Source organism: Orcinus orca, chromosome 10 (assembly GCF_937001465.1).
Source record: "Orcinus orca chromosome 10, mOrcOrc1.1, whole genome shotgun sequence".
Lineage (NCBI taxonomy): Eukaryota > Metazoa > Chordata > Mammalia > Artiodactyla > Delphinidae > Orcinus > Orcinus orca.
This window is the reverse complement of record NC_064568.1, coordinates 48,877,363-49,165,720: the sequence shown is the minus strand read 5'-3', so window position 1 is coordinate 49,165,720 and position 288,358 is coordinate 48,877,363. Positions and strand designations below refer to the sequence as shown.

Here is a 288,358-nt window from a genome sequence, read left to right as displayed (position 1 = left end):
TGAGGTCAACTCTCTGCAAGTGTGCCATTTCTGTTCCACGTGTTCTGAACACAGCTCTGCCACAGCAATACCTCTGACAGTAGATCTGGTAAGCAAGATCCCCAGATAGATTTAATTGATATTTATAGGACATTCCACCCAAAAGTGGCAGAATACACTTTCTTCTGAAGTGAACATGGAACATTCTCTAGGATAGATCACATCTTGGGTCACAAATCAAGCCTCAGAAAAGTTAAGAAAATTGAAGTTGTATCAAGCATCTTTTCCAAACACAGCGCTGTGAGATTAGAAATCAATCACAGGGGAGAAAAACTGTAAAAACCACAAATACATGGGGGCTAAACAGTGTGCTACTAAATAACTGAGATCACTGAAGAAGTCAAAGAGCAAATTAAAAAAAAAACGTAGAAACAAATGACAATGAAAACATGACGACCCAGAACCTATGAGACACAGCAAAAGCAGTTCTAAGAGGGAAGTTTATACCAATACAATCCTACCTCAAGAAACAAGAAAAATCTCAAATATAAATAACCTAACCATACACGTAAAGCAACTAAAGAAAGACAAAGAAAACCCAAAATTAGTATAAGGAAAGAAATAAAGACCAGAGCAGAAATGAATGAAATAGAAATGAGGAAAACAATAGGAAAGATCAATAAAACTAAAAGTTGGTCCTTTCAGAAGATAAACAGAATTGATAAACTTTAGCCAGAGTCAACAAGGAAAAAAGAGAGGGAACTCAAATAAATAAAATTAGAAATGAAAAAGGAGAAGTAACAACTGACACCGCAGAAATACAAAGGATTATAAAAGACTACTACAAACAACTATATGTCACTAAAATGGACAACCTCGAAGAAATGGACAAATTCTTGGAAAGGTATAAATTTTCCAAGATGGAACCAGGAAGAGTTAGAAAATGTAAACAGACCTATCACAACCTAATGAAATTGACACTGTAATTAAAAATCTTCCAACAAACAAAAGTCCAGGACCAGATGGCTTTGCAGGCAAATTCTATGAAACATTTAAGAAGAGCTATCCTTCTCAAACTCTTCCAAAAAACAGCAGAGGGAGGAACACTCCCAAGCTCATTCTGTAAGGCCAACATCACCCTGATACCAAAACCAGACAAAGATATCACAAAAAAGAAAAATTACAGACCAATATCACTGATGAACATAGACACAAAGGTCCTCAACAGAACACTAGCAAACAGAATCTAACAACACATTAAAAGTATCATACACCATGATCAAGTGGGGTTTATCCCAGGAATGCAAGGGTTCTTCAATATATGCAAATCAATCACTGTGATAAAACATACTAACAAATTGAAGGAGAAAAACCATACGATCATCTCGCTAGATGCAGAAAAATCTTTCAGTAAAATTCAACACCCATTTATGATGAAAACCCTCTGAAAGTGGGCATAGAGGGAACTTACCTCAACATAATAAACGCCATATATGACAAACCCACAGGAAACATCGTTCTCAATGGATACCTGAAACCGTTTCCTCTAAGATCAGGAATAAGACAAGGTTGTCCACTCTCACCACTATTACTCAACATAGTTTTGGAAGTTTTAGCCACAGCAATCAGAGAAGAAAAAGATATAAAAGGAACCCAAATCATAAAAGAAGAAGTAAAGCTGTCACTGTTTGCAGATGACATGAAACTATACATGGAGAACCCTAAAGATGCTACCAGAAACCTATAGAGCTAATTGTTGAATTTGGTAAAGTAGCAGGATACAAAATGAATGCACAGAAATCTCTTGCATTCCTATACACTAATGATGAAAAATCTGAAAGACAAATTGAGGAAACACTCCCATTTACCACTGCAACAAAAAGAATAAAATACCTAGGAATAAACCTACATAAGGAGACAAAAGACCTGTATGCAGAAAACTATAAGACACTGATGAAAGAAATTAAAGATGATACAAACAGATGGAGAGATATACCATGTTCTTGGATTGGAAGAATCAACATTGTGAAAATGACTCTACTACCCAAAGCAATCTACAGATTCAGTGCAATCCCTATGAGATGACCAATGGCATTCTTCACAGAACTAGAACAAAAAATTTCACAATTTGTATGGTAACACAAAAGACCCCAAATTGCCAAAGTAATCTTGAGAAAGAAAAACGGAGCTGGAAGAATCAGGCGCGCAGACTATACTACAAAGCTACAGTAATCAAGACTGAATGGTACTGGCACAAAAACAGAAATACAGATCAATGGAACAGGATAGAAAGCCCAGAGATAAACCCATGCACATACGGTCACCTTATCTCTGATAAAGGAGGGAAGAATATATGATGGAGAAAAGACAGCCTCTTCAATAAGTGGCACTGGGAAAACTGGACAGGTACATGTAAAAGTATGAGATTAGAACACTCCCTAACACCATACACAAAAATAAACTCAATGTGGATTAAAGACCTAAATGTAAGGCCAGACACTAAAAATCTTAGAGGGAAACATAGGCAGTACACTCTATGACATATATCACAGCAAGATCCTTTTGATCCACCTCCTAGAGAAATGGAAATAAAAAGAAAAATAAACAAATGGGACCTAATGAAACTTCAAAGCTTTTGCACAGCAAAGGAAACTGTAAACAAGACGAAAAGACAACCCTCAGAATGGGAGAACATATTTTTGAATGAAGCAACTGACGAAGGATTAGTCTCCAAAATTTACAAGCAGCTCATGCAGCTCAATATCCAAAAAACAAACAACGCAATCCATAAATGGGCAGAAGACCTAAACAGACATTTCTCCAAAGAAGATATACAGACTGCCAACAAACACATGAAAGAATGCTCAACATCATTAATCATTAGAGAAATGCAAATCAAAACTACAATGAGGTATCACCTCATACCAGTCAGAATGGCCATCATCAAAAAATCTAGAAACAATAAATACTGGAGAGGGTGTGGAGAAAAGGGAACCCTCTTGCACTGTTGGTGGGAATGTAAATTGATACAGCCACTATGGAGAACAGTATGGAGGTTCCTTAAAAAACTACAAATAGAACTACCATATGACCCAGCAATCCCACTACTGGGCATATACCTTGAGCAAACCATAAATCAAAAAGAGTCATGTACCACAATATTCATTGCAGCTCTATTTACAATAGCCAGGACATGGAAGCAACCTAAGTGTCCATCAGCAGATGAATGGATAAAAGAGATGTGGCACATATATACAGTGGAATATTACTCAGCCATAAAACGGAATGATAATTGGGTTATTTTTAGAGTCATGGATGGACCTAGGGTCTGTCATATAGAGTGAAATAAGCCAGAAAGAGAAAAACAAATATCATATATTAACACATATATGTGGAATCTAGAAAAATGGTACAGATGAACCTATTTGCAGGGCAGGAATAGAGAACGGACATGTGGACACAGTGGGGGAAGGGGAGGAGGGGACGAATTGGGAGATCAGGATTGACATATGTACGCTACCATGTGTAAAATAGATAGCTAGTGGGAACATGCTAAAGCACAGGAAGCTCAGCTCAGTGTCTGTGATGACCTGGATGGGTGGAATGGGGGGATGGGAGGGAGGTCCAAGAGGGAGGGGATATATGTATACATATAGCTGATTCACTTCATTGTACAGCAGAAACTAACACAACATTGTAAACAATAATACTCCAATTAAAATAAAGTTATATAGGAATTTAATTATGTGTATGTCTAATACTTGCATGATTTCTTTTTTAACGTTAAGTGTCTCATTAAATTAGAGTTTGCCCGGGCGTATGATAAGAGAAATTAGTTCACCTTTGTTTTTTAGTACTGTTATTCAGTTATCCTAACAACGTATTAGAAATCCATCATTTCATCCACAAATTGGAAATACTGTCTGTAATATGTGTAGTATTTCTGTATGACATATGATCTATGTCTGAATATTCTATTTTATCCTAACAATGTTATCCTAACAACGTATTAGAAATCCATCATTTCATCCACAAATTGGAAATACTGTCTGTAATATGTGTAGTATTTCTGTATGACATATGATCTATGTCTGAATATTCTATTTGGCTTATTATACTCCATTCATGAGTCAGTGTTTTACAATTTTACATAAAAGATTGTATAACATTTTACTATCTGATAGGACAATACCTCATTCCCATTATCGTTTTTCTTTTGGGGGATTTTTCTGGCTCTTCTCGTTGGCTTTTTCTTTCAAATTAACTTTGCAATCAACCTAACCCCAGAAAATAAAACAAAAGTCTGAGGCTGTTTTATTGGTATTGCATTACATTTCTAAATTAAAGAAATAGTGAACTAACATGTTATGATATTGACTCTTCCTGCTTAGGAGTATGCTTTTTCTTTCCACATATTCAAGTTTCATTTTATGCTACACGAGTATTTTATAGGTTTTCATTAGGTTTTAAACATTGCTTATTGAATTTACACTATCAAAATTTTTGCATCATAAACTGCCTCTTTTGTTTCATTTTATTCTCTATGTAATTATTGCTTGCTTTATAGATTATGAAAATTTGTAGTATGTTAATTTTAAAATCTGGTATTTTAAACTCACTTTTTTTTTTTTTTTTCGGTACGCGGACTTCTCACTGTTGTGGCCTCTCCTGTTGTGGAGCACAGGCTCCGGATGCGCAGGCTCAGTGGCCATGGCTCACGGGCCCAGCTGCTCTGTGGCATGTGGGATCCTCCCGGACCGGGGTACGAACCCGTGTCCCCTGCATCGGCAGGTGGACTCTCAACCACTGAGCCACCAGGGAAGCGCAAAACTCACTTATTCTTTTGGTGGGTTTTTTTTGTGAATTCTTTAAGGTTTTCCATGTGTATAATCACAGTATCTGCAAATAGAAATACTTTTATCTTTCGCTCTCCAGTTTTTATGCCTTTAATATATCTCCCCATGGTTAGCAGGAATACATTTAGTTTTTAGATAGGAGGAGGTATAGTTATATAATATATAATCATAGAATGTACATATTACTATGTCAATGTGGTATTCATTATTCCTATTTTGTGTGAATGTGCCTGACATGAGTGTGTATTGAATTTTGTAAATAACTTGTTGCCTTTATAGACTTGATTACACAATTTTTCTCATAGAACTATCATTTTGGCTCATTATGTTAAAAACAAATGTTTATTTCTGGAGGAAGCTTCAGTGAGCCATATATGTGTTTTTCAATGTGTTTTTGAGTTAAGTTTGCTCACATTTAAGATTTTTCATTGAAATTTAAGAGGTTGGATTATAGTTGACTATTTTGGCACATAATTTAATTACGTGTATCCTCACTTTATGAAATGAGTTTGCAAGTATTTCTTCTATTGCTATATTTTGGAGTAGTTTAAGCAACAGTGAAATGATATGATTTTTAAAGAACTATTATAATTCTACTATGAATCTATTTAGACTTGAAAGAGAATTGCATGATTTATTTGCTCATAATGAGCTTCATAGGAACTTGTGGTTCATAGAATGGTATGGCGTATAGTCAGCTTCTGGTTCCTGTTTCATTTTCTCAAGCTCCTTTGTTATCATATATCTTCACCTTCCCCAACACACCTACTCTCTCTCAAGATCTTGAAGATTATCACATTCAGGCTTTGCAGGTGTAGGTGATAGGATGAGCTCTTTTTCAGCTAGAGTTTCATGTAACTATATAGGAAACCAGAAAAAAAATTTTTTTTATTTAATTAATTAATTTATTTATTTATTTTGGCTGTGTTGGATCTTCCTCTCTGTGCGTGGGCTTTCTCTAGTTGCGGCGAGCGGGGGCCACTCTTTATTGTGGTGCGCGGGCCTCTCTTGTTGCGGAGCACAAGCTCCAGATGCGCAGGCTCAGTAGTTGTGGCTTACGGGCCTAGTTGCTCCGCGGCATGTGGGATCTTCCCAGACCAGGTCTTGAACCCGTGTCCCCTACATTGGCAGGCAGATTCTCAACCACTGCGCCACCAGGGAAGCCCCCAGAAAAATTTTTACTTAGATAAGCCTGGGGTCTGAAAAGCAGAAAATGTGTGGTCTTAGTATGCACTGTGAATGTAACCCTGGCTTTTTCATTAAGGGCTTCAGGAAGGTCAGTCACAAAAGATTGATCAAGTGTAAGGTGCACACACAAGCACAGATTTCTGCAGGTTCTCCTCTAGTGTGAAAATAGAAATTCCTAATGAGAGGGTAAGAGCCTCCTTAGATCCTCCTCCAGTCCTATGGCAGCAGATTGAGAGCTAGGTCACAGTATTTCTAGGCACAGTATTTGTATGAACAGGCAGGCTGGTAGCGGGCCGGGAAGAAACAGCTAGAAAACCTATCACTGTGGGCTCACAGTCCATTTTTGCAACCTTACCTCCTTTCCTCCCCATTTCCAGTAGCCTTGCCAGAAAGCATCTGCCCCATAACCAAAAGCAGCTATGCTATTCAAGAAAAGTATTTCTCTCCAGGAGTCTCCAACATGTCTACTCTTCTTTAACTCTGCTTTTTAATCTATTAATATACTCCGAATGGCTGTGGACCAAAATGGATGATAGCCGGTGGCAGCACATGAGTGTTGATACTCTAGAGAAGGTGCTAGAGGCATGGACATTAACTAATACAAAGTGGATAAGATGACTCCTCCATCACACCCTCTACAGCCACTGCTACAATTGCCAGCATCACAAAGTATGACCTTTAAAATCCAACAAGTTCTGAAGACATCCCAACTCTCTATGAAACAAATTTTGAACAGAAATATGAACCATCCTTCCATATGATGGGGTATGAGAACTGAATGTAGAATACCAAAGAGTCATATTAGGCCAAATGATTCATTTCTATTAAGGGTATATGGTATTTAAATTTGTATTCTTTCTTCAAGACTAGTTTTAAAAAACCGGATGTTTGTTAGTAGACTGAAGAATTGTATTCTTATCCATTTTTTCTAAAATAAGATAAAGTAACATCAGACACCATTAATTGAGAATAAATATTTTATTCTGAAATGATTTGAATTTCAAATCTGGTAGCAAGATTGAGAGTGGAGAGGTGAGTAATCAGGTAGTACAGAAGTACCTAGTTTTTTCCTTGATTTATAAATCTTTGCCTGGATTTCACCTACTACTCCCTAGAGATACATTATGGAAAACTATGGAAGCCTCTGACTTGAAATTTAACACTTGTAGCAGTGTCTAATCCAGAAGGTCTCCATCTGCAATTAAACATCATTTTAAAAGCCCAGAGGAAATGAAATGCTAAGTGTGACATTCTTTGGATCATGCCTCCAGTTTATTAAATTGCAGGAAATAAACATTCTCATTTTCCATTCATTTTCAGTTATTCTCCTTTTTTTTTTTTTTTTTTTTTGCGGTATGCGGGCCTCTCATTTTTGTGGCCTCTCCCGTTGCAGAGCACAGGCTCCTGACACACAGGCTCAGCGGCCATGGCTCACGGGCCCAGCCGCTCCGCGGCATGTGGGATCTTCCCAGACCGGGGCACGAACCCGTGTACCCTGCATCGGCAGGCGGACTCTCAACCACTGCACCACCAGGGAAGCCCTCTCCTTCTTTTTAAAGCTGCAAGAATAATATGTTAGTTGTGCTTCATATTTTTGGACCATATTTTTCCTTTCTTAATATCTATATCTGGAAATTTTGAATCAATCTCCTTTTGGCCAAGGTGTATAGTTAGTATGTAAAGGATGGACAAGAATGGGTAAAAGAAGAATATTGAATTTATGGTGTAGAGAGAATGAATTACTCAGATGCTAAAATGTGAAATTATATCCTAGATCACACCATTCATAAAAATAAGTATTAAAGAGTAATAGTAAAATCTATAGCATAATATATATACAAGGAAACAATTTAAACATAAAAGCCTCCCCTTATGCATCTTAAATAATAGACTGACAAACCTATAGGTGATGGATCAGGAACAAAACCCCTATAGACACTAATTGTTTTTTTTTTAAAAGGAAAAAAGGCATGAAAGTAGACAAATGTTTATTCTTCTCCTCTTTGAAATATCTTATATAACTGGGCTCATTATGAATTGTTTCTACTCATTCATTCACAATATGCATTAAGTACATTTATGTTATCCTAAAGGCTATATCATCATCACATATGGTTTTCTCAAGCCAAGTGCAGACTTCTTCCTAGTTTTGACTACATGCTTTGTGAAGTATGGCTGGACATGTTGGTGGGTATGGGATCATATACATACGTGAATGTAACATTTCAGGCAATTCCAGCAGTTTCACAGGCCCTGAACACCTCTATGGGCCCCACACATTCTTACCAAGATTAGGAATCCTTGTTCTATTGGATTTTTTAGATTTTCATACATTTCAGTGTTTATGCATCTTATGTAATGTCTATATCATAGGAACTACTGCTTTTAAAATCTACTTATAAATTAAAAAAAAAAAATCTCCCTCTACAGGCAGAAATTCCAATCCTTTGCCAACCACCCTGCAATAGCCTGGTTATCTCTTGATTTTGCAGTTAACGAAGGACCCCTTGCCCCTCTATAATAGTTCTCTAGGATAACTTATTTACAAATTAATTCCCAATCCTAGGTAGATAGTTCCCCTTTATTGTCCTAACCAGGGTTATCTGAATTTTTTTTCAAGTTTGGACAAAATATTACATTTTACAGTTCATTGAACATTCTTGTTTACCTACTTATATATGAAATGTATGTATCTGATATATATACATGTCAACATAGCAAAACTCAGCTATACTTTCCAAGTTTACCTTTATCTCATACAATGCCAATGGAATTAAGTTATTCCTGAGGGCTTTTATGAGACATTTCCCCATTCTCTTCATAACAATCTTTCTCTCTCTCTCTCCCTCTCCGAACATAACAATACCAGGCATCTTTAATGGGAAGAGTCTCTTTCCTCCACGTGTGTAGTCTTGATCATATCCTACATCCCATTGCATTGGTCTCATCAGATATGAGACCTCCGTACTTCCAGAGCAATTCTCCCCTCTGCAGGAGACATCAGAGGCCAGGTTCAACGTGAGCTCTACACACACGAAGTGGCCAAATGACTGCAGTGGCAGAAGCAGTTCATCTCACTTGTCATGGTTGTTAGTAAGAGTTGCTGCTTTATTACTAGGGGCAGAATCTAAAGCACATCCTGAGGTTGGGTTTGATGGGTCTGCACATTCACTCTAGATAAGATGGTAGGGAGGAAGGAACTGTTTGTTCTGCTAAAATCCATGGTTTAGTTAGCACCTCTTTTTCACAAGACAGAACCAATATCAGAGATGATTTCTCTGAGTAAACATTTTTTTAGAAAACACTAATTCTGATTGGGTTGCTTGTTAAGGTAATACTTGGTGCAGACATGGGAGTACAATGTTAACTGACCACAGCTCAGCTGAAATCCATCCAGAAGAGTGAGAAGTGGCCCCTGCCAAGAACACTGAGTCACAAATTCACAGCTAACACCTAGGGAGACACAAACGCAGATGTCACCTCCCCCTTCCCTTTCTTCCTGTTTCTCGCTCACACCCACAACTGAGGAGGATGGTGAGATTTTTTCACAGATGTAATGTGGGTAGAAGGGGATTAGGTTGTTTGTTGGAATTTTTTGCTTTGTTTTGTGTGTAGTTTTCTTTAATGTACCCCAGAATTTCTCCAGAAATAACGTTTGTCTCCAATCTCCATTTGCTTATTATTCCTTAAAATTATTTGAAAGAAGAGGTCAGCGTGCTTAAATTGATACTGGCCACATTGACATAATGATTTTAGATAATGAGGAGAGAGACATAAACATAATAAGATTAAAAATGAGAGAAAAGGGAAGTAAAAAAGAAGCAAGAGATAAGTTTTTTTAAAGAATTGGCAAAAACAAGAGTCAACAGAGGATGAGCTATCCTTTCGATACCTAAATCATGTTAGCATTTTCCTGGCACCATTGGAGTGAGATTTATTATTTTTTTTATTATCAATTAATAAATAGCATCCTGCCTTCTTGCTTTCTCAATCTGAATCGTGCTTAAAAATCCCAGCATTCTAATTGCTTAGTGATCTCTTCCCATCCCCGTTCCCACCACATCCAGACAAGGAGAAAATCTGTTTGCCCTTTCTTGTTGGACTACAGTTATAAGCCATGCTTTGAAAACCTGAACTATGGTGACTGGGTGTTATGGGTTGAATTGTGTGTCCCCCTCCCCAGATTGGTATGTCCTAACCCCAACTCAGAATGTGACCTCATTTGGACATAGGCTCTCTTCATATACTGCTGGTGAGAGCATAAACTGGTATAAACACTCTCTAAAATTATTTTGCATATCTATTAAACTGAACAAAAGCATATCCACTCCTAGGTGAAAATACACAGAAAAGCATGTATATGTTCAGGAAAACAATATATAATAATTTTTGTGAAAGCACTATTTTTAATAGCCAAGCAACTGTAAAAAAGACAAATATTCTTCAATAAAAGAATGAGTAAATAAATTGTAGCATGTCCAAACAATGTGCAATGAATCAACAATGAGAATGAATGAACTACACAGATGGGTCTCACAACCTGACACTGAATGAAAGAAGCCACTGTATAATTGTGTATAGTGTAATTTCATTTACATAAAACTGAAAGTAAGAGTAGCTATTCTAGGGAGTTAGTCGTCAGGATGGTGATTCTTTGTGATGGGGGTGACAGAGGAGCCCAGAGAATGAGCTCTGGCCTGATAATAATGTTCCATTTCTTGATCTAGACTGTGGTTGCATGGTTATGCTCAATTTATAAAATTCCATTGAGCTGTAGATTTTTGTGTGCACGTTTATGTATGCTATTTTAATACTGAAAATTTAAGGTTATACAAATGTGAAATAAGAGCAATGCAGGCAAGAAAATACTAATAAAAACCAAAACTGACTATAGCTCTTTATGCCTCCTAAAAGAGGGGCAAAACATTTCCATACCAAGTCCTTCTCTGCAAGAAGAAAAACACAGATAATACAAAGCCTTTGCCACTGATAGACCCTCGCCTCACAAAGTACATTAATGAGCATTATATATACAAATGTAGAGCTCAAAGTTTAGGAAGGAATAGAAAGATAAATTGCTGTGTAAAATAAAGTGAGCAAATTTAAGTTATATGAGAGATCCCAAGTGTTGGAAACCCTAATATGTATAATTATTTATAATTATTTGTTCACACCTCTGTCCTTGGTTTGCTTTCTTGCCACACTGACTTTGTTCTTGGCCATGTGGATATGAGGAGACATGGCATCTGCCATGTCCAGGTAGAAAGTTTAAGTGCATTATATGGCTTGGCTGGGGACCTGTGGTACTTACCTTCCACCAAGAGCATCACATGTCCCAGAGAGTAGCTGTCCCTTCAACCTGGGTTCCAAAATGGGAAGATGTGTATAATCTAGCAAGCTGACCAAGCCCTACCAAGTCCCTCAGAGCCCCAGCTGACCACCAACTCTCTTAGGTAATGTGAGCAGGAAAGAAGGTTTTGGAAGCCACTAAAATTTTAGGGGTCGGGGCTTCCCTGGTGGCGCAGTGGTTGAGAGTCCCCCTGCCGATGCAGGGGACATGGGTTCGTGTCCCGGTCTGGGAAGATCCCACATGCCGCGGAGCGGCTGGGCCCGTGGGCCATGGCCGCTGAGCCTGCGCGTCCGGAGCCTGTGCTCCGCACCGGGAGGGGCCACAGCAGTGAGAGGCCTGCGTACCGCAAAAAAAAAAAAAAAAAGTCAAATAAATCAATATCTATTTACAGAGGACCTCCTTTTTTAAAAAAATCAATCATAATACTTTCTGGGAAGGAAATGGTTTTCAGTGCCTGTAATGTTTGACCTCAACCAGAACTAGTAAACAGTCTACCACTCTAATTGGGTTTAGTTACAAGGACCTTACCTTTAAAATGTTTCTAGTAGTCTGTACTTGGGCATCCAGATTGCTTATTATAAATAAACTTGGAATTTATAGATTTGTGGGCCATATTTGGATGGAGAATAAAAAGTAGTCATAGATTTTTCCTCTTTGGGTGACTTAGGGAGAATGAACATTGAGAAACCCTAAACTCAGATTCTCCTGAGAACAATGTTCTATACATTGTTAGCGCTGTCTGCTACTGCAAAGCCAAATCTTGACCCAGGGAAAGAGACATCTTATAAAAGCTATATCTGGTGGTTTGAGGACCTTCCAGAGAAGAATGTTATTCAGGCTGCTTTCTTGCTTTATTCTTTTTATGGTTGGCAAAGTTTGCTGTTGGATAATGTATTTAAATCGTGAGTCTGTCTTGTCAGTTTAACCCTCGTGGTGATGTACCAATTATAATGAGAAATTACTAAGTTTTACCTTGTGCCAGGCACTAGGTTGTCTTTGATGGGCTCTTTGAATAGTAGAGGAGACAGGTGTTATGAACTGAAGGTTTGTGTGTCCCCAAAATGCATCTGCTGAATCCTAGCTACTAGTGTGTTAGAGTGAGGAGGTGTGAGGCCTTTGGGAGGTGCTTAGGTCTAGAGGGTGGAGACCTCACGGAGTGGGATTAGTGTCCTTGCAAAAGAGACTGCAGAGAGCTCCCTCATTCCTTCTACTGGGTGAGGACACAGTGAGAAGTAGGCAGTTGGTGGCCTGGAAGAGTGCCCTCACGAGAAGTTGATGATACTGACACACTGATCTTGGACTTGTGAGATGAATTTCTGTTGTTTATAACTACTTAGTCTATTGTACTTTGTTGTAGCAGCCCACACTAAGACAACATGGCGACAGGCGATTCACTGTTGTGCTGTGATAGAAGTCAGCATAGGGTACCAAGGAAAAAAGGATTCACTTAATCCTGGATCTTTTTACATTTTTAAAAATCATTAGTTTCTCTCGTGGAGTCTTGTGATTAATGAAAATCTTGATTAACACTTATTGTTTTTCTTTTCTTAGTTTGAAAACTCTAAGAAGGAAAGAATTTTGGCTATTTACTTCTCTTTGAATATTGCTAAATTGTCTAGTATATCCATCCATTTCAATTAGGTACTGAATAAAATATTTTATAAAGAAAAGAAAGATGTGATAAATATAGAAGTTCTTTAAATATTCAGTTTATAAGAATGTGAATAATTTGCTTTTCTTCAAAACTTAATGCCTTTGGGGACTTCCCTGGTGGTGCAGTGGATAAGACTCCACGCTGCCAGTGCAGGGGGCCCGGGTTCAATATCTGGTCAGGGAACTAGATCCCACATGCATGCTGCGACTAAGAGTTTGCATGCCACAACTAAGGAGCGGGCGCAACCAAATAAATATTTTAGAAAAAAAAAATTTAACCTTTGGCACGAAGCAGACAAAAATAATATTTTTATATATCTTTTATGTATGCTACACAATCCTACAATATTTCTTCCACATAATTCTACCTTATGTCCTTCTGCAAGGCTTGTTTAAAATATATAATTATTCTAGGCATGAGCACTCTTACTGTATGACAGACTATATAACTTCTCAGAAAAAAGGTATTAAGTATGAGATTAATATGAGGTATTAAATATGAGATCTTATTTTTCCCATTAGAGAATGATACTCTGCATTTATCTAATATTGTGAATATGTCATCCTCAAAAGTCCACAGTATAATTTAATATATTAAAAGAGCAGGGATAGACACAGACTCATATACATCCAGCACTGAAAAATTTAGTAATAGATTTAAATACATTTCTGGTAAGTCCTTTTTGGACTCTAAATGTGAGTAACTCTCCTGCAAAATGTTGGCAATTGAAATTTCCACTTAGGTAGGACATTAAGAGCAAGATCTACTTTTGGAAGAAGTCTCATCACCTATGTCGTAGAAGTAGAGTCCTTTGAGTGGCTTCCAATTGTGTACTAGTGTACACATCTAGTAATGGGAGCACTTTAAATTTAAATCAACTGTACGCAGGTAAACTTGTGAGAAAATATATGGGCCCTCTGCAAGTCTCTTAGAAGTTACAAGAGAAGAGAAAGCTAAAGTGTTTCACAAGTGGTAAATTCAAGTGTTATGTAAAAACACATTTCTTAGAAGTGAGATATTTTATTTTATGCCTCAATTTCTCAATCAGTAAAATATAACCATAATAACTCTGTCTTAACTCACTTTTCTGGTGCCATTAGAAAGAAAAGTTTCCCCCCAAATGAAGCTTTGTTATCATTGAAGTTATAATTATTAAATTATAGACATCTTTATTATCTTTACTCTCTGAATTCCAACCACATCTCCTCTCCCCCCCCTCAAAAAAGAAAAAGAAGAACAAAATGGAAATATCTTCACAGGAATAATATTCATTTTGAATAATGGCAGATCTGCTCCAGACATGGGTGGCTGTTTCTTTGCTTTTAATATTCCTGTTTACAGTTTAAGTTCTCTACTTTTGCTGATTACATGAAACATGTAAATTTATGTTGATTTTTCCATTCACGTTAAATGGAAATTTGCCAGTTATTATCCTAACTCAGGTAAAATTCTTATTTTTATTCTCTCTCTTTGTTTTTAATCAGCAAAGTCTATATTAGTTACAAATCTGCCCTCCTCTCCTCCCTCTCAATAAAGTTTCTGCCAGTAGGGTTAATTTGGGGCTTTTAAAAAATTGAATTCAACCAAAAAACTGTAGTTTGTTACCTGGATATCATGACATTTTTAGAAATGTAGTTTCATTGACTTCAGTAACCTAGTGAGACAAACCAAAGGTTAGCGAAATATTTCCTGGAAGATACCTTACTGTTTTAACAACTAAAAAAGAGTCTTATTTTTTTCTTTCTTATATCACCTATTTTGAAGTATTATGCAACCATTTTTTTTCTTTTACATGCATTTTTTTTCTTCCATAAACTTTTTTTTCACATCTTTATTGGAGTATAAATGCTTCACAATGCTGTGTTAGTCTCTGCTGTACAACAAAGTGAATCAGCTATATGTATACATACATCCCCATATCCCCTCTCTCTTGAGCCTCCCTCCCACCCTCCCAATCCCATCCTTCTAGGTCATCACAAAGCACTGAGTTGATCTCCCTGTACTATGCAGCAGCTTCCCACTAGCCATCCATTTTACATTTGGTAGTGTATATATGTCAATGCTACTCTCTCACTTCATCCCAGCTTCCCCTTTCCCCCCCATGCCCTCAAGTCTGTTCTCTACATCTGCGTCCTTTATTCCTGCCCTGCTACTAGGTTCATCAGTACTGCTTTTTTATTTTTATTTATTTATTTTTTTTTTGCGGTACGTAGGCCTTTCACTGCTGTGGCCTCTCCCGTTGCGGAGCACAGGCTCCGGACGCACAGGCTCAGCGGCCATGGCTCACGGACCCAGCCGCTCCGCGGCATGTGGGATCTTCCCGGACCGGGGCACGAACCCGTGTCCCCTGCATCGGCAGGTGGACTCTCAACCACTGCGCCACCCGGGAAGCCCAGTACTGCTTTTTTAAATTCCATATATATGCGTTAGCATACAGTATTTGTTTTGTCTCTTTCTTACTTCACTCTGTATGACAGATTCTAGGTCCATCCACCTCACTACAAATAACTCAGTTTTGTTCCTTTTTATGGCTGAGTAGTATTCCATTGTATATATGTGCCACATCTTCTTTATCCAATCATCTGTTGATGGACATTTAGGTTGCTTCCATGTCCTGGCTATTGTAAATAGTGCTGCAGTGAACATTGTGGTACATGTCTCTTTTTTCTTTGAAAACTAGTGTAGCTTTATTACTTTCAGAAAAGCCAACTTTAAGGAAAATTATCAGAAATAAAGATGAGAATTACATAATGATAAAGGGGTTGTTTCAAGAAGACATAACGTATGTCTCTTTTTGAATTATGGTTTTCTCAGGGTATATGCCCAGTAGTGGGATATGTAACCATTTTAAGAGTACAATTTAAGCTTCAGAAAAACCAAATTTTAGAGCTGTTTTGGGGACAAATGTGTTGATATGGTGCACATAAGCAGATTATTATTTTTCACCTTTTTTTTTTTTTTTTTTTTTTTTTGCGGTACGTGGGCCTCTCACTGTTGTGGTCTTTCCCATTGCGGAGCACAGGCTCCAGACGTGCAGACTCAGCAGCCATGGCTCACGGGCCCAGCCGCTCCACGGCATGTGGGATCTTCCCGGACCGGGGCACGAACCCGTGTCCCCTGCATCGGCAGGCGGACTCTCAACCACTGCGCCACCAGGGAAGCCCCTATTTTTCACCTTTACATGGCTACAAAATTTGAAGAGTAACTATATAAAGCATCAGTATATGTCTTTGAAAATATTACATTTCAGGTCTTGAGTATAAATATGACATGATACATAGAGAAAGAAGTATGTTAGAACAGAAATTTTCTAAGATTTAAAGCCATTTGGATAATTTTTTCTCTTACTTTGCCAACTTTACTCATAATAGCAAAATAATAGAATTTCACTTTGTGTAAAGCTGGAACCCTAATAGAAGTTAAAATCACTAAGTCAATTTTCAACCGCCAATCTAATTCAGTTATGTTATTTTCTCTTTCAAAGAGAAAAATAGTAACTTTCCATAATTCTTTCATTTTATTCTCTTTCAGATGCACAGTTTCAATCAACATACCAAGCATCACTTAAATTACTGTCATTGCACCTGATTTTTAAATTTTATATTTTAACAATATAAACTTGACCTTAAACTTGTATAGAACTTTACAGATTTAGGTTCGATTTGATATCTAGTTATTTCATTTGAACCATGCAGCATCCTTATGATTAACTTGGTTACAACATGGTTAATCACATTTTGAAAATGAGAGTTCTTTAAATATGGACTTTGTTGTATTCTGTAACACATGACCCAGAACTAAACTGAATGGAAGGGTCTGAGGTCTGAACTTGAGTTGAACAGAGATGGGACCAATGCTGAGACCATACGGCTAGCTGTGTAGGCAGAGCAAGGTAATCAGAAAATGAAGTGATGGGTAGCAGATGAGCAGCCATGCAGTTGGTGAACTCCATGGGGATCCAGGGTGTAGGGCCACAACATATAATCTAGCAGAGATAAGGACGATACCTGTAAAGAGACAGGCAGGTAACTCCCATCCAGAGATGTATGAGGACAGTGACCCAGCCATGGAGCCAGGACTTATTACCCAAATTACTCCTTCCCTGGAGACAAAACATACGAGAGGAACTGTGATGCTATAAAAACAGATAACTCAGTCATGATGATTGGGTTCCTGCCCTGGGATATAAGGTGTCTCACTGGATTTACTACAATAGGTTTTTATATGGTTTACCTGTCTCCAGGCATCTATCCTTCAATTCCAACCTCGTTGTGGCAGAAAGAGGAATCATCTTTGTTATCGAAGACCTTTAAGAGCTGGATTCTGCCTGCGTTTCTCCTTATCTGCCATAGCCCTTTATATTCTAGCGCCATTTCATGTTTTCAGGTCTTTTTGTTACTCATTCTGTCTGCTTGGAAAAGCTTTTGCCTCCTTTTCTGCATGACAGTATCTCTGTCTTCTGTCCTAAAATCATACATTTTTTATTTACCCAACAAAGATTTATTGAACACCCACTATAAGCACTGTGTTAGAATCGGAGGATGTAGAGATAAATAAACAAGGCCTTTGAATTCTAGAAATTCATAGCAAGATGGTAGGTGAGGTATTTGTAGTTATAGATAGCCACTAGAATTCAATGAAATTGTTGGTATTGTTAAAGTATTATTTTTTAAAGAAACTGTAATCATAACTCTCATACAGATATAAAGTGAACATGTGCCAAAGATTGAATGATTGTATTCAAGTGATTAATTCATGAGGCAACCAGCAAGATGTTGATATGTTATAACTGATTCAAAGGAGAATTCAAAGAATATGTGTATATATTGAAATGAATTTTCAAAAAGATGAAAATCGGCCTATCCACAGGGCAGTATTCAATTGCATTCCACCAGATACAATTAATTTGCATTTCTATGGACAAGAATAATTTGCATTATTATCAGTTTTCTACGTGTTCTAGAGTTGTAAAATAGCTCAAAGATAATGAAAGGGGGAAATAACCTTGATAGGTGAACTAGACAAGACATGCAATAATGAAAATGCCCATTTCAAGGTTTTCCACAAATTTTCCTGACAAAAAGTTGAGGCATGTGAGAGGGTGATGGTCGTAGAGATTATGTATATAAATTTGCCTAGAGTTGGAGAAATTAAAAGGAAAGCTTCAGAGGATATTTGATGCCTTGATTGCTATTGTGAATGGAATTTTTCCAGGTTAATGTGAGAATGAGGAACATAAACTCTGGCTGTAAGAATGAGAAAGAGATATAAACAAAGGCTTCAAGGTAGTAAAATTAATGGGTTTCAACAATGTTTCCTTGTGAGCACTAAGGAAATAAAGTTCATGACCTCCCTCAGTCTTTTCAGGATTCTACATAGAACATTGATGAAAGAATTCCTCTGGAGTGGTTGAGACAAGAGTAGTCAATGTCCCTTTCTTCTTAGATTGGTGGTTCTTAAATGTGGCCCAAGAACAGCAGTATCAGCATCATCTGGGCATCTCTATCTGCCCCTTTATTGCTTCCGCTAGTCTCTGAGAACAGATACAGTATCTTCTCTCAATCCTCAGGTCAAGCCCCTGGTATGTCTCCTGTGACAAATGTTTACTGAATGTCTAAACAAGTGACCTCCATGAGGCAGAAACCCGACACCAGAACACAGGATCAAGACTACTGTTGGGCCAGCAGAAAAGCTAATATGAATATTGGATTAGAATGCCTCAAGTCCTCCAAGTCATAAGAGCAGTTCAGTTCTCAGTAAGAGAAGATTACACTTACATGGGTGGGGGTTGGGATGCTGGATCCTGCCTCCCCCTGGACAGCAGAGCCTAAAATAAGGATTTGCATGAAACTAATTTATATTGGAAAATAATATGAAGGAAGTAGAATGGGAGACAAAGGAGAATGAAAGAGGGAAAGGAAAACTCTTGAATTGATCTTGTCTCTTAAGTGGGTAACGAGTTTTATTCTGCCAGCAGCCTTGAGGAACCCATGGAATACATTCCAAATTGTCCATCATAGGGATGAAAAAGGAAGCACTTAGCCATTTGCTCTCATTTCCATTGGTCAAGATTTGCCTCATGGGATGTAAACTCACTCAAAATTCCAAGCTGTGTTTGAAAAAATGGGTACCTTCCAACATCTCAGAGAAACCTTTGGACAGAAAGCCAGAAGTGCTGGATGCACCTGAGCCAAAGGACTGTCAGGTTCCACCTTCAAGTAGCTGGTTGCAACAGCAATGGCTGGGATAAAAGAAGGGGCACGTGAAGTGCTTTATATATAGGCATTTTATTCCTGACCAAAACCTTCCAAAATTAGGAAGATCATCCCACTTCCTCCACCCCCAGGAGGAAAACATTTGGCCCATCTCAGAAAGAAGATTTTGACGTAACAGGAGACCCCACTTACACCTTCAAAAGTTGGGAGGAGGGGGGGCTTTTCCTGGTGGCCCAGTGATTAAGACTCCGGGCTCCCAATGCAGGGGACCCAGGCTTGATCCCTGGTTAGGGAACTAGATCCCGCATGCATGCAGCAACTAAAGGATCCCTCATGCCGCAACGAAGATCCCACATGCAGCAACAAAGGTCCTGCATGCTGCAACTAAGACCCTGTGCAGTCAAATAAATAATACTGAAAAAAAAAAGATTTAGGAAGGGGATGGCAGTGTGGAGGCTGACTGGTCTCAGTTAACCCACATCAACTCTGGAACCCACAGCCTGGGCACTCCATCCTTGCCACGCTCCAGTTACATATTCTTGAGATAGTTTGATTTTCCCCAGTCCTCAGACTGTTCATACAAATTCGCAGTAATAATTTACTTATCAGTCTCATAAGTATGTTTGGAGATGGAAATAATGTAATGTTCATAAAAAGTATAAAAACTATAACAACCAAACTAACATTACTATTAAGTATTTATTATGTACCAGTCACTGTGATAACTATTTCATAATCGTCAAAACTGCACCGTAATTAGGGGCTGTCAAAACTATTTTACAGATGAGGAAACAGACACAATGAGGCTAATAAGTTACACACGTGTACACACACACACACACACACACACACACACACACACACACACACACACACACTTAGTAAGTGGCCAAGCAGATATTCAAAAAACCTATCAGGCTCTAAAGCAAAGTGTTTTTACAGCAAGTGCTTTCCTTTCTTTCCTTTTTTTTTTTTTTTTAACACTTTCCATTTGAGTGATAAATGAATTACATAAAATAAGGCGGCAGGTGGAGGCAGAATGGCTATGACTCCCTGCTGCAAAGGGATTCACAGCTTTTTATAGAAACCTAGCTTGGGATGACAAGGAAAAGAAGGCTGCAGTAAAAGTGGTTGATCTGGGGACTTCCTTGGTGGTGCAGTGGTTAAGAATCCGCCTGCCAATGCAGGGGCCATGGGTTCGAGCCCTGATCCGGGAAGATCCCACATGCCACGGAGCAACTAAGCCCAGGCGCCACAACTGCTGAGCCTGCACTCTAGAGCCTGCGAACCACAACTGCTGATCCTGCGCACCACAACTACTGAAGACCACGTGCTTAGAGCCCACTCTCCGCAACAAGAGAAGCCACCACAATGAGAAGCCCACGCATCGCAACAAGGAGTATCCCCCGCTCACCTCAACTAGAGAAAGCTCTCATGCAGCAACAAAGACCCAACACAGCCAGAAATTAATTAATTTTTTTAAAAGTTATCCTTCATTTCATTAAAAAAAAAAAAAGGTTGATCTTTAGGGCCTACACTTGGCAGGGAGGTGATATAGTACATCTGAATCTGCCCAGTTCAGTCAGACCACGTGGCATATGGCTAGCACCACCCAAAGCAAGCCCCCCCATACATTGTTCCTTTGCAGTTTGCCCTTTCCCAACCTCCTTGAGCGTCCTGATTTTCTTCTGATGATCAGAAGATCAAGGATCAGACATAAGTCTGACTTTATTTCTTTTTAACATCTTTATTGGAGTATAATTGCTTTACAATGGTGTGTTAGTTTATGCTTTATAACAAAGTGCACCAGCTATACATATACATATGTCCCCATATCTCCTCCCTCTTGCATCACCATCCCACCCTCCCTATCCCACCCCTCTAGGTGGTCACAAAGCACTGAGCTGATCTCCCTGTGCTATGCAGCTGCTTCCCACTAGCTATCTATTTTACATCTGGTAGTGTATATATGTCCATGCCACTCTCTCACTTCGTCCCAGCTTACCCTTCCCCCTCCCTGTGTCCTCAAGTCCATTCTCTACATCTGCGTCTTTATTCCTGTCCTGCCGCTAGGTTCTTCATAACCATTTTTTTTTTTTTAGATTCTATATATATGTGTTAGCATACAGTATTTGTTTTTCTCTTTCAGGCTTACTTCACGCTGTATGACAGAGGTCCATCCACCTCACTACAAATAACTCAGTTTCTTTTTATGCCTGAGTAATATTCCATTGTATACATGTGCCACATCTTTAAACATTCATCTGTCGATGGATGCTTAGGCTGCTTCCATGTCCTGGCTACCGTAAAGAGTGCTGCAATGATCATTGGGGTGCATGTGTCTTTTTGAATTATGGTTTTCCCAGGGTATATGCCCAATATTGGTATTGCTGGGTCTTATGGTAGTTCTATTTTTAGTTTTTTAAGGAACATCCGTACTGTTCTCCATAGTGGTTGTATCAATTTACATTCCCACCAACACTGCAAGGGGGTTCCCTTTTCTCCACACCTTCTCCAGCATTTATTGTTTGTAGATTTTTTGATAATGACCATTCTGACTGGTGTGAGGTGATACCTCATTGTAGTTTTGATTTGCTTTTCTCCAATGATTAGTGATGTTGAGCATTCTTTCATGTGTTTGTTGGCAATCTGTATATACTCTTTGGAGAAATGTCTATTTAGGTCTCCTGCCCATTTTTGGATTGGGTTGCTTGTTTTTTTGATATTGAGCTTCATGAGCTGTTGTAAATTTTGGAGATTAATTCTTTGTCAGTTGCTTCATTTGAAAATATGTTCTCCCATTCTGAGGGTTGTCTTTTCATCTTCTTTATGGTTTCCTTTGCTGTGCAAAAGCTTTTAAGTTTCATTAGGTCCTATTTGTTTGTTTTTATTTCCATTTCTCTAGGAGGTGGGTCAGAAAGGATCTTGCTGTGACTTATGTCATAGAGTATACTGCCTATGTTTCCCTCTAAGAGTTTTATAGTGTCTGGCGTTATGTTTAGGTCTTTAATCCATTTTGAGTTTATTTTTATGTATGGTGTTAGGGATTGCTCCAATTTCATTATTTTACATGTAGCTGTACAGTTTTCCCAGCGCCACTTATTGAAGAGACTGTCTTTTCTCCATCGTATATTCTTGCTTCCTTTATCAAAGATAAGCTTGCCATATGTGCGTGGGTTTATCTCTGGGCTTTCTATCCTGTTCCATTGATCTATATTTCTGTTTTTGTGCCAGTACCGTGCTGTCTTGATTACTGTAGCTTTGTAGTATAGTCTGAAGTCAGGGAACCTGATTCCTGCAGGTCCGTTTTTCTTCCTCAAGATTGCTTTGGCAATTTGGGGTCTTTTATGTTTCCATACAAATTGTGAAATATTTTGCTCTAGTTCTGTGAAGAATGCCAGTGGTAGTTTGATAGGGATTGCATTGAATCTGTAGATTGCTTTGGGTAGTATAGTCATTTTCACCATGTTTATTCTTCCAGTCCAAGAACATGGTATATCTCTGCATGTTTTATTCTCATGTTTAATTTCTTTCATCAGTGTCTTACAGTTTTCTGCATACAGGTCTTTTGTCTCCTTAGGTAGATTTATTCCTAGGTATTTTATACTTTTTATTGCAATGGTAAATGGGAGTGTTTTCTTAATTTCACTTTCAGATTTTTCATCATTAGTCTATAGGAATGCAAGAGATTTCTGTGCATTAATTTTGTATCCTGCTACTTTACCAAATTCATCGATTAGCTCTAGTAGTTTTCTGGTAGCATCTCTAGGATTCTCCATATATAGTATCATGTCATCTGCAAACAGTGACAGCTTTACGTCTTCTTTTCCAATTTGGATTCCTTTTATATCTTTTTGTTCTCTGATTGTTGTGGCTAAAACATCCAAAACTATGTTGAATAATGGTGGTGATAGTGGGCAACCTTGTCTGTTCCTGAATTTAGTGGAAATGGTTTCAGTTTTTCACCATTGAGAACAATGTTAGCTGTAGGTTTGTCATATATAGCACTTATTATGTTGAGGTCAGTTCCCTCTATGCCTACTTTCTGGAGGGTTTTTTTAATCATAAATGGGTGTTGAATTTTGTCAAAAGATTTTTCTGTATCTAGTGAGATGATCATATGGTTTTTCTCCTTCAATTTCTTAATATGGTTTATCACATTGATTGATTTGCATATATTGAAGAATCCTTGCATTTTTGGGATAAACCCCACTTGATCATGGTGTATGATCCTTTTACTGTGCTATTGGATTCTGTTTGCTAGTATTTTGTTGAGGATTTTTGCATCTATGTTCATCAGTGATATTGGCCTGTAGTTTTCGTTCTTTGTGATATCTTTGTCTGGTTTTGGTATCAGGGTGATGGTGGCCTCATTGAATGAGTTTGGGAGTGGTCCTCCCTGTGCTATATTTTGGATGAGTTTGAGAGGGATAGGTGTTAGCTCTTCTCTAAATGTTTGATAGAACTTGGCTGTGAAGCCATCTGGTCTTGGGCTTTTGTTTGTTGGAAGATTTTTAATCACAGTCTCAATTTCAATGCTTGTGATTGATCTCTTTTCTTTTCCTTCTTGGTTTAGTCTCGGGAGGTTGTGCTTTTCTAAGAATTTGTCCACTTCTTCGAGGCTGTCCATTTTATTGGCATAAAATTGCTTGTAGTAATCTCTCATGATCCTTTGTATTTCTGCAGTGTCAGTTGTTACTTCTCCTTTTTCATTTCTAATCCTATTGATGTAAGTCTTCTCCCTTTTTTTCTTAATGAGTCAGGCTAATGGTTTATCAATTTTGTTTTTCTTCTCAAAGAACCAGCTTTTAGTTTTATTGATCTTTGCTATTGTTTCCTTCATTTCTTTTTCATTTATTTCTGATCTGATCTTCATGATTTCTTTCCTTCCGCTAACTTTGGCGATTTTTATTCTTCTTTCTCTAATTGCTTTAGGTGTAAGGTTAGGTTCTTTATTTGAGATGTTTCTTGTTCCTTGAGGTAGGATTGTATTGCTATAACCTTCCCTCTTAGAACTGTTTTTGCTGCATCCCATAGGTTTTGGGTCATCGTGTTTTTATTGTCATTTGTTTCTAGGTATTTTTTGAGATCCTCTTTGATTTCTTCAGTGATCTCTTGGTTATTAAGTAGTCTCTTGTTTAGAATCCATGTGTTTGTATTTTTTACAGATTTTTTCTGTAATTGATATCTAGTCTCCTAGCATTGTGGTTGGAAAAGATACTTGATATGATTTCAATTTTCTTAAATTTACCAAGGCTTGATTTTTGACCCAAGATATGATCTATTCTGGAGAATGTTTTGTGAGCACTTGAGAAGAAAGTGTGTTCTGTTGTTTTTGGATGCAATGTCCTATAATTATCAATTAAGCCCATCTTGTTTAATGTATCATTTAAAGCTTGTGTTTTCTTATTTATTTTCATTTTGGATGATCTGTCCATTGGTGAAAGTGGGGTGTTAAAGTCCCCTACTATGTTTGTGTTACTGTCGATTTCCCCTTTTATGGCTGTTAGCATTTGCCTTATGTATTGAGGTGCTCCTATGCTGGATGCATAAATATTTACAATTGTTACATCTTCTTCTTGGATTGATCCCTTGATCATTATGTAGTGTCCTTCCTTGTCTCTTGTAACAGTTTTTATTTTAAAGTCTATTTTGTCTGATATGAGAATTGCTACTCCAGCTTTCTTTTGGTTTCCATTTGCATGGAATATCTTTTTCCATCCCCTCACTTTCATTCTGTATGTGTCCCTAGGTCTGAAGTGGGTCTCCTGTAGACAGCATATATATGGGTCTTGTTTTTGTATCCATTGAGCCAGTCTGTGTCTTTTGGTGGGAGTGTTTAATCCATTTACATTTAAGGTAATTATTGATATGTATGTTCCTATTACCATTTTCTTGTTTTGGGTTTGTTTTTGTAGGTCATTTCCTTCTCTTGTGTTTCCTGCCTAGAGAAGTTACTTTAGCGTTTGTTGTAAAGCTGGTTGGTGGTGCTGAATTCTCTTAGCTTTTGATTGTCTGTAAAGGTTTTAATTTCTCCGTCGAAACTGAATGAGATCCTTGCTGGGTAGAGTAATCTTGGTTGTAGGTTTTTCCCTTTCATCACTTTAAATATGTCCTGTCACTCCCTTCTGGCTTGCAGAGTTTCTGCTGAAAGATCAGCTGTTACCCTTATGGGGGATTCCCTTGTATGTTATTTGTTGTTTTTCCCTCACTGCTTTTAATTTTTTTTCTTTGCATTTAATTTTTGGTAGTTTGATTGTGTGTCTTGGCATGTTTCTCTTTGGATTTATCCTGTATGGGACTCTCTGTGCTTCCTGGATTTGATTAACTATTTCCTTTCCCGTGTTAGGGAAGTTTTCAGCTGTAATCTCTTCAAATATTTTCTCAGTCACTTTCTTTTTCTCTTCTTCTTCTGCAACTCCTATAATTTGAATGTTGAGCATTTAATGTTTTCCCAAAGCTCTCTGAGACTGTCCTCAATTCTTTTTATTTTTTTTTCTTTATTCTGCTCTGTGGTAGTTATTTCCACTATTTTATCTTCCAGATCACTTATCCATTCTCCTGCCTCCGTTATTCTGCTATTGATTCCTTCTAGAGAATTTTTAATTTCATTTATTGTGTTGTTCATATTTGTTTGTTTGCTCTTTAGTTCGTCTAGGTCCTTGTTAAACTGTTTCTTTTGTTTTCTGCATTCTATTTCCAAGATTTTGGATCATCTGTTTTTTTTGTGTGTGTGTGGTATGTGGGCCTCTCACTGTTGTGGCCTCTCCCATTGCGGAGCAGAGGCTCCAGATGCACAGGCTCAGCGGCCATGGCTCACGGGCCCAGCCACTCCGGCATGTGGGATCCTCCCGGACCGGGGCGCAAACCCGCATCCCCTGCATCGGCAGGCGGACTGCCAACCACTGCGCCACCAGGGAAGCCCTGGATCACCTTTACTGTCATTACTCTGAATTATTTTTCTGGTAGACTGCCTATTTCCTCTTCATTTGTTTGGTCTGGTGGGTTTTTACCTTCCTCCTTCATCTGCTGCGTATTTCTCTGTCTTCTTGTTTTGTTTAACTTACTGTGTTTGGGGTCTCCTTTTCACAGGCTGCAGGTTCGTAGTTCCCATTGGTTTTGGTGTCTCCCCCAGTGGGTAAGGTTGGTTCAGTGGGTTGTTTAGGCTTCCTGGTTGAGGGGACTAGTGCCTGTGTTCTTGTGGATGAGGCTGGATCTTGTGTTTCTGGTGGACAGGACTACATCCGGTGGAGTGTTTTAGGGTGTCTGTGACCTTATGATTTTAAGCAGCCTCTCTGCTAATGGGTGTGGTTGTGTTCCTGTCTTGCTAGTTGTTTGGCGTAGGGTGTTTAGCATCGTAGCCTGCTGGTCATTGAGTGTAGCTGGGTCTTAGCATTCAGATGGAGATTTCTGGGAGAGCTTTCACCATTTGATATCATGTGGAGCTGGGAGGTCTCTGTTGGACCAATGTCCTGCACTCTGCTTTCCCACCTCAGAGGCACAGGCCTGACACCTGCTCAGAGCACCAAGACCCTGTCAGCCACATGGCTCAGAAGTAAAGGAGAAAAAAGAGAAAGAAAGAAAGAAAAAATAAAGTTATTAAAATAAAAATTAATTATTAAAAATTAAAAAGGAACAAAAATTTTTTAAAAAAGAAAGATACAAGAGAGCAAGCAAACAAAAAACAAATCCACCAATGATAAGCACTAAAAAGTATACTAAAAAAACAAAACAAACAAAAAAACAGACAGAACCCTAGGACAAATGGTAAAAGCGAAGCTGTACAGACAAAGTCACACACAGAAGCATACACATACACACTCACAAAAAAAGAAAAAGGAAAAAATATATATATATCATTGCTCCCAAAGTCTGCCACCTCAATTTTGGTATGATTTGTTGTCTCTTCAGGTATTCCAGAGATTCAGGGTACATCAAGTTGATTGTGGAGATTCAATCCGTTGCTCCTGAGGCTTCTGGGAGAAATTTCCCTTTCTCTTCTTTGTTCGCGCAGCTCCTGGGGTTCAGCTTTGGATTTGGCCCCGCCTCTGCGTGTAGGTCGCCTGAGGGCGTCTGTTCTTCGCTCAGATAGGACGGGGTTAAAGTAGCAGCTAATTACGGGGCTCTGGCTCACTCAGGCCGGGGGGAGGGAGGAGTGCTGAATGCGGGGCAAACCTGTGGCGGCAGAAGCTGGCATGACGGTGCAACTGCCTGAGGCATGCGATGTATTCTCCCGGGGAAGTTGTCCCTGGATCACAGGACCCTGGCAGTGGAGGTCTGCACCGCCTCCCAGGAGCGGAGGTGTGGATAGTGACCTGTGCTTGCACACAGGCTTCTTGGTGGCGGCAGCAGTAGCCTTAGCATCTCATGCCCGTCTCTGTTGTCCATGCTGATAGCCGCAGCTCGCGCCCATCTCCTGAGCTCATTTAGGTGGTGTTCTGAATCCCCTCTCCTCGCGCACCCTGAAACAATGGTCTCTTGCCTCTTAGACAGTTGCAGAGTTTTTCCCAGACTCCCTTCCAGCTAGCTGTGGCGCATTAGTCCCCTTCAGGCTGTGTTCACGCAGCCAACCCCAGTCCTCTCCCTGGTATCTGACCTCCGAAGCCTGAGCCTCCGCTCCCAGCTCCCACCAATCCTGGCGGGTGAGCAGACAAGCCTCTTGGGCTGGTGAGTGCTAGTCGGCACCGATCCTCTGTGCAGGAATCTCTCTTCTTTGCCCTCTGCACCCCTGTTGCTGCGCTCTTCTCCGTGGCTCCGAAGCTTCCCATCCGCCACTCCCCGTCTCTGCCAGTGAAGGTGCTTCCTAGTGTGTGGAAACTTTTCCTCCTTCACAGCACCCTCCCAGAGGTGCAGGTCCCATCCCTATTCTTTTGTCTCTGTTTTTTCTTTTTTCTTTTGCCCTACCCAGGTATGTGGGGATTTTCTTGCCTTTTGGGAAGTCTGAGGTCTTCTGCCAGTGTTCAGTACGTGTTCTGTTGGAGTTGTTCCACATGTAAATGTATTTCTGATGTATTTGTGGGGAGGAAGGTGATCTCCACATCTTACTCCTCTGCCATTTTGAAGTTCTCCTGACTTTCTTATTTCCCCAGTTTTGGCCTTGCTTCACTTTTCAGACCAGAGTCTTGGCATAATCTTTTAACCTTTCTTCTATTATTTTCTTATTATGCTTCAGATTCCCCTTCCAGCTTCAGTGCTTCACACGGGGTAAATGCCTCACCAATTCTAACACAGCATCTGGGACCATCATTCTCAGCTTAGCTCCTTATTAGAAAAGAAGGATGTCTTAGGGGTTGAGTAAGATCCAGATTTGATGGGGAAAATAGATTCTGTTTTCACACCTTTCTTCTTGGGATACTGTCTGGTACCTAAGAACATTTTTATTGAAATTTTAACACCAGACTGTTGACCAGTCAATGGACGAAACCCATTCAAATGTTCTTAAAGTTTTTACCCATGCATCTAAGGATGGGGTTTCTCTTTCTCATTCTCTAAGGGATCACTCAAGTGTGTAGTTCTGGCCTGGAAATGTGGCTCTACTTGTGGCTCTACAGGTGATCAAGTGGTGATGAAGATAGTCACATGGACTGTCAAACTGAGAGTCAAAATTTCACACCACCTGTGATCTCTCTTTGAGAAGAGGAAACAGGCTATGAGAGAGATTTAGACACTGGTTTCTTCTAAGCCTTCAACATTTTTCTGGAGTGGCAGCCATGACCAATAGATGTTGAAGGTCTTAATTTTCTGCCCTTCCCTCTGTGTATTCAGGCTTGAGCAAATGTTTAAATTTATTTGGGATTATGAGAGCCAGTTTTCCCAGTGGTAGTGAAGGGAATTGCAGATAAAGAAAGAGGACACATTGGAATATATCCTGTGATGGTCTTGATTAGGATTGACATAATCAGCATGAACAAAAAGTTTATAATTGACATAGATATTTACTAGCTTTTTTGCTGAGTGGATCTAGAAGTCATGGTACACTATTAGCAAAGTGTATACCTAGTCCCAAGGCTCCTTGGATAAAAGGCTAATTCCAGGGATGGGGCAGGGAGAGTAAAAGATGAGCTTGAAATAGATTGTTGAGCCAGTACATTCTAAAAAAATTCATGGAAACATTAAAAAGGCATAGGGATCTAGAGTGAAGGGTTTCCCACTAGCTTAAGTGTGGAATAATTTGCATATCAAAATAAATAAAGATAGTAATGGATTACAACCCATTGAATAAGTTAATAATCCATGATCTAGATAGATAGATAGATGAGAGGGAACAATTCTTTTTTTTTTTTTGAAAATCAAATCCTTTTATTGACATGTGCTTCACATTATCTGATATGCAATCTGAATCCCATATTGAGATACCATAGGTGTGACATTTTCTGCTTTTTGTCCTTTTAAAGTCTTCTAAACACTAATCAAAATATCAAGATTATGCAAAGGATTGTCAGCTATAAGAAAATGCATTTCAGTTGAGTTCATATTCCCTTAGGGGAAAAATAATCATCTGAATCACATTATATATATTTGTAACCAAAGCCAGTATGAGGATTTCTACTGGTGATGATTATTTTTTTTGTTTGTTTTTGTTTTTGTTTTTTTTTGTTTTTTTTTATGAAAGAAAAAGAATATTCATTTATTTTTAATGACTTATTAGAACAAATACCTATAGATATCATTATATATATGATATATAAATTAATTATACAATATATCATGTATTAATTATTAAAACATACTCTGGTAAATATTATGTATTCAATATGAAACAGGAGGAAAGGGGGCAGGGCACAACCTTTAAAAGAATTACATAGCCCGAGGACACAACATAAACTGATTAGAACAAAATAGGTCCAAGATGGCGGACGAGTCTACTTCCACTAGACCTTGAGCCTCAGTATACACTCATTGTAACACATCAGCAAGCTAAGCGACACACCCACAGGTGCCACGACAGTTCCAAGGATGACCATAAAGGTCAAAAAGTGGGCGGTGGCTCAATTCCTAGAAATCCCCACCCCTTCCCCAAAATAGCTGGAATACTCCTCCCACTCATCAGCGTATGAAATTACTCACCCCTATAAAACTAACAACCCCATACCCTGGTGCTGCCCTCGCCTTCTTTTTTTTTTTTCTTTTTTTTTTTATAGGTATACCTGGATTTAATTCTCACTTCTACCGCTTGGTAGCTGGATAGCCTTAGGCAAGTTTCATACCTCCCTGAAATTCACTTAATTCAGTCTGTAAAATGGCATAATAACTTATTATAGCATCCTTTTAGGAATTTTAAATCAGTTCTTGAAATAAAAGTACACAATATATAGACAAGTATGGATTCCTCAATAGATGTTTGACCTTTCATTTCTCCAGTATCCCACCCGCATCAAATAAAGAAAAATACTTTTTAAAATTTACGAATATTTCATTGTTGTAAAGTTAAAGCCATAAAAATAATCAAATGGCCTACTATCATACCGTTAGAAGAAAAAAAAAAAGGTGTTCATGAGAGTTCCATATTAGAATACAAGTTTTCCTTAGGCACCTGTTTATGTATGCTATTCTGCTCTTTACAATAAATAATTAAATTTAAAAGACTTAATTCCTCACTTTTAAGACCTTATTAGTTTACAAATTACATATTGACCTATGCTAAATTTTATACCGACCCATGCTAATGAATTCAGTACAGAAAACGAAAAACACTGCACTCAAGCAAACTACATATATATATATATATATATATATATAACTTATATGAGAATTGCTACTCCAGCTTTCTTTTGGTTTCCATTTGCATGAAATACCTTTTTCCATCCCCTTACTTTCAGTCTGTATGTGTCTCTAGGTCTGAAGTGGGTCTCTTGTAGACAGCAAATATATGGGTCTTGTTTTTGTATCCATTCAGCCAATCTGTGTCTTTTGGTGGGAGCATTTAGTCCATTTACATTTAAGGTAATTATCGATATGTGTGTTCCCATTCCCATTTTCTTAATTGTTTGGGGTTTGTTATTGTAGGTCTTTTCCTTCTTTTGTGTTTCTTGCCTAGAGAAGTTCCTTTAGCAGTTGTTGTAGAGCTGGTTTGGTGGTGCTGAACTCTCTCAGCTTTTGCTTGTCTGTAAAGGTTTTAATTTCTCCATCAAATCTGAATGAGATCCTTGCTGGGTAGAGTAATCTTGGTTGCAGGTTTTTCTCCTTCAACACTTTCAATATGTCCTGCCACTCCCTTCTGGCTTGCAGAGTTTCTGCTGAAAGATCAGCTGTTAACCTTATGGGGATTCCCTTGTGTGTTATTTGTTGTTTTTCCCTTGCTGCTTTTAATATGTTTTCTTTGTATTTAATTTTTGACAGTTTGATTAATATGTGTCTTGGCGTATTTCTCCTTGGATTTATCCTGTATGGGACTCTCTGTGCTTCCTGGACTTGATTAACTATTTCCTTTCCCATATTAGGGAAGTTTTCAACTATAATCTCTTCAAATATTTTCTCAGTCCCTTTCTTTTTCTCTTCTTCTTCTGGAACCCCTATAATTCGAATGTTGGTGCGTTTAATGTTGTCCCAGAGGTCTCTGAGACTGTCCTCAGTTCTTTTCATTCTTTTTTCTTTATTCTGCTCTGCAGTAGTTATTTCCACTCTTTTATCTTCCAGGTCACTTATCCGTTCTTCTGCCTCAGTTATTCTGCTATTGATCCCATCTAGAGTACTTTTAATTTCATTTATTGTGTTGTTCATCGTTGCTTGTTTCATCTTTAGTTCTTCTAGGTCCTTGTTAACTGATTCTTGCATTTTGTCCATTCTATTGTCCATTCTATCTCCAAGATTTCGGATCAACCTTACTATCATTATTCTGAATTCTTTTTCCGGTAGACTGCCTATTTCCTCTTCATTTGTTAGGTCTGGTGGGTTTTTATCTTGCTCCTTCATCTGCTGTGTGTTTTTCTGTCTTTTCATTTTGCTTATCTTACTGTGTTTGTGGTCTCCTTTTTTGCAGGCTGAAGGTTCGTAGTTCCTGTTGTTTTTTGTGTCTGTCCCCAGTGGCTAAGGTTGGTTCAGTGGGTTGTGTCGGCTTCCTGGTGGAGGGTACTAGTGCCTGTGTTCTGGTGGATGAGGCTGGATCTTGTCTTTCTGGTGGGCAGGTCCACGTCTGGTGGTGTGTTTTGGGGTGTCTGTAGACTTATGATTTTGGGCAGCCTCTCTGCTAATGGGTGTGGTTGTGTTCCTGTCTTGCTAGTTGTTTGGCATAGGATGTCCAGCCCTGTAGCTTGCTGGTCGTTGAGTGAAGCTGGGTGCTGGCGTTGAGATGGAGATCTCTCGGAGATTTTTGCTGTTTGATATTATGTGCAGCTGGGAGGCCTCTTGTGGACCAGTGTCCTGAAGTTGGCTCTCCCACCTCAGAGGCACAGCACTGACTCCTGGCTGCAGCACCAAGAGCCTTTCATCCACAGGGCTCCTTAATTTGGGATGATTCGTTGACTATTCAGGTATTCCACAGATGCAGGGTATATCAAGTTGATTGTGGAGCTTTAATCCGCTGCTTCTGAGGCTGCTGGGAGAGATTTCCCTTTCTCTTCTTTGTTCTCACAGCTCCCAGGGGCTCAGCTTTGGATTTGGCCCCGCCTGTGCGTGTAGGTCGCCGGAGGGCGTCTGTTCTTTGCTCAGACAGGACGGGGTTAAAGGAGCCGCTGATTCGGAGGCTCTGGCTCACTCAGGCCGGGGGGTAGGGAGGGTCACGGAGTGTGGGGCGGGCCTGCAGCGGCAGAGGCCGGCGTGACGTTGCAGCCTGAGGCGCGCCGTGCGATCTCCCGGGCGAGTTGTCCCTGGATCCCGGGACCCTGGCAGTGGCGGGCTGCACAGGCTCCCCGGAAGGGCGTGTGGCTAGTGACCTGTGTTCGCACACAGGCCTCCTGGTGGCGGCAGCAGCGGCCTTAGAGTCTCATGTCTGTCTCTGGGCTCCGCACTTTTAGCCGTGGCTTGCGCCCGTCCCTGGAGCTCTCTCAAGCAGCGTTCTTAATCCCCTCTCCTCATGCACCAGGAAACAAAGAGGGACGTAAAAGTCTCTTGCCTCTTCGGCAGGTCCAGACTTTTCCCCGGACTCTCTCCCGGCTAGCCGCGGTGCACTAACGCCCTGCAGGCTGTGTTCACGCCGCCAACCTCAGTCCTCTCCCGGCGCTCCGACAAAAGCCGGAGCCTCAGCTCCCAGTCCCGCCCGCCCCGGCGGGCGAGCAGAAAAGCCTCTCGGCTGGTGAGTTCCGGTCGGCCCGATCCTCTGCGCTGGAATCTCCCCGCTTTGCCCTCCGCACCCCTGTTGCTGTGCTCTCCTCCGCGGCTCCCAAGCTCCCCCACTCCGCCTCCCGAAGTCTCCACCCGCGAAGGGGCTTCCTAGTGTGTGGACACTTTTCCTCCTTCACAGCTCTCTCCCGCTGGTGCAGGACCCGTCCCTATCCTTTTGTCTCTGTTTAGTTTTTTCTTTTGTCCTAACCAGGTACGTGGGGGGTTCCTTGCCTTTTGGGAGGTCTGAGGTCTTCTGCCAGCGTTCAGTAGGTGCTCCGTAGGAGTTGTTCCACGCGTAGATGTATTTCTGGTGTATCTGTGGGGAGGAAGGTGATCTCCGCGTCTTACTCTTCCGCCATCTTCCCGGAAGTTTCTGAGGGAACAATTCTTTACAGGAGACAGCATGCTAATAAAAATGTACGAAATGATGAAGTTAGAAAATCATAAATGGGTGATAAATCTAGTCGGTGAACATTTAATGACAAAGTAACTCCCCACAAATTAAATTTTCCAAAAGGGAAAAGAGTAATTTTGCAATGGAGAAACTTAGCAAATATGATTTTAGCTTAAAAAAATCACTGTTAATATGACCAATATTGGGAGAAACCCACATCATGTGTCATTTGATATAGTGCACTGAGAAGTGAGAATATCGCTTCTGGTATATTCCTGCCAAAAAGGCATAACCTGAATCCAATCATAAGGGAACACCAGACAAACTCAAACTAAGGGGCAAAGGCATCAAGGTCTAGAAGGACTAAAGGAAGGCTGAGGAACTGTTCCATATTAAGGGAGATGAAAGAGACTTGAGTCCTAAATGAAACGTGTGATCCTGAATTGGGTCCAGATCCAGAAAAAATTAAAGTAGCTACAAAAGATATTGTTGGTACACTTGATAAAATTTGATTATAGACTGTGGATTAGATACGAGTATTGTTCCAACATTAAATTTCCTGATTTTGACTTTTGTACTATATAAGAGAATATATGTGTTATATAAGAGAATGCCCTTGTGATTAGGAAACATACACTGAAATATTTAGGAGTAAAGAGGGGCCATCTTTATAACTTGTCGCAAATGTTTCAGAAAATTGAGGAGAGAGGGAAAGAGGGAGAAAGCTGTGTAAAGGGTGTACACGGTTTCCTTATACTACCTTGCAATTTTCCTGTGAGTTTGAAATTGTATTACAAACAAGTAAAATATTTCCACCACTTGAAAGGGGATAGTTCCCTGTGAAAGAAGAAAAAATAAGTGGCTTTGAAATGGGAAGAACTTGGTAATGTAAAAGCAGACAAAGTAGAAACTAACATTTTTTTTATTACCAAAATAACATAACCCTTTGCAGCATAGCTATGACCAAAAGGATTATTTAAACTTCTACTAAAGGTAAAGAGCGTATCTGGAACTTCAAAACTCAGTCTTCAAATTTATATCTTCACAAGAAAACTGGAAGTCCTTTAAACGCAGCAGTATTTTTCAGGCTTGTGAGAGTTCTTAGCACTCAGTGTTTCCATTGAGATAAACACTAGATAAAACCCAAGTAGTCTGTGGCAGTAATAATTGGGGAAGCCTTATCTTTGCCTTGTGTTAATGTGTGGCCTTATTTAGCATAGCTGATGGGCAGGAGTCAGTCCTGAAGTAGGTCAGCGAGAGAGGCTGTGTGATGGGAAGGGTTGTCAGCAGGCCCCCTCCACATATAAAGCTTTGCTGCCAGAATTCTTCTCTTCATTTCTTAGTCTTTAACATTTTGTAATAATTTGCTTTCTTTTCTTGTTAAGTGAAAGAGGGCTAAGATTATTAAGCATGCCTCTTTTAGGCATTGCTTCATTTAATCCCCACAAGAATACTGGGAGCTAATTATTAGCATCCTATTTTACAGATAAAGAAACCGAGATTCCAAGTGACTTTCCAATAATCACACATAAAATAAATGGCAGCCTACCTAAATCAGAATCCCTGCTCTTTCCACTACATTGCCCTGCCTCTGCATAAAGATCTGTTACTTCTGGAGAGTGAATCAGGTTAAATCAGCCTCAGGAGCACCTTCTTTATTAGGAAGAGTTAGTTGTAGGGTGATGAGAAGGTGTTGGCCATGTGTGCACTGGAAAGTCTAGAAGTGGTAATTGGAGATAACCAAAGATATAAGTAAAAGTTCCGTTCTGTTTTTGTTTCATCAGCCATGTCAGTTTTCTTGCCACCCACTTTAAATTTCTTAATAACTCAGTTGCTCATTCCTTTTGTTTTTATGCTTTGAAGTACCATCATGGATCTGAGAAGTGGGATGAAAATCTTTGTTCCTTGTAAATATACATTTGGAAACTACCTAACTGGGAAGTAATCCCATGAAAGCAGTTATTAGGGCAGCCCACAGCGAATGGGCTGGAGAGGGTGTTAGTTACAAGTTCTCTGGGTTTGATTTTGAGTGTAAGAAATAGAGAATGTCTCTCTACACACTCCATACCCATAATATCCCCATACACACACACACACACTCACACACACACACACATACGAGTGAAAATAACATATAGAAGCTGACAACACAAACTCTAGAGTTTGATAGAAATAAATACAACTCTTGGCTTCTTATTCATAATGATTGTGACCCTGGGGAAATAACACCTACTTCAAGAGTTTCAGACAGGAGTCAAGAAATGAGAAATTGGGATGTCAGTATGTCCCCAGAAAGATAACACCTCAGGCTTCTCTTCTGTCAAGTAGGAATGAAATACCATTCTTGCTATGTCAAGGATTGTTGTGATATTCAAATCAAACAATGAATATTAAAGTGCTTGGGATACTATTAAATCCCATTCAAATATCAAGGGTTGTTTTCTAGGCAATATTTTATCTGGTGTCAATGAGCCACTTGATGCTAAGCAAAGGGTCAACCTCTATAAGATATAAAATAATTCACAGTGACTCTGTAGAATATAATAATTCTCCCATTAGACTAATCCCCACAGGCAAGAACTATGTCTGGCATATCGTATGCATTCAACAAATAATAAACATGTCTGGACACGTAAGTGGAAGTGGAGGCCAACATACTGTATTGGTTCCTCAAAGTCATCTTTAAAACACCAGCCTCTAACACAGTTCCTGACACAACGTAACTGTGATCCTCAATTTTATGTGTAAATTTGGCTACATTATGGTGCTTAGATATTTGGCCAAACATTATTCTGGCTGTTTCTATGAACGTTTTTTGGGGGTAAGATTAACATTTAAATCAATAGACATTACGTAAAGTAGATTTCCCTCCGTAATGTGAGTGAGCCTCATCCAGTAGCTTCAAGGTCTTAAGGATAGAGCTTGACCTCCTTATGTAAGAAGGAATTCTGCCAGCAGACCATCTTTGGACTCAAACTGCAACTCTTCCCTGGGCCTCCAGCCTGCTGGTCTACCCTGCAGATTTTGGACTTAACTAATCACATAAGCAAATTCCTTAAAATAAATCTCTTTCTCTATAAATACACATCCTGTTGATTCTGTTTCTCTGAAGACCCCTAATACAACCATCAGTATCAATAGATATCAATTTTTTTAATCTCAAAATGAATTATTCTTTAACCATCAAAATATTTCACTCTAAAAAGAATCTTTGTGTTTTCCAAATAAGAATGACTTCAGAAATGTTTCTGTATTCAGTTATCCATTTCTTCCCAAATATTTATTGACTGTCTTTATTTGTTTACTAGTAAAAAAAAAAGAAGAAAAACTCTGCATAGAGCAGATGGGGGGCCACATCCAAATTCAGCAATGGTGAGAGTCTAAAATACTGACAGATTATAAATTCAAAAATTACAAAAAATCAATAGAACTTTGTAGAACTATCCCTATATTGTAAAGACTATTGCTTATTGAATAGAGTAACCATAAGGAAACATTTTCTCTGTAAAAATACTGGACTTAGAAAAATCAGTTGAAGTTGAATTCATTTAATTCTACATCTAATGTAGAGGAATGGCAGTGAAATTCTGAAAGGAATGTGAAATTGCTGTACCTTCTAAGTGTCTATGAATAAAATAGGTGAGGAGAAGGAGAAAAATTCAATTTAACACCAAGAGTAATTTTCACCTTTCCTTCCTTGAAAAATATATGTGAAATGTCGTGTGTTGTCATGGAAACAGTAAAATAAGAAATTTGTTTGTGAATGCTTGAAGTTAGGTGCAAGAGTGTCAAATACAGGCTGTTCGTATTGTCTCTTACAAAGTAGAAAAAGACTGATAATGATTTGGTATGTAACCATGTTTCTATTTATTCTAAATCTTCCCTTAGTTTGTGTTTTGTGGGTTTTCAACTTCCCTAAGTTATTTCCTTTTATTTTTCTTCCTAGAGCTTATAGGAGAAACCTTGCCCAGAGTTTGTGATGCCACTGGGTTAAAATCTAAAGTCTAGATTTTAAAGCTAAAGGTAATTTAAAAGAATTTAATACAAAGCAAGGGCCTGTCCAAATTCATGCACCCATACTCACAACACAACATACTTGAAGTAAAGTTGTGATGAAAAGACCTGATGTTTAGGGTAAGATACACCCCTGAATCTGCGTCCTGGTTCTTCCATTTAATTACTGTGTGACCTTGGGCAACATATTAAAATCCTTACTTTTCTGTTTTCTAATCTGTAGAATGAAATTAATTGGCTCACTCTTTTTTTTAGAATTGTTGACTAGGTATTAAATAGTATAAACCCGAAAGCAAAAATATTAGTCATTATTTCCTTCTTCAGGTTATTCATATTATTGGATAGGATCAGAGCTTGGATAACAGAAACTGACCTGTAATCTTCAAATCGTTTCTATTGCTTTTGAGCCTGTGGTTGTGTGCATTCTCACCCTTCTTGGCCATGAACAATGATTCCCATCAGTAGCCTAGAATTCTTTCTCTGACCTTCAAGGATCTCTGTGTCTTACCCAGCTGCCCCTACCCAGTCTTGAATTGCATGCTACCAATCAACATAGAGCCACTGAGCATTAAAGCTGAAGACACTTGAGTACCTCTATTTCATGGACGGGATATAGACTCAAGGAACAGAGTGTTCGGTTGAAGATCCCACTGTTAGTGAGGGGCAAAGCCCAATTTTCCAACTTCTTAATTCAGAGCTCCAGACTTTCATCTCACAGATACGCAAGAATAGTGTGAATGTATTTCCCCTTCTACACACTATGCTAATTTCTGTTCCTCTATCTTTGCCTTGGAGAGAGCAGCTTTCTTCAAACTTGGACATCAATGTGAGTATGTAAAATTATCCTAAGGATTATAGGAGCAGGAATAAACTAAAGGAATCAGTTTCTAGCTCTTCACCATCCATATCTTCTTTTTCCTAAAACTGATCTTTCTGAGAACCTTTCTTCCACTTTATAAATTTTTACCCTTCATTCCTCCCACTATGTACTGTGGTTCCCTAGCCCAGAGTGAAAAACCTTCTGCAAGCAAAATGGAAGCCTCCTATAGTTATTAGTCAAGTCACCCCAAACCCTTTCCTTGTCTTAAGTGTATTTATGGTAATAGAGAAGAATGGTATTTAAAAGGGATAGTAGCTAATGCCAGGATGTTCTTCAGGGGGAAGGATGAGGCTTTCTCTAGCTCATTTCCAGTTCTAACAGTCTTCCTCCTTTCTATCCTGAGTCCCTGTTGGGAGCTCTCTTGGATCATATTCTTTCCTGCTTCTGTTGTAGCATCCCAGCAATCACTTCCGTAACACACACTCCAGGCTTAACTTTTCTTTCACATCTTTTGGCAGCAGATCCTTGGAGTAAATGTCCCAGGGTCAGGCTCTCCATCTCCAACACAAACAACGTGTGGTCTTTTCCACCTTCTGTACCCCCCAATCCTGGAATCCTGCTCACATCTGCATGTTGGCTGTAGCCAGAACTCAAACTGTAGGGGTGGCTGGAAGGGAAAGAAACAAATGTGTCTGCAGGGAGTCAGTGGGGGAAAGGCGACCATTCTGGTCTTTGGGGAGTCAAGAGAAACTTATTGGACTTTTGGATCTTGAGGAGAAAAACTTAGTGGTCATTGTTCCCACAGGCAGCCATTGAACTCTTGAGCGTTCTTTTTCTTTGAAGACTAACTCGTGGTCAACATCTGGAAGATAACTGCACACTCTACACCATCAGCAGTACTATCTGTTGAAGTCCAGCTATGTTCTACTTCAGTCCTTACCCCTAACAACTTGGGGGAAAAAAAGGCAGCCATACAGAAAACCTGCACACTTAGCAAACTTATAAGCAAAAACTATCCTAACAGTAAGCTTCCTGAAGTGAAAACAAATGTCCAGGATAGGAAAGGACTCAGAAGTTCCAGGCCAAGAGTTTCTGGTTCAAGATGGTGAAGTGGGAGGCTCCTGAACTCACCTCCTCCTGTGACACACTGAATTTATATGACACACAGCTACATATCGAACAATTCCTCTGAAAGAAATATAAAAAGTAACTGAGTGACTCCTACATGTTGGGTGAACAAGAAAAACCCACACTGAAATGGGACAGAGAGGCTCACCATAAACCCTATCTCTGGTGCAGCACCCCATAATTGGGGGAAAACTCACAAATCAAAGAGCTTCTCCCAGAGGAGGGAAGGGTTTGAATCCCATATCTGGCACCCCAACTTTTAAGACCTGTACCTGCAAGAGAGGACCCCAAAACATCTAGCTTTGAAAGTCAGTGGGGCTTGCATCCATGAGACTTTTAAGGCTATAGCAAATTGAGAAATGGTTCTTTTTTTTAAATTGAAGTATAGTTGCTTTACAATGTTGTCTTAATTTCTTCTATACAGCAAAATGATTCATTTATACATATATATATTCTTTTTCATATTTCTATCCCATATAGATTGTCACAGGATGTTGAATATAGTTCCCTGTGCTATACAGTAGGACCTTGTTTTTTATCCATTCTATATATAATAGCTTGCCTCTGCTAATCCCAAACTCCCAGTCCTTCCCTCCCCCAGCCCCCTTCCCCTTGACAACCACAAGTCTGTTCTCTATGTCTGTGAGTCTGTTTATGTTTCATAGATATGTTGATTTGTATTGTATTTTAGATTCCACATATAAGTGATATCATATGAGAGTTGTCTTTGTAATATTCCACCGTATATATGTACCACATCTTCTTTATCTCTTCATCTGTCAGTGGACATTTAGATTTCTTCCATGTCTTGGCTATTGTAAATAGTGCTGCAGTGAACATTGGGGTGCATGTATCTCTTTGAATTGTGGTTTTCTCCAGATATATGCCCAGGAGTGGGATTGCTGGATCATATGGTAGCTCTGTTTTTAGTTTTTTTGAGGAACCTCCATACTGTTTTCCATAGTGGCTGCACCAATTTACATTCCCACCAACAGTGTAAGAGGGTTCCCTTTTCTCCACAACCTCTCCAGCATTTGTTATTTATAGACTTTCTGATGATGACCATTCTGACTGGTGTGAGGTGGTACCTCATTTTAGTTTTGATTTGCATTTCTCTAATAATTAGCAGTGTTGAACATCTTTTCATATACCTATTGACCATCTGTATGTCTTCTTTGGCAAAATGTTTTAGGTCTTCTGCCCATTTTTTGATTGGGTTGGCTTTTATTGTTGTTGCTGAGTTGTATGAGCTGTTTATATATTTTGGAAATTAAGCCCTTGTCGGTCGCATCATTTGCAAATATTTTCTCCCATTTCATAGGTTGTCTTTTTGTTTTGTTTATGGTTTCCTTTGCTGTGCAAACGCTTGTAAGTTTGATTAGGTCCCTTTTGTGATAAATGGTTCTTAAAGGGCTCATGCAGACTCACTTGCCTACACCCAGGGCCCTGCACAGAGGCAACCAATTGAAACGTGCCAGTTTTCTGTAAAAGAGGCTTATTTGTTTAGCTTAGAAGCTTCAGCCTGGGGGTAGGCCTCTAATTTAACACACATCTAGGGACTGACTGTAATACTCTCCAAAGACCATGGAGGCCATCAGGCGCCATCTTTATACTCTCCCTCTGCCTAAAGGAGCTTGTGCACAAGTGGCACCCCTATTTTTGCTGCTGCCACTCAGGGTTCATCCCTTGATCACCTAGCTCCAGTGAGATCTAGTCTAAGATAAGTCTTAGTCTAAGTCTAGGTCTAGGCTAGGCTAAAATCTGGTCTAGAATGATACAAGCATTATGCCCTTCATGACAACATTTAATAGTTACAACCTATGCATGAGTAACAGGCAATTAACTCAATATAAAACCTTTGTAGTTTGTTATGTATATGTACGAAATAAACTCTTATGTTTTTATCACTAAAGGAGGCCCCACCATTCTTAACATGTCTTATTATTGCCTTCCATAAGTGCTCATGTTGAAATTATTATTTTATTTGGCAATCTTGGCTATAGGATTCCTAACTGGACACTAAAGTCAAGAGTCTGGTTCCCAGAGTGAGCAAACAAGGAATGAAATACATCTTTTAAAATTATGTTTCGGTGAATTCCAAGTAACATTCAGACCTGGCAGGAAATTCCCTTTATGACATCTCCTAGTACTTACTGACCATTTCCCTCTTTCGCCTTCCTGTCTTTCCTGTGCCTAGATATCATTGTGTATCATCATGTGGTACCTGTTTCCTTTATCTCATGCTTATCCATGTTGAAATTTCACTTTCTGATCTTGGACCTGATATCACAATTAGCTAGGGTTGTTTTAGCCTTAAAACTTTTTAAAAATTTGGAAATAAAAGAATAATTCCCAGGTTAAATATTACTTGATAGATCCTAATTCCCTGAAATCTGTTTTGATGTTCAGCCTTACTAAGATATATTTCCCCAACCATAAAACTATTGAGCTATTTTTCAGTATCATTTTAAATGTTGCCAGCGTCTTTTACTCCAGGGAAGAGTAATATTAGAATTCATATACATAGAAGGATAATCAATATGACATCAAGGATAAATCACTGAGATCAGACTCATCCCTGTTCTTTTGGGGATAATAGGTATATATGAATACACAGCATCTCAAAGAAGTTAGAAGATCCTAACAGAAAGAATGTAGGTATTGAAGTTTGGTTTTACTAACATCATGATTTGCTTTCTCTTTAAATTTTCATTAAACTAGTACAGCTAGATGTCCTTAATGTTTTTTGGTACCATAGAACTTTTTTTAGTTTATTTAAGCCTATTGTCCCCTTTCTCAGAATAATTTTTTTAAATACATAAAACAAAATACATAGGATTACCAAGGAAAGAATTGCTGAAATAGTAATATGTTCAATAGTTGCCATTTATTGATGTGTTAAATAATAAGACCTAATTGAAGATCTAATAAATAACATGCTTACGAATGGTGTTGAGCATAAATAATACTGTGAAATATCTTTAACAACTGCAGTAAGATATGGAAACATCTGTCATTTCTATTGGTGACAAGGTCAGAAGTACTGTAATACTACTGTGGTTTGTTGCTTATCTTCATAAACGAAAGAAATGGCAAATTTAGTTAGAAGTTAGAGAATAAAAATGTATCTTTTACCCATCTAAATTCAAAGATCTCCTAAATTCTCTTTCATGCAGGGGGTTCCTTTGTCCCGTGTGGTTTAGCAGCACGTTGTTATACATTCATCTATAGATTTAAGTTTTAGTTATTCAGTTGAGCATCAATGAGGGCCTACTGCTCACCGGAAATTAAATTAGGGGCTCAGAGTTGCAAGACAAACAATGTGGTACTATCTGAAATAAACTTATAGTCCAGTAGTGTAAGAAAATATCACAAATTACTTCAATGAAACATTAAAGATACTATAAGGAAAAAAAATATCCAGTACAGAGAAAGCACAAATGAGGGGAAGGTTGCATGGGCCAAGTCCCATAAACAGAGGAGTGTCTCCAGCCAGCTTTATGGGTGATGGGTAGGAAAGAACCATCCAAGCAGAGGGCATTTTCTGACCCAATATACTAAGATATAAAATAGCTCCAAAGTAGTTGGTCATTTAATATGGTTTGAGATCTAGCATGAGGATCTCTTGCCAAAATTATATTTTATGCACTGCCTATGGAGATGCTTAAACATAACGAACTTCATTTTAGAAACTCTTTTTTAAAATTAATTAATTTATTTGTATTTTATTTTTGGCTGTGTTGCTGTGTGCGGGCTTTCTCTAGTTGCAGAGAGCAGGGGCTACTCTTTGTTGCGGTGCACGGAGTTCTCATTGCAGTGGCTTCTCTTGTTGCAGAGCACGGGCTCTAGGCACACGGGCTTCAGTAGTTGTGGCTTGTGGGCTCTAGAGCACAGGCTCACTAGTTGTGGCACGCGGGCTTAGTTGCTTCGCGGCATGTGGCATCTTCCCGGACCAGGGCTCATATCCATGTCCCCTGCATTGGCAGGCGGATTCTTAACCACTGTGCCACCAGGGAAGTCCTAGAAACTCTTTATTCCAAAAGAATTCTTTAAGTATCTGTCTATTCCACACATATACTTCCACATTTTTGTGTATTTGTTGAATGAATGAATGAATAAAGTATATTTGAACCTTACAGTGGCTCGGTTAATACCTAACTGTTCTCACAAGAACCACCAGGTGGCAGATATTTAGTCTAAGAATGGCTGTTAACTATGAGGAAAACTCAGATGATGAAATGCGTAATAGCTTTTGTTTTCTTGATCCTTACTGTCTGAGTTCATTAAATTCAAAGGGATTTTGTGAGTATAAGAACTGGGAGATATTTTTAGGCCCTTTTGGCCTAGAAAAATAACTGTTTATTGAATTGGTTTATAAAATTGAATTGGAAAGAGACGAACAAATACTCTTCTCTCAGCTAAGAAAAATAATAATAATAAAAGAGGATTTTTCAGTCCAAGTCATCGCTGTATAGGGATTTCTACTCCTCACTTTCCACAATCAGTAAAAGAATGATTACAGCCATGAAAGTCATATTTTACATATTATTGGAAGAAATAAAGTACATAAGAATCACGCAGCACTGGAGTGCCTTTCTGTTTTTGCCACATGGAAGTTAAACCTCAGTCACCGTAAGACAAGTCCCATAGTCATATATAGCAGAAAGGAGGTATCTGAAATCACAGTGTCCCAACTGCATATTGGATGAATCCACAAGCCCTCAATACACTTGGTTGCATTTAATTCTGTGTGTGATGCCTTAAGTGGAACATTGAGAAAGAGACAGAGAGGTCACCCAAAGGAGATTATCCAGAATAGAAACCAGGTCATATAGGGAACAGCTTCAAGAAATGAAGGTGCTCAGTTGAGACATGTGACATAGGCGCCATCAGGGGCTCACATGGGGAAGTCAAACAAGCTACTTTTGCTCAGAATTAGGACAGTTGAGTTATAGAGAGTTGGAATTCTGCTTTTAAAAGGGAAGGATTTTTTTCATAATTGGGGCAGACCACCTAGGGAATCTCTGAGGTTTCCTCAGTGGACTATTCCAGTAGAGGCTCGAGTCTCAAGTGTAATTCAGTGTATGAAAATCCAGACAATCTACCTCCAGAGACCAGATTCTCGAAATAGGAAGAAACACATGAAAATACATTGCACAGTGCCTGGGTTATAGTACATGTTCAATAAATAGTACTTTTTGTCTGTACTTTTCCTTTTAGTTACTACCTAAGTTTGTCATGTAACCTCATTTTTGCTTGAAAAATAAATCTTAGTTTATTTATCCATATAACTGTTTATACATGCTTATAATAAAGATTATAGTACTTAATGTTCACATATTACCTTTCAGTCCATCAAGCACACTCATACATATATATCACGTTTACTTAATATGGTGACTGGAGCATAATTCTTGACACATAATAAACGCTGATCGTGACTTTGTGAGTCATCAGTAATTATCACCATTTTATGCAAACTGAGTCTCAGTGTGTAAGTCCCCACAGTTTATAAGTTGCAGAAACAGGAGCTAAATTTATCATTTATCTTTCTTTCCCATATTCCTTTTCACAGTGCTGCATTAGCATATGTAAGAAAATGATAACTATTCACAAATACAAAAAACTCCAACAGCATGTATGTGTATGCCTGTGCATGTGTGTATGAGAGAGAGAAAGATCCAAGAAAATCCAAACATATAGGGAAGCAGTTCCAATTTAATATATATTACATTGATCTGCCAGAGATAATATATATGCATCCCTTGGGTTTGGAATAAAAAGTTCCTGATGATGAGTTTTGCTACTCATCAGAGAAGACCAGTTTAATAGAATAGAGTTTTGTTGCTCCTGCCAAACATATTCACATTACATACGGGTTTACTTAAGTGATGATTCACAACATGTCTGTGTATGTGTGTGTGTGTATGTACATACACATTTCCTGTACATACATGTGCATATTCAGACGTCTCCCAATTACTAAGTGACTGAACAATGGTGGACTATCTCCATGCAGGCTAGAGCTATTGTGATACCTGGCAAAAACTCTACAGATAAAATGCAGAGCAGCGTTAAAGTTGAATACTAGGGTAAGGTTAATTAATGCTATTCTTGGAATTGTCAAGCGATCAGCAAGAACAGCATTAAATTCGGGTCACTGAGATTTCCCCTTGCATTCACCATGCTGAGTAGCCCATTACATTATTCATAATAAATCTGTGCCAGCCTGTAATGGATTGTATATTTATAGGCTATCCAATGATGTTTACAAATTCAAGTTTTAATTCAAGCACAGCCTTTCCTCTGTTTGGTGAATGTATTTGAAGCTTTTGTTATGGGCCAGACATTATGCAGAGGGCTTTACATGTATCATTTCATTTAATAACCCAATAAATATTTAGTTATAAACTCCATTTTATAGGTTTGCAAACTGAGTCCCAGAGAGGATAGAAAACTGGCACTGGACCAGCTTTTGAACCCAGACACTCTGACTCCTGAATCATTTAACCTTGCACACTTAGACTAAGCACCATGGAGAGATAATAATAATAAGTGCCATTCAGGGGAGGCTCATGCCCTGGAGGCCTGGGTTCAGCAGACCAGCCCTAAGAGAAGGGAAAAGGTTCCACACATAGGATGGCACTGGGGAAGCACTTCAGGTGTAAACCCAGAGGAATGCTAGGCATCTGGGTTAGTTTCTGAGCCACTATGATTACAGGGAGAGAGTTACAGAAAGACATCAAGAAACACAGACTGGAACAAGATAGGGCCCCCGAGCTGGGGGAGACTCCCAGAAGAGAATACCTGAGGTACATGAAAGCCTGATCCTCTTCTGGCCATGAGGGCTCCCCTGCCCCTGGCAAACAACTCACTTCAGCTAGTCTACATCCTTGGAGGACAGTATTGCCCATGGTCAAAGGTAAGTAAACAGCAAAGGTTCTAATTTAGCACATAAAATTTCAGGAAAATCTTCAGTGAAAGTATAAGATTCCATTACCAATGAAGAAACTGTGTTCAGCTTTTCATCCTCTCTTCCTTCCTCCCCCCCCCCCACATACATACAATATTCGCCAACACATATATTCATGTGATGCTGTCATATGAGATTGGGCAACCCTTCATCCAGTATAATGAGATGGATGCCCCTGACAGTGAGGTAGCTTGCTGAGGGAATGCCACAGTGACACAAGGCCAAAATGAAGGTGTTGACTCAGCCAGGGAGGCTCTGAGGTCGTGTATGAAAGAAGTTGACTGCCACCTATGATTTTTAAAGAATATACTGGAACATGCTCAGACTCTGGAGATGACCTTGTGGTCTGTTCTTACTGCCTGTGTACCTTAACAGGCCTATTGAGAATTCTAGGAGTCTCCAATGCCAAACAGCTATCTTCTGAGGAAAGATGCCCCTTAGTGGCCATCTAGCCACTTTCTATTGGCAAAAAAAAAAAAATTAATATGCATTTATTCATTTCATTTTATTTTTAAGTTAATTGCTTTGTCAGGGACTTAAAAGGAGTGGAGGCAGCTAAATATGAAATGCACATGAGAGAGAACAGTTATTTTGAAGGTCATTGGTGCAAATTCTTGTTGTAGCAATAGTCCATACCCAGTGGTGCTCAGGAACTCCAGTCAGATAACTACTTTGGGAAAATGCCAATAAAGGGTGAGCAAAAATACAGCAGAGCGCTCAGCTCACGGTAGCACAGTGCCAAGTACAATTTTCTCCACATACACCTAGCTGGGGACCTGGGACCCAGGAGAACTCTATGACTGATTTTTTTCTGCCTCACATTCATTTACCATATATGACCAAGTCACTCCTTTGTGTCAGTCACTTATTCAGAAGTCAGAGATTTAGCCGAATAAAGCAGACAGGACCCTTGCCCTTGTGGATCTTACATTCTAGTGGAGAGAAAGACAATATACATTGAATAAGAAATAGTTTCATTTTAGATGCTGGTAGATTCCATTAGGAGAATAAAAGCAAGTACTGTTTGGCCAGGAGGAGGAGCCGCCTTAGATGTTGTGATTGGTAGAAATCTCCTAGAGAAATTATAGTCCAGATTATATGTGGGCTCAGTAAATGATGTGAAATACTTGGCCATGTAAAGATCCTAGAAGGTGGGAACATACCTAAGCATGCTAACATGTTCCAGAAGCAGCAAGAGGGACAGTGTGGGGGGAGTGTATCAAGAAGGGAGCATGGTGAAAGACAGAAAATTCATGGAGCCAGATCATGGAGGGCTTTCTAGATGCTGGCATGGAGTTTTGGGTCAACTTCTGAGCATGCTATAGAGCAGTTGGAGGATTTTAAGCAGAGGAATGATACCCAATTTCTCCTGTGAAAACTTTACCCTCGGGCCATGTAGAGAATGGATAGTAAGGGGAAAAGTGGAGCAGAAAATCCAGTGAAGAGATTGTTCTTGGAAAGGCCAGGTGATCAGCAGGCAACATTAAAGTGAGGTCACTGGAAGTTTCTGATGTATTCAGCCTTCTGAATGACCAATTATAATATTCATATTTTTTCTAAATCCCAGATATGTAAGGATTTCTGAATCTTAAGGGTATTCTAAGGTTTACTGAGTCTAATCCTAAATCAAACATTGTTCTTGTTTTTTCTGCTATTGTTGTTGTTAGGCCTTTGCCCTAATTTTCCTTTTGTTGACAGACAGGTTTTCTGGTGATAGAAAACCGGAAGACAAGCGTTTAACTGTTAGCTCAACCACCATTTACCAGGGGACCTCGAGCATTATCTCTGAGCCACTTTGGGTCTTAGTCTCTTTATCCAAGAATGAATGGGGTCAGCATAGGTTCATCTGGCTCTGAAATTACATCATTGTTCAGATCATAGAAGTAATTAGAATGTGGCTTCAATTAGATTTGTCATTTATTAATCAGAAAGAAAAAGTAATTGAAATGAGCCCAGTGACCTAAATATCGGTTATGCATTCGTGCTGGCTTCAAATAATAGTTTCACTTCCTTTATTGCACTTAAATCACTCTCTGAAACCATCTAGCTTATTTGTTTTTGACTCCTCCATTATAATGTCTGTTTCATGAGAGCAAGGACTTTGTCCATTTGTTTAAGCCAGCCTCTAAAAGAGTACTTGGACTATAGTAGATGTTCAATACATACGTGTTGAATGGATAAATGATTTGCTACCTTGGTGGGAATTTCTACGTACAAGTAGGTATAGCAATTCAACAGACTGCTCTACAACCACGTTTTATTTATGTTTTGTAGACAAGTACTTTTCACAGCTTCTAAAGTCATAGAATCCTTTGTTTAATTAAAATCTCGCATAAAAACAAAATATGAAAATATATGAAAACCTGGTTCTGGTTAAAGGAGGGATGGAAAGCCCAGAGTTTCGCCCAAATGCCTTTGTTTCTCAATTCCTTCATAAGCAACCACCAAGGTACCTCTATACACAGTCTGAAAACTTCAGGAGCCCTTGGCTACCAAGATCTTTCCAACTTCATAGAAGCTGGAGTTTATTAAACCTCTCTTGCTTGTTAGCCCAGTCCTATGCCTACCACCCCATTCAACAGCTGACTCTATGCCCATCATCTCCAGGGAAAGGAACTTATACCCTCTCATATTTGAATACCTCTGTTAGAAAATACTGCCTTTATCTGACCAAAATCTATATCCCTGGGCTGCAGTCAACCCTCAGGCATCCAGACAATCAGTTGGTTCTCTTTTCCCCAGGACAGAATTTTAACAATTGGAAGGAAACTGTCACTCATTCTGTACCCCACCCTACCCCCCGTCTAGGGTGAACATTCTCCAGTTCTTTTTGTTTTAATATTGCTATACCGTACTCTCCCAAACTTGAATAATCAAAACTTTTCATCTCTTGTTCAGCCACAGTTTTACAGCCACAGTTTTACAGTGTGCTTTCAAAGAATTGGTGCCCAGATTAAAACACAGATGTTCTGGTAGAGCTCCCCATTCAGAGTAGAAAAGACCATCTTCTCCCTTTTTTTCTGTTCACAATAATTTTATTAGCATAAAATAGTATCCGTTGACTTTGGGGCACGTATGTCATACTGGGATTTTCCCGCAAGCTCTCTTCATTCTGGTTACCACTACCTGGTTACTGATTCTGGTTACTAATTTCCAGGAAATTTGTCCACATTCTGTTGCCTCCGACACAGCACAGCATTTTAAGACATTTACTGTAGTCACTGCTGTGCAGGAAAGGAAATATAAATGCAACAAACATTAGGGAAGTAACAAAGATTCCAAAGATCTAGAAAGGTCCTTGGAGAAGCTGTCTCTGGACCAGGGTGAAGTATGGATGCCCCATCCTTCTCAGAGCATCTCCTAATCTCCTTCTGTACCCAGATGCTCTAAGGATGTATCTTTCAAAAGAGCATGGGCTTTGGAGGGACATGAACAGGGATTTAATGCTGGCTCTATCACAAAATCAGCTAGAGATGCTGGCAAACAACATCAACACCAGGGTCATCATTTCCTCACTTGTAAAATGAAAATACCAAGTCATATGGCAGTAGTGGAGAATGGCCTCTGTAATGATTTAGTATAAATTAAGCAGAGGTGTGTCTTTGTCTTTAAATCTTTTTCTGGGTATTACCTACATCATTCTAGTCCAGTGATGAAAAATTCTTTCATGGGACTATACAGAAAAGAAGCCAAGATGTGGGGCGTGGTAACACAGAAGTTAAATGGACAGAGAGGCTCAGTCTATGAAGCCTTGATTAATGGCAGAGCCTTACTCAAACATCTCAGGTAGGTCTTATTACCAAGGTGTACTTTTCCTTCTAAGGTTGCTCTACTAAGAGTCCGTGCTGCTCCAGGTCCTGCCAAGACAACACCAAATTGTTATGGAAATTAGACCAAAGACTTGGATAGTTTGAATTTTTTGTTTCCATTTACTCAAGTTCCACATGTAAAAAAAAAAAAAAAGGCAGTAGCCAGCAGCCAGAAGCCATCCTGACTTCTTCTCCTGAGCTCCTAACATATCAGAATTATCTCTTCCCTTGTGTGAATGACTATAACGCAAGATCCACCCCCCTCCACTTCTGTCTCTTCCTAGGAATTTGCGGGGGGAGGATCCGAATGTTATATGGCTGATAGATACTGAAAAAGAGATTCAAGTGTACATTTTGAAAGCAGGAAGAGTTACAGTAGAAAGGTAACATATACACCTGGAAGGAGACTCTGATAAACATTTGAAAAGAAAAGGAATCATGGAAGAACTAAGGGAAGTGGGACATTAAAGACTGTTTTGTTTAGTTGAGACTTTTAACTTCCAGAAGAGGTGACATAAATTCCTGTTGATGAAAAGCTGATTTCATCATCACTTGTCATAATTCTCCCCTTTTCTCATGTACTAAGCTCTCTTTTCCCACCTGGCAAACTCTGATTCATATTCCCACAATGAGCTCAATTGCCACATTGTCTGTGAATCCATGGGAGGTATTCACTCTCTTCTTTGAGCTCCTACATACTGCATTCATACATCAATTATGTCGCTTCTCCTGCCATATTTAGAATCTGTAATGTCTGTCTCTCTGATCACTAGGCTATTAGGTCATCAAAGGCAAGAATCATGTCCCATGCATCTTGATTCCTCCAAATCCTAATCCACTGCCTTGGAACATAGTAGATGTTCAGTAAATGGAATTTTTTTTTGGGGGGGGTGTGTGGATAAAGGATGGAAAAAGTAAATGTGTTTCTATCTGAATTCCTTAACATTTCTGTTTTTCCAGAGTTGGTTTATAACTTTGATCTTCCTCAAGGTGTTCAATTAACATGAGTAATTTTTTTTCTGAACCTCAAGAATTCCTGTTTTTTGTTTTTCCATGCACTGTAATGCCAGAGCCTTCTATATACCTTTCCAGAGGTTATCATCTACCTGCTCAATAGAATTACATTATCTCTTTCCAGGCATCCAAATTCCAGATATACCTAATGTCACTTAAACCCAGTTATGATAAATCGGTAGCAGATGTCTGCAGTGAATTTCTAAAGCCTATGCAATGGTTTTCTCTTCCAGGAATTCTCTTATACATTTTCCTATATGTTCCTTTGTGTGGCCTTTTTTGCTCACCAAGAGGACACTCCATAAACATATTTTTCTTGGCCTAGATTTATCAAACTAATTTAATAGCATTCACCTGTGCCAGTCTATAAGAAGGTGAAGTGAAGGGGCTCTGTCTACACCCCTTACTTTCTTAGCACTGTGCTTAGGTTTCCTCACCTGTAAAACAGAAATAATAATAGTTACTTTATTCTGAGACTTGAATACTATAATGTCTTTAAAGCTGTTAATGCACTGCCTGATATTATAAGGATTCAATCCAGTAGTAGTATTATAAAATTATTCACTGTATAGTGATGGAAGAGTTTGAAATCATGGAAGTCTAACCCAAGAATGGTGTCAGTGTTGGAGTCCTGAAGCCCAGTCAAGGGGGACGTGGTATTTACACAGGATAGTCTGAGACTGCAGACAGAAGGAGACCCATCACAGCTGAAGCACATTCAAGTTTATATCTGGATAGTGTTCAATGCCATTCAGAGGATGGAAGATGGAAGGAAAATCAGAGAATCGAGTTTGCAAGCTGGCAGACTAGAGTGAGGGCAGTTGCTGTGATTGGGAGAGATTTGGCATCCCCCTTGTACTGTGTATTCTTAGTACTCCCAGGGAAAATAAGCACTCCCCTTCCCACCCTGAGTGCATCCTGGGGGACACCAAGTGTGAAATAAAAAGGCAAGAAGCATCTCTGAGTCTATATAGACCCAGAGACTCAATTATCTTGCTTGACTCAAGTCCCTACTCATGCTTCTTAATGGAAGGGCTGAAAGAGCCAAATGTCAACTTGAGATGACAAGGAAAAGAACTCAGGGTAGAATGCCGGAGATAAAACCTTCCGCTCTGATTTCTTTTAAGGTCAGTGACACAAAGACAAGGGACAGAATGAAAGGAGCCATCCCATTTTTCTCCCAGCTGCAAGAATACTCACACGCTAACAATAGCAGCCGTCCCCTATTAGCCTCTCTTTGTTCAAATAGCCATTTAACAATCCCACTAAACGTTGTTTCCTCAGCTTCCTGTGTGTCAGCCAGGGGACCACTTAGTGTCACTGGGAAGTCCAGCTATGGCATTTTCTTCAAAGTGATGGGCAATACTTTCTCTCATGCCTCATCCACCGCATGTGGGAATCTGTGTGTGCATGTGTGTGTTTGTGGTTGCAGTAGTCATTAGAGCATTAAAAAAAAAGACACAAATGTTCATAGTGTTTAATAGCAGCATCAATGTTCCGTTTATTTAATGGCTGACAACCACTAAGTGGAAGAGGAAGGAACTGAACCCAGGTCTGTTGAAATCAATGTCTGTGTTGATCTTTAAAAATCTTTAGACTACCAGTGTGCTTAAAATAGTATTTGTTATCACCTTTTGAGGGGATTCTGATGGAGTTTATAAATGAGTCAGTGTCACAGCTTAGCATTAATGGCTTTTTTACCTATTGAATGCAGTCCAAATTTCTTAGCTTTTTTCCACTAACATCCTGACTACTCTGTGGCCCCTTTCCCACCTCTTTCTGTATTTTATACACCCTTCATGTTCTCCCAGGTGGACTAATCTGTTCCCCATGAGCATCCCATATTTTCCATCCTATGAAATAGTGCAGCAGAGCACTTGAGAACACAGCCTCTGAAGCCTGCCTGCTTACATTCAAATCCCAGCTCCTTTATATACTAATTTTATGAACTTGGCAAAGTATAGTCGCTTAACCTCTCTGTGCCCCAGTTATGTCAATAATATCCATAAAATTAGGTAATAAAAGTATTTCACTCATAGAGTGATTTTTAAAAATATTTATTTATTTATTTGGTTGCACTTGGTCTTTGTTGCAGCAGGCTGGCTCCCTGGTTGGGGGAGGCGGGCTTCTTAGTTGTGGCATGTGGGATCCTTAGTTGCAGCTCGTGGGCTCCTTAGTTGTGGCTCACTGGCTCCTCAGTTGTGGCACTTGGGCTCCTTAGTTGCGGCACTTGGGCTCCTTAGTTGTGGCATGTGGTCTCCTCAGTTGTGGCATGTGAACTTTAGCTTTGGCAGGCATACAAAATCTAGTTCCCTGAGCAGGGATCAAACACGGGCCCCCTGCACTTGGAACGTGGAGTCCTAACCACTGTGCCACCAGGGAAGTCCCCAGAGAGTGATTTTGAGGGTAAAATTAGTTAATATGCGTAGAAGGTTTAGAACAGTGTTTGGCAAACAGTTAAGCGCCATACAAATGTTTGCTATTATTTTTTTTAAGATTTTAAAAAATTTTTATTTATTTTATTTATTTATTTTTGGCTGCTTTGGGTCTTCGTTGCGGCGCACAGGCTTTCTCTAGTTGCGGTGAGCAGGAGCTACTCTTCGTTGCAGTGCGTGGGCTTCTCATTACTGTGGCTTCTCTTGTTGCGGAGCACGGGCTCTAGGTGCGCAGGCTTCAGTAGTTGCAGCACGTGGGCTCAATAGTTGTGGTGCATGGGCTTAGTTGCTCCGCGGCATGTGGGATCTTCCCGGACCAGGTTTCAAACCTGTGTCCCCTGCATTAGCAGGCAGATTCTTAACCACTTCGTCACCAGGGAAGCCCTAATTTTTTTTTTTTATCAGCTGCTGTGATGGCTTCTCCATTTTTACCTACCCAAATCATCTTGTCATGCATATGCAAAGTGTCTCTCTTTTGTTATGCTATCTAGCAGATGGGATATGATCTTTCCTGCCTTAAAACCTCCATAATATTTAGACTTTTAATTAGTATAGAATTATTTATTTTGCAAATTACAAGGAGTAAATGGATACTTCCATTGAAATTGTTTGGGGAAGCATTTTCTTTCTAACATGCATTTGAAAAGTTTCTATGGTTGTGTTACATTCTACTTGCGGTGTAGTGGGAAGCCTTGTTAGTCAAAGTGTGGTGCATGGACCAACAACAACTATGTCACCTGAGGCCTGTCAGAAATGCAGGAACACAGACCCCTCCCCAGACCTACCTCATGAGGATCTGCATTTTACAAGGTCCTCACACACTGAAGCACTGGTGTAAAGCTTTAGAACTTGGCCAAGATAAATTGGATTCAGCTATGTGGTTTGGAGACAAGCCAGATCTTTGTAATCATGAAAGCACCATGACATTAAGAAACTTCTTCTAATATGTAACAAAGCTGAAACATGAACCCAGGTCCCTGAATCCAAAATCTTAACCATTATTCTATGTAATCTTGACTAAATCCATTGCTTAGCCTTTTGTAACAGTATGATGTTTACGATGTTGATGTCAACATGGGGGCTTGAGGCCCAGCTTCACCACATATTAGTGTGAATAGAGGAAATTTGTATCTTCAGGAGTTCCCACTGGCTTAAGGATGCATGAAGAGTTCATTTGATTGCTTTGGGTCAGTGACTGTTATATCTCTGGTTTACAAGGGAAAGGCAATAGAGAGGAAGCTGGGAAAGGATGAAGGTCATGTCACCTGCTCTCTCCTTTTACTCTCTTCAAAGGTATAAATGCATTTACTGTTAAGGATTGGACAACTATTTATTTTGAAGTACACCAAGAAGTGAATTCCTACTAGGCTCTTTTGCCTGAGAAAAAAATATATTTTAACTTACTGTTTAATAAAACTTACTAATTTTAATTTCTTGCATCTTGTTAAAGTCTTAGTTTTTCTTCTGATCTTTAAAAATGCTGCTGAGCTCCATAGACTTAAATAATGGTTGTTCTTTACATCATGTTTCATACTATTTTTGTTGTGCTTTTGAAGTTGGCTTTGCTAGGAGGAAGAACAAAGAAATTATACAATGGTTCCTAATTTTAATGCTCGGAATGAACTCTCTAGCACTCTAGTACACAGGAACATGAAAATAAGCTGGCAAAGAAAAATGCTTCGCTCCCACTTAGAGGGCAGTGGCTTAGTGAAACTACTGGTGCTAATCCAGAGTGTGGCCTTGGTTTAGGGGACAGCAGGGAGAGGGCTTGGGGAAGAATCTTCAGGATAGGATCAGAGTAGGATTAAAAAAAAAAAGCATCATATTTCATTTTAAAGCTTGATGTGACCGTGAAAATCAGGTAGACCTACCTTCTTAGTTCTCCAATGAGGGAAAGGAGGCTAAGAGAGTTTACCAAGGTCTTGCAGCTAAATGTGACTCAGCAGTTCCTGGGTGGCTGGCACTAAAGTGAATCTGAGCAACATCTGATCCCTCTGGGATCATACAAGAATCTGGGAGAGTTACTCAGTTTTCCTGGGTATCTCCCATGTAAAAAGGAGATATACATGTTATTAAACTTCAGTTTGTTTAGAAAAAAACTCTTGGAGCCCTCTACGAAGTCCCCCAAATGGGATAAAGTCTGTCTTATCTTTGTTCCATCAGTCATTGCTGATACTCAGTTGGTAAAAGGATCTGGGGTCTCTTGAAACCATCAAACATGCTGCCACAGAGCTAAACTCAGACATGGGAATCTCCTTGATGCTGGAGCCCACAGACCCAGGGTAAAACATTGATGTGCACCACACATTCTTCTATGTGTAGCCCAGAATGGGGCCCCAAGACTGTACTATGCACAGGCCCCAAACCCTGTACTCCCAGATTGGAGAGAAATACTCCATCTCTCATGGCCCATGCCTCTTTCCCTTTATATTACCCAATCCCATGCCTAGGACCTTAGACTTGCACAGATAGGTGGGATGGTTAACATTCATCAGTGTCTCTTTTGTACTCTGAAAAAAAAACCCGATGAGTTAGGAAAATTAAGGATCTGTCAACTTCCCTGAAACAGAAGAGGGAAAATACAGGGAGCACAGCACACAGAGCTCTACATTGGCCCTAATGGCTCTCTACAGCAGAAAAGATAAAACCCCATTAAAATGTCGAGAAATGATCATACCACATGGGCTAATATTATTTCCCATTTAAACTTCACATTGAATATCTAAAATGTGATCAGTGCTAAGTTTATTCAGGCCACCTGCACAGGCTTCTCCAGAAGATGTATGGTGGAAAAGTTTGAGAAGCACTGAAGTAGGCCAATGTCCTCCTTTTGTAGGTGAGGGAAATGAGGCCCAGCCCTACTCTCTGGGGTTATGCATATCATCCGTGGCAGATCCAGGTCTCAGCTGAGTGGATGAAGGCCTCAGAGTTTGTGCTGAGGTTGGGGAAACCACGCCACTTACTTCAGTCTAAAAAGGAGGGCCCTGGAGCCCAGTGTGCACCTGAGCATAAGGCCCTCCCCCACCCCTGCCAGGGCCCTGCTTGTCTTGGCTTAGTCCTTGTAGCCACACCACCTGTCCCACCAATTGCAACAGCACAAGAGACCAGGCCTGAGAAGGATGCTGTAGTTAGGACTAATTACTTACCTTTCCCTCAGCCACCAGGACAAATCCTTTTATTCTTAAACACCCATCACTATCTCACCACCCAGGTCATCCATTAACACTGCAACATTTCCTCATAGGGCTCTGTACATCCATAACCTAACAAATTTCCACTCTTTACCATGCTCCCAAACCTTTCTATCATGCTTTCTGGAATACTCCATCTGACATCAACAAAATTCCTTATTTCCTCAACCTCTTCTTTTAGATTTCCTTCACCTCTTAGACTCACTGGCACCTGACCTGCTCCAAGGAGATTGCTTCTTGGGACCCCTTTGAATGGTGCCTGCCCTTCTCTCTCATAACCCAAATACCACAGGGTCTGGGGGAAGGTTCAGTGACATCCTCAATGCTTATTGCTGAATCATCTCTCTTTCCTTTTCCCCAACACCCACAGGATGTTTCAACACGCATGCCATCAGACCATACAATCCACTGCCCTTCTGCTTTGGTCTGAATATTTGTGTATCCCAAAATTTCATATGTTAAAATTCCAAAGGCCAAATGATGGAATTAGGAGGCAGAGCCTTTGGGAGGTGCTTAGGTCATGAGGGTGGAGCTCTTCTGAATGGTGTTAGTGTCTTTACAAAAACCACCCCACAGAGCTCCCTAGACCCTTCTACCAGGTGAGGATACAACAAGAAATTAGCAACCAGAAAAGGGCCTTCACCAGAACCTGACCATGCTGATACCCTGATCTTGGGCTTCTGCCTCCAGGACTGTGAGAAATTTCAGTTGTTTATAAGCCACCTGGTCTACGCTACTTTGTTACAGCAGCCCGAACACACTATGACACCTTCTTTGTTTTGGTTTTTCCTGACTCCCGGCCACTGTGAAAGATTTTTAGAAAGTGAAAGATTTTTAGAAAGTGGCACATGACCAGTATTGCTATCATTATTTTTGATGATTTTTATATCCCATCGAAGTAATAGAAATACACAAAATAAAGGGAAGGGGAGAGAGACAGAGAGAATGGAGGATAACTAAGTAGTATCTTAATTGACAGAACAGAGAAGGCTAAATATGCTTGAGCTAGTGGTGGTGGAGGTGGAGGTGGTGGCTGGGTTTTGAAAACCGAAAGAAGCAAGCCGACTCCTGCCACAGCCAAACTCTACCCCCAGGTGGACATAGATTTGGTGCATTGGGTACTTCTCTAGTCGGGGAAGCTACACGGGAGTGGAACACAGTAAACTTAGTTGAAGGTTTGCTTAAGGAGCAGTGGGAAATGTGGATCTCTCCATCTTTCCTATGAAGCCAAGTGACTTGCCTTTCCCCCTCCCTGGAAGAAGCCTGGATGTTTACCCTCTCAAGATCTTAAGTTTAGAGAGTCTGAGGCTTCAGACCCTGAGCCACAAAGAAGGTTAGGAGTGGAATTCTAATACCGAAAACAAGAGATTAAGTAACAATTTGCCTGCTAAAAAGTGAGCCCCCAGCTCCCCATCCCTGTTCAACTCCCAAACCTGGAAGTCAGCTTTATATAACATAGTAGTATTCCTCTCTAGGGAAACTAGCCTGCTCAAGATAAAAAATCTCCAAGACCTCTCGCCATTGACCTTTGGTGGTCCCACAAATCAGTGGCCCGGTCACTGCCTGATCAATTTATAATGAAGTGCATCATTGACAAGTGCTACTGCTCCACCATCACCATCATCCCCCAGAAAACACACGGTAAGTTTCCAAACAGTTTAATGTATGTTGCTAAGAACCAAGGATGACCAAGCATTTGGGAAAATCTTTAATATGGACAGAGATAACATTCAAAAACCAGGGAAAAGAATGTAGAAGAAAAATAGACAATGCTATGAGCAGGAAAAAACAAAGAATTAATTAACATCCCCAGCTGATAAAAAGGAAGAATATTGCTTGTGTTGTTTTCCAAGTAGATGTAATAAAAGAAAGACTATGGAGGGAAAGAAAGAAATATCAGAGAGAAAAATGATAATAGCGTAAACTTAAAATACAGTAGGCAGACTTAAAGATAAGTTAAGGAAGCAGAACATAAGGAAGAGATTAACATTAGGAGAAAAAAATTAAAGATGTGTCTCGTCTGTTAACGATAAATACTATGGCGATAACAACACACACAGGAGGCACACAGTGAGCTAAAGACCAAACTCTGCATAATAATTACATTATGAAAATTATTAATTCATTCATTAATTATGCTACTGATCACATTTAAATATTGAAGGTCAATTTTAAAAGAATTTTTCTCCAGTCACCTTTAGTCTAAGCAGACTAGTTTACCAGTATACTTAACACTTTGTACATTGTGTTCTACATATTTCAATGTTGATGGTAGAATGGTTACAGTAATGGACTTGAAATCCAAATAGATTTTGCAGTTTTCCTTTATAAACGTGTCTAGCTGAGGCAAAGGTCTTTAGCCAGTTAAATAATCAATAATAACAATTCTATAGCTCTGTGCGGTGTACATTGGAGTAAATATAGGTGTTAAATATTTATGCCAGGATTCAATATCATGTGTCTGCTTGTCTTATTTTAGAGACAGACTGTCAACTCAAAAGCAATAAAAACAATCAAATATATTTATTGATTGATATTTAGAAGCATATTTTATCTTCTCTATTTAGAGGTTAGTTGCATTTTAAAAGAAATTGTAGGTATTGCCGTTTATTTAATAATAGAATTAACAGAACTAATGAGGGATTTGCAGAGAAGATAAAAGAGGTATTGGTGAAGTAATTGCTACCTTGTGGCTTAATCCTTAAAGACCCTGGCATGAGCTGTGTGAAGGTTTACTATGGATGCTTTTCTAGGCACTAAGTTTGCATGTGATGTAAACATCCTATTTATGGCATATGATTGCTGGAGACTCAATGAGCCATTTGAATGGCAAACAGTTAATAGATTACTTTCTGTCCTTCTGTTTTACTCATGTGGTATTTGTAGGAAAAGTTTAATTGCTCCGATGTTCTTTTAAATAATTAAATTGCTTGTTTGCTGTATTTTTCCCCTGATGTAAAGAATGGCTGAAAATAATTCATCTTGAAATTGAGTAATAGCCATGACTTTGTGTTACAGGAAATTAACTATCTTGGAAATTTTTTAATATGCTCTTTCAATTAAATTCAAATGGTAAATAGAGTATTTTTATCTGTATGGGGCAAACATGTTCTACTACTACAATTTCTCACACTATGTTCTCAGTACCATCAGTTATTTCAAAGCTGAGATTCTTAAAAGTTCAGATATCATTATTGAACCAAAGTTTCTTTTGAGAAACAAACTCTCCTTGACAAACATGACAGATCTTGAGTAAAGTCTGGGAGGACAAGGAAGCCGTCTGAGTCACTGCCCTATCATCTCATGGTTGGGGCCCACAGCAGAGATTTTATGAGTTCCAATGAGATGAGTAAGATGAGTATTCTTGAAACGCAGGATGTGACAGCCCACTGGCGATCACGACACTCATCAGAGATGTGCTTACAGGTCATCAGAACAGATAACAGTATTTGCTTATGTCCGATCTCCTAAAGGATTTTTCTTCTCAAGAAAAATTATTATGTCAAGGACTTAGCATTACCACTTACTTCTTATCTAGATTTTTCCAGGGATGTTGTGAGGACTAAACTCATTCATTCATCTACACATTCATTAATACAAAATTATTATTGACTGCCCACTCTGTGCCAGTCATTGTTCTAGGTGCTCAGAATATAAACAAATATAAACAAAGTCCCCCCATTCCACCCAGTGCTTACATTGAGGGGCTCAGAATAAGAGTACAGATGGGTTCTATTCACTATATGTCTAGGTATTAAATGGTTAGACATCAAGTTAACAAATGTCTGAATACGTACACTTTATCTTCCTACCCAAAAAATGTACCTTTATGATATTCAGGATCAAATTCAGAATTCTCAAACTCCTTGAAACTCCCCACTAGAACATGGCAGTGCAGGGAGAGGAGCCAGCCCCCAGCCTCTGGCTCCCAACTGGAGCCCACCTTCCCTTCCTGTCACCCCCTCCTCCCTTTGCCCTGCAAAGTTCTCCCGCACACTGTGTGGAATCTTCTAGGAATCTTCTGAGCCTATCCAAGTTCAATCTACACTTTCTGACAACAGTTCTCGAGCATAGGGGTACAATTGGAAAGAAACCCATGTAGGCCTTGGAAGTAAATTCAGGATCACTTGGGAGAGGAATTCCAGTATAGAGAGTGGTCTAGAAAGGGAGGCTTGGTTCTCTGGGTAAGCAGATCCTCCCCTTTGACCCACCAGGGATCAGCATTTCAGGCCTCTCCTGCAACTCCAGTGGGACAGATTCTGACTGAGTAACCATGGGTGGGGGGACCAGTTAATAAAGGGGGTCTCCTACCCTAGGGGACCCTCCTTACCAATCTCGTAGACTTTGCCTTTTCTTCTCTGCCAATGAAGCCACCTGAGCCTGGAGTTTTCCTTTTATGGAATTTTTTTTTTTAATGAATTCAATTTCTCCAGTAGATATACTTCTATTCAGGTTATCTGTTTATTCTTGATGAGTTTGGGTAGTTCATGACTTTCAAGGAATTACTCCATTTCATTTAAATTGTCGAATTTATGTGCTTAGAATTATTTGTAATATTTTCTTACTATCTTTTTAATGTATGTGAGGTCTCTAGTGATATCCCTTCTCATTCCTGATAATGATAATTTGCGCATTCTCTTTTTTTGCTTTGTGAGTCTGGCTAGAGGTATATCAATTTTATTGATCTTTTCAAAAATAAGATCTTGGTTTCATTGTTTTTCTCTATTGTTATTCTGTTTTTAATTTAATTGACTTCTGCCCTTATCTATATGATTGTCTTCCTTCCCCTTTTGTTTTTCTTTTTCTAGTTTCTTAAGGTAGAAATTCAGGTTGTTGATTTGAAATCTTCTTTTTTAATACAAGCTGTCATGAGTTGAGTTGCATTCCCCCCAAATTCATATATTAAAGTTCTAAGCCCCAGTACCCAGAATGTGACCTTATCTGCAAATAAACTCTTTGCAAGTGTAATTAGTTGAGGTAGGATGAACTCATTCTGGAGTAGGATGTGTCCCTAATTTAGTATGATGTTGTCCTTATGAAAAGGGGAAATTTGGATACACACATGCATACAGAGAGAACATCATATGAATACAAAGACAACCATCTAGTAGACAAGGAGGGAAGCCTGGAGCAGATCCCTCCCTTACAGCCATCAGAAGGAACCAACCTTGGCAACACCTGATTTCGTCTAGAATGGAAGCCCTCAACACTGTGAGACAATGAATTTCTCTTGTTTAAGCCACTCAGTTTGTGCTACTTAGTTACGGTTGCCCTGGCAAACTAAACATTAACTTTTAATGCTATAAATTTTCTGCTAAAGCACTGTTTTAGCTGCCTTTCACAAATTTTGCTATTTTTAATTTTCATTTTTGTTTTGTCAAAATATTTTCTGATTTTCCTTGAGATTTCCTCTTTGGTCCCTGGATTATTTAGAAGTGTGCTGTTTACTTTCCAAAAATTCAGTTATTTTTTTCAGTTAACTTTCTGTCATTTATTTCTTCATTAGTTCCAGTAAAGTTAGAGAACAAAATATATAAGATTTAAATTCTTCAAAAATTTTTAAGATTTGTTTTGTGACACAGGATAACTCTTGGTAAGTGTTCCATTTGAACTGAGAAAGACTGTGTAGTCTGCTCTTAATGGGTAGAGAGTTCCATAAATTTCAATTAAATCCAAGTTTAAGTGTGTGCTTTTTACCTCTTGCTGATTTTTCTCTCTACTTACTCTACTGATTGTTTAGAAAATAGGATGGAAGACTCCAACTCAAATTGTGGATCTAATCTGTGCATTTTGCCTTTCAGTTCTATCAGCTTCTGCACTCTTACAAAGGGCATACACATTTGGAAACGTTATGTCTTTCTGGTGAATTGACTCTTGACATTGTGTAATGTACCTCTTTATTTCTGTTAATTTTCTAAGCTCTAAAGTTGCCATTGATACTAATATAGCTATTCTAGCTTATTTGTTATTAGTGTATGTATGGTATATCTTTTTCAATCCTTTTACTTTCAGTCTACTTAAACCATTATGTTTAAAGTGGGTTTCTTATAGACAGCATAGATTTTGGAAGGGATTCTAATGCCAGTGTAATTATTAAGTTTCTAGTATGAACCCGGTGCTTTCTCAATGCTTCAGATATAGCATGGAGACGACACTTTTTTTATGAAGTCCAAAGAGAAAATTTACTTGTTACATAAAATTTGTATTCTGAAGTCGTCTTTAACTCCATAAAGTTACCATGTATTCATAATATCTCATATTTACCTGCCCTGGAAGGTGAGACTGGTGATCTGAACAGGGTACCTTTTCTTCAGGGTTTGACTGCAAAGAAGACCAGAGGACAGAAACTAGCATTCAAAAACTAAGTTAAACATTGATAATGAGCTTTTTCTGTCTTGTTATCAATGTTCTGGCAGCCATGCAATTTTCTGCAGGAACCAACTCCTGTCTAAAGAGCTTTTCTTCCACCAGACTCTTCTTTGTTGTCATTCCATTCTGACCAGCAGTTTCCTGATTGTAGTTGCTAACATATAACACCTTTGCAAGTGTCAGTTTCCAAAATTATAGCTTGCTTTGTGATCATAACAGCTTAGAGGGTTGTTTCCTGTTTTCTTAACAGTGTCAGTCTGGAAGTCACCATGTAATAAAGGCTGTTTCTGTGAAGGTTCCTGCAGATGGCTAATTTCTTAGGGAGACGTCTTTATTTTTATATAGTACCATTTCCCCAGCCTCATCCTAGACATTAGAATCCATGTGGCCTATGAGAGGAAAGGTATTGGGCAAAGAGAGAACTTGGGCTGTGATGCAGTGTCAACAAAGGCTCCAACTGTTGTTGAAGAAGATCTGAGTTTGGGGTGATCCTTCATAAGTGTCCCATGATGGGATGAAGAGTCCAAGCCATTATGTCCTTGCCTCAGCCGGTAATAGTATATAATATAAGCGGCCCTGGGAAGGGGATGTGACTTTGGAAAAGGCTGCTCTATGTAATTGAAGTACTGTCTGCTGGCAGTGCTCCTAGGAGCTGGGAGAATAATTCCTTTACTCATGCAGGGAGATCTGGAAGGTCTGTCACAGTATCCACTACACTGAGGTATATGGTGAGAACTTGGTCACAAATGTTAGGTTGAGGCCCCTAATGCCTTAGCTAAAACTCAGCTTCAAAACTGGCCAGGGCAAGGAAAATGCCATTTGATGCTCTGTTACTCTATGACTTTTTAACCTTTCTCCTTCAGTTTTCTGGAAGCATGATTGGCATGAGTTCTGGAGGGGCAAAGCCTATGAATGATGAGATGTAGTCTGTAGTCCTGACTGTGGGAGTTTTAGGGCTGTGGGCACAGAATCAGAAAGGTCATTAGAGAGACTCCTCAACACCCTGCTGTGGACAGCTGCCACCCTAATGGTAACATGTAAAATGCTCTTCTGTTTAGGAATACACATGTCCTTTCCCTAGATGTATTGTTAGCTAATTGTTGACTCACTAATTCATTCATTCATCATTCATTTATTCAGGACACACAGAACATTGTCTGCCAAAAAAAAAAAAATACTATGATATATGATAGAAATAAAGAAACAAAATAAGACATAGACCCTGCCTTAAAGTGCCTTACATTATAGTAGGTGGAGACTGACATAATTATGTATGGAGTTAACATGAGCACACAAAAGAGAAAACAGTAAATGACACCAGAAAGATCAGAAAAGGTTCATAGATGAGATACCACTTGCCTTCTGATACATGTGTGAAAGGACAGTAAGCAAAGAATCAGAGAAAGGGGATCTTTATGCTTCTATTACTCATGCATCTCGTACTTGCCTTAGATGCTGGGAAAATACGAAATCCTGTACATATGCAGTAGTAAGAGAGATCGATAAAATTTTGTGATAATTTAGGCCAAGGACTGTGCAAATGTTATGTTAATACCTAAGTTAATCCTCACAGTATCCAAATCTGGGAAGTGTTATTAATCCCATTAATTAATAAAGAAGATGAGGCTAACTAAATAGGTACTGTCTGTCAATACAAGAACCAGGCTGTAGGGCACAGGTTATAGAGAATGAGATTGCATTTAGGATGCATTGGCATCTCAAGTTCTCATTTTCCTAGTCTGTTGATCCTGTTCTCTGTATTAATGGCAGCCATAACTTCATTTGCATCCTCCAAAATGAACTGTAGGACCTGGTCACGGGAGGCTGAGGGGATGATTGCCTGTCACACCTGCCAGCTTGGCTGATTTGGGATCTCATCAGCTCTCATCAGTGTGTACATAGAGTCTTGGCAAGAGTACTCTGAATGTTTCACATGAATGGTATTCCAAAGGAATGTTTTTCTTTGTTTCCCCAATGATATATTTCTACAGTCAGATATCTTTGGCTTTTCCCCACACAAAACACATCTAGTCTTCCTGTTGTGTCATCATTCAAGGTTACAGCCTGCTTCTTTGGGCTTTCGCTAAATAGTAGTAAGAAGAGCTACCAGATAAAGAGTTTTCTGTGTATGGTTGATTGTGAGGTTGAACATAGAGGAAATAGTTTTTAGGTTTTACTTTCAAGGTTGAGGGAGGAGCATTTGCAAAAGCCTAGGGACAAAATATCATGCAGTATTTGGTAAGATGTTAGGAGATAAGGTAAGTATGGCTAGAAAAATAAAATGTAAGTATCTTTTAAGGCAAGGGATGTGGAAAGAGAAGTACATTGAACTGATGTCATTAAAAACGATGTGGGCAATATTAAGGAGTTCAGACTTTCCCCTAAAGACCACGGGAAGATTTTCTTTTTAATAAATTTATTTATTTATTTTTGGCTGTGTTGGGTCTTTGTTGCCGTGCGTGGGTTTTCTCTAGTTGCGGCGAGCAGGGGCTACTCTTTGTTGCGGTGCACGGGCTTCGCATTACGGTGGCTTCTGTTGTTGTGGAGCACGAGCTCTCAGAGTGTAGGCTTCAGTAGTTGTGGCCCATGGGCTTGGTTGCTCCGCGGCATGTGGGATCTTCCTGGACCAGGGCTTGAACCTGTGTCCCCTGCATTGGCAGGTGGATTCTTAACCACTGCACCACCATGGGAAGATTTTGAAGTATTTCAAGTAGAAAATCAGACTGTCCAAGCTATAGAAACTGTTGGATGGAGGTGGGGCAAGACTTCTGATAGGAAGTCCAGTTAAAAGATGTTGCAGCAATTCATATAAAAGAGAATTTTGTACTAAAAATGCATTATGACACCTTCTAACTCTACTTCAAACCAGACACAGTCTCTGGATGGAGAATGCAGCAAAGGAGACCCTAGGATTTCTTGTACCTTTGCAAACACAGCTTTTGGTATCAAACAGAGGACTTTCAAACACTTATTTAGGATGCCCCTTAGGATCCTGTAAATGAAAAATCATCACTAATTTTGAGGGGCTTAGGAATAATTGCCTTTAAAACACCAAACTGAATTTCCAAATACCAAATTAAAAATGTAAACAAAGTTGAGATATTTGAGTAAATGTTTACAATATTAGGCATTTGAGAATAATTCAGCATCAGTTCTCACAAGACTTTGATTTCTGAAGTTTGAGGTTATGATTTTTTAAGTTACCTGAAACTGTTTATATTTAAAGTTGAAAGAAATATGAGATATCACCAGGCAGTCCCTGATGCAGGCAAAAACACCTCCCTCTGGGGCTCCTGCAACGGCTTGCCTCTGGCCTCTGGTTCCAGACTCCAGCCCTCCCTGCAGCCAGAGAAGATATCCTGAAATGCCAACCTACTCATGCCGGACCCCTGCTTAAAGATCTCTGATGCCCACACGTTGCCCACAGGACACAATCTTAACAAGTTGGTGAAGCCTTCAGGGTCTTCCCCAACTTGACCCCTGTGACATTCGCAGCTTCAGCTCTGCCTTTCCAATACTCCAAAGTACCAAGCTGCTGGTGTTCCCTCTCACTTGTGCATGCAGCCTTCCATTGACTTGTCATATTCCTCACGTCTCTAAAATGATGACCTATCCTACCACCCCATTCCTCCCATCCTATCAGCCTTTTAACACTAACCTCACGTTTCCCTAAGTGGAAAAGCATCCAGGAACCTCATCTCAGACCTCCCCATCACGGAGTGGATAGAGGACAGGACAGTATTGAGAATCACTCAGAAAGGGAATGGCACAGATCAGCCCTAAAGAAGGTGGAGACGCCAATGGAAACTCCAGGTGACGTCACTCAGAGGCAGACTGCCCTCACGTGCTCCTCAGCTAAAATTTCACAAGGAGAGTCTATAAACAACTAAAATTGCTTTTTGTTGATTCCACTAATCAGCCTGCTCAAGGACACAGTGTCCAGACTTCCCTCTCTGCCGGCTGCCAGCTAATCAGTTTATCCAAAAAAACCCCCAAAATACAAAAAACTATAAACAAGATTCATCATGCTCTGATTGCCTGAAGTTTGCCTTTTCTCCTCTCTCTGTGCTCTCTCATCAATCCTGATTTTGACTTTGTTTCTTACGCAAATTGCAACTGACCTCCTCAAATGTGAGTAAATGCAGTAGTCTCCCCCCTTATCTGTGGGGCTGTGTTTCAAGACACCCAGGGGATGCCTGAAACCACATGTACTACCAAAGGCTGCATATACTATGTTTTTTCTTATACATACCTACCTATGATAAAGTTTAATTTATAAATTAAGCATGGTAAGAGATTAGCAATAATAACTAACAATAAAATAGAACAAGTATAACAATATGTGTAATGAAAGTTACATGAATGTGGTCTCTCTCTTTCAAAATATCTTATTGTACTATACTCACCCTTCTTCTTGTGATGATGTGAGATGATAAAGCACCCATGTGATGAGATGAAATGATGTGAATGACATAGTGTTGGGCTACTATTGACCTCCTGACGGTAAGTCAGAAGAAGGATCATGTGCTTTGGGTGATCCTGGCTCATGGAGCCATGAAGATGTCGATGGTTGGGTGTCAGATGCAGGCAATGTAGATGGTTGGGGATCCCTGGCGGGAGGGAGGCGGATGGCACAAGATTTAATCATGCTGCTCAGAATGGTGGGCATTTTAAAACCTATGAATTATTTATTTCTGGAATTTTTCATTTAATATTTTCAGACCACAGTTGACCACAGGTAACTGAAACTGTAGAAGGCAAAGTAAAACAGCAGTTCAGAGGGGACAACTGTAATCTCCATACAAATAGCTAAACAGCATGCAAAATAATTGTCTAAAAGTGTCTGAATAATTCTCTGATAGTACCAAACATGCAGTAGAGTGGTACTGTCAGTACATTTTTAATAAATTAATTAAAGCTGCTGACTCCAAGTAGACACATCTTACTTAGTTAGCAGGATACTTTTTTTTCAACATCTCTGAAAGAGCTCCAAATAGGAAATTTGCTTTAAGAAAATAATAACTGACTTTAGTACCTCTCCAATTTGTAATTTCTTTAACTTGTCAAGATTTTGCTTGCTATTATATATATATGTTTTTAAATTTATTTTTATTTTATTTATTTTTGGCTGCGTTGGGTCTTTGTTGCTGCACGTGGGCTTTCTCTAGGTGCAGCGAGCGGGGACTACTCTTCATTGCAGTGCGTGGGCTTCTCATTGCGGTGGCTTCTCTTGTTGCAGAGCATGGGCTCTAGGTGCACGGGCTTCAGTAGTTGTGGCTCAGGGGCTCAGTAGTTGTGGCTTGCGGGCTCTAGAGTGTGGGCTCTAGAGCGCAGGCTCAATAGTTGTGGTGCAAGGCTTAGTTGCTCCTTGGCATGTGGGATCTTCCCAGACTAGGGCTCGAACCCATGTCCCCTGCGCTGACAGGCGGATTCTTAACAACTGCGCCACCAGGGAAGCCCCTTGCTATTATACTTTATGTTTTCTGCTAGAAGAGGTATTACAATCAAATGGAAGAAAATGTGAATTTAGAGTTTAAATCTTGGCTCTTCCTATTATTCAGCCTTGGGCAAAATACCTAGTCTCTCATCATAAGTCTCAATTTTCTCATCAGTAAAATGAGCATAATAATTTATAACTTTATAAAGTTATTTTGAGCATAAATTAAAATAAGCAATGTAAACTCTTTGAGAATATGGTTGAGACTTTTTGTTCTCTGTCTTTGGCAGGATATTCTCATCTGTTAAAGCTACCACCTTGCTTACATGCAATCTATGCATGTTCCTAAGAAAGATGGAAACTTTGTGAGCTATAATGTGCTCTAGAACACTCATTATTTAATGCACCAGGCTGAAAAGGAGTTAATTCGTATAATACAGGGAATGACCGCAAGCTAACGTGGTAACACAGGAAAGGATGGGAAGAGGTCATATGTGCCACGTTGCTATGATACCAACTATTCTAATATTTTGATAAATAGACTAAGAGAGCAAGCCATAAACATATCTTTTAACATTTAAATACTGAAGTGTTGGAAAGAAGACTAGGGCACTGTCTTTCACCTCATTACTTAAAATTAGATCTTCAAGCACCCTATCAATAGCACTCTGGTGGCAGTTTAGTACGTCAGTGCTGTTGCAAGTCTGTAAGTGTCTTTAATTATTTGAATGGTCCTTTAAAAACCAGTTAAGAGGTTGGTATTCTCCAAAGCAATTCTTTCAAGCCTAGTAGATAATACTAGAGGATAACAACATAGTTAGCAAGATTGCTTTATATATTAAAAAGTCAAAGAAAATAAAGAGGACTCAAATTTTAAAACTTGAAGATCCTTAAGTCTACTACCATCATTTTATCAGTGAAGAATGACAATTAAGTGATTTACATGAAATCACAAAAAGTGAAAGCTGGATCAGAGGTATCTTAATGGCTACTGGAATGGTCGGTAGAAAAAAAGCAAAGCAAATAAACTAGGCTGAAAAATTAGCCATTTTATAGCAGAAATTAGGTTAGATCCTACTTTAAGGATGATGAGGCTCTAAGGAAATGATTCTCACGAACCAAATTCACAATAAATGGATTTTCAGGCCAAAAATGTAAAAAACAAAAATGCTGGCAATGCCTTAATGATCAGAACTCTCTAGAAGATATTAGCTTAGGAAAAGTAATTTATTTGGGTCCAGGATGTCTGAGAGTTAAAAACATCTATTTTGAAATATTATCATACATCTTTAATACTCACTACTGAAATTAAAAAGACATTAACATTTTGCCATATTGGGTTCAGATTTCTCTGTTTATTTTTTTTTAATTCTTAAACAAATATCTAAATAAACAGTTAAAGAAATACCTAGGACTTCCCTGGTGGTGCAGTGGTTGAGAGTCCGCCTGCCGTTGCAGGGGACACAGATTCGTGCCTCAGTCCGGGAAGATCCCACATGCCGCGGAATGGCTGGGCCCGTGAGCCATGGCCGCTGAGCCTGCGCATCCGGAGCCTGTGCTCCGCAACAGGAGAGGCCACAGCAGTGAGAGCCCGCGTACTGCAAAAAGAAAAAAAAAAAAAAAAGAAATACCTAAAGCCACACTTCTCTCTTATCCCTTCCTCATCTTTCCCTCCTCAGACTTGACCATCACCCTGAAGTTAGTATAATACATGTTCAGGCATGGTTTTGTATCTCTACTATGTATGTGTAAATCCATAGGGTTAACAATTTACGTAAATCATATTCTAATACGTTCATCCTATTATAGCTTCCTTTGTCCCCCTCAGCTTTTTTTTTTTTTTTTTCCCGGTACGCAGTCCTCTCACTGTTATAGCCTCTCCCGTTGCGGAGCACAGGCTCCGGACGCACAGGCTCAGCGGCCATGGCTCACAGGCCCAGCCGCTCCGCGGCATGTGGGATCTTTCCGGACCGGAGCACAAACCCGTGTCCCCTGCATCGGCAGGTGGACTCTCAACCACTGCACCACCAGGGAAGCCCCACCCCCCTCAGCTTTAATCTGAGAGATTTATACATGTTGATACAAAAACATCTAGTTCACTTATAATCTCAATTTGAATTAACCTTACAACTAAGAGACAACTGGAGTTATTTCTCACTTTTGTACTATTATAATCCCTGCTACAATGAATGTTCTTGTATCTGTCTTCTGGGGCACGTTTCTTTGTGTGTTTATGCATGAGAATTCTTTAGATGTAGCCATAAGAAAGTTCACTGATAAGTTGAAAGATGTTCTTTAACATCACTAAATATGCCCAATTGCCTGCCGTAGTAGTGGTGCCAGTTTACATTTCCAAAGTAAAAGTGTTACCATTTCCCCACAGTTTCCTTATTACGTGATATAGTTAGTAAGCTGAATAATGGGCCTCCAGAGATGTCCACATCCAAGTCCCTGGAACATTACCTTTGCAAATGAAGGTCTGAGATGGAGAGATTATCCACTTCTGCATTATCTGCATGGGCCCAATATCATAACAGGAGTTACTATAATAAGAAGTCAGGAGAGTCAGAGAAAAGGATGTGAGGATGGAAGAGGTCAGAGAGTCAGAGATTTGAAGATTGTACACTGCTGACTTTGAAGATGGAGGAAGGGGCCACAAGCCAAGGAATGCAGGCCACATCTAGAAGCTGAAAAAGCAAAGAAGTAGATTCTCCTCTGGAGCCTTCAGAAGGAACCAGCCATGCCAGTACCCTTACTTTCACCCAGTGAGATGGATCTTGAGCAACTAGCCTCCCAAACTGTAGAATAATACACTTTTGTTGCTTGAAACCACTAAATTTTTGATAATCTGTTACAACAGCAATAGGCAACTAATACACATAATGTTATAAGACTCAGTGTTGGTGTTCCGTTTGTTTGTTTGTTTTTGCCAAAATGAGGGCTGTCATGATTTGTATTTACCTACCTACTAGTTTGTTTGAGCCTCTTTTTATATTGGCTTGGCCAAAAAGTTTGTTCATTGTTTTTTCCGTAAGCTGGCTCTAGTAGCACTTGTTGTCTTTAGCTTCATTTGAAACACTTTTGTTAGATTGCATTGTGACAGCTGTCATATCAGCATGCATTTTTTTAAAAAACCCTACCAAATTGGTGAATTTTTATGTACCCATTTTAATACTGAAGATGGAAGAAAAAAAGCAACATTTTCAGCATATTATGCTTTGTTATTTCAAGAAAGGTAAAAACCCAAGTGAAATGCAAAAAAAGATTTGTGCAGTGTATGGAAAATGTGCTGTGACTGATCGAACATGTCAAAAGTGGTTTGTGAAGTTTCGTGCTGGAGATTTCTCGCTGAACGAAGCTCCACAGTCGGATAGACCATTGAAGTTGATAGCGATCAAATCGAGACATTAACTGAGAACAGTCAACGTTATACCACGCGGGAGATAGCTGACATACTCAAAATATCCAAATCAAGCATTGAAAATCGTTTGCACCAGCTTGGTTATGTTAGTTGCTTTGGTGTTTGGGTTCCACGTAAGTTAAGCAAAGAAAACTTTCTTGACCATATCTCCTAGTGCGGTTCTCTACTGAAACGGAATGAAAACGTTCCGTTTTTAAAACAAATTGGAAAAGTGGATACTGTACAGTAATGTGGAATGGAGAAGATCGCGGGGCAAGAGAAATGAACCACCACCAACCACACCAAAGGCCGGTCTTCATCCAAAGAAGGTGATGTGTGTATGGTAGGTCTGGAAAGGAGTCCTCCTTCCAGAAAACCAAATGATTAATTCTAACAAGTACTGCTCCCAATTAGACCAACTGAAAGCAGCACTTGATGAAAAGCGTCTGGAATTAGTCAACAGAAACACATAATCTTCCATCAGGATAACACAAGATCGCATGTTTCTTTGATGGCCAGGCAAAAACGGTTACAGCTTGGCTGGGAAGTTCTGACTCATCCACCGTATTCACCAGACACTGCAGCTTCAGATTTCCATTTATTTCGGTCTTTACCGAATTCTCTTAATGGAAAAAAATTCAGTTCCCTGGAAGACTGTAAAAGGCACCTGGAACGGTTCTTTTCTCATAAAAATAAAATTTTGGGGGGCTTCCCTGGTGGTGCAGTGGTTGAGAGTCCGCCTGCCGATGCAGGGGACACGGGTTCGTGCCCCGGTACGGGAAGATCCCACACGCCACGGAGCAGCTGGGCCCGTGAGCCATGGCCGCTGAGCCTGCGCGTCCGGGGCCTGTGCTCCGCAATGGGAGAGGCCACAACAGTGAGAGGCCCGCGTACCACAAAAAAAAAAAAAAAAAGATAAAATTTTGGGAAGACGGAATTATGAAGTTGCCTGAAAAGTGGCAGGAGGTAGTGGAACAAAACGGTGAATACATTGTTCAATAATGTTCTTACTGAAAATGAGAAATGTGTGTTTTATTTTTACTTAAAAACCGAAGGAAACTTTTGGCCAAGCCAATACATATATTAGTCATTTTTGGTTTTTCCTTTGTGAATTGTCCAAACTATGTGCCAATTATCATCTTCTTAATGAGTTAAAGAAATTCTCTATAGTACCAGTTTCTCAAACTCAGCACTGTTTGCACTTTGAGCCAGATAATTCTTTGTTGTGTGGGGCTATCTGTACATTGTAGGAATGTTTAGCAGAATCCCTGTCCTATATCAACTAAATGACAGCCCTTCTGCATTATAATTATTAATTTTGATGACCTAATGTCATCAGACATTTACAAAATTCCCCAGAGGACAAAATCACCCCCAGTTGAAGACAACTACTCTATATTTATCTATCTGAATATTTTATACGCTACTCTGAGGTCAGTCATTCTTTTCTAAGACAATGGTTTGTTGAAGATTTCATGTTTTGAATATTAGTACAGACATTTTATCAACCTTTCATTTTCTAGCTTGTCTTCCCTATGTTGTTTATGAAGTATTACTCTCTCCCACTAGTCCTCACGCTTATATACCTAACACCCACTTGGAGGGCTTTTAAAACAAGGATAGGTGGATGTTACCTCTGGAGTTTCTCTGGATGGGGCCCTAAAATTTGCACTTCTAACAAATTTCCTAAGAATGTTGATCCTGCTGGTCCAGGGACCACAATTTGATAAGATCATTTGTCATAAAGATTCTTTTATTTTTTAGAAAGTTTTTATAGCTTCAGCTTTTCCATATTTAGGTCTCTAATTCATCAGATTTTCTTTTAGTGTGTAGGGTTAGGTGGGTTTCTTGTTTCATCTGCTTTTTCTTCATACAGATAGACAGTTACACAGCACCATTTCCTGAGTTATCAATTCCTTTGATTTTATTATGTTATGGCAGATTTTTAATTACTGGCTTATATTTTTTAAATAAATTTTTTTATGCTAAAATAATTTATATTTACAGAAAACTTGTGAAAATAGTATGGATAGTTCCCATATAACCCACCTAGTTTTCCCTATTGTTAACATTTTAAATTAGTAGGGAACATTTTTCACAATTAATGAACCAATATTGATACAGAATTTTTTTTTTTTTTTTTTTTACGGTACAGGGGCCTCTCACTGTTGTGGCCTCTCCCATTGCAGAGCACAGGCTCCGGACACGCAGGCTCAGCGGCCATGGCTCATGGGCCCAGCCGCTCCGCGGCATGTGGGATCTTCCCCGACTGGGGCACGAGCTTGTGTCCCCTGCATCAGCAGGCGGACTCTCAACCACTGCGCTACCAGGGAAGCCCGATACAGTATTTTTAACTAAAGTCCATACTGTATCCATATTTATTTATTTTCTAATGTCCTTTTTCCATTCCAGAATCCCATCATATCACATGTCATGTCTTTTTAGACTCCTCTTGGCTGTGACAGTTTCTCAGACTTTTCTTGTTTTTGATGACCTTGACAGTTTTGAGGAATATTGGACAGGTATTTTGTAGACTGGCCTTCATCTGGGATTTATCTGATGTTTTTCTCATGATTAGACTGGGGCTGTGGAGTTTGGGGAGGAAGATCATTGAGGTAAAGTGTCATTCTCATCCCATCTATCGAGGGTACATATCACTATTGATGTTAACCTTGATCATCTGGCTGCTGTAGTGTTTGTCAGATTTCTCCACTGTAAAGTTACTCTTTTTCCACTTTTTGTACTGTACTTTTTGGAAGAAAGTCTTATGCCCACACTTAGGAGGGTGGGGAGTTATGCTCCCTCCTTGATTGAGGGCAGAGTATCTACATGTATTTGGAATTTGTGTGTGTGTGTGTGTGTGTGTGTGGTACGCGGGCCTTTCACTGTTGTGGCCTCTCCTGTTGCGGAGCACAGGCTCCAGATGTGCAGGCTCAGCGGCCATGGCTCACGGGCCCAGCCGCTCGGCGGCATGTGGGATCTTCCCGGACCGGGGTACGAACCCGTGTCCCCTGCTTTGGCAGGCGGACTCTCAACCACTGCACCACCAGGGAAGCCCAACATGTATTTGGAATTTTATGGCACAGGAGATGTGTCTCTTCTTTCCCGTTTATTATTCAATCATTTATTTATGTAAGTATGGATCACGGATATTTATTTTATTCCTTGGCTTATATTCCAGTATTATTTTATTTATCTTGTTTTGCCCAAATTTTTCAACTTCGGTCATTGTAAGCTCTTTTAGTAGGCTCCTGTGGCCTTTGACGTCAGTCAGTCACCAATCTGTCAGTCCATCCCTCTTTATTCTCTTGCAATATTACCTGATATTTATTGAATTCTTACAATAAATCAATAAATATTGTCACAGCTACTCCATATTCTGTTTTATTCATCATTGGAATGGAAGTATTTTCTCTCTAGGGTCCCAGAGGAAGTAGAATCTATCTAGCAGTCCTTGTTATTACCAATTCCACTTCTCAGTGGAAAACGATCAGAGTGAATGATTTCTCTAAATGTGCACAAAGGGCCATATGAGGGTTAGGGAGGTATGTTTCCTTGGCAGCTGTCAGGAAGGTGCATTGTTGATTAAACTAGGAAAGCAAGAACCTTCCTAAGAGGATGTCCATCTACTCTGCTATAATGAATTGGTGTGTTTTATTGCATTTTAAGTCATGAAGATAACATTCTGTAATCTGCATAATAAATTAGGGCTCTATTTGTACATTACAAGGTAAGAAACAAATATGCTGATTAACAGTTACTCTGCTGAGGGCAAGTACATCAGGAAAGAGAACCGGATACATGAAAACAGATGGTCGATGTGACAGGTGGGTACAGGGATGCTTCAGTGGAGAACCAGCTTCTGGATCCTCATCCAAATAGGACAGATGTATGATGCTTGTTGCCAAAGAACAGTAAAAGATAGGAGAGCCCCAAAATCAATACTCCTGGGGCAGCAAGGCAGAGTTTGAAATACATAAGAACTGTGGGAACAAATTATTCTAGTTATGAGGGGATCTGGCTGTTTACTGCCTCTCACCAATACAAAATATGACTTGGTCATCATGAATCATGTTACTTGTGGACATGTGCACCCCTTCCTTACCTGCCAGAGCTCTGCTGTTTGTCACCTGTGAGATGGAGAACAGACTCAGCCACCCTTCATAAAATGGTATTTTTGACTGAATTGCAATCCATGGAAGCTTAAAAATTCTGCTTGATGCTTTACCCTCTTCTCATTTGAGGAAACAACATTTTCAATGAAGAATTCATGTTTATTGTCTCTTTTTTAGAAGTCTGAGATTACTTTTCCCTGAACACCTGCTATCTAATGATCACTTTGGAAAATAGGTTGTTTTCTCCCCATTATACAGATGAAAAATAGCTCAGAGAGCTGAATTCCTGGCTCAGGGACCCACAGGTGGTAGCTGGCAGAGATACCATCTGAGTCTGGGCAGGTTTGTATAGTTCCCTTGACTAAGCTTTCCCCAGTCACAGTGACACCTCTCTCCACTGCCTGGTGAGCTCTGATGAGCCCTGCTTCCTGGATATGAAATACTCACTGATGAGTCTTTTCAGAGAGGGTTGTCAGATTTAGCAAATAAAAATACAAGATAACTAATGGTTAACTTTTTAGTATAAGTATGTCCCAAGAAATATTTGTGTCTGGTATTTTATCTGGCAATACCATTTTAAGGAGAGCTTTTATTAAAGTACCTTTTGCATTGTATTCCCAGGAGACACGCTGGTTCTCCTTTTTAAATAGAGCTGCAAGGGTACTCATGCACATGCACTCCTTAAAGGGAATGACCATATCAGAATAATTTCTCAATCTCCAGCAGGAAAAATTTTACATGTAGAAATATTCAATAAATATGTGTTGAATGAATTCCCTAAAGTTAAGATAGACTTACAATTATTTATATATTGTGGTAAAATCACTTAAGGATATTTAGAATAGCAAAATAGCATATTAAAAATAGATATAAAAATAAAAAGAAAGGAAAAGATGATAGCGAATATGAACTTGGAAAAATGAATACAAAAATCTGAACCATGAAGACCTTTGCTGCATATAGGAATGGAGTAACATCTAGTTCTACCATAGTCTCTTCTGAGAATCTTGCCTTTTTCTTAACCTAAGCATGTTACTAGCTGTAAGTAGCAAATATCCCATCCACCCCTCCCTTCCCCACTGCCAGGACTGCAGGCTCAGCTCTGACCAGGTTCAGGGACATGCCTGACCTGGGAAGAAACCTCAGAAGCCCAGTTCCATCTTCTGGTGACTCATCCTCACCTCAAGGGGCTGCTAGCCTAGATCTGTACATTGTATCCTGGCTTTGACATCCTGGCAGGCACTCATGGTGCCCTAAGTAAGACACTTTAACCTATTCTCAGCAGTCCCATTAAGGACTGGATCCTGTCTGGAACGCAGTGGGTAGCACCAGCTCCCTGCTCCAACACGTCCATAGCCAACCTGAATGTCATCATGTGGCCTACTTCTGTAACCCCTATTGCCTTATGCTGCTTATTAATCAAGATATTTTGTCACCTTTTGGGGGTACCACTCTTTTAGTACACAATCAGGTTGCTCTGTGTGGATCCCTTTTACCATTTTTGTACATATATATCCCTCAATGCCCTTTTGTTTCCAGTACTAATGCCCATTTAAAGGAGGACTGTCCTCAGGCTTTTGGAGCCTCACTCACCTACACCAAGGGAACCCAGAGTGTCTAGGAATTTAAATTCCCCTTATCCTGGACAGCCTACCAGGTAAACCTAATCTACCATTCCTTGGGATTTCCTTGTGGCATAAGTCCTTTGTGGTATAGCTTACACTCCAGAATTCCCCTGTGGGATCAGGCGAAGAACTACCCTCTGTAAGACTTTGCTTGGTTTTCTTCTTCCCTCCTTGCTTCCCACTACCCTACTGGTTTTCTCTAGAAGCACTTCCTTGATGAATCACTTGCACTGGCATCCTTCCTTGGGTTCTGCTTCCATGGAATCCAACCTAAGGCACCCCACTTCCTCCCTACTTGGACTATCACCTGCTACCTTCTTGTCATGGAGTAGGACAAGTCTAGAATCCTCTGGCATAGACCTTCCCAAGTAGAAGGTTTAGTTACAAATCAAGGTGATTTCCATCTGCTGCAGGGGTTTGGTGAGCCAGACGATACAAGAGCAGCTTGTAATCCATAGCCCGGACTCTTCTCCTTTAACAGGCCTTGTGAGGCCACACTCATCTCCATGCAGGCAGCAAGCTCTTCCCCATTTGGGATGCTGAGCTTTTCACCAAATGTTATTAGTATTGGAGGTATGCTATTGACTCTGCTATTTGAAATTTGTTCTTAGAACACTGATTTACTACCTGTCATTTTACTGCTATATATTTATAATAAGATAACTGAATTTTATTATTCTTCCCTTTTAAATTCCCAAGACATTCAGGGGGGAAGAAAAAGAAAAGGGTTCACTGTCCTGCCAGTGGGTTTGATTCTCAAAGAATTGTAACATTTTATTTTTCACAAATGTCGTGCTCTATGGCAGTGAAATCATGAAATGGAGGACTTAGAGAAGAGATGGTTATCTTCATTAGAAGCTAGAAAAAAGGGATGAAAAAAGCAAGACTTGGTCAAGGCCATCCAGGGAGGCAGTAACAAGGCAAAGAGGAAAAGCATCTTAAAACTGTGTGACATTCTTCTAAGTAGAATCTCCCTCTGGAATGAATGTCTCTTTATCCAAGTGTCATCTCTCTCTAAATCTTGCCTAAACCAAAACAAGATTAATCCTTTCCTCTTCTTTGTCTCCACACCCCACTGCTCCAGCAGTGGGAGCAATTGATTGCAAGAGATAGAGTTTTTAATGCTAACCTGAGCCAACCTGGGGGATGGCACTGCCTTTTTGTCTCTTTATTTCTAGTGTCAAGCAGCGAACCATTTTCACAGTGATGGTCTAAAAAATATATATATTAAGTAAAACATAACAAGGTTCTGCCATCAAAATATTATAGACTAAGGAAGGAATGAGAAGAATGGAAGAGATTAAATAATTGAGTCTCAATGTGTATGTTCCCCCAAAATCTGTATGTTTCAATTCTAGTGCTATCATATTGGGGATTAGGATTTCAACATATGGTTTTTGGGGGGACAGAAATGTTCAGACCATAGCAAATGGCTTAGCCACTCACTATTTTTAAAAAGTTCTTAATTACTTTGGGATTCTAAACAAGATTATCAATAATCGAAGAGATAGGAAAAAACAGACATACGCCTAGCATCCTTGACTCTTGAGTGGGAGTGCTAAGGCTGGACCTTCAGGCAGCTAAAACCATGCCCTATTGAGGACACTGGATTGGATGTTTGTATCCAGTCTGCCTCCTACTCAACGGCTTCAAGTTTGGTCCATTTTGGTCCAAAATGATTTATGTGCCATCTCTACAGAAGAGGAACTTCTGTCCTTAAATCCCCCAAGATCAAAGTAAAGCAGGGTAAAAGGCAAAAGCAGAAGAAAATTGAATGTGTTCCACTGAGAATTCATAAATACTGAAGATAAAACATAGCCATTTTTCAAGAAATTATTAATAACTATACTCGCTGTACTATTGAACTAGGCAGCTAGGGGAATACAAATGTGGGTGAGGCTGGATCCCAGCCTCTGAAGAATCTGTACTCTAAATCTAGGAGCCGCTAATTAATTAAATGCTAATCTAATGAGGAGAGGCAGGGAAGATGAAACTGCAAGAGGTTTATACAAAATCCATCATACAGTGTATATTTGTACATTTAAGCCTGACACTTGAATGCCGTGGATGTCTTTGAGGTTCTAGTGAGAGTGCTGATCCTTCTTCCCAGAAATATATACGTATTTACAGGAACACACATGCATTTAAGGTCAGGACCTCACTGGAGCCCAGATTCAGAACCTCTGCTTCAGTATGAAGAGATGTATGTTTGGGCTCAGAAATTGTGATTACTTTTCATTTGAATATTCTTGGTTGAAATCAGCTGGCAAGAATGGCACATAGAGAGCAGTGTCAGAGACCTAAAGACATAGAATCTGTATCAGGGAGTAGAAGCAAATTAAGAGTTAGCAAATTAAGACAAAGAAGAATAAAAGTGGTAAAGTAAATTGGAATATGTTTATAAAGCTAAACAGCCAGTTATAAAAATATGAAAAATATTTTATGAAAATTTTGAGGGTATAAGCAATGTGCAGAAAAAAAATTCTGACCTCATTGTATGGAAGGAAAATTAAGTGTATTTTATAAATATAATAATATATTTACACAAGAATATTAAATTTGCATAAGAAACTTGTTCAAGGATACATGGAAAAAATTACAGCAGTTACTATGGAAGAGAAGGAAGGGGCAGAGCACATTTTTCACCTGATTTTTTTCATATGATTGAATTTTTATCAGGAGTGGGTTGTATCTGAGACAAGAAGAGACACAGTGGGCGTTATAATTATTCCTGATGTACACAGAATCCACCTGTGCTCTTGCTTGAGCCATTGCAACACCCACAACTGTGTATTAGGAACACCCTACAATTGGAGCACTTCGAGTTTTCCCAGAAGCAGACTTGAGCCAAGGATTTAGGAGCAAATGCTTTATTAAGAAAATGCCTCCAGGAGAACTCAGCAAGACAGTAGGCAAATTAAGATAGGGAAAGCAAGGGATAATTTCAGGCAAACTCTAAGTCTCAGCCTTATCCAACAGGGAGCTCTGGAGTGTAAATCACACTTCAGAGTGCTTTGCATGGAGGCAAAAGAACTTGGCATCTATCATTCCACACCAGACATTGGTAGGCTATATGGGTCTCCTGTTGTCTGGGAGTTGTACCAGTGAGGGGACCCCAGTGTCCCAGGGCAGTCCTCTGCAGGATGGAGGTATAGCTGTTGGCAGCAAAGCACTGAGAAGCCGGGGATGTGTGCACAGAGAGGATAAAAGGGATCTGAGAGGCACTAGATGCGGCACCACTTGCACATCCACACTCAGCAGATTGTAGCTGCCATCAGTCAACAGATGCTTATTGACAGTCTAGAGTTGTCCTGCCCAACATGGTAGCCACCAGCCAATGTGGCTATTGATGATTTGAAAAGCATCTGGTCCAAAAAGAGATATGCTGTAAGTGTAAAATAAATACTGATTCTGAAGATTCAGTAAGAACAAAAAAGGAATGCACACCTCACTAATAATCGTTTTCTATTGAGTACATGTTGAAATGATAATATTAAACATATATTATAGAATAAATAAAATACATTATTAAAATAAGTTTACCTATTCCCCTGTACATTTTTAGTGTGGCTCCTAGAAAATTTTAAATTACATATGTGGCTCATACTAACTTTCTTTTAAACAGCACTTGTCTAGAATATGACTGATACTGTGCTAACTGTTGAGATACTGCAGTGACCAAGAGAGACTTGGCCCCTGCCCTCATGATGTCTACAGTCCAGTGGTTGTAACAGTAACAAGATGGTATCATTTATTTTAAATATGATGGTGGAAATAACAGAGTAGACAACCAGGAGGAGCTTATATCAGAGAGACTCATCAGAAAAGACATCTCTGAAGAAAAATCTTTTAAACGCGAAGACTGGGACAGGGAGTTCCATGGAAATATCTTGAAGGGGGATGTGAGAGGGGGAGTTGAAATGTTTTAGGGGTATTCCAGGCCAGAGGACATCAGGTGGCAAGAAAATGCATCTATGAATTACTTAGCCATTTGGTTATATTAGTATAAATGGTCTTAAGACCACTGAATGGTGAAAATAACATAAATTCTAATTCAGGTAAGATGGTTTTTTGGGACCCTGGTCCACCATCTTCTCAGTCTGCTGGCTTTCCGAATAAAGCCGCTATTCCTTGCCCCAACAACTCGTCTCTTGATTTATTGGCCTGTCGTGTGGCAAGAAGTATGAACTTGGACTCAGTAACATATAGTCTATACTCAATAAACATTTACTGAGTCAGAGCCTCTTGTGAGTTACTGTAACTATGAATGGATTCCTTCCCTGTGATCCATGACTTCATAGGAAGCTGGGGGAAGATGCAGCGTGACCCGCTGTGGCGAATACACTGATAGAATGCTGGAGAAGAAAGTTCAGAACAGTGACTTTGTCTGAAACAGGAGAATCCAAGAAGGCTTCAAGGAGAAGGCGATATTTGGCATGGACCATGAAGGAAGAATAAGGCTTTTATAAATACAAGGCAAAGAAAAGCATTCCTGGCAGAGAGAATATTACAAGAAAAGCCACAGGAAGGTGAAATTGTCCAGGAGTCACTTGGAAGTATGAAACTTAGAGTATGGTAAGGAGGTGTGTGTGTCTAGAGCCTTAGAATAGACAATGTGGCTTTGGACCAAAATGCTGTGGGGAAGAGTTTAGATTTATTCTTTCTTTTTCCTTTTTCTTCTCAAAGTATGCATGCAAGTTTTAGTGCATGTTCTCCAGTTCTGTTAGAAAAGGAGCAAATAAGAAATAGCAAATCTTCATTTCTTAGTTTTCCTGATCACCGCTTCATCCTCCATAATTTACAAACTTTGTTATCTTTGTTCTCTCTGAGTTCATTAGGGTGATTATTGATTTATGAGCAGTCTTAATGTGGCTCTTTCAGGCATCCTAAATCACTCTGACAGCAGCTCTGTAAATAGATCAATTTCTGCCTGTAAAGTTTGATGTTTCCTGTCCTAACAAACCATTATTTTGGCTAAAGTCAGATTGAGGAATTCTTTATCCTTGGCAAAGTATCACTAAATTAATCTCTGAAGGACTGAGGTAATATTATTATTCTTATGTCAAGTGGAAGTAATCAGCATGCTGGACTTCATCAAAGGTCTCTTGTTTACCAAGGTAGCTCTGTTGCCCAGTAAACAATGGGATGGGATTATTCAGTAACCTTGGATAACTGTGTTGACTATCACCTGAATTTAAGAGGAAAAGAGCAGGAGTCCTGATCACCATCCCCATAAATCACCAATGACTGAACTTTCAGGAACCTACAGTGAGCAATTCTTTGCATATATAAAAGGTGAGCACTCTTTCAGAGGGAGGCGGAATTTCTTGGTCCTTCTTGCATTTTCTTCTCCTTGTCATGACCACACACCACTAGCAAACACATACTTTTTAAGTCTTTTCATCTCTTAGAAAAAAGAGACTGCCATGGTAGAAATAGAAATGAGCTTGCAGTCAGAATATCTTGGTTATTGAGTTTGTGCAACTCTACCTAACTAGCCGTTATGATATTAGGCGAAAGATCAGTTAATGTTCTGAAATGTTTCTCCTCTTTATAAAACAAAGAGCAACATGTCCTACCTTAGGGGCCATTGCAAAGGATGGGGTAATGCATATAATAGTTATTTGTATGTCATGCAGCTCTTTATAAAGGTAAAATTTTGCCACCACTCATTAACCCTGAAATTCTAAAAGGGTCAGGAATAAAACAATTATGCAAATATCACCATTCTAAAATTGCCATCAACTTAAGATATATATATGTTCAAGGAATATGGAGTACACTGTGTTCCTGTGAATCAAGTTTTTGGCCCCCAGTAGAAGAATGGGCAGGTAAAAATCCAAGGGCATTCTCCAGGGTCAAAGCATTCTCTCACCAGATCTTAGCCCATGTGGTAAGTGATGCTCAATCTCATTAGTTATCAGATAAATGCAAATTAAAGCAATATTTGTATATAGTTCAATGGATTGTAACCTCCTCGAGCTTAACCCATATCTGCTTCTCTCTTGGGAGTTAGGTTACTCAGAGGAAGGTAAAAGTCTGTTTGCTTCTCCATGGAGAGTTTCACAGGGTCAAGAACAGACTTCCATAGGGGGAATCCTTGGGTTGCACAATGATGGCAGTAATTGTGTGGCAAAATCTCTGATTCTTGTGTTTGTTTTAGGAAGTTCAACTTCTTGCAAATATAAACCACATTCTGAACTGGTTTTATCAGCTGAGAAAAAATAATGGTGTTATTTTTTTCTCTACCTACTTGAATCCTTTCTGTTTACTAATGAGAGTCATTTATGTGGCTCTTCTCAAGCCCCAAAATCTAAGCAATGGATTGTGAGTCTTAAAAAATAGACAGGGAATGGCAATTGGGAACAGCAAAGGCCTTAAGACTTTTTGTGGAGTTGGACTTGTGCATTTCTGATCGTGTTGGCTTGTGGGGATTCACATTGTATGTGGCTGGGTTTCATCTCACAGAGTCTAGATGGGAGCCGTAAGTTACCTTGAGTAAGTGCTGGCCTTGGTTAGTCACTGCAGCTTATGATTACTTTGTCCTGTGGAGAGAAGCTGAGGCAGGGCACAAGTAAAATACAACCCACTCAGGTCTTAAGCAGATGCCTGCAGGACTACCAGGAAGCTTTACCAAAGGAGGTGGTCCAGGCCAGAGTCTTAGAATGCAGCTGCTGCTGCAGCTCAACCTTGAACCAAAGAGTTGCAGCTTCACCTGGTATCAAAGAAGAGTTGGAGGCAGGATTAAAATATTTTAATATTCACGAGCCTAACAATATTTGACGCTTTCAAGTTGCTAGACACCCTGAATTTAGGACCACAAAAAGAGCTATGGTTCCAGTTTATGTGGCTTGTCCACGGGTCCAAAGAAACTGCCTACAACACATATTCAATGTGACTTTGGACTTGCTTTTTGCCTTACTTCTAATGATGTCTTTAGATTTCACACACCCAAACAGAGACCTCACCCATAGAAAGATGGTCACTTTTATTTAAAAACAAATTTTTAAAATTGAGGGTCCTTATTTAAAAATAATATGCCATCTTTTTGGGACAAGAAAAAGATTTTTAGGAAATTATTGCAGACAAAAAGATTCTGAATAATTTTATAAGCCTGTTTGAAACACTAAGATTAATCAAGAAATTAAGCAATAATAAATGCTTTAAAAAATGACACTTTCATCTTGTGACAAAATAAGAAAAGATAGATTGATTAAGCTGGAAGAAAAAAAACTATTCTTTTTTTTTTTTTTTGCGGTACGCGGGCCTCTCACTGATGTGGCCTCTCCCGTTGCGGAGCACAGGCTCCAGACGCACAGGCTCAGCGGCCATGGCTCATGGGTCTAGCCGCTCCGTGGCATGTGGGATCTTCCCGGACCGGGGCACGAACCCGTGTCCCCTGCATCGGCAGGCGGACCCTCAACCACTGCGTCACCAGGGAAGCCCAGAAAGAGCTATTCTTTAAATAAAGGTTAAAATGTTATAATCTGGGCAGATATTAAGGGGGAAATTAGACGTTAAAGGACACAGTAGATAGGGGACCTTCAAGATGGCGGAGGAGTAAGACATGGAGATCACCTTCCTCCCCACAAATACATCAAAAATACATCTACATGTGGAACAACTCCTACAGAACACCTACTGAACACTGGCAGAAGACCTCAGACTTCCCAAAAGGTGCCTGAGGGTGACCTACATGAAGAGTTGGGGCCAAAACCAAATCTGAACCCCAAGAGTTGTGCAAGCAAAGAAGAGAAAGGGAAATCTCTCCATGCAGACTCAGAAGCAGCAGATTAAATCCCCACAATCAACTTGATGTACGCTGCATCTGTGGAATGCCTGAATAGACAACGAATCATCCCAGAATTGAGGTGGTGGACTTTGGGAGCAACTGTAGACTTAGGATTTGCTGCCTGCAACTGACTTGTTTCTCATTTTTATGCTTATTTTAGTATAGTTTTTAGCACTTGTTATCATTGGTGGATTTGTTTATCGGTTTGGTTGCTCTCTTCTTTATTTTTCCATTTATTATTATTATTACTTTTTTATTTAATAATATAAAAATTTTTTTATTTTTCTTTCTTTTTCTCTCCCTTTCCTTCTGAATCATGTGGCTGACAGGGTATTGGTGCTCCGGCCTGAGCCTGTGAGGTGGGAGAGCCAAGTTCAGGACATTGGACCACTAGAGACCTCCCAGCCCCACGTAATATCAATCGGCCAGAGCTCTCCCAGAGATCTCTGTCTCAGTGCTAAGACCCAGCTGCACCCAATGGCCAGGAAGCTCCAGTGGTAGACGCCCCATGCCAAAACTAGCAAGACAGGAACATAACCGCACCCAGTAGCAGAGAGGCAGCCTCAAATCATACTAACTTCACAGACACTCCAAAACACATCACCGGACATGGCCCTGCCCACCAGAAAGACAAAATCCAACCCCACCCACCAGAACACAGGCACCAGTCCCCTCCAACAGGAAGCCTACACAAGCCACTGAACCAACCTTACCCACTGGAGGAAGACACCAAAAACAGTGGGAACTATGAACCTGCAGCCTGTGAAAAGGAGACCCCAAACACAGTAAGTGAAGCAAAATGAGAAGACAGAGAAATACACAGCAGATAAAGGAGCAAGATAAAAACCCAACAGACCAAACAAATGAAGAGGAAATCAGCAGTCTACCTGAAAAAGAATTCAGAGTAATGATAGTAAACATGATCCAAAATCTTGGGAGTAGAATGGAGGAAATACAGGAAATGTTTAACAAGGAGCTAGAAGACATAAGGAGCAAACAAACAATGAAGAACAACACAATAAATGAAATGTAAAAACTTCTAGAAGGCATCAGTAAAAGAAAAACTGAGGCAGAAGTACGGATAAGTGACCTGGAAGATAAAATAGTGAAAATAGCCAGCACAGAGCAGAATAAAGAAAAAAGAATGAAAAGAATTGAGTACAGTCTCAGAGGCCTCTGGTACAATATTAAACACACCAGCATTCGAATTATATGGGTCCCAGAAGAAGAACAGATTAAGAAAGGGTCTGAGAAAATATTTGAAGAGATTATAGTTGAAAACTTCCCTAACATGGGAAAGGAAATAGCCACCCAAGTCCAGGAAGCGCAGAGTCCCATACAGGATAAACCCAAGGAGAAACACGCCAAGACACATATTAATCAAACTATCAAAAAATAATACAAAGAAAAAATATTAAAAGCAGCAAGGGAAAAACAACAAATAACATACAAAGGAATCCCCATAAGGTTAACAGCTGATCTTTCAGCAGAAACTCTGCAAGCCAGAAGGGGGTGGCAGGACATATGTAAAGTAATGAAAGGGAAAAACCTACAACCAAGATTACTCTACCCAGCAAGGATCTCATTCAGATTCGATGGAGAAATTAAAACCTTTACAGACAAGCAAAAGCTAAGAGAATTCAGCACCACAAAACCAGCTTTACAACAATTGCTAAAGTAACTTCCCTAGGCCGGAAACATAAGAGAAGGAAATGACCTACAAAAGCAAACCCAAAACAATTAAGAAAATGGTAATAGGAACATACATGTCGATAATTACCTTAATTATAAATGGATTAAATGCTCCAACCAAGAGACATAGACTGGCTGAATGGATACAAAAACAAGAGGTGCATATATGCTGTCTACAAGAGACCCACTTCAGACCTAGGGACACATACAGACTGAATGAGGGGATGGAAAAAGATATTCCATGCAAATGAAAATCAAAAGAAAGTTGGAGTAGCAATTCTCATATCAGACAAAATAAAGACTATTACAAGAGACAAGGACACTACATAATGACCAAGGGATCAATCCAAGAAGAAGATACAACAATTGTAAATATTTATGCACCCAACATAGGAGCACCTCAATACATAAGGCAAATGCTAACAGCCACAAAAGGGGAAATCGACCAGTAACACAATAATAGTAAGAGACTTTAACACCCCACTTTCACCAGTGGAGAGATCAATCAAAATGAAAATAAATAACGAAACACAAGCTTTAAATGACACATTGGACAAGATGGACTTAATTGATATTTATAGGACATTCCATCCAAAAACAACAGAATACACTTTCTTCTCAGGTGCTCACGGAACATTCTCCAGGATAGATCATATCTTGGGTCACAAATCAAGCCTTGGTAAATTTAAGAATATTGAAATTATATCAAGAATCTTTTCCAATCACAATGCTGTGAGACTAGATATCAATTACAGGAAAAAAAATTTTTAAATACAAACAGATGGAGGCTAAACAGTACACTACTAAATACCCAAGAGATTACTGAAAAAATCAAAGAGGAAATCAAAAAATACCTAGAAACAAATGACAATGAAAACACGACAACCCAAAACCTATGCGATGCAGCAAAAGCAGTTCTAAGAGGGAAGTTTATAGCAATACAGTCCTACCTCAAGAAACAAGAAACATCTCAAATAAACAGCCTAACCTTACACCTAAAGCAATTAGAGAAAGAAGAACGAAAAAAACCCCAAACTTAGCAGAGGGAAAGAAATCATAAAGATCAGATCAGAAATAAATGAAAGAAAAATAAAGAAAAAAATAGCAAGGATCATTAAAATGAAAAGTTGGTTCTTTGAGAAGAAACAAAATTGATAAACCATTAGCCAGACTCATCAAGAAAAAAAGGGAGAAGACTCAAATCAACAGAATTAGAAATGAAAAAACAGAAGTAACAACCGACACTGCAGAAACTACAAACAACTATATGCCAATAAAATGGACCACCTGGAAGAAATGGAAAAATTCTTAGAAAAGCACAACTTTCCAAGACTGAACCAGGAAGAAATAGAAAATACAAACAGACCAATCCCAAGCACTGAAATTGAGACTGTGGTTAAAAATCTTCCAAATAACAAAAGCGCAGGACCAGATGTCTTCACAGGCAAATTCTATCAAACATTTAGAGAAGAGCTAACACCTATCCTTCTCAAACTCTTCCAAAATATAGCAGGGGTAGGAACACTCCCAAACTCATTCTAGGAGGCCACCATCACCCTGATACCAAAACCAGGCAAAGATGTCACAAAGAAAGGAAACTACAGGACAATATCACTGATGAACGTAGATGCAAAAATCCTCAGTAAAATACTAGCAAACAGAATCCAACAGCACATTAAAAGGATCATACACCATGATCAAGTGGGGTTTATCCCAGGAATGCAAGGATTCTTCAATATGCAAATCAATCAGTGTGATATACCATATTAACAAATTGAAGGATAAAAACCATATGATCATCTCAATATATGCAGAAAAAGCTTTTAACAAAATTCAACACCCATTCATAATAAAAACTCTCCAGAAAGTAGGCGTAGAGGGAACTTACCTCAACATAATAAAGGCCATAAATGACAAACCCACAGCCAACATTGTTCTCAATGGTGAAAAACTGATAGCATTTCCTCTAAGATCAGGAACAAGACAAGGTTGCCCACTCTCACCATTATTATTCAACATAGTTTTGGAAGTTTTAGCCACAGCAATCAGAGAAGAAGAAGAAATAAAAGGAATCCAAATCACAAGAGAAGAAGTAAAACTGTCACTGTATGAAGATGACATGATACTATACATAGAGAATCCTAAAGACTCCACCAGAAAACTACTAGAGCTAAACAATGAATTTGGTAAAGTAGCAGGATACAAAATTAATGCACAGAAATCTCTTGCATTCCTATACACTAATGTTGAAAAATCTGAAAGTGAAATTAAGAAAACACTCCCATTTACCATTGCAACAAAAATAATAAAATATCTAGGAATAACCTACCTAAGGAGACAAAAGACCTGTATGCAGAAAACTATAAGACACTGATGAAAGAAATTAAAGATGATACAAACAGATGGAGAGAGATGCCATGTTCTTGGATTGGAAGAATCAACATTGTGAAAATGACTCTACTACCCAAAGCAATCTACAGATTCAGTGCAATCCCTATCAAACTACCAGTGATTTTTAGTTCTAGTTTTATAGTTCTGGTTTTTCACAGAACTAGAGCAAAAAATTTCACAATTTGTATGGAAACACAAAAGACCCCAAATTGCCAAAGCAATCTTGAGGAAGAAAAGTGGAGCTGCAGGAATCAGGCTCCCTGACTTCAGACTGCACTACAAAGCTATAGTAATCAAGACAGTATGGTACTGGCACAAAAAAAGAAATATAGATCAATGGAACAGGAAAGTCCAGAGATAAACCCACACACATATGGTCACCTTTTCTTTGAAAAAGGAGGCAAGAATGTACAATGGAGAAAAGACAGCCTCTTCAATAAGTGGTGCTGGGAAAACAGGACAGCTACATGTAAAAGTATGAAATTAGAACGCTCCTTAACACCATACACAAAAATAAACTCAAAATGGATTAAAGCCCTAAATGTAAGGCCAGACACTATAAAAGTCTTGGAGAAAAACATAGGCAGAACACTCTATGACATAAATCACAGCAAGATTCTTTGTGACCCACCTCCTAGAGAACCGGAAATAAAAACAAAAATAAACAAATGGGACCTAATGAAACTTAAAAGCTTTTGCACAGCAAAGGAAAACTTAAACAAGACAAAAAGACAAGCCTCAGAATGGTAGAAAATATTTGCAAAGAAATGAACGGACAAAGGATTAATCTCCACAATTTACAAGCAGCTCATGCATCTCAATATCTAAAAAACAAAACAACCCAATCCAAAAATGGGCAGAAGACCGAAATAGACATTTCTCCAAAGAAGATATATGGCTTGCCAACAAACACATGAAAGGATGCTCAACATCATTAATCATTAGAGAAATGCAAATCAAAACTTCAATGAGGTATCACCTCACACAGGTCAGAATGGCCATCATCAAAAAGTCTACAAACAATAAATGCTGGAGAGGATGTGGAGAAAAGGGAACACTCTTGCACTGCTGGTGGGAATGTAAGTTGATACAGCCACTATGGAGAACAGTATGGAGGTTCCTTAAAAAACTAAAAATAGAACTACCATACGACCCAGCAATCCCACTACTGGGCATATACCCTGAGAAAACCATAATTCAAAAAGAGTCATGTACCAAAATGTTCATTGCAGCTCTATTTACAATAGCCAGGACATGGAAGCAACCTAAGTGTCCATCGACAGATGAATGGATAAAGAAGATGTGGAACACATATACAATGGAATATAACTCAGGCATAAAAAGAAACAAAATTGAGTTATTTGTAGTGAGGTGGATAGACTTTGAGTCTGTCACAGAGTGAAGTAAGTCAGAAAGAGAAAAATACTGTATGCTAACACATATATATGGAATCTAAAAAAAAAAAAAAAAAAGGTTCTGATGAACCTAGGGGCAGGACAGAAATAAAGACACAGATGTAGAGAATGGATTGAGGACACGGGGAGTGGGAAGGCTAAGCTGGGACGAAGTGAGAGAGTAGCCTTGACATATATACACTACGAAATGTAAGATTGATAGCTAGTGGGAAGCAGCTGCATAGCATAGGGAGATAAGGTCGATGCTTTGTGACCACCTTGGCGGGGGGTTAGGGAGGGTGGGAGGGAGATGCAAGAGGGAGGAGATATGGAAATATGTGCATACATATAGCTGATTCACTTTGTTATACAACAGAAACTAACAGAACTTTGTAAAGCAGTTATATTCCAATAAAGATGTTAAATAAAAAATAAATGAAAGGACACAGTAGCTGGAAATAAGAGAGAAAAGGAGATGTGCCCAGATTTAACTACTCTTACAGAGTGAATCAGAATAAAAACGAGCTGTCTTAGCTGTTAAGAAGTTTCCAACAGTGACCAGAGCACAGAGGAATTTTGTGGAGGAGGGAGACCAAAGCGGATGGAAGTGTCTCCACCAGGGAGAATCAAGATCCAAGATCCTAAGAAGACATGGCTTCAAAAAAAGCTACTGAAGATGGAAGGACCGTAGCAACGGAACTTGGGGACCTCATGTTAAAAATGGGGGCAGCTCTAATAGGCGGTTACAGAAAATCTGTACAGACTTGAGACAACAAGCACAAAATCCCAGACACATCATAAGGGAGGCTTTGAGGTGGCACAGCCATTGTTAGTTGGAGATATATGAATTGTCTGTACACTTAGTATACTAAGATCTACAAATGTCTCCCCAGACAGATGAGCCTGTGGGCCTCCAAAGGCATTTTTTTGCTACCCTAGGATTAAAGCGGAAACACAACAACATTCTAGACCTGTCAAATCCTGCTTTTATTTTAACTGAAACATACTTCTAGCCTCACAGAAGAGAAATACCTACTTTCTTATTATAAAAATAATGCCAGATTTTTAGATAGTAAAAGTTCACTTGTCCTTAAAAGATAATAAATAACAAAAGTTCTATAACTGAGAGTCTGTGGTTATAAAACCAGCAAATCAGCCCTCTTTATGAGGAATCAGAGGATTCAGAGAAATTGGCATTGATCTGTTCAGACAGACAGAGTTGATTTGGGCCTTAGTGAAACACAAGATAAAATAAACATGTTTATGGAACAAAAGCACTGGTAATAGCAGCAAAACTTTCCACAAGATGTGAGAGTCTGAACAGAAGATTTGCCATTTCCTCTCATTTGGGGTTTAAAGGAAACACAATTCATCTACACAGTATGGAAGTAGATGGGTCCCCTCCCCTCCACCTTTACCCTCCTGTTCTGCATTTTCCTTACAAGTATTCTGAGTAATTTTCTTTGGCTAAACCTACAAAGACATTCATTCATTCTTTCATTCAATCAGCAAACATTGTTAACTTGAGTATTACTCAATCATCAGATATTTTTTGAGGGCCTATTATGTGCCAAGCATAGTCCAGGATGTAGAACAATATTGTTCACTAGAACATGGTTACAACACTTCCCCAAAGAGTAAAATTCATATCACATGAATTGGAGAAAACTGACAATGAAGTATAACAGGTGAAATCTAATTCAAAGGTGATGTCACCCATAAAGCAAATCCAAAACAGGAATCATTTTAATTAGACCCTAATATATATTCAGATTTTTTTCATTTCAACTTTCTGAATCAAAGGTGCTTCTAAAATGTGAGGTATTTACATTTTCCTACTATTTCCTACAAATTTCCTACCTAAATTTGGCATAGTAATCTATAAAAATAAACTTTTTAAAGTAAATTCTGATCATTTCACTGTGCAGTTTTTAGCTCTTGTATTTGGGTGATTTTTTTATGGTCAATTTGAACATTTTCCCTGTATTATCTAGTTGCTACGTAGACATAGATTTTTACTACACAGAAGAAATATACAGTAAAACATGGGGAAATAAAAGCAATAAACAACCTTGGAATACCTATTTGCCTGTAGTTTTTTTTTCTGATTTAAGTAGCAAAACATGAGGGATAAATAGAAGTCAACAATGCCAACTTCTTTCATTTTTCACCCTCAAGCAAACATACCTTGAGTCTCTGATACATACCCGGCCCTGTGCCAGTACTTGAAGAGAATAAATGACTCCTCTCTCCAAGAAGACAGTGGAAAGAACAGCCAAAAGAATGGTTCTGGAAGCCAAAAGAATGGTTCTGGAAGCAGGCTGACCAGGCATTACACCATCTCTCAGTAACTGTGACTTGAGAAAACTCTTCATGGAGACCAGCCATGCACTTTGGGATCAGGCAAACCTGAGCTCAAATTCCAGAACTTCCACTTATTGGCTATATGATCTTGAATAAGTATTTAATGTCTGAGCCGCAGTTCTGTCAGCTTTAAATAGGGACCAAGAATCTTATTTTAAAGTTGTGAGGATGAAATATAATAAAAATCTGTAACATGTTTAGCTCAGTGCCTAGGTCATACAAAATATTCAATAAGTGCTGTGCTCATTCCTTTATCTGCCTGTGTGTTTTCTTCCAGATTTACCTCTGTAATCAAAAAGGATAATTGGGAGAAAAGAACCTTAGTGAAAAATTTGGGTTGATTCCTGGCATGTATCACTCCTTTGAAAGGATAGAATGTATTGCTGTGAGTAAAAACCACAGCTATAGACTGAGAACTTAGTGGAAATCTGTGGTAGTAATTGTCAGTCAGTAACAGGATGTTATCAACACCATAGACTCAATGAGTCAAGAAAGCCAAAGGATGGTAAGTTTTCTACTTCCTACAAAATGACACGTAGCACTTGCTGTACCAAGAGCTGAAGGTTAGTTTCAGCCAGATCAAAATTTTCACCATCTGTTCATGGAAAGATAAAACCCTTCTTCCTGTGTAATGGATAACGAGGATTTAAAGGGGATTGCCTCAATTTCAACATCAAATGGCTGTGTTTATGTGACCAAAAATTGCACACAGGAAACATAAAAAGAGATCAGTCAGTAAAACAGAACAATATAAACTATGAAATGCCTTTCTGAATCTCTTAGAAACATTCATTTGTTTTTCATGGAAGAGTGTAAATAAAGCAACAATGAAAAACATATTTGAGTTCCAGATAGTTCAAATAAGCTTCATTATTTCAAGACTCCAATCTACAAAGTGCTATTTTTATCCTTCCAATATTCAAAGTCATTTCATATCTTAATGAATTTTTTACTAATCATATAGGATAAAATATCTGTGTAATATTTTATATACGATTAAGCAATCAACTTATATTTAGAAACAGTAAAGATGCCTCTATCCTCCTGTCTTCCCTGAAACCAGTGAAAGAGGACAATAGAAGGCAAAAAATAAAATAAGATCTTTGATAAGCTCAAATGCAGCCACCATCACTTTTTGAACTTTTCTATGAAGAAGGACTTCATAATGCCATAAATATTGGATCTGGGAAAGCAAAAACTGAGAGGAAGATGTATTGACTAGATTTGGAAAAGCAAGCAGAAGTTTCAGCAGACCTCCTCAGGGAAGGATTCTACCTGCTACTGAAGATTGATAAGGCAGAAAGATGAACCAGCAACACGAGGCATATGCCAGGTATTGTTATGTGAAGGAAGGAAGGAGAGAAGGAGGAGATAAGGAAGAAAAAAGTGGGTTCAAGGGCTTTAGAGAAATAAATACTATGTAACTACTCAAAAATACTTGTGGCTTACCATAGGAGAGCCAAGAAGCTTTTCTCTGAGCTTAAAGCAAACAAATTATATCAAAAATAATAAATATGCCATGAGGCTTGATAAACACATCTTTATAAAACCGTTGGAATTTTGAGACCTCAAAGAGGAAATACAAAGACAAAATAGAGATGATAAAGCAAAAGAATAATTTAAACGTAAAAGGGCAACAATCTTTGACACCAGGGGTAGCTCAAATAACTCTCAGAATTCCCTAAATGTCCTCAGAAAAACAGAAAAAACAACTGGAAAGCAAAAGAAAAAGCTCAGAGAATCCAAACGAATCTACAACCTATTAGAATTAACAAGTGAATTTAGCAAAATCATTGGGTACAAGATCAATGAATCAAAACAATTTTATTTCTAAATGATAAATTAGAAGATAAAATTCAATACATGATATAATTAAGCATAATTCAAAACACATCAGATACCTAGACATCAATCTAATATGTAATATCATTACACTGAAAGCTACAAAACATTTTCAAGAGGAATTAACACCTACGTAATTAGAGGGATATACAAGTTTATGGGTATGAAGATTCATGTTGCAAAGACTTAAATTACCTTCAAATTGATCTAAAGACTCTAAGAAGTTCCAGTCAAAATCTCAGCAGGTTATTTTTAGTTAACAAGCTAATTCTAATAGTTATATGAAAATTCAAAGAACTAAAAGTACCTATGACGATCTTGAAGATGAAAATCTAAGAGTGAGTTAGAGATCTTACACTACCACACATCAGGATTTACTATAAACCTCCAGTAATTAATATAGTGTGGTATGGGTGCAAGATAGATAAATAGAACAGAATATTCTACAAGCAGGCAAATATATGAACATTTGATTTAAGTAAAAAGAAGGTACTTCAGAACAGTGAGGGGAGGGTAGTCTTTTCAAAAAAATAATGCTGAGTCAATTACATATCCATATGGAAAAATGAAATTTGATGCCTAACTTACACAAAAAATCAATACCAGAGAGATCTTTAATCTAAATACAAAAGGTAAAATAATAATGATTTAGAAGAAAATTATTAGAATATATTCATGACTTTGGGATAGAAAAAGTTTTCTTGAACAACAAACAAAAAGCACTTTCCAAAAAGTCAAAAATTGATAAGTTAGATTACATTAAAATCGAAAACTTTTGTCCATCAAAATGTTCCATTAAGAGATTGGAAAGGCGGGCTTCCCTGGTGGCGCAGTGGCTGGGAGTCCGCCTGCCGATGCAGGGGACCCAGGTTCGTGCCCCGGTCCAGGAGGGTCCTGCGTGCCGCGGAGCGGCTGGGCCCGTGAGCCATGGCCGCTGAACCTGCACGACCAGAGCCTTTGCTCGGCAACGGGAGAGGCCACAGCAGTGAGGGGCCCGCGTACCTTAAAAAAAAAAAAAAAAAAAAGAGATTGGAAAGGCAACCCAAAGAGTAGGAGAAGATGTTTGAAATAGATATATCAAAAAAAGCACTCATATATAGGCTGCAAATTATATATATATATATATATATATATATATATATATATATATATGCTGTAAATTTTAAAAGAAAGTGCACAATCCAAAATAGGTAAAAGACTTGAACTGACATTTACAAAAGCAGATATCCAAAATGCCAAAGTATATGAAATGGTGTTCAATTTCATTAGTCACAAGAAAATGCAAATTAAAACCCACAATTTTATAACACAGTACACCCACTAGGTTTGTATCTAAAATTCCAATGGTTGACAGTACTATAGCATAACCAGTCACTACAGGTAGGATTGTAATCTGCACAATCACAATGGAAAATTGGTTGTTGATATCTACTGAACATTGAAGATATGGCTATCCTAGTCCCTGAATTCAGTTTCTATCATTATAATCAACAATATTCACCAAAAACATATGCTAGGATGTTATTCAAAATAGTCTCAAATGACCCAAATGTTAACAATAGAATAATGTATTAATTATGATGTATCCCTACAAACAAATGCTATGTAGCAATGACAGTGAAACAAAATACTGCCACATAAGGCACTGTGGATAAATTTCATAAACATAACCTTGAATGAAGGAAGGAAGACTAAATGATTTCATTTATGCAAAATCCACAAAGAGGCAAAATGAATTTATGATGTTAAAGTAAGGAGAGAGGTGACCTTTGGATAGGAAGATGATGGGGGGTAGGAAGCTTCTGGAATGCTGTCAACATTCTATTTCATATGTGAGTGTAGTTAGAACAATGTGTTTTTTCTATGATTCATATACCATTCAGTGTATTTGTTATACTTCAAAATTTAACTTTTAAACAGTGTATTACCTACCAAATACATATGTTTCCCAGATTTTAAATGTTGCGCATATCATTTTATTAAAAAAAAAAAAACTTGCCCACTTGATAAGTTTTTAAAAAAATAAAGAAAAAGGAGGCATACATCCTTTTGTTTGAATTTGCTCTTTTGTGAGTACTGCACTACTATAATACTTTGAATTTGTACTACTTTGAATAGTGAGATTGAACATTTTTTCTTGTTAATTTGCCATTTGTATTTCTTTTTCAAACTGCTCATGCCTTTTGTTCAAAGTTTTCTCTGTGGTGTGTACAATTGTTATTATTATTACTACTTGAAGGTTCTGCATGCGGTAATGGAATTAATGGCTTACAATGTGTATATGGTTATGAGCTCTGTGTGACCTTGGGAAATTTATTGACTCTCTTAAGCTTTCACCTTCCTCATCCGAAAAACTGGATAATAGCATCAACAATCCTGAAAAGTTTACTTTTTAAGAATTACATAGGCATCTAGGTGACGTGGACATCAAAAATGTTTTTCCCACTTTTCACAAATTTTTGAGCATCTATTGTATGTAAAGACATGCTAGTCATTAGACTGGGATAAAAGAACATTTTTTCCATTAAACCAGTGTGCTGGTCAGTTGTCAGTCAAAGCATCGTGATTCTTTTCTTTTTTTCTTTTTGTTGTTGTTATTATAACCCCTTTATTTTATTTTATTAACATCTTTATTGGAGTATAATTGCTTTATACTGGTGTGTTAGTTTCTGCTTTATAACAAAGTGAATCAGTTATACATATACATATGTTCCCATATCTCTTCCCTCTTGCGTCTCCCTCCCTCCCACCCCTCTAGGTGGTCACAAAGCACCAAGCTGATCTCCCTGTGCTATGCAGCTGCTTCCCACTAGCTATCTATTTTACGTTTGGTAGTGTATATATGTCCATGCCACTCTCTCACTTCGTCCCAGCTTACCCTTCTCCCTCCCCATATCCTCAAGTCCATTCTCTAGTAGGTCTGTGTCTTTATTCCCTTCTTACCCCTAGGTTCTTCATGACTTTTTTTTTTTTTCTTAAATTCCATATATATGTGTTAGCATATGGTATTTGTTTTTCTCTTTCTGACTTGCTTCACTCTGTTTGACAGACTCTAGGTCCATCCACCTCACTACAAATAACTCAATTTCGTTTCCTTTTATGGCTGAGTAATATTCCATTGTATATATGTGCCACATCTTCTTTATCCATTCATCCGATGATGGACACTTAGGTTGCTTCCATGCCCTGGCTATTGTAAATAGAGCTGCAATGAACATATTGGTACATGACTATTTTTGAATTGTGGTTTGCTCAGGGTATATGCCCAGTAGTGGGATTGCTGGGTCGTATGGTAGTTCTATTTGTAGTTTTTTAAGGAACCTCCATACTGTTCTCCACAGTGGTTGTATCAATTTATATTCCCACCAACAGTGCAAGAGGGTTCCCTTTTCTCCACACCCTCTCCAGCATTTATTTTTTCTAGATTTTTTGATGATGGCCATTCTGTCCGGTGTGAGATGATATCTCATTGTACTTTTGATTTGCATTTCTCTAACGATTAATGATGTTGAGCATTCTTTCATGTGTTTGTTGGCAATCTGTATATCTTCTTTGGAGAAATGTCTATTTAGGTCTTCTGCCCATTTTTGGATTGGGTTGTTTGTTTTTTTGTTATTGAGCTGCATGAGCTGCTTGTAAATTTTGGTGATTAATCCTTTGTCAGTTGCTTCATTTGCAAATATTTTCTCCCATTCTGAGGGTTGTCTTTTGATCTTGTTTATGGTTTCCTTTGCTGTGCAAAAGCTTTGACGTTTCATTAGGTCCCATTTGTTTATTTTTGTTTTTATTTCCGTTTCTCTAGGAGGTGGGTCAAAAAGGATCTTGCTGTGATTTATGTCATGGAGTGTTCTGCCTATGTTTTCCTCTAAGAGTTTGATAGTATCTGGCCTTACATTTATGTCTTTAATCCATTTTGAGTTTATTTTTGTGTATGGTGTTAGGGAGTGGTCTAATTTCATACTTTTACATGTACCTGTCCAGTTTTCCCAGCACCAGTTATTGAAGTGGCTGTCTTTTCTCCACTGTATATTCTTGCCTCCTTTGACAAACCCACAGCCAACATCGTCCTCAATGGTGAAAAACTGAAACCATTTCCACTAAGATCAGGAACAAGTCAAGGTTGCCCACTCCCACCACTGTTATTCAACATAGTTTTGGAAGTTTTTGCCACAGCAATCAGAGAAGAAAAAGAAATAAAAGGAATCCAAATCAGAAAAGAAGAAGTAAAGCTGTCACTGTTTGCAGATGACATGATACTATACATAGAGAATCCTAAAGATGCCACCAGAAAACTGCTGGAGCTAGTCAATGAATTTGATAAAGTTAAAGTAGCAGGATACAAAATGAATGCACAGAAATCTCTGGCATTCCTATACACTAATGATGAAAAATATGAAAGTGAAATTAAGAAAACACTGCCATTTACCATTGCAACAAAAAGAATAAAATATCTAGGAATAAACCTACCTAAGGTGACAAAAGACCTGTATGCAGCAAATTATAAGACGCTGATGAAAGAAATTAAAGATGATACAAATAGATGGATGCCATGTTCTTGGATTGGAAGAATCAACATTGTGAAAATGACTCTACTACCCAAAGCAATCTACAGATTCAATTCTATCTCTATCAAACTACCACTGGCATTTTTCACAGAACTAGAACCAAAAATTTCACAAGTTGTATGGAAACACAAAAGACCCCGAATAGCCAAAGCATTCTTGAAAACGAAAAATGGAGCTGGAGGAATCTGGCTTCTTGACTTTAGACTATACTACAAAGCTACAGTAATCAAGACAGTATGGTACTGGCACAAAACCAGAAATATAGATCAATGGAACAGGATAGAAAGTCCAGAGATAAACCCACGCACATATGGTCACCTTATCTTTGATAAAGGAGGCATCGTGATTCTTTATGCCTCCCATTTCCATCTTCATTCTCCTCAACATCCCTCAGGGTGGTGCTTTCCTTTCCATTCCCATCATCACTGCGTGCATTGAGGCCTTCATCTTGCCTACCTGGACGTTGTAACAGCTTCCTAACTGGTCTGTCTGCCTCCCTCTCATTACTCCCCAATCAGTTCAGCTTCCTGCTGCCAGATGGGTCCTTCTAAATGCAGCTCTGATCATACCAAGCCTCCTGTTTCCCTCCACGTGGATTCTCTTCACTTTATCAATTTACAGAAGACAATCATCTTCTGATTCCTACTTTTCCTCTCAAGCTTCATCTCCTAACATTCCCCAATTAGCCTCTTATGTTTCAAAGTTTCAAAAATGTATATGTTGCAGGACCTTGCATATGGCACCCCTCCTCTCAAGAATATGTCTTTGGCTTTGGCTCTTTTCCTTGCTCCATATTCACCTCAGACACCATCTTCTCTGGGAAGTCTCCTCATCCCTGGCACTGGTGATTCTAGCTCAGCTGATCCTACTATAAACTCTCATAGTCTCATCCCATGATCTGCATAATTTCCCTTGGATCATTTATTCATTTATCTGTCCAACTCACTACTCTAAGACCTACTAAGGAGCAAAGACTGTCTTTTGTATCATTGTCCCCTGAGCCTGAACAGCTCTGTATGAATGAGTGAATGAGTGAACAAATGAAAGAGCATAAGATTGGATCAGCTCTCATATCATGCTTCTCAGCAACATTCTCAGGGAAATTTTAATAGGAACTGAATAAAAGTCAAGTTAGGATGGAATTTCTGAAAGAAGAGACAAATTATAGTAAACTTTACCCTCTGTAGTAATGCAGAAACATTCCTTTTCTAGGTGATAGATGATAGATAAGAGATAGATAGATAGATAGATAGATGATAGATAGACTAATTCATATGGCCATTTCTGACAGGGATTCAAATGTCATAGCTTCAGGGCACTTGAAGAATATATTATCTTTGGCGGTCCTGTGTTATTATTCTCCCTAGAATGATTCATCCCCTCAATTTTCATACTGCTCTTAAATCAGGGCTATGGGGTTAAAGGAAAACAATGTATATTCCTTTGTAAGTGGTTGTAAATGCACATTATAAATGGCTCCACTGCTTCTTTGGGGAGGATGGAGCTCATCCCTTCTTTTGCTGCCTAAAGGCTCTATTTTAGAGCTTATGTACTTGAGGGTTAGCTCATGTAACATAAATTCACCAAAAAACTTAAAGTGAGATCACATCTGTGCAGCCCATAGAAAGATGACTTAAAGTTGTCTTCTCTTAGTAATTAAAAAGGAGAAGATTTGGAAACCATATCCTTAAAAACTGACTAGAGTGCACTGTCAATCAATCTACAAATATAGATTTACTTCTTCTAAGATTATAATAACTATATATATATATGATATATGATATATTTATGACGTGGATTTTTTTTTCTGAAGTGTTTACTCATCAACTACTTCTTTATGAGTATTATTTTTCTGTCAGTGACCAAGTTGCACTTATCTGAGCCTCTCCTTCAGTATCTGCCTCAGCACTTTTCACCTACTTGGCTCTCAGCTAATGTGGGTTTGAAGTGATCCTCAATACCTCCCATGAACCAGGAATCCAGGAAGTATCTGATTTTTTTTTTACATGAATGTTTCTAAGGGAGAGAGATCCCTGTCCCCAATTTCATCTACGTTCTTCAGACATCCATTTGCAACACACTTTTGCTTCCAATCTGCTGCGTGATGGATAGTGGCAGCTGCACAGAAAACCACTCAGAGACCAAAGGAAAGACGGGAGCAGCCATTACCTCGAGTTTGTGCACATTCCTACCATTATCCTTCTCCATCTGAGTGTGAGCTGCAATCATAGCTTGTCAAAAAGTATGACATATCCCCTATTTCCTTTAGTACCACTGGTTTCTGGTGACTCACTGTGTCATTTAACTAAGTTGGTGACATCTGTGTCTGTGCTACCATAAAATATGTAGTTGGTGATACCCCTCATCCTTTTGGATTGAACATATTTGTGTAATTATTTGTGATCGTTCTGTGTGTATGAATGTATAAGTGCTTATGTTTGTATGCATCAGTCAGTACATGAGAATAGCCATAACAAGAACCCTAGAATTTGTAGATAAGTACCAAAATAAAAAACCAACATAAGGATCAAACAGAAATATGCCAATTTACCTTAAAGAGATAAAATGATTCCAAGGTCAGCAAGATTTGACATCATCCTGAGTGAGGGTAGAAATACATCTAAACATGAATGGTCCAAGAGGAAGTAACTGTCTAGACTAAGAAACACTGGGAAAAAGGGGAAAGTTAGGAAGACAAATACTGTAGTGTCCATTCAGCCTTCTCTAAGGCAAGTGGGTGCCCTGGAGAAATGATGACAAAATCGTCTGCTTGGTAAAAATAACTCGGTCACAAGGACCATAACTCTCGCTCACATACCATACTAACCAGACAGTCTTCCAATCACAAAGCTGTTTGTCCAAGTATGTCCACATCAGGAAAAAAGACAACCAGGATTGAGGACCTAAGTAGCCACACCACTGCACATGTATCATACAAATGCACATACAGCACCATACACACACAGAATAAGATGGCATGGTAGTTTAGATACACATGTCCTGCATATCCATGTAAGTTTACTTGGTGTGTATGTCTTGGTGTTTACTTCTCCAGAAGTCAGATCAGTTCTGAGACACTGGAAAGTCTGAGCACATAGAGATGCACCAAAAGGCCAGAGGGTGGAGGAAACTGAGAATGTTGTCAAAAGAGTGATGGAGGCAATGGCTTCAGGGAATCAGAGAGAGAAGAAAGTGTAAAATAGAGAGAAGTTAGAGAGACTGGGGTATTAGATGAGATCAAAGGGCAGAGGATGTGGGAGAAACTCAGTGAGCAGGCTGAAATGATGTGAAATTGTGATCAGAAACTGGGAAATCTAAATTTATGATTTAGAGGCAAAGGAGTAGATTCCAGTGGTTGCAAGGTTCAGGATGTGGCCGTGGGAGATCATTGAATATGAACTCAAGATGTTGTCTGAGTCATTCATTCAGACATTTGTCATCTTGGATCGTAGCAGGAAGAGAGTTAGACAGGAAGACTATGCATTAAATGCCAAATTCTTCAAAGACGGGAGGCCAAATATTTTACCCACTTAGCTATTATGTCTTCATATTTTGCTCATGCTCATCCCCCTTGGTGGAATGCCATCCCTGCCCTGCATTGCTCTAGCATATTTCCGTGGAGAACACATACATTTCCCCTAGAACATGAATTCTTATTGGCATATCCTCCCTACAGTGTAAGTTCATTTTTAATGGAATACATATAATGCAATGGCTAAGTCTATACACACTTACTGAATGAATAAAGGAAACGTCATAATCATGGAGGTCATTCTGGAATGTAATCCACGAAATTTATTGAAATGTTTTCTAGTGGTATTAAAAGAACCAGGACAGAGAGGCAATAAAGAGATCAAGAAAGAATAGTAATTTATTATTTATTTAAATTTATTTATTTATTTTTGGCTGCGTTGGGTCTTCATTGCTGCGTGCGGGCAGCGAGGAGGGGCTACTGTTCGTTGCAGTCTGCGGGCTTCTCATTGTGGTGGCTGCGGAACATGGGCTGTAGAGCTCAGGCTCAGTAGCTGTGGCGCACGGGCTTAGTTGCTCCGCGGCATGTGGGATCTTTCCGGACCAGGGCTCGAACCTGTGTCCCCTGAATAGGCAGGCAGATTCTTAACCACTGCGCCACCAGGGAAGTCCCAAGAACAGTAATTTGTTTGTTTGTTTGTTTGTTTTTGCGGTACGCAGGCCTCTCACTGTTGCGGCCTCTCCCCTTGCGGAGCACAGGCTCCAGACGCGCAGGCTCAGCAGCCATGGCTCACGGGCCCAGCCGCTCTGCGGCATGTGGGATCTTCCCGGACCGGGGCGCGAACCCGTGTCCTCTGCATCGGCAGGCGGACTCTCAACCACTGCGCCACCAGGGAAGCCCAAGAACAGTAATATTTTTAATGGGGAAATATATTTGTCCACATGGAAGGCATTGGTGATATGGATGAGCACAGTACTGGTGGAGTTGTCAGGGCAGGAATGTGAGCACTCTGGACTGGGAACAGGTGAAGACAGTGCTGAAAATAGCTCACTCTCCAGGGTGCTTAACTCAGAGAGAGAGAGGGTAACAACTGCAGAACTTTCCCTAAGAATTCCAATGTTTGATACTATGGTAAATGGCATTTTAAAATTTCATTTTCAGAGTCTTTGTTGCTAGAATAAGGAAATATAGTTAATGTTTGTATATTGATCTTATCTCCTGCAAAATTACTAAACTTAGTCATTTGTTCTAGTAGGTTTTTAATAGATCTGTACGATTTTTCCATACAATCATGTTGTCCCTAAATAAAAATAATTTTACTTCTCCTCTTCCAACCCAGATGCGTTTCATTTAATTTTTATTGCACATTGCACAAGCTAGAATCTCCAGTACCACGTTGAATAAACGTGATGACAGGAGACATTTCTGCTTTGTTCTTTACCCTGTAAGGAAAGCATTGTCTCCCACCATTAAATATTGTAGTAGCTATACGCTTTTTGTAGGTGTCCTTTTTCAGGTCAAGGATGTTTCCTTCTCTTTGCGGTTTGATGAGAGCTTTTATCCAGAATGGATTATGGATTTTGCCAAATGCTTTTTCTCTATTGAGATTATCACATATTTGTTTGTTTTTATTTTTCTTTTTCAGTCTCTTGACATAGTGAATTATATAGATTGGTTTTAGAATGCTCAACTAACCTTGCATTTCTGGGATGAACCCCACTTGGTCAGGATGCAATTTCCTTTTGATATATTGTTTAATTAACTAAAGTTATTGTGCATCTGTGTTCATGAGGGCTGTTACTATTTAGCTTTCTTTCCATGTAGTGTATTTGCCTGGTTTTGTTATCAGAAAAATTCTGGCCTCATAAAATGACTTGCAAAGTAGTCTCTCCGCTTAAAATTTATGAAAGAGGTTTTTAGAATTGTATTATTTCCTCCTTTAAATGTTCAGTAGAATTCATCAGTGAATCCATCTGAGTCTAGAGTTTTCAATTTCTCGAATAGATTTAGAGATACTGAGGTTATCTGTTCCTTTTGAGTGAGTTTTGGCAGTGTGTCTTTCAAGGAATCTGTCTGTTTCATCTGCATCGCCAAATTTAATGGCATGAAGTTGTTCAAAATGTTTGCCTGTTATCCTAACAATATCTATACAATCTGTGGTGATGTCACCTCTTTCATTCCTAGCAGTGATAATTTGTATACCTTTTCTTTCTCTCTTCCTCTCTCTCTCTCTCTCTCTCTCTGTCTCTCTTTTTTTCCTTGATCAGTCTGAGCACTGGTTTATCAATTTTAATGACCTCAAAACTCTAGATTTTGTTTTCATTGATTTTCTCTATTGTTTTTCTTTTTTCATTACTTCCCATTCTTCCCCGCCCCCATCCTTTTGCTTGCTTTGGGTCTAACTTGCTCTTCTTTTTCTGCTTTCCTAAAGGTAGAAGCTGAGGTGGCTGAGTTGAGACCTCTTTTCCTTTTTAATATGAACATTTAGTGCTATAAACTTCTCTCTGAATACTGCTGTAGCTACATACCACACATTTTGACATGTTGTTTACATTTTCATGCAATACAAAATGGGATTTCATTTCCCTTTTGATTTTTTTAATTTGACCCATAGTTAATTTGGAAGTATGTTATTTAGTTTCCACATATTGAGGACTTCCTAGAGATCTTTCTGACATTAATTTCTAATTTAATTCTATTGTGGTCTTTGTATGCTTTGAATCTTTTTAAATTCATTAAGACTTGTTTCATAGGCCAAAATTTGACTATCTTAGTAAATGTTCCATGTGTACTTGAAAATTTTATGTCCTTCTGTTTTTGGATGGAGCATTTTGTAAATGTAAATTAGGTCCAGTGGGTCAACCATTTTGTTCAAGTCTCCCATATCCTTACTGATTTTCAGTCTAGTTGCCCTAACAATTTCTGAGAAAGGAAGTTAAAAATCTCTGAAAATAATTGTGAATTTGTATATTTCTCCTTTCACTTATTAGTTTTTGCTTAATATAGTCCATAGTTTTTTTTTTTTTTTTAGTCCATAGTTTTTTATTAGGGGTATAAAAGTTTAGGATTACTATATTCTCTTGATGAACTGACCCCTTTACCATTATGAAATATCTTCTTTATCCAACAACAATATATTTTGTCCAAAAATATACTTTGTCTCATTTGAGTATGGCCACTCCAGCTAACTTTTGGTTAGTATCAACATTGTATATATTTTTCAAACCTTTTAATTTTAACATAGTTGTCTCTTTATATTTAAAGTGAATTTCTTATTAGTGTCACATAGTAGGGGCTTGCTGTTTTTTCCAGTCTGACAATTTCAAACTTTAAATAGTGGTATATAGACCATTTATTCTTAGTGTTATTATTGCTATTTATTTGAACTTAAGTCCACAATTTTGTTATTAATTTCCAATTCTCAAAAATAAAAATTCTTAAAAATCAGACAAAGAAACTAAGACTAAAATTCTAAACAACAACATAGTAGCATTTAAAAGTTTGAGGTCTGAATTAAAAAAAAAACGTTTGAGCTCTGGAATCGAGTGGCCAGTGTTCCCCCCTAACTCTTTAGTATTCTGGCTCAGGGCCTCAGCTTACTTATCTATAAAATGGGGATAATAGATAGAATCTTCTTCAAAAGGGTGTTTTATGGGTAAGTGGATACATTACATACAAATTATTTAGAATATGAACCAGAAATATAGTAATGATATATAAAGCAATTTTTATTTTGATTTTCTTTTCTTTTTTCAGAGCTATGCATGTAGTCATTACTCAAAAACTGATCTTTCTTCCCCCCAACGTACTTCCTTCCTTCCTTCCTTTCCTTCCTTATTTCATTCAACAATAAAGAATGGAAAAGCATAATTCAAAAAGAGTCATGTACCAAAATGTTCATTGCAACTCTATTTACAATAGCCAGGACATGGAAACAACCTAAGTGTCCATCGACAGATGAATGGACAAAGAAGATGTGGAACATATATACAGTGGAGTGTTACTCAGCCATAAAAAGAAACGAAATTGAGTTATTTGTAGTCAGGTGGATGGACCTAGAGACTGTCATACAGAGTGAAGTAAGTCAGAAAGAGAAAAACAAATACCATATGCTAACACATATATATGGAATCTAAAAAAAAAAAAAAGGGGGGGCTCTGAAGAACCTAGGGGCAAGACAGGAATAAAGATGCAGACATAGAGAATGGACTTGAGGACATGGGGAGGGGGAAGGATAGGCTGGGACGAAGTGAGAGAGTGGCATGGACATATATACACTACCAAATGTAAAATAGATAGCTAGTGGGAAGCAGCCACATAGCACAGGGAGATCAGCTTGGTGCTTTGTGACCACCTAGAGGGGTGGAATAGGGAGGGTGGGAGGGAGACGCAAGAGGGAGGAGATATGGGGATATATGTATATGTATAGCTGATTCACTTTGTTATACAGCAGAAAGTAACACACCATTGTAAAGCAATTATACTCCGATAAAGATGTTTAAAAAAAATAAAATAAAGAATGGGCATCTGTTCTGTCCAAAGCAACCCACTAGGCTTTAGGCATAAGATAGATGAATAAAAAGGCAGATCTGGCCCCTGTTCTCAAACAGCTTACAACCTTGGTGGGGAGGAAGGGAAGGCAGATGTGAAAGCTATCTTTTCATACATTGAGATAAATGAATAAACAGAGGTGCAGTTAATTCATAGGAACACAAGCCTCTAAACTCAGGAAAGTCTTCATCACAGGGAGGGGTGGGGGAGGAGGAAGGAAATCATAAAGTGGGATCCCCAGGGCTCTAACTTTCCCAGAAGGAAATGGAAATCTAGTGTTTTTAATTTCAATGGTGTTATAATAAGCAGGACCAAAGGGAGCAGCACCTGTTAAAAGTTTTAGGTGTTTATTCCAACTCAAAGAACCTCAGTTGGCCTCTTGAGTTAAATAAATCAGCAGCTCTGGTTACTGCCATAGTCTTTGTTCTGTAACTACTCAGCTTTTAATTTGTGCGCAAAGCCCAGGAGGGCAGGAGGACCAGCTGTTGCCTCAGACAGGAGCCCTCAAAGGGAAACACAGGTCAGAGAACACCAGAGACAAGCTGCGTGCTACTCTTCTCCAAGGAAGTGTGGAAGTGTGCAGACAGCTGCCTTGTATTTGTGGAAGGCTCAGGCTTACCCTGGTGCCTGCAACACAACCATTGCATCCAAGGTAACTAACTAGTACAAGAAGCCTCCCGGCAGGCAAGGTGTGTGGAGCAGACCTCTGAGGAAAAAGAACATATGTCTCCCAAATTAGGACAGAACTCCTGAATCTGGAAAGGAGGACAAGTAGGAAAGATGTTGAGCCTTAAGAGTGTTTTGTTTTCTGAGAGCAGAAGAACGCTCTCTATTTCAAACCCTTCTCCTTAAGGAAAATCATAACTTTCTGTGGAACTGTGCGGGGGAAAAAACAAACTAGGGCATCATATGCAGGAAACAGGTTGCGTGCAGCACATAGACCTGGAGCCAGTAGGTCCCATCCTTGCCTACCCAGGTTTTGGGTCAAACTACCTTGTGAGAAGCTGGCATATTCTAGCTGGATCATCTCTGGGGCACACATGTAGATAATCCACAAATGACGAATCGTAAGTCAAGAAGAAAGCAGTGGCAAAAGGTTGTTCTCATTGAAAACAAAAATGAACTTTGATTTATGTAAGCTTCAACAAAGCGTCCTTTAAATACTAGCTTTCTCACACAATCAGAATAGAAATTGATTGGCAAAGCATTGATTCACAGCACAGTTTCAGGGCCTTAGCTAATACAAAAAATAAGATTTATCTGAACCACTGATGTAATCCCCATCCTTATTTCCACTACAGAAAGAAACAAAAGAAAAAGCCTCCAGCTGTTTATTTTGTGGACCACAGCCAAGAGAGACTTTAGATCAGAGGCTCACAAATGAGCCTCCCTTGGGAACTAAGTATTTTCTGGGGCCACCACTAAAATAAAATATAGAGTTGTTGTTTTGTTTTGTCTTTCTCAAATTTGCAGAAGAAGCAGATACTTATTTTTTTTTGTTTTGTTTTTGTTTTTTATTAATTTATTTATTTTTGCTGTGTTGGGTCTTCGTTTCTGTGCGAGGGCTTTCTCTAGTTGTGGCAAGCGGGGGCCACTCTTCATCGCGGTGCGCGGACCTCTCACTATTGCGGCCTCTCTTGTTGTGGAGCGCAAGCTCCAGACGTGCAGGCTCAGTAGTTGTGGCTCACGGGCCTAGTTGCTCCGTGGCATGTGGGATCTTCCCAGACCGGGTCTTGAACCCGTGTCCCCTGCATTGGCAGGCAGATTCTCAACAACTGTGCCACCAGGGAAGCCCCGATACTTATGTTTTAATCTTAATTATTTTCCTGTTGTAAATTTTCTGGAAATGTTGACAGCTAATACCATCATCAGTACTATAATGAATGTACTATGGTGTCTGCTTTGGCATAAATTTATATATCTGGTTATATTAAATTTAATCTATTGATACTTCATGTTACACTTCAAAGAGCTCCCAGATATTCTGTCCCCTGATCAAATTTGATTTCTCAATTTGTTAGGAATCATAAGGGATTCCCATACTGACAGATGAATCACATTTGGAAAGAAATATTCTTTTATGTTAGCTCTAATTGCTAGCACCAAGTTAGCACTTACTAAATGCCACGCTGAGTGGTTGAAACCCCATATGAACCCCATAAAGCAGGTGTATTTTTCGGGTGAAAAAATGAGGATCAAGAAGTTCACTGAAGTGAACTTCAGTGAAGAAGTTCATTGCTGGGACATGCCTGAGCCAACACTGTCTGGCCCCAGAGCCTAGACTGTTGGCCTTATTCAGTACTGAAAACTCATCTCCTAAATCAATGCCAAAACATGTAGTGTTTATTGAATAAATCTATGAATCAGAAAATAGCCCATCAGTCTGGTAATTGATACTGGAGGCTGGAGGAAAAACCTGTGAATCAGATTTCCTTTATTTTACATTAGAAAGCGAGTTTGGTCAATAGGCCATGAATAACATCCAATCCTAAATCTATGATTGTTTCACCTCAGGTTGGCCTTCCTAATGTATTTGTGATGAACTCTTTATTTTCCAAACCCCTTAGGAATAAAGACATAGATTCTTGGTCTTACATTCCACCAAGCAACACCATTGTCTTGGGATGGGCTCACTAGAAGCAGAGCCTGAGACAGCGATGCAGGTGCAAATGATTTATTGAGGACGAGCTCTCAAGAGAAATCTGTAAGAAAAGGAAGGAAGAAGGATAATGGAGGGGAAGGAAAGGGACTGAGTACAGACGTAGTCTCTGGAAACTATATTTGTCCTCTTCCACAGGAGGCTATGGAGCATAAATCACACTGCATAGGTCTCCCTGCCTAGAAGCGAGGGCTGGCCTTTTGCACATCCATACCAATCAGTCATTGACTATGGTCAGCCCCAGGAAAAGAGATGCATAGTCCTCTGTTCAAGGTGCTCCCAGTCTTCGGAGAACAGGCAGCTTTAACTGCCAACACTAATGAAAGTTAGAGGAATGGGTTGTCATTTAGGGAAGCTTGGCTGTGCACCAATATTACAACTCTTATGGAGACTTGATCACTCCTTGGCTTTCTATCCATGAGAGGGCAAGCATTACTGATTCAATAAAATGCAGTAATCCCCTGTCTATGCCAAGGTTACAAAAATGAATAAGCCATTGTCTCTTCTGTACGTGGCTAATGGCAATACCATGTCTAAGTCAGAGGGTAAAGGCGTATATATATACACGGGAGAATTTCAGATGGTGAAGAGTACCATACAGTAAATTAATCAGGCAAGATAAGAGAGTGACTTGTAGGGTGGCGACGGCTTTGGAATGGATGGTCAGGGGACGGACTATTTGAGCAGAGACTGAATTGAATAAGAGAAGAAAATAAGCCGCATGGAGGTATGTAGGCAGACCTTTCTTGGCAAAGGGAATAGCAGGTGCAAAGTCCCTATGGTGAGAACAAGCTTGTTAGCATTTAAACACTTACCAGAGAATGAGGAAACATTGAGGGAATAATCAAAGCATCGGGAGGAAATACTAGGAGTCCTAAGGTGGAAGCGGGAAATAGAGGAATGAGCACAGTCAGGTCCACACAGTCAGATAAAGATGGCATATCAGACAGAATCATCTGCATCAGATGCTGGAAATACAAAAACAATCTATGGTCTCTGGCCTCAAGGAGGCCACAACTTAACCCTGAAACAATAGTCATATAAACAAAGATTCATTCACAGGACAAGTGCAGTGTGCTGTGAAAACACAAAGAGGAAAGCACTGGCTTCCGCCACTGAATGTGGCAATCGACATCCCCAGAGGGAACAGAGTCTTTGAGTAGGGCCTTAAAGGATGAGTAGGAGCTTACGTTCCAGGAAAGAAAACAGTGTGAGCAAAAGTATGAATGTGTAAGATCTGGAATATCAAGAATATATGTGTATTGTAGGGACGGGAAGAAGACAGGTGGTGAGGAGAGGCAGGAAGATCTGATGATTTGCCTGGAAAGGCAAACTAGAGCAGCTCTAAAGCAATTACCTATTTTATTATTTTCTTTTAATTAAACAGCATCAGAAAACATTGGCTTATTCAGCTCCCCAGGACAGCATTTACCAAGTGTGGTGCATCAGCCACCTGCATTAGAATCACCTGAAATGCTTATCAAAATGCATGTTCCTGGATCCCCCCCTCCAGGAACATGCATTTGTTCTTAAAAAAGACTTCTTTAAGACTTCTTAAAAAAGACTTGTTGGGTTATAATCTTTATCTAGGTGGTATATGAAAACTTTCCAGAGTCTATAAATACCACCACAGATAAAAATGAGAGTGTGTTACCAATTGTGTTTATTTCTAAGATGAATGTATATTTGCTTTTCACCATATTTTATAGCAGTGGTAAGAATTTTAGCCATTTTAAGAGTGGGTAGAAGAGAAAGGTCATTTAAGCCTACGGGCCTCAAGAAAGAGCCAGCACCATGTATAATTTATTTCACCTAATCCTCCCAACAGCCCTATGAGGCCTGGATTACAAGTATTCCTGTTTGGCAGATGAGAAAACTAAGGCTCAGAAAAGTGAGGGACCTTGTCCAAGGTTACAATGAAAACAGACACAAAAGCAGGTCTGATCCCAATAACTAAGATCTTTCTATTTGCCCATGTAACCCTTCTTCAGCATTGCCTTCCACTGGGCTGTGCTCACAGCTGGCTGGAATTTCCGATTCCTCCAGTGAGAGGTAGCTTCTTCCTCAGCAAGCATCACAAGGTGAAAAATACTTGAAATGCAGAAAAAAGATTGAAGCACTGGGGTCAAAAACAATCATCCAACTCTATTATGATCTCAACTTCACTACTATTCAGGGAAAACAGACTAAATAACAATGAAATATTAATGAAAAATGAAATATTAACTACTAATGAAATGGTTTTTGTGCATTGTATTGGCAAAAAAAATGCCACGTGAATAGAGGGAAGCGAAGAGAAATGAGCGATCTCACATTCTGTCGTGCAGTATAAGGGAAGAGGGCAGTTAGACAGGGCCTATCAAAATGTAATACATACATACACCCTGACCCAGAAATTTTATCCCAGTCTTTCAAAAAGACCACCACATGACTGGCTACCCAAATTGTGGGGTCCAATGCAAAAGGAAAATGCAGGACCCTTGTTCAAAAGTGATGGAGAATTTCAAGACAGTAACAGCACAACATTGAAGCAGAGGGGACCCTCTTCTGAGCACACAGCCCTGTGTGGATGCAAACATTGCCCATCCATGAAGCCAGTCAAGGCTATCACACATGTGTAAAGTTATACAGTCAAGGAAGTTTATTGTAGAATAATGAAAAAAAAGGAAAACAACTTTAATGCCCATCAGAAAAGGAATGTTTAAATGTGGAATGTGGAATATCCATATAATTGATTATTTGTTTCCATTAAAATTAGTGAAATATACATAATTTACTGACATCAAAATATTCCCTACTCATGCTGCTAAGTGAACATATGTGCCTCTGATATAATACAAGACTGTTTATGAGGAAAAAATAGAAAGACGTGTTTATTTTTATTTTTTTATCTTCATCCCAATCTTTGTTAATATAACATGACAATCTAAAAGTTAAACATTTTAATGTTGTTGTGCTTTTAGTACATATTCAAACAAAATTAATGCTATTTTAGCAAGGCAAATATTACGTTAATATGATAGAATACATTGGCTGAGGATTCCGTGTATTTTGTTGGTTTGATTTTCTTAACTTCTTCATGAGTAAATCAAGTTTCCTTTGATTTGCTGTCACTTGCTTGTTTGCTTAAGCTGCAGTTTAGAATTGAAGATTCAGTATTTGCTTCAGGTTTTTGGATGCTTTTTGCATTACCAAGAATCATACTAACTTCTAGAACTCAATTAACGTTTTTGTCTTTTGTTTTATAACTTTTTATGCCTTTAGAAAAGAGCTTTTATTTTCATGTAGGAAACTTACTTGTGACTTTAACAATTTCAGCATTATAGATGAAGTCTGCATGATCTCTATGTAATTTTCATGAGTTGCTGTTTTGGTTGCCTTTTTTTTTTTACATCTTTATTGGAGTATAATTGCTTTACAATGGTGTGTTAGTTTCTGCTTTATCACAAAGTGAATCAGCTATACGTATACATATGTCCCCATATCTCCTCCCTCTTGAGCCTTCCTCCCACCCTCCCTATCCCACCCCTCTAGGTGGTCATAAAGCACCAAGCTGATCTCCCTGTGCTATGCAGCTGCTTCCCACTAGCTATCTATTTTACATTTGGTAGCATATATATGTCCATTCTACTCTCTCACTTTGTCCCAGCCTCCTCTCCCCCGCACCCACACCCCGGCTCCGTGTCCTCAAGTCCATTCTCTACGTCTGCAAAAACACACGTTTATAAACATTAGTAAGGTACAAGGAAAGGGACTGACGGACACACACATTATCTATTCACAGGCTTATCCGTGAAAAGAGAAAGGTTGGGGACATGAGGCAAGGATGTCTATTTTTATTCTCTACGTTAGAATCATTGGCATTAAGAATGTAATTGAACTGTAAATTTTTTAAAGGAAAAATTAACATGTGAATTTTCCAGACAGTTGGGGAAAACAGATCTGGAAAGATGAGCAAGTAAAAGCAGTTTTTGCCCTGTTTTGCCTGAAAGGGTAAATAAGTTGTGAACTAGAAGTGTAACTGCAGAATCCAAATCACCAGTCAGCATAAATCCTGTCAAGAGTTCATTTTCCTAACTTGTGGTTGCAGGTTTACTTGATGTTGGTTTTAGCGTTTTATAAATAGGTAGCTATATGCACATAAATATATGCATGCAAATACATAAATACATATACCTATGCAGATACCAGTATATAAATGCATATATCCTGCTCAGCTCCATGTTTATTCTTTAGTGCGTTGAAGTTTATATCAGCCAGTTGCCATAATTATTTCAAGTAAGCACAATTAGGCACAGCAGATTTTTTATGCTAGGCTGCACAAGTCATTTGTCAGATTGAATTTGCTTGTTCTTTACGTGATAGCATTTCTTGCTCAGGGATGTCCCAGGGTTTGGTGACTCAAAGGACCGTTCGGAAATAAAATTTGGGCTCCAGGTAACCTGCAGTAAAGAAGCTGAAATTAGCAATTAAAAACCAAGAAACTAAGCATTCGTGTTCCAGAACATTATTGAGTTTTAACCTGTGGCCTCAAAGACCTGCTGTGGCCTAATGAAAATAAAAAAACAAACTTCTGTTGGTGAGGAATTAGAAAAATTGAAGCCTTGCCAACTGGAATTCAGCTCTGAGGAACACACTGAGCTTCCGGTTATGAATAGAGCAGCGTTTGCAAAGCAGTATTTCAGAAAACACATAATTCAAGGGGGAACCTGTAATATTTCTGACAAAGAGTCGACCAAGGAACATTTTTCTTCCTTAAAACCACCTGAGAGCCTTCTTTAACAATAAAGTTTAAAAAGTAGGGAGTGATTACATTCTTCTCAAAACATTTCCAACAGTTCACCCAGAAGAGTTTTATTTTCCTAATCATACTGTCCATTCCCATATTTTTTTACTTATTTTATTGAAAGTTATATTGTTATATTTTGTTTAATTTATATTCTATCTATGAGAATTTCCTAAACAGGGGTCTATGGATTCCTGAAGAGGATTGTGGGTATATACTCCAGCCTTAAATTTCTCAATGATATTTTAAGTTATGTTTTATAAACATTTGTAAATATTAAGTATTTCATTACTGGAACACCTTTCATCTAACCATCTGCACACAATTTCCATGCCTCAGTTGCTGTTTGAGCTCTATTTTAACAGTGGTATATCAAAGAAATAGTAGAGGCAGCCGTCATTCTTCAAAGATGCTTTCAAGCTACATGAAGGCAAATAGGGAGATGGCAAACTGGGGGTGGGTGGGTGAAAAGTTCCATAGTACTTATATGAGAACTGAGTCATCACTCAGCCCACAAGAATGAAAAAACCATGACCTGAATAGAAAAATGAACCATACATAGCCCAGTGGTTCAAGTTCATTCTATGTGTGTCAGTATGGTTTCTACAAAACCATGTTTCCCATTACCTTAATGTTAATTTCATGTATTTTAATTTGTAGTTTTCTTTTTATTTAATTTGGTTTTTATATGAAGAAAGTCATCATTTTAAGAAGTATTAAAATTTTAAATAGCTTTACTTGTTTATACTTTTGTAGATAACATTATGATAAACCATTTTATATCAACCTGCGGGGTCTAAAATACTTTGTTTTCCTGCAAAGCGGTCTCTGCACTCCTCAGGTTTAGAAGCCCTGCTTCTCTAGATGTGCCTTGTTACTTCAACTAGATTAGAGCTTCTCAGGGACAAGCCCTTGTCTCTACCTTGATATCCCTCAGGTCAAAGTTGTGCAACACGCTTGTTAAGTTACTGAGGAATGAATGAGACGTTCTTAAAACATTGTCTTATGTTCTTGTGCACTTGAATGCTGCTTCCTGGGACCCGAATTAATACTCCTGTGGAGATTATGCCCTCTCATCAGGTTCTTCCAGTGGGGACATATATGCTTATCTTAGCAAATATGGAGGTGAGACAAAATTCAGAATAAATTATCTCAAATGTATAGCTTCTTTAAAATCAAATTTGTCTTCAATAGAAAGCTTACTAATTAAAGATACTATTTATTAGACATGTATTGATTTCATGGGAGTAAAATTCTAAAAGTCAAAAATACATTCTTACATGCTTTGGTTTTCCTGGAAAATAACTTGAACTTGTGTCCCACTTGGCTTTACTATAGTGGCCCCAACTCCCAAAGGAAGTGCTATATTTTGAAGTAGCAAAACCTCCAATTCCAAAGTCCTGACACAAAACGAAATTTCCATGTGGAGAACTGAAACCTACCAATTAAGTACAGGCACAGCATAAAAATAACTTAATTCTCAGATATTATGCTGTAATGGAATATGCTTTAAAAAATTTTCCAGAAAATGAAATAAAAGCATTAGTTACTGAAATCTTAAGGAAGTTGATATATGATGTAATATAAGTAAAACTTTAAATCATGAGATACAGTAATCTCATTCATCAAGCCTCATTGGGCCCCCATTATATCCGGAAACATCAGTAAATGCTTTGAAACACATATTTTAATGAATTCAGAAGCCCATTACTCCCTATATATAAACCTGCTGACATGAAATCAGCTAGGGTAAATGAGCTCTTTCTCAGTAACTAGATTCTGGTTCAGAAACCCCAGGTCTATTGATCAGAAATTTAAGTACTGATTTTATTTTCTGTATTTGGGTGGGGTTTTTTGCTATTTAAGTTATTAGTTTATTATAATAAATTTATAATTCATTTTATAAATATACAATATAATGTAACATAGATTCATCACAAACATTCCAATAATACAGGAGTAGATAATGTAAAAGTTATAGTCCCTTCTCTTTCTTCTCCCAAATCTACTTTCTAGAGTTTACAGCTGTTTATAGTTTGGTTTCATCTTTCCAGATAACTGACCATGAAAAGCATTGTTGTAAAAATGGGATTGTATTATATGTACCAGTTAGCGTCGCAACATGAAACAAATAACACCCTCAAATTCAAACAAAGTGAGGAGAGTTTAATATCCGAATTAGGTATAAAGTTGTAGCAGCATGAATGCAGGGAAACTGCAGTCTCCTGGGGCTTTAACAGCAGGCGCCTTCACCTCCCTAGAACCAAGGGAGTGGTTCCAGACTTGAAGACAGAGAAGGTACACCCCACAGAGGCCCAAGTCACAGGACCAGCCAGCTTGCAGACAGAGAACCGGGGAAATAAAAGTCTACCCTCTGCTTCTTCCCTTCTGCCTCTTCTGAGTTCCAACCAGAATCAGAGGGCAGAGATGTAGTTTGAGGTCCTCAGAACAGGTCAGTCCCCAGGGCCCTAGGACAGGGTGGAGAGGGGCGGCAGCAGCGGAAGTGTTCTGGCACGTTTCATTACAGTTCTGCAACTCTGGCTTCTGATAAACAGGGGACATTTTGCTGGGTCAGTTCTATGCATGCACCTCCTTCATTTTTCATTGTTACATAGAATTTCATTCTGTGGAATTACTCCAGTGATCACTCAGTGATGGACACTGGACCCCCAGGTTTTCACCAGTTCAATGCTGCAGTGTTGGTCCTCACACATTTGTGTGTACAGCCTGCTGTGAGGAGTCCATGAGATACTTTTCTAGGCAAGAAGTTGCTGATCCAAAGGGGTTGCTGCTTTTTGAAAGATCTAAAATTTCCTCCCTCCCCTTTTTAGAGACTGAAACTCTCAGAAAGCTATTGTGCAGGAAATAGTGCAGTGAAAATGGTGGTGGCGTGTTGCATCCAATGATTGTAAAGTTCAGAGGAAAAGAATGGTGTGTAGAGCTAGAGGCAGGAAAGACATCTCCCACACCCTGCCATTCAAGGCATCCCAAAGACTAGGTTTTCACGGTTCTTCTCTGTTTAGAGTACTAGCAGCCTCCTCAGAAACACAGTATGGGAAGTTCACTTTTTGAGGCTTTGCATATGTAACAAAACCTTTATGACTGGGTAGATATTCTAGGTGGGAAGTCCTTTTTCCCAGTATATTAAAGGCACTGATCCATTGCAGTGTTTTCCAGTTTTGCCAACATGAAGTTAAGGTCATCCTAATTCTTAAACGTTTATTTGTAACTTTCTACTCCTAATCTCTAATTTTATAAACAATACTATCACATACATTAGTGAGAACAAAGAGTAAATGTTATCCAAATTTTCCTTTTGGTCCCCTTAGTAAATACTTTTCACAAATTCACCTTTCCTCTGCAAATCCAGGGAACATACTCCCTTCTGTTACATGAGAGACTCTCTGTCTGAGCATTAACTTGCATTTCTTTGTCTTCAGATAGGATGAAGAGAGCTCTGAGCAGGGCCAGCATTTTCTAACATGTGGGGTGTATGTGTTTCCCACGGTTCCTATCACCATCTCCCTGGTAGTATTCTTAGAATCGGTCAGCGCAGTCAACTGAGGGCAAGGGTTTGAGCACAGCTCCTGACAAATGTTGACCCATATCTAGGGCAGCGCTACTGAACCAAGTCTTCTCTTGAATGGTCCCTGGCTATTGGAAAGTTGACTTACCTTGAGGTAATTATAAAAATTGTATGCAAGAAGCAGTATAGGGAGAGTGGGCTTCCTGTCACCCCCGCTGCTGCTGCTGCTTCTCCCAGCAGGCACTGGTTAGTCTCCTTTTCTCACCCTCATTTGCTTCACATTCTTGAGAGTTGTCTCTGCCAGATATGTTAAAGGGTGGTACAGCTGGGCCAGGGGAGGAGTTCAGGGAAGGAGCAAATGCCTGTGGATGGCTCAGGATGCTGCTTGGTGAGAGGAAGGATATTCAGGCAGGTGATATGTTCAGCAGCACAGACCCTGAGTTTCTAACATAAGGATATGTGGGCGTGGGGGGAAGTAAAAGCCCTTCTCATTTTCTCTTGCTTTGACATGCTGTTCATTTAGAGATGCTTAGGGATGAGCGAACTTCCAACATTTCTCAATCCCTTTGGGAAACTTTTACAAGAATGTAGCCCATTACCAGTACATTGCAAGGTTTTATTGGGTGTATGTGTGTGTGTGTGTGTGTGTGTGTGTGTGTTTTCACAGATATATCAATGGGAAGATCATTAGGAAGATAAATCTACTAACAATTGCAAGTGAGGCATTCAGAACTTTAGGGATTTTATGTTACTTTTTACTGTTCACCCCACCGGGGCCAATAACTATGAACTAGAGAAAAAGAAGAAGTGCAATTATTTTGGGTGCCTCTAAGCCAAAGAAACAAACGTCTTCCATGGCCATTCTGTTGGCCCATTACATCTGACAGTTCTTCTGGCATCGAGTTTTATTTCTCCAAAGGCTGCAAATGGAAGGTTTGCCATCTCAGACCATCTGCAACCCTTTGTCATGACAGCATCTCCCTTGTACTCTTCAGGGAGGAAGGTTTCTCAGGACATGGATGGGAGACCTCCATCAGAAGATGTTCAAGTTTTTCTGCCACCGGCATCCGTCCATGATTCTGAGCAAGAGCAGACCATGCAGAGGCCCCCCTCCAACTCCCTTTCCTGCTGCCTCCTCTCCCCTTGCCCCACAGCTCTGAGCAAGGATGACCACTGGACAGAAGACAGGACTGTGATGGGAGGATGTCATTTCCAACATCCAAGATGAAAGCAGGTCTCCAAACAAATTATTTGCTAGAATGTGTTTTATTTATTATAGAAATAAAATAAAAAGCAGGGCATCCCATCATAAACAGCTGAGGAACCAAGCAGGAGTGACCTCACACCGGAAGGCCCACATCACAAAGGGGGTGGGAACCAGGCAGGAGTGACCTCACACCAGAGGGCCCACATTAAAAAAAAAAAAAAAAAGCGTGGGCTGTGGGCATAGTGATTTCCTTCCAAAGAGCCCAGAGTATGGAAATAGGGATAAAAGAATCATTTTACAATAAAGAAACTTGACAAACAACAACAACAAAAATAAAAGCAGGGCATCAAAAGAAACTTCTTGAAATGGCAACATAGGTACAGACTGCCAGTTTTAACATTTTCTGCTTGTTCGTTTTTGGTCTTCTAAATGTGCTGACACATTTTTTAGAGTGTTATTAAGGTTAGCTCATTCTTTCCTTTTCTGCTTTATTCAGCTAAATATTACATTTTAGGTAATTTTTCATGGAGCTGTGTCATCTTCATAAGGATTAATTTAAATGTCAGTGCAATAACTCATCAAGAGCCTGTTCCATGGTCAATCTATCATTTGCCTTTGTTTGGGAATATTCCATTCTGTTTTATTTTCATGCATTATAGATAGTGCCGTAAATGATATAATCATGTGTAAGTAACACTCTTACAGTTTTTCAAATTTTTTTATGTTCCCAGGAGCAAAATTCTTGGGTCAAAGGACTGAACATTTTTAAAACTGTTGAAATTGTCAAATAACTTTCAAACTGCTCTTGTTCTCACACATTGTGGTGTCATTTCAGCAAACACCAAGCACTTCCTTATTCATGAGTGAATTCTTAAAGAGACATATCTTCTTTGTCCTTAGCCCAGCACTTGGTGCATTCCTTGTTTGGACAACTACTTTTGTTCATATCTTCATCTTTTTGAAATTATCCTGTTGAAAGGACAATTTACAGTAGAAATATGAGGCTTTTGCAAATGTCATGGGCACTGCTGGTGTGTTTCTGCCTTCATAAGTACAGCTTCCTTTACAAAGCTTAAAGGGGCTATGCTGTGATGCCCAGTAGGAGGCTTACCATCTGTGAGCTGGGGCAGGGGAAGTTGCCCCCTGTGCCATAGCCCCCTTCCATGAGGGGACTGACACCTGCCAGGCTTGTGGACCAGCCCTGGCTTTATGACCTTGAGCAGTCCTTTAACTTCATTGAGCCTCAATACCATGCCCTGGAAAATAAAACAAGAAACTATTATCAAAATGACATGTACACAATGAATTACATTCCTCCCCTCTAGGTGGGTAGGGAACGTTACTATTTAAAGGAATAGTATATAAAGGCTTCTGAATACCCACCACCCTTCCTCCAGTTATTTAATAAATAAACTCTATGCTTCACCCTTAAAACCCAGATTTGTATATACATGTCTTATTTAGACAAGTAGATGCATGTCCTCCATCACGCTATACCATGCTGTCTGCCCATTCCCTCCATACACTCCAGCTGCACTGGTCTGCTCTCAGTGTCTAGAACTCGGTTTATTCTGGTCTGAGGGCCTGTGCCTTGCTACCTCCTGCGTAGAATTCTTCCTCTCCCTTCCTCGTAGAATTCTTCCTCTCCCTTCCTCCCTTCTTCCCATAATGTAGGACTCAGGTCAAATGACTCCTCCTTTCCAAAGCAACCTCTTCTGTCTGCCTTGGCTGAGGCCACTCTCCTCATCTAGAAACTCTCTATCTAGTCATCCGATTTTAATGTCTTCATAGCACTTACCACTTCCCAGAATTATGTTTTTCACAGAGTTGTTTACTTGCCTATCATCTATCTTCCACAGCTAGAACGGAATGTAGAGGAACTTCGTTCACTGCCGAATGCCCAGAGCCTAGAGCAGGGCCTGGCACACAGCAGGCACTCAACAGATAGCTGTTGCTGAGAGCCCAGTTGTAACTCATCTGTTGCATCACAAGGGATGAACATTGTCGACTATTTTTACAACCTTGCTGAATAAGTTTTTTTATTACTTACCAACAAATTATTTGTGGCACTGCCTGTAATAAATGTATAGCACTCATCAAGCTTTAGCTTTTGGGGGAAAGAGCTCCAGTTTTCTGCTTCAAACTGCCCCATCTCCACACTGCAGATTACTGATGCTGGAGAACGCTGACATTTACAGTGACCTCACCTGAAAGGCAAATGGGTTTTTTTTTCCTCACAATTCTGTGAGGCTTTTAAATAGCCACACCTGCCCATAGTTGTTGAGGGAGGAACTATGGAATTCATGGGGCTTCTTTCTTGGGGACTTATTTTGAGATTAATCAAAGCTCCACTTTCATTTGATTTTTGCTGATGCCTTCCCATCTCCTTTGCTATTACAACAGCCTGCAAAAATAACCCTGCACATAAATTATGCATCAAGTCTTTAAATATCCCGGTCTTTTTCTTTGCTTGCCCCACCTCCACTCAATGAGAAAGATTGCAGTGCTCTCACGAAGTACCTGTTGTCTCTGCTGTTGGACGTTTTTCCCTTGCGCTAGATTATTTTCTTTTCTGAAAGAAACTGATGTTTGATGAGAATCTTTCTTCAAAACAGTACACACACACACACACACACACGCGCTAGTGAAATATATTTTTAAAATGTAAAGTAGAAAGCTATGCTCAACATTAAGAAAAGACCTTTTGCTAGTGCCAGAAAGTTACAGAGAAAATCTTTCATTTGTGAGTGAAACTAAAATCGCGTGGTCTGTCAGAGTAACCAAACCAGTTATAGGCCTTAGAGGCTGCTTTCATTTAAAAAAATAATGGGAGTCGGTAGGGCTATGATAGCCAAGACCCTGACTCCTCCATGAGCTCCCCGCATAAATAAATCTGGGATCCTTGTTGGTTAACTATTTTATATAGTTTCCACACTACTATATATGAAATAGATAACAGGATTTACTGTCTAGCCCAGGACTCTATTCAATATCTTGTAATAACCTATAATGGAAAAGAATCTAAAAAAGAATACACACACACACACACACACACACACACACACACACACACACACACATATATATATAACTGAATCGCTTTTCTGTACACCTGAACCTAACAGAACATTGTAAATCAACTATACTTCAATGAAAAAAAAAAATCTGGGAGCCACGCAGTGTGTCCCCATCTGTGAAGCTCACATGATCAGCTCAAAGATAAGACCCAGGGGCTGGTGAGCGCCCTGAGACATGGGTAGAAACAGAGCAAGCAGCAAGAAAGCAAAGTTTCTAGACTGGATCCTAGGATGTTGGGGACCCAAAATCTTTAAAACCTTTGTGATGTGTAAGCACAAAGAGACTGATGCAAAAACTTGTCCAGAACCTATAAACTATAAAAGCCAGAGGAGAAATAACTCAGAATGTAACTCCAACATTCCAATAGGAATGTCTGCACAAGCTAAAACTCACCTAAGACCCACACAGAAGAGGACTCAGGTTGAAAATGAGCTCACAGATTGGGATTGACATATACACACTACTATATATAAAATAGATATCTAATAAGAACCTACTGTATAACACAGGGAACTCTACTCAATACTTTAGCCTATATGAAAAAAGAATCTAAAAAAAAAAAAAGAATGGATATATGTATAACTGATTCACTTTGCTATATACCTGAAACTAACACAGCATTGTAAATCAACTATACTGCATTAAAAATTTTTTAAAAATAGGGCCCCCCTGGTGGCGCAGTGGTTGAGAGTCCGCCTGCCGATTCAGGGGACACGGGTTCGTGACCCGGTCCGGGAAGATCCCACATGCCACAGAGCAGCTGGGCCAGTGAGCCATGGCCGCTGAGCCTGCGCGTCCGGAGCCTGTGCTCCACAACGGGAGAGACCACAACAGTGAGAGGCCCACGTACCGCAAAAAAAAAAAAAAAAAATGTTCCTAAGTAATGAGAAAGAAATACAGGTGAAATTACCATACTAAAAAAAAAAAAAAAAAGAAAAGAAAAAGAAAATAAGCTCACAGACAAAGACGAGAAAATACCTGAGCAGCAGTCATCAGAGACACCCACATAGGAGGCATCTTACTTGAAGATCAGAAAATAGTTTAATTTGAAAGGGCACCACTCAATTCAGTAAGATGGGGCGGCAGGTAGGGGAGTGGGCGGCACAAGGATTAGAAATAAAAAGGCAGAACAAGTATGTACAGGTGTTGTGTTTATCTACATGGAGTGTAAGAACCGATAAGTTCCCATTCACAATAAGAACAAGAATCATAAGGTACTTGGGAACATATCTAATAAAAGACAAATGTGACCTTAGTGCAGAAATTGTCCAGTGTTATTGTAGGAGATAAACGATAAATGAAGATACACGAATAAAGAGAAAGGTAAGCTTTGTTCATGAATGAAATGACTCAATATGTTAAAGATATAAATTCTCCCCAAATTCATCCATATAGTCAATATCACTGATTCTAAAAGTCACATGACAGTATTATCCAGGAATAGCAATTCAAGGTTAAAAAAATGTAACACAAAGCAAAAATATCAAAACTCAAAATAAAGATACAGTAATTAAAGCTTTATGGCACTGGTGGAGGAACAATTAAAAGAATTTGGTCAGTAAGTCTAAATGGATAGCCCAGTAACAAAATAACTCATTAGGGGAATTTGGTATATAATAGGCAAATCATATATGGAATCTAAGGGAGTACAAAAAGGACTTTCATCTTATTAGTCACGTTTCTATGTCTTACATTCTAAAATATGCAAAATTATAACAAAAAGTTAGATTTTTGAATTCCAAACAATAGGTTATAGGTGTTTTTTATACTTAACTTTTCCTAATAAAATTTTATAAAGAAAAAGTTAATATAACTCCAATTCTCTCTTTATTAAAGCAGGCAGATGGGAGGATCTGTAGACCGACAAATAAAATGCTTGAAATAAAGTGACTATATGTAGGAGAGCTAACATGTATTAAGAATCTACCCTCTTCCTGAGACTATGCCAGGTGTAGTGAATACGCTAGAGGAAGTCTCCTGGACATCAGTGAGGCAGAGGGATCCTGCTGCAGATGACAGGAGAGAGGAGAGCATAACATTTCAAAAGGTGTGGTTCTGGATTAGTAAACCCTTCTCTAGAGGTTTAGGTGCAAATCTCTGTCACTTCTTTAGATAAAGCCCAAAAGGGCAGTTGGTAGAGGAATAAACTCATGCTTGGTTTTCATTTTAAGACGTTTGTTATTTACAGAATTTTTTAAACGACTGGCTAAACTGAATTGCAGAGCACGAATTCGATTGTTTTATAATTATGGAAGAACATACCTAGGAGCACAAAAGTTCAACTGGGAATCAAGCAGGAAAAGAGATAACTTGTGGATTGCATGCATGATTTTAAAATACACCCTAGAGGAGATTTTCAAAGTCTATGAAAACCATTCAAATAGATACTTAGTGCTTTCTTATTTTAGAACCAAATGATCTTAACAGCATGATGAAGGAATGAGGAATATTATGGCTGAAAAAAAATCACATTCTCTATATTTGTATGTGGGTACGTATATCCATACATATGAGAGAGAGTGTGTGTGTGTGTGTGTGTGTGTGTGTTTATGTGGGTGTGTGTGTGTGTTTAATTTAGCTGAACTCAGAAATGTGGTTCAGAGACTTTTTACATGGAGTTTCAGCATAAACAGCAATGGACTGACTTACTGGAAAAGATCAGGCCACTTTTTGAATGCTTCTTCTTCAGAATCAGAGATTTATAGTGAAATTCAGTGGGTCTAAACTCAAACATTCCACATTGCTGCCTTTTCTCAGCAAGGTTCTGCTTCATATTGGGTTTTGGAAGGAATGTGTTGAGAACCCCAGATCCAGAACCAGAGTGGTAAGTTAGCTGCAGACACTGCTTGGCCCGGCTGGCCCTGGCCTCACTCCACCCCTCTGCGTGTGACTCTGCTGAACATGGCTCCTCCCTGAAGCTCTCTCCTTGGTGTTGGTGTGTCCTTTGAGTTGGCTCAGCCAACCTGTCTAGACACTCTGTCTCCTTTGTCCCATCCTCAGCTTTCTTTTTCTCTCCCTTTCATGATCTGTCTTTGATCAGTTTGCTGCTGATTCACATCATCTACTTTTAAGTGAAGATTTCTCTCCTAACCTCCTGACACATACATTTAATTGTCCAGAGCTGAGGGTACCACTCTGAGAAGGTCCTGGTGGTCACACATGGTGATGAATCAATGCTGAGGACGTGATGGGCCGCGGTTTCTCCTGGCCCTCCGCCTGCTTTCTGTCCAGCTCTTCTTCCCAACACTGGTCCTACAGACCAACAATGGCCCCAAGTGCAACACGGGATCCTGGGCTTCAGGCCCACAGGGGTGATGCTTCCATCGAGGCAGCTGTTTCCATAGAGGCAGGCTTCCACGAACTTCTCCACAGCCAGAGGAACTCGGAGGTGGGAGCAGCTAACTCCACCCAGGGCAGTTAAAGGAGGGCATCCAGAGGGGTGTTTGATTACATATTTTTACTTTTATATCCCTAAACTGTTACACATGTGCAATGTTGTTCTGTTTGGGTTTGAGAGAGAATTTCAGGAAAGGGAAGAAAAGGCTGCAGTGCTATCATTTGTAGGGAGTTGTTATAGGATTCACTTTAGTGAGTCTCAGCCTATTTTCTTCAAACAACTATAACATGATTAAAGTAGCTTGTTATTAGAGGGAGAGCTCTCCTGACACAACTGTTAGTCCCTTTCAGATCCTGAGAGCTGCCCCGCAGGAAGCCCATCTTGCTGGTAATTTGTGAGGAGGAAATGCATTTACAAGTGGCAACCTTGTTTATGAAGGGTTCTCTCTGTCTGTCTGAGGACAGTGACGCTCCCCTTTATTAAACATTTTGAGAAGCATGACCAGTGTTTTTAAGGAATTGGTGCAAATCCTATGTTTTCCATTCTTCTGACTTCTCACAGAGCTCCACGTGCCCAGGCCTGCCCTTGCGCTCCTAGGATGGGGACTGTAGATCTCCCCCAGGACAGGCTCCATGCTGGCACAGATGGTGAACAGAAGGTCCTTCTGCCCCAAGGGACCACACAATCATGGTCCAGTGTGGAGGATTTCGTTTTTAGTAGATTTCAAACGTCTTACTTGGAACCTTAATAAAACTGAAGTCTACAAAACATAACAAAAAAAAAATAGTGGTTCTGACTGAAGCAAGGGAGTGAGACCTGGAGCCACCCTCTTTGGAACAAAATTTGAAGGAAACAGGTCTGATGAGTGAGGGTGAAGATGTTGCCTGAATTTTGGAACAAAATTTGAAGAGTCCTCAGCATGGTGTGGCCCATTATGCTGTTGACAGGAAATAATCAAGTCAGTCTCATCTCCTACATCCCTTCCTCCAGATATTGTCTTTTCTGTTCAAGTACACACCTCCAGAGATGGGGGTGGGGGTGCTATTCCATATGAAATCTGTCTGTTCAACTTACATTCACTTTTAAAGTATGAAAGTTTACTCTATGTTCACTTTACTTTCCAATCTCTTTCCATCCATGTATGATGTCTGGATTCAAAACTTCACTCTGTGGAGACACATTCGTCCCCCTTCATTCCAATGGTTCTATCTGGGGCCCCTGTGGACTTCAGTTCTTCGCTTGTTCAGTCAATTTGCACTGTCCCTGCTGCCTTGAAATTGCCCTAAGTCGTTGATGTGTGTGTGGTATAAACCCCATTAAGGTGCAAGCTCCTTGAGGAAGTCTCGAATGCACCCTTGCTTTCTCTCTTCCCTTCACATAAACTCACAGAGGTAGTGGCTGACTGGCTACCCTGTGGCATTGTCATTATCTGGGAAGGCATCCCAGTACCCCTGTCTCCAAAGAACATGCTCTGGGTGCTTCACTCTTGTTTTTGCAGCTTTTTTCAGACTGTGGAGTAAATTTTATTTTGTCTTCCTCAGTCTTTCAAGGGCAGTGACTTGTTAGCCATTCTTGTATCCCCAGTTCATCATGCAGTACTGGCCACAGAAGCTCGGTAAATATTTGGTGACACGAAGACATCAGAGAAGGCTCTAATTTTCTACCCTGGTTTCTCCTGAGCTTCCTGCTGTCACAAACTCAAGAATGTCTTCAGGCCCAGCCTCCCTGTCATTTCTGGGTAGCACTTAGAGCAAAATAATCTTTAGCAAATGTAGGAGCACCTGTATCTGGAGTCTTCCTCTTTCTCCAAGTGAAATCACAAGCTCTCCACTGAAGACTTTGCCTTCTCTGAGGGACTATCATCTCATCTAGAGTGACCAACCATCCAAGTTTGCCAGAGACTTTCATGGTTTAAAAACTAAATATCCCACATGCTGGGTACCTGGGCCTCTAATTTTTCTGTAATAGTTTGAGCTGGAGAAGGGCAATATAACTCTCTGTCCTCCTTTTTCTACCCACCACTCTCTTACATCACCATCCAGGAAACCAAGCACAAGCTCTCCAGTCCTAATCATTAGGAAGAGCCAGTGATACTTAACAACATCTGCTTCCTGTCCTGCAAAGATCCCTGTGGCAGAGAAACACAAATGCTGCTTACCCATTGATAACCAACAAAGGAGGGAAACTCCAGGAAGGAAAACAGTCTAATTAACCTGCCATATATGCAAATTCACTCAGTGCAATGCCTGGCACACAGTAACCAGTAACAATTTTTATTATTCCTGTGTGCCAGATGCAGTCAGAGCAAATGGACCCTGCCCTCAATGGCCTCACACTCTATTAAGAGAGACAGGTACAGGAAGAGATGAGTGTGTGTATTTTAAGGTAGAGCTGACTTGAGGTATTAAAAAATGTACCTGGCCAGGTATCTATGAGGTACACAAAATTTTTTTGGAGTGAACAAAAATTAATAGAAGGTTAAAGATGTGCAGGGTATGATGGGAGACCACGTGTGACCGTCTGTGGAGCAGTGTGCCACTCGGTTTGTGAATGTTCAGATTTTCTTGTTTGTCCTCAGGGGCAGCTCTGGCTTATATTGTTTCTGATGGACTTCTAAATCTTCTTTGTGGCTAAAATGAAATTCCGCTGCCTGTCTGGAAATGAAACAGGAGGTTATTTCCCTAGATGCTCATTTCATTGATCTCAGAATATGTTTTTGAGTTTGGGGAACTCTCATCATCTATAGCTAATGGGGATAAGGTTTTAAAAGTGGTTTGTTCTCTGGCGCTTCTCTAATTAGGTCAATAAACAAATATACTAAAGAAATGCCGTCTGTGCAAGCTTTTGCTAGCTATGCATTTAAAGATTGCCCTGGAGACCCTCACTTTAATCAGATTCAGCAGGGGGTCTACACACTTTCACTGCAGAATTTTTCAGTGTCCCATTTCAGACGTGAGTTTAGGAAACTATCTAATACACGATGTCACAATGAAACATATAAAAATATAGAATTATTTTTTGTCCTTTGGACTAGATCCTCACTGAAGCTCTGCTTTTCGAATATTTATTCCTCAAATGTAGGGAATTCAGTCTTGTTTGTCACAACATTGTTGATAAGAATAAAAATTGGCAATAGCTAGGATGTGAAAACATAGACTAGTGGTTAATCCATAGGACAGAATGCAGCCCGTTAACCTCTAGACCTATGTGTATACTGACACTGAAAAACCAGTTGGTAGGAGGATACGTACTTTACGAATTTATTTTTGAATACATATTTGATTAGAAATATGGGTGGGCTATTAAGAGTGTTCACATAGTTCACATCTGAATTATGGGAGTATGATGATTTTTTTCATATATGAATACTCTGTTGTCTGAATACCAGTAATCACTGGTATATGAGTAATGAGCATAATTAAAACTAAATAAAATAATATAAACTTGAAGGTGGAAATTATTTTCTGTTATAGCAGAAAATTGCTACTAACCCTAGTGTGCAGTGGACCCTGAAAGTGACTCAAAGTGGCAGGAGGTGCTGGAACCCTGGAGACCGAGTTCTGCTCCCTCATTTCATGATGGAAACCAAAGCCCTTGCAAGCCAAATGTCTTGCTCTAAGCCTTATGGTTCATTAGTGCAGTAACCGGGTTTCCTGACTCACATTTGAATAGCTTTCACATGTCTCACAGTCTTAATGAGAACTGCTCACTTAAGTCCATCAACTTTGTGGCTCGCATACAGCTAGAAAACTTTGAAGAACACAGAATAACATTTTTTTTTACATCTTTATTGGAGTATAATTGCTCTACAATGGTGTGCCAGTTTCTGTTTTATAACAAAGTGAATCAGCCATACACACACACATGTTCCCATATCTCTTCCCTCTTGCATCTCCCTCCCTCCCACTCTCCCTATGCCACCCCTCTAGGTGGTCACAAAGCACCGAGCTGATCTCCCTGTGCTATGCTGCTGCTTCCCACTAGCTATCTATTTTACGTCCGGTAGTGTATACATGTCCATGCCACTCTCTCGCTTTGTCACAGCTTACCCTTTCCCCTCCCCATATCCTCAAGTCCATTCTCTAGTAGGTCTGTGTCTTTATTCCTCTCTTACCCCTAGGTTCTTCATGACGGTTTTTTTTTAATTCCATATATATGTGTTAGCATACGGTATTTGTCTTTCTCTTTCGGACATACTTCACTCTGTATGACAGACTCTGGGTCCTTCCACCTCATTACAAATAGCTCAATTTCGTTTCTTTTTATGGATGAGTACTATTCTATTGTATATATGTGCCACATCTTCTTTATCCATTCATCCGATGATGGACACTTAGGTTGTTTCCATCTCCGGGCTATTGTAAATAGAGCTGCAATGAACATTTTGGTACATGACTCTTTTTGAATTATGGTTTGCTCAGGGTATATACCCAGTAGTGGGATAGCTGGGTCGTATGGTAGTTCTATTTGTAGTTTTTTAAGGAACCTCCATGCTGTTCTCCATAGTGGCTGTACCAATTCACATTCCCACCAGCAGTGCAAGAGTGTTCCCTTTTCTCCACACCCTCTCCAGCATTTATTGTTTCTAGATTTTTTGATGATGGCCATTCTGACTGGTGTGAGATGATATCTCATTATAGTTTTGATTTGCATTTCTCTAATGATTAGTGATGTTGAGCATCCTTTCATGTGTTTTTTGGCAGTCTGTATATCTTCTTTGGAGAAATGTCTATTTAGGTCTTCTGCCCATTTTTGGATTGGGTTGTTTGTTTTTTTGTTATTGAGCTGCATGAGCTGCTTATAAATTTTGGAGATTAATCCTTTGTCAGTTGCTTCATTTGCAACTATTTTCTCCCATTCTGAAGGTTGTCTTTTGGTCTTGTTTAAGATTTCCTTTGCTGTGCAAAAGCTTTGACGTTTCATTAGGTCCCATTTGTTTATTTTTGGTTTTATTTCCATTTTTCTAGGAGGTGGGTCAAAAAGGATCTTGCTGTGATTTATGTCATAGAGTGTTCTGCCTATGTTTTCCTCTAAGTGTTTGATAGTTTCTGACCTTATATTTAGGTCCTTAATCCATTTTGAGCTTATTTTTGTGTATGGTGTTAGGGAGTGACCTAATCTCATACTTGTAAATGTAGCTGTCCTGTTTTCCCAGCACCACTTATTGAAGAGGCTGTCCTTTCTCCACTGTACATTCCTGCCTCCTTAATCAAAGATAAGGTGACCATATGTGCGTGGGTTTATCTCTGGGCTTTCTATACTGTTCCATTGATCTATCTTTCTGTTTTTGTGCCAGTACCATACTGTCTTGATTCCTGTAGCTTTGTAGTAAGGTTTGAAGTCAGGGAGCCTGATTCCTCCAGCTCTGTTTTTTGTTCTCAAGATTGCTTTGGCTATTCGGGGTCTTTTGTGTTTCCATACAAATTGTGAAATTTTTTGTTCTAGTTCTGTGAAAAATGCCAGTGGTAGTTTGATAGGGATTACATTGAATCTGTTGATTGCTTTGGATAGTAGAGTCATTTTCACAATGTAGATTCTTCCAATCCAAGAACATGGTATATCTCTTCATCTATTTGTATCATCTTTAATTTCTTTCATCAGTGTCTTATAATTTTCTGCATACAGGTCTTTTGCCTCCTTAGGTAGGTTTATTCCTACATACTTTATTCTTTTTGTTGCAATGGGAAATGGGAGTGTTTTCTTGATTTCACTTTCAGATTTTTCATCATTAGTGTATAGGAATGCAAGAGATTTCTGTGCATTCATTTTGTATCCTGCTACTTTACCAAATTCATTGATTAGCTCTTCTTCTTTTCCGATTTGGATTCCTTTTATTTCCTTTTCTTCTCTGATTGCTGTGGCTAAAACTTCCAAAACTATGTTGAATAACAGAGGTGAGAGTGGGCAACCTTGTCTTGTTCCTGATCTCAGTGGAAATGCTTTCAACTTTTCACAACTGAGGATGATGTTGGCTGTGGATTTGTCATATATGGCCTTTATTATATTGAAGACAGTTCCCTCTATGCCTACTTTCTGCAGGGTTTTTATCATAAATGGGTGTTAAATTTTGTTGAAAGCTTTCTCTGCATCTATTGAGATGATCATATGGTTTTTCTCCTTCAATTTGTTAATATGGTGTATCATGTTGATTGATTTACATATATTGAAGAATCCTTGCATTCCTGGAATAAACCCCACTTGATCATGGTGTATGATCCTTTTAATATGCTGTTGGATTCTTTTTGCTAGTATTTTACTGAGGATTTTTGCATCTATGTTCATCAGTGATATTGGCCTGTAGTTCTCCTTCTTTGTGACATCCTTGCCTGGTTTTGGTATCAAGGTGATGGTGGCCTCATAGAATGAGTTTGGGAGTGTTCCTCCCTCTGCTCTATTTTGGAAGAGTTTGAGAAGGATAGGTGTTAGCTCTTCTCTAAATGTTTGATAGAATTCGCCTGTGAAGCCATCTTGTCCTGGGCTTTTGTTTGTTGGAAGCTTTTTAATCACAGTTTCAATTTCAGTGCTTGTGATTGCTCTGTTCATATTTTCTATTTCTTCCTTATTCAGTCTCGGCATGTTGTGCATTTCTAAGAATTTGTCCATTTCTTCCAGGTTGTCCATTTTATTGGCATAGAGTTGCTTGTAGTAATCTCTCATGATCTTTTGTATTTATGCCTTGTCAGTTGTTACTTCTACTTTTTGATTTCTAATTCTATTGATTTGAGTCTTCTCCCTTTTTTTCTTGATGAGTCTGGCTAATGGTTTGTCTATTTTGTTTACCTTCTCAAAGAACCAGCTTTTAGTTTTGTTCATCTTTGCTATCGTTTCCTTCATTTCTTTTTCATTTATTTCTGATCTGATTTTTATGATTTCTTTCCTTCTGCTAACTTTGGGGCTTTTGTTCTTCTTTCTATAATTGCTTTAGGTGCAAGGTTAGGTTGTTTATTCGAGATGTTTCCTGTTTCTTAAGGTAGGATTGTATTGCTATAAACTTCCCTCTTAGAACTGCTTTTGCTGCATCCCATAGGTTTTGGGTTGTCGTGTCTCCATTGTCATTTGTTTCTAGGTATGTTTTGATTTCCTCTTTGATTTCTTCAATGATCACTTTGTTATTAAGTAGTGTATTGTTTAGCCTCCATGTGTTTGTATTTTTTACAGATCTCTTCCTGTAATTGATATCTAGTCTCATAGCGTTGTGGTCAGAAAAGATACTTGATACAATTTCAATTTTCTTAAATTTACCAGGGCTTGATTTGTGACCCAAGATATGATCTATCCTGGAGAATGTTCCATGAGCACTTGAGAAAAATGTGTTTTCTGTTGTTTTTGGATGGAATGTCCTATAAATATCAATAAAGTCCATCTTGTTTTATGTATCATTTAAAGCTTGTGTTTCCTTATTTATTTTCATTTTGGATGATCTGTCCATTGGTGAAAGTGGGGTGTTCAAAGTCCCCTACTATGATTGTTACTGTCGATTTCCCCTTTTATGGCTGTTAGTATTTGCCTTATGTATTGAGGTGCTCCTATGTTGGGTGCATAAATATTTACAATTGTTATATCTTCTTCTTGGATCAATCCCTTGATCATTATGTAGTGTCCTTCTTTGTCTCTTGTAATGGTCTTTATTTTAAAGTCTATTTTGTCTGATATGAGAATTGCTACTCCTGCTTTCTTTTGGTTTCCATTTGCATGGAATATCTTTTTCCATCCCCTTACTTTCAGTCTGTATGTGTCTCTAGATCTGAAGTGGATCTCTTGTAGACAGCATATATATGAGTCTTGTTTTTGTATCCATTCAGCCAATCTGTGTCTTTTGGTGGGAGCATTTAGTCCATTTACATTTAAGGTAATTATCGATATGTGTGTTCCTATTCTCATTTTCCTAATTGTTTTGGGTTCGTTATTGTAGGTCTTTTCCTTCTCTTGTGTTTCTTGCCTAGAGGAGTTCCTTTAGCATTTGTTGTAAAGCTGGTTTGGTGGTGCTGAACTCTCTCAGCTTTTGCTTGTCTGTAAATGTTTTAATTTCTCCATCAAATCTGAATGAGATCCTTGCTGGGTAGAGTAATCTTGGTTGCAGGTTTTTCTCCTTCATCACTTTAAATATGTCCTGCCAGTCCCTTTTGGCTTGCAGAGTTTCTGCTGAAAGATCAGCTGTTACCCTTATGGGGATTCCCTTGTGTGTTATTTGTTGTTTTTCCCTTGCTGCTTTTAATATGTTTTCTTTGTATTTAATTTTTGACAGTTTGATTAATATGTGTCGTGGCGTATTCTCCTTGGATTTATCCTGTATGGGACTCTCTGTTGTTCCTGGACTTGATTAACTATTTCCTTTCCCATATTAGGGAAGTTTTCTACTACAATCTCTTCAAATATTTTCTTAGTCCCTTTCTTTTTCTCTTCTTCTTCTGGAACCCCTATAATTCAAATGTTGCTGCATTTAATGTTGTTCCAGAGCTCTCTGAGACTGTCCTCAGTTCTTTTCATTCTTTTTTCTTTATTCTGCTCTGCAGTAGTTATTTCCACTCTTTTATCTTCCAGGTCACTTATCTGTTCTTCTGCCTCAGTTATTCTGCTATTGATCCCATCTAGAGTATTTTTAGTTTCATTTATTGTGTTGTTCATCATTGCTTGTTCAACTTTAGTTCTTCTAGGCCCTTCTTAAATGTTTCTTGCATTTTCTCTATTCTATTTCCAAGATTTTGGATCATCTTTACTATCATTATTCTGAATTCTTTTTCAAGTAGACTGCCTATTTCCTCTTCATTTGTTAGGTCTGGTGGGTTTTTATCTTTCTCCTTTATCTGCTGTGTGTTTTTCTGTCTTCTCATTTTGCTTATCTTACTGTGTTTGGGGTCTCCTTTTTGCAGGCTGCAGGTTCTTAGTTCCCGTTGTTTTCCGTGTCTGTCCCCAGTGGCTAAAGTTGGTTCAGTGGGTTGTGTAGGCTTCCTGGTGGAGGGGACTAGTGCCTGTGTTCTGGTGGATGAGGCTGGATCTTGTCTTTCTGGTGGGCAGGTCCACGTCTGGTGGTGTGTTTTGGGGTGTCTGTGGACTTATTATGATTTTAGGCAGCCTCTCTGCTAATGGGTGTGGTTGTGTTCCTGTCTTGCTAGTTGTTTGGCGTAGGGTGTCCAGCACTGTAGCTTGCTGGTCGTTGAGTGAAGCTGGGTGCTGGTGTTGAGATGGAGATCTCTGGGAGATTTTTCGCCATTTGATATTATGTGGAGCTGGGAGGTCTCTTGTGGACCAGTGTCCTGAAGTTGGCTCTCCCACCTCAGAGGCACAGCACTGACTCCTGGCTGCAGCACCAAGAGCCTTTCATCCACACAGCTCAGAATAAAAGGGAGAAAAAGTAGAAAGAAAGAAAGAAAGAAAGAGAGAGAGAGAGAGAGAGAGAGAGAGGGAGGGAGGAAGAAAGAAAGAAGGGAGGGAGCGAGGAAGGAAGGAAAGGAAGAAAGAAAGAAGGTAAAACAGAATAAAATGAAGTTATTAAAATAAAATAAAGTTATTAAAATAAAAAATAATTAAGAAAAAATATTTTAAGAAAAAAAAAAGGACGGATAGAACCCTAGGACAAATGGTGGAAACAAAGCTATACAGACAAAATCTCACACAGAAGCATACACATACACACTCACAAAAAGAGGAAAAGGGGAAAAAATCATAAATCTTGATCTCAAAGTCCACCTCCTCAATTTGAGATGATTCATTGTCTATTCATGTATTCCACAGATGCAGGGTACATCAAGTTGATGGTGGAGATTTAATCCGCTGCTCCTGAGGCTGCTGGGAGAAATTTCCCTTTCTCTTCTTTGTTCTCACAGCTCCCGTGGCTCAGCTTTGGATTTGGCCCCGCCTCTGCGTGTAGGTCGCCGGAGGGCGTTCTTCGCTCAGACAGGACGGGGTTAAAGGAGCCGCTCATCCGGGAGCTCTGGCTCACTCAGGCCGGGGGGAGGGAGGGGCCCGGAGTGCGGGGTGAGCCTGCGGCGGCAGAGGCTGGCATGACGTTGCACCAGCCTGAGGCGCGCTGTGCGTCCTCCCCGGGAAGTTGTCTCTGGAACCCGGGACCCTGGCAGTGGTGGGCTGCACAGATTCCCCGGAAGCGGGGTGTGGATAGTGACCTGTGCTCGCACACAGGCTTCTTGGTGGCGGCAGCAGCAGCCTTAGCGTCTCATGTCCATCTCTGGGGTCCGCGCTTTTAGCTGCGGCTCGTGCCCGTCTCTGGAGCTCCTTTAAGCAGCGCTCTTAATCCCCTCTCCTGCGCACCAGGAAACAAAGAGGTAAGAAAAAGTCTCTTGCCTCTTCGGCAGGTCCAGACTTTTCGCCGGACTGCCTCCCGGCTAGCTGTGGTGCACTAACTCCCTGCAGGCTGTGTTCACGCCGCCAACCCCAGTCCTCTCCCTGCGCTCCGACGGAAGCCCGAGCCTCAGCTCCCAGCGCTGCCCACCCCGGCAGGTGAGCAGACAAGCTTCTCGGGCTGGTGAGTGCCGGTCGGCCCTGATCCTCTGTGCGGGAATCTCTCCGCTTTGCCCTCCGCACCCTTGTTGCTGTGCTCTCCTTCTCCGAAGCTTTCCCCCTCCGCCACCCGCAGCCTCCGTCCGCGAAGGGGCCTCCTAGTGTGTGGAAACCTTTCCTCCTTCACACCTCCCTCCCACCTGTGTGGGTCCCGTCCCTATCCTTTTGTCTCTGTTTATTCATTTTTCTTTTGCCCTACCGAGCTACATGGGGACTTTCTTTCCTTTTGGGAGGTCTGAGGTCTTCTGCCAGCGTTCAGTAGGTGTTCTGTAGGAGTTGTTCCACGTGTAGATGTATTTCTGGTGTATCTGTGGGGAGGAAGGTGATCTCCGCGTCTTAGTCTTCTGCCATCTTCCCCTCGTCCCCCCCCCAGAGTAACTTTTAAATGCAATCAGTACTCACGAACAAAAAGGTGGAAACTTTTTGGAAATTCCTGGCAGCAGCCAGGCTTGAGCTGTGAGGCTGACACATCTGGGGTTGGGCTGGGACAGTTAGATGACTGGATCCTCTCTCCACCTAGTCTCCTCCTCCAGCAGGATGGTGCAAGCTTGTGCATGTGGCTCCATCAACAGTGAGTAAACAGACACCAAAAAAGAAAAAAACAGATGAAAGCTTGTCATTTGTGACAACATGGATGGACCTTGAGGGCATCATGCTAGGTGGAATAAGTCAGACAGAAAAAGACAAATACCATATGACTTCACACGTGTATGGAATATTAGAAAACAAAGAAAATTCATGAACAATCCAAACCAAAACAGACACATAAATACAGAGAACAGAATAGTGGTTACCAGATGGGGAGGGGAGTGAGGTAGGGCAAAATAAGTAAAGGGTATCAACTGTAGGGTGATGTATGGAAACAGTTTTTGGCGGAGAGCAAGCTGTAGGTTATACGGAGGTAGAAATATAATGTTGTACACATGAAACTTACGTACCTCAATAACATCAATCTTTTAAAAAAAATGGGTGAGTTTTTCCGCCAAGAAAGGGGAGGCTGGACAGTTCCAGAAATTTACCAAAGCCTGCACCAAACTATGGCTGGGAAGTGTGTGTGTGTGCAAGTGTTATAAGAGCATTGGTTATAATTCAGAAGAAGATTCTCAAAAGTTTAAAAGAATGAGGACAGGTGCTCTCTTCAGCAGCACAGGTACTAAAATTGGAACCATTCAGGGAAGATTACCATGGCCCCTGTGCAAGGATGACAGGCAAATTCATGTAGCATTCCATATTTTTATATAAAATAGGTAATCAACAAGGACCTACTGTATAGCACAGGGAACTCTACTCAACACTCTGTAATAACCCATATGGGAAAAGAATCCAAAAAAGAATAGATATATGTACATGTATAACTGAATCACTTTGCTCTACACCTGAAACTAACACAACGTTGTTAATCACCTATACTCCAATATAAAATTAAAAAAAAAAAAGAATGAGGACGAGATCTCCAAGACCCTTTCCAGCTCTGTAATCCTATTAAAAAATAAATATCGATAAAAGTCTTAGCAAAACAGACAAAACAAAACAGAAAAAAGAAAAAACAGTAAGTGGAAATGTAAGACCTCTTAAAGACCAGGCATGAAACCGGTACACTGCTATTTTCATCACATTGCTAGTCAAAGTCAATGGCAAAGCCAGCCCAGATGCAAGGGATAAGGAAACAGATTCTGCTTCTTGATGGGAGGAGCTACAAAGAATTGTGGCCATGTTTGCTGTCTACTACAACTACTTAAGGAAAGTGATCACTTCCAACAAGAATAACCTAGTATGACCCTGTATTCTTCAGGGTACCCAGACTCTAAAGATGAGCTTACATATGAAGATGGATCAATTAAATAGTATATAAGAATTAAATCCCAGACTTGGGATTTGGACTTGGGCAGAACAAAGGCAGAACTGAGACCCTTAGCCATGATTCTTCACCACTCAACTCAAAGAGCAGCTCTTCCAAGTTGTTATTCATATGCCCAAACCAAATATTACCAAGTACCTTCCTTTGAGCCCCCCTAGCAATACATGTGTCATCTGCAATAGTCCTTATCTTACCCTAGTATGTAGTAAAATCATTTTTCTACCTTGATCCCCTAGTCTCAATTTAGGCTACTTGAGGACAGGCACTGCAACTTGTCAATCATTACATCTCCTAAGCATCAGGCACAGGAAGCACAATGGAGCACACTTGCTACACTTTAAAGACATTTGCATGGATATTTATAACTAAATTTGGTCTCTAGTTTTTTTTTCTATTGTGCTAGATTTGGCAGACTTTTTAAAGAATGTGTATCTGCCTGATAAAAATAATTTGGAAACTTTCTGTTTTGTACCATTAAATCATTCAAATATGGTAAATTATATGGCACATTCATGTAGGCATCTTGGATTGAAAGTGTATAGCTTGCTGCTCCTCTAATCACCCTAGTTGCACCTTAGCCATTTTCTTTTTTGTTTTGTTTTTTTAAATATTTATTTATTTGGCTGTGTTGGGTCTTAGTTGTGGCACGTGGGATCTTTGTTGCGGAATGTGGGATCTCTTTAGTTGCAGCATACAGAATCTTTAGTTGCGGCATGTGAACTCTTAGTTGCGGCATGCATGTGGGATCTACTTCCCTGACCAGGGATCGAACCTGGGCCCCCTGCATTGGGAGCATGGAGTCTCAGCCACTGGACTACCAGGGAAGTCCCCACTACTACCTCAGTTTAAACAAATAGAGCCCAGTAAACAAGGAAACCATTTTCACGAGGACATGTTTCTCATGACGTCTTGTTACCCGATGCACAGTGCCAAACAAACCGAAATCAGAGTTTGGAGCAGAGAGAGTTTTATTGCAGGGCCATGTAAGGAGACGGGTGGCTTGTGCCCCACAAACCCCAAACCCCTTGGAGGGTTTCAGCAAAGCACTTTTAAAGGCAAGGTGAGGGAGGGGCGTGGTCAGTTGTTGCAAACTTCTTGGTGTCAGAATCCTTTGTTCTTACATCTGTCCATGTAGGTCAGGTCATGATGTTTCTGTAAACCTCCAACAAGACAAATGTTATTCTCTGTTCTGCCACTTCTTATCTCTATATGTGAATGGACTCTTAAAGTTCTAAAGCCTTGAGAATGAGTTATGCTGTTTATTGCAGGCTATAGGCAACATCCTTTTTTAAAAAAATTATTTTATTTATTTATGTTTAGCTGCATTGGGTCTTCGTAGCTGCACATGGGCTTTCTCTAGTTACGGCGAGCGGGGGCTACCCTTTGTTGCAGTGCACAGGCTTCTCATTGTGGTGGCTTTTCTTATTGCGGAGCATGGGCTCTAGGTGCATGGGCTTCAGTAGTTGTGGCATGCAGGCTCAGTAGTTGTGGCTTGTGGGCTCTAGAGTGCAGGCTCAGTAGTTGTGGTGCATGGGCTTAGTTGCTCCGCGGCATGTGGGATCTTCCCGGACCAGGCCTCGAACCCATGTCCCCTGCATTGGCAGGCGGATTCTTAACCACTGCACCACCAGAGAAGTCCGATAGGCAACATCCTTTTACAAAAGGTGCAAAGCCAGAACGACTAAGCACAGGAAGCAGAGCACAAAGGTTTAAACTAAAAGGAACAGATCTAATATGGAGTCAGATTTGTTCTTCCCTATTACAGTCTCACAGCATTCTTTGGGACTTTAACTTACGTTTCAAAATACATATATCAATAAAATATATAAAGTCACTCATTTCCAGTTTTGGAATCCACCCTGTGAGGAACACCTCCTCTGGCAAGTGGAGAGTAGCAAGATGAAGTGCAAAGGGGAAGAGTGTGAATGGCTGTGGTTCTTCTGTGTCTCCACTACCTTAGCCATTTTCTCATTGGGCATCATCTGCTCTGTACCAACCCCTCCCCACCCCCATGCATCTACATATTACAGGAACACAGAAATTGTACATGTAGGGCTACAAAAGTCAAATGAACATCATGTCACTGTGAATAGCAGGTATCTGAAAGCTTCCATGTTCACCTTCAAGTTGGGGAACAAATTAGAGAAAGAAAAGGAGTGTCACAGGCTTTGGAGAGCATGTTATACTCCACTGCTAAGTGAAAAATGCATTTGCTGAAAGCAAGCTGCCACGACTCATGAAAAGCTATCAGGGCTCTGAGTCCAATTAGAGAGAAAAATATCAGTAGTGATCCACTGCCTCGTTAGAGGAATTCATGTTCCTGATACAGTTCACAATATTCTTAGAGTTTTTCTTAATCATTTTCTGGAAAAATTGCACAGCCCCAACTCTCCCAAATTGTGTAGTTAAATTGAGATCAGTAGTTTAACAATGAAGGGAGTTACAAATCAATCTCATCAAAGAGGAAAACACATCCCTTGGATAGAAAGTGAGCAAAAATACCAGCCAGACATCTCACTCTTGTCAGATATTCACATGTTTATTTTATCTCTTTAAAAAATCTATGTGAGGACCATAATCTTCCAGTTTTCATTCAGACCTGAATATCAAAACAGGTATCTGGTTCCATTTTTCTTGTTTTGATAAATAAAACTGTGCCCTTAGGTTTAGAAGACTTAAGTCTGTGTTCCAGCTCTCTCTTACTCGCCTCATGACTTGAGAGAACCATGTCACTTCCCTGAATTGTTCTTCATCTTTGAAAAGAGATTGGACTTGCCAGTGTGTGTGCTTGATATATATATGGCTATCAAACAATTATGTGTAATCCAGCAATTACATATAATTAAGCAATTACATGTAGCAGACACTGGGCCAAGTGCATCAACTCTGTGTCTCTGCTTTTTAGAGACAAGGATACAGGGGCTTAGAGAGGTTTAGGTACTTTTGCTCAATCTTAACTCTTATTCAGAGCCACGTGAAACACAAGCTCTTGACCTAGAAAGACTCTAGAACCAAATAAATTTGGGAAATACCACATCCTATATTCTCCTTTTGGGAATTTACATTTCACATTAGTTTAATGAAAGGTTCTGGGAAGTCCTGAAGCAAAGACACCAGTTTATCCCAGCGTTTTTCAAATAGTTTGGTTACAGAACTGTCTTTTTCATGTAATACCTAGCAACATCCCAAAGGATAATCAACTAAGAATCAGAAAATATTTGAGTTCCAGTTCTAAACATAAGTTCTTAAATGTATCACTTGAAAATCACTTAAACTTTATAAGCCTCGGTTTTCATTACTAAACTAGTGAAACACCTACCTCAGCAAAGCATGTATATGAATTAAATAAGATGCCATATGGGGAAGCTTTTTTATAAATAATGAAATATTACACAAATACAATGTGTTATTATCATTAATTCAGTTCTTTGGACATGAAATATGAGAAATGGTCATATTTCACTCAGTCATTCATAAAACCCACTCCTTTTTCTCTCTTTTTTTTTTCATAAAACCCACTCCTTTTTCTCTCTTTTTTTTTCTTTAATCGTCAAGTCCACTCCAAAACACTATCCAAACAGCAAAATAATTGAATCCCATTAAAGGCCTTTTTCTCTTATACTCATTTTACATGAGTCTCTATTCAATCTTGACATTTTAAATGATTACCCTAAAAATTAATTCTATAAAATCCACAAGTCTTATTTGAGACTGCTTTAAATTAAATACATACATAAGCCTGGTATTGTTTCAACAAATTGATAAACACATTACCTGTGCATAACCAACTGTGTTTTAGAAGTTTAGCACATCTAATTTTTTATTCTTGTTGCTCGTCACCTGTTTTTTTCCTACTATTGCTATCATGTTCTATATCTCCTCTACCTATTCTAAAACACTGCTATTTCACTACTGTGTGTTGAATTAAGATTGAAAATTCAGCATGAGAAAAATCCTTCTCTAGATTCAAGGAGTTTAATGATCAGAGTACTATCAAGCATTGTGTGTGTGTACTATGGCCTGCAGACCAAACCAAATCCTACCTTCCTCCTGTTTTTGTACAGTCCAGGAGTTAAGAATAGTTTTTATATTTTTTAATGGTTGAGAGGGGGAAAAAGATATATACTGTGAAAATTATATGAAATTCAGATTTCAGTGTCATTAAGTTTCTCTGGAATACAGCCACACCTATTTGTTTACATATTGTCTGCAGTAAGCCTGCTTTCACACTATAAGAGCAGAGTTGAGTAGTTGGGACAAGAGACAGTAAGCTTCACAAAACCTAAAACGTTTACTCTTTGGTCCTTTATAAAAAAGAGTGTGCTTACTTCTGCCTTATGCTCAGTCTTTTCATACGATGGGTTTTGCCTGAGTAAATATAGGTACTCTACTGAGCAGACATCTGGGGACAGATTTGGGGGAATAAGCTTGATTAGCTTTTTAACTTTACTTAACCTGTAAAAGAAGGCAGTATGGTTTAGTAGAAATCTCAGGGCTTTGGACCTGGCTATGAACCTGGCCACTGGGTTTCTTAGCTGTCTGTCCTTGGATACACCGTTTGAACATTTTCAATCTCAGTTTCCTTCTCTATAAAATCAGACTTATATGATTATAGTCTGGTACCTACCACTAAGCAGTCTTCTGAAAAGCATCTGTTTCCCTCTCAGAGTCCCAGCAAGGGCTATGAGGAATGCATTACAAATGCACTCCAACAATTTGTTTTGCAATCTAGACCACAAAACAACTGAAAAGTAAGGAGCAGAGCAGCCCCCAGCCTGCTTCCTGCAGCTTATTCACAGCACTTTTCAGGTCTACCTGACTGGAAAATAATATATTTCAGAAAGATCATTTAGTTTAGCCTTTCCTTCTTATAAACGATTACCTGGTTACATGAGCTTCTCACTGGAAACGTGCTTCAGGGGCCACATTTCCAGTGGGCAGGGGGACTTCAGCCTCACCTCTGCATTCTAGGATTCTCTCAGTGGTGTCATGTTCTTGGATAGTTGTTAGTTCTTATTGTGAGGAGGAGTGAAGCTAGGAACAACCTATGTCATTATGTTGGTGACATCAGTTCTGGGATTCTCGATTGATAGGTTTTTTCCTCTAGCACTTTGAATACATCATTCCACTGCCTTCTGGTATCCATTATTTCTGCTGAGAAGTCAGATGTTAATCTTACTGGGTTCCCTTGTTAATACCGAATCATTTTTCTCCTGATGCTTTTCCAGATTTTCTCGTCATCTTTGGCTTTTAGCATTTTTGCTGTGATGTGTCTATTTGCGTCTCTTTGAAAATTTATTCTACTCGAAGTTTGCTGAGCTTCCTAGATGTGTAAGTTAGTGTTTTTCCATTCATTTAGGATGTTTTCATCCCCATTATTTCATCAATATTTTTTCTACTGTTTTCACTTCTCTGTTTCTGGTACTCTCATCATACACATATTGGCACATTTAATGCACCAGTGTTTCTCTGAGGCTCTGTTCATTTTTCTTTATTAATTTTTTCTCTTTCTTCTTCAGATTACATAATCTCCATCGGTCTATCTTCAAGGCTGCTAATTGTTTCTTCTGCCAGTTCAAATCTTTTGTTAAGTCCCTCAAATGAATTTTTATTTCATTTATTCTACTTTTCAATTCAAGAAATTCCACTTTTCCCTTTAATATGATTTCTATCTCATTACTGATATTTCCTATTTGATGGAACAGTATTGTCATACCTTCCTTTACTTCTTTAATCATTGTTTTCTTTAGTTCTTTAACATTTTTATAATGGCTCCTTTGAAGTCTTTTTATATTTTATCTGACATCTGGTCTCTTTTAGAAGCAGTTTCCATTGCCTGCATTTTATGGTATATGGGTCATACTTTGCTATTTCTTTGCATTCCTCATAAATTTTTTGTTGGAAACTGGATATTTTAGATAAAATATTATAACAACTGGCTGGATATAGGTACTCCCCTTCTTAGACTTGCTATTTGATTATTTGTCTAGTGACTGGCTGGATTATTTTATTGAAGTCTGTCCCCTCATCTTGCAGTGTTAAGCCTCTGATGTTGTCCTTAGTGGGGTACAGAATTGGGTATGCCCACAGTCACCCTGGAATAAGAGCGGTCTGGTGAGGGGTCTCTTTGACTGTCTCTTTCCCTGACACACTCATGAATTTCATGTATGCCAGACACATTCCCATCCAGGGCATTTCACCTTTGCCCTCTTCCTGAAAGATTCTTCCTCCACAAATTGCCATGGCTTTCTTTCTCATTTCATTCAGGTCTTGGGTCAAATGTTATTTCCAGATAAAACCTTCCCTGGAACATCTGTATAGAATAGCAGTCCCTCTTTGGTTGCTTCCTTGTTTTATTTTTTCCCACAATACTTACACTGACTGGCATGATAACATGACTTTTTTTTTATCTCATACCCTAGAATGTAAGATTCACAAAACATGAGGTTTGCCTCCTCCATTCACAGTTATATCAATTCTAGAGCCTAAAACAGTTCTTGGCACATAGTAGGCACTCACCAAATATTTGTTATTAAATTATTGAAAAAATATAAATGAATGCTATCTCCCTATACTAGACATTAAAAGTGGGGGAAGTATACTCTAGGAAGAAGACCAAGACAAAGAAAATTTTGGATGCAGAGACACCAAAGGCTTCCCACTTCTGCCTTCATGGACTTGCTCCTCTGACTGTCTGAGGAAGTCACTCCTTATTCCTTTGCTTTAATATTTCACAAATTTCAAGCAGCAAGTCAGTAGAGAGGAGGAACTGGTACAGGAGGAGAAAGTAATTTGACCATGTTTCATTTTCACAGGCACACTCATTCTCAGGGGAAATGTTACATGTATGTTTCTGCAAAATGCTTGCATATAGCTCTGTGCAACAGGTCACTTCTCTGGTTCAAATCCTTCAGAGATTCCCCTTTTTCCCCCAGAAGAAAACCCAGATCCTTAATATGATTAAAATGTCCTGTAGGATCTGGCCTCAGTCTTCCTCTCAAAGTGTGTTTCAGGCTACCTGATTCCCAACTTGACTGGACTCCCTTCCATTCCCCAGATGCTTTCTCAGCACCTTTATAGACTTGGTCCTGCAGCCTGCTAACTTTCCCCTTCGGGCATGGCCTAACTAACCTTAATTCACATTTCAGGTCTCAACTCAAATGTTACTTCCACCAGGGTTCTTCTGACTTTAAACTAAATAGTCCCCTGTATTATTTAGGGTAAATCTAGCTGCTATAACAAATAGACGTCAGCACAGAAATGGCTCAAACCCAGTAGAATTACATCTCACTCATGTAGCCATCCAAGGCAGGATAATTCAAGTACACAGGCTGATGTGGTTGTCAACTTCTTCAATGCATGGCTTCCAGGAGGCTTTATGAGCCAGACCCAAAATTGGCACACATCACATCTTCTCACATTCCGTTATCAGTCCTAGGACCATGCAAGGGAGATGGGGAAATATAGTCCAGCTGCATTCCCAGGAAGAAGAGGAGAATTTGGATTTTGGCAAGTGGTAGCAGATTCTGCCACCGGGCTCCCTTCTCCTCCCCCTCCATTATGTATTCCTATAGCACCTGACTTTTCACTGTCACAAAGCTCAAGGCATGCTATATGTGAGACTTAACAAAGTCCATAAAGGCAGGGACTGGGTCTGCCTATTTCCCCTCTATACCCCTACAAGCCTTGGCACTTAGTGGGCTCTCAGTAAATATTATATTGAACTATGTGGAATTGTTGCTTTGTCATAAAGCGGCTAATGTCCACAATTTTGAAGAATAGCCTTTAAGGCACCCTTTTTTTTTAAATTAATTTTTATTGGGCTATAGTTGCTTTACAATGTTGTGTTAGTTTCTACTGTACAGCAAAGTGAATCAGCTATACGTTTATATATATCCCCTCTTTTTTGGGTTTCCTTCCCATTTAGATCACCACAGAGCACTGAGTAGAATTCCCTGAGCTATACAGTAGGTTCTCATTAGTTACCTACTTTATAGATATAAAACATATATAAGTATATGTGTCAATCCAAATCTCCCAATTCATCCCACCCCCTCTTTCCCCACTCGGTGTCCATACGTTTTTTCTCTATGTCTGTGTCTCTATTTCTGTTTTGCAAATAAGATCATCTATACCATTTTTCTAGATTCCACATATATGCATTAATATACGATTATTTGTTTTTCTCTTTCTGACTTACTTCACTCTGTATGACAGTCTCTAGTTCCATCCATATCTCTACAAGTGACCCAATTTTGTTCCTTTTCTATGTCTGAGTAATATTCCATTGTATATATGTACCACATCTTCTTTATCCATTCCTCTGTTGATGGGCATTTAGGTTGCTTCCATCCTGGCTATTGTAAATAGTGCTGCAATGATCATTGGGGTGCATGTGTCTTTTTGAATTATGGTTTTCTCTGGGTATATGCCCAGTAGTGAGATTGCTGGGTCATATGGTAGTTCTATTTTTAGTTTTTTAAGGAACCTCCATACTGTTCTCCATAGTAGTGGCTGTATCAGTTTACATTCCCACCAACATTGCAAGAGGGTTCTCTTTTCTCCACACCCTCTCCAGCGTTTATTGTCTGTAGATTTTTTAATGATGGCCATTCTGACTTGTGTAAGATGATATCTCATTGTAGTTTTGATTTGCATTTCTCCAATAATTAGTGCTGTTGAACATCTTTTCATGTGTTTGTTGGCCATCTGTATGTTTTCTTTGGAGTTAAGGCACACCTTTTACAGATGGGCTGTTCAGCAGAGCATTTCCCATGGGTTAGTGGAATGCTATTTCACAGGACTCGAAGGTTTTAAAGCTTGCTTCTTTTCCACTTATGCCTTGTTAAGTAATTCCAATTTCTTGCCAGGGAAACACTTGTAGAACAATGCGTTTTACAGACTAACTGTGAGGTCATGCAGTCTTTGGAAATTTGGTGGAGGTGGGGAGACACACACAGACCTCCACATGGGTTGAGGAGAAAGCTTTGTCATGCATGCTAATGAATGACAGACCTTCAGTTCTGTCCCAGTTAAGCAAATATTGGTTCAGCATCTACTGTGTATCAGGCACTGGGTCTAGAGCCAAGGACACAAAGATGATTACTTCCTTGAAAGAGCTTGTACACTTGCAAGGGGTTCACAGTCAGCTTGTTTTGGAAATATCCCTTAGGCACTTTTCAGAAGAATGAGCAGGACAAGAGAAGAAACCATCTGGGAGTTGATTTTAATATAGTCCAGGCAATAGATGGTGTCCTAAATTGTTTTCCTTCACAGATTTTTCTTTGTTTAACTTTTAGGGGGACAGAGGGTGGGAGTAGAGGTGGTCACAGGAAGGGTGAAGGAGAAGCACAACTATTCAAAGACAGCATCGGCCTTCACCTGCTAGCGAGGAAAGCTGCTGAGGTACAGAAAGGGGAAGCTACCATGCCGATCACATCCCGGCATGGTATGCTGTGCTTAGACAGTGCTTCAGCTGAGAAGCTCCCTACCACTTTCCAATCCCTTAAAATAAAGAATTCTGCCACTGAAATTGAGCAGAATCGGGATCACAACCATGTCAGAAACTGAGGCTGTGCAGCCTTTCCTGGCATCCTTTATCCTTAGGCTCTACCTTACTCCTTCCAAGTGTGGTGCAGAGAAAGGGGATGGAAAGCCCACTCCAGGGTGTGTGCGTTCCATCATTTGTCAAGCAGGAGCAGTTTTCTTGCTGGTCTTTGTTGCTCTCTGGCTCTGAGCTAAAAATAGACTTTCCAAAGAAAGCTCCCTTTAGGTGGTCCTACCAAGGCAATTTACATTATCATCTCCCAGCTTCAAGACTAATTTGGAACAGTCCTGCATTTGATATGCTCCATTTTTTTTCAGGGGTGGCTGCTTTTTCACAACAGACTCCAAGGAAGTACTCACCCCAGTGATCTCAAATCTTGAGGCTGGAATTAGGATGGAGGTGAGGGTGGGGCTAGGACAGTTTAGGTGTCATGTAAACTCCAGTTGGATTCTCTGCACGGGGCTCTCAGACTCTTCTGCCCACTTTTTGTCCTACGTTAAAGTTAAAAATATCTGCCCACATGATCATGCCCCTCTGCCTTTCTACCAAACCCTGTAACTCTGAGGGGTCCCAGTTCTCTTTTAATGTTCATGGGGTGATGAGTCAGCTGCAGATTGTTCTGCCATTGTCACTGTTGAGGAGGCTGAAAGAGCATCACGTCAGGGCACAAAGATCCTCGAGGCCATCCTCAAATTGAATGCATGTCCTACCCTGGTCATTCTAAGTGATGTCAAGGAGGCTGAGCTTGAAACCTGTTTTCCTGGCTGCCTGCACGGTTGTGGGGACAGGTGGCAGTGTGTGTGAGTACCTGAGTCCTCGGCGGTGAAGAAAAAGATGTCAGTGTAGATCCCAGCAGAGTGACGCCTTTCTGTGGCATGACTCTACTCACAGGTCTGACTTCTCTTACCAAAGGGTGTGTGTATAATCAGTCACATTATAAAAAGAGCTTTCAAAGACAATTTTATTATTCAGTCATTTTGACAACTACGGAGGATGACTTAAATTGTAAAGATGAGGAAATGAAAACTCAGGAGAGTTTACTGTGTTGTCCGAGTTCAAACTGGCCCACATTTCAGACATCAGAGTATGGAAAATAAAATTGATAATAATTTTGGTGACACTATTTGGTAATATGTCTCCCCATTCAGAAACAAGATACCTCTCACCACTTATTAAAATCTCTAGTTTTGTACTCTGTTTACTCCTTCAGCAGTTACAGACTAAGTGCCTAGTGTGTGCATCAGGCATGTAGTAGCTTTTGTTGTTCTTTTTGTGTTTTATTTCATTTATTATATGTAAGTTCTGCATAATTTTATGAACTCTGTTTCTTAATATTTTTTAAAAGTATTCTTACCATTTGAATAGGGCCTGATTTGCTTTATATTTCTCATTTATTACATGCAGAGAGAAAACCTGTTGCCATTTACACTTTAATTTTCTAACTAACCACCCAATTGAACTCTCTAATAAGTTTTTGGGGGTTTTTTGTTTGGTTTTGTTTTATTTTCAATATTTTTTATTGAGGTATAATTGATTTACAATGTTGTGTTAATGACTGCTATACAGCAAAGTGATTCAGGTATATATATATACACACACATTCTTTTTTTAATATTCTTTTCCATTATGGTTTATCACAGGATATTGAATATACTTCCTTGTGCTATACAGTAGGACCTTGTTGTTTATCCATTCTATATATAAAAGCTTACATCTGCTAACCCCAACCTGCCACTCCTTCCCTCCCCCAACTCCCTCCCACTTGGCAACCACCAGTCTGTTCTCTATGTCCATGATTCTGTTTCTGTTTCATAGATAGGTTCATTGTGTCATATTTTAGATTCCACATATAAATGATATCACATGGTATTTGTCTTTTTCTTTATGACTTACTTCACCTTAGTATGATAATCTCTAGGTCCATCCATGTTGCTGCAAATGGCATTATTTCGTTCTTTTTTATGGCTGAGTAGTATTCCATTGTGTATATGTACCACATCTTCTTTATCCATTCGTCTGTCAATGGGCATTTAGGTTGCTTCCATGACCTGGCTATTGTAAATAGTGCTGCAATGAACATTGGGGTGCATGTGTCTTTTTGAATTATGGTTTTCTCAGGTTATATGCCCACTAGTGAGATTGCTGGGTCATATGGTAATTCTACTTTTAGTTTTTGAAGGAACCTTCATACTGTTCTCCATAGTGGTTGTATCAATTTACATTCCCACCAGCAATGCAAGAGGGTTCCCTTTTCTCCACACCCTCTCCAGCATTTGTTGTTCGTAGATTTTCTGATGATGCCCATTCTAACCAGTGTGAGGTGATACCTCATTGTAGGTTTTTTTTTTGCGGTACGCGGGCCTCTCACTGTTGTGGCCTCTCCCGTTGTGGAGCACAGGCTCCAGACGTGCAGGCTCAGCGGCCATGGCTCACGGGCCCAGCCGCTCCGTGGCATGTGGGATCTTCCCGGACCGGGGCACGAACCCGTGTCCCCTGCATCGGCAGGCGGACTCTCGACCACTGTGCCACCAGGGAAGCCCTCATTGTAGTTTTGATTTGCATTTCTCTAATAATTAATGATGTTGAGCATCTTTTCATGTGTCTCTTGGACATCTTGTATGTCTTCTTTGGAGAAATGTCTATTTAGGTCTTCTGCACATTTTTCGATTGGGTTGTTTTTTTGTTGTTGTCAAGTTGTATGAGCTCTTTGTATATTTTGGAAAGTAATCTCTTGTCGGTCGCATCATTTGAAAATATTTTCTCCCATTCTGTAGGTTGTCTTTTCGTTTTGTTTATGGTTTCCTTTGCTGTGCAGAAGTTTGTAAGTTTGATTAGGTCCCATTTGTTTATTTTTGTTTTTATTTCTATTGCCTTGGGAGACTGACTTAAGAAAACATTGGTACAATTTATGTCAGAGAATGTTTTGCCTATGATCTCTTCTAGGAGTTTTATGGTATCATGTCTTAGCCTATAAGCTGTTTTGAGTTTATTTTTGTGTATGGTGAAGGGTGTGTTCTAACTTCATTGATTTACACATGCTGTCCAATTTTCCCAACACCATTTTTTTATTGTAGTTGATTTACATGTTGTATTAGTTTCTGGTGTACAGCGTAGTGATTCAGTTACACACACACACACACACACACACACACACACACACATATATATGTATTCTTTTTTCATAGTCTTTTCCATTATGGTTTTATTAAAGGCTGTTGAATATAGGTCCCTGTGCTATATACAGTAGGACCTTGTTTATCTTCTAATGAGTTTTAATAGTCTTTAAGTTAGTTCCCTGTGCTTTTTGGGTTGACAACTATGCCATCTGAATATAACAATACTAATAATTTAATTTTTTTCTACATCTCTCCCTCTTACATCCTTCTCCTTTTCTCTGTCCTAATGACCTTCCTTAATTGGGCTGTCTCATATTGCTAGAAAGAAAATGCTTTATGTTGGAATGGAAGTTGTTGAGGTTGAGAGAAAAATTCAAAGTTCCCATAACTCAGTGGCTTTCAGGAGTTGAGGGGAGGCAGAAAACTCACTGTAGCCAGATTATGAAGAGGGTGAGCTTAGAGGGCGGGAGAGCTGGAGGCAGTAGGCCATCTGTGCAAGGTGCTGAGGGACCAGAGGAAAATGAGACCCTCAGGTGTTGCTGCTCCCTCTGAACCAGAGAACATCCATCCCTTATGCAGACCAACTCCAGGAACAACCACATGCAGGATTGCCCAGCATCTCACTGCACAGAAGACAGACCCCTTGCCCAGCACCATGCAGACCACTTCTCCAGATGCCCACGTCAGTTGCCTTATCTCACCTGTTTCTTGGGGTTGACCCACAAGATTAAGAACAGCTCTCATTTGGAGCAAGACATGACACCGAGGCATGAAGGGTAGGCGTGAGAGCTCTGGAGCCCATCTAAATGGGCACAAATCCTGGTCCTACCAGTTGTTCTGCCTGTGAAACCACTTGGGAAAATTACCTTTCTGTGCCTAATATTTTAGCTGTAAAATGGTGTTATTATTTGTGCCTGCCTCACAGGGTTTTAGGGAGGACTATGTTAGTAAATATATGTAAAGTGCTGAGAACAACACCTGGCTTATATTATGGGCCCAATAAATCTTGGCTAGAACAGTGCCTGGAAGGGGAGCCTCATGAGAACTAGGGTTCTGGCATGCTCTGGTGGTAAATCTTTGGAAAAGATGCTTAAAATTTCCTATTAACTTTTATGAGCCTCATTTCCCTAATCTGAAAAGCTACCTTCTTCATTGAACTGTTAGGAGAATGACTTAAGAAAATGCATATAAAACAGCTGAAGTGGTGATGAACCAAAGTTGGTTTCCCTCCCATTCGATGTCTTTATTAGATTAGAAGTTCCATGAGGATGGAGACACACCCTCTGGCTAAACACATCAGGGACTCCAATAGATCCAAAGTGAAAGCAAGGTATTGGACTAAATAAGAAATTGTAGGATTAAATTCCATTTATCTTTCTCTCTGCAACAGAATCAATTTTTTGCAAGTACCTGAACTTTGGTCTTTTCGGTGCTCCTTCAGTAAGATAATTTAAGGAGGATTAATTTACAAAGAGACTATTTACAAACCGATAATGAGATTTGAGGTGATCTCAAGGATAGCACAGTAACACAGGGCTAGGAACACCAGTAGAGCTGTTTCTATCCCTCTGCCTACAGAATCAAGGGGAAGAACTGGTACCTGGAGCCTGGAAGGAGAGTCCCATAAAAAAGGTCTCTTTACAAGGAGCAGTGGGCTTCAGTCAAGGAACAAAGCCAGCCCAAGGTGACTCACACAAAGTGAGGCGGGAAAGTAAATATTCTGGACTCCCTCCCTACATCCCTTCGGTCCTACTGGAGTTCCCCAGTGGTGGAACTCAGCCAGAAACCAGAGGGGATGAAAGTAGGGTTGCCAGATTTAACAAATTAAAAGTGCAGGGCACACAGATTAACAACAAATGACTTTTTAATATATCTTAAATACTTAATAGGACAGACTAAAATTTTATTTTATTATTTATCTGAAATTTAAATGTTAACTCTGCATCCTATATTTATCTGGCAATCCTAGATCATTGATGAATTCCATATAGGGCAGCCTCCCTGAGCAGAGAGTAGGATGGAAAGTGCAAGAGACGGGGACAGTGGACTTTGAGAAGGAAATGCAAGATAGACTGACACACCCATTAACTCACCTCTTTTGCCCCAGTCCACCCAGGATTTTCTCTTGTGTAGAAAAGTTTGAAACTCTAACATAGGGAATACATGGGAGCACAAAAAACTGCCATATCATCATTGGGTAATGTCAATTAGGACATAGCCCTCTCTGAAACCAGGCTCCAGAACCGTGAGATATAAATGTCTGTTGTCTAAAAGCTACTCAGCTGTGGCATTTTGTTACAGCGGCACAAACAGACTAAGACACTCTCATTTTCCTTCTCCGTTAACTGGTCTTAGGAAACTACCCAGAAAGCCATAGCAGTGGGTTGAGGGAGAGACAGTGAAGGTGTTGACAGTGCTCTGTTTTTAAGCTGTATCATTTGTACCATGAGTGTTTGTAATTAATATTTTTGTTTATAATTGCCATCTATGTCATGTGTCTTGTTTGCATTTAGTAAGGAAGGAAAGGAAGGAGGGAAGGGAAGGGAAGGAAGGAAGGAAGGAGGGAGGGAGGGAAGGGAGGGAAGGAACGGAGGGAGGAAAGGAAGAAGGAAAGGGAAGGAGGGAATGAAGGAAAAGTAAGGAAAGGGAAGGAAGGAAAGGGAAGGAAAAGTGAAGGAGGGGAGGACCTAAAAAATATACCCAAGAAAATAAAATATGACCAGTTAATTAAGCAGGTGGTTGTTTTCTGTATACTAGTTCATAAGGAAAAACTGAATTACTCTTTGATATCAATTCTTTTTTTAATGAATTTATTTATTTATTTTTGACTGCATTGTGTCTTCGTTGCTGCGCATGGGCTTTCTCTAGTTGCGGCAAGCAGGGGCTACTCTTTGTTGCTGTGCACAGGCTTCGCTTTGCAGTGGCTTCTCTTGTAGTGGAGCAAGGGCTCTAGGCATGCAGGCTTCAGTATTTGTGGCGCACCAGCTTCAGTAGTTGTGGCACATGGGTTCAGTAGTTGTGGCTCGCGGGCTTAGTTGCTCCGTGGCATGTGGTATCTTCCCAGGCCAGGGCTCAAACCCGGGTCCCCTGCACTGTGCCACCAGGGAAGTCCTCTTTGATATCAATTCTGAGATCAATGTTTTAGTCACTCACTAAATCTCAATTTCCTGAATTTTAAAACGGAATTCATGAAATTCATAGAACCTGGATTGCAGAATTTGGGGCAAGTTTGGAGACAAAGAATATATAGAAACTAACACATGTTTGGAGCATAAAATAATTGCTAACTCTCTTAGCAATATTAAGAGAGTTCTTACCTAACAATGTGTCATTTTAACATATTATATTCTATTGCTAAAACACAGTTGTACCACATGTATCTTTTTCAAATTAATAAGCGCAAAAAGTCTGATGAATTTAATAGGACAAGCTCTCTTGATCTCATGGTTCTTGCAAACAAAAGATAAATTCTAAAAGATAAATTTATGATCCCTAAGGATCATAAAGTAGGAATTACAAGACTAAATACTTGTCAGAATTTTAGTTTCAGTTTTAGAAGTTATGTCTTGTTTTTGAATTTATGCTATTTTACGTATCTTCCTCTGTGCATTAGTCATTGTGTCTATAATTTTAGCAATGCTAATATTTCACACAGAAAGAGTCTAAAGAACTTCAGTAGCACTTTAATGTAGTTATATTAATAGGAAAATGGGCACACGGGATGCTCCCATGGGAATGTCTTTGTAATGACACTTATGGAATTTTTTTAAATTTCCACTAGACAGTTAACAAAGTAGGTAGTTGTGGGTGGGTGAATACCTCAAGAAACAAGAATAGAATCATAGTGCAGGAAGGATGCAAGTAAAATAGTAAAGAACATCTCACCAAATTTCCTGATTTGACCAAAAGGAAACTGGAATGCACGTCAGTGAATAGATTTGCCATGTATTTCCTCCATGCCATGGCAGTTATCTTTAGCTTTATGTTAATAGCTATCACAACTCTTAAGTTACTGTCTAGAATCTTTTAAACAAGAGTGAAAAATGCTGATTAGTGAGGTTTTAATAATGCCAAAGGAAAAGACTGTACGTGGAAAGAACTCTTGACCCGGTGATACTTGGACTTAGTGTGTCCCAGAAGAAAGAAATGTACTTATAGAAATGAATGACGCCAATAGAAAGAGCATTCATCTTTAAAGTGAAGGGTAGGCCATTCCTGCTGACATGTTTGGTTTTCCTGCTCTTGGTTTAATCACTGGGTTCAGACTTTTCTGGAAGATTTGGGACAATAAATGCTATCATAGGTGCCTACAGGTTACACCAACTGATCCTGCCAAGATAAGAAGTTGTGCCCAAGATGTGTGGCCAAGGCAAGCTTTAAAAGTATCCAAGTGAAAAAATGAAACAGAAAATTACATGGCAGCACGTGTGCCCAGAGGGAACGTATGCCGTGAAGGATCTAGATAGAACCCAACAGTTGGGGTTTTCTGGAAGGGGGTGGTAAATTGGAAAGAAGACTGGAGTAGTAACTAGAGGTTCTGGATTTTTAGACTCATTTCAATGTTTCACTGGATTTGTGAGATTCACTAAGACACTTGGCTTCCCTGAGAGTCAAATAGGGATAATAATGATTAGAATAGGCTTGGCACATGGTAAGCACTTAAAAGCGTTATTTATAGTAATTCATTCCATTATTATAATCTTCCAAGATTACTGTGTTAAATAAAAATGCATATATGAAAAATTGCAAAGCATTATCTAAACATAAAGAACTATGTAACTTACTGTGGATGACAGCACTGGTATTCTATCTAGCTATTGTTACTTGAACCTTTAAATCAGGCCACTGAAGTGTATTTCAGGGTATAACACTAGTGAACAAAATGTTAAATACACCAAAGTACTTTCCTTCACAATGACTGAAACTAAGAGAAAAACTACCTGTACGTATGGATAAGGACTGAACAAGGACATGGAAAAATGAAAATAGTTGGATTTGCTAATGGTAGTGGAAATTTGGGTTCTATTTTTTATTTTTATGTATTTTTTTTTTATTGACTTCGTGCCCTTGGCAGTTAAAGTGTAGAGTCCTAACCACTAGACTGCAAGGAATTCCTTTTAATCTGTTCTTTAAATTAAAATATCTTTAACTGAAAAATGATAAAATACAGAAAGTTAAGCTAAAAACTGAGATATACTCGGGAACACCAGTGTACTGTATAATACTAATAATGGTAGTAACTACTAGTCCATTTTTTTAAACACTTTATTTTCTTTGTTGTTGTACAAATCACAATGATGGAATTGTCCCTCTCTCTCTCTCTCTCTCTCTCTCTCTCTCTCTCTCTTTTTGGCTGCAAGGCGCAGCACGTGGGATCTTAGTTCCCTGACCAGGGATCCAGTCCACACCCCCTGCAGTGGAAGTGTGGAGTCTTAACCACTGCACTGCCAGGAAAGTCCCCACTAGTAGTCCGTTTTATTGAGTACTTCCCCTGGGTTAGGCACAGGGCTGTGTGCTCTATATGGGTAATCTGTCTCAACTTCCATCAATACTGTAAGCCACAGGATACACAGGAGAAAACTGAAGTTCACAGATTAGTAGCTTGCCGAGGTCTCCCAGCTGGCAAGTGTCAAGTACAGAAGTGCTGTGTGTGTAACAGTCAGAGTAAATATTGATTCATTTAATGTGAGGAACATGGATAAGTCAGCATTCTACCAGCTTTTTGGTGGTAGTGGAAACACTAAAGAAAAATTTAAAGAATAAGTTGCCAATCTGAGTATTTTTCTCTTACACCTCTTTCACTCCTGCATCTAGCATGAATTGCACGAACTTCCCATTCCTTTGTGCTTGCCCATATGCCTCCCTCTGTGTGCATATAGAGTGTGCAAGGAACATTCAAACAGCAAAGTACAGATGAGCAGTAAGGCCCAGAGTGACGTGAAGTTCGAGGACTTGTGGGGAGAAAATAAATGAAATGGCCACAGAGGCATCCTGGAGTTACATCAGCTACTGAAAAGAAGGAAATCACAAGTAAAGCAATGGTTCTAAATCTAGCCATGGGCCCTCCAGGCAGTATTTCACAATGGCACCGCTAAATTTCCAAGAAAGGAGGGGGCTTCTGAGCACCTGTTTCTCTTGGAGTGCTGAAAGTGGCCTTCTTAAAAAGCTTAGACAAGCTGGAGAACCTCACCTACACCCCATCCTTGACATTCCTAAACTGGATGTGAAATTGGTTCCAAATTTCTTTCTTGCTCTGTGCATCTAATTTTTTAAAATTAATATTACTGATATTATAGGGGAAACCTAAAGTAACAAAGCAGTGGAGACCTTTTTTTAAATTGGGGGATCAAAAATAAAAGGTTTATCATTGCTGTTTTTCAAAGGACTTGAGGATGTTTAACTGAAGGTGATAGCAGTAAACGTTGCTAACTATTCAATGACATTGTCAGCCCCGACTGAAGCAGATGATTAGAAACAGGTAAATTATCGTAACTTTCTTTGGCAAGTTGTTTTTGAGCACAAATTCTGTACCAAAGTCTGGGTCAAGCATCAGGGCTATATAATACTTAGACATGATCCCTGCCTAGTCTAGAGAGTAAACACTGTATTATGATAAATACTTCATTATAATATGATAAATGCCCTAGTGGATGGATGCACGGAACAGTAGTACAGACAGAGAACTAATGCTTGTCAGGGGTTGGAGGATAGCAGGGGCTTATAAAATAAGAGAAGGCACGTTCCCTTCAAAAAGTGGGACAGTCATCTTGAAAACTGTGAAGGGATCCATTTTTGAGAGGCACTGTAGGATCATTATTAGGGACATGGGTTTTGAAATCTGGACAAAGGCTGGCTTTGTCACTTACTGACTAATGGATTTCAAAGCAGCCAAAATCCTTCCACTCCCCTTCACAATGTGACTTTGCAGCTGCTCCAGTCAAGAGAGGGTCTGTTTCTTTACTCCTTGCATTTGGCTTTGCCAGGTCATTTGCTTTGTGAAACAAGCAGAAGCTTGAGCATTTGGGGCTGTCCTCTCTTTGGGTTCCTGGGACCACCATGTGCATGGCCCAATAGCCTATTGTTGGATCAGAGACCATGAGATGCGCTGGTGCCCTCGAACCTGCGTGTGAGCCCAGTAGGTTCTACCCTACTAGCGGTAGAACCGCCCAGCTAAGCCCACCCCAGTTGCTTGCCCACAGACTTCTGAGATGAATAAATGATAGCTGTTTGTTATAGAATAAGTTTATTATAGGATAAAAACTAACTGGTACACTCAGTGGCTCTGGATAATTTATTTCACCTTTGAAACTTGGGTCTCCTCATCTATAATATGGAAATCCTAATAATAATTATCACCTAGGTTGCTGAGAGTATTAAATACGACAATGCATATAAAGCACTTATATAAATAGTAACTAGATAGTGACTAGTTGTAGATTATATGCTTATACCTAGAATTTAATTTTTCCAGAGGTCCAGAGTGGCCCTGTGGGTGCTGCATGCTCTGTAACTACTAAAGCCATAAAATTTGGGACACATCTTAAAAATAAACAATGGTGATTTTTTGTTTGTCTGATTTTTTGGTTTATTTGGGTGTTTCTTACATCCGTTAATAGATTCTTAAATGCGAAATGCTCTGGTTTTGTGGGGGGGGGGTTCCCCTTAAATTCAACTTTCTCTTCTTATTTTTAACCATTGCCTCTGCACAACAGTCTGAGCAGCTGAATTTTCTGTTTTCTGTCACTTCCGTGGTACATAACATCTTCCTGATTCATCTCCCACGGGGGAAGCATGAGGAATATAATACTCAACTACATCACAGGAAGGATATGTGGGTTTGCTAATGGCCTCCTGAAAATATTAAGTGCAAAGTGGTTTGATTCTTTCCACTTCTCTGTCTTAAACATCAAGTTCAACAGAATTAATTTCCGGAAAATTAAAATTCTGTCCTAATGGAGCACAGTTAGGAAAATATGTGAACGTTTACTTTTCAATTATGTGTATTTAATTTCTTCTAAGTAACTTCAAATAACATCCAACAGCCATGAGCATTCATATTCCAATGGAAGTCAGAAATTGACATCAATTTAAACTAGCCATAATTATACTGTACAATACTTACATTTTGAAATTTTTACTTTTTTTTGAATTAGTTATAAGCTAATTAATATTTCACACCTTTGAACTGAGCTCCACCTGACTCAGTGCCCTCCTCAACTGCAGTAATCCTGAAATGCAAAACCGTGTTCAAGGTAACAGGTTCCCCCTTTATGACAGAACTATCAAAAGAATCTTCAGTAATGCCTTTCCAAATGGCTGTTTCCAGATAGACAACAGCATTATCGTATCTTCAGTCTGAGTTCCATCTGAACCTAAAAGCTGAATGTTTTTAAGAACATGCATTAGGGCTCCAAAACCCAAATTGAGGGAGCTTTTCAATAAGAGCAGTGTTTGTGGCATCAGTTCCTCCAATTTGTTTGAACTGATTTATACCATAGGCCCTAATTATAGGTGCCTATAAATGCAAGATAAGGTGCTTAAGTCACAAGAATATATCTGAATTTCCCACTTGTATTTTGAATCCTGGCAGGGTGCTCAATTTGAAGGCAGTATGACATACAAAAGCATGACTCTGTAACCAGAATGCCTTCACTTAATAGCTTTGTGCTCTTGGGCAAGATGTGTCACCTCTCTGAGCCACAGGGCCCTCACCTGCGAAGTGTAAATAATATTATTACCTCTCACACGTAGGCGAGATAATGCACATAAAAGCACTTAAAACAGTGGTGGCCCATAAAAGCACTCAGTACATGCTTGTTGCTCTTGGATGGTTCAACATCCTCGTTGAATGTTTCCTGTGATTTAAATGCCATAGCTTAGGTCACTGTTTATGGATGGGGCACAATAGTCAATGTAGTCGGACCCTCATCTAAGACAGAGGTTGGCAATACTGTGTGATCTCATGTCAGGTTGTCTGGGACCAAACACTATCATGTGATGCTTTATATAGTCTGAGACTGTGTGATGTGGAATCAATTGAAAGTAAGTCCAAGGAAGAAAGGAGGAGATGAGGTGAGATGCAGCCTGGATTTGAATACAATTGCCAGGGACATGTGTTAACTCAGGTGCCTCAACACATCCGCAAATGCAAAATGGCAAGGGTCTTCTGTCTATATCAATGTGTAGAACTGCTTCCTTTGCAGCAGTCAACCCCACATCTGATTAGCAGGAAGTGGAAGTGACTTACAATGAAAGAAACTTTGAAAATTAGAGTGTGATGGTGAAATGCAAATAAAGCCACAGTGATCAAATTTTAAAATAATGCAGTATCCATGTTAGGGAAAACAACTGGAACCCTTAATTCATGCTTACGCATTTGCATCCAAAGTCATAGACAAGAATATTCAAAGCAGCAGTATTTTCATGATAGGCAAAAAATGAAAACAACCTAACCATCAACAGATGATGGATTAAATCAATTATGACAGATTCAACAATCGAATTCTATACAACAATGAAAGAGAATACATTCAATAGCATTGGTCTTCATCCATTTAAACCGATTTTTACATATTTTACTTTTAATTTAGTTAAAAAAATATCAAACTGTGTTTCCTGAAATAAGTTAGAAAGAGAAAATATGCTACAGTGCAATGTTTTGTGCAATTTAGAACACTCATACACAAATTAACTGCACATATTTTTCTAGTGTGCGTACATATATAAGATATGTACTTTAAAAACATTATAGTGGGTGTCACTGAAGGAAGGGAATTTTGAGTGAGAATTGGGTTATATTGGGACAGTGACTAAAACAAATTCAATGAGAAAGGAGAATTGCAAAAATTGGTGGTGACAATTCCAGGTCCCTTCACTACCCCAAAGTAATAATAATAAAATAAAGAGCCACAGAAAGTATAAGCAGAGAAGTATACTCATCTTAACATGCCTAGAATGACCTTCTTTTTTTTTTTTAGACATCCTTATTGAAGTATAATTGCTTTACAATGGCATGTTAGTTTCTGTTGTATAACAGAGTGAGTCACCTATATGTATACATATATCCCCATATCCGATCCCTCTTGCATCTCCGTCCCACCCTCCCTATCCCACCCCTCTAGGTGGTCACAAAGCACCGAGGTGATCTCCCTGTGCTATGCGGCTGCTTCCCACTAGCTATCAGTTTGACATTTGGTAGTGTATATATGGGCATGCCACTCTCTCACTTCATCCCAACTTACCCTTCCCCCTTCCTGTGTCCTCAAGTCCATTCTCTACGTCTGCGACTTTATTCCTGTCCTGCCCCTAGGTTCTTCAGAACCATTATTTTCTCTTTTTTTAGATTCCATATATATGTGTTAGCATACGGTATTTGTTTTCCTCTTTCTGATTTACTTCACTCTGTATGACAGACTCTGAGTCCATTCACCTCACTACAAATAACTCAATTTCATTTCTTTTTATGGCTGAGTAATATTCCATTGTATATATGTGCCACATCTTCTTTATCCATTCATCCGATGATGGACACTTAGGTTGCTTCCATGTCCTGGCTATTGTAGATAGAGCTGCAGTGAACATTGTGGTATGTGACTCTTTGAATTATGGTTTTCTCAAGGTATATGCTCAGTAGTGGGATTGCTGGGTCATATGGTAGTTCCATTTGTAGTTTTTCAAGGAACCTCCATACTGTTCTCCATAGTGGCTGTATCAATTTACATTCCCACCAACAGTGCAAGAGGGTTCCGTTTTCTCCACACCCTCTCCAGCATTTATTGTTTGTAGATTTTTTGATGATAGCCATTCTGACTTCTGTGAGGTGATACCTCATTGTAGTTTTGATTTGCATTTCTCTAATGATTAGTGATGTTGAGCATCCTTTCATGTGCTTCTTGGCAATCTGTATATCTTCTTTGGAGAAATGTCTATTTAGGTCTTCTGCCCATTTTTGGATTGGGTTGTTTGTTTTTTTGATATTGAGCTGCATGAGCTGATTGTAAATTTTGGAGATTAATCCTTTGTCATTAGCTTCATTTGCAAATATTTTCTCCCATTCTGAGGGTTGTCTTTTTGTCTTCTTTATGACTTCCTTTTCTGTGCAAAGCTTTTACGTTTCATTAGGTCCCACTTGTTTATTTTTGTTTTTATTTCCATTTCTCTGGGAGGTGGGTCAGAAAGGATCTTGCTGTGATTTATGTCATAGCATGTTCTGCCTATGTTTTCCTCTAAGAGTTTTATAGTGTCTGACCTTAACATTTAGGTCTTTAATCCATTTTGAGTGTATTTTTCTGTATGGTATTAGGGAATCTTCTAATTTCATTCTATTACCTGTAGCTGTCCAGTTTTCCCAACACCACTTATTGAAGAGGCTGTCTTTTCTCCATCATATATTCGTGCCTCCTTTATCAAAAATAAGGTGACCATACATGTGTGGGTTTATCTCTGGGCTTTCTATCCTGTTCCATTGATCTGTATATCTGTTTTTGTGCCAGTACCATACTGTCTTGATTACTGTAGCTTTGTAGTATAGTCTGAAGTCTAGGAGCATGATTCCTCCAGCTCCATTTTGCTTTCTCAAGATTGCTTTGGCTATTCGGGGTCTTTTGTGTTTCCATACAAACTGTGAAATTTTTTGTTCTAGTTCTGTGAAGAACGCCATTGGTAGTTTGATAGGGATTGCATTGAATCTGTAGATTGCTTTGGGTAGTATAGTCATTTTCACAATGTTGATTCTCACAATCCAAGAGCATGGTATATCTCTCCATCTGTTTGCGTCATCTTTAATTTATTTCATCTGTGTCTTATAGTTTTCTGCATACAGGTCTTTTGTCACCTTAGGTAGGTTTATTCCTAGGTATTTTAGTCTTTTTGTTGCAGTGTTAAATGGGAGTGTTTCCTTAATTTCTCTTTCAGATTTTTCATCATTAGTGTATAGGAATGCAAGAGATATTCTGTGCATTAGTTTTGTATCCTGCTACTTTACCAAATTCATTGATTACCTCTAGTAGTTTTCTGGTAGCGTCTTTAGGATTCTCTGTGTATAGTATCATGTCATCTGCAAACAGTGACAGTTTTACTTCTTCACTTCTGATTTGGATTCCTTTTATTTCTTCTTCTTCTCTGACTGCTGTGGCTAAAACTTCCAAAACTATGTTGAATAATAGTGGTGAGAGTGGACAACCTTGTCTTGTTTCTGATCTCAGTGGAAATGCTTTCAGCTTTTCACCATTGAGAACAATGTTGGCTGTGGGTTTGTTTTATTATGTTGAGGTAAGTTCCCTCTATGCCTACTTTCTGGAGGATTTTTATCATGAATGGGTGTTGAATTTTGTCGAAAGCTTTTCATGCATGTATTGAGATGATCATATGGTTTTTCTCCTTCAATTTGTTAATATGGTGTATCACATTGATGGATTTGCATATATTGAAGAATCCTTGCATTCCTGGGATAAACCCCACTTGATCATGGTGTATGATCCTTTTAATGTGCTGTTGGATTCTGTTTGCTAGTATTTTGTTGAGGATTTTTGCATCTATGTTCATCAGTGATATTGGCCTGTAGTTTTCTTTCTTTGTGATATCTTTGCCTGGTTTTGGTATCAGGGTGATGGTGGCCTCATAGAATGAATTTGGGAGTGTTCCTCCCTTTGCTATATTTTGGAAGAGTTTGAGAAGGATAGGTGTTAGCTCTTCCCTGAATGTTTGATAGAATTTACCTGTGAAGCCATCAGGTCCTGGGCTTTTGTTTGTTGGAAGATTTTTCATCACAGTCTCAATTTCTGTGCTTGTGATTGGTCCGTTTATATTTTCTATTTCTTCCTGGTTCAGTCTTGTATGGTTGTGCTTTTCTAAGAATTTGTCCATTTCTTCCAGGTGTTGTCCATTTCATTGGCATAGAGTTGCTTGTAGTAATCACTCATGATCCTTTGTATTTCTGCAGTGTCAGTTGTTACTTCTCCTTTTTCATTTCTGATTCTTTTAATTTGTGTCTTCTCCCTTTTTTTCTTGATGAATCTGGCTAATGGTTTATCAATTTTGTTTATCTTCTCAAAGAACCAGCTTTTAGTTTTGTTGATCTTTGCTATCGTTTCCTTCATTTCTTTTTTATTTATTTCTGATCTGATCTTTATGATTTCTTTCCTTCTGCTAACTTTGGGGTTTTTTTGTTCTTCTTTCTCTAATTGCTTTAGGTGCAAGGTTAGGTTGTTTATTCGAGATGTTTCCTGTTTCTTAAGGTAGGAATGTATTGCTATAAACTTCCCTCTTAGAACTGCTTTTGCTGCAACCCATAGATTTTGAGTCGTCGTGTCTCCATTGTCATTTGTTTCTAGGTATTTTTTTATTTCCTCTTTGATTTCTTCAGTGATCTTGGTTATTTAGTAGCGTATTGTTTAGGCTGCATGTGTTTGTATTTTTTCCTTTTTTTTTCCTGTAACTGATATCTAGTCTCATAGTGTTGTGGTTGGGAAAGATACATCATATGAATTCAATTTTCTTAAATTTACCAAGGTTTTATTTGTGACCCAAGATATGATCTATCCTGGAGAATGTTCCATGAGCACTTGAGAAGAAAGTGTATTCTGTTGTTTTGGATGGAATCTCCTATGAATATCAGTAAAGTCCATCTTGTTTAATGTATCATTTAAAGCTTGTGTTTCCTTATTTATTTTCATTTTGGATGATCTGTCCATTGGTGAAAGTGGAGTATTAAAGGCCCCTACTATGATTGTGTTACTGTCGATTTCCCCTTTTATGGCTGTTAGCATTTGCCTTATGTATTGAGGTGCTCCTACGTTGGGTGCATAAATACTTACAATTGTTATATCTTCTTCTTGGATTGATTCCTTGATCATTATGTAGTGTCCTTCTTTGTCTCTTGTAAAAGTCTTTATTTTAAAGTATTTTGTCTGATATGAGAATTGCTACTCCAGCTTTCTTTTGATTTCCATTTGCATGGAATATCTTTTTCCATCCCCTCACTTTCATTCTGTATGTGTCCCTAGGTCTGAAGTGGGTCTCTTGCAGACAGCATATATATGGGTCTTGTTTTTGTATCCATTCAGTCAGTCTATGTCTTTTGGTTGCAGTATTTAATCCATTTACATTTAAGGTAGTTATCAATATGTATGTTCCTATTACCAGTTTCTTAATTGTTTTGGGTTTGTTATTGTAGGTCTTTTCCTTCTCTTGTGTTTCCTGCCTAGAGAAGTTCCTTTAGCATTTGTTGTAAAGCTTGTTTGGTGGTGCTGAACTCTCTCAGCTTTTTCTTGTCTGTAAAAGTTTTAATTTCTCCATCAAATCTGAATGAGATCTTTGCTGGGTAGAGTAATCTTGGTTGTAGGTTTTTCCCTTTCATCACTTTAAATATGTCCTGCCAGTCCCTTCTGGCTTGTAGAGTTTCTGCTGAAAGATCAGCTGTTACCCTTATGGGGATTCCCTTGTATGTTATTTGTTGTTTTTCCCTTGCTGCTTTCAATATTTTTTCTTTGTATTTAATTTTTGACAGTTTGATTAGTATGTGTCTTGGAGTGTTTCTCCTTGGATTTATCCTGTATGGGACTCTCTGTGCTTCCTAGACTTGATTGACTACTTCCTTTCCCATATTAGGGAAGTTTTCAACTATAATCTCTTTAAATATTTTCTCAGTCCCTTTCTTTTTCTGTTCTTCTTTTGGGACCCCTATAATTCAAATGTTGGTGCATTTAATGTTGTCCCAGAGGTCTCTAAGACTTTCCTCAATTCTTTTCATTCCTTTTTCTTTATTCTGCTCTGCGGTAGTTATTTCCACTATTTTATCTTCCAGATCACTTATCTGTTCTTCTGCCCCCATTATTCTGCTATTGATTCCTTCTAGAGAATTTTTAATTTCATTTATTGTGTTGTTCACAATACAACACAATAAATTGTGATTGTTTGCCCTTTAGTTCTTCTAGTTCCTTGTTAAACGTTTATTTTCTCCATTCTATTTCCAAGATTTTGGATCATCTTTACTATCATTACTCTGAATTCTTTTTCAAGTAGACTGCCTATTTCCTCTTCATTTGTTAGGTCTGGTGGGTTTTTACCTTGCTCCTTCATCTGCTGTGTGTTTCTCTGTCTTCTCATATTGCTTACCTTACTGTGTTTGGGGTCTCCTTTTCACAGGCTGCAGGTTTGTAGTTCCTGGGTTTTTTTCATGTCTGCCCCCAGTGGGTAAGGTTGGTTCAGTGGGTTGTGTAGGCTTCCTGGTGGAGGGTACTAGTGCCTATGTTCTGGAGGATGAGGCTGGATCTTGTCTTTCCAGTGGGCAGGGCCACATCCAGTGGTGTGTTTTGGGGGTCTGTGACCTTATTATGATTTTAGGTAGGTTCTCTGCTAATGGGTGAGGTTGTGTTCCTGTCTTTCTAATTGTTTGGCATAGGGTGTCCAGCACTGTAGCTTGCTGGATGTTGAGTGGAGCTGGGTCTTAGCGTTATGATGGAGATCTCTTGGAGAGCTTTCGCCATTTGATATTACCTGGGGCTGGGAGGTCTCTGGTGGACCAATGTCCTGAACTCGGCCCTCCCACCTCAGAGGCACAAGCCTGACACCCGGCTGGAGCACCAAGACCTTGTCAGCCACATGGCTTTGGAATATTTAGGTAGAATAGCAAGAAGTCTTCATCCTGGTGTATCAGGCACTGGGTGTTCACGTCATCTCTAGAATGACCTTCTTCTGCTCCTTTTGGAAAACTGCAACTTTACCTTCCAATATTAATTTTTCTTTCCTTTGGTGAATCTTCCCCCTTGCTTCTCAGTGTAATTAGCTCTTTCTTCCCCTGGTTCCTGCGGCCTGCTCTTCATATACAGGATTACTCTTTGTCCCAGTTCTGCCTTCTTTTTGAAGCTGGATTTTTCTTTGGGTCAGGGAATATGCTGGAACTAATAAAGTGCCTGGTACATAGCAGGTCTCAACAACTGTCGATACATAAATCAGTGAATCAGTTAAGGACTTCATTTATTTAGACATCTCTACCTGATTTTGTAATGATCTCAAATATCTTAAGCTGAATAATAATTCTTTACCCCCATGACCATGTAAGAGGTAGGAGCAAGAAGACATGGTGACTTACTAGATAAGGGGGTTAAAGAAAAGCAAGTGGTAAAATAGGGCAGATCTTATTTAAAACCTGGGTGTTTATCTCATTGTATACATTAGCAGGTCTAACTGCATTCTAAGGAACTCAGTGATTCCACACAGTAGAGTTACTAGCCAGTCTGGGCTTCCTTAATGTCCTCAGCCATTACTTGGTAGACTTAGGTGTTGTAGCCGCTTGCATTTAGAGGAGGAAACAGGGGAGTAAGATGCAAACAACAACCACCTGCAAAGGTTTGTTGAATAACAGCTCCATTGATACCATCTCTCACTGTACCCTGCACCAAATAAGTTATCATTATGAACTGAGGAGGCAAAATTCCCATTTTTCTGGCCAACTCTGCAAGAATAAAGACAGATGAGGGACTTCCCTGGTGGCGCAGTGGTTGAGAATCCATCTGCCAATACAGGGGACACGGGTTCGACCCCTGGTCCAGGAAGATCCCACATGCCATGGAGCAAATAAGCCTGAGTGCCACAACTACTGAGCCTGCACTCTAGAGCTGGGGAGCCACAACTACTGAAGCCCGCATGCTTTAACTACTGAAGCCTGCATGCCTAGAGCCCATGCTCCACAACAAGAGAAGCCCCGGCTCACCGCAACTAGAGAAAGCCCGCGCACAGCAACGAAGACCCAACGCAGCCAAGAACAAATAAATAAATAATTTTAAAAAAGAAAAAAAGACAGATGAAACATAGGTATGTTTCCTAAGTCCAGACTCTATGGGTAAGCTTGCCTTGGCTATGGAGGGAAGAAAATGGTGTTTAAGTCTTAAGGCCTGAGTCATCTTTTCCAGGCCAGTTGTCAAGTGCCTGATGGATGGCTCAGGGCTGCCAAGGGAGTTATCGGAGGAACACAGAGGGTTACAGAAGGCAGAAGGACAAAGCAGTAATATAACCCCTCCCTGGAAAACATTGTAAAGAGAATTTTTGAGATTCATTTGTCCCCAGCATGAGTCTACAAGCTTTTAGAACATTGTTCAAAATAAGTGCAAAGCTTTATGGATAAACAGCAGGAGCTATTAGATGTTTATGCTGACGTTCCTGTTCTGTGTTTTGAACATCAGTCTTACTGCTTACTTCTAGGGGTGTCACTTAAGATACATCATGATTAATAGATGCTCAACATCACTAATCATTAGAGACATGCAAATCAAAACCACAATGAGGTATCACCTCACACCGGTCAAAATGGCCATCATCAAAAAATCTAGAAACAATAAATGCTGGAGAGGGTGGGGAGAAAAGGGAACCCTCGTGCACTGTTGGTGGGAATGTAAGTTGATACAGCTTCTGTGGAGAACAGTATGGATGATATGAACAGTATCCTTAAAAAACTAAAAATAGAACTACCATATGACCCAGCAATGCCACTACTGGGCACATACCCTGAGAAAACCATAATTCAAAAAGACACGTGCGCCCCAATGATCATTGCAGCACTCTACAATAGCCAGGACATGGATGCAACCTACGTGTCCATCAACAGATGAATGGATAAAAAAGATGTGGCACATATATACAATGGAGTGTTACTCAGACATAAAAAGGAACAAAACTGAGTTATTTGTAATGAGGTGGATGGACCTAGAGTCTGTCAAACAGAATGAAGTAAATCAGAAAGAGAAAAACAAATACTGTATGCTAATGCACATATATGGAATCTAAAAAAAAAGGTACAGATGAACCTAGAGGCGGGCAGGAATAAGGACGCAGACATAGAGAACGGACTGGAGGACACAGGGGAGAAGGGGAAGCTGGGATGAAGTGAGAGAGTGGCATGGACATATATACACTACCAAATGTAAAACCGATAGCTAGTGGGAAGCAGCTGCATAGCACAGGGACATCAGCTCGCTGCTTTGTGTCCACCTAGAGGGGTGGGATAGGGAGGGTGGGAGGGAGGCTGAAGAGGGAGGAGATATGGGTAGATATGTATACATATAGCTGATTCACTATGTTATACAGCAGAAACTAACATGACATTATAAAGCAATTATACTCTAATAAACATTTAAAATATATATATATATACCAATATATGTATGTGCTTCTAGAAGGAGGCTTACCAAAATGCTAATAGTTATTACCAGTAGGTGGTGGAAGGTTCTTACTTTCTTCTCTATTCTTTTTGAATACTGCCTGAATAATGATAAAGCTATTGTTTTGGAAATGAACAGAAAACCTAACTCAAAGCTAATATATTTGACCAAAATCATATGACTAATAATAATATCAAAACCAGACATTTAATCCTCTAATACTTATAGAAATCCATTGAAATAGGGATTATTATACCATTTTGGACTCAAGGAAGCCAAGGCTGAGAGAGATCAAACCAATTGTCTAAGATCTCATTGCTTGTGAGCAGAGGAGCTGGGATGTTTGGAGTTCAAGTTCATGGCCTTTCCACTAAATGTAGAATAAAGATTAAAGTTGCTCTCTTCTCACTGAGATAATAACCAACTAGAAGCAGCCCACTCATGCCGTCTTTAGAGAAAAAGGCAGATCTTAACCAGAAAGCAGCTACGTGAGGCGTCGACCTTGTGCCCTTTTCTAGGCACCTCCAGTGGGAGACGATTCCAATGCAGCCAAACAGTGCTCTCCAAATATTATCTACTATTCATGTTACTGTTGTTCTTGTTGATTGGTACTTAGAAAAAACAAGGTGAGGATGCTTCAGCTGGATCTCATTCACCTTGACAATATGAGTCTCCAAATTTAATGATTCACTTTGTAGCTGACGAGAGACCAGTCCAGAGTTGCTGTGAGGACTGCAGACAGGCGTTAACAGTTGCTCACAGTAGGGGTTGTTGTTGTGGTTGTTATTGTTTTGTTAGCTGTAAGACTTTGGACAAAGCCTTTGATTTCTCTGGGCTTGAAGGCAGGTGCATCAAACAAGGTAGCCAGAGGGTGAGGATTAATACTGGGATTCCTGGCCCTCCTTTACAGGCTGCATGCCTAGTGTGTCTTGACTTCTTGGCTATTCCTTTCAAAGTGTAGATGTGGTTATTATTTACTCTTAAGGTAAAAGAATGGAGTGGGCAATGCTTCATTCTTTGAGGACTCTCCCCGTGTCTTTCATTATGCCTCTGGCTCTCAAATTGCATCATTCCTTCCCTTTAAGGCCTGTGGCCTCTTCACCAGATCTGGGTTCTGCCAATGTTTGGGGTTCAGCAGAGCAGAGCCAAAACTCGGCCCAGAAGCAGGATATATCTGAGTTCAAATCCCATGCTCACCGTGGGACCTAGGATAATTATCTTTATCTTGCTAAGGTTTTGTAGGGATTAAGTGAAATAACATATAGAGAATGTCTATAACATAGTAGAAGCCCAATATATGTTAGCCATTGTTATTATCAACAATCTAATTGCCAAACCCTATGCCCTTTTCATATGTCTCATTACCCATGATGACTCGGATGCATCAGACATGGAGAGCCACTCCTTTATTGAGACCCTCTCTCCTTTACCCTTGTCAGTTCTCCGCCCCCTGGATATTCTAATGATCCTCCTTTTTCCCTTTTCCTTGTTGTTTTTTTTTGTACCCTTCATAGTTATGGCTGTTTTAGTCAGGTAGTCTTGATGGTATGTTTTTATTAAATGGCTCTAGAAGAAGCCAAAGTCCATAGAGTGAAAGTCTAGTCTTTTTATCCAAACTTGGAGCAGAGCAATGGGAGAAGGCTGAAAGCATCATATACTCTTCTGCTCACCAGTGTTACTGCAAAAGACAGTTGCATGTAGTCAGGAGGAGGGTTTTGGTCTCTTTACAAATGAATGAATGAGTAAATAAACCAGGAGAGGGAGCATCAAGTTCAAGTTTGTGAAGATACATTTCTGCACACCTCATACTTCTGCTGGCTTGATATTTAACCAGTAACCAGAGTGAAATGGACCATGAAGGGAAGCTACGAAAATCACAGGGTCCTGCCCCAGTCCCGAGACTTAGGATAATTATTTGCAACTTGAAGTTCCCAGCCTCCGATAGAAATGAGGTCATCTTGACACCCATGGCTGAAATGTCACCACAGCTTCTAATGCAGGACCTCCAGTCTTCTGTGAGGTCTCTCCCCAGCATCACTGGGAGTCCTAAAGGGACATCTCACACAGAGCCATGAAAAAGTGCACTTCTGCTCAGGGATGTCAGCGCTTTATCAGGTGACCTCCGGGAATCACCATCCACTAACTCCAGTACATGGAGACCATCAGTCCTCTCCACTGTCCTCTGGGCATCACTGCCAATATATCAATGTCCCCTTAATACCAGGTCAGGGCCAGCTTTCATGACAACGTGGGATGACTCTCATCACTGCAGCACTTGGAATCAGGCATGGTCGCCTAGGTCCCAAGGTGGCAATGCCTGTGACCCAAGCCTCAAGGCATCCTACACAAATATAGTGCCATCTCCTTCTGCCAGCAGCCCTCTCCCCACAGACTGAGACAAAGCAGTATGCTGTCCACCTGCACTCCCATTCCCAGAGACAAGCTGTGGACCTAACATCTTTTGTGCAGACCCCTTACCTCCCCAAACCAATGAACTCCCCGTTCACAGACAGCGTGACTCTCAGTTTAAGGTCCTCTCTTAAGCCAATAAAGACAAAATCCTCAATATCTAGGGGTTTGTTTGATTTTTAAATCATACTGTTTTCTAGAAGCATCCAGGGTCTTTCTCCATTCAGAGTGTGCAGGGCACAGGGAGTAACTAATGCCTAGGGCTTGTCTAAACTCGGAGGCTACGAAAGCAGTCTCCTTTCATTAGCAGTTAGAGGCAGAGGAAACAAGATAAGCATGGCATGGTCCTGCCCTAGTGGAGCTCAGAGCCCATAGGAGGACAGGCCACTTCGTCATTTATTACTCAGGGAAGGATGGCATGAGAACACGGCATTGGTTTGGAAACCTAAGTCAGACCAAAGGAGTCAAGGAAGGAGACTTCAAGAGTACTAAATGTTTGGAGATGTGTTTTGAAGAACAAAAGAAGTTAGCTAAATAACAAAACATGAGATGGAAAGGGATTTATGTGAAAGCAGCACACGAGGAAAGGCTTGATTAGTTTTGGCAGCTACAGGTAATTCCACAATTTCCTAGGAAAGGTAGCTATTATTTATCAGACCAAGGATTTCTGTTACTAGGATGGGGGTGCAGTGAGGAGGAAGGATGTACTAGCTCCTTTAACATTTCCCTCAAGGGGACCATGTTTAAACTTAGGTTATTGGAGAATGACTAGTGTTAATCAAAGCTAAGCATTTACTAAAATGAAAGATGTCATCTTACAGCTGCTCTTCAATTCTTAAAAAAAAAAAATCCAAAGATGAAATATGTCTTGTTATAAGCCACAATGTGCTTGCCCACCAAGACTGTAATTTTCCATGGACCCTGGGGGCTTTACTTTCTCAGGAAACCCCTCTCTGGTCCCACACTAGTTCAGACCCTGCATCTGTACACAGTCATTATGAGTCCTGTACTGTTCCTTATCACAGTTCATGAAAAATGTGTGTGTGTGTGTGCACACGTGTGTGTGATTTAATTAATCTGTATCTTTCACCAGTTTCAAAGTTCCAGGAGAACAGTCTTTTTCTTTTAACTTTTTATTTTATATTGGAGTGTAGCCAATTAACAACGTTATAGTTTCAGGTGCACAGCAAAGCACCTCAGCTGCACATATACATGTATCCATGCTCCCCCAGACTCCCCTCCCATCCAGGCTGCCACATAACTCCAGGAGAACAGTCTTAATCTGTTTTCTTTCTGCAGTATCATTAGTTTCTGGCACAATGTCTGGTACAAAATACATGCTTGATAAAGATGTGTTGATTCCGGGACTTGCCTGGTGGTGCAGTGGTCAAGAATCTGCCTGCCAGTGCAGGGGACACGGGTTCGAGCCCTGCTCCGGGAAGATCCCACATGCCATGGTGCAACTAAGCCCGAGTGCCACAACTACTGAGCCTGCACTCTAGAGCCCTCAAGCCACAAATACGGAGCCCATGTGCCACAACTACTGAAGCCTGCGGCGCCTAGAACCCGTGCTGCACAGCAAAGAGAAACCACCTCAGTGAGAAGCCATGCACCGCAACGAAGAGTAGCCCCCGCTCACCGCAACTAGAGAAAGCCCACGCGCAGCAACAAAGACCCAATGCAGCCAAAAATAAAAATAAATAAATAAAATGAAATGTATTAAAAAACAAAAAAAAGATGTGTTGATTCTGCTGCTCCTGCCATTGTGTGCTGTTACTGTTGTGACTTTGGCTGTTACAATTTCGTCTCTATTGAGCAAACAAGAATTGTGTTTTTTTGTTTGTTTTTTACATCTTTATTGGAGTGTAATTGCTTCCAAAATTTATAAGCAGCTCATGCAGCTCAATAACAAAAAAACAAGCAACCCAATCCAAAAAGAATTGTGTTTTGAGGAGGAAAAAGCTGTAGTCATCAGGTTAGCCAGTATGGCCTGGTCGTATGAGAGGCTAAGGGTCACGGGGGTATTTAGAGCACTCAGAGCCAAGGGCCAAGTAAGAGGCTGTCACTTAGAACAGAAGCTTTCAACTGATGTCCAGGATGGAAAGAGTAATAGGTTTGTTTTTTCCAAAGGACATGAGCTAGGGCAAACATGCAGGACCAAATACATAATTCACAGGGTACAGTGCAAAATGAAAATGCAGGACCTCTTGCTCAAAAAGTGTCAAGAATTTCAAGATGGTGACAGAAGAGCATTAACCCAAGTGCAGGGCCCTGTGTGACTGCACAGGCTGCATACCCATTGTAATAGGGAAGGAAAACCTGATTCCATATTACATCTGTTCCTTTTCACTTCAACCTTTGTGTTCTGTTGTCTGCACTTAGTCATGCTGGCTCTGCACCTTTTGTAAAAGAATGTTGTCTATAGCCTGAAATATACAGCATAGCCTATTCTCTGACCTTTAAGAGTCCTTCCATATAGCAATAAAAAGTTGCAAAACAGAGAATAACAGTCGCCTTGTTAGAGGTTTACAGGAACATCCTGACCTATGTGGATAGCTGGAAGAACAAAGAATTCTTACACCAAGAAGTTCACAACAACTAACCACGCCCTTCCTTCATCTTGCCTTTAAAAGTGCTTTGCTGCAACTACTGAGTCCGCGAGCCACAGCTACTGAGCCCGCGTGCCACACTACTGAGGCCTCTGTGCTTAGAGCCCGTGCTCCGCAACAAGGGAAGCCACCACGATGAGCAGCCTGCGCACCACAACGAAGAGCAGCGCTCGCTCGCCACAACTGGAGAGAGCCTGCGCACAGCAGCAAAGACCCAATGCAGTCAAAAATAAAATAAATACATTAAAAAATAATAATAATAAAATAAAAAAAAAAGTGCTTTGCTGAAACCCTTGGAGGAGTTTGGGAGTTTGGGGGTTTGGGGCACAAACCACCTGTTTCCTTGCATGGCCCTTCAATAAACCTTTCTCTGCTCCAAACTCCGATTTTTCAGTTTGTTTGGCTTTACTGTGCATTGGGCACAAGAACTTGCATTTGCTAACACCGTGAAACTGGCCTTGCAAACATTTATAGCTATTAAATAAAATCTGAACATAAGTTTGTAGTTTCCTGTTGGAAAATTAAGGAGTTTTGTATTTGGGGAGGGGGGAGCCTTTTAAATATCCAGATGTAGGACTTCCCTGGTGGCCTGGTGGTTAAGAATCAGCCTGCCAATACAGGGGATATGGGTTCGAGCCCTGGTCCGGGAAGATCCCACGTGCCACAGAGCAACTAAGCCCGTGTGCCACAACTACTGAGCCTGCACTCTAGAGCCTGCAAGCCACAACAGCGGAGCCCGCATGCCACAACTACGGAAGCCCGTGCGCCTAGAGCCCGTGCTTCACAGCAAGAGAAGCCTCCTCTCGCCACAACTAGAGAAAGCCCATGCACAGCAACGAAGACCCAATGCAGCCAAAAATAAATAAATAAAATAAATTTATTTTTAAAAAATCCAGATGTATTTCCTTTCCCTGCACACTGAAGTTTTTCTTCAAAAGATACTGGATTCTTCTGCCCCTTTATCCCATGGGGCCATCTCTCTGTTTCCGAAAGACCTACTAAGGTGTAGGTACTGGTTTGCCCCTCTGTAAACAGCCGTGACATCCTTGCTCTACTGCAACACCCATTTGCTCCTCAGCTATGAAGATTTGGCCTAGATTTAAGGCTCCACAGTCCAAAAAGCGTGGATTTTGACGCCAAAATGGGTTCAGATCCCAGCTCCACCATTTACAGTTTAGCGACTTGGAGCAAATTACTGAGCCTCCCAGTTTTCTCATCTATAAATGCGACTGATAACACCTAGCCAAATAAGGTGGCTCTGAGGATTAAATACGGTTAAAAGCGTGACGGCTTAGCACATAAATGCACAACAAAACTAGGACACATCCACATTTTGCAGTATCCCCCTGCTGTAGTCCAAAACTGAACCGAGGAAAGAGGAGCGCCCTCAGGCCAGGGAACTCCAGCTCTGCTTCCTCCGTCACTGAACCCTATAAATAACTTGGCTAAGTCACCGGCTCCCTGAGAGTCGATGTTTCTCAGGGTACAGGAGGGAGTTACTGCAGGTGGTCTCTCCAGCTGGATCATTCATTCGGGCGTTTGGTCTGAATTTTCCGTCTACTTCCTAAAGCATCTCCCCGACCGTGCTGCGCGCGCCCAGCCTCCCCGGAGGGCCTCCCGAAGGCGCTGCCCACTTCTGCCCCGCTGCTCCCCGCGGGGCCCCGCGCAGCCCCGCCCCGGAGCCACCTCCCGCCCCTCTTCTCCGGGGGGCGGGCCAGCCCGAGCCCAGTCACGACTGTGCGGTCCCTCGCGAGGTGGCCGCGGGCGCAGTGGGGCGGCGCGCTTTCCCCCTGCCCGCAGGGGTGCCGGGGAGGTGGGCAGGGCCGGGGCGGGGGCGAGGCCGAAGGAGGGCGCGTCGGCGCCTCGGCTAGGATGGGAGTCCCCGGCCTCCGGAGCTGAGCAAGCCGGCCCGCGGCGAGGAGGGCGCGCCGCAGGGAGGCTAGCCTCGCTCTTCCTCCGGGAGCCCAACACCTTTCCCGCGCCGCCAAGATGATCCCCCCGAGCGGCGCCCGAGAGGACGGCGTGGACGGGCTGCCCAAGGAGACGACGAACGCCGAACAACCGCCCTCTCCTGCATCCACCGGCAGCCAGGAATCCAAGGTACCGCGCACGCTTGCCCCGAGAGGATACAAACTCACTCTCCTTCTCTCCTCTGTCCACCTTTGTTTCCTCCCTACTGGCGCTGGCGCCAGAGTCTGAGACGCGTCCCCAGTTCCTCTCAAGGACTGTACCTCCCTTGAGACTTGAATGTACGGCAGGACTCTCTGATAGCGATGCTGGACCACATCCCTGGAGACCCAGCTTTCTTGCCCACACAGCCCGGGGGCTTTGCGCAGGGCTTCCACCCTGCGAGCACCCGCGATTCAGCAGACTCCTGGTTCATATAGCTTTCTTGGGTGGTGGTGGCGGGGTTGTTCTGTGCTTTGAACCTGCATGTACCCAAAGCGCGTGCAAGTATTAGGTGGCTTCTGAAGGCTGAGGGACAAACAGCCGAGGGATACTCCTCCAGAAAAGCTGGGGCACTTGCGGACCAGCAGAGGTTTGCCTGTATCCCAAAGGTCTGAGACCCTTTGCTTAACAGGGCTCATCACTAACCTCAGATACAGCTCATTTCAGAAAAACTAGGGAAATGACGCGTTCTCGGGGAAGTTGATGTTCCTCTTGTGGAAGTTAATCCTCGGACTTACACTTGCTTTCATGAGAGTTACACTGACATACACAAAACCAACCCCGCAGCACTTCTGTCGCTGGTACACTTCCTCTGAAACTCTCGTGGGTGCCAGGCACATGTTTGGAAATCTTGGAAGAGGATAAAGTAAAATGCGGCTGCTAGCTGTGCGATGCCAAATGGCATCTCAGCCGGGAGTGAAAACCATAAGATGGAGTTTGTAGTTATATGGATTTTTTAAGGGCAGGACTCCTGGCTCTTTATCCAGATCTCCTTTTGTGTTCCCTGGATGTCTTTGGAATGTGGGGCAGTTCCTGTGTAGGAATGAAGGAAAGGAGGATGCCAGTCTGGAGGGCAGGTCAGATGGGGCAAAGAAGAGTCCCATCCTTATCTCCCTTCACACACATCCCTGGAAGCCATTGACAAATCAGCAGGATCAAAAGCACAGCTAAGGGGCTCTCAGTTTAAGTGATGCTGCCCACTGTGTGTACCCCAGCCTTCAAAAGTTAGCCATCAGAGATGCTAATCCAAGACAAAGAGCTTTGCATTATCTTTATTTTATTTTTTTGATAAATATCTGACCTGAAATATGTGTTAACTTTTCTAAAACGCAGTTGGAAATGGGGGCAAAACCCCACCTTCCAGAATCATTGTGAGGCATAGTAAGTACAGTGTAAGGACTGTACATCCCAGTACAGTGTAAGGACTCGATCCATGTTTACCCTTTTCCTTCCTGAGATAAGGAGATGGGATCCATCTCACCATAGATGATTCACTCCAAATCCATCTCACAACCCCTACACATGGACCGTTATCCCTCCGACCAGAAGTTTCTGGCTCTCTCATCATTGTCCATCATTGACCTTCATTCACCTAAGTGATATGGGGTAGTGGCCACTTCAAAGGTGATCTAGAATACTGTAAATGAATGCAGCTAAACTCAAGAGTGAAACTAGTATTCAACTTTTTGAATTGGGCCTGTTGCTCTGCAGTAGGTACGTTCTGGAAAGCGCTTAGGATTTGCTTATACAGAAGCACAGTTCAAACACACTGTATGGGCTTGCTATTTATAGATATCCTAATGTAAATTCTTTGGCAAAGCAAAACCTACGTATGTAATACCCGTCATTATCCACCAACTTATCTGGTTTATGGTTTTGGATCTGCACACGTCAGTTTTTCTCAAAGTGTATTTGTACATTCCTAAATTTGCTGTCATGGCTTAGGTGTTCTTAATCAGTGGAGATGGACTGTGGGGGGCCCGTGAACCCCAAGAAATTGAATGCAAAATGTTGTGCCTGAAGGTGAAATTTGAGTGGGGGGCATAGTGTTTTTGATACTCTCCAAGGGGCCCATGCTTCTAAAAAGGCTAAACTGCTGATGTGGAGGGGTTATGGTAAGGGAACATTAGGATGGCATGAAACAGGGGTAGTAGAGGCAGGCTCTATTTATCCTGCACCAGCAGTGCCACATTTTAAAGCTTATTGGCGTTAAGAAGGATCCTCCACCTTGAGGATGAGCGTCTGGTAGGAGAATGTGGACATGTAGTCATCCCATCTTACTCTCCTCTGAAGTGGTTTGTTTGTCAAAATACCATGTGGGACAGAATGGTTCAGCCCCTCTGGACAGTAAACTTTCTCAAGAAAGACTTTTAAAATTAGTTTTTTCTTTTATTTTATTAAAGCCTAGTTGACTTACAGTACTGTATTTGTTTCAGGTGTACAACGTAGTGATTCAATGTCTTTATAGATTAGTCATCACGCAAAGTTATTATAATATTATTAACTACATTCCCTGTGCTGTACATTGCATCCCTGTGACTTACTTATTTTATAGCTAGTAGTTTGTACCTCTTAATCCCCTTCACCTCATTCACTCATTCCCCCCACCTCCCTCCCTTCTGGCAATCACTAGTTTATTCTCTGTATCTGTGAGTTTGTTTCTGTTTGGTTATATATGTTGATTTGTTTTGATTGTTAGGTTTCACTACACATTTTTAAAATAACTTTTTTCTCTCATGATAAGAGTAACAAATACTCTGGAAATTTGAAAATTCCTGAAAAAAAGTTTTAAAAATTCCCCACTGGTCCAGTCCAGAGACACCTACTGATATCTTGATTGTATATTTGCCTCTTTTCATTGATTTTTTTTTGTTTTCCGGTACGCGGGCCTCTCACTGTTGTGGCCTCTCCCGTTGCGGAGCACAGGCTCCGGACGCGCAGGCTCAGCGGCCATGGCTCACGGGCCCAGCCGCTCCGCGGCATGTGGGATCTTCCCGGACCGCGGCACGAATCTGTGTCCCCTGCATCGGCAGGCGGACCCTCAACCACTGCGCCACCAGGGAAGCCCTTCATTAATTTTTATATTTACACAGTTGAGAGAAAAATGGTGAGCATCTACTGAGTGTTTGGTCTGTCAGGCACAACTTGACCCTTCATAATAACCCTGTGAGGGAGATTCTGCTATTATTTCTGTTTTATGGATAGGGAAGCGGAAACTCAGAAAGGTTAGGTGACTCCCCCACAATTGTATAGTTAGTTGAGTGACACAGCATGGACAGGGACCCAGGCAGCATGGCTCTGGAGGACAAGTTGTCAACCACCTGCAGCCGTCTCTCATGCCTGTGTACTGTTTTACATCCTGTACTGTTTCACCTAACATCCTAACCAAGTATTTTATATGCTACTAAAAGCCATTTGCAACCATATTTTGGTCTTCTCATCTGAAGAAATCTTTGAAAATAAATTGAACCACATTATCATGTGAAATGATTAAAGCCCAGTTCTTATACAGCTTCTTTGCATTTGATTTTGCTACTCTTTCCCTAAAAGTATATTTACAGAATGGAATATCACAGAACCATCTGGAAAACCGGGCCACAGCAAACCCTTTGGTCTAGAGGGTCCATTAGAGAAGAATGATAATGATTCAATGCCCTGAGCATGTAAAATGTTTCCGGAAGTCCATTTCTGCAGATTCTTTGGAATGCTAAATCATAGAATATTAGAATTGGAAACACTGGAGATGATCTATTCTGGGTATTTGTAAAATTATGGTTAATTTTTATTGTGTAAATTTATTTTATTATGGAAAATTTCAACACAGAGAAAATACTATAAAGAACCATCATGTACCTAATCACCTGGCTTCACCAATTATCAGTTCATGGACAATCTTGCTTCATCTGTTACCCCCAGCACTACCCCCACCCCTCCCCATGCACACTGGATCATTTTAAAGCAAGTTCCAGGCATCAAAGCATTTCATTCGTAAATATTTCCAGATGCATCTCTAAAGAATAAGGGCTCTTTTTGTAAACATGACTACAATCCCATTATCACATACTCCAGGTGTTTTAAATCAAGCGTCAGTATATTCTTTGGAGGTCCACAAATTGTCTTTGGAATATCTGTGAACAACCAGAACTTTCAAAATTGCTTGTGTACATGTATATGTGCATTGTCTGGGGAAAGGATCCATAGTTTATACCAGCTCAATAAAGTGTTTGTAGCCTTCAAAGTTTATTTAAATATCCCCTCCCTTTTTTTTTCCTCTGTTGAGTAAATCGAGGCCCAGAGAGAGGTAGTGACTTGCCTAAGATCACACAGGTAGTTACTGCCAATAGTCTAAGGAAGGTCCCCGTCTTGGACCTTGGATACCCCAGCACAATTTCCTCAGAGTAAATTCCAGTAAGCACAAGTCATAATCTAGTTTATGTGGTTTTGTTTTTCATAAAATTAGTCTAGTTGAAAGAGTTTGAAAGCCACTAATGAACTTCACCCCTGTATCTTTCCACTAACTATCCCAGAAAGACCACAATCTAATTTTTTTTCTAAGTGCTTGACAGAGACCATTGAATACTAAGAAAAATTTCATGTTTCAGCAACCCTTATTGCAATGAATGTCTTTTCTCCTACTAACTTATTGACAACATAGAAATCTTACTAAGGTGTCACATGAAGTTTTGTATGGATGCCCTTTGCCATCGCTTATATGACACAAAGTCACATTTTGATGATATGAAGGGATTGTAGGTTTTGAGGTCAAATAAACAAGAGGTCAAATCTCTTCTTATCAGTTGCCATCTTTGTGTCTATGGGCAAGCTGCCTAACCTCCCTGAGCCTCAGCTTCCTAAAATCTAGAATGGGGATGCTAATCCCCAATTGGTATGGCTTTTTGTAAAGCCTGAGAATAGGTAAAACACCCAATATGTTGAAAGCATTTGTAGGCATAAAGCGTTATTTACTTTCTCTTCCTGCTTCAAATTAGATGATTCTGTCACTGACCAATCACAAATGTCATCATTGGAAGAATTTCAATAATCAAAAATGACGTTCCCATAGTATAACTGAGTTTTCCTCCCTTTGCACTTTCAGTTATACTGTTGACTGCAGTGAGGTTTCATCTTAGCTATGTTGCATCCCCAAGAAGATTAGCCATAGACTCACCAGCATGTGACTTTGATTTTGAAAGGTTGATATAAGCCACCTAGGGCACCACTGGAGCCATGGACCAAGGTGTCCCCTCATTCGTGGATGCTTCTCTCTGAATCTGGACCACCTTCTAAGCTATCGAGAAGCAATTCCTAACCATGAAGATGTGCCCTGCATCTCCCGGAAAGGTTTCTGTGTCCATCAATCAACAACTATTTATTGACTGCCTACTTTGTGGCCAGCTCACCCATTACATATATATGAAGCTATTATTGATAAGGAATTTAACTTCTACTCAGGGGAGAAGAAAGAAAATGGAACCTTGGCCTTGCATTCAAATCCCCTGGAGAGTCCAGACCATAGGCTAGACCTATTAAATTGAAATCTGTGAGTGAAGGTCCCAGCAATCAGCATTTTTATAAAGCTTCCTTAGTGATTTCATTGTACAGCCAAGTTTGAGAAACACTGGTCTAGACTAAAAGAATTACAGAATGTCAAAGAAAGCAAGATATTTTCCCTTCCAGCCAAGATACTTGGAATCATTTGCATTTACTTTCTCTGCTTCACTTCCCATTTATACTTCAATCCAAAGAAATGGTTCTGGCAAAAGTAACCTGCTGTTTCCTCCACATTGCCAAAGAATCTAAGCGTTGCTCAGATACAGCTGGATTTATAAGGTTGACTATGTCCTTATTAAGTTGTTTTCATGATTATAAAAGTAATAAGCACTAAATTTAGAAAACTGGAAAGCACAGAATATATAAAAATTCATTTATCACACAATGACCTAGACATAAGGATTGTTAGGTTTTTTTGCTGTATTTCAGGTTTCCTTTAACACACACACACACACACACACACACACACACACACACACACGCTTGAAACAGAATTGAAATAGTGTATACATAAATGCACATTGTGTTTTTTCTTCTACCTAATGTACATAAACAGTTTTCTTGTATTCTTAGATAAGTATTAAATAAAGATGGTATATGTCATTGTTGTACCATATCTATTTCATCAGTCTCTTCTGATGGTACATTTAGATTCTTTCTCAGCTTTCAAGCTTTAAAAAAAATCAATATTTAAACGGGCTTCCTGATACATCAACATTTGAATATTTTTCTGATTCGTTTCATGGGAAGCAAAATTGCTAGGTCTGGATATAAACACTTCGAAGGTCTTTTATTCTCACTGACACAGTGCTCTCTAGAAAGATCTATCATAGCTTTTTTTTTTAGAATTTTTATTTTTATTATTTATTTTATTTTTATTTATTGGCTGTGTTGGGTCTTCGTTGCTGCACATGGACTTTCTCTAGTTGCGGCAAGTGGGGGGCTACTCTTCATTGCAGTGCGCGGGCTTCTGATTGTGGTGGCTTCTCTTGTTGCGGAGCATGGGCTCTAGGCACGTGGGCTTCAGTAGTTGTGGCTCACGGTCTCTAGAGCGCAGGCTCAGTAGTTGTGGCGCATGGGCTTAGTTGCTCCACGGCATGTGGGATCTTCCCAGACCAGGGCTCGAACCCATGTCCCCTGCATTGGCAGGCAGATTCTTAACCACTGTGCCACCAGGGAAGCCCTATCATAGCTTTTTTTCTTGTAAACTTTGAAGTATAACATCATACCAAAAAGTGCACACAAGATTACAGATCAATGAATTTTCAAAAAATAAATTATTGATCAGTATGTAACCAAAACAAAAATCAAGAAATAGAATGTTATCAGCACCCCAGAATCTCCCTCATACCCTTTTCTGTCACTGCCTTCCCAAAGGTAAATAATATTTTGACTTCTAACAACATAAATTAACCTTCCTTTATATAAATGGAATCATACAGTGTGTACTCTTTTATGCTTGGCTTCTTTCAGTTAGCATTATGTTGTGAGATTCATTTATACCATTGCATGTAGCAATAGTTTTCATTTTCATTGCTATATAGAATTCCACTGTGTGAATAGACCACTATTTAACCATTCTATTGATGGTGGACATTTGGATTGTTTCTTGGTTTTGGCTGCTAGAAGTTATACCCCTTTGACCATCCTTATACATATTCCTTGTGGCACCTCTGTTGGGTGTATACCTAGGAGCAACCTTGCTGGGCTGTAGGATATACATAAGTTCAGTGTTAGTAGATATTGTCAACTTTCCAAAGCATCTGTACCAATTCGTAATCCCACCAACAATGTATAAGAGTTCCATCTGATCCTCATCCCACCAACATTTGGTGTTGTCTATATTTCTCAGTTCAGCCATTCTCATAGGTGATTAGTGGTATTGTGCCATGGTTTTAACTTGTATGTCCCCAATGACTAATGAATTAAGCAGTTTTTTTTGTTTTGTTTTGTTTTGTTTTGGCCATGCCTCATGCGGGATCTTAGTTCCCTGACCAGGGATCAAACCCTTCTCCCCTGCATTGGGAGGGCAGAGTCTTAACCACTGGACTGCCAGGAAAGTCCCGAATTAAGCAGTTTTTATGCTTTGGGGCATTTGAATGTCTTCTTGTGAAGTAGTTATTCAAATCTTTTGTCTATTTTCTTATTAGTTTATATGTCATTTTTAAAAATTTATATGAATTCTTTACATATTCTAGATCCAAGTACTTTTAAAGATAAATGTGTTGCAGATATCTTCTTCTATCCTGTGGCTTTTCTTTTCTTAACAGAAATTCTTATTGAGTGTAGTCAAATTATTAATTTTCTCACTTATGGTTGTTAGTGCTTTTTGTGTTCTCCTTATGAAATCTTTGCCTACCCCAAAGGCATGAAAGTATTCTCCTAGTATTTCTTAGAAATGTTTTTGCTTAGCCTTTCACACATAAATCTATAATCCATTTGAAATTGCTGTGGGTGTGAGGTAGGGGTCAAGATTCATTACGGCACTGCACTGCCACCTTTGCCATAAATTGGATGGCTATATTTTTGATTTATGTGGAGGTTGATGCTCTACCCCATTGGTCTATTTGTCTGTCCTTGTACCAGCACAGCACTGTCTTAAATATAATGGCTTTATTAAAAAGTTTTGATATCTGGCAGAGTAAGACTTCTGGCTTTGCCTTGCTTTTTCAAAACTGCTTTGGTTATTTTGGGCCCTTGACATTTCCATTATGCATTTTAGAATCAGCTAATCAGTTTCCACAAAAACACCTGCTAGGATTTTGACTTGGGGTTGCGTTAAATCTACAAATCCATTTGGAGAGAATGGACATCCTCATACTATTAGTTCTTCCAGTAATAGAGTCCACTGTACAGAGATTGCTTCCACCAAGTGCCCCAAGGCATCGTTACCTGAGAACCTAAATCTTTGTTACTTTTTTTCAGTTTGGGGATTCTCAGACCAAGTTGTGTTGTATAAATTTAAGCCCCAAATCTATGTGAAGGCAGATCTGTGGTTATGAATTCCCAAGGAAATATTTGTTTGTTTATTGTCCACCTTATGTCTATACTAAGATTTTCTTTCTCATCAACCTGAATTGGTGAGAAAGTTGTTTCTTGTTCATTCTTTCTTTTCAGATCTCCACTATATGTAGGCAGTAAAATTCAATCTCCCTAGGATTTTTTTTGAGTTAAAATACACATAACATAAAATTTACCTTCTTACTAATTTTTAAATGGTTACATTTTAAGTGTAGTTTTCTGTGGCATTAAATATATGCATATTGTTGTATAACCGTCAGCATGTTTAGAACTTTTTCATCTTCCCAAACTGAAGTTCTGTACCCATTAAAGTTATTCCCCATCTCCTACTTTTTCCAGCTCCTGGCAACCACTACTATTCTACTTTCTGATTCTATGAATTTGACCAACTCTAGGTACCTCATATATGATGAATCATTTAATGTTTGTCCCTTTGTAAGTGGCTTATCTTAACATAACTTAACATAAATCTTCCAGGTCCATCCATGTTGTGGTATAAGTCAGAATTTCCTTCTTTTTTTAAGGCTGAACAATATTCCATTGTATGTATATACCACATTTCTTTATCGATTCATCCATCAGTGGACTATTGTGAATAATGCTGCTATGAACTCGGGTGTGCAAGTATCTGTTCAAGTCCCTGCTTTCATTTCCTTTAGGTATATAGCCAAAAGTGAGGTTGCTGGATTATATGGTAATTCTATCTTTAATCTTTTGAGGATTCACCATACTGTTTTTCACAATGGCTGTACCATTTTAGATTCCCACCAGGAATGAACAGGATTCCAATTTCTCTACATCCTCACCGACACTAGTTATTTTCTGGGTTTTTTTTTATCCTAATGGGAGTGAGATACTATCTCATTGTGGCTTTTGCTTGCATTTCTCTACTGATTAGTGTTGTTGAGCATCATTTCATGTGCTTATTGGTCATTTGTATATCTTCTTTGGAGAAGTGTCCATTCAAGGCCTTTGCCTGGTTTTTGAGTTGTTTTCTTTCTTGTTAGTTATTTTTGTTATTTTTAGATGTATAGCCTTTTATCAGCAAATTTGAAGGGCAAAGATATATTGAAATTTTTTATTTTATTACATTTATTCACTAGAAAGTATTATTTTTATATTAAAATATTTTTTCTTTTGTGAATTATATATTCATCTATTTTAATAGAGCATTTATTTCCTATTGATTTTTTTAAAATTCTTTATAAATATTAAAACCACAATCTTTCATATATGTTGCTAACGTTTTCCCAGATTCAAATTTGTTTTTCAATTTTATTACATTTTCAACATGGAAGATTATTTTTTTATGTTGTTAAATGTCTCAAATTTATTTAACTATGGCTTCTTTTTCCCATTTATATTTAGAAAGGTCTTCCCCACCCTGGGAGCAAATAAATATTAATCTGTGTGTTTCTCTAGCTCCTTATTATATACTTTTTACTTTTATCACTTTAATCCATCCGGAATTTATGTTGTTATGTGGTAAGGAAGAACTTTAATTTTTTCTGAATGAAAAAAACCACTTATTGAACAATTCATTTTTACGCTGATTTGAAATGTTGGATCTATTATGTAATAAATGGTAATATGTATTAGGTTGTCTTTTACAGTCATCTGTTATATTCTAATGATTTTGCATTTATTACTACACACTACTTTGACATTACAATTATAATGTTTTAATTACTGTAGCTTTATAATAGACTGGTAACTGATAATACAGGTACCTTCCTGGGAATTTATTTATTTAACTGCACTCACTGTTTTGATTTTCCATCAAGTTATAAATATAATATTTTGAGAAGAATTGCATGAAACTTTTAAGATTGTTTCAGCAAAATCTTTACATATAGTGGGATTTCTCATCCAGGAACATAGTATATATCTTTAGTTATTGAAACGTCTTTTATGCCACTCATAAATGCTTAGTAATTTTCTTCAAATACTTTTTGCCCAATCCTCTGTTAGCTATTTCCTGGATATTTTATACTAGTTTTATATTAATTTTGTAATCTAAGGTCTTTTAGATTCCATTTTTTATTCATTAATAAAGAAGTACAGTGTTGCTTACTGATTCATTGTGGGCTCTGGAGTCAGAAGCAGCTGTGTTCAAATCCCAATGTATGGCTTTGGGATGCCACTTAATGAGCTTCCCTGTCCTTCACTTTCCTGAGGCTCACTGTTCTTTCTGTAAAATGAGCATACTAATGGTCTTTTGCAGCACTGTCATTAGGGTTAGGTTAATGAGTGTATCCTAAGTGCCTAACACAGTGCATGGCACATAGTGAGTCAATGTTAGCTATTATTATTAGATTATCATAGTATCTACAAAAATAATTTTGCCTCTCTAACTATAATTATCTCTTTTGGGGGTTAGGGGAGTGGAGTAGGTAGGGACAGAATATTATTGCAGTAGATATCCCAAAATACAATAAGTATCAGTGGAGGTATTGGGCTAGTACCTAACTTTAAGTGCTACCTAAGTTTTGCTGTAAGTGTACATTGAGTATAGGGTATATTGTACAGTGTTGGTACTAAGGGGTACTCTTAGATCTCTTGTATCTCAAGTAACTCTGCAAGCCACTTAAAATTTACACATTCAGCCTGAGAAACATCAGGTGGTACTTTGCAAATTTAACTTTAAGACAAATCCATTTCCAACTAAATCATTTCTTAAGTCCTCCTTCTACACAAATTCCAGACTTCCCACTCTGTTTGCAATTAAACTGAGACAGTGTTTCTTATGTAAATTTGGGTAATGTTCTTAGCTTACTAAGAATTTCCACCAGGAATGGATGTGGAATTGTTTCAAATGACTTTTTGGCAAGTATCAAAGTAATCATGTGATTTTTTTTTTGTCCTTTGGCCTCTTTATGTGATGGATTATATTAATAGATAGCCTAAATTAAACTCTTCTTACATTCCTGGAAAAGGTCCCACTTGACCATGGGGATTTTCTTTTAATAAACTACTAGGTTTTCATTGCCAGTACTTTATTATTTTTACATCTATATACATAAGAAAGATTGTTCTCTGTCATTTTGTGTCCTTGGTCAGATATTATTTTTAAGGATATGCCAAGTTTAAAAAAATTATTTGGGAAGATATACATGGATGTTTTTGTTTGTTTCTTTTTGGTTTTTTTCTGTGAATAGTTTGTAGAACCCAGATCTCCACTTTGAATGTTTGAAAAAAATGGGACAATATCTAAAACTGGCACCTATTTTAAAATAAAATTTGAAAACATTTTCGTATTTTTTATTCTATTCTCTTTTCCTAAACTGACATGAATCAGGTTTGTTAACTTGTATTTTGCCTGAAAATTATTCCTTTCATTTAAATCTTCATAATATCTCTGGATGAGTTATTATAGGACAGCCCTGGGACCTTCCTTCAATCTTATCTCATCCTCACTCTTTCTAGCAGGTTTCCTGTGTGTTCTTATCTTATGAAATCCCTTTTTTTGTAGTTCTCTGTGTTTATATACCAGTGGTCCCTTAGATCTGGATTTGGAATCAGGAAAGTTAAATACCAGTGCTCACGTTTCCACCTTTATCTAGAGAGGTGCTCCCTCTTTGCTCCCTCCTTAAGTCTCATTTTTTCCTTTGATTCCCTTTCTACTGCTGTAACAGTTCCTCACTAGTCCTGTTAGCCATCACATTCTCCTCCACCCATCATTCAAGGGTTGGTCTTCCCCAGCATTCTATTCTCAGCCCTCAGCCCTTCTCACTCTTCATAATCTCTCTGGGTCTTTCTGGGACATCTTACCTATTCTTTTTATTTCATCCACCAGCTGATAGCACCCAAATCTGAAGCCAACACAGATATCGCTCTTCTGAGCTCCAGACCAGTATATCCCACTGCCTTTTGGGCAACCTGTCTTGATGCCCTCCATATATTTTAAATTCAACCTACCCTCAACTAAACTCATCGTTCTCAACTCAGATGCCAGCTCAGTTCTCGTGTGTTCTTCTTCTTGTGTTCCCATCCAGAGATGAGCATCATGCATGGAGTCAGCCAAGCCAGAAAACCAGAACTCATCCTCAGTGACCCCCAGGGGGCCTGAATAGAGAGGTTTTTGGAAGCAGGTGGACAGGAGACAAGATGTCTGTCAGCCCTCAGAGGGTGCTTCATTTATCTGAAAATGAAACTTGGACCTGTTGTCTGTTCCTAATGGCCCCCGTAGCTGAAGTGTCAGTCAGCATGTTTTCCTCAGGTCTGGAAGCAGGTGTGACCACAGCATGAAGGACTGAGGTCAGCCACAAGAGAAAGAATAAAGAGGAGGGATCCAGAGCTCCCAGGAATGCCACTGCTACCTTGCCCTCCAAACTGACATGAGAGAGAGAGCAGTGAAAAGAGGTCCTAGAGTGCTCTGTGCCCCGGTAAGACCCCCACATTTCCTCTCTTCATCTCCAGCACTCTCAGTTTTATCAGAACAAGGTAACTTGGAAACCTTGGAAAAGATTCCCATGATACCCCTTTCCCTGGCATGTCAATCACCAGAAGAGCACAAGGCTGCAGAGCTCCCTTCCTTTCTCACAGTTTAATCTCCATACAGGTCTGCATATCTATCGTCAGCTCTGTCTGCCACGCTCCCCAGCGGTCGGTACTCTCTACTCAACCCTCTGGAATTTACTCTTCAGTAAATCCTCTCCTCAACATCTCTGATGTGTCCTTCACTTCTGACTCTGATGCCCAGCCATTCCCCTGCAGCCTCTCAAATGGTGGCTCTTTTCTCCCTCATCAGGCTTGGTAGTTGAGGAGGCTGCCTCACTACTGCTTCCAGACTTTGATCTCTCCTCCTCTAAAATGTATAGCTTTAAAATCCACACACTCAGTCTCTTCTACCCACTGCTAAAATCAGCAGTCATCTACCAACCCGAGTAGGTCTCTCCATTCTCCAGGCTCGCTCTCACTCATTCCAACCCTACCCCTGTCATAAACATCGGTGATTTTCATATACTGCAGATGGCTCTTCCAAATATCCTGACTTCATAAGTCCTTAAACTTTTCTCCTCCTAAGATCTTGTCTCCACTCTCTCCCACATTGCCACCCACTTCTGTGACCATTCCCAAGACTTTGCACAATGATTGCACCATCTTTCCAAGTGTAAAAAAATACAGAGAAAACTTTTCAGGCAAGGATGCTCAGGAAAGGAGTCATTCTGGAGGGTCAACCTTTCCAGATAAAAGAGAACATGTCCTTTTATGTTCCAGGCATTTCCCTATTGAGAATTTTGCTTGCAAGGTTCACATCTCCGTACTTTCAAAAGCAGAATATGCCACATGAAATTTCATTCACGTTTAATAGAGCTGCAAATGCTTTGTAAATTTCAAAGCAATTATATTGCTTTTGTAATTTCCTTTTCCTAATTATTCAGAATCACCATTTTAAACACTAGTTATTGAACTTTTCGCGTGCAGGAGAGTTTTCCTCTTGCACTAATGACTCCATACTGCTGTGCCGTCCTGCTTCTTGTGTCTGACTCTAACATTTTTCATACTCTTCCTACACAAAGACCATCCTCTCTCTGCAGGCTACTTTGAGTCTTCTAACATGCTTCTTTTCATTTGCTTTTGTATTGGAAAACAAATCATCACACTAGTTGGAATTTCATGTTCCTTAAGAGGAAACAGAAACTGAACTCAATGGACTATCAGGGAAGTAAATAGAGGATTTTTGGGTTTCAGTGGTTTGATTTTACTTAGTGACTTTACCTAGTGATTGGTTCATCAGAACTTTTTGCTTACATTTTCTGGTTCTTAGCTGCATTTTCCATAATCAGTTGCTGAGTTCCTGATAGGTTTGATATTTCTTAATTCTTGTTTAAAGGACAAATTGATTAAGCTCAAGTTTCTGGTATCCATTTTTTTCATTAATCCATTTGTACTGGATCCTTCATGTGTTGATCAGTTTGCTGGTGTTCATCCCCAATGGATCTGACCTTCCAGTTAACATTTGAAAAGATAAATTCCAAAATAGGTTTCGTTATTGTCAATTTCTATGGAGTGATTTTTTTCTAATTGCTATACCGGACTCTATCTGTTCTCCTCAGGTATATAGCCTGGAAGTACAGTAACGTTATCAAAATAAATGTTCCATGAATATGTTGTGTGAGAGAAAAAAAAGAGCAAAAGGAAAAAAATCCAGCTTACAAAATTAAAGCACGTGGTTTATGGTTCTTCAGATGAATGAAAGAGAGAACACGATGTACAATCAGGAGACTTCATGTCAGACCACAACTTAGTCCACTGAAGCGCCTCAAATGTGCAGATTCTTAATCACTGAATGGTCTCTTTTCCAGAAGGAGTAACTTCAATCTGGTTCTGATAACCCAAGCGCTCTAGAATTTCATGAATTTTATGAACTTATCTGAGAAAGCAGTGGTTTTATAGGTGATTTGTTTATTAGTCCTTGTGGTTAGAATTATTTTGGCAAAGTTCCATTTATAGACTGCCTATAGGGTGACTTTGGCAGACAGCAGGAAGTAAAAAACCTGATACTCTAATTTGTAATAAATCATGGGGTTGAAGATGGGAGATATTTTAAGCTTGTATATCAGGAGCCAAGAGCAATATGCCAGGCCATCTAGCTTCATGGCAGGACACTTTCTGGTTCTTAATTGGACCTTCCCTTGTAAGTTTGTCCACAACCTGGTTGGACAGCTGCACAGAGAGCCTGAATCTCATTCCTAGAGCCCATGCCCTTGGTTCCCAGGCTCTGGACAGCAGCTGTGGGGTAGACAGAGGCCCATGGGGAGAGCAACAGCTTTGACCTCATTCTCAGTGGTCAGAATCATCAAATCATATAGGTCCAACTTTGAGGAAGCCTGTTTCCAACATGTAAAGTTGCTGTAGCTGCAGAAGGTACTGAGGTTTTTTTTTGTCCCCCCTTCTCCTTCACCTTAAGTTGGTATCTCTAAAAGAAAAGCATGAGGTTTCAGAAGCATGTAATTTATGGAGGGTGTACTCTCAGGAGAAACCTACAAGGAGGAAGGAAAGCAGGAGAGGACAGGAGATGGGGCTGATCAAGAATGTAGTCTCAGGTGGTCTTGGCCCAATCCACAGCGGGGCTCTGGGGCACAGACAGCCCCACAGGGTTGTTTCTGCCTTAAAGCAATAGGGCAGGACTGCTTTACTCTGTATCAATCAGTCTTTGACCCCAGGGGTCGGCGGAGGGGAAGGGAGACATTGCACAGTCTCCCAGGGGAGACAGTTTCCATTAGCTGAGGGCAATTCTGGGAACAAAGAATGATCTGCAAACCTAGGCATCTGGGAGGTGGGTGCAAGGGCCCCAGTAGAGAGGATCTGGGCAGGACACCAACAGCACCCACTACCTCGGGGTTCTACCTGCGCTGCTTCAGCTAGAGCAGTCATTCCCCTTTTCCATGCTCTACAGCTAGGAATTTTGCTAATTTTTTAGTCAGAAAAAGAGCTCTACATTTGAAAAAAGTTTGATAGGCAGCCACCGTATGAAAGCATGTTAAGAGCTGTAGGCCATGGGAACTGGCTGCTTACCACCAATGCACCACTGCATCATACGGCAGAAGGAGGGTGAACGGGGGGTCTGGGGGGAGAGGTGGTGGCCGCGGCTGTTACCCAGTCTAAGCTTCTACTGCTTACCCCACGACAGGCCAGTAAATGGAGAGACAAGGCGTGTGTGCTTGGTCGTTGCAGACTTTTGGTGCTGGAAGACTCAGGTAATGTTGACGCTTGGTACAGAGACCACACTTTGAGTACTGCCACTGAGGTACCTTCATCCTTGTGGAACCCATCCTCTTAATTTATTGCTGTGGCTGTAATTACATACAGATGTTCTCTTGACTCAAGACGGTCTGCGTGTATGTAAGGGCTCAGGCCATAGCCTCTGTCACCCCACAAATGGCCAGAGTGAACTCAGCTGGCGAGGAGGGAAGCGCCAGGACCACGCTGGGTTGGCCCAGCCTCTCTCCCCCTCCCATAGCCCCTGCCTCCTTCCCCAGCTGTGGACTTGGATAAAGAAGGCAAAGGAGGTCTTCATATGGTTGAGACTAACTTTGCTCAAACAAACAACTTTTGGGGTTCATTTTGAAACAACTGGGAAATCAGACCTCTAAAAAGGTTGCTGTCCCTCCATTTGGAAGTCATGTTGGCTTGTGAAAAGCAGTCTCTATCCCCTCTGGAAATAAAGGAACAGATGGCCAACCGAAGGTTCGGGAAGGAGGCAGGGACACCTCCCAGCTGTGCATCTCCTCGGCAGGGGTTTCACGTTCGAGGACATACTCTAGTGCGTGCACAGCATGAGCCTGCCTTTTCCGGCCTATTCCTAGAAGTTTTATTATCCTCCAAACATGCTCATTCCTTTAAAAGTCATTAACAGAAAGGCAGGAAGTTGCTTCACTTCCAGAACCTTGCAGAGAACTACCTTAAAGACCTGGATAGAAAATAGTAAGTGTGTCAAATCAGAGCTATAGTTACAAGTGCTGCAGGAAACCCAAGGAGCCCTGTGCCAGCTGCTTTGGGAACTTGGATAGAAATGGCACTGGGAGAGCTGAAGCCACAGACAGCCGGCCGTAAGATTCCGTAGCTGCTGCCTTCATGCATCTGGGAATCTGCTTCGTCCCTGTCTGCTGGGAAGACAAGTACAGATTCTTCCATGTATTGTGTCACAGCAAGCAAAGCCAACTGCGTAATTTACAGATCTAGTGCAAAATGACAGTAAGAGCTCCTTGTTCAAACATATTAAGAATTTCGACAGCAACAGCAGAGATTTAAACCAAACCCAGGGCTCTTCTCAGTGCAGGGCTTTGAGTGACCATACACAGGTGGTGACCCCATGAAGCTGGCCCTGCAGTGCAATCCCCACTACAGGGTTTGGCAGAGCCAGGGAAGGGGAAGGGAGAGGGGATGGACATTTCCCTAGGCCTTGCTGTGCAAGGTGATCCGTGTACATCATTCCATTTCTTCCTCATTTTACTGATGAGGAAACCACAAAGGTCAAGGCTAAGGAAAGCAAAGTGACTTCCCCTGGGGCATGTGACTGATACGAGTCTACACTGAAATTTGTACCCAGTTCTGGCTCTAAGTTCCCGTTGGTTGTTTGCTGGTTGGTTTGCTGCTTCTTTGATTTACCTTTTCCACATCTACATTCCAAAGCAGTAACGGCTTGTAGGGAAAGCGCTATATCTGTTTTCAAATTTTATTCCCTTATGAGGCTAAAGAAAGGGTAAATATTCAAAAACTATTTTTAGTGAATAAAAGGATTAATACATTCTCCGGGTCCTGGTTCAGTAGCAACAACAACAACAATAATAGGGGAAACACAGGAAGAGAGGATGAAGGAAAGGAGGAGGAGGGAGGGAGGGGAAGAGTGAGTATGAAAAGAGGAGAAAGAGGACAGAGGAAGGACTGGTCACTACATACCACTCTCCAGGCCTTATTTTATTTAACCTGCACAGAGCCTTCCCAAACAGCTCTTGTTTTTGTGCCCACCTTAGAGATGAGAAGCCAGAAGCTTACAGCCATTGGTTAACTCTCCTGAGCCTCCCCACTCTGTGCGTAGCTGAGGCTGGGTGCTGAAGGCTGCTCGCTCTCGCTCTTCTGTAAGGAAAGCCATGCAGGTTGTGTCCCGTGTCGGGCTGAGTCGCACCGCCCGTCCAGTGGTAGGTATAGTGTTCCCCTCCAGTGAGGCACAGCGAAATCACTGTAGTGCAGATAGTAAGAGGAGGTGCCATGTACTGAGTCCCTGTCACCCAGGTACTTTGAATCCAGTTTCTGATCCTTACAACAGTCCCTCTGTGGTAGGTTAATATTTGTTCCAAACAACAGGTGAGCAAACTGAGGCTGAGGCGGCGGTAACTCGTCCAGGTGAATGGTCAGCCTTATTTTAAAGATCGTTGAAGACTCGTCATTCAAATCTAGAGCAGGGGTAGGTATTTAATTGCCTTTCCTCGCAAAATCCCATTGATATAACAGACAACATAGGTTAAAAGATTATGTCAATGACGGTGGTGAAACAAGAAATGATACCATCAGCAGGCCAGAATTTGTGAGGAAATTGTGGAAGATATGAAGCAGAGAGCATTGAAGTAATGGAGAAAGCAGATAAGAGAAAACTTGTCCAAAGCAGATCCTGGAGTTAATAGTTACAGCCATGAGAGCAGATGTTCCCAGCAGAGCTCAGGAGATCCCCCCACCAAGCTGAGATTTAGCAGATGCAAAGAGCAAGGGTGGTCTTGGCAGTTACCCACCCAGAGGCTCTGTCATTCTTCCTCATTCCCCAAGGATGCCAAGAGCTAGAAGTATACGCTCCTGCTGGAGGCTAACACCTCTGGACTTATGTCTAAACAACCTAAAGCATTAGCCTAGGAAGTCACCCAGAACGGATTCAGGGGCCAGACAGAGGAGAAGAGCCCAAGATAACTCCTGACTTCAAAAACTGTAACTCCAAGAAAATAATAGACAGAAGGCAGCTCTACCCAGGAATAAAATATATGAAAGCATTCAACTCTCAAAGTAAAACCCTCCATATGTTGGGATTTCTGGGAGCCTCCATCCTGCCTTTTCGATCCCCACCCAGATATCCTAAAGCAGAGGCTGCCTGCCAGCCTTCCCAACTCAGATGATCCAGGGAGTGATGTCCTCAGAGCCTTACCCGCAGAGGAAGCTCATCCCAGCTACCTGTGTGATCAAGCTAGTTTTTCACCCATAAATAAGAACAGACAACAAAAGCGTAGGTAAGAAGGACGAGTAAGTACAACTAAATAAACTAACTGAGGGAAATGAGAGATAACACAAGGATTATGACTAAAATAACTTTTTTCATTGAAGTATAGTTGACTTATAATGTTTTAATTTCTTCTGCATAGCAAGGTGATTCAGTTATACATATATATACATTCTTTTCCATTATGATTTGTCACAGGATATTGAATATAGTTCCCTGTGCTATACAATGGGACCTTGTTGTTTATCCACTCTCTATATAATAGTTTGCACCTGCTAACCCCAAACTCCCAACGCATCCCTCCCCCACCCCTCCTCCCCCTTGGCAACCACAAGTCTGTTCTCTATGTCTGTGAGTCTGTTTCTGTTTTGTAAATAGGTATGTGTCATATTTTAGATGCCACATATAAGTGATATCATATGGTATTTATCTTTCTCTTTCTGACTTACTTCACTTAGTACGATCATCTCTAGGTCCATCCATGTTGCTGCAAATGGCATTATTACAGCTGAGCAATATTCCATTGTATATCTGTACTGTATCTTCTTTATCCATTCATCTGTCAATGGACATTTAGGTTGTTTCCATGTCTTGGCTCTTGTGAATAGTGCTGCTATGACCATAGGGGTGCATGTATCTTTTGGAATTAGAATTTTGTCCGGATATATGCCCAGGAGTGGGATTGCTGGATCATACGGCAACTCTATAAAATTACTTTCTAATTGGTATCTTCAGAGAGATTCAAGAAGTATTGTGACAGTATCAAAAGAATTCGTTTCTATTTTTTTAAAAAAAGGGACAACCAATGCTAGGAATGAATTTTTGGAAAAAATAAGATTTCCAAAATCTAAAAAAAAATTAATGCAAGGCCTGAAAAATACAACGAACAAATATGAAGCCTGCATCAGTAAAATGGAAGGTAAAGTAGGGTAATTTCCCAAAAGAGATAGAAAAGGAAAGATAATTTATAAGATAAAGGTCTGGAGATATTGAAAGTGGAAACAGGAAGCCAACAGGTCATCTCCACTAGGACAGAACAGCTGAAATGGAGGTCAGAAGATAATTAAAGAAACAAGTAGAAAAAAATTAAGGATTTTTTAAATATGAAAAATAAATAAAATTAATAAAAAGTTAAGTAGAAAAATATTGGATTCAGAAATGTTCAAAATGAAAGCAATTTGTGAGCAATAAAAGTCAAATGTAAGTGTCAAGCAGTAAAAGTGAAAATATAAGAATGATATGAAAAGTAAAATTGAAAGAACTATACATACACAATTAGCAGAGTCATAATGACCTTTCTAAACTTCAGGAATAGAGAAAAATCCCTAAATGTCTCCGGAAATTAAAAAACAGGTGACCTTCTCATAATGAAAATGAGTCACATCAGGCTGAGTGAGTGTAAAAGTCAAAGGCACCATGGTTTCAGATTCTAAGGGAAGAAAGAGTACATTCAACTTGGAATCCAAAATCACGACATTGGGATGACTCTGGAAAAGAAAGTCATCATCTCTCTCGAAAGAGCAAAGATACAAATTAAATACTGCATAAAGTATTCACAAAGCCATCAGTATATTAAATAATGAATTTCTCATAACCAAGGAGAATGGACCCCCAAAAATCATGGGCAGCAAAACATTTAAAATGTATGTAATTCCCTACTTTGATTTAAAAAAAAAAAAAAGGAGAAAATTGCTTTGACTCCACTGTTGCAGAATCAATTGGAATTCCTGATTATCAAAAAGATTCCTGGTACACCAGGCTGTGTTTACTTGCTAAAGACTATCCACCAGAAAACTGAAGCAAACACCCCAATGTAGCAGTGAATCATGAGTCCCCTTAAAGTGAGGAACAAGACAAGCTCACTCTTGCCTATGTTATTCAACAATGATCCAGAAATGCCAGGATGGGAAAATAAGCAAGAAGAATAAATAGTAAAATGAAGAGACAAAATTGCCATGACAAGCAGTTTATATGAAAGTCTGTTTAAAATAATCAAGTGAAACTCTCATGACTAATATAAGACAATTCTGTATGTGACAAGCTCAAAATACAAAATCCATTAATTTGCTTTACACCAGCAAAAACTATGACATACTGAAGAATATCTTTCACAAGAAGTATGTATGTGCAATGTGAAGAAACATGCCAACATTATGGAAAGCAAATAAGGAGACCTAAATTAGTGTAAAGGCATGACATTTTTTAGATGAGAAGAACTAATACTGTAAAGATGTCAATCCACTCTAAATAAATACATAAACTCAAGTGAGTTCCAATCATATAACAACAGCATGTTTTTAAAAAATGAAAACCAGCAAGTCCATTCCACCATCCTTCTTGGGGAATTAGTGGCAGTTCTCTAAGCCACAGCCTCTTCATTTGTAGTATTGGGATCATAATGAAACCTACTTCAAAGGGTAATTGTGACAATTAAATGCATAACACATGCAAAGCACTTACCACAATACCCAGCCCATAAGTTGCACCCACCAATATTAGTTTTTATTATATTATTCTTATTAAATGTACCTGTGCATGCAGATATACATATAATGTTTATTCGAGCAGTGCTTGCAATAGCTAAAATTAGGGCAGCCTCAAGTTTCCATCACTATTATAATGATTAAGTACAATGCATTATATCCATAGCATGGAGAAATATTAATAAATTTAGTTATTTCTGTCTATAATCTGACATGGCAAAAGCAAATCACAGGACAAAATGTGCGGGATAATTTATGTATGTAAAAAGTATCAAAATAAATAGATGATGGAAATTTTTTACTTCTTTTAATTGAAGTGTTTATTGAAATAATTATAGATTCATATGCAATTATAAGAAATAATACAGAGATCCCTTGTACATTACACCCAGTTTACTCCAGTGATAACATTTTGCTAAATTATAGCATAATATCATAAGCAAGATATTGACATTAATAAAATCCACCTATTTTATTCAGATTTCCCAAGTGTTACTTGTACTCATTTTTTTAAATAAATTTATTTATTTATTTATCTATTTATTTATTTTTGGCTGTGTTGGGTCTTTGTTGCTGTGTGCAGGCTTTCTCTAGTTGCAGCAAGCGGGGGCTACTCTTTGTTGCGGTGCATGGGCTTCTCATTGCGGTGGCTTCTCTTGTTGTGGAGCACAGGCTCTAGGCTCACAGGCTTAGTAGTTGTGGCTCGCAGGTTCTAGAGCACAGGCCCAGTAGTTGTGGCGCACGGGCTTAGTTGGTCCGTGGCATGTGGGATCTTCCCGGACCAGGGATCGAACCTGTGTCCCCTGCATTGGCAGGCAGATTCTTAACCACTGCGCCACCAGGGAAGTCCCTACTTGTAATCATTTTTTTAAAATTTTTATTGGAGTATAGTTGATTTACAATGTTGTGTTAGTTTCAGGTGTACAGCAAAGTGAATCAGTTATACATATACATTTATCCACTCTTTTTCTTTTTAGATTCTTTTCCCATATAGGCCATTACAGAGTACTGAGTAGAGTTCCCTGTGGTATACAGCAGGTCCTTATTAGTTATCTATTTTATATATAGTAGTGTGTATATGTCAATCCCAGTCTCCCAGTTTATCCCTCCCCTCCTCATCCCATGGTAACCATAAGTTTGCTTTCTACATCTGTGACTCTACTTCTGTTTTGTAACTAAGTTCATTTGTACCCTTCTTTTTAGATTCCACATGTAAGCAATATCATATATTTGTCATATACTGATTTGATGGAAATTTTTAAGTAAAACTATATGTGAGTAAATTCATAGAAATTCACTGGTGCCTGGAAATGGAATTTTGGATGAATGACAAATGAATTCATATGTAGATGAATGAATCACACGGACTTGGGTTTGATTCTTGGCTCTGCCATTCAAAAGCTGTGATCTTAGGTACATCGTTTAACCTCTCTAAGCCTCAAGTTCCTCATCAATACAACGGGATTTATATTACTTCTTTTTCAGGGTTGAGACAAACATTACATGAGGAAGCACGTATAGATTTCTATCACAGTACCTGGTATATACTATATGTTCACTTAAATGAGAGCCATTAGGTCTATTCAAAAAGTCGTATGACATTTTACAGCTAAAAAAGGCTGGAATCCTATTTCCCTATTTGGGTAGACTATTGCTTATTTTATTAAAAAAAACAGCAACACCTTAGTACCTGCCAGAAATGCAAAAGGCCTTTCCTGCTGCATAAACGTGACAGACAGTCCCAGTGGTTCTCAAAGGTATCGTGCTTTAATTTCTGGCACAGATTCTAATTAATTGGAACAAGCCAGATCCCATAAACGAAAAGTGCTGTAACCTGGGGGTGACAACTGATAACTCATAGCTGTTCAGAATTCCATTTCAAGAGCGGGTACAGCCCCAGGAGACCGCCTCCATGACCAGATTTCCAGAGGAGAGAGTCCCTGCGCATTTCCTGGGGCTTTTACTGCCTTTATATGAGCAGCCTTGTTAATGCCATTGTATTTATTTAGTTAAGGTAACACACCGCTATGAACCACCAAAGTTCAATGGCTTAACACAAAAAATACGTTTATTTCTCTCATCTGACAGTCCAAAGTGGGTGTATGACTTTCTGTTGCTGCATAATAAAATACCACAAATTTAGCACCCTAACACATCTATTTAACCTCATAGTTTCTGTGGGTCAGGAATCTAGGTACAGGTTAGTCGGCTCCTTTGCTTAGCATCTTCCGAGGACGAAATTAAGGTGTCAGCCTGCTCTACCATCTCATCTGAGGCTCAGGGTCCTCTTCCAAGCTCACTGGTTGTGAGAAGCATTCAGTTCCTTGCAGCTGCACGACTGAGGTCCCCATTTCCTTGCCAGCTGCAGGCCAGGGATGCTGTCAGTAACTAGAAGCCACCTTGGTCCCAACTGGAAGCTTGCTTCTTATTCAAGCTTACTTCAACAGGACGGTCTCACTCCAGCCTGCTAGGATGGCGTTTTATACAACACGGCACAGTAATAACCCTGGAGTGATGATCCCATCACTCTTCTCATACAATGTAATCTAACCAAGGAAGTGACTATCCCGTCATATTCACAGATCCTTCCCATACTGTAGGGGAGGGCATAATGTGCTCTTGCTCCCCTGTGGCCTTTTCCTCTTCTCCTGCCCCCTCCTTCCTCCTTCATTTCCTCCTCCTTCACCTACCGCTAGTTCAGTCGGTCTCCACCAGGGAGCGCCATACGTTTCCAAAACTCTGTTAGTTGCCTACCCCAGAGCCATTTACTCCTTTCTCCTTCCTTATAAAATGCTAATACTGCTCTGGTGCCCACCCTTCTCTTTATCGCCCTGTTCTTCGGGAAACAGTGTTCTCAGCCCGTGCACCAAGAAGGTAAATCCTGACTGGTCTAAGTGGATCATTCTCCTTGCCAGTGATTGGTTTAGGAAGGACATGTGGTTACAGTTCTGGCCAATAAGAAGGGAAATCTGATGGTGAGCTTGAGGGAAAGGTTTTCCAGGCAGGCTGGTAAGAACAGACTTAAGGGGAGATGCCATTACCCTCCTGCTACTGAATATTTGCAAACTGGCAGCCATTTTTTTGACCATGAGGGAAACCAGCTTTAAGGCTGGGGTGAAAAAGGCAGAGTAATCTGTTAGAACCTGAATCCTCTGTGATGTCATTCTGCTGCTGAATTAGCCATCCCTAGTGACTCCTGCGTTACGACCTCGTGTTATGTGAAGCAGTATCATTATGCTTAAGCCAGTTTGAATCTAGGTTTCCTAGCACTTGCAGTCGTGGGTACCTAAATGATTGTATGTGGCTGGGGGGATATCAATCTTAAATTGTGGCACCCACCCCAGAGCAGAGTGAATCAGTGTGAAATATTGTGGTTCCCTTGCCTTACATACTGTAGTTGGAAATATTAATGATGTTGATGAAGATAATGATAACAGCAGTTACACAGAGAGGAGTTAGCTCTGTCCAGGGAATGATGTCAAAGTTACCAGCATGAAATCTGCAAAATCCATTGCCCCTGGTTTTACTGAATGGCATCTAGAAGGATATAAGTATAGATTTGACATGTTCCCTATAGTCTTCCAGATTCAGTGCTCCCCGGTTTGAAAATCCAGAGTAAATGTGCCAAGACAGACTTCAGAGGAGATGTTAATGATTTTGGCGTTAAGATCTTGAGTGAGTGCCTCTCTCCAATTCAAATCAAGGAAGCAGGGTGGTCCAAATCAGAATTTAGCTGGTTTATGCATATTGGGCCAACAGTATTGATTTTCCCAATATAAAATTCACTCTAAATGTTCTTTTTAATTTTGTTTGTTTGTTTGTTTTGCCGTAAACATGCATCCCAACAGTATGGATGATATAAACCGTGTGGTCCTTGGCCCAGAAAACCAAGTGAACTCTTGGGGGAATTGTGTCCATCAGAAGTTTAGTTGGCTAATAATGCCGAAAGCAATTCATCTGCTTCTACACAGTGACTATAATTTGAAAGGTGTCTTGTAGCCACTCAATCCATTCACACACATCTGGAGGAAGAAATAGAGAAGGCAAGTCACGCATTAAGTTGTCAAGGTAAAATGCTCTAGGTAAATGGCTCCATAAAGCCAAACAGAATGAACATTCAACGGGCAGAATATGGAGAAATCTGTCAGCCTTCCATTTATATTTTACATAAATCCAATAAACAGATGAGGCAAAACTAGGGCATTTTGCAAAACTCGAGAGATTCGTTCATTTTTATCGAGTCACATTGCTCGGGATAGATTAGCAGTTAGTCTCTAACAAGAATGGAATTTTTTCTTTTCAAAGTATATGGAAATGAGAATGGAAGCCAAACATCATCTGGGGTGGTCTATTTTTAGAGAAAGTGATTTGCTGAGGGTATTTGTCATTCATTCAGGAGGACAGCCAGCCCTGAGCCATGGCAGGCATCAGTAGTAATAGCCAGCTCTTGCAAGGAAAAGAAAATAATCCTTCCATTCTTGAAAATCATTAAAAAGGAATGTTATCAAGTCAAATGCAAGCAAGACAGGCAGCAAGGGAATGAGAAAATTTAAGGCATTTTCTGTATGTATGCATGTATGTACCGTAAATGTAGATTTTCTAGTGTGTGTTTCTCAGTGCACCGGTGTGAAAGTGTGTGTTCAGTGGGTTACGTGTGTCTGTATTACATGTTTCTGTGAATGTAAGTGATAATAGCTAATATTAATTGGGTTTATCCTATGTCTCAGACTCTGTGCTAAAAGCTTTATGGAGATTATCTCTTTGCATTATCTCTACAGCCTATGTTTTCCATTCCTGAAGAGGTTAATAGAGCTATTAGAAATCAAAACCAGGCCTCAGACCCAGACAGCTTGACCATTTCAGGCAGTCAGCTCCCCAGAGCCCTCTGCCACTGATTACATTACCATGCTGCAGAACAACCATGTTTATATGTGTCTTTGTGTATTTTTTGTTTGTTTTGGAGACAGTCTTAAAGGGGAGCAGTTCTCTCTATTATCTGCATTAAAATAGTATCGGTAGGTATATTTCTCACAAACACACCCATCTTCTTGGTAACATATTAATGGGTTCAGCAGCAAAATGAGTTTGAAAAGCTAAAATCTCAGAGTGTTTGTTTGGATCCCTGGTTGTTGTTTGTCTTCATCTTCAGACAGAGCCCACACAGTTCATTCTGGTGCCTCGCATCTGGCCTCTGGCTGGTAAAAATCGGTGTGATGTTTGGGACTGGAAATTTAGGGGATTTGAACTCTCTTTAACCACATCTTTACATGGATCTCTAGTAGTCATCTCAAAATTAGCCCATCAAAAACAAATGCCCAGTATTCATCTCCTCTCCCCATCAGACATGCTTCTTCCCACTGTCCATCATCCCAGTAACTGGCCATTTCTCCAGTGGCAACTGCTCAGGACAAAAATCCTTGGATTCATCTTCGGCTTCTCTCTTTTCCTCACACACCACATCCAACTCACTAAGAAACCCTACTTCAGAATATGCCCAGAACACACCATTTCTTACTATTTCCACTGCCATGGCCCTCGCTTAAGCCATCATCTGTCTATGAAAATGTTAGTCCTTTCTCCATGCATAAACCAGTGCAGTCCTTTACAGATACAGATCACTCAGTCAGGCAGTGTCTTTCCATCACACTGAGAATAAATGCAAAGTTCTACCCCAAGGCCTCTGAGGTCCTGCAGGACCAGCCTCTGCGTGTGTAACCTTATCTTTGTCCTCTGCCTCCTCAACTCCCTCTCGGTCTGTCCTAGTCACCGGTGCTCAAGCTCCTTGGCGTTCCTCAAACACACAGAACGTATTTCCAGCTCAGGCTGGGAGGATGACCAGGATGAAAATGTGCTGGTGGGGATGTTCTAAAGTGGCCCTTAAAAGAAGTATCCAGGGGGCTTCCCTGGTGGCGCAGTGGTTGAGAGTCCGCCTGCCGATGCAGGGGACACGGGTTCGTGCCCCGGTCCGGGAAGATCCCACATGCCACGGAGCGGCTGGGCACGTGAGCCATGGCCGCTGAGCCTGCACGTCCGGAGCCCGTGCTCCGCAACGGGAGAGGCCACAACAGTGAGAGACCTGCATACCGCAAAAAAAAAAAAAAAGTATCCAGGACAGCCAGGCAGTATTTGGCCAACAAAGTTGCACCCTCATCGTAGGAATTGAAACCATGGCAGCTACGCCCAGGAGAGTATTCCTCCAGGGTGAGGTCTTTGAAAGGCAGTGATCAGAGGCCCCATATCTCCATTAAGCCAAGGGATGCGGCTTTGCAGGTGGCACACGTGTACCTTGTGATGAGGCGACAAGGGCAGGGCACAAGCATGGATTTGGCAGTCTTGAGAAACCTGAATCTGATTCCGACTCCGCTGCTTACTGTCAGCATAACTGTGGGCAGACACTTACCCTTTCGGAGTCTCGTTCTCCTCTTAGTTCAGAATTTTGCAGTGATTTACTCTCCTGCAATAATAGTTTGGGTTTGTCAAAAATCTACATATACCCATGGGAGGGTAGCATGTAAGTGCTGTACCAGTTAAGAATATCAGCTGGACAGGGCTTCCCTGGTGGCGCAGTGGTTGAGAGTCCGCCTGCCGATGCAGGGGACGCGGGTTCATGCCCCAGTCTGGGAAGATCCCACATGCTGCCTATGCCCCGCAACGGGAGAGGCCACAGCAGTGAGAGGCCCGCGTACCGCAAAAAAAAAAAAAAAAAAAAAAAAAAGAATATCAGCTGGACAAGTTAAAGAAAATATTGGTTAAAGGGACCAAAAAATCCAACTTACAGTAATTTAAACAAGTATGGGTTGGTTTTTCTCACATAGTAAGAAGCCTAGAGATAAGAAGTTGCTGGCCTTGGCTTAGCTACTCAGCAAAGCCATCATGGTCTTCCTTTTCTCTGCCACCTTGGCCTGTTGGCTTATGTCCCCATTGTCGTGGGATAGCAAGAGGGCTGCTGTAGCTCTAGACGTCATGTCTGTGTTCAAGACAAGAAGGAAAGAGAGAAAGGTAGGAGCAACCAAGTCTTCCCTCTTTTATCAGGAAAGCAAAACTCTGGAGAAATCTACATTGGATGTACATTGCCTTGGCCAGAACTGTGTCATAAGCCATTTCCAGCCGTCAGGAAAGCTGGACACACTGCTGTTCCAAGAAAAAATGGAGGTTTTGTAAGGAAAAGAGAAGTAGGGACCGGAAGTTGGGTACACAGCTAACAGAGTCTGCCTTGGAGGCGGGGGGGGCAAACACAAAAAAAAGCAGAGTCCTACAAAAATAAAAAAGGTTGAGAACTGCTTTGGGAGTGATATAAAGTTGATTGAGACCTAATCCAATCTACAAGGAATTCACAAATCTAGGGTGGGAGACACATGAAAAGAGAGTGAATACGATACAAATTGAAATAAGAACTGGACCTGTGATGCAAGCATTATGTTATGGTACACTCAAGGAGCAATTACTTCTGATTGGAATGATGGAGGCGTCTTCATGGATCTATTTGAGCACTTCCTACGTACCAGGCATTTCAACACTAATTGCAAAGGTCTCCCCAGAGAACAAGACAGAAAACCTGCCTGGCTTCATGGAGTTCACATCTTAAGGACAGAGACAAGAAACAATTAAACAAATAAAATGAACTCCAATTGTGACAATCCTGACATAGCAGGTGGCTTTCTCCAAGGGTGAGAGGGTGTTCCCAGACAGAGAAACAGCATGAATAGAGGCTCAGAGGCAGGAAAGTATATCCTCCTTGGTCACTTATGGCTGAAATTCCGAGTGAGGATGGAGGAACATGGTCAGCTTGGGTTGGCTGCAAATGCCTGGCTTGGTCAGAGTAAGCAGGACTGATTCTTGGCTTTATCACTTAAAGTATGTCCTTTACCACTCTGACTCCCAGGACATCATCTACAAATTGGAATAATAGTCCCTCATAGAGCTGTAGGGTGGGTTTAATGGCACAGTGCCACACAGTAACTGCCTGATGAGGTGGATTGGAGGATTAAAGGAGATGATACACGTGAAGTTTTAGGAATAGTATGTGACACATCCAAAGGACTCAAATGTCAGCTGTAACTAATACCATGCTTGTTGTCCTTGTTACTTCTCCTCCACAGAAATGAGGAAGTTAACACAAGCTGGCTTCCTCCTCCATCCTCCACCCCCTCACTACTTGTGTTTTGTTACTACAACTTGTGGTATTTTTATTACTGTTAAAACTAAATTACGTGTCATCTGTTCTGAATTACGTGTCATCCGTTTCATTAAGTATTTATAACAGGTGAATTGTCTTTGTGAACTGTGTATACCAGTCATTTTAACTTAACCATGTTGAAATTATTTCAAGCACAAGTTCTTTTATGCCTCGAGTTTTCCATATTTTCCAGTGCTTTTGTTTTCTCTGCTCCTGAGTGGTCATTTGTCTGGGTTGAGAATACTTGGGTCATAACTTTGTCTTACATTGTTTCACATTGGAGAAGAGAAACTTGAAGTGAGTCTAAGGTTTCTTTCTTCATGGGTGACCCACTTTCCTGCCTGTGTGTTTGGATGTCCTCCTTTTCTTTTGACACCTTGACGTTCTGACAGGACACTTGAACTTGCTGGCAGGAAAAGAGATAACTCTTTTCACCAGGCTGACCGGACACATGGTGGTTCCCTCATTGTTGGGTTTGTCTTCTTCCCTCATTTAGCCCAGGAATTCTCTTTTATCTTTGAATAATGCTGCCGTTCCAGTCATTCTGAAGTCTTCTTCAGGATCCAGTTGTTTCTTTATGTCTTCTCTAATGATTTTCATCTTCTTGTATCTTTGTAATAAGTCCTGTGTTTTATGTGAGCTTCTCAAACATAACCCCACATCGTAGGATCACGTTTCTGCAGAGTGAGTCCTTGTTGCTTTTACCTTTCCTGTTTTAAATTTTACTGTGGTATTTACTGCTTGCTACAAATTCTTTTCTTAACTCTAGCGAATCCCTTCCTTTCTGAGTTTGATCATCTCAGCTTTCGTATCTTATTTTTCAGAGACTATATGTTTCCAAATGTATTGAAAGCACAGAGTGTATATAAAATTTACTTTTTATTCCAATAGTAAGTGTTTTCACAACTATGTTCTTCCTTTACCACCTGAGTGGTATAATATTTACTTATGTTTTAGAGGTTTTCACACACACCATATTATTGGTTTATGTTTTATGTTCTTTCATTTCTAAATGAAACGAGTTTTTCAAGATCTGGAATTTCTGCCTAAATATAGTGAGAAAAGTCGCCTTTGATCACTTTAGGAGTCAGGTAGATGTTGTTAGGGTCCTTGTATTATGTCTTGAGCTAGAAGGGAGGTCAATGTTAAGTACATATCATTAGTTGACTGAGACAGCAGCCTCAGGAATCACATAGAATAAGCAAATGGTACATCTTCAGTAAATGTCGGCCGTTAAGAGCAGCAGCAGCATTGATCAATTTTGACTCCATAGAATTTTAAATTCATCTTCCGCAAACGCGTTGAGTAAATAAAGTCAAAGATGAATGACAAACTGAGGGGAAAAGGAGAGGAAAGTTTTCATCTCACTTGGGGAGATACATGGGCAGATATTCATTTTACAGCACTAAACTCAATCTTGTGAGTGAAAAAAAAAAGCATGGGAGATGTAACTCACTCTTTAATTGTGGTCTAATATTCCATCGAATGGGGTACTGGATTAATTAACTGTTTCTCTATGGATGAACGTTTGATTGCTTCTAGTATTTTCTTGAGGCAGAGACCTGCATTTTTTCACCAAAATCCATTTTCATTTCTTCCTGGCTATACAAATGGCAGATGAAGTTTTTATAAATCTATAAAATATGTTCATAACAATAAAAAGATCTATAAACTACTAGATAATGATTAAATTTTGAGCAGTTATTTTCTGCCCAGATAGCAGTTCATAGGTACCATTCCCTAATAAAACTAACCAGGGCTCCTTGGAGAAATGCTGGCTGCAAGACTGGAACAGGGAAAATATAAGATAAGCCTGGAGAACCCTGTAGTGTTAGCAAGTAAGGAAGTCTTCAGAAATATTCAGGGCATGTGGAAAAGGACACAGATTCAAACCAAAAGGAGCTTCCAGTGACCAAACCTGGGACAATTAGAGTAACAAAATGATGGTAGTAGGAAATTGTAACTCAGAATAAAGCAAAGATCCATCAGTCCATACTAATAGAAACAAATAATTAATAAATAGGTGAAGAGGAGGAGAATACTAATTAATTAATATAGAAGGATAATGGAAATAGACTATCACCATTAGGCAAACACCAGGTAATAAGTTTTGCAGGCAAGAATCATTGATGGATGTTGAAATTAGAGGACAAATGCTTGATGAGAAACAGGATATTTACATCATCTCAAAGTAGTTCCCCTACATGAAACTCATTCATTACAAAGAGAAAAACAGTAACTTGACAGTGGAGCAGCCTGGCTAATATCACCTCAGCCCACTGACCAAAGTTAGTATCACCAGTCATAGGACATACTGATGTCAGGTACCTCCTAATATGCTGCATTGAGAAGAATACATCACTTTTGTCCTGTTCTTACTGAAAATATATAACCTCAATCTAATAATGAGAAAACATCACACAAACCCAAATTGAAGGACATTCTACAAAATACTGTTTTGTAAACCTCAAAAAGGTAGAGGTTATGAAAGACAAAAAAAGACTGAGGACCTAACATAGATCGAAGAGACTAAGGAAATGAAACTAAATGCAATATGGAATCCTGGATTGGATCCTGGACCAGAAAAAACGGCATTATGGGACAACTGGAAAAATCTAATAAGATCCGTAGATTAGTTAACAGTTTTATATCAGTGTCAGTTTCCTGGTTACAATCAATTTACTATATTGTACTATGTAAGACGTTAACATTAGGGGAAAGTGAGTGAAAGTTACACGGGGATTCTACTATTTTGCAATCTTTGTATTACTAAAATTATCTTTAAATAACAAGTTCAAAAAAAAATAGGTCATGCAGTTTTCACTGTGTTGCTCTTTCATAGGTGAGCAATCCAGAGCCCTGCTGAATTGAGGAATTCAGAATAATTTTCTAACACCTAATAGCTAATGTTTAAAATCAGTAGTTTTTTTCCCCCTCATTTGGTGTAATCTAACTCTGGGGATTTTTCTTAATTATCTGAAAGAAGCAGATCTGTTGTTCATTTGACAAAAGAAACCGCCCTTAGCCCTTATCTTTAGCTAAATAGATTGTTAAAACCAGACAAAGCATCAGATGGGGCTTTAAACAGAATTGGGATTCTGTTTGCTGCTCTGATTCTCCAAGCTGCTATTAAAGCAAAAACCGTTTACTAGGTTTCCATAAATCTAACGTGCAGCTTTAGAGGGGTTCTGCAGTGCCTTCAAAATGAAAAATCAAGGATCAGAAGCAGTGTATGAAATACACAGAGGATTCAGCCTGTAACTTGACAGTCCATTAGCCACTTTATTCAACACCTAAGTAAGTTTTTCTTGAGTTAACAGAATACGAAACAGCAGAACCAGGGTATGGAAAAGTCCCCAGATGTAGGCTCAGATACTTATGTTCAAGTTCTTTTTTTCTTTAATTGAAGTAGAGTTGACTTACAATATTATATTAGTTTCAGGTGTACAACATAGTGGTTCAATGTTTTTATAGATTATATTCCATATAAAGTTATAAAATATTGGCTTATCCCTGTGCTGTACGTTACATCTATGCAACTTATTTATTTTATACCTAGTAGTTTGAACCTCTTACTATCTACTATATATGTATATGTATGTATGTGTGTGTGTGTGTGTGTCTCTGAATCACTCGCCTCCTGTCTAAGTCTACCTTCCTCCAGCGTCAGTCCAATTTATAGCCAGAAGGACTTGACGTGCAGAAGGTGTGTTCTGCTCCTTTGCTGGTTCCAGGCCCTCACCTCTGTGGGGCTCAGTCTCACAGAGCGATTGCTTCATAGCCCCCTCGCAGTTAGCTTTGCTGGAGATGGAGGGTCCTCTTCAAAATAAGTGCTGTGCTCCCAAGGGCTCGTGACTCCCTTCCCCTGTATCAGTGAGGATGTGCTAGGTTACGGTTCGGTAACAAACACTCCAAGATGATCCAGGAACTCTTCCTTCCTGCTCCTTTGGCAGTTCCAGCCCCTCTGCTGGGTCTGGGCTGTAGGATGGAGGGAAAGGGACAAGAGTCTTGGCGGCCCACAGTTTCTCACCTGTTTATGTAGGTTACTGCTGCTTCTCAGGCTAGCCCTTTCGGCTGATGATGCTCCATTGCTGGTCTTAGGGGGGCTTCTCTAGAAGGCCCCCTGCAGGGTGTTCCCCACCCCCGACGCCATACAGTTCCCTGAAGTAGAACACTGACTTCACATGGTCCCGGCCAACTTCAAATGGGCAACAAGGCACAATCCCACTACATGTTTGGAAGGTGGGGAGAACAGCACTGTATTGCTGTGTACACACGATAGATACTCAATGGTTCAAAACACCAGCCATCTCTTTAGCTGATGATCCTATGGGTTGACAGTTTGAGCGGGACTCAGCTGGGCAGTTCTACTGGTCTCATCTACGCTCCTTGATTCCCTGCAGGGAGCAAGGTGGCTCTGCTTCAGGGGTGTCACTCGAGTGATGGGGGCTTCTGGACTGTGTGTCTCTCATCATCCTTCAGGCTATATCAGGTTTGTGCATATGGCAGTTTGGCAGGTTTCCAAGAGGGCAGACAGAAGCATACAGGGCATCTTGAGATTTGGGCTTGGAAGTGGCTTAAAGTTGATCTGCCGCCTGCTGTTGGTCAAATTCCCCAAACCAACAAGATTTGAGGAACTCCAGCTTTGATGGGAGGAGCTGCGAGGTCACCTTGCAAAGGGGCATGGGAAGGGGAAGGTAGAGAACTGTGGCATCCACCCCAAGCACTAAGACCACCACATCTTCCTGATCTTCTGTGGGAGAAGTTGGGGGGGGCTGATGGCTAGATTAGGTGGCTAGACTCGGCAAGGCCAGATCAAGACATCTTGTGTGTCCAGTAGGGGTGTCTGACCACACTTGATGGAGGTCTTTATTAGAATAGTGTGATGAGCACTTGTTTTGTCTACAGTTTTGGGGCTTAGACATTAATTCCAGGCAACAGGCATGGATATTCAATCACAAAAGGAAAACCGCCTTAAAGGTGAAGTGACCTACTACAGGTCATGCAGCTGCTAAGTGGTTCATTTCTTTTATCTGGGGAGAGGGGAAACTATGCACTAAGGGCTGCTGATTAAAAAGCATAATAAATGCCAGAGACTTAAAAGGCCACTGCGGCTGGGATGGGCAGAGCAAGGTGGATGGTGGTGTGAGCTGTCACTGGGATCCAGAATCTACCAGTCCCTGGAGCCCATGGCAAGGAGCTTTTCTTTAAATTTATAAAGAACAAAGGAAGCTCTGTGAAGGATTTTAAACGACAGGCTCACATCTTGTTTCTAAAAGACCCTACCAGCTGCCATGTGAAAACTAGATTGGAGGTGCAGACTGGACCAAACCGAGTTAGGATTCCTCCAGCTCCGTGTGGTGCCACTCCATGGGTCCCAAAGGCAAAGGAGAAATGGTCTAGTTTGCCATGAGCAAAACCGAGAGGCAGGGCACAGGGAGGAGCAGAGAAAGTCAAATGGATAATTTCACACCGTGCCCTCCTCAAACACACGCACACGCACATGCACTGCTTCGGACCCAAGCAGGCTTGAGAAGTTCCAGCTTGTGTTCTGTGATACTTTAGCCAGATTAATTCCGAGTCAGACAGTGACCTCCTCTGCTTTGCTATGTGAACAGACAGATGGCTGCCAAGGGACCACAGCAGAGAAAGACCAGCAGAGACCCCAGCATGAGGGACCCAGCCTTTGAGCCCAGGAGTTCATACAATTAATATTTCCAGTGATTCCAATTCAAAAGGCAAATGGTGTCCAAAGCAGTGGGATATTTTGACAACACGTGGGTGGGAGGGCAGGGAGGCAGAGAGGAGGGGCAGGCGGTGGAATAGGGGCTGCTGACATCACCCGCCCCCTCAGGGACATCTGTGAGCCTCCCCAGGGGCTGAGGAGGTCCGTAGGAACAGAGCAGTCCATGGAGCAGGCCTCAGCCCCACAGCAGGAGTCTGCACGATTGATCGTAAGTCTGTTCTGTCATTGCATTGCAGCTCCAGAAACTAAAACGATCACTTTCTTTCAAGACCAAGAGTTTACGGAGCAAAAGTGCTGACAACTTCTTCCAGCGAACCAACAGTGATGCGAAACTGCAGGCCGACATGCTTTCGGAGGTCAGCCCCAGCTCCAGCCTGCTCCCTGCCCCCGGGTGCCTGACGTCCACAGTCACCAGGGCCGGCCTGTACCCAGGCGGCGGCAAGGCCCACGCCTTTCAGGAGCACATCTTCAAGAAGCCCACTTTCTGTGATGTCTGCAACCACATGATCGTGGGTAAGCCGTCCCTCTGCCTCCTCCTCCAGGTCCCTGCATCCCTGCAAAGCCAGGTGAGAGGGGTGTACCTGAGTCCAGGTCCCCGTGGACAGACTCTGAGTCTGTCTGATATGCAAGAGGGTTGTTTGGGAGCATTTGGGGTGACAGTGTGTGTCAACAGGTAAGGGAAGCAGGGCTGGGTGGAGGGAGACGCTGGGTTGTGGTACAGATGGAAGAAAGCTTCCAGCCGATCCCCAGGGAGCTCTCAAGCCCCGTACAGTCATCTCGCGTTGAGGCCAGAGGTCTGGGACTTTGTACCCCTGCATCACCTCTCACCGGGTACGGGCAGCCCCTGGGGAGGGGGCAAAATCTTGAACAGAGCAGTTCTTTTTAGCTAAGGGCAGTTAAGGGAGAGGGAATCCGTGGGAGGCAATCAAGGTGCTGGGCAGTTGGGGTTCGAACGCCTCTGTTCTGCAGGGAGATCTGAGTGACACGTTGCAGGGTCCTCTCCAGTATGCGTGGCTGTGTCTATCTGGGGTCGCCTGGGCTTGGGGTCTGTGGCTTGGTGAGCTCCAGGTGAGTGACAGAGACAGGCAGCTGTGGAAGGCAGGAGACCTCAGGGAGGCACTGACCCAGGCAGGACAGGGGATTTGGTTGGAATGGTGATTACAACTCTGGACCCGGAAAGGACTCACTCCTGGTACCTCAGAGAAATGGTGATAGCCTGAGCATCTTGGGGGTTGTGCCCAGACGAAGAGAATGACCTATAAAATGTCCCAGCTAGAAGGAAGACCTGAGCCATTGAGAGCCAGGCACACAGAAATTCTGCAGTTAACACTCTTCTGCCTGTCCCACGGTAGAAACCCAGTGACCAAACAGATGGAGGAAACCATAAAAGTACTTTGGAACTCAGAGTGAGTTGAAACCCGTTGTTTCAAGAACAGCAGCGTGTCCTGGTGATGGACGGGTCACTGCAGAACAAGAGAGGAGGGGGAAGGAGATGCCCATGTGTGCTCTCAGGGGGCAGTTAGGATGTACCCACCCTAGGAGAAGTTGAAGGGCAGAAGGCTGGCATTAAGAGAGGAAATGAGGCTGGGAATCAGACAATGCAAGGCTGACTGAGATGGGGACTGTCCTGAGACGGTGCTGATCCTGCAGATATGAAGCCAGGCAAAGCCTAGAGTGCCTGGACAGCCACTGAGAGGGTAACAGGTGTGAGAGACAGGCCTTCCCCACGTGGGGTCCCAATGCCAGGCCCACGCCATACCTCCTGCTCACTTACGGCCTGGGTGCTGCAGCGCTGGGCTTGGCCGTGAAGGCTTCAGGGAAGAACACTTTAAGATCAAGAGCCTGTTTCCCAAGCTGGGAGCCAGGGCCCAGTGTGGCCCTGATATGTCGTTCATCACACCTTCCAGCTCCTCAACCCTGAAACCCACCCTTCCCAGCCCCCCGTTTCCCCTTCAGTACCCATTTCCCGTGGCCCAGCACCTCTTCTGAGTATGACAGTTGTCTCAGGTCGGATTCCCTAGAAGCAGAGCCTGACATGGGGACTCAAGTGCACGTAATTTATTGAGAGGGTGCTCTCAGGACAAGAGGGAGAGAGGGAAGCGGATGGAGAAGGGGAGGAACTCAACTAGGAAGTGGTGTTAGGTGGATCTTGCGGGAGTCTGGAGCATGAATTTCACCAGCTGGTCCTTCCTTGAGGCCAGCCTTTGGTATCAGTGGGCTTCCCTCCTCCTCCCATGATGGAGGTCATTTCAAACCCCTGAGCAAAGTGGCTCATGTTCTGCCGATGGCAATTTTCGGAAGAAAGGGGCAGCTGTGAGCCACGAGCAGCCAGCACACATACCACCAGTGTTATTAGTGAGGTTTCGCTGCTATAACGAATTGCCACAAACTTGGTAGCTTTAAAGCACACAGATGTATTATCTTATAGTTCTGGAGATCAGAAGTCCACCGTGAGTCTCCCTGGGCTAAAAGCAAGGTGTCCACAGAGCTGCATTCCTTTCTGGAGGCTCTAGGGGGATCCATGTTCTTGTCTTTTCCACCTTCTAGAGGCTGCCCACACCTTGGCTTGTGACCCCTTTTTATCTTCAGTGCAATGAAGCGTGGCAGTGGCAGGTCACGTCTTTTTCACACCACTATCCCTTTGGTCCTGACTCTCCCCCTTTCCTAAAGATTCTCGTGATTACACTGGACCTACCTGGGTAAACCAGGATCACCTTCCCATCTCAAGGTCACCTGATTAGCAGCCTTACTTCCATTTGCACCCTTGAGTTCCCCTTGCCGCGTAACATAACTACTCACCAGTTCTGGGGCTTAGGACATGGACGTCTCTGGGAGGCCATTGTTCTGCCTATACCTACCCAGTACGGGGTATCTGGGTAGGGCATCAGCAGTGTCCACCATGGCAATAGAAGAAAACCTTAGTTGAAGATCACAAGACTGGCCTCCGTGGATTCCTTTCCATGCTGTCTCTGACGCCAGTCATGTGATAGTTATATTCCAGCCAAAGGCTTTGTGATGTCACAGGGTGAGAGGCCATCTTACTTTGAAGTGGGCAGAGAGGTGCCTTTCCATATGGTACACAGAATGGGGAGAGCGCGGACCCATGTTTTGCTCCTGGCTATTCCCATGAAACAATTAGCCCCTTCCCTTCCCAGATGAAATGAGATGAGGGAGTGAGGACGGTAGAAAGACCATGCATGTAGAACCAGACAGCCTGGATTAGAGCCCCGTGTAGCTGTGTGACCTCGTGCCTTCTTTGAACCTGTGTCCTCATTTTATGCGGAGATGATAATACCACCCTCAGGGTTTTGTGTGGACTAATGAACTGGTAGAAGGGAAGTACCAGGCATCTAATAGACCTCAGTAGAGGAAGGGTATTGGAATTGATATCATTATTATTAAACAAGAAAATAGTCATTTTCCTAAGGAAGAGAAAGCTATTTAGAGGGTAAACCAAATTAGAGTAACAAAAAAAAATTTTGGCACTTTATAGCCATAAATAATTTAAAAAATAATGTCATGGTAACAAAATAATTAGTCCCTCATCTACACAGCAGTGTTTTACGTACACCTTAAAGATTGCCTCTGATTCTGCATTTCCCATTCCGTGAGGGATTTGAACAAGCAAGCAGGTGTCTAGAAGAGAGTGATCAGAACGGTGAGTGGTGTGCCGAAATAAGATTGTGAGGAAACCCTGGGAGTTTGGTGTGGAAAAGACTTTGGATGTGCAACTGTGTTTTAAAATACCATATTGGAAAAGTCAAGAGGCTTACTCTCTGTGCCTTTAGAGGGAAGGGTTGGGAGCAAGGGTTAAAGTTAAAAGACAAATTTCAGGGAGAATATAACCATTTAACTGAGGCATTTGACTAGTAATTGAAGGGCCTGCCTTATGAGTAGTGAGTAGTTTAACTTCTGCCAGGCATAGGTCGTCTTGAAGATCTTCCCCTACTTAATTATCTGATATTCTTTGAAATGAGCCTCTGCTGCTTCCCAAAGAGACCAGTGTCTGTCATCATTGAACGTGGAAATATCAGTGGTTTCCAGTGTAGCCAGGAAGGCAGGGTTCTGCGGTGTCCTTCACCCTTGGCCAAGAACCAGTTGGCGGGGGAAGGGTGTGTGTGGGGGGGTGTTTATTCGAAATGGGGAGCGGCATCAGCCACTTTTGCAACCATACACGCAGGCCTGTCCTCATCCTCAGAAAACCATTCTCTATTCACACTGTCATTTTCTAGTCACTATTATTATTCATGTTCTTCCTTCTAACAGGCCACATTTAGGAAGAGTAAGCTTTGTGTCAGTCAAGGATTTCCGAAAAATCGCCGTATCACAACTACTCTAAAACGCCAGTGTGCTCAAAACAGCTTTCTTTTACTCTTACTCAGCATCTTCAGATCACCTGGGGCTTGGCTGATCCAAACTCAGCTCAATTACTGTGTCCTCTCTCTCTTCCTTATCTCTTACCCTTTCGTTGGACCCATGGGCTGCGCATGCCATGTCCTTCTAATGGCAAGGACAAGTGGAAGCATACAGAGCTTCCAGAGGGCCTTGGGTTGGAGGAACCCAACTGTCACTTCTGTGGATACTCCACCGGGATGTGGGTCAAACCCATGTCCAGGGATGGAGAAGTGCACTCTGCCCCCAGTAGCAGGGATAGCAAAGCCACCTGCGAAGGACAGAGTGAAGAATGTTAATAATCCAGCCTACCACTGGGCTTAGGATGGCCTCTGCACTACGGAGCCTTTTTTGTCTGGGAGACACTACTAAGTCTTAGAGCTAAACTACCTTCCACGTCCCTTCTGCATCTGGAAGTGATGCCTGGCATCTGACCATTACCATGGCAGGGAGGGGGTCTCATCATGTCTTGTGCTCAGAACTCTGAGGCAGTTTGGCCTCCAACTTCAGTTTTGTGTCTACCTACCTAGCTTCAGAATTTGACGCATCATTTTCAATTTCCACACAGATTTCCACTGTCCTTTTCAAGGCAGTGCTATTCATAACCCTTAAATAGGTGATGATGAGTCTCTATTTTCAGTCTCATGACGAGTGTGAAAAGACCGACAGCCTGTGTCTTTTTAAAACAACTAATGGAAGTGAGTTCACCTCCGAGGAATGTCACAGTCATTACCCTAAAGAGGATTCCAGGTACACCTCAAGTACAGTGACAATTTTGAAAGATTCTGTTTTGAAAATCACACCAAAAAAATGCTTTGTGTTAAAGAGAATTTCACTATACTTTTCTCTTCTCAGAATTAAATGTATAGTGTAACTGCCTTTTTAACATAAAAAGAGAGAGAAGAAAGAGAAAAAACAGTCAACAAGGCACACTGCTCTTTTCAAAGATGAAAACCAAGTAAACCAAATAGTAGGCTCCTTCAGGGAAAGGAGAAAGGGTATCAGAGAGGTGATGTGAGACCAGAGGGAACGAGAAGAGGGAAAGGGCAGAGGAAGGAGGCGAGGAGAGGAAGAGGAGTGAGGTAAAGCAGAGGCCGATGGACGTTATCCTTCCCGAAACACTGCCCAGGGCTTGTCATCTGTGATAGAGCACAGCTGATCTGCCCTTTTTCTTTACTCCGCAAACCTAACCTCCTGTCTCTACATAATCACCTGAAGATTTGTATTCTTTTTTTTTTTTTTTTTTTTTGTGGTACGCGGGCCTCTCACTGTTGTGGCCTCTCCCGTTGCGGAGCACAGGCTCCGGATGCGCAGGCTCAGCGGCCATGGCTCACGGGCCCAGCCGCTCCGCGGCATGTGGGATCTTCCCGGACCGGGGCACGAACCCGTGTCCCCTGCATCGGCAGGCAGACTCTCAACCACTGCGCCACCAGGGAAGCCCAAGATTTGTATTCTTTAAGCCTCAGCTCATCTTCATTTTCTAAATTCCGGGGAAAGACCCCCTGCTACTATCCCCTTAGAATGACATTCCAGAGAACATATTAAAGCAGGTTTTTTCCTCTCAACTGAGAACCAAAGGTTATGTAATGATGGCCAAGAAAAATCAAATCTCATTTGTGCAGTTTCTAGCTGATGGATATTTGTATAAAAATAAATGGAATCTGGCATCCTCGCTGTCTAGGATTTCTAAGTTGGAACGGACACTCAGAGTTGGGTTTACAGGGTCTCACATGTGTGCCTCGCCTAGCTGCCTAGGCCTTAAAGCTGGAAAGCCTAAACATTTGCCACTGGAAAGTGGCAGTAAAAGTAGACCAGGACCCCAGCCTCATTCCCTGCCCATCTCTTTCTAATTTCTTTGGCTCCTTCACTCATTCCCTCATTCCCTAGTGCCAGCATTGCCCTTGACCTTAGACCTGAGATTACTCCTCCCCTGCTGACCCTGCCCTTAGGCCCCTTGGGTTAAGCAGGCACTATGGCATGCCCCCCGCCTCCAGGACATGGCTACCCTTTATGATCACCTCCTTTCCAGAAATGTGGTCACCTGTGCAAGCCAAAGATGATCAAGCCAGTCTTTCACGGAGACATGAGAGAAATAGGCAGTTAGGTGTGTTCACCAGCCCCAGTGCTGGATGCCCAAGCCTTTGGGTCAACAGGATTCAAGAGCCAGTCAGACTAGGAGAATCCTCTTGTACTTGCTTAGAAGAAAAATACTTCCTCCACCAAAACAATCCACTTTTGCCATCTTTAGGCCTTGGCAGTGGGAGTTAGGGTGGGGGACACGTCTTCACTGGGCACCCAGTTAGGGTGGGGGACACGTCTTCACTGGGCACCCAGTACGTGTATTCCATCTAGGGCACTCTGTCTTTACAATGAACTCTCTACAGTGACTCGTTTCAGGAGAGCATTGAATTTCCTTGCGGTAATCTGCATCTCATTGGAATTGCAAAGACTCGAACAAGTCAATATGTGCTATTAGCATAATGAACTCAGTGCATGAGTCCACTCCGTCAATTAAGGAGGTTTTTCTAAGGGACTCCATTCTGACCCCTTGTTTCCAAAACTTGTTTGTTTTTTTTTAATTTATTTTTTGCTGTGTTGCGTCTTCATTTCTGTGCGAGGGCTTTCTCTAGTTGTGGCAAGTGGGGGCCACTCTTCATCGTGGTGCGCAGGCCTCTCACTATCGCGGCCTCTCTTGTTGCGGAGCACAGGCTCCAGATGCGCAGGCTCAGTAGTTGTGGCGCACGGGCCTAGTTGCTCCGCGGCATGTGGGATCCTCCCAGACCAGGGCTCGAACCCGTGTCCCCTGCATTAGCAGACAGAGTCTCAACCACTGTGCCACCAGGGAAGCCCCCAAAACTATTTTTAAATTAGCTAAATGTTTTTAGTTGGCAGCCACTTAGAAGACACAGCATATTAAATGGGCACATATTTTCTAAACAAATATTTTGCAAAAAGGCTGGATTTCGTTGCCTAAAATGTCAAGTTTCCTCATACAGTCACTGCAGTCAAAGGATCATTTACTTTCTAACTGTCCAAGTAGCAACCACTGGGGAAAACAATAATGGCTTTGTGGGCTTCCCTGGTGACGCAGTGGTTGAGAGTCGCCTGCTGATGCAGGGGACACGGGTTCGTGCCCCAGTCCGGGAAGATCCCACATGCCGCAGAGCGGCTGGGCCCGTGAGCCATGGCCGCTGAGCCTGCGCGTCCGGAGCCTGTGCTCCACAACGGGAGAGGCCACAACAGTGAGAGGCCCGCGTACCGCAAAAAAAATAAAAAAAATAATGGCTTTGTCCTGGGTAATAATCCCTAAAACAGGACAGAGTTAGAGATCCTAGTGAAAGTGGTTTATTATGGGGAGAGCCCTCAGGAGAAGGGGAATCAGAGAAACAGGACCAGGCAGGGGGAGGAGACAAGCAAGGATGTGGTCTCAGCTGGAGTTGACGTCACATGATCCCACCCAGGGGGAGTTCTGGAACACAGATTTTATCATATCGCCAAGTAGCCCCACCTTGAGACCAGGGTGTTGGCCTTTGTATACTCCTGTCGCTCAGTCATTGGCCATGGCTGCCTCCCAGGGGGCAGTGGGAGTGTGACATCCCAGACAAAGAGGATCCCATTTGGCTGAGAACAATTCTCTGAAAAAGGGCACCTGTGAGCCATTTGGAGCCAATACTCACAGTGTCAGTACGATAAGTAAAATCTAGGCAAGGCACTAACAGCATCAGTATCTCTGTAAACACACTTTAATGCTACAAGACGCAATATAAAAACATCCTCCACTAGGAATGAATGTGAAATGCAGATGGACCGTGGCATTGTTGTAGCTATAACACTGTGTTATCATTATAATGGATAATATAAGGAGAGGAAATATTACATTACACTGAGTCACGGAACTTTCTGCTATGCTTTTGTTTGACCATTAATTTAGTTGTTTCCTCACCTATTCGGACCTCATCCGATTGCTTGAAAAAGCCATAAACATTGAAACATTAACCACACCTTGAATGGAAATATTCACTCACCGTTGAAGTTGTTTCTTGGTGGAAAATGCCAAACAGAAATCAAGGGGAATATAAAAAAAGCAAATGTAAAATCTATGTATTCTCAGGATGGAATTAAAACTCTTGAAATGCCATCAGTCATTTAGCTGGACAGTTGTTTTAGGAGCTGTGCAGCTTATAAATAAGAAAATACAAGTGCTCTCTAGAACCCTTTTCTTAAATTTCAGATGTATATTTTCCTTTTGGCTGTGGTATGTGTCCATCATAAAATGTGGTACCTAGACCTCAGTGGTTTGTCCTATGGGATTGTTAATCTCTGGAGTCTTAATTGCTTACAAGTAGCAGTAAACTGCTACTTTTCTACTAGGGGACAAAAAGGTAAGGTAATGCCTGGACCAACAGAAGTAATTTCTTTGTATTCTTTGCTTATCTGGCCCCCTTGAGAGAATTGTGTTGCTTCTGGGGACAGAGTTTTAAGTGAAAGTAAATAAAACTGGAGCACACCCAGGGTAGGGAGATAGTGACCCTGCCGGCTGAGGAATGTTTACAGGAGGTGGCAATGCTTGGCTGGGAGAAGACTTTGGGGAACACAGTCATTGTCTTCAAATAGCTGAAGTGATCTCATCTGGAAGAGGGTTTAAACTTGCTCAGGGTCCCAGGTGCACAATGATAGCTGATACAGTGAGGCAGAGTTCAAGATGCTAAAAGGAAGAGCTTCTAAAAGTATTCCCAGAAGTAGGCTTCGTAGATTTGGGGAGGGAGGATTTTCTATAGTAAAATATGTTTGGAAAATGCTGTACACTACACTGCCTTTGTATAATCACAGCACATGTTAGCATTTTGAAGTCCTGCTATCCTGAAGACAACCAGGTGTTATCAGTGGAGAACAGAGGCAGTGGAGCAAATGGGTGATAATGGGGTTCTCCCTCCTGAAGATTTTCTTTTCCCTAATTCCACTCGGCTGTCATTGAACACTATTTGGCATGTCTCTCTTTAATGGACACAATTTGGAAAGCCTTTACAGTGCCTGCAAAAGCAAGTTCATTAAAGAGTTATTAAGACTTCAGTTCAGATCCCATGTTCTCAGAGAACATTGTACTCAGCACCTTTTAACTAAAGGGGCACAAAATACTTTTCAGCTAGCATCTTCCATTAGTTTCCTGAAATTTTATGCCTGCTGCCATGTTTTTTTTGTTGTTGTTGTTTTTTCGGTAAGCGGGCCTCTCACTGTTGTGGCCTTTCCCATTGTGGAGCACTGGCTCCGGACACGCAGGCTCAGCGGCCATGGCTCACGGGCCCAGCCGCTCCGCGGCATGTGGGATCTTCCCAGACCGGGGCACGAACCCGTGTCCCCTGCACTGGCAGGCAGACTCTCAACCACTGCGCCACCAGGAAAGCCCTGCCGTGTATTTTAAGAAATACATTCTGTCTCATTTAAAATGACTTAAATGAAAAAGTAAACCACATTTTTTCCAGCAAAGATTGAGCAGAAATGGATGTTGGTAGGCTCCAAGGAAGGAGGTGTGTTAGAGCCTCACACAGGGGTGGAAGCAGCTTCTGTCAGGGCCTAGTGTTGTGCTCTGGGACCTCACATGGGACTGCATGGTATCACTTGACCTGCTGCCAAAACAGAAGACAGGAACATAGAAGTTGGAGAGGACTGCCCATGTTACCAGATTGCTCACCACGCTACCCTGCAATGGTCCTAATGTGTTTTGAGCCCATTGTCAGTGCCCCAGCGTTTTTGCTCTTCTCTGGAAGATCTGGGACACCCTTCCTTCCTGCCCCATTTCTCTATCCATGCCAGCACCAAATCAATTAAAAGACTTTCTCCAGTTCCTGTGGTGACCACTTTCTCTGAACTTTCATGTCATTTCTCAAACAGCCTACCCCTTGAAGGAATGATCTGGTGTGATGCAGGTGCCTATTCCCACAGCAGCCAGCACAGCACCCACCGACATGTAGTGGGTATTTTAAAAAGAGCAGTGAGTGAGTGGGAGAAAAATCGCCTGCCTTAAATACCAACCAACAGAAATAGAAGAACATGGAAAACTCCCTAATCCCTTTGCAAGCCATTCCCGTGGTGTGTCAAGTCTCCAGCCTGCCCAGAAGGAAGCTTGACACAGAAGGCCAATTTTCTCATCTGTCATCTTTCTCTGTATTTCTCCTTTGTGTTGCACATTTTCATGTAAAGCTACTCAGCGCGCAAAGGGACATTACATGGATTCCTTCATTGTGAATTATATCCATAGCCAAATAAAACAGCTACCTATCCTGTTTAATACTTCTGTCATGAATCCCATTGTTATAATAATGCTTCCACCTTAGTTTTTTAATACTTGCCTGATATGCCTTTATCTACCTGTAACTTTAAACCTTTTTTGTCATGTCATCTAAGTGCTTCTTTTGAAAATAAGCATAATTGGATTTTAGATTTCTTTTTTTTCCAACCTAAATTTTTCTTCTTAAATGGAAGACGTTTATGCATTAGTATTCATTGTTATGAGTGAAATATTTGGCTTCCTTTTGTCTGGTACTATATGATTTCTATTCTGTGTTTCCTGTTTCCTTCCAGTTCGTGTATGTGTGTGTGTGTGTGTGTGTGTGTGTGCACACGCACTTGTGTGTGACGTGTGATTTACATGTTCTTTCCTTTTATAACCTCCACAGTTTGAAAGATATGTAATATATTCTTCTCCTAACAATTACCTCTGAGGTTTTCAAAAAGCACTCGTTATTCCACATTTTTCAAGTTATTAAAAAGTATAATAAATATGGTAGTTTTATTCCTCTATTATTGCAGATAAGCTTATCCGACTTTTAATCCCAACTCCCATCGTGCCAGCAATAGTATTTCCACTTCTTGTTTTTGCGAATTAAGTACGGCACTCTTGTCAATCCATATTTTTATTGCTCTTCCAATGTTTTGCAATTCAGACATTTGAGAATAAATCTTAAGGTATACATACCTTTTATAACAAGATTTATACATTGATTTAGACATTTCCAATTGTAACTGATTTTAGTATTTACCACCAGCTCTATTCTTACGTAACATCTCCATTCTTCAGCTCTTATTTTTGTTTCTCAGTTGTCCAGTATATTTCCAGTAATATTTTTCAAGAGGATATGGTACCAAAGGCATAAGGAAGGACATTGCCATGGGCCCCCTTGCTTGGCTAATGCATCTCTTGCAGATTGGGGCAGAATGGTGAGCAGAGTCCAATCTGGGAATTCCTGCGGTTTCCACTTAATGTCCCTCAGCGTGTTCTGCGGCTTCGTCCCCTGTCCACTCTGCTCTCACTGAAGCCAGTTGCACACTCTCGCCTTTTACTTTAGTCCATGAAATCAAAAGATCTGAGAACTGCTGCTTTATGATAGTAATTAAATCATCTGTACTATCAGTTCTGACCTTCACTTCTTCTAATAAGGATTTTGATTGTGAAATTTTATTTTTTTGCTGTCCTGTATTCCCCATGCATTCTTCTAGGTTTTTTATTCCTTCTTTTTTTTTTTGGCCCCCTGAACCACTCGGCATGTGGGATCTTAGTTCCCTAGCCAGGGATCAAACCCTAACCCCCTTCAATGGAAGTGTGGCGTGTTAACCACTGGACCACCAGGGAAGTCCCTATTCCTTATTTTGACTCCTTTATTGTAGTATCTGATTCTCTTGTATTTTATTGTCAACCAAAAGCAGATGCTGTCTATAATTGTCTTCTGTTTAGTATAATATAATTCTTTAAAATGCATGTTCCCTTACAACACTGTGAAAGGAGCAAAGGAGACAGGTGATTAATGCAGTCACACAGACGAGGTGAATGGCAAATCTGATGGTGTAAACTCCTGAGGGCAGTGGCTGTGGTGTGTTGTGTTCGCTGTAGCATCCTCAGCGCTAAGTCTGGCACCCATCCTGTAACAGGTGTTCAGTATGAATCTGTTGAATGAATAAATAGATAAATGATTGCTCAGCCATTGATAACTATTATGAGAATTATGGTTATGATTATTTTTATTATACACAGAAAAATATTCACAATTAAGAAGGTAGAACTGGGGCTTCCCTGGTGGCGCAGTGGTTGAGAGTCCGCCTGCCAATGCAGGGGACACGGGTTCGTGCCCCGGTCCGGGAAGATCCCACATGCCGTGGAGCGGCTGGACCCGTGAGCCATGGCCGCTGAGCCTGCACGTCCGGAGCCTGTGCTCCGCAACGTGAGAGGCCACAGCAGTGAGAGGCCCGCATACCGCAAAAAAAAAAAAAAAAAAAGAAGGTAGAACTGCAGGTAATCTCAACAGCCGTGGATCCATCAAACATTGAACACCAACTGCGTACCGGCCCGGTGCTGATGTCTAATACCTTCATAAATTCAAGTGAGGAGACTGAGAGGTACCAAAGGAGAAGAGACCAGAATTATCTAGAAACTGGAAGAAGTGAGGAGGAGCCCCTGACTCTTGCAAATGAAGACCTGCTGGGCCTCCTTCCATGCAGATGCTGTGGTGTCCACTGGGGAGGGTGGGTTTAACAGGCCTCGTGATGCTCTCACTGGCCTTCCAAGGCCATCCCATCCCACACCCCCGTCCAGAGCATCAGACTGGGATGTTCCAAAACCGCATCACTGATGGGAGAATATCTGAGTCCTGTTTGGGGGACTAGTTGGGGAAGTCGGGCACCCAAAGGAACTGTTAGAGGCTGGTTCATCTCAGTGATAGCCATACTTCCACATCTGTTTCTAAAGTTGTTTTTCTTAAGGTACACATCTGCTGACATTAGGAAGACATGGGCACTGCCTCCCACCCTGTCCTTAAACATGTCACGATTACTGAGAATAAGAAGGGGACCAGGTGGTGAAGAGAGAATCTTTATATGCATAAAAAAATAAAATAAAGGGCTTCCCTGGTGGCGCAGTGGTTGAGAGTCCGCCTGCCGATGCAGGGGACGCGGGTTCTTGCCCCGGTCTGGGAGGATCCCACGTGCCGCGGGGCGGCTGGGCCCGTGAGCCGTGGCCGCTGGGCCTGCGCATCCGGTGCCTGTGCTCCACAGCGGGAGAGGCCACAGCAGTGAGAGGCCCGCGTACCGCAAAAAATAAATAAATAAATAGATAGATAGATAAAATAAAATAAAAATTTCTCAGCTTGTCAAACACTGCTGCTATCCTATCAGTGTACGAAAGAAAATGAGGGACTTCATTCCTATGAACTGTTTATTTTACTAGTAACCGACCAAAGTCTTAAATGGCCAAATTTGAGGGGAAAATTGTGAAAAAAAAGGTAGCCAAAGGGAAGAGACTGTCCCTCTTAAATTATTTTCCATCATGATGTTTGCAGGTGTTTGGGTGATTTCTTGAATCACAGCATAGACATGATTTCCAGAGAAATGATGTTATTCGTGCCCCAAAGAAGAGCTCTGTATTTCAGGAGCCTTTTAAAATCATACCTTAGTGGAAAGAAATGACAATACAGGAGAGTATTTCCACTGCATAAATAACTGGCCAGACAGGGGAGAATGATAATTCAAGGCAGTCTTTTGTTACATTTTTAGTCATTCTCCGAAGGTCTAGGTCACCAACTAGATGCTATTTAGTAATATCATAGCCAATAGATTCTGAATATATATATTTCCATGTTCTTCTGAGACCCTCTGTGCTTCATATGTTTCCTCCTTGTCCCACCTACCAAGAAATTTAAAAGCTGCCTAGGACAGAAGGAAAGGAGGAGAAATCTATCAAGGTGGAACTGGGTGGACAGGAAGTAGGCAGTGAATTCTGGATACACTTTAAGCCTTTTCTAAACTTGTGGCTGCAAAACATTTTCCTGACTGTGATGTTGCTGATTTATGCCTTCCTGCTTGAGGTTAAGACCAAGCCGTGGCAGACAAATGTAGAAAGGACCCATGGTTAATTCCATGTTTGGAAGCTAGGGATCTCCTGGAATAGGCCATCTCCTGTTAAAAACAGGGGAGGCAGAGACCTGTTGGAAGATGCGTATCTTGTGCCTGCATTCAGCTGCCAGGGCAGAGTACACTCCACTGACCTACTTTAGAAAGGTCCCTTTGCTTGTGCAGCCCCAGGGATATCACATAAATGACAGAACTGGGCCAGTAGTAAAAAAAAAAAAAAATAGGACAGCCCTTTGTGTGTGTCTGGGGCTCAAAGCATCTGGCAGGTGTGTGTGTGTGTGTGTGTGTGTGTGTGTGTGTGTAAGGGAGACACCTATATACTGTGACCCAGCTATTAAGGACAGAAGATGAGGGGAAGAGAAATACTAATGCATTTTCTTTGTAGTTGATCGAACATTGTCTGGTTGCTGAACCAGAAAAACACAGCATAGACTATTCTATCACATGCTAAGCTTATCTGGAAAGATCCATAAGCCTTTAGCTACCCCACACTCCTCGTCCCAACGACATGACAACAAGCAAGCACAGGAGTGCACACGTAGATACCTGCCAGCACGTGCGCTCACCACACACACACTTTATACCTCCAATCAGGGAAATGTGTGTTTCCATTGACACGGCAAGAACATGGCTTCAAGAGTTTACATCTGCTTCATTCTGATCCCTTACAGTCTAAGATCCAAGCACTGTAACGCCATAAAGAGAAGTCACAAGAATGACTTACTATAACCGAGGTGGGACAGTGAACCAGCTTGACTCTGACCCAGAAGGACTGTATCACTTCACGTGAGATCAGCCTGATAGCCCTCTTTGAGAAGGAGATTTCCAGGAACATTTTCTGAGCATCGATTTTCTTGTTTTAAAAATAGAAATAAAAATATCTCTCTGATAGATGTGGCATAAAGATTCAATGAGCCAGTGCCCAAAAGCAGTGGTGCCCACTTAGCAGTAAGGTTCAGGGCTCTTTGCTTGTCCCTGTCTTCCTGTCCTGCTGTCCCAGGGGGCATGTACTGGTGCTGGCCGGCCTCTTTCCCAAGCTCTGGTCTCTCACTTTAGCTACCGGAACTCTGCTGCTCAGATGCCTTGTGGATGCTGAAATGCCTACATCTTCCCACAGTGAAGCAAATCATCTCCTTCCCCCATAAAACCTGCCGCTTTACTGCTGGCCTCTCCTGCTGGAGCACATGGCACCTGCATGCTCCCATCTATCTGGCCAGAACCTCAAGGCTGTCTTTGACTTCTCCCAGCCCCTCTCTCTAGAAACCCCACCCATGAGCAGCACACTCTGTCAGTTCTACTTCTGTGACTTCTCCATGGCCAACTCCCTCCCCTCTTCCCACTGCTCCTGCCTCAGGCCAGGCTTCAGCACATCTCATGTGAACTGTTTCAAGAACTTCCTAAACTATGTTCTTTTATCCATCTCTACCGCCTCATCCCCTTGACACTGCTGCCAACCCTCTTCTGAAAGCAAACTGACATCGAATTACTGCTTTTCTCAGGAATGCTTCCTCAACCTGATTGCCCAAAGAATTATACTCAAGCTCCCTAGCTTGATGCTTATTCTAAAACCTCCAGTAGCTGACAAAGGCAAAGAAGTAAGGACTTTGTCCCATCAGATTTGTAGAAGTGGAACTTTGTTCACTGCCCTGACAGTCATTATAAGTGGCACGAGTGAGCATCTACAAGTGGATCATTGCAAACAAATTCAAAATACAGAACTGCAAGAGAGAGCCAGGAGAGAGGCAGAATGGGGCAGAGAGGTTGGGGTGGGTGTTTGCATTCTGGCTCTGCACTTAGTAGATGGAGTGACCTTGGACAATTGATTTACCTTCTCTCAATCCCAATGTCTTTTTTTTAAATTTTTTATTAAAATACAGTTTGTTTACAGTGTTGTGTTAGTTTCAGGTATATAGCAAAGTGATTCAGTTATACATATATATAAATATATATTCTTTTTTCCATTCTTTTCCATTATAGGTTATTACAAGTTATTGAGTATAGTTCTCTGTTCTATACAGTAGGTCCTTGTTGGTTGTCTAGTTTATATATAGTGATGTATATATTTTAATCCCAAATTCCTAATTTATTCCTCCGCTGGCTCCCCTTTGGTAACCACAAATTTGCTTTCTATGTCTGTGAGTCTATTTCTGTTTTGTAAATAAGTTCATTTGTATCATTTTTTTAGATTCCACATATATGTGATAATCATATGATATTTGTCTTTGTCTGGCTTCCTTCGCTGAGTCTGATCATCTCTAGGTCCATCCATGTTACTGCAAGTGGCATTATTTCATTCTTTTTTATGGCTGAGTAATATTCCATTGTATATGTTTATGTGTGTGTGTGTGTGTGTGTGTGTGTATATATATATGTATATATATATATATATATATACCACATCTTCTTTATCCATTCATCTGTCAATGGACACTTTGGTTTTACTTCTGTGTCTTGACTATTGTAAATAGTGCTGCTATGAACATAGGGGTACATGTGTCTTTTCCAATTATGTTTTTCTCTGTATATGTGCCCAGGAATGGGATTGCAGGATCATATGGTAGCTCAATTTTTAGTTTTTTAAGGAACCTTCATACTGTTCTCCATAGCGGCTGTTACCAATTTACATTCCCACCAACAGTGTGGGAAGGTTACTTTTTCTCCACATCCTCTCCAGCATTTATTATTTGTAGAGTTTTTCATGATAGCCATTCTGATCAGTGTGAGGTGATACCTCATTGTAGTTTTGATTTGCATTTCTCTAATAATTAGCGATGTTGAGCATCTTTTAATCCCAGTGTCTTTCAAATGAGATTGAAAATAACAATACCTACTTCATGGAATTTACTGATAATTAAATACATTGATACAAGTGAATGTTCTTTGTGTATTAAAAAACTCAAAAATTGTTCAGTATGATTAAAGCTATCTGTATGTATGAAAGGTTGAGATTAATAGCATGCCAAATTCCTCGGGAAGCACTTTGGAGATGGAGAGACGGGGTATAGCATAGATTGGCCAATCCATTCTTAGGAGAGCTGAGGATAAGTACAAGTTCTTGAGCCCTAAGCTAGAAGAACAATTCTGAAGAAAGCAAATGAGACTATGAAAACTGCAGACCTTAGAAAAGAGGAGAAGACAGAGAGCAGCAGAGATTATTACTGAGGTCAGGGGTATTCCAGATGGTCATGAGAAAGTGATCATTCAGGAAGACATGTCTCAAAACTTCAAGCCACACACATGTAACAAAAGGAAAGCTTGCTGGCCATGGTGTTAGGACGTGAAATGACCCAGAGGGCAAAGGCTATGGACTCCAAACACAAAGCCCTGAGCCAACCCAACTCCTGTTGCTATTTTTGAAGCTCCGTGTGGGTGAGGGGCGGGAGAAGTAGGGAGAGTTTTTCCACTAGGAGTCAGAAACCGAAATAGGAAAGATCAACAGAAGCATTTATAAACAATGAATGCCATTAATTTTTTTAAGCTAGGAAGGAGTTGGAAAAGATGTAATGTGGCAGGGAGTGGGGAATATAGTCAGGGAAAGATGGCCCAGGGGTCTTCAAACCATCTTGTTCAATTGAACTCATAGTAGGGGACAGAGAGCATGGGTTATTTTTAATCAAGTTCTCATGAGTAGAGTTCAACTGTGATGGGAAAAATGTTCCCATTTTTTCCCCTTTATCAGAAAACTTTCTAACTATTGAGTGATTTCCGAAGTTTGGGGCCAGTTTAAGCTGTATTGCTCGAATTCTGAAGCTCAAATTCTTTCTAGTACACCACAGTATGAGGACAGGTCCAGACAGTTATCAGCATCTGCTTTGAGGAGGGTTTGAGGAATCAGTAGCAGAGGTGGAAGGAGTGATTCCCAGAATCGGCTTTCAGCCCCTTCCTAGGTCAGGCAGTCATCAGATGGAACAGTATTCTGGCCTGGATGGTAGGGTCAACCGGGAGCTTGGAGAGTTCTGGGTCCCAACAAACCAGGATGCAGTCACATTGGAACATTGGCATGAAAAGCAAGACTGACCCGCTGGGAGCCCAGGGAGTAAAGATCTGCAGGTGACTAGAACCCGGTAGTCACACACGCCTCCGGGAGCCAGGGGCCACAAGAAGGAACCTCACTCCTTCCACAGCATGAGTGGGGCAGAACCCCAGCATTCTCTCAGCCTGGGCACTTCTCTGGCCCGGTCTGAGTAGGCTGATTGTTCCTCACGGACGGTAATGTTCTTTGTGCCAAGCCCTTTCCTGGCCACAGGGGTTCTAGAGGTGAATAAGCCATCACTCCAAGTCAAGGGCCTTTTGTGAAAGGTACCTGGGAACAGTAAGGGAACAGAGGAGAGTGTGGGTCCTGAGATGGTGGAAGCAGGGAGAGTGTGTGTGCAGGAGGCTTTGGAAAATCCTTAAAAGGGCTTCAAGAAAATGGGAAGCTGTTGAGCACCTGAGCAAGAAAGGCAGAGGAGGCAATGTGAGCAGCGCTCAAGTGGCAGGAGCCGGCCACCCTTGCCAGGAGCCACAAATGATCTGGTAAAACCAAGGAGTAGCTCAAGGTGGAGCATATTGAAAATGAAGCAAGGAGAGTCAGCAGAGGTCCCATCAGGGAGGGCATGCTAAGGAATTCTGTTTCATTCCTTGTGTTAGTGTTCATTGAAAGGCAAATGGTCCATGAATAATGCTAGCTGCATTATAATGCCGGGTTTTATCACCCATCGGAGGTTTTGTTATGGCCTTTAGTTTAAAAATACTAACTCTACCATCTTTACTACTGTTTTCATAGTCCCTAGCCCTTAAATGCCTCTGGTCTGCCCAGGCACTGAAAACACACCCTCCACTTTTGCTCTCATCCGTGGCTCTGAGGCCCTTCTGTGAGCCTGGCTTCTGGCCCTCCGAGGCTTTGCAGACTCTTGATGCAAGCGATCTCCTGATCCCTTGCAGTCTCCTCTCCCAGCCACGGCCTGTACTGCCAGAGGCTGAGGGGAGTCCAGTAGCTAAACCGGTAAGAACAGGGGCCTGGAACATCTTTGAACTATCTCATCTGTATTTACCTTTGAATCATTTATATATTTTTTATGTAATCCAAGAAATATTTATGAATCTATTTCTAGATATTCATATATATATAACATATATATTATTTATTTCTAGATTTTTTAAAGTTTTTTTTTCCCAAATCATAGTAAGGTATCTTTCTTGTCTAATTTACATTAATTTTATCAAATAAATTGTAGGAGTTGATACCATGGTTGTACAATCTGGAAGCAAATTAATTATCAGTAACAATGTTAACTATTGTTCACTGCTGATTAAGTACCGTACTATGATTACATTTCTTTTCTTACACATTTCTTTTTCTTATTTTTACCCATTCTCCATATTGTTCCTCTAGGTAAGTGATCTCAAGGGCAACAATTGTTTTATCTTTAACTCTGATACTATATGAAATTCAGCCAAGGGGTAAGCAATGCCTCGATGGCAAAATCTTATCAAAATTAGTCTGGCCAATTGTTTTATAGATATCTGTAATCGATATCATTTCTTTTAAAAAGCCTGTCATCCAGTGTAGTTGATTCAGCCATTTGCATTGAGAAAACCCCTTCAATATTTTCTCCTAACATCTATATATAATCTTCTTCATTCACTGGAGCTTCAACACTTGGTTTTCTATGGACAGCTCACTTATCCATAGTGGTAAATGATACCAGGCTCATAAAATGGCTCAGTGCCCAACAGTTAATCAGTGTTGTATTGGTTTTCACTGATCCATTCCAAAATCCATCTCAATATCATAACTCACATTCTTAACAATTTTCAACTGTAACTCATAGAAATATCTTAGATTTATCCTAGAAGTTCATATCCCAGGGAAGAACTGATGGTTTCTGTGAAGATCTGGCCCCGTGTCTTCCCTATATCTCCATATTCCAAGGACCACATCATTCCAAGGGGCTGACTTGACCTGGTTTCCTGCAAGTACAACTTTGCTTTTTGTCACAGTAGTACATGAGACTAGTTTAAAGGTGGTACTGATGGTACTGAAAATACTACAGTGGAAACTGTCTCATCCTATAACCCAGACTCGCTTCTGAAAGTCAACCACTTTCATCTTTTTTAATTGTTGCTTCTAGCATTCATTTCAATATTTCTAAATCCTGTGCTTCTACTACTATTTATTGATGAATCAAACATGTCTTGGCTTCCTGCTATAGAGGATGAGGATTCAGCTCTAACCCCTCCAGCAACCCCTGCTTGTTCACTTCTTCCTCACTCTCACTTTTCCCACAAGAGTCACATCACAGTCTGCTGCTCCCTTGCTCTGTCGTCTTCCCAAGTAGTTTTATCACAATTTTGTTTTAACTAGTCACTTTATACACTCTTATGACCATTGCTCACTTCTGATTCTAGTATTGTACCATGATTACATTTCTTTCCTTACACAGGTTTTATGTTGCGTCATACTGGAAATTGCCTTTTTCATTTCCTTGACTTTTCATGCACCTATAATTGTTTTTTTTTATATACTCTCATATATCTGTCTAATGCCATATCTATTACGATATCCAAATCTAAAAAAGCTCTGTAAATGTTTAAGTTCCATTTTTTCCCAAGTCTACTGCCTCACTTCATCTGTGGCTCCTGTCTAGGGCTATTACTGTGTTGTCATATGGGCATATCACTTACCTCTCCTCTATGTTGTTCTTGTGTTGCACACTGAGTCTGATATTTTTTTCTTCCTTGAGTTATTTCTTCATCTTTCTAAGGCACATTCTTCAGTAGTTTTCTAAGAAAGCGTGTGTGGAAAGTTAAATATTTTTAATTCCTGATGATCTGAATATGTGTTTATTCTGCCTTCATACTTGTTGGTAATTTGGCTGGGTATAAAATTCTAGGTTGGAAATTTTCTTCTTGCAGAATTTTGAAATTCCACGGTTTTTGAAGCTCCATGACCTTCTAGTTTCCAAGTTGCTATTGGGAAATCCAGTCTTCCTCTCTTCTGCTAAATTGCTTACCACACCTTCAGTTGCTATCTTCCAAATGTATGTATGTTGAACTTTCTTCTACTCTTGCCACTCCTCCCAGTAACTCTGTTATTTGGGCATTTATACCATTTTTTCATTCTTGCTAATTTTAGTGGGGTTTTGGTATGAATAAGTGGGAAACTCATGTTGCCAGTCCACCATATTTACTCAAAATCCAGTGATATCTTTATTTTTCCAAGTGTGTAAACCCATGCCATGCCCTTTGCATATATTATGATGCTATTACTATTAGCAACCCTGAGAGTAGTTAGTACTATTCCCATTTGATGATGAGACAGCTGAAGCTCCAAGAATTTTAGTAGTTTTCTTAAGTTTAAAGAGCCCACATGAGACAGATTCAAATTTAAAATCATGTTTTTCCCACCCTACTGAGGCATAACGGTCACATTCAGTGATGTCTTTGTGATGGAGATCAGTGGTGATAAAACAAGTTAGATTATAGCTTCTCCATATCTTGCTACAGTAAACTAATGCCACTGCTGGGATGTAAATTATTCCTTTGAACTAGTCTCTGAGCCACAGAATACAAGCTTTCCTTTTCAATCACTTTTTTTATTCTGTGGTAGAAATTGGAACACCTGAAACCAAATAATTGCAGGTGGTCTGACTCATACAGTGGAGTGTTTTAGAACAAGCAAGGAAAACTGAAATTACGGTGTTCAGGTCTGAAGGAAAATATACCTTAATATATAATGGCTCTATTTCAGAGTCCAGCACACAATGAAATAACTTTCCTCTTGGAAGCTTTTACTTACATTCTCACATAAGGCACAAATAGCATTCTCTATTTGAAAACAAAAATTAAGTTACTGCCTTCAAAGTCCAGTCTTTTGAAGACATTGCAATTTTTCAGCTAAGTGGTTATTCTCAAAATGAAAAAGAGATTTTCCAACTAGTATTTATGAACAAGCACACATACCCAGGAATTTATGGTGTGTTTATATGTCACTTTGACTTTCTGTATTCATAACAGCAGACACACTTTGTGTTAAATGATGCCTTCGTGAAGGGAGTTTTCAGGTAATACCTCCTGAAGCGTTTCTAGGGCTTTGTCCAGTCAAGAGTTTTCCTGTTGCTTTTCTCAACTGACTGTCAGGTTCTCATAGACCCTATTTTATCATCTCATTATCCTCAACTGCATCCCCATGTAGGTTAAACAAGCCAAATAAAAGGAGGAAATGTTTGGGTCAAGCAGGGAAAGAAACTAAGCAGGACCTCCTCTGACCTGAGATAAGTCATTCTACTGCTTGGACCCTCTGGCTTCCGTCTGTGAAATAAAAATCATACACATACACCATTGTAAAGCAATTATACTCCAATAAAGATGTTAAAAAAATAGTATAAAATAAAATCATACACATAGATGATCTCCAAGTCCTCTTTCAGCTCTTGAATGCCATTCCTACACCATCGATGAAATCAACTTCAATTAATTATCTAAATCAGTCACCACTGATTTCAGTATGTGTGTGACTGACGACAAAAGAATTCGTTCATTAATTTCTTTAATACGTATTTATTGGGCATCATACCCAGAGCTGGGTATACAGTGGCAAATGGACAGACTCAGTCCTTAGCCTCATTGAGTTCATAGTCCAGAGGAAAAGACAAAAACAAACTCTCAAATAAATAACAACTGTGATAAATGCTGTGAAAGATAACAACAGAGCGCTGTGAAAAGACTAACAGGAAAAAAAGATAATTTGGGGGGGGAGGGGGAATGTTCCCCAGAAGGCCTCATTGAAGAAATGACAAGCAGCCCTAAGGATGAGGACAGTGAAACAACTGAGGAGCTACAGACAAGCATTGCAGGCACACAGGGCAGCATGTGCAAAGACCCTGAGGGATTCACGAGCTTGTGCATTTAAGGAACTTGAAGAAGGTCATGTGGCTAGACCCTGGTGAACAAGAGGGGTCGGCCTGAGACAAAGTTAGAAATGGGCTCCCACCAAATCATACAAAGTCTCACCACCATGGTGAGCATTTTGTATAACATCAGAAAGGCAGGGAAACCTACTGAGAGACCATTAAGTAGGAGGTTCTACACACAGTGGAGGAAGGCAAAACTGGATAAGGCAATTCAGTCAGGAATTGGTCCGGACAAGGCGTGGTGATGGTTTGGAGGAGGCAGTGGTGGAGAAGAGGGTGGATTTTATGTGTGTTGGGCTGTCCTCGCTTTGTGTCTGTGGTCAGCTATGATGTATAGGGGAGACCTGTGACCTCATGTGTCACAGCATATGGACATATTAATTCCTACTGAGGGAAGCTCGTTGCCTTTCCAGCTGGCCTTCTTGGGCAGCATTCCACGTGATCCATGGAAAGTATTCACACATCCTTTTGCTGACAAGCTTTTAAGGTGTGGGCCTTGCCTACATGGCTGTTTCTCCTTGGTAGGCTGGCAGGACCACTGGTCACCCGTATCCCTCACCTACATGCTCCCATGGGTGTGGCTACAGCCATGTGTCCAAATCTCCTCAAAATCCCTCTCAGTAGGAGGAGACTGAGAAGAGAAGAAAGCACCTCCTTCTTCTCATTATGTAGAGAAGCATAGTTTTAGGGATAAAACTAATAGTGTCTCTAACAACTCTACAAAGAAATGCTCCCTCCAGCCTCCCACCTCCCTTCCACTTTTCCAATAGGCTTGATTTGCTTGGTCACCTAAGGGCTGTGAAATCCATTTTGGCGCCTCATTTTTAAGACCTGCTTGGAAGCCTGCCGCCTCCTTTTCATAAGTCGGAGAAGATGGTACCTCTTGTCCTCTATCCTCTGTCCTGGACTCAGTGGAGACAGAAGACATCTCATTTTAGCATCCTCTCTTCGCCTCCATCCAGACACTTTGTAAAACAACAAATGAGGTGCCCAGCACCACTCCTGTCTTCCTGAAGCTCCCACATCCCGCCCTCTGGTCTGTCCTCCCGATGCCTCTCCAGTGCTGCTGCCCTGGGCCTTGGTGCAGGCCAAGATTTTGGACACGGTGGCCAGGGTGACTCTCTGCCTCTCCTCCCTCCTCTGCTTTCTTTCTTCTCACCTGTTATGGCACTGTGTCCCAGGACACTAAGCGACTCACTGCAGGGGTAGTTTCACTGCCCCCCACCTCCTCTTCCTTTGCCCCCAGGCAGGAGCTGGTGTCTGATCGAGCCCTCTATCCCCCACTTTAGACCATCATCAGCCCCACTTTCACACAGATCACGCTGTTCCCCCTTTATTGGTCATTTTCCAGAGAGTTTGCCCAATAGTTCAGACTGTGTGATGGGAATTCAGGTAAAAATGGGTAGAATTTCAGGACTTGGACTACTCAGCAAGATACACAGAAGAGCAGAAACGTGATCCAAATGAAGAGCGAAGAAAGTGGGATTTGCAAGCTTGAATTGAGTGAGCAACGGAGGCAGAGGAGGTTGAGATTGTCTGGAGGAATAAACAGGAAAGGGGTGGAAGGAAACCAGAGCTGATACTTTGGGTAGAAAATATGGACGAAGGTTAAAAAATCTACCATAATATTTTGTCCATTTTTAAATCTTCATATAAACGTCACAGGAAAGATGAATTAGCTGGGTTATGGGAATGACCACTTTTTCAGTGATTTCATACAAGTCGCCAGGGAACAGTAGGTTGTATCCTAACCAAAGCTCACCATGTATCTGACAGGAACAAATGCTAAGCATGGACTGCGCTGCAAGGCCTGTAAGATGAGTGTCCACCACAAGTGCATGGACGGCCTGGCACCCCAGCGGTGCATGGGCAAGCTGGTAAGGGCTTGTGCCCGGAGTGTGCCCCGGAACCGCTGCTCAGGGCACCTGCCTGCCCGATGAGGTCACTCCATTCAAAATATTTCACGACAGCACCCTGAGAACTGGACACTGGGAAGGTACCCCCCACGTCTCTGGCTGGACAACTTGGCTTCCTAGTTGGCATAATGATTGAGGAAGAAGGAGCTTTGTCAACTTAGGAGATGCATGTTGCACGTGTGGAAGGGGCTCAGTGTCCTTCATAGAGTGGACAACTTGTCCTGGGTTGGCACTTTCCCAATTTTAGCATTGGGACTGTCCAAGTTTTGCAAGTAGAAAGCAGACATCCCAGGAACCCCCTCGGCCCCAGCTTAATTGTCTGACAGCTCAGTGCGTATCAAGAATGGGATAGAGATGAAGCACCCCACAGAAGTGGAGAGAGTAGTAAACATCTGTACCACTGTAACAGATCATGGTGGCCAAACCAAGGGCTGGGGGCTCAGCCTGGCCCATTCTGGGCTGATGGTCGCATCTCAGGGGTGGACTTCAGTACTGGTGCCACACAATGATAAAAAAGCCACCCAGAACACCTTTGAGAATAGTTGAAACTAAGATGGCCAAAGAATTATAGAAGGGACCAAGAATGTCTACCCTAGACATACTTGGGGCATGACAGCTGTCTTCAGAAGAATTTAACATCTGTCACACAGAATTCTGTCGTCCTCTGTGGCTTCAGGGAAAAGGCCTAGGATCAGTAGGTTCCAGGTCTTAACCATCAGAGATGATGTCACCAAAGACCTGCCTCCAGGATTAGTGAGAGTTCCTGCTATCCACATCCCCAGCAGTGTTCACAGGAGGATACCACTTGCTAGGAACATTGGAAGGGATTCTGGAATTCTAGTAGGGGTGGGACCCTTCAGTTCCCTTCTAACACTGGGGTACAGGATTCTTAGAGAGTTCATCTCCGTACTCTGATTGGCAGTGTCCTCTTCTCCAAAACCCCTGCCTCACGTGCTCCCCTCCTCTCCTCCCATGGTGATTCCCACAAGCCAAGGCAAAAACCATGGATGAGAGGTCAGAAAACCAGAACGGAATCTAGAACACAAAGCTCTGCGTAGAGCTCATCAGACATACAAGGGACTTCAGGTCTACCTGTGAGGTCTGCTTGCCCATGCCCAGGCCTTTTAATGATGTTAATAAGTCACGTGGTGAAATAACACACAATGGTCCATTTGTATCCTGGGAAGTAATGAGGAGCCCAACATAAAGTAGGCTGCAATGTGCACCTGCAGAGGAGAAGTGGGATGGGGGAGGGCAGGGCTGGGGGCTTGCTTTCTGGAGGGAGTGGAGCTTGCTTATTGACACCTCTACCTCCCAACCCAACCCCAGGGATAAATTACAGGACATGTCAGCATCTTAAAGGGAGACAGGGAGGCACCCCTAGAGGAACCAACTGGTTTCATTTTTAGAGTTCTCGTGAGGTTTTCTCCATCTCATCAATAACATTGAGCCCTTCTCTTTCTCATTCTGTCTCCAGCCAAAGGGGTTTCGGCGTTACTACAGCTCCCCCTTGCTCATTCATGAACAGTTTGGATGCATTAAAGAAGTTATGCCCATTGGTGAGTTGGGACCCGGTGGACTGAGCTGGGTTTGGAGCAGCGACGTCAGAGCTGATGGCTGCTCTTCTCCCAGGTCCCGGTGCTGCCGTACCAGTGGGGGACCGGGGGGGTGGCATTCGTTTGGTGGCTAATTGGGTTATGGTTGTTTGTTTTGCTGGAGGGGAAACTTAAGGTGAAGCAAATTCTCTAGAAATTTTTGTCCTCTCCCTGATGAAGCTTCCAAGAACTCAGGTCCAAAGGCCATCAGCAGCATGGCAGAGTGGAAGGAGCATGGAGCCTGGCATTCCATAGACCTGGGTCACAGCCCAGCTCCTCCATTGACCAACTTGTGTCTAAACAAGCTACTCAACCTGCTGGACCCTATACGATGAAAACAGCAATGGCTGCTTTTCATAATTTTTTGTAGGAAATAGATATACATTATAGACCAATGCTTGGAAGGAGCTTACTGAATATTGTTTATTCTTTAATGAGGAAAAAATGTCTTATATTTTTAGGTATTTCTGGCTTGAATATATTCCTCAACAATATCCTTCAGTTCCATTTCTTCTCCCTTTCTGAAAATCTCTACATTTATGTTTGCCCTTTGGTGGTGGCAGGGGGAGCAACTTTTAAACTAGAAATTTACAAACTGGAAAGTTTTTAATTAGAAATTCCAGGAAGCCTGGTAATGTCCAAGTCTTTCAAAAAGGTTGCCTCCTACTGCAAACTTTGTGTCACGAGACTTCGTACCTTGGTGAGCAGGGCCTTTCACTAGAGGAAATAAAGCTGGGAAGAACCTTGGCACTGGAGTCCTGCGGGTGGATAACAAAGAGGAAAACCAGTCAATCAGCAAAAGTTTGGGAGCAGAGTGGGCTGAGTGCAGTGGAGGGACCTGGGAAATGGGCACAGGTCGTGGGGGGAGCATGCGAGGAAAGTTGACCACAAAAGCTCCATTTCCCCAGGGGTAAGAGGGTCTGTTGTGCAGGACCTACTTTTCGATGCCATTAACCCAGGAGGTATGATAGGTGGTTGTCTGTCCCGACTGTGATATGAGGAAACGCTTCTCTCAGGTGAGCTTTCTCTTCTGCTGCAGCCTGCGGCAATAAGGTGGACCCTGTCTATGAGACCCTCCGCTTCGGCACCTCTCTGGCCCAGAGAACAAAGAAGGGCAGCTCTGGCAGCGGCTCCAATTCACCTCCCGGAACCTCGGTAATGGTCCTCTTCCTCCCTCGGGCACCGTGGAGTGCGGGTCCCACAGGCCGGGGGAGTCTCTTGGGGGTCAGGCAGCCTTTAAAGGGAGCTCCAAGTGCCTTTGGGCCACTAAAGGTTAACCTTCTGGGGCCAACCCTCAGAGATCCTTTTACTTTCCTCCTAAAGACCACGCTCCTGGCCTCAGGCTCATTGACTCTCTCTCCCTCCCCCTCCCACCACTAGTAGCTTATCTGCTGACACATAGAAAGGTTCGACCCAAACAAGGGGCAGAAGCAGAGAAGTCCCAGCTGTGTCCAGTTCTCCTTCCAGCTACATCCCAGTTCAAGAATACAGCCATTTCTCACATTTTCTCAGTCCTCTCTCTCTAAGGCAAGATGCACCCTTTGATTTCTTTCACACAAACACTGCCCTCCCTGGAAGAGGGGTGTGGCATGGAGGCGGGGCGCTTCCCTCCATGGGACACACACCCTCCCAAGCACCTCTCTCCTATGTTTTACCTGATCTAAAATGCATGTTGTGTGCATCTCTGTGACCTGGTGTCGTCATCCTCTCTCTGACTGTCCCAACCGAAGTTTCTATGAATGCCCCCAAGATGCCACACAACTCTGTAGCAGAGAGAAGGCTCCCCAGAGATGGGCCTGACCTGCCCGCATGAGCAGCAATGTCTGCTGCTGTGGTTCTGAGCTCTTGCTCATCACAGCAAGGAGACATCCTGAGAAACACTCCGCGGGAGACAGTGAACGTTTTCGCCTCCACGTTTGTGACTGATGCTATGAGCAGAAAGACCATCACAGGCATAATTGATGGATATCCAGTCTGCTTTCCTGTCTAAAACAGCTTTATTTCTGGCAATATCTCGACCCTACAGACTGGTTTTAGGGGCAAAAAGCATAGTTTGTTCAATGTCAATAACATGTTCATTCATCATAGCCCACTTATACTTCCTGGTGCTGGTTCCATCAGTAAATATTTCTTGAAATTTTGCTCTGTGAAGGCTTTGTTCTGAGAGCTGCAGGGAGACAAAGACAAATGAAATTGTACTTAAATATCTGTCACTTCACTCTTTCCCCAGAGTCCAAATTGCCTCAGTGGAAGCAAACAGAAACAATTGATTGCTACTTTAACATGACTCTGCTTCCTTCCTGCAGGGTCGGTAGTAATGAACTTCAGCCTCTTGCCATCCTGGCAGTATTGTTATATCCTAAAGCGAACATATTCCCACATAGCAAAGGTTTATTTTCTTCCAGGGCTGTAGAGGCATTTGCTTTACATTGTTGGGAAGTTGCTGCCTGGCTGTTTCTAAATCGTTAGGTTTCCTCTCATGTGCTTTCAAATGTTCTAGAATACAGAAGGCTTGATGGCTTTGGGAAGACAGCAGAAACCAAATTCGAAAACTTTCTAGGAGTTGGTTAGCTAGTTTAGGAATGATCTTCAGTTTTTTAAGATTAAATTAACATAATAATAGCAACTTCTGTTCAGAAATAGTGAGCTTCAGAGGAACAGGGTACAAGTGACTTAGAGGCCCTGTGACTTTTTTTTTTTCTTCTTTCTGATGTGTCGTGAAAGGAAGAATGGCTGAAATAAATCTTAAAGTTAAATTGTAAGAAGAAATCAGTCTCAGGAAGGTGGTACTAAAGTACTCTAGAGCTGATGAGGAGAGTTAGGAAGGCAAACTTGTTCCTCTCCAGTAAGATATAAATAAATTGTTTTACAACTATGACTCTCCTCTGAGGCCCCCTAAATTCCTCTTTTAAAGAGGCGAGAGATGCACAGATAGAAGTAGAGCATCTGACCCTTTGAAAGAGGCCATCTGTGGTGTAAATGTTTAATGACCAACGAGGGCTGGACCCTGATTTGTAGCATTTGCCAATTTCCATGGTGTAAATACTCCCACTGTGGCCAATTTCAAGCTACCAGTGTGATGACCCTAAAGGCTCTCACCAGCGCATGTGAGCTAGTCCAGCTATACTGCTGGGTGAAGCACAGTGCTTAAGAGACGAACCTAGAGAATGTTATGCTCAGTGAAATAAGTCAGACAGAGAAAGACACGTACTGTCCGATATCACTTATATGTGGAATCTAAAATATAATACAAATGATGGATATGCAAAACAGAAACAGACTCACAGATATAGAAAACAAATTTATGGTTCCAAAAGGGGAAAGGGAAGGGGAGAGGGACAAATTAGGCATATGGGATCAACAGATACAAACTACTATACATAAAATAGATAAGCTGTAAGGATTTACTGTATAGCACAGAGAATTATTATCTTGAAATAAGTTTAATGGAGTATAATCTGCAAAGTACTGAATTATTATGCTGTACACCTGAAACTAACATAATATTGTAAATCAACTATACTTTAAAAAAAAAAAAAGAGCATGGGCTCTGGAGACAACACCAGGGGTTCAAACCCCAGCTCCACCACTTACGAGCTCTGAGACCTCAAGTTAAGTTCTTGATTGTCTCTGGGCTTCAGATTCCTATCTGAAAAATAGGCCTATCAGAGGATTATTGTGAAGCATAAATGAGATGATTCATATAAAGTATGTAAAAACAGCACGTGCTAGATGATTGGTAACAATTAGCTATTTAGAGTGCTGCTTTATCATTGTTGTTGTTATTTCTGTAACCTAAATTCTAACTATGACTTCTCTTATACACAAGAAAGGGCAAAATTTGTTATTGCAAAAGCAATTACTTTTCGCAGCAATGGAAATAGCATTGAACTCATACCTAAGTCATGCATCCCTCAGTAGTGCACCTTGTTCTCTATAATTAATATTTAACACTCACCTAGAAAGAGCTGTAGTTCTACTGACCATTTTAAGGGACAGGATGTAAGCAGGAATTCTGATTTCTCTCTGTCTCTTCCTGGGAAGTAGCCTAACTGTGGCCTGTGCATATAGGCACTCATTCACCTGTCATGTGCCAACCCTAGAGCCTGCTCTGGACACTGGGAGGGAGCGACAGTGCCCGTAAGAGGGCACACAGCCTCTCTGAAGTTAACCAAACAGACAGAAGAGCAATGATGCGATTCTTAAGACAGTGTCATGTAAATTCCACCTTCGCTCTTATACTGGTATCACAATCTCTGCTCAGTCGGCCCCTGAAATGACATTGCTCATTCCACTCTGTTCCCTCTTTTCAAGATTTCAGATCTTGTCGAGGTTCCTGAAGAGGCTGACGGGCCAGCAGGCATGTATGGCCTACGGAAACGTAGCAACAGCGGTAAGTGGGGGGTGTGGGGATCTAGCACCGCCCAGCACAAACGGGAATCACATCCATCATCCAGGTCAGCAGGCAGGCACACCTGACTTCCAGGCCCCTCTCTCTGCCAGCTCTGGAATTCAGTCCGGGCAAGTGTTTGATATTCTGGAGGGAAACCGGGCATAATCACTGGTGGATTTCAGTGATTTGACTATAACATTCCCTAAGTTCTGTCTTCTGAGTTCTCATGCCGTAAGGACATAGAGGTCCTTCCAGGCCTTTCTGTTAACACGTCACTTCCCCCACTGACCTACACTGGATAACAAAGCATCCCAGAGAGGACCACTCCATGCTACACCGGAAGTACTCCAGGTGAGGGGTGGTGCTGGGGAGTGTGGGCCTCACCTGGGCTCCTTCCCAGCAGAGATAACTAAGACTCAAAGACTGATCTGCACAGTCTAGCCAGACATTCTTTATTAATATCATTTAGTTTGCTAATAGCATAAGCCCTTCTTATAATAATTTCTAGAATACTTATTAGATGCTAACTACATGCTATTGCTTGCTAACATTGAGAAAGAACCTCCTCTTAAACCAGAACTTAAAGAAACATAACCAGCACCTTATGCCTGAATCTCGATGAGCCTCTTGATGTCAACAGCTACTTAATTTCCACTCATTTATCCAAAAACTATTTATGAAGTATTTACTACCAGCAGCAAAACTACATAGGTCACAAAGCTGTCCTCGGGTCACTCATAACCCAGCACGGTTGCAGGTCCTGACCTGCGTTGTCACCTTGGGCTGAATGCATTCTCCTGGCAGAAGTTATCCCTTGAAGCTCTAATACCCGCAGGTGAAGCACCACCTTGGACAGATTTTCCACTTGACTAAATGTCCCTGCCATTTCCACGCTGGAAGCAGGACTTCTACATCAAATACCCCATAGCTGCTTTGTCAGCTGCTGTCTTACAAGGTGTCACTTCACTTCCTTAGCTCTAGGAATCCATTCATTCTCTTCTCTAGTTAGGATGGGGCCTCTGCGATTCCCTCAGGCAGTGCCCCATGACCCTCCTTTCTAAATAAGCATCAGCGTCCATTAGGACCCCCTTTGCCAAGCCCACCCACAGCTGCTAAAGCACACTGCTAGGGTAAGAAGTCTTTGGCATCAAATGGGGAAAACACTACTTTCAGATCAGTGCAGACGTCCGTCAGGCACTTAGCAGTGCCATTAGAAAGACAAATCAGAGAGTGCCAGCTGCCAGAGGACCTCGTGGCAGAGCAGTAACCCTGCAGGACCTCCCAGCCCACTTCTGTCCAGCATTGCAGATCCAGCAACTGAATTTGGTGAGCAGCCCTGGAGTTTGTCAGTATCTTAGGACCAAACTCACCAGAGGCTGGAATGTAAGCCAGAGCTGCATTTCAGTGCTGCAAGTCTGTCAGCTGTTCTATCCCCTGAGTCTGAGTTCTGCCTGCCTTCTTCCCCTGACGCTTCTCACCAAATCGCAGGGGGCATCCTCGTCATTAATCGCACTGGACGTGTTTGGTCCTTGGCCCCTCCTTGCTGTGGAGGTAGATGCTGGACTTCACTTAGTGATCATGTGGTCTTCAAGAGACCTAGCCTCTCTCTGCTTCAGTCACCTCACCTCTAAAATGAGGATACTAATAACACAAATCCATAGGGTGTTGTGATCTTTAAATGAGATAACAAAGGTAAATACTATCTGTACACTGATGACTCTAAAACTTCATTCCTAGCATTAGGCCTCTTTGCTGCCTCTGGATGCCTGTAGCCTACTGGAAACGGCCATCTGAATGGAGAACAGGCATCTTCAAGTTAACACACCCAAATGGACTCTTGATTCCCTCACTCACCCCCCACCCCCACCTACCGAAACCAGCTCTTCCTCAGTTGCTCCTGCTCTGTTGTAGGAACGCCATTTTACTCGATGATCAGGCCAAGGCTTTTGACATCAGCCTTGACACCCTTCTTCTCACACCTCTTATCCAATCTGTTCGCAGATCTTATCTGCTGCTCTTCAAAATCACACCCAGCATGGGCCCACATCTTCCCTCTCTGCCTCCACCACCCTGGTCCAGATTTACGGATGTTGTCGCCCATTCCTCAGTAGCTGAGGTCTCTTTTTGCCCTGGGGATTTCTTCACTCAAAAATGGTCTTCTGGGCTTCCCTGGTGGCGCAGTGGTTGAGAGTCCGCCTGCCCATGCCTGTTCGTGCCCCGGTCCGGGAAGATCCCACATGCCGCAGAGCAGCTGGGCCCGTGAGCCATGGCCGCTGAGCCTGCGCATCCGGAACCTGTGCTCTGCAACGGGAGAGGCCACAGCAGTGAGAGGCCCGCGTACCGCAAAAAAAAAAAAAAAAAAAAAATGGTCTTCTTAGGGTTTTATTATGTGAACAGCTGTATTTAGGGATCATCAATATGAAGCACCATTGCTATTAATGAAGTCATCGTCAGGTTACGAAGTGTCAGAGATGCAGCCTAGAGCCTCACTAATCCACATGTGGCCCGTGGACCAGCGGTCTGGGCAGAACTTGAGAGCCCGTTAGAAATGCAGAATCTCAGGCTGCCCCAGACCTGAAAAATCATAATTTCCATATGGACCTGTGATTCATATTCTTGTTAGCGTTTGAGAAGCCGGATTAGAGGCCATTTAGTCTAACCCCTCTCCTCCAATATACATACACAAACAGGGACACACAGACATGTACACGCAACAAATACTGGATAGATAAGGAAATTGAGACGTGGAGTAATACACTCAAGGACACAAAGTTGATGATTTGCTGTCTCTATCATGTTAAGGGGCATTTTCACAGTCTTATTCAAAGCAATCTGTTGAAAGAACTTAGTAAGTGATAAACCTCTAAAAAGCTTTGGAGATCTATTAACTATTCCTTTGATCAGCAGTAGCTTTCTTCATGTGCACTCTTAGAAGCAAGAGAGATTAATTATGCATCAGTTTGCTTCAAAACGTGTTCCTTTGATGTGGATTTAATGCTCTGTCCATGTAGTTTGAGAAACAACATAGAGAAGACACCCTGCTTATATACAGTCCAAGTTCCCACTCGTCGTCTCACATTCTTGGCAAGGAGAGCTTCTGGTTCTGCTTTACCTGTTTCATGTATGTTCTAAAATGTACATAGGGCACACAGGTATTATTTCTGCCAGCCAGATGTTATGTCAAAGTCCTTGAGAAATATTTCCAAGGCCACCTCAGAAGAAGGTACAATTCATACTCATGTCTTTAGTGCTAAGAGTGCAGTCTCTGCTTTCTCTCTTATATTATAAAAGCTCTTGGGCAGGTCTGAGTGTTTCTGGTGGTTGTTTTCAACACTGTTCCTGGGTGCATCAGAAATATACATGGGCAAATTTGTTGGTCTTCACCTTTGGCTTAACTGCCAGAAACTCCACTGGAAGCAAGGTCATGAGCAGAGAGAGAATCATCTATCTAATACATAGCCTCAAAATGACAAAAACTCAAGGAGAAATTGACAGAACTATTAGGAAATTGGCATCGCGTTTCATGATGAGAGTTTTTAACACTCCTCTCAGTCACTGGCAAATCAGATAAACAAAAAGATTCAGTACAGACATGGAGGATCTGAGGACGCACTTGACAATCCAAATCTAACTCACTTTAAAAGGATGCTCCAAAAGAATATATAACTGAATCACTTGGCCGTACACCTGAAACTAATACAATATTGTAAACCAACTATACTTCAATTAAAAAATAAGATAATATAAAATTAAAAGGACACTCCATCTAACAAATGGGAAATTCACATTCTTCTTAAGAATGTATGGAACTATTATAAAAATTGCTGACACTTCCCTGACAGTCCAGTGGTTAAGACTCTGCACTTCCACTGCAGGGGGCATGGGTTCAATCCCTGGTCAGAGAACTAAGATCCTGTATGCCACACAATGCAACAAAAAAAAAAATAAAAATTGCTCACCTACTGGACCATACTGCAAGTTTCACACATTTCACAGAATTAATATGATACAGAACACATCTTTCTGACTACAATGCAAACAAGATAGAAATCAATATTCAAAATATAACTAGGAAAACCCATACTTTAGGAAATTAACATATTTTTAGAAAGCTCATATGTCAAAAAAAGAAGTCATAATGAAAATTGAAATATATTTAAAACTGAATAATAATGAAAACACTACCTATCACAACTTGTGGGATGCAGCAAAAATCGTGCCTAGAGTATTTAGCGCTAAAATTATTCCACTAAAAAATAAAAGCTGAAAAGTAATAATCTAAGCATCATATACAAGAAGTCAGAAAAAGAAATAGAACAAACCCAAAGAATGCAGAAGGAAGGCATTAATAAAGATGAGAAGAAATTATTAAATGACACAGGTAGGTCAATACATTCTAAGAACAGTTCTTTAAAAAAAATAAAATTTACAATCACTAATAATCGTTTAAGAATAAGAGAGAGAGAGATGAAACAAAAAGTAATTAAAGAGGAGGAATATAACAGAGGTTGACAAGAAAGAATCTTATGACCAACTTCATACCAATACATTTAAAACTTTTTAAATGGACAGATGCCAAGAAACTTATCAATGACCGAAGTCTGACTCAAGAGGAAACAGAAATACGTAGAGAACTTGACTTTGCTTCCAGTTATGGTGGAAACACTCAATATTTTAAGATTTTGCACAACAAAAATACCAGGCCCAGACAACTTTATAAAAAAACTCTACCAAACATTTTTTTAAATAAATTTATTTATTTATTTATATTTGGCTGCTCTGGTCTTCGTTGCTGCGCGCAGTCTTTCTCTAGTTGCGGTGAGCTGGGGCTACTCTTCGTTGCGTTGCACAGGCTTCTCATTGTGGAGGCTTCTCTTGTTGCAGAGCACAGGCTCTAGGCACACGGACGTTAGTAGTTGTGGCACGTGGGCTCAGTACTTGTGGCTCACTGGCTCTAGAGCGCAGGCTCAGTAGTTGTGGTGCACGGGCTTAGCGAGCCACAACTACTGAAGACCGCGCACCTAGAGCCAGTGCTCGGCAACAAAGAGAAGCCACCGCAATGAGAAGCCCGCACATGGTGACGAAGAGTAGCCCCCGCTCGCCGCAACTAGAGAAAGCCCACACGCAGCAACGAAGACCCAATGCAGCCAAAAATAAACAAATAAATAAATAAATTTATTTAAAAAAAACCTTTGAGGAAGGTAAAATTTTCAGATTACATAAGCTCTTTCAGGACAACAGGAGGTGCACAGGAGGACGGGCAGCAGCATTCTCTAACTTAATTTATGGGACTGATATAATACTGACCTCAAAATCAAAGGAGGACAGCATGAGACAAAATCGCTGGCTAGTCCCCCTCGTGAATATGGATGCAGAAATCTGAAATAAAATCATCTTAGTGCACTGAATCCAATAATGCCTTTTAGAAAAGCAGTGCATAAGTACCAAGTTGAACTTATTCTGGGGATGCAAATGTGAGTCAATGTCAAATAAGCTGATAATGTAACTTGTACATGACCAGGTTAAAGAAGAACCAAATCATCATCTTGAGGCAGACATGGGCCTCCCAGGACTGCAAAGTAAAAAATAAAGACAGAATATAGAAAAGGAAAAGAGGAAAGCTCTTTGGGGACTAGCAAAAACTAAAGATTCATTTTGCATCTGTAACATTAGAAACTATGCCTGTGTAATGGACATAGATTTTGGGTGTGTCCATGGGTGAAATCAACGGCCAAATTATTTTTAATGAAATGAATTAAAAGTACCAAACATAAAAGGTGTCTGATACATTTTTTTTGTAAAATAGTTACCTTTCTTTATGCCTTTCCCCTCAAATCAAAGTCTTAGAAATAGCCAGAAGGAATGGGTTTTTAAAAAAAAAAAAAATCATTTTTTTTGGCAGTGTTCCAGTTCTGTTTGCAACCATATAGCTGAAAACACATTGGGAGTCACTTCAAATAATTTTCAGCATAGTTCACAAAATGATACACATTTTTGTGATGGCTAATGGGTAGTCAATGAAAAGCTAAAATAATGTGAAATTACAAAATTATAAAATCAGTCAAACTGAATATTGCATATGTACCTTATGTCGTCCCCCTTTTAGATCAATCAAGAATTTTCTAAGATGCTCTTCCCATGTTTCCATTCAAATATTCAGTATTCTTTAAATGTATCCAGTTTTATACTTATGGAATCAAATTATGCCAAGATTTCAGGTAATCACTTAAAACCAGAGAAGAGTGTTGCTCGTCTCTACTCTTAAAACCGGGAAGTTGCGTAGCCAAATATTGAGGCAGACAAGGCCCTTCATCTTCCATTTTTCTACAAAGCCGAGCGCCTCCAGTGACTGCATATTGGCTTCCTAGGGATAATGGAATTGCACCCACAGGCTCTGGAACTATAAACCATGGGCAACAGATGTTTGCTAAGCATCAGTACATTTACAGGGGCTCTTGTTCTGAAGTGTGTTTTCTACATCACAGTTATTGAGTCCATTTTAAGGACAGTGGAGATTGTCGATGCACTAAATGAAAGAGGATACAGAGCTTTCCGTGGTGTTTCTCTTCCTCTGCTGGTATCCTTGATCCTCTGAAGGAGGACCAAAGGGAAGACTAATGTGCTTTTTTGTTGGTTTTTTGGGGTTTTTTTGCGGTACGCGGGCCTCTCGTTGTGGCCTCTCCCGTTGCGGGGCACAGGCTCTGGACGCGCAGGCTCACTGGCCCAGCCGCTTCGCAGCATGTGGGATCTTCCCGGACCGGGGCATGAACCCATGTCCCCTGCGTCGGCAGGCGGACTCTCAACCACTGCGCCACCAGGGAAGCCCTAATGTGTTAATTTTGAATGTCAAGTCATCTAAAAGGTAGATTAATTTCAACACTACAACCCTATTGTATAGATTTGGAAACACTTGCTACCTTTTATTTTTATTTAAGGAAGATACATGATGTTGGTCTCTGAGATAATTGTGACTGATTGAACTAGCTAAGGCAGAGCCCCCCATACCCATCAGGGACCTCCCATAGCTGTGTGTGTGGCCAGTGAAAACTCCTGCCCGTTGTAAGAAGCCTTTTTCTTCAGCGAAGGCCACAGAGTGGCTGCTTATATGCAAAAGGCAGAGAATTATGTATTCTAAGAACAAACTAAATGAGAAACCACTATTCAATTTTCTTTCTCAACAGCAGCCCCAATGCATTGACAATAAGAGATTGAGAAAGTATTTTGAAGTTTAAAACTAAAGCTTTACTCTGCAAATAGAATGTAGAAATCATTAAGAAACTAGAGTCAAGATATTGAATAGAGATCAAAGAATCTGATATTTGAAAAAGTGAATTCAAATGCAATTAATTTGGGCCATACCTCACCTACCATCCCCTTAACAAATGATTTGATACATTTAACAAAGATTAATAACATGGTTTCTGCTCCTGAGAAGAGCTCTGCCAAATGAGGCCAAGCAATGCAGGAGGTTGCGTGCTGGCCTGGAGACCTGTATGAAGGTGTGGGCGTGCAGAGAGGGTGGTACAGGATGCTCAAGGGAGACAGGGGGAGCATCACGTGGAAGATGACACGAGAGCTGGGTCACTGAGGATGAGGAAAAGGTGGGGAGAGGTCAAGTCAAAGGTATGGTGCTGGGAATAAATAAATAAAGCTACATCTTTCAAGCATGTTTCCAAAACATGGTGACTGGATTAATAAAGCGCCTGCTTTTTCTTGTCTCCTTCAGTGTTCACGTATCCAGAAAATGGCACTGACGATTTCAGAGACCAAGCAAAGAACATAAACCACCAGGTATTCATGGATGTCTTGGAAAACAGACCAGACAGGGTCCTTAGATCATTCTGTAGGTCACCACCCATACTACAGTGCATCCAGGGTACAAAGGATAAGCATTATACTGTATGCTTTTGTTTCTGTTATGTATGTCACATACAAGTTGATATATGCTCTACAATATGTTAATTATATAATTATGTAATATATTATGACTATTTTAAAGTACATAAGTATATATTTATTATATTTTATGGTAATTTACATATGCAGTTAGAACAGAATAATATTTCATAAAGTACTTGAGCTTTGGATAGCAGAGTGAATCACAAACAAAAAGAATGTAGTTGTGTACAACTTGTGTTTATGTTTTCTATATATATGGCATATATTTATTATATTATGCATTTAAATATATTATACAATTATGTATTACATATATAGTGTATACATATACAACATACAATATCTGTTACATATTATATAATTTTAAATTATGTATGTTATAAAGCATAAACATTTATATAGGATTAACATTTATGTAGTTAATAATAATAGCTAATGTTTACACAATACCTGTAAGACTCTTGTATAGTGTACAAATCGGGGACACAATGGAATCGACCTCACAGGGCTGTTGTGAGGTTTGAGTATGCTAATCCATGTACCATAATACCTGGCACACAGTAAGCCATCAAAAATGGTAGCTTTTATCATCATTACTGCAAAGTTTCATAGCCAGTAGATGGTGATACCATAACATAAATTAAATCAGTCTAATGCCCAAACCTGTAATTTTTCCACAACATGAATGAACGAATTTCTGGATGAATATACCCAGATCCCTTTGATATGCTAGATACAGAATTGTAGGCTAACTGAAAAAAAGTCCATTTTAGGAAATGGAAGTTGTTTACTACTATTCACATGTCTCCTGTCTATAGAGAGAATATTCTCTTGCCTGGGCCCACCTTTCATGAACAACTATATCAAAGAAAAAAATTGATTTGTAGAAAATTGCAGTATTTCTGACAAAGAGATCTATATAAATGTTTTCAAATAGTTTGTGGTGAAATCAACTCAGCCAGGAAATTAAAAATAAATCTATGTTTGGAACAAAGTATTTAATAACATTTAGGTATTTTAACACTTAAGATCCATACACTGGAATTACAGTTAACTTCTCCATTTCCTATTTTCTTTCTTCTCTCTATTTCTTCCTCCTTCCTTCTCTCACTTCTCTTTTATTTTCTCTTTCAGGGACCTCTTTCCAAAGACCAATTACAGATGAACACCTATGTTGCCTTGTACAAATTTATACCACAAGAGAATGAAGATCTGGAAATGAGGTAAAAATATTTTAAAAGGAAAAAAAGAATGAAAGAAAAATTTTAATTCAGTATCATTCCATGTGAAAAAATATAATTCAATCTGCGCTCCCTCCAAGTGTCTTAGAGCAATGATTGTCAAATGTTAGTGTGCAGGGCTGGTTAACACAGATCGCTGGACCTTATCCTGGGAGTTTGTGACTCAGCACGTCTGGGGTGGGGCTTGAGAATCTGTATTTCTAGCTGGTCTGCAGGTGGTGCTAATGCTGCTGGTCCAGGGACCACACTTTAAGAAGTGCGGTTAGGGCTTCCCTGGTTGTGCAGTGGTTAAGAATCCGCCTGCCAATGCAGGGGACACGGGTTCGAGCCCTGGTCCAGGAAGATCCCACATGCCGCGGAGCAACTAAGCCCGTGCGCCACAACTACCGAGCCTGCGCTCTAGAGCCCACGAGCCACAGCTACTGAAGCCCCTGTGCCTATAGCCGTGCTCCGCAGCAAGAGAAGCCACCGCAATGAGAAGCCTGTGCACTACAACAGAGAGTAGACCCCGCTTGCTGCAACTAGAGAAAGCCCGCGCGCAGCAACAAAGACCCAACGCAGCCAAAAATAAATAAATAAATAAAATTAATTAATTAATTTAAAAAGCAGTTAGCACATCGTCACCAGAGCTGCTGCTGGGAGTTTTCATGAAGGTTGAGCAACAGATGCACTTGGCATCCTGTGGGGTCCAACAGGGAACCAAAAATGTACTTACTGCCCAAATTAACACTGATTGACCAATCAAATTAAAACTCTTTGTTCACCCTGCTGGAGACTGGCAGCTCTTCCTGGCTCCTACCCGGAGCTACTTCTGTTTCAAGAACCATCGCACTTCATGGTAACTGAAACGGGAGGACAGGTGAGCCTCGGGGCCCTCGTGAGGTCCTTCTCTGGACCACAGTCTCTTCGCGTTTCAGGGGTAATGTGACTGCAGTCAGTCCTGTGTTCACACCCTACTTGCTGTGTGACCTTAAGCAGTGTCTGAACATCTCATTACTCTGGTTTCCTTACTTATAAACGAATAATAATGACCTTTCCCCCTTAAGGCACTTGTGAGGGTGAAATGAATAAGGTTCCTAAAACATACAGCACCATCATGGTAAACACTCAGGAACTGGTAGTCAGTGAGGTCTTTGCAATGTCGCGTTCACTGGCTTATCTCAAAGAAAAGAATTCACTCCTTCCCTCCATTTATGACCCAAAACACAAGTAATCTCAGGAGAAGGCTTTGGTGTTTTCCAGTCCTAGAGCAGGATACAAGGGGCTGCTTTTGTAGCCAAATGGGCCCTTAGAGATGGGTTCTTTCCTCTTCTGAAGAGCATGGAGAGAGAAATCAGCACAGAAGACCACTTAAATGTCAGAGTATTAGGGAAATAGCCTCCATTTTTACGGCGGACTCCACTTGTCCGAATGCCATGTAGGTCAAGTTATCAGTCACCGATCATCCCTGAAGATGAACGCCTTGTCTCCACCCTGGAGCTCTTTGAACGTTTCCGCATCTCAGCCCGTGAGAATGAGTCTGTATCTGCGAACCGTTCTGTCCCTGGAGTGTAGTACAGTTCTTGAGATATAGCAGATGCTTAATAAATATTTCATGAATGAATGAATGAGTATTGTGGAGATTAAATGAATGAACCGATGTCGTGCCTGGCATATACAATTAGTGGGCAAAGAAAGTCCATGATAACATAATGGAAACTATAAAAGAGGAAGCAAACCCAGCTCAGAGGGTTTAACCAGGACCTGTTTCCTGGAGGAGATGGGCTTTGAGCCCAGGATGAATATGATTTGTCCAGAAGAAACTGTAGAAAAAGAGACCAAAAGTAGCCCATAGGCGTATTCACAAAGAACAGGAGTTTAAGACAATTTGGCAGAAGCCCTGCTAAGCCAAACGCAGTTTGGGCATGGAGGAGTGAGCCTTAGAGAGGAGGAACCCAGAGTGCTACCTCCTTATTCTTAGGGCAGTGGTACTCCTCTTAGAATTTCTGTGGTCCCATCACTGGTCTCCAAACACTGTCTAAAGGCAGAGGCTTCACACAGTCAGCTTCGCTACAGTTTCAGGGCAAACTTCCTTCATAAATTCATCTGCTATTACCTCCCCAAATCTCTGGAGCTTTCAGATCATGATAATCTTCCCACCGTCATGGGCAGAGAGCAGGAGAGAACAAGGGCATAGGGCAGAAAGGAGCAGTGTCTAAGAGTCATACCTGGGGCTGCCTTCCACCTCTGACACATGCTTGCTACATCAGTTTGAGCAAACTGTTTAATCTCTTGCAGCCTCCGTTTTCTCCTTCCTAGGGAGACAGAGTATTTAACGAGATAATGTAAAAAACAAACAGTGAGATTTCATGCCCAGGACAGAGTGAGGTGCACAATATATATATTTTTTTTTCTGGCTGCGTTGGGTCTTCCTTGCTGCGCACAGGCTTTCTGTAGTTGCAGCGAGCGGGGGCTACTCTTCATTGCGGTGCACGGGCTTTTCCTTGCGGTGGCTTCTCTTGTTGCAGAGCACGGGCTCTAGGCACACGGGCTTCAGTAGTTGTGGCATGCGGGCTTTCAGTAGTTGTGGCTCACAGGCTTTAGAGCACAGGCTCAGTAGTTGGGGTGCATGGGCTTAGTTGCTCTGTGGCATGGGGGATCCTCCCGGACCTGGGCTCGAACCTGTGTCCCCTGCACTGGCAGGCGGCTTCTTAACCACTGCATCACCAGGGAAGCCCACACAATGTATTTTAGATACCTTCTCTTCATAATTTGCATCATTTCACAATATGTTTTATTTCCTGGTCTTCTGATCAATTACCCTAAAGATATATAGTAGAAAAAACACAGTTTAAGTTTCTGTCTCGCCTTTGAGCACATCCAAGGAGACTTTATCTAATTGGTCTGGTGATAAGGATGCTGTGACACCCTGTCCCTCATCTTCTGAGTAGGTTTTGTGGTTGCTGACATGACATGCTCTAGGTGTGGAATTTCACCACTGATACACAAGTTGTGATGCCATCATGCAGGGCTCTCCAGACCGTTGCTGATGATTTGAGGTCTCATAACATTAAAGAGGCACCCGGGTTCCTCTGTCTAAGTGTAATGAGCGTGTATAGTAGATAACTTTCTGTCATTAAGGGTCTTAGACAATTTCCACCAAAAACCCTTACTATCAGGTTTTTGAGGAGTCCTGAAAATTACACTTTATGGAATGCCAGCTTAATTCATGAGCAAAGCTTTTTAAAATGCTAGTTGAAATACAAACTGGAGAACCCCATTATAATCAGGACTGACTTCATTATCATGCTACACTGCCTTGTGAATTCACAAAGGTCATGTGTCAATCATTCTGGCCAAGTGTGTATGTGTGTGACACATCACATATGCACATACACTCCCACACACTCACAGTCAGATACACACAAACACACACACTCACACACATACATGCGCACACTCAGATACACCTGCATTTTTACACACACATATTAGCAAAAGCTTGATAACCCATGCTTAGCCTTTTGATGAAGGTAAATCCTGCCCTCCACATTTACACTGTAACCAGCCTCATTACCCTCACTGCTTCTGGGTTCAGAAGTCTGCAAAACATTCATGGAGATATCAGTTATTATTCACACCAATGCATCTTTTTAAAATCAATAAGAATAACTTTAGTGGCTTTGCCAAGTCGACATACCATTTAAATAATCAGCAGATGTAAAAAACTTTGAGTAAGCACAAACCCCTAAAACACGGTAGCGACTCTGAAATAAAAGATCTAGAATAAATAAAAGACTCTAAGGTTCAAATACATATTTTAGTGACCATACCTATTCCAAAGAATCCCTTTTGGTTTTCCACATCTAAATCATTTTCATTTTTATTATTGGTCCCCAGACAGATTTATATGATAATGGCTGTGTTTCATAAGGGGGAAAAAAAGAGAGGAAAATAATTCTTATGGGCCAAGAGGGGGACTGAGGAAACTGCTGTTCGAATATTATTAAATATTAAGGGAGGTACAAATTAATTGCCACTCCATGTGTGTGTGTCAGAACACCTAAATTTGGGGGCCTTAAAAGAAAAACATATCTTCTTTTGTAACTCCAAGTTAGATTCCTGATTTAGAGTCTTGAGTTGCCAGATTCTTTCTTGGAAGCAGTGAGTCCTGGATTTTTCCATGGGTAAGTCTGAACAAAGCCAAGCAACCCGTTGTCTCATTAGCTAATATTCACAAGAACCTCTGGAGATGGGATGGCCTGAATTCACCTCTTCCTGATTTATTGAAAGCACCACTTAAAATCAGGTTAAAAGGGATTTTAACCCTTGTATGGCTGTTTCCAGGATTTGTTTCATCTACCCACCACTCATCACGTGGTGAATGAGCATGTACTCTCTGCAGGGTGAACAGTTCACAGGCCCTGTTCTCAAAGAGTTCCAGTGGCCATAAGGCTGAGAGCCCTAGACAAGAAAGTACCTCCAATGTGAGGTCTTGTGGGCGGGGATGTAGTCCAGGATGCTGCTACTGCACCTCAAGAAGGCATTGAAGCATCACCTAGGAAGAATCAGTGCTTCTGACCACATCATCCCACTGCAGAATAGGATTGTGACCCAAAACTTAAAAGGAAGAGAGAAAGAAAACTAATATTTAGGGAGCATCTACTATGTATCAAGTTCTTTACAATACATCATTTCATTTAATCTTAAAAAAAAAAAAAAAAAGAAGGCATTGAAGCAGCCTTGGGAAGCCAGGGAAGGCTTTTCAAGGAGGTGGCATCACAGCCTAGCCAAGGCTTCCAGATAGAGGGGACATGGGTGCCTGTGCGGCTTAGATAGTGAGCAGTCATTCTATTCTCTCTTTCCAGGGAGGAAAGGATAACGGAAGAATAAGTTAAACTATAGAACAAGAGAATTATTTTAAGAGGTGCCAAATGCGAGCCAATTGCAAACCCCATTACAAAAGAAGTGGAAATTCATCGCAGAAACATATTTAGATTCTTACCTTCCTCCCAGTCTAGCGAATGGACTAGGTGTCCAAGCATAGCAAATGGACACCTAGCTGTTTAGTTCATATTCCAATGAGACAGTTTATGGTCCTTTACCCTTTTGAGGGGAGGGAGGGAGAACCAAGTCCAAGAACTCACAAGTAGAAAGGGGAGGCTCGGAGCAGTTACACAGGGAGGCTGATTCTCAGTCCACTTGTCTTTCTCCCACCTGAAACTTTCCACCCTACATTGACTGTGGTAGGTTTCCTCTCTGATAAGGTTGACAATTTATATTAATCAACAGATTCAGATAATGCATTAATTTCTCCCATTTTGGCCACTCACATCACTCCTTATAAATCTATTTGGATTATTAAGCCTGGTTCGAAAGAACAGGAAGCTTGTGATCTATAGAGTGGGTTCATGAAAAGTCACTCCCGGTCAAGGATAATTTTTAAAAATTAAGATAAAATCACAGCTGTTATACAATTATAAAATGAGCACATGTCAGAAATTTAATTTGAATCATTAATGAATGAGAGAACCAGTACAAAGGAGAATTCACACAGCACCCATATATAGGCAATTAGGAGTGCTGATGTGAATTTCCAAATAGATGCAAAACTGGTCGATATTCACGGTAGTAATTGACTACATTCTGCCAGACACAATTCACTTGCATTTCTATAGATAAGGATCATTTGCATTATTGCAGAGATGTGCAATAGCTCAAAGACATTGAAAGGGGGAGGTGACCCAGAAGGGTATACCACACAGGACACCAGATCAGTCATCGGTTTTGCCCATTTCAAAGTCTTCCAAATTGTCCCTGACAGCCCCTTGCATTCTTTTAACAAATCTGTGGGGTTATTCAAGCAAGTAGTATCTTACAGAGAAAATTATGGTTAGGATGGTTAAACCACGTGTTCCAATCCTTAAGAATCTCCTGGAGAATGTTATTAAAATAGAGACTCCTGGGCTGCACCCAGGTCTAGAGAGTCAGATCCACTTGGAAATCTGTATGGTTAAGTATGTCTCTGGATTCTGATTACCTGCTATATTTGAGAGCAACTGTGACCTATCAGACTTCTCCAAAGATGCGTAGTGCGCCCGTGGCCAACCCAAAATGCAGGTTTCCTGACCCTCAGCCAATGCTCAGTACACTGGTCTGCATTGGGGCTTTTTATTTGGTAATATGCTTCACTCTGTAAGGTTTTATAAACCCTCCATAAGATAAGAAAAGGAGAGCCCTTGAGACAGGGTAAGACAAAATAAGACTCTCTTGATGTCTCGTTTCCATTCTCTAAGTACATTACTGCTTGGCAAATGCATCAACTTAATTAAAACTAAACGTAATTCTTATGTACCAATTTGATTTAAAAATCATCTTCACAGTCGCCAGGACATCAAAATGCAATTAAGGCTATTTGAGGAAAGTCTCTGGTGCATATTATGCTCTGATGCTGCACTATGTCAAGAAACCCAGATCTTCCTGAATGTCACTAATGTGTTTAGGAGCCTCCCTCTCACTCAAATGCCTTTTTCAATTAGATTCTGGAGAGCGTGATCCATGACAGTTCAGGAACATTTACCAAATCCCATCCAAATGGCCCTTTAGCTGCATGCTTTTTCTCTGAGCTGGTCTCTGGACTTGAGAAGGTGCAGGCAGTCTTATGGATGCCAGGCTTAAGACAAAATCAAACTACAGAGTTCAGGAGTTCCTTGTTATTACCGATCCATGTGCTGAGACTATAAAAGGCTCCGGACCAGGATTATAGAAATTGAGAAATGGGTCTAGTGAAAAATTAAGCAGTACATCTAAAATTAATGGGGCAGTTTGGCTGGCCCCTTTTTTATTCCCCTTGTCTTGGTTTCTCCAGGAGATCTGTTTGGGCCCAGTGACCATGGTTGATGTAAGCTTGATTTGGGGGTCCTTTTTGCCTAATGAATGGGAAAGTGTTAAGAAAAAAAAAAAAATCCCCAAATAGTTGCAGAGTAAAATGGACAATTCCAAGGAGTTTTCACAAAGTTTGGGTGGTACAAGAATCAGCCGGATCTAGTGGAGTTAGTGGTGGAATCAAACCTGCCTATAAGTGGTAAAGTCTCTCTTGACCTTCTTACTTGTGTGAAAATGCTACTGGTCACGCGCACTTCATTCGGTGAACATTGCCGTCCCCTCCAGGCTGTGTGGGAGCCCCTCAACCATTCCATCATCTCCCCTGCAATCAGCCACCTGCGTGGTAGAATCCTCACTCCACCCCGGGCCCTGCCACACCTTTGTGGTCACTACCTGGAGTCAAGGGGCAAAAGAGATGAGGGGTGGGGGCATAAAGAGAGGGAAACACTTTTCCAAAACTCCGAATCACATCAAACTTCAGTGTCGGAAGCCACTTAAGAGGTCAAAGGCTATCACATTAAGGAACTGTCCCTGCCAGAACCTAAGGGGACACTCATTTAAAAGTACTGATTACTAAATCCCATTTCCCAGTGAAAAATTGCATTTTTAGGAGGAAATTAGAATTTTTAAGCCTTTATTGTATATCAGCCACAGTGCTGAAGACTTCCGCATATGCATTCTCATTTAATTCACATAGCAAGTTTGCCAAGTAAATATAGTTCACTGTATAGAGATAGATATAGAGATATAGATATAATGCATAGTTTGTAATTATGTAAATATAACTGAGGTAGCTGAGTCTCAAAGAGGCATGTATGTTTGCAATTTTTGTTTGGGGTCAATTCCACACATGTTTGTGCCCCTCGAGCATACTTCTTCTCAGTTAGCAATGGCACTATAAGCTACCAGTTTACATGTCTTTCCCCTTTGAGATCACCAACATCTTGATGGCAATAACTATGTCTTAGCAACCATAATAGCCACCATCTCTTGTGGGCTTATCTAAACGTGCTTCACAAGTATTAACTCATTTAATCCTCAAAAAAATTGAGGTGGGTACAATTATTATCTTCACCTGACAGATAAGAAAACTGATGCATAGACTAATCCTTTCATCTTGGTACCCTGAGTGCACACCCAAGACCTAACGTGTCATAAGCATTCAAAAAATACTTGAATGCCATGTAATTTCCTTCAGCTCAATAGACAAAGATGGAGGGATAAAGAAAGACAAATTTCCTTTGTTGTCCCAAATATTCAGTATATCCAAAACATTATGAAAGCAAAGAAGGCCCAGAGCATCCTGCCTTGTCCATGGGCTTCCCATAGGAGGGCCGAGCTGAGGTCTCAGGTTGTCTCAGACGGTGGAGAAGGTATTTCTCGGAAGCAGTGACCATCGGAAGGGTGTCAGTTATCTCCACCCCTAGGAATCTGTGCTCTATGTGGGGACTGGAGAAAGGCTGGATGGGGGGCCTCAGGACAGCTCACAATCCACCCTCCAGGAGCTCCCACCCATGAAAGACTCAACCATCTTCATAACACCTTGCAGAAGAGTTCCCTGTAGATGGCCAGGCTCGCTTGCATCATTCATACGCTCCATGTACACTGTGCCCTCTGAGTCCCTGAAACCAGTTTACTTGATTGAGGGCGAGATGGGTTCTGTGTCCAAGTGGAAAATCTAGAAATGAGGGAGGCAGAGGACTTCTGGAAGTGACCCCAGATAGCAACCATCAGGCTCACATGCACATGCACATAAACACACACACACACACACACACACACACACACAACTCTGTCTTCCTCACCACGAAGCCATGATTCTGTAGTTAGCTTTGTTATTTTATTCCTACTCCTACTGATAGCCCACAGTTCCCTCTTCATTTCAAGATGTTCCATGAATCATGACATAACCAACCTGAAATTTTTCCTCTGGGTTTAAGACCAATTGTACTGAACAAACAAAAAGAAAAGGCCAGCTGCAGTGTTCTGATCTATCTGCTCCAAGTAGGAGGCTCATGCTTGTGTTGTGTCTGAAGAGCACTGTACTTTTTATCAATGTATAAAATTCTGGGTTACAATACAGCAGAATTTTTACCTGAACTTAGGATGCTCTGATTGGTTGAATTAAGCAAAAGTACGCTTTTTTCAGTATTGGGGAGCCTGATGAGTTCATCTCCAAGATTTGGAAATATAGAGTTAAATTATAAAATCGATATATAATGGATCAGGAACATAAAGTCACCTGGAAGAAAGAAAATAGCTGTTAGACCAGAGCAGGACTTTCTTCTAACATGCCTGGAGTGTGATAATGTGAAATAAGAAAGAGCTGTTTCATGGAAAGGGGCCTGGTCAGCCACAGAGGCATGAAACAGCTAGAGGCAGAGAGTCATGCGCCGGCAGTGTCCATCCTAGGGCCAACCAAGGGAAGGAGAATTTTAAGCATTAGGCCTCCATTCCTCCAGGATCGATGGCAAGGCTCTTCCTATGTACAGCAGGTAGGCAGAGTGTTGACTTAGTTCTTTGATGGCAGGACATGGCACGCTGACACCACAGGTAGGAGAAGAGAACTAAGTTGAGAACAGGTTAGAAGAGAACTCACAGTTGAGAGTAAAGGGCTGCCACACAGGGCCACACTGGCCGACCAGGGAGTCAGGGTAACAGCAGCTGGAGCTGTAGGGGCAGCTTATGTATGGTCAGCAGCTGGGATTAGTGAGGTTTCCCAGGCTTCCTGTGGGTTAGCTAATTTGAATAATTTCATAGGCTCCAGGGTGCAGAGGCTGTCCCTAGCTGTCTGGTACCTGGCCCCAGGGCATTTAGGGATGGGGCTGGTACATAGTGCCCCGGAGCATCCCAGCCTCATGAGGGAAGTGGTGTGGGTGTTGATTTAATCAGATGTTTAAGGAGGAACTGACCAATCTCTTGCCAGAGTTTCAAAACTGGTCAAGTCATATTTTTAAAAATTAATTAAAAACCTTATATTACACAGAGTGATTTTACCTTGCATGCCTACTCAGATCAACTGCCTGGAGCTCAGTGCGGGAAAGGATCTAAAGCAGCCTCAGTGGGGAAGAATGCTGGGAAGAGAAGAGAAAAATGCCAGGCAGAGGCAAGAGGGCAGTAGAAATCCCACAAGCCACATGTGTGCTTGCCCAGATGTTAGAGAGTTGTTGTCTTGGATTCAAGTGCCGCCCTAGAGCAAGATCCTCCCCAAACTGAAAAAGAGACATTAGCTGTCTCTGCCTGATGACTAGAGTATTTAAATAATATCATTAGGGGTCCACTCTTATTCTTTATGACTGCATCCTGTTTATTTCCTTCATATATATTTATTAGTTATATATACACATTCTATATTTATTAAAAGTTTAATTATGCATTTGCTTGTTATCTATCATTCTCACTAGAATATTAGCTCCAGTGAGGACTTTACTAACCAAAGTATACGTAGTGCCTAGTAAAATCACTCTTTCAGAGTCAGTGTTCTGTAATATCTGTTGAATGAGTGGGTAAACAGAACAACAAAGGATAAAGGGATGAATGTAATTCTCCTCACTTACCAAGGAATTTTAGATGCTGGCAGTGCTCTTTTATAGGAAAAGACAGAAACTCCATCACACTGTCAGGATGTCAGGATGTCTAGTCTTTCTCATAAAATTATAGCTTGTATTCCAGTGAGTGCCTTATCCTAATGTGTGGTTTAGTTAACATAGGTCATGGGCTCAGGGACTGTCCACATCTGGGCACGGTGAAGACTGACTCTCTAGACCATAAAAATAGAAGCTGGATTCAGGCAGCACTGTTTTACACCCTTAGGAAAAGTCGCCTCTTCCAACCTTGATTCCCTACCTAACAATTTCTGCCGAACCATCAGCAAAGTCAATGTAGTTTAACACATGGTTTCTTAGGTTACTAGGCTAAATAAAATCTGCTGGAGCTAGAAGGACTTTTCTACATTGACTTTTATCCTTGCTGCTTAATTAAATCCCTCACCTGAGAAAAGAGTGATTTTCAGCCTTCTCACTTTCTGTGGCATCAGCATGATACTGTGACTGTTGAAATACCAAAATGCCCGTTGTGTTTAATGCTTCAGGTGCAACAAGCCTGTTATATTTGGAATCCCCTAAGAAGATAGATATTAACTGAAAATTGAAAATGACAGCAGAGGAGATTGAACCAGAATAGCAAAAGGAGCCCACAAATCTACTTCCCTTCTTGCTCCAATCCCTTAAAATGTCAGAAAATATATTTTTTAAAGAATACATCCATCATAGTACTAGAAAATAAGAAATAACACTATCAGAGACCAAAAAATCTTAGGAGTTTCCTGGGAGACTACAGCAAATAGAGAACAAGGCAGATGACCAGAGACCAAAGGATGCTCAGGAAAAAAAACAAGTTTAAATGTAAGAGCACAAAAGAGACACTGAATTCACAACAGGTTCATTAAAGAGCATGATGGTGTCTTGGTGACTGAATTGTATTAATGGCCCCAATTCTTCACCAACCCTGTATCCATACCCTTTGCCATGAGACTTTACAGTTCCTCTCACTGCAGAGTTGCTTTGCCCAATAAAATGAGGCAGAAATGAAAATGTGTCAGTTCTGAGCCTAGGCCATAGAGGTCTTATGTGTTTTTCACTTTTCCATTTGCTGCCCTGGCAATGCCATGAAAATCCCAACTGACCTTCTGGGGTATGAGAAACATGGAATAAGGCAAAATCACCCTAGTCATCCCAGCCAGCAGCCAACACCCAAGAATGTGAGTGAGTCTTTGAGGTTTGGGGGCTGTTTGTTACACAGCATTACCATAGCAATATATAACTGATACAGAGTCCCAGCAGTGTTCATAACACTGTGTTACTACTTAGAATGAGAAATAGGCAGCAATGGTGTTTGACTCTAGAATTAAACCATTACCTATACTCTAAAGAAAGGGAACCCCTGCCCAAGGAGAGCTCCTGTGTGGGCATGAAAGACTGAGAAAGAAAAAGAATTGTGTTGAGATAATTCTGGACCTCCAGAGCTTCTAGAGAGCAGGAGGGAAGGAAAAGATAGCTCTACTTGGAGGAAAATAATCTAACCTTCTCCCTCCCTGGGGTTAAGAAAGCTGCCCTTGTTTTAGCCATTGGGGTGGTGGTAGGAGGCTCCAGACTGCTTGTCTGCTATACTCTCAAGCATCCAAAGATGAGATGCGTCGACTGACACACCCTGCTCTCTTAAGCAGAGCCTGAAATTGACCCTCATACATTGCAGATACAGATGTATGTGATAGCAGAGAAACTTGCCCAGCGATTCACACCCTCTGATTACAGTCATGAGTATAAAGAGACAGCCGAGAAACAGGTGTTGGAGAAAATACCTTGATAGGAAGGAGAAGTGAAGTAATATGATAAAGAACAGGCTAACTAATCCTAGTGGAAACAAATCATTCAATAAAGGGGAGAAATATTGTTCTAAATATATAATAATATCCTCAGAAAGATCCATCATACTATTCCATCCATAACATAAAGTGACAAATGTTAAAAGGAAACTTTCAGAAAATGATACAGAATGCTTGAAAATTCAATTTTTTTTAAATTCTCAGTATTATAATAAATATTAGAAGAGACAAGCCCATTAAGCAATTAGGAAGATTAAATTGAGAAAAATTTTAGAACAGAGTTGTTCTTTTGGGGCGGGTAGGGGTTGTTATTGTTGTGTTTTTTGGCTGCATCGGGTCTTAATTGCGGCATCCGGGATCTTTCCTTGCGGCGCACGAGCTCTTCATTGCGGCATGTGGGCTTCTCTCTAGTTGTGGCAGATTCTTTACCACTGGACCACCAGGGAAGTCCCAAACAGAGTCTTTTTTTAAGACAGAAAATGTGTAAGAGAGACAAAAGATATAGATGATTGATCCAGCAGGTCCAACATGTGTTGCATAGAAATTCCAGGAAGAAAGAAGAGAGAAAAATGAATGGGAGAAAACAGTGAAAAAAATAGACAAGATTTTCCCAAGTTGAAAAAGAGTACAATCTTCAGATTGTAAAAGTGTCATTACGTGCAGAGAAGAAGGAATGAAAAGACACATACACACACACACACACACATACGCGTGGATGTGAAAGTCCAATAAGAAGTGGCAAATAATCACCATATCTACAACAATACCAAGAGCAAAAACATTAGTAATTCTTCAGTTAAACCAAGTAATTCTTTTTTTTTTTTTTTTTTTTTTTGTGGCACGCGGGCCTCTCACCGCTGTGGCCTCTCCCGTTGCGGAGCACAGGCTCCGGACGCGCAGGCCCAGCGGCCATGGCTCACGGGCCCAGCCGCTCCGCGGCACGTGGGATCTTCCCGGATCGGGGCACGAACCCATGTCCCCTGCATCGGCAGGCGGACTCTCAACCACTGCGCCACCAGGGAAGCCCTAAACCAAGTAATTCTTGATGAAGGATATAACAGACACACACACAAGTCTAAAACAAAATTCCAGATTATACCTACATAAAAGGTGGCAGACAAGGGAAGTGGAACTAAGTAAAAATGGTTTCCAGAAGGTCCTGAGAAGACATAGCTGATAATAAAGATAATGTCTCATTCCAGATGTCATTAGTAAACAAAAGAAACAGCCAAATACATCTATATCTCTATATAAATGTCAGTGCATGAAAAAGGGTCCAGAAGGAGGCACAGGAAACCACTCACAGTGGTCACCTCTGGGCAATGGGAGGAGGATTATGGGGCAGAATATGAAAAAACTACAGTTTTCATATTTTAGACTTCCAAATTTTAGAATTTTTTTCAATGCAAAGATGATCATCTATGTATAATATAAAAATAAAGCTTAAGATTATTTTTAAAATACAGCACAGAAATTACACTTGCTTTCAGTATCTAACAAAGCTACTTTCATGGGTAGGAAGAACAGGTAAAAGTCATGTTTATTTTAGTCCTATTTATTTTAGGATTATTTGTGTAAGTGAAAAGCTACCACTTCTGACTTTAAAGGACCATCTTTTTCTCTTTCACCCCCTCTACTTCCCCACCCAACTCATTCATTCTTCATTTTAGGCCAGGAGACATGATTACTCTCCTAGAGGACTCCAATGAAGACTGGTGGAAAGTAAGTATTGCTTTTTCTTGAAGAAAAGTCATTTGGTAAATATAATCACAATGAATGCTACAATTGTGGATGCATGCCTCCTTTTTCCTTTCAGGGGAAAATTCAAGACAGGATTGGCTTCTTTCCAGCCAACTTTGTTCAGAGAGTACAACAAAATGAGAAGATTTTTAAATGTGTTAGAACCTTCATTGGGTGTAAGGAACAGGGGCAGATAACACTGAAAGAGAATCAGGTGAGTAAAGCACACAAACACATACCAAGTATGACCAAAACGGAGTAACTCATTTTTTTTTTTTTTTTTTTTTTTGCGGCACGCGGGCCTCTCACCGTTGTGGCCTCTCCCGTTGCGGAGCACAGGCTCCGGACGTGCAGGCTCAGCGGCCATGGCTCACGGGCCCAGCCGCTCCGTGGCACGTGGGATCTTCCCGGACCGGGGCACGAACCCGCGTCCCCTGCATCGGCAGGCGGACTCTCAACCACTGCGCCACCAGGGAAGCCCCAGAGTAACTCATTTTGACAAATAGCAGTACATGTAAGTCTGAATGAGTGGAGTCACAAGCGAAGTATTCACATTGAGAAAAGATATTCTTAGTCCAATGATATTAGTGTAGGAGGATCTAAACATGCAAAACCAAAGTGTTAGGAAGCTCACTTGCCTTCCCTGGGAACCAAACATATAGATTGTATATTATTTATAGAGCTTATATACCTACATTTTTTTGAAGTTCTATACATGCCCTATAAATGAGGAAACAAAGGTTCATAGAGGTCAGGTACCTTGCTCAAGGGGCAAAAATTTGGTAAGTGGCCAGGCTGGAACTTAAAGATAGGTCTGCAAGCTTCAAGTCAGTGCCTTCCACTGAGCCATGTGCCCTGGACAATGTGGAACAAACAGAATGTAAAGTGCCTTTTGCATAGTTTGGTTCCCCGGGAAGCAAGTGTCCTCAGGGCAAGTGTCCTAGGACCAGAAGGGCCCTTGGAAACAAATTCTTCCTCATACAGAAGCCCTACTGAGTCATTCTTGATTCCAGGCAATGGAATCACCCTTATCAGACTGAGACCCCATCTCTAATGCCATAAACATCCCACAAAGCAAACTGAACATTTCCCAGCTGGATTCCACACCAGTGTTTCAAACTTCTCCAGGATTACCCACTGTATCCTTCCTGTTACAAAATCTGGAAGGTCTTTTGAATGAAATACATTCGGGAAGGATGTTCATCTTTATTGGCAAAGCATTATTACATAATTTTGCTAGCTTGTTTGATTTTTTTTCTCAGAATCTTTTGCTTCCCCATTTGAGATTAAACATTGTTTTACGTTATTAAAATACAAATCAGTGAAAACAGAAGGCAAGTTAAAATTTGCTTAAGTTGATCAATTTCCAGAAGCAGAACAGCTGCTCAAAGACTTCTACCAATCCCTTGGCCATATTCCCCCCGAAAAAAAATTTTTCTGGGAATGAGCTCACATTCTCCACTCTCATGGTTGAACTGACAACCTGCCGGGGTGGGGGTGAGACAAACAACCCACCATGTTTAATCAGACACGCTCGAGACACAACACAGCATTTTGGCCTGAACCTGGAACCGCATGAATCTACCCATAATTGTTTAGGAAAGGGCTATAACCCTGATACTTGTCTAGCCTGGTATTTCTAAGGTGTGGTCTTTGCATCATGTGAATCAGAATCACCTGGGAGCTTGCCGAAAATGCAGATTTCTTTTTTTTTTTTAATTCATTTTATTTTTGGCTGTGTTGGGTCTTCGTTGCTGCGCGCAGGTTTTCTCTAGTTGCGGCGAGCAGGGGCTACACTTCGTTGCGGTGTGCGGACTTCTCATTGCAGTGGCTTCTCTTGTGGAGCACAGGGTCTAGGCTCACGGGCTTCAGTAGTTGCAGCCCGCGGGCTCAGTAGTTGTGGCTCACAGGCCCTAAAGCGCAGGCTCAGAAGTAGTGGTGCACAGGCTTAGTTGCTCCACGGCATGTGGGACCCTCCCAGTTCAGGGCTTGAACCCGTGTCCCCTGCATTGGCAGGCGGATTCTTAACCACTGTGCCACCAGGGAAGTCCCTGAAAATGCAGATTTCTAACTCCATCCCACACCTGCTGAAGCAGAAACTTTCAGGGCAAAGGCAGGGAATCAGCCTTTTTTTACAGACGTCCCAGGTGCTCCGATCAAAGCTAAGATTTGAGAATGACCTTCATTTCCATTTTTCACTTTTAAGCCCTATAGTAGTTCTTTGGCAACTGAAGGCATTATTTTTTTAATTTTTTTGTGGTACTCGGGCTTCTCACTGTTGTGGCCTCTCCCGTTGCGAAGCACAGGCTCCAGATGCGCAGGCTCAGCGGACATGGCTCACGGGCTCAGCCGCTCCGCGGCACGTGGGAGTTTCCCAGACCAGGGCACAAACCCGTGTCCCCTGCATCGGTAGGCGGACTCTCAGCCACTGCGCCACCAGGGAAACCCTAAAGGCATTTTTATTTCCAATTACATATGGGTCAACAAAAGGCACTGAGATCTCTTTACTCCTATACAAATCTCTATTTTCGATCTTTGTCATCAATGTGTGTACCAATTTTTGGAAAATATCAGCCCCCTGAAAGAAAATTCCATTTTAAAAATCTATTATTGAGAAGAAATTTTAAATTTGTCTCCACTTTAGTGTCTTAAATTATTTTACGTATAAAAATTCAAAACATGCTTGTTGATTGAGGGGAGTCTAATGTAGTAGCAAAACACAGATTCCAGTTATCATACAGAAATGGATCTATATCCTGTGTGATTTTGACAAAGTCATCCCTGAAAGTCAATGTTCTCATCTGTAAAATTGGCATAGTAGCATCGCTCTCTTGACATGGAGGTGAATCACCTGTGTAAAGCGTCAGCACAGTGCCTGACCACCGTGGGTGCTGAACGGGGTCATTACCCTTGCTGCCGTCATCATTCAGAGAAAAGCCTAACTGGGAAATCCATCTACAGTGGCCAGTGCCACCTAAAATTACCTAGTAAACATCAGAAAATAGCATGATATTTAAACTCTAAAAATATAAAGAGACAAATGGTCATTAGCAGGGAAGTAGAAGAAATTAAATCCTGAAAACAAATGTAATGCATTTCTTTGATGAAATTTCTGCCTCTGGGGTTAATTTGTCTCACAATTATTACATTATTTTTTCACAGAACTTTTGCTGCAGATAGAATTAAGTTATCTTTTTGTTGTGAACACACCTAGAGTTTGCATGGACACGAGTATGTTTTCTTCATTTTTGAAATTTAAAAACTATCCTTATTAAATCAACTTAAACACCATAAAACTATGTTTTAATTCATCCATAGTTCTGTCATCCCTAGAGAACTATTTTAATTGATTCTTGTGTTCTGTAAAAGCTTTAAAGAAAAATGGATAAATCATTTTTAGATTAATAAAACTAAAATGCTTTTATTGTGGAGAAAATTTGGAAAATATCCTCAAAAATTACAAAGAAGAAAATAAAGATCACAGGTAATTCAGCCATCAATCGACATAATTACTTTTATGTTATTTCCCACCAGACTTTTCTTCTAATTCTTATTTTGATATCATATTATATTTAGTTTCCCAACTGTTTTTTAAACTTAGTTACTAAATGTTTATCAAAACACATGGTTTGGGCTTCCCTGGTGGCGCAGTGGTTGAGAGTCCGCCTGCCGATGCAGGGGACACAGGTTCTTGCCCCGGTCCGGGAAGATCCCACATGCCGTGGAGCGGCTGGGCCCGTGAGCCATGGCCTCTGAGCCTGTGCTTCCGTGCTCTGCAGCGGGAGAGGCCACAGCGGTGAGAGGCCTGCGTACTGCAAAAAAAAAAAAAAAAAAAAAAAAACACACATGGTTTAGCAGTTGTATAACATATCATCATGTAGATCTGAGGTTGGGAAACTATAACCAATGGATCAGTCTGGCCCTGTTTTTAAAGTAAAGTTTATTAGAACACTGCTGCACTCATTCATCTATGTATTGCCTGCATTGCCTGCGGCTGCTTTCACACCGCAACAGCTGGGTTGAGTCATTGCAGTGGAGACCACGTGGCCTGCAAATGTTTCCTATTTAGTCCTTTACAGAAAAAATTTTCCAACCCCTAGTGTAGGTGTACAAGAATGTATTACGTTTTCCTCTATGATTGGATATTCAGAGCTTTTAAAAAATTATTATGGATAACTGCAATGAACACCTCTAAACCTAGATTGTTTTTTATAACTCTGATTACTTCTTTAGGATATGCTTTAGAATTTACAGGAAAACAGATAAACAGTTTTTACAGTTCTTGATACATACTGCCAAATTGCCTCCCAAACATTTGTGCCAGTTTACACCCACATCAGCTGTTTATGAAGATATTCAGGTTACCACATCCTCGCCAGAACTGAACATTACTATTTTTTACATATTTGTATATCATACAAAATGATATCTGTTGTTTTGATAAGTGAATAATATTTCATGTTAATCCTCATTTCCTGGATGCTTAGAGAGGTTGAAATTTTAACACATTTGTATTTCTTTTATGAATAATCTGTGTACTTTCTTGTTTTCTTACACTACTGAAAAAGTTTTCTATCCTTTAAAAATATTTGCACCTGATCTATCATGTGTGGCCAACGTTTCCCCCAGTTGGTCCTTTGCCTTTTGATCTTAATGCTTCTTCCTTCAGGAACTTAATAATGCTTCAGTTGAATCATCTCTGTTTTATCATATTTCCCTTATGGTTTTAATCTCTTTATTGCTTCCCACTTTATCACTTCACTTCTTCCTAGGAGAATGTTTCAAGATAGTCCCGCACTTCACTTTAATTTTCTGAAGTTTGATTCAGGCTTTCATCACTTCTAACATTGATCTTAATTTAGTGTTTATTTCCTTGTAGTATTTTCTTCTCAATCAGCCCGCTTTCCTCTACAGCAGGTTTTCTTTAAGTTAAGTAGGTTCCCACGTAAACCTAATGTAATCACAGGGGTCCTTATAAGAGGCAGACAGGAGGGTCCTAGTCAGAGGAGATGTGACAGTAGAAGTAGAGAGGAAGAAAGAGAGGGATTTGAAGATGCTGTGCTGCTGGCTTTGAAGATGCAGGAAGGGACCATGAGCCAAGGAATGCAGGTGGCCTCTAGAAGCTGAAGGTAAGGAAACAGATTCTCTCTTAGATCCTCTGGAAGGAGCACAGACCTAATGACACCCTGATTTGGGGACTCTGATCTCCAAGACTGCAAGATAATAAATTTGTGTTGTTTAAATCTACAAAATTTATGGTAATTTGTTATAGCCACCATAGGAAACAAATTCAGATTTGTTTGGATTTGTTTCCTATGTAAAAGCAAATTTGCAGATGTGATTATATTGCAGGTTATGGACCACATGACAGGGAGATAGCCTGGATTGTCTACATTGGCCAAATCTAATCATTTGTGCCCTTAAAAGCAGTGAAATGTAGCTGGCTGGAGAAAGAGAGATGCAGCAAAAGAGGGCAGAAGAGAGATGAGGCAGAAGGGCAGGTCAGAAAGAGATTAAGTGTGAGAAGGACTCAACCCACCCTTGTTGGATTTGAAGCTGTAGGAAGGGGCCACAAGTCAGGGAATTCAGGTGGCTTCTAGAAGCTGAGAAGGACCCTTGGCTGACAGCCAGCAAGGAAACAGGGACCTCAGTCCTACAACTACAAGTAACTGAATTTAGCAACAACCTAAATGAGCCTGGAATTGGATTCTCTCCTAGAGAAATAGAAGAGAAAGAAAGGAATAGGACCCTACTGACTCCCTGGTATTGGCCTTGTGAAACCCAGAGCAGAGAAAACTGGCCAAGCCCACCAGCCATAGGATTTAGAGAACTGTGATATAATAGATTGTGTTGTTGAAAGCCACTAATTTCTGGTAATTTATGACAGCAGAAGTGAACTAATACGTATCTCAAGTCACAAAACTCCAATTGAGTCAACTGCAAAAGGTATATTTTACTCATATAATAAGATGTCTGGATACAGGGCAGTTCTTGTATTCGTAATTCCGCAGCTTGATCCCATGATCGGAGAGGGATCTAGATTCCTCCACCCCTCTGTTCTGCTATGCTTGAAATGTTAGCCACCTCCCCTAGTGGTCACAGATGGCTGCAGCCACTCCAGGAATCCTTGCCAGAAAAAGAAAGAGATTTTCTTCCTAGTGCATCTCTTTTAAGAGGAAAGCAACTCTTCCCAGAAGTTTCCGAGCAGATATTCCATCCTGTTTCATTGGCTGGAACTGAGTCCCATAGGAACCACTAAGACTCATTAGCAAGGAGGGTAGAAACAGACTTGGACCAATTAGGATTTACCTGAGTCCTGCAGGGTTAAGGATAGACAACAGAACAAAAGTCCGGACTCTGCTGCATGGGAAGGGGGCAGTAATGACTGTTGATATCAACCAACAAGGTCTGCGTCATCTTTTAGGCTGGTAGATTTATCCTTGGTCCAGCAGCACAACTTGCTTCTGTCATCAGTTGAGCTCAGCTCCAAAGGTCTTATGGAAATTTCAGCTTCTGGAATGGCTGTCAGTCTGGGCGTTCAGTATTTTGACATTTCTTCCCCACCTCCAACTCCCTATCTTTTCACAGGTATTTTGAGGGGAAAACTGAGTCTTAGAATGCTAGGCAAGAAATCTTTTTAAATAAAATGACTGTTCTTTTGCTATAAGTGGCAGCATATTTAAATGTTAACGAGCTTGGAGGCAATGCAGGGGGAAACCTTAGACATTATTAGCATATGCGCTCCCGGAAGTGGGTTAGACTGAAGGACTTTAGCCAGATAGGACTAAAATGGAACTGAGCCAAGAGGGGCACTTAACTGGCAGGTGGTAGATTTCTGAAACATGAATCAGATACCAGTCCATTGTGTGCCCCAAGCCTCAGGAGTCACAAATCAAGCTCTTTAAGTATCCTAATACTTAATCACAAAGCTCCTTATTCTGTGTAAAAGAAGAACCCGCTCTATTGGTTTCTGTTGGTGCCCTGCCTACATCCCCTTCACTAGGCGTGTGCACGCATCTTCCAGTTGCTATGTCAGTGACTAACAACTCATAGCTTCCCCTTTTCCAGCGAATACCCCTTGGTGGAACAAAAGCTGCCTCACCAGAGTTACGCTCTCACTCCGCAGGTCAGCAGCCAGTGACCAAGGACTAATGTGGGGTCCAAAATGCCAGACCCCTTGCTTGAAAGTGGGTCAATCCTATGACACAGTTAACGCTACGGCGCCCGCTGTGGGATCAGGCTGAGGTTCACCTCCAGCTGAGACCACACCCTTGCCAGCTCCTTCTCCTGCCCCATCCTGCTTCCCTCATATCCCACCTCCCGAGAGCACTCCCACAGCAAGTCACTTGCACAGGGATTCCTGTCGCAGGCTCTGTTTCTAGGCAGTCCAACCAAAGACAAAACTCACCACCCTTGGAAGCAGGTTCAGCAGGAGAAACTCACAGCACGCTGACAGCCCTTCAGAACTGCTTCTCATTTACAGCTGGCCACAGCCACCCTTACACGCCCTTCAATGGCCTGTTGTTAGTGGTGAATGACAAAATACCCAAATGGATTTTAACCATCTCCTTTTTTAAGTCCAGCATAGGTGGTCTTACTCTGGAATATGCAAGATGATAGCATCTATTTTCTTGTGACCAAGAATGAAATAGCTTCCTTTGACTTCCTGACATTATATGTATAAACTTCCAGGCATATGACAGGAGCCTGCTAAATGGTAGCCATTATTTTGGATTTTAAAATAATATATTGAGGACTCATTGCGTGCCGCATGCTAGGCTCTGTGATAAGCATTATCTCATTCTGTCCTCATAGGGCTCTTCAGGGGGACACAGAATCATCAATCCTGCTTTACTGATCCTCATTCGTAAAGCTGAATCTCAGAAGACATTCAACGCCTGGACCTAGTTCCAAACCCAGGGTGCTGCTTAATTTCTTATCAAATATTTTTCTCCCCGAGCCACGGTTTCCCTAAACCAGTCTCCCTTTTCCAATTTGGTGCTCCACTGACTTCAACCAGCGGTGATTCAAGCTGCGGGCTCCAGCTTCTTTCCCATTGACACGTTTCTTTTTTTCTTCCTTTTTTCCAGATCTGTGTGACTTCTGAAGAAGAACAAGACGGCTTTATCAGAGTCCTCAGTGGAAAGAAGAGAGGTCTGGTCCCCTTCGACGTTCTAGAAGACATCTGATTGCTGGCCCCTCCTCCTTTTGCAGTCGGCAAACTGCGGTGATGCCTCACCTCACACTGTGTTAACCCAGAGGGGCTGCCGCGCTGACCCGCCACCCAGGAAACAGTGAGACAAGACTCAAGAATCTGAGACTGTGGGGGAACAGCCGCAAGGCAGGAGGCGCATCCCACAGCACATCCAGGCTGCCCAAAGGTGGGGGTGAGGCTGAGAGAGTCGGCCAGCAGAGCCGAGTAACCACCGCCATCCCCCAGGACTCAACTCCCTCCCTGTCCATGTGGTGTCAGTTGACCCGCTGGAGGATGCTCCAGTCTGTGGAGTGGCCCCAGTTGAGGCTCAGATCCACGTAGCCAAGTGTGATTCTGGTTCCAGACCTTTGTCCCCAGTACCGACCAATCAGCATCATCACATCTAAGCCCCCAGCAGTCTCTCTGCAGAGCATCAGGAAGCCCTACTTCCTAGCCCCCAGTACTCCCCACAAGCCCCTCACTGTGATCGAGCTGTCTCTCTGGCCTCCGAATAAGTCCTGGTGGCCTGCGTTAGATGTGAGGGATAAGTTGATGTGGCACCAACTGCAAAGACCTGATCTGCCCCAAAATTGCTGTCAGGCAGTCCCTCCGGCTACTCTAGTTACTGACAAAGGTGACGGAGGCAGGATACGAGACATGGAAGGAAACAGTGGGCCCAGTGGGGTAAGGTGGGGCAAAGAGCTCTTAGTTATTTACGATTATACAGCCCTTTCAATTATGAAGTCCTTTCCCCAAGGAGATGGAGCTGGGGAAGCAAGTGTGGAAAAAAGTCTCCATGAGTGCTTCATCTTCATTTGACATCCTCTGTCTGGGGACGGTTTCCCCTCCTGCCATCCTGTAGGACTCCCTTTTGAAGGGAGTTTGAGCCCACCTCGCAGGGAACCAGAAACATGGAGGAGAACCAAAAACAGCATCTTAGGAGAAAAGTAGCCAAATAGGAATCCTTTCTTCTTTAGGGCAGAATATTATGCCCCAGCAGATATAAAGTGGAAAATAATCCTTAATGCTTCATCCCTCTGAAAACAGAGGAACTTGGGGCCTGTTTAGCATCAACTAGAGGAATCTCTATTACTCTGTATTTGTACTAATGTTTACAAGAATGCAATATACTGTGATGCCTTCCTCCTGAAGCCTCCTCCTAGCATTCAAACTTGCATCTTATCAGTCATTAATGCAGTTAAACTTCAATTCACAATGACCTTCGAATTAATGTCGGTTTGGTTTATTTTGTTACGGAGCAATAAAATCATTAGAACAATTGGTTTTTAAAAGACTTAAGTGGATGCATCCTGTGCATGTAAGCATTATTTCCCAAACCAAAGCATCATTAGTCTCCGTTTATTTCTTTTGTTACTGCTCAGTGTGAAGTTGGGAGCTGAGACGGGATGGCTGCTGGTTTCACAGTAGTGTGGATGCCTTACTCTCATTTTAAAGCCAGCATCCAGAATTTCCTCCCTCTCTGATACAACATGCAAAACTGAGTGTACAGAATCAAGATGGATTCTTTGAGAGCCAGGGTGGATAACATGACTGCCATTCCATAAAATGGAACACCAGAATACAAACACTCTTTGCCTCTAATTCAATATTCCATTTAATAAAGACAACACAATGGCTGGAAAGAGCATAGAAAACATGTGTCCTGATCTCTTCTTTCTGTTGGAATATCCACTAAAGCTTTTGGGTACAGTTTTGTTACATCCTATGCAAATTTAATCTGCATTTTAAAAACTCAGTTTTGGGCTTCTCTGGTGGTGCAGTCGTTGAGAATCTGCCTGCTAATGCAGGGGACACGGGTTCGAGCCCTGGTCTGGGAGGATCCCATATGCTGCGGAACAACTAGGCCCGTGAGCCACAACTACTGAGCCTGCGCGTCTGAGCCTGTGCTCCGCAACAAGAGAGGCCGCGATAGTGAGAGGCCCGTGCACCACGATGAAGAGTGGCCCCCGCTTGCCACAACTAGAGAAAGCCCTCGCACAAGAAACGAAGACCCAACACAGCAAAAATCAATAAATTAATTTTTTTTTAAAAATCAGTTTTCCTTTCAAAGTTGAACAGAAAGAGGCTACGGTAGCCAGGCTCCAAGGTGATCCCCTCAATGATCCCTGCTTCCTGACATTCTTGACTTTGTTTAGGCCCCTCCCACATTGAATCTGTGCTGGTCTTATGTGGCCAGTAGACTGCAGCAGAAGTGATTCTCCATGATATCCGTGGCTAGGTGAAAAAAACTCCCTGAAGCTTCTGCCTTGATCTCTTGGAACACTCCCCCCTTGGAACCCTGAGCCGCCATGTGAGTTTATCTACGCTGAGGCCACAATGCTGGAGAGAAACCAGTGTGAGACCACACATTTCTGCAGCTGAGAACAACGCAGACATCACAGAGCAGCAATCATCTGGCTGAGCCATGCCCAAGTGTAAGATTTATGAGCAAGATAAATATGTTTTTTAAGTCACTAAGTTTGGGAGTAATTTGTTACACAAAAATAGATAACTGGAACAGGGACTTTGTAATTTGAGCCAGCGTTAGAAAGGAGAAAAAAAACTTTTCTGCACAATGTGGCCCATAAGTTTTTGCAAACATCAAGTATTGGCAGGAGGTTAACACTCCAAATGCAAGATGCCTAGTGCTCCTTAAAGATCTGGAGTCATGCAGATAATCAGAGAAAAAACAAGATGTTCCTTACAACACAGATTGCCATGGATGCTTTTATACACACACACACACACACACACACACACACACACACACACACACGCAAACACACGTACACACACAGATTTTAGGAGCCATCACTCTGTTTCTCCTCCTGCCTGTCTGCGGAAACGGCAAGGACAAAGATTGCTATGACCTACCAGAGTCTTTTTTTTTTTTAAATCTTTATACAGCAGTTTCTTATTAGTTATCTGTTTTATACATATTAGTCTATCTATGTCAATCCCAATCTCCCAGTTCATCCCACTCCCCCCAACTTTCCCCCGTTGGTGTCCATATGTTTGTTCTCTACATCTGTGTCTCTATTTCTGCCTTGCAAACCAGTTCCTTCTGTACCATTTTTCTAGATTCCACGTATGTGCATTAACATACGATATTTGTTTTTCTCTTTCTAACTTACTTCACTCTGTATGACGGTCTCTAGGTCCATCCACGTCTCTACAAATAACCCAATTTCGTTCCTTTTCATGGCTGAGTAATATTCCATTGTGTATATATACTACATCTTTATCCATTCACCTGTTGACAGGAATTTAGGTTGCTTCCATGACCTGGCTATTGTAAATAGTGCTGCAGTGAACACTGGGGAGCATGGATCATATGGGAATTCTATTTTTAGTTTTTTTTTTTTTTTTGCATTACGCGGGCCTCTCACTGCTGTGGCCTCTCCCGTTGCGGAGCACAGGCTCCGGACGCACAGGCTCAGCGGCCATGGCTCACGGGCCCAGCCGCTCCGCGGCATGTGGGATCCTCCCAGACCGGGGCACGAACCCGTGTCCCCTGCATCGGCAGGCGGACTCTCAACCACTGCGCCACCAGGGAAGCCCCCTATTTTTAGTTTTTTAAGGAACCTCCATACTGTTCTCCATAGTTGCTGTGTCAATTTACATTCCCACTAACAGTGCAAGAGGGTTCCCTTTTCTCCACACCCTCTCCAGCATTTGTTGTTTGTAGATTTTCTGATGATGCCCATTCTAACTGGTGTGAGGTGATACCTCACTGTAGTTTTGATTTGCATTTCTCTAATAATTAGTGATGTTGAGCAGCTTTTCATTTGCCTCTTGGCCATCTGTATGTCTTCTTTGGAGAAATGTCTATTTAGGTCTTCTGCCCATTTTTTGATTGGGTTTGTTTTTTTAACATTGAGCTGCATGAGCTATTTATATATTTTGGAGGTTAATTCTTTGTCCATTGATTCATTTGCAAATGTTTTCTCCCATTCCAAGTGTTGTCTTTTCATCTTATTTATAGTTTCCTTTGCTGTGCAAAAGCTTTTAAGTTTCATTAGGTCTCAATTGTTTATTTTTGTTTTTATTTCCATTACTCTAGGAGGTGGGTCAAAAAATGATCTTGCTGTGATTTATATCAAAGAGTGTTCTTCCTATGTTTTCCTCTAAAAGTTTGGTAGTGTCCAGTCTTACATTTAGATCTTTAATCCATTTTGAGTTTTTTTTTGTGTATGATGTTAGGGAGTGTTCTAATTTCATTCTTATACATGTAGCTGTCCATTTTTCCCAGCACCACTTATTGAAGAAACTGTCTTTTCTCCATTGTATATCCTTGCCTCCTTTGTCATAGATTAGTTTACCATAGGTGTGTGGGTTTATCTCTGGGCTTTCTATCCTGTTCCATTGATCTACATTTCTGTTTTTGTGCCAGTACCATATTGTCTTGATTACTATAGCTTTGTAGTGTAGTCTGAAGTCAGGGAGTCTGATTCCTCCAGCCCTGTTTCCCTCAAGATTGCTTTGGCTATTCAGGGTCTTTTCTGTCTCCATACAAATTTTAAGATTTCTTTGTTCTAGTTCTGTAAAAAATGCCATTGGTAATTTGATAGGGATTGCATCAAACCTGTAGATTGCTTTGGGTAGTATAGTCATTTTCACAACATTGATTCTTCCAATGTAAGAACACGGTATATCTCTCCATCTGTTTGTGCCATCTTCAATTTCTTTCATCAGTGTCTTATAGTTTTCTGCATACAGGTCTTTTACCTCCTTAGGTAGGTTTATTCCTAGGTTCTCTTTGTTGCAGTGGTGAATGGGATTGTTTCATTAATTTCTCTTTCTGGTCTTTCATTGTTAGTGTATAGGAAAGCAAGAAATTTCTGTGCATTAATTTTGTATCCTGCTACTTTACCACATTCATTGATTAGCTCTAGTAGTTTTCTGGTGGCATCTTTAGGACTCTCTATGTATAGTATCATGTCATTTGCAAACAGTGACAGTTTTACTTCTTTTTCCAATTTGTATTCCTTTTATTTCTTTTTCTTCTCTGATTGCCATGGCTAGGAATTCCAAAGCTATGTTGAATAATAGTGGCAAGAGTGGACATCTTTGTCTTGTTCCTGATCTTAGAGGAAATGCTTTCAGTTTTTTTCTTGATGAGTCTAGCTAATGGTTTATCAATTTTGTTTATCTTCTCAAAGAACCAGCTTTTAGTTTTATTGCTTTGCTCTTGTTTTCTTTGTTTCTATTTCATTTATTTCTGCTCTGATCTTTATGATTTCTTTCCTTCTGCTAACTTTAGGTTTTGTTTGTTCTTCTTTCTCTAGTTCCTTTAGGTGCAAGCTTAGATTGTTTATTTTAGATTGTTCTTGTTTCTTGAGGTAGGATTGTATTGCTATAAACTTCCTTCTTAGAATTGCTTTTGCTGAATCCCATAGGTTTTGGGTCATCGTATTTTCGCTATCATTTGTCTCTAGGTATTTTTTTTATCTCCTCTTTGATTTCTTCAGTGATCTCTTGGTTATTTAGTAATGTATTGTTTAGCCTCCATGTGTTTGTGGGTTTTATGGTTTTTTCCCTGTAATTTATTTCTAATCTCATAGTGTTGTGGTCAGAAAAGATGATTGATGTGATTTCAGTTTTCTTTGATTTACTGAGGCTTGATTTGTGACCCAAGATGTGATCTATCCTGGAGAATGTTCCGTGTGCACTTGAGAAGAAAGTGTAATCTGCAGTTTTCAGAAGGAATGTCCTATAAATATCAATTAAATCTCTATCTGGTCTACTGTGTCATTTAAAGCTTGTGTTTCCTTATTTATTTTCTGTTTGGATGATCTGTCCATTGGTGTAAGTGAGGTGTTAAAGTCCCCCACTATTATTGTGTTACTGTCGATTTCCTTTTTTATAGCTGTTAGCATTTGCCTTATGTATTGAGGTGCTCCTATGTTGGGTGCATATATGTGTATAATCGTTATATCTTCTTCTTGGATTGATCCCTTGATCATTATGTAGTGTCCTGCCTTGTCTCTTGTAAAATTCTTTATTTTAAAGTTCATTTTATCTGATATGAGAATTGCTACTCCAGCTTTCTTTTGATTTCCATTTGCATGGAATATCTTTTTCCATCCCCTCACTTTCAGTCTGTATGTGTCCCTAGGTCTGAAGTGGGTTTCTTGTAGACAGCGTATATACGGGTCTTGTTTTTGTATCCATTCAGCAAGCCTGTGTCTTTCGGTTGGAGCATTTAATCCATTCACATTTAAGGTTGTTATCAATATGTATGTTCCTATGACCATTTTCTTAATTGTTTTGGGTTTGTTTCTGTAGGTCCTTTTCTTCTCTTGTGTTTCCTACTTAAAGAAGTTCCTTTAGCATTTGTTGTAGAGCTGGTTTGGTGGTGCTGAATTCTCTTAGCTTTTGCTTGTCTGTAAGGCTTTTGATTTGTCTGTTGAATCTGAATGAGATCCTTACCGGGTACAGTAATCTTGGACGTAGTTTCTTTCCTTTCATCACTTTAAATATATCGTGCCTCTCCCTTCTGGCTTGTAGAGTTTCTGCTGAGAAATCAGCTCTTAACCTTATGGGAGTTCCCTTTTATGTTATTTGTCATTTTTCCCTTGTTTTAATAATTTTTCTTTGTCTTTAATTTTTGTCAGTTTGATTACTATGTGTCTTGGGGTGTTTCTCCTAGGGTTCATCCTGCCTGGGACTCTCTGCACTTCCTGGACTTGGGTGGCTATTTCCTCTCCCATGTTAGGGAAGTTTTCGACTATAATCTCTTCAAATATTTTCTCGGGTCCTTTCTCTCTCTCTTCTCCTTCTGGGACCCCTATAATGCGAATGTTGTTGCATTTAGTGTCATCCCAGAGGTGTCTTAGGCTGTCTTCATTTCTTTTCATTCTTTTTTCTTTATTGTGTCTCGCAGCAGTGAATTCCACCATTCTGTCTTCCAGGTCACTTATCCGTTCTTCTGCCTCAGTTATTCTGCTATTGATTCCTTCTAGTGTAGTTTTCATTTCAGTTATTGTATTGTTCATCTCTGTTTGTTTGTTCTTTAATTCTTCTAGGTCTTTGTTAAACATTTCTTCCATCTTCTCGATCTTTGCCTCCATTCCTTTTCCAAGGTCCTGGATCATGTTCACTATCATTATTCTGAATTCTTTTTCTGGAAGGTTGCCGCTTCATTTAGTTGATTTTCTGGGGTTTTATCTTGTTCCTTCATCTGGTACAGAGTCCTCTGCCTTTTCATTTTGTCTGTCTTCTTGTGAATGTGGTTTTTGTTCCCAGGCTTCAGGATTGTAGTTCTTCTTGCGTCTGCTGTCTGCCTTCTGTTGGGTGAGGGTATCTAAGAGGCTTGTGCAAGCTTCCTAATGGGAAGGGACTGGTGATGGATAGAGCTGGGTGTGCTCTGGTGGACAGAGCTCAGTAAAGCTTTAATCTGCTTGTCTGCTGATGGTTGGGGCTGAGTTCCCTCCCTGTTGGTTGTTTGGCCTGAGGCAACCCAGCACTGGAACCTACATGCTCTTCGGTGGGGCTAATGGCAGACTCTAGGAGGGATCACACCAAGGAGTACTTCCCAGAACATCTGCTGCCAGTGTCCTTGTCCCTATGGTGAGCCACAGCTGCCCTCTACCTCTGCAGGAGACCCTCCAACACTAGCAGGTAGGTCTGGTTCAGTCTTCTGTGGGGGTCACTGCTCCTTCCCCTGGGTCCTGATGCGCACACTACTTTGTGTGTGCCCTCTAAGAATGGGGTCTCTGTTTCCCCCAGTCCTGTCAAAGTCCTGCAGTCAAATCCTGCTAGCCTTCAAAGTCTGATTCTCTGAGAATTCCTCCTTCTGTTGCCAGACCCCCAGGTTGGGAAGCCTGATGTGGGGCTCAGAACCTTCACTCCAGTGGGTGGACTTCTGTGGTATAAGTGTTCTCCAGTCTGTGAGTCACCCATCCAGTGGTTATGGGATTTGATTTTATTGTGATTGTGCCCTTCCTACCATCTGATTGCAGCTTCTCCTTTGTCTTTGGATGTGGGGTATCTTTTTTGGTGAGTTCCAGTGTCTTCCTGTCAATGATTGTTCAGCAGTTAGTTGTGATTCTGGTGCTGTCACAAGAGGGAGTAAGCACATGTCCTTCTACTCCACCATCCTGAACCAATCTCAACCTACCAAAGTCTTGAAGGTTTCCACAACTCAAGAAATGGCTGGAAGAATGACCACAGTTTTGGAATAGGGATGAGATGAAGACCTCAGGAGACAGACCCAGGTGAGGGGACAGGAAAGGAGGGGAAAGTGCTAATATGAAGAAGAAAAAGGGGGCCTGGAGATATTCACAGTGTGAGGGAAAAGCCTTGCATCCCCTTACCTCCCCCTGCCTCCAGCTAAGGGATGGCACACATCTAGCTAAACCACAGGCGCTGTGCCCAGCACTTCACCACCAGTGCTGTAGGATTGGATTCCATCGTGGTGAATTTGAAATGAAGAACTGATTGAACCTTCCTCAGGGCTCCAGGGGGTGAAGAATAGAACTTCTTTCACCCTCCCATCACTAGCAGACATCTGAGGCACCTCTAACGTGGGCAGTGGGGCTGCAAAGAAAGCCCATATGTAGATGTCCAGCTGGCTACCAGCAGGATTGATTTCACAGACTGCTCCCCCCCACAGCTCTATACCACACACACACACACACACACACTCCCATCAGGATGAAGAGTCCAGCATCTGTATTACATATTGAAAGCAACTAGTGAGATGGTAGAAACTTACTAGAGTTTGTCCTCTTTGCTATTAAAGAAAGAAAAATAAAATCAATGGGAAGATTACAACACATGTAAATAGCCTGCTGCCGAGTATTGCTTAAAGGCAAAAAAAGAAAAGCACCATGGAAGTCCAAAAGCTGGTCCAGATCACTGGCTGCTCCAAGGACAAAAGAGCCAGGAAGGAAACCTACTGTCAGCCCCAGCCTACAGACAGGCCCAGGTAGCTATGAAAAAGTGTTGTGTGCTCAAATAGAAACTTAGGTTTAAATAAAGTGATCTAGAACTATGGAATACCTATTAGCATCAAGTAGAACATTCCAAGGAATATAGTTTGGAAAGTTCTTCAGTAGAGAATTCTTGTATAATATCGGGTCCACCTAATAGCCCCTTTCTTCCTACAATATCACTAAGATACCTATGAGGTATTGCAAAGGACAAAAGTGAGCAATCATAGTAAAAAATGAAGGCTGAAAGATAGTCTACTCTGGAATCTAAGTCAGCAGGGAGTAGAAGAAAGTGGGATCTGTGTCCCCAAGGGATGAAAAACTCACAAGGAAGAGTGGCTTTTTCATGTTCCGATAACTTTAGCAAATACTGACCAGCAGGGCGTAGGCTGGTGGTATAAATCTGAGAATAAAAGAAAGTTCAGCATCACCCAAAATAGCATCCCCAGGAAACTGAATGAGCAGTTGCATTCCACAGATTTATCACAGAACAAAAACCCTTACAAACAACTCGGACAAAAAATGACATCCTGTAACGACAGTTTGATGACATCCTGTAACGATCTCTCAGATTTTTCTCAGTTGCCATTCTGTTGTGTGCTTTGTATAACACCTGGTGTTTTTGACCCTTGGAATATATTTTTTCCTTAGCTTCCAATAAGGAGTTTTAAATAGTCCTCAATCTTCCTGTGGGTAATAGAAACTGTTAGTGGTACCTTGAAATTTTAACAAGTTAATAGCAATTTATTTTATAGTTCCTTTTTAAAAATGAGAAAGTGGCAGATCTTTTTTTATCATCTCATCATCAAGATTAAACAGCTATTAAACATCTTCCATGTCTTCATGGAAGTCAGGATATACTGAAGTACTGAACATACACCCTGGAAAAGGAAAATACCTATGTCCAAGAAAAATGATCGGTCATCTTTAGATTTCCTACACTGGCCTCATTTACTCAGGTTCTCAGGTTACTCACCTGACCCCATGTTTTCTATGCATGGCAGTATTTTTGTTTGTCTACTACTTTTTTTTTTTTTTGCGGTACACGGGCCCCTCACTGTTGTGGCCTCTCCCGTTGCGGAGCACAGGCTCGGGACGCGCAGGCTCAGCGGCCATGGCTCACGGGCCCAGCCGCTCTGCGGCATGTGGGATCTTCCCGCACCAGGGCACGAACCCATCTCCCCTGCATCGGCAGGCGGACTCTCAACCACTGCGCCACCAGGGAAGCCCTACTACTCCTTTTAAACCAGCTCTTTGAAAATGTGCTTATTAGTTCATTTATTTTCATTCTTTATTAAGGTAAAAACTCATCCAGGGCAACAACTTTTCCTGAGTTCAGCTTTGACCATATTTTCATTCATTTTAAAATGCTCTGTAATTACAGTTTTGATTTTTCTCTCAAATTTTTTAGTGTGTGTGTGTGTGTGTGTGTGTGTGTGTGTATGTGTGTGTGATTAAAACCATTTTCAGAAAATATGGTCCATCTGGTTCCTGCTTTGAGGAATTAATTGGATTTTTTTGTTGTTCTAATATGTGAATAATCTTACTAATGTTCAGTGGATGCTGGCAAAAATGAAAAGCTATGTCTGCAGTCTGTAAATCTCAAGATGTGTCTACTAAATAAATGCTTAAAGCATTCAGGTCATCTATGTTCTCATTTATTTTTGCTAATGTGCTTTCTCAAAGACAAGGAAGTCAAGAGCAAGCAGCCGTGGGACTGAAATGAGAGACACTTTGCAAGGACCTCCAATCACTTCTTTAGTGCTGACCCTTGGAGGAAGGAAATGCCAACCAGGGCTCTCCACCACAGCTTCCCGCTCTACATTTAGGATGAATCACCAAAGTCATTTCCTAAGTAAATATTCTCTTTAGCTCCCTGGAGAAAACTGTAAAGAAGCTAGTTTTTTGTTTGTTTGTTTGTTTTTTTCTTTATTTTTTTGGCTGCGTCGGGTCTTAGCCGGGGCACACAGGCTTCTCTCTAGTTGTGGCATGTGGGCTCCAAGGCGTATGGGCTCTGTAGTTTGCGGCACACAGGCTCTCTCGTTGAGGCACGCGAGCTCAGTAGTTGTGGCACGTGGGCTTAGTTGCCCCACAGCATGTAGGATCTTAGTTCCCCAACCAGGGATGGAACCTGCATCCCCTGCATTGGAAGGTGGATTCTTTACCACTGGACCACCAGGGAATTCCCAAGGAACCAGTTTTAAGACAAGAGATTCTAAAAATATTCTTGGAAATTTTCAATATTGGTTCAGGGAGTTTTAAAAGAAAGAAAAATTACAGCAATCACTGTTGGATGAGAATCACATCACAGCTCCAGTTTGTGCCACCTACAAGACTAGTGGGTTTTTTTCAGAGTCAGCCCCAAAGCCAGAATCATCTTGCCTCCATGCTCAAAACCCTCTAGTGGCTTCCCAGGCTCTACAGAAGCAAGCCCAGCAAGTCCAGTGGCCCCAGACCAAGCTCAGCACCTCTGAAGCGGCATAACACTGACCAGAACCACTTAGCTGGCATCTGTCACTTCTTGCTTGACTGGTGGTAATTTTTTTACATTTATTTCAGTGAATATACCCTAAACTCCTTGAGGGTAGAATGCCAGGCTGGATTGCCTTGGAGAAGGAAATCACTATCTTTGTGATAAGTTCGGAGTACCATGAGTATTGACATCATCAGGAAAATCCCCAGCCCGATCTGTCATGACCAGCACACCATCTATTAGCACATGCATGTCATGGCAATAGACGACCATGACGTCTGCCGGTAGCATGTTAAATCAGTCAGCAAAGCCCACCAGGTTAGAGATCAAATTCAGGACCTGGACTAGAGACTGGATTTTGTTCTGTCCTCGGCAGGGAATGCAGTTCCAGTCCCTGTCACAAAGTGAGGCAGATTCATCACCACCTCCAGAAAAACAACTTACAAAGCACTTGCTGACATGGCTCCACAAGGCCCTTTGTACACCTACCCCTTTCCATCTGTATTGCTTTTAGACACACCTCAGGTTGGGTGGGGGAATGGGGAAAAAGACTGGGAATTGTTTGCATTTTATTATTTTTAAATCTCAAGTTATGAGTGATGTTAAAAGTAAAATGTATTGAGTAAGCTCAGCTTACTCAGCTGACTGTTGATGTGAAATGCATGCTCATTTGCTTACCAATGTCTTCTTTCCATGCTGAACACAAAAGGATTTTTATTGTGTTTCTAATTTGAAATTTGGATAATTACAGCAAATAGACTACTTTTGCAAAGTCACCTTTCCAACATACCGCAGACAAGAAGCAATGAGGGATTCTTGGTGATGATTTACTCTTGGAGAAATAGACATTACACTCCTGACCAAACAGCAGAAATGGAATGACCTGAAGTACCATGATTTTACCGCACAAGTAAGCTTTTTAAAATCATGCTTCTGGTTTCTCTTTAACATTTGTATTCTTCAGCTCCTTGGAGCTTCCTTCCCAGAACTGGATGTATTTGGCCTCCCCTTCACAAGGATTCAGCTGTTACTAGTTTTCCACTTAAACAATCTTTTTTTTTTTTTTCTTTTTGGCTGCGCTGCGAGGCTTACAGGATCTTAGTTCCCTAACCCGGGATTGAACCCTCACCCTCGGCGGTGAAAGCACGGAGTCCTAACCACTGGACTGCCAGGGAATCCCCACACAATCTTTCTTTCAAGGAGTATAATCTGTTTCACAAACGCACAAGGATAGTGACATTATTTGCTTTTTTATGAGTCTAGGTATACTAATTTAATTATATTATACTAATATGGTTAATTAATATATTATGCCAATAAGAACTCATAATAATTGTGCACTCTAAAATATTATAGCTATAGTCCTTAAAAGATTGTTTTATCTTTACCTATATTACCATTTCATCACAAAAAGAGCATAGCAAGTGCTTAATAATATAGCTGTTGACCCAGAAGGCAACTATTGGTGTTTGATAATACAGTGAGAAGAGCATGGATTTTTTTAATACAACTTAGGTTAGAACCCTGATTTAGTTTCTTCCTAGCTTGTGGCCTTGGACAAATTACTAGACCTTTCTGAGCCTCAAAGATAATAATACCCACCTGGAAGAATTATTGAGAGAATTAAAGGAGATATTTATATGAGTGTATAGTGTAGTGGCCGGCACACAGAAGGCTCAACAATATTTACTGTTGTCCCCCAAGAGTGGTATTATCCTATTAAGAGGCTGTTGCCCAGTTGTAACCTGTTGACTCGAAGGATTCTATTCTACGGTAAATATTTTCGGACTATCTTTGTTCTGTATGTGAACAGTTAA

At 40.8% G+C, this 288,358-nt stretch overlaps 1 protein-coding gene, 1 long non-coding RNA gene and 1 other non-coding gene across 5 annotated transcripts; 2 read left to right on the top strand and 1 right to left on the bottom strand.

The window, feature by feature from the left end:
- Positions 1-121,179: 121,179 nt before the first annotated feature.
- On the bottom strand, positions 121,180-122,351 carry LOC125965610 (uncharacterized). Its single transcript, XR_007479699.1, has 3 exons — positions 122,265-122,351; positions 121,578-121,722; positions 121,180-121,435 (listed from the first exon to the last, which is right to left on the bottom strand). It is a non-coding gene; the product is annotated as an uncharacterized LOC125965610 (long non-coding RNA).
- A 16,174-nt stretch (positions 122,352-138,525) lies between these two features.
- On the top strand, positions 138,526-138,632 carry LOC117195884 (U6 spliceosomal RNA). The gene has a single exon (XR_004475780.1). It is a non-coding gene; the product is annotated as a U6 spliceosomal RNA (small nuclear RNA).
- Positions 138,633-176,689: 38,057 nt separating this feature from the next.
- STAC (SH3 and cysteine rich domain) lies at positions 176,690-276,415 on the top strand. Of its 3 annotated transcripts, none has more exons than XM_033402196.2 (11): positions 176,691-177,190; positions 212,994-213,237; positions 237,684-237,784; positions 239,301-239,382; positions 240,458-240,573; positions 243,733-243,811; positions 251,538-251,602; positions 252,845-252,933; positions 266,869-266,920; positions 267,015-267,152; positions 275,029-276,415. In XM_033402196.2, exons 1-11 carry the CDS (start codon positions 177,080-177,082, stop codon positions 275,125-275,127), a joined length of 1,176 nt encoding a protein of 391 aa, XP_033258087.1. In that variant the 5' UTR covers positions 176,691-177,079; the 3' UTR covers positions 275,128-276,415. The 3 variants fall into 3 exon arrangements, with proteins under 3 accessions (XP_033258088.1, XP_033258087.1, XP_004277972.1); XM_004277924.3 differs by having other exon boundaries at positions 176,695-177,190; positions 212,961-213,237; XM_033402197.2 differs by lacking the exon at positions 267,015-267,152 and having other exon boundaries at positions 176,690-177,190; positions 212,961-213,237.
- The last annotated feature ends 11,943 nt before the right edge of the window (positions 276,416-288,358 follow it).

What these genes read in the sequence shown, in the direction of transcription:
- STAC (XM_004277924.3), top strand. Translation starts at nt 177,080, where the DNA reads ATGATCCCCCCGAGCGGCGCCCGAGAGGACGGCGTGGACGGGCTGCCC. An exon ending in ATTCACCTCCCGGAACCTCG is followed by an intron (nt 240,574 to 243,732) that starts GTAATGGTCCTC and finishes CCTCTTTTCAAG; the next exon opens with ATTTCAGATCTTGTCGAGGT. An exon ending in ACGGAAACGTAGCAACAGCG is followed by an intron (nt 243,812 to 251,537) that starts GTAAGTGGGGGG and finishes TGTCTCCTTCAG; the next exon opens with TGTTCACGTATCCAGAAAAT.